The sequence below is a fragment of the Gopherus flavomarginatus genome, chromosome 2 (assembly GCF_025201925.1).
Source record: "Gopherus flavomarginatus isolate rGopFla2 chromosome 2, rGopFla2.mat.asm, whole genome shotgun sequence".
NCBI lineage: Eukaryota > Metazoa > Chordata > Testudines > Testudinidae > Gopherus > Gopherus flavomarginatus.
In genome coordinates, this window is record NC_066618.1 from 274,829,955 (window position 1) to 275,118,312 (window position 288,358).

Genomic DNA, 288,358 nt, shown 5'->3' on the forward strand with positions numbered 1-288,358 from the left:
CTGGCGTACTGATTCATAACTGCTTTGATCAAATCTTCTTTTGATTTTCTAGGATTTTTCCTCAAGTTCTGTAACCTTCGCGCAGGCGGTGATAGGGCTGGATTATTCAAGGTCACTTAAAAAAACATAAATAGAAACATTTAATACAGAGGCTACATTGTTTATTATCACAGTGAAGGAGTTTGTAGACTTTTTGTAGCATCATTCCCACATACCTAACATAGCACAGAGAGGCCATGGCAGTGAAGGCATAGGCATGTCGAGCAATGGGGTGAGTGTTTCTGCGGCGACTTCACCTGGGAAGGGGAACTGCCAGATGGCTGGGGTTTCTGTGCATTGGGGAAAGCAGAGGGCAGACAGTTGGGGACCAGTATTGGGGAAAGCAGAGGGCAGACAGTAGGGGACCAGCAGTGGGGAAAGCAGAGGGCAGATAGTTGGGGACCTGCACTGAACAATCATCACTACATTTTCAACAAGATTTTTTACTGCCAGATATATCACTGCTGCATGTTACCTGGCAAGAGAGGGAGGGTAGTCTACAGCAATGTGGATTTCGCCCTTGATCCTATGCAGCTTGCCTGTGTGCAGCAATGGTCCCCTCACCCCTCGCTGCACAGTGGCGCGGACGGGTTAGCCTGACCGGGACAAGGACCACGGTGGCTCTCCCTATAAACTTGCACAAGCACATTGCCCACGCTCTGGCTGCAACTTTTCAAGAGATTACCGAGGCCGATTACCGAGACGTGATAGACCAAATCAATGGGCTATTCCACATCTAGGCATGCATGCAGGCAGCCATAACCCTCACGTTCCTCTCACAAAACATTTCCATCCTAAAAATAAAATCTGCTTACCGGGAACACGCTCCTCTGCTTCTTCTTCACCAACAAGTTCCAGCTGCTGCGACTGGCTAGCCTCCTCCTGGCTTGAGAAGAGCTCCTGGCTGCATGTCTCCTGGGACTCCAGGGTGTTTCCCTCCACCCCAGTAGCCTCACTCTCGGCTTCCTCTACACCCTCCCCCACTTCTCCCTGCTCTGAACTCTCCATCGTGCTCCTCGGATTGGCAGTGGGGTCACACCCAAGTATGGCATCCAGCTCCTTGTAAAAATGGCAGGTCATGGGGGCAGCTCCTTAGCGGCGGTTTCCCTCACGGGCTTTGCAATAGGCGCTCCACAGCTCCTTTACTTTAACCCTGCACTGCAACGCGTCCCGTTCATGGCTCCTTTCCAGCATGGACTTTGATATCTAGCCATAGGTATCATAATTTCTGTGGCTGGAGCGCAGCTGTGATTGCACAGCTTCCTCCCCCCAAACACTGATGAGGTCCTGCAGCTCAGAACTGTTCCATGCTGGGGCTCATTTGGGGCATGGAGGCATGGTCACTGATTGATTGATTGATTGCACTCCACACCTGGCTGAGCAAACAGGAAAGGGATTTTTAAAATTCCCAGGGCATTTAAAGGGCCAGTCACGTGAGCCCAGGGCAGTGGAGTGTGAAACGATGAGCAGAGTGGCTGAAAAGGTATGCTGGGATACCTCCTAATACCCTGGAGACCAATAAAAGCGCTGTTGGTGTCCACACTTGATGACCAGCGCTGCATCACCAGCGCTGGAATCGCTACACCCCAGGCAGACCAGGTGTACAGCCAGCGCTGCAACCAGGGAGTTGCAGCGCTGGCCGTGCTTTGCAAGTGTGGACACAGAGTGAATTGCAGCTCTGTAACCCCATCACCAGCGCTGCAACTCTCCAGTGTAGCCATGGCCTCAGTGATGGGCAAGCTTCAAAAAGGTTCAAATGTTCGGCTCAGCATCCCAAAATGGGGATGCTCATTTGAAGCTAAGCTGAACCTACTGTATCCTGCAGCTTCATCCTCTCTCCCTCTTCTTCCAACTTGCTAATGAATTCTCTTGAGGATTGGTATGTGTGTGTGCGGCCTCACACCTAGTCTGTCTTTTCAGATGAGATGCCCCCTCCCCTAACCCTTCCTGTGTCAGGTCTATTCTTCAGAGGGTAGGCATGTCTCTGAAGATGGATTCAGAAAATCCCTTCATTTGACCCACTGCTTTCAAACTTAATAGTAGTCAGATTTCCCCACAACAACCCCAGAGTGCACTGTCAGAAAATGCAATAATATCCACCTCCTTCTTCTGGCATGTTGCACTGGGTGGAAAACAGAGACAGAGGACCAACCTCTGCTCTCAGCTACACCATCAAAAGTCCATAGACACAGTGAGTTACTCTGGAATGACATCAGTATGACAGAGTACAAAGAGACTGTTGTTCTTATCACCTGTAAAACTCCAGAGAGCTGACAAAAAAAGATAAAACAGCACTGAGTTACTCTGAATCAACAAGAGGACAAAATGTAGCCAGATGCATACAAAAAGCAAAACAAGCAACCTCAGCCTTTTGAATTAGGGATGTGTCACTGGCAGACAAGAGCACAGCATATTGGATGACTAAGGCCTGGTCTACACTATGATTTTAGGTCGAATTTAGCAGCGTTACCTGTCCAGACGACAAAGCCCTTTTTTTGACTTAAAGGGCTCTTTAAATCGATTTCTTTATTCCATTTCTGACGAGGGGATTTCCACTAAAATTGGCCTTGCCGGGTCAAATTTGGGGTAGTGTGGATGCAATTTGACGGTATTGGCCACCGGGAGCTATCCCAAAGAGCTCCATTGTGACCGCTCTGGACAGTACTCTCAATTCAGATGCACTGGCCAAATAGACAGGAAAAGGCTCGTGAACGTTTGAATTTCATTTCCTGTTTGGCCAGCATGGCGAGCTGATCAGAACAGGTGACCATGCAGAGCTCATGCAGAACTCATAAGCATGATGTGCACTTTGCAGGGGCACATTGCCCGGCTAATACTTTGTAAGAAGTCTATGTTCATGTCTATGTCCTCTCATCACTGCGCTGCCGTCGCCTCCTCAACTGGTTTTGCGCGAAACAATTGTCTGCCGTTGCTCTGACGGAGGGAGGGGTGACTGATGACATGGCTTACAGGGAATTCAAATCAACAAAAGGGGTGGCTTTGCATCAGGGAGAAACACAAACAACTGTCACACAGAATGGCCCCTCAAGGATTGAACTCATAACCCTGGGTTTAGCAGGCTGTTGACTTCACAAAACAAATCGGGTCAATTTCTTGTTTTGATCCACTCCATCTATCTTTTACATCTTAGGCTGGCAGCAGATGGTGCAGTACGACTGCTAGCCATCATCATCTCTGGGTGCTCGGCAGAAGATAGGAATGACCTGGCTGAGTCACTCCCATGTCTGACCAGGCGCCCCGACTGACCTCACTAAAGTCGGCTAAAAGAGCACCCAGGAGTATGATGATGATGGCTACCAATCATAATGCACCGTCTGCTGCCAAAAGGCAATGAGTTGCTGCTGTGTGGCAATGCAGTTCCATGTCTGCCAGCACCCAGGAGAGTTACGGTGACGGTCAGCTGTGCGGGTTCCATGCTTGCCATGGCATGGTGTCTGCTCAGGTAACCCAGGAAAACAGGTGCGAAATGGTTGTTTCCCATTGCTTTCACGGAGGGAGGGAGGGAGAGGAGAGCCTGACAACATGTACCTAGAACCACCAGCAACACTGTTTTTGCCCCATCAGGCATTGGGATCTCAACCCAGAATTCCAATGGACAGCTGAGACTGCAGGAACTGTGGGATAGCTACACACAGCTACCCACAATTCAAAGCTCCTATTCAAATAGCAGCACCCAAGTTATCATCAGTTTTTAGAGGGCAGCAGTTCTTACGATGTTGTCCTGTTTTTCGGCAAACAGCTCCAAGTCAATGTTTTTTTAAGAGCTTTTCTGACAGTCAATGGCAGCAGCTACTCAGACTTCAATAATGCAACAGAAAATGTAGGGGACAAAGAAATAAATTGCAGAGTTTGCAAGTGGGAGTACAATCATAAAACATTAACTGTTAATAGAACTTAACATAATATCTAATGCTCTCCCAAGAATTACAATGTTTCAGATATATATAGCTTTCAGAAAAATGAAATTGAGCTCTCCATCACACAAAATTTCTTTCCACAGTATTAGAAATATAATTCTTATGAAACAGGAAGCCACGGGGACTTGTGTATTCTTAATATATTTAAAGATTTTTAAAAGTTAACGTGAGTTAACCAGAACCAACAAATGTGTGGAGTTTCAGAGTTAAGACTAACATTCACTTTGCCTAGTCCTTTGGCATTGCCATGCTTGTATTAACATAGATCAAGTAGATTTCAGTTGTGCAAAGTCAAATAGCATAGGTGTGAAATCATGTTCAGTTGGAAGTCGGTAGGAGTTTTGCCTATGACTTCAATGGCAGCAGTTTTAGGTCCTAGAACCTGAATGTTCATAGAAATGAAAGATGTGGAAGACCTATTAGGAAATCTAATCCAATCTCTGCCAGCACAGGAATATCTTCTACAAGATCAAGGTTATTAAAGACAGTGTGAGTAGCACTACTTATTTTTATGGTTGCCTATTGCAAGATTCTTACAGTTGCTTGTCACTTCACCGATCTCTAACCATTCAGGCTGAAATTTCCCATGCCAGGTGCTCACCTAAGGCTGATATTTATTTATGGGAAGTTTCAACTCATATGATTTAGCCACTTCCAAGTGTGAGATTAAAGACAAATACATTGTTTTGCCTATGATATAAATTCTTTCAACAGTTTCACTGGGAAGCTTTAGAGCTTCCATGTTTTGGAGCAAAGGCTTGAAATTTGGCAGGGATCACCCAGGTCTCAGGGATGTTACTTCTGCTGCTCCTGTGAAAAGCTGACTGCCTTTGTCCAATTTATGAGCCTCTGAATAATCTCAGTTTGCGCATGTCAGCAGAATATTGTTAGAGTTTGGCAGCTAAATTCTCTGAAGATTCTGGCTGTGCTGAGCATGCTCAGGAATGCACAGCGACTATCTCAGGGCACAGCAGGACTTTTCCAGTAATTGTTCCTCCAAGCTTCTGGGAGCCATTGTTGCATAAGGGACTAGATATGAAAGCAAGGAGACTGTTTTTATTGTGCTCTCAATGCTCCCCACTGATGGTGCCCAGTCAGCATGGAGGAGACTGAAGATGCAGCCTGACCGGAATGTAGAGGGGTGAGTGGTTGAGGGGGAAATAGATGCAGGGCCGTGGGAAAAGGGCAGGAGCAATTGGAAGTTAGAGTGAAAGGGATTGGGACAAGGAGCTTGGAGGGAGGCAGAAGACATGAGGGATATCAGAACAAGACAGGAAGAGATCGTAGGAGTGGGAGGGAGGAGAGAGATTTGTAGGAGTCAGGGAAGAGAGAGAAGCAGAGGGCGACAGACATTCCCCTATCGAACCAGGAATTAAACCCATTATTCCTGAGACTTGACGTTCCTTTGCTGTTTGGCAAATAGCTGAGACACCCACTGAGTAAAGTGATGCCAGCCACTTCTAGTGGCAGGTGCTTATAATGCTTCCAGTTCCTCCAACCTGACTGATGAGCAATGTGGGAGTCTACATGGCTCCGCTTGATGAACTTTTTGGTTTTTCATTTTAAGTTTTTTTAAAAACTTAGGAAATTACACCCTAAAATTGTGTTCAGAGAACATTAAGGTTTCAAAGTCAAACACTGAAAAAAATTAGGAAATGCCAGAATTAAAGTTGCTTGTGCAATTTTAATTTGTCCTTCCTGTGTATAAGCATTACTAGACAAGTCTTTAATTACATCATCACATAGTATTTTTTCCCCTCACAGGATCTCTGCCTGATAATTTATGACAATAATGCCTAAAGCCTCCAAATGATATCGAGGCTGCATTGTGCTATGTACATTCACAGAGTAAGAGACAGTGCCTACCCCAAAGAACTTAAATAGACAAAAGTATTATTCTGCTTGATTAAGTGACTTGCCCAGGTCCATACAATGAATGTGACAGAGCAGGAAATTATACCCAGATCTGAACCCCAACCCAATCCCTTACTGTGATGCCTACCCTCTGTCTATAAGACCTAGATGTATCACAAAGATTTAGATGGGATAAGCATCAACTTTTAGTAGCTGTGAATTGCTGAATAATTCCCAGGCTTCTCATGAATGAAATGTTCCCCCATGTTTACCTATGTTAGCTCCTTTAGTGTTTTTGGGAATATGAATAGGTGCCTTTTCAAACCTGATCCACCTGCCACACCAAGTGCAAACTCCAGTGTTTTGGCAGAAGGAACAAAGTGTGAAAATGTAGCTCCAACAGAAAACAGCAATTCTTTTGCCGACATTTGAGTCTCTCAGTTCAGAAAGCTCTTTTTTCTACTCACACTCTCTGCTCTTCTTCTACAAGAAGAACATCAAAATATATAGAAATGCAGTATGTGGTTATTCTGCTAGACAAAAATGTTTCTATTCAGGATAAGCAGCAGAGAGTCCTGTGGCACCTTATAGACTAACAGACGTTTTGGAGCATGAGCTTTCGTGGGTGAATACCCACTTCGTCAGATGCAAGCCCCTATTCAGGATGGGGCTTAAAGACCCACTGAAGCCTCAGGAAAACCTGTTTGGACAGGTCAGGGAACAAGTGATGATTTTTCATTTCTAGGTCACTGTTCTATTCCAGTCTGTTATTTACCCTGTGATGGGTGTTCAGCAGTTTCCAGTGGACAGTTGTCTATATTACAAAAAATCTCCCATCAGAATATTCAGTTGTTGATATTCACTTGCCTGTACTGAGACTATTTGCTTTAATAACAATACAAGGTCCCCCTCTACAAACTGCAAGGAAGTGTTTGTTTCTAGCTCAAGAATGCTTGTCTTTACTTTGAAAGCTAGACCCTCTTCAAATATGACCTTGAGGACTCATGCTAATGACCATGGCATTAAACATGACTTTACAGTCAGTGTAAACAGGGATAAATTGCTGACACAATTGAAAATGGCAGTAGGGTCACCAGACAGCAAATGTGAAAAATCGGGACAGAGGGTGGGGGGTAATAGGAACCTATATAAGAAAAAGACTCTAAAATTGGGACTGTCCCTATAAAATCGGGACATCTGGTCACCCTGGATGAAAGTCAGGGACTCGCTCCTATCCACACTGGTTGCAGAGTTATGTTTAACATCACATTAATTAACCCAATCTCACTTTGTGAGGACAGGCCCAGAAAAGAACTTGGTATGCAAAGTAGAAACTGGTCTCAAAGGCCTGGTCTACACTATGTGTTTAAACCGATTTTAGCACTGTTAAACCAATTTAATTCTATACCCGTCCACACAACGAGGCCCTTTATATCGATATAATGGGCTCTTTAAACCGGTTTCTGTACTCCTCCCCGACGAGAGGAGTAGTGCCAAAATCGGTATTACCATATTGGATTAGGGTTAGTGTGGCCGCAAATTGACGGTATTGGCCTCCGGGCTGTATCCCACAGTGCACCATTGTGACTGCTCTGGACAGCAATCTGTACTCGGAGGCACTGGCCAGGTAGACAGGAAAAGCCCCGCGAACTTTTGAATTTCATTTCCTGTTTGCGTGGAGCTCTGATCAGCACGAGTGGCAATGCAGTCCCAAATCCAAAAAGAGCTCCAGTATGGACTGTACGGGAGATACTGGATCTGATCGCTGTATGGGTAGGCAAATCTGTTCTATCAGAGCTCCGTTCCAGAAGACAAAATGACAAAGCATTTGAAAAAAAATCTCCAGACTATGATACAGAGTCCACAGCACAGTGCTGCGTGACAAGTGTAATTGAAAGCCAAAGAATCAAATGGACGCTCATGGAGGGAGGGAGGGGGTACTGAGGACTCCAGCTATCCCACAGTCCCCAGCAGTCTCCCAAAAGTATTTGCATTCTTGGCTGAGCTCCCAGTGCCTGTAGGGTCAAACACATTGTCCGGGGTGGTTCAGGATATATTTTATCCCCCTCCCCCCTGTGAAAGAAAAGGGAAAAAAATTGTTTCTTGACTTTTTTCAATGTCACCCTATGTCTACTGCATGCTGCTGGTAGACGCAATGCTGCGGCAGTGAACAGCAGTATCCTCTCCCCTCCCCACCCCTCCCCGGTGGCGGACGGTACAATATGACTGCTATCCGTCGTCATTATCAGCCAGTGAGTGCTCCTGGCTGACCTCAGGTGAGGCTGGCCAGGGGCGCCTGGGTAAAAATAGGAATGACTCCCCGTCATTCCCAGTAGATGGTACAGAACAGCTGGTAACCGTCTTCATCATAGCAACTGGGGGCTGAGCTCCATCAGCCCCATTCCTTTCATGTGTAAAGAAAAGATTCTGTACTGCCTGGACTAGCATAGCAGCGGGATGCTGGGCTCCTCTCCACCGCACCGTTTAATGTCCTGGCTGGACTATCATAGCAGCTGGAGGCTGCCTCCCCTTCTTTTTATCTCACTAACAAGTCAGTGTTTCTTACTCCTGCATTCTTTATTACTTCATCACACAAATGGGGGGACACTGCAATGGTAGCCCGGAGGGTTGGAGGAGCAGGAAGCAACGGGTGGGGTTGTTGCAGGGGCACCCCCTAGAATGGCATGTAGCTCATCATTTCTGCGGGATCTGACACGGAGCGGCTGAGCTCTCTGGTTCTCTAGTACACTGGTTCTCTAGTACACTTGCACCATATTCGAGGCAGGACTGACTATTTTTAGATACCATAAAGGAGGGATTGATTCGGGGAGTCATTCCCATTTTTGTCTTTGCGCCCCCGGCCGACCTCAGCCAGGGGCACCCATGACAGCAGCAGACGGTACAGAATGACTGATAACCATCATCTCATCGCCAATTTACAATGACATGGCAGACGGTACAGAACAACTAATAACCGTCTCTGCTATCTTGCAAAGGCAAATGAATGCTGTTGTGTAACGCTGCAGTACCGCGTCTGTTAGCAACATCCAGTAGACATACGGTGACAGTAAAAAAAAGCTGAATGGACTCCGTGGTTGCCATGCTATGGCGTCTGCCAGGGCAATCCAGGGAAGAAGGGCACAAAATGATTGTCTGCCGTTGCTTTCACGGAGGAAGGAATGAGTGACGACATTTACCCAGAATCACCCACGACACTGTTTTTGCACCATCATGCACTGGGGTCTCAACCCAGAATTCCAATGGGTGGGGGAGACTGTGGGAACTATGGGATAGCTACGGGATAGCTACCCACAATGCAACACTCCAGAAATCAAGGCTAGCCTCGGACTATGGACGCACACCTCTGAATTAATGGGCTTAGTGTGGCCGTGTGCACTCGACTTTATACAATCTGTTTTACAAAACTGTTTATGTAAAATCGGAATAATCCCGTAGCGTAGACATACCCAAACAGGAAAGCTAGATGAACTTCTAGGCCCTGTATTATGCAAGGGCTACACTAGATGATCAGAATTGTCCGTTCCAGCCTTAAAATTCTACAAATCTTTCAAAAATAGTGATAGTTCCACATGCACGCAGCGAAAGCTTCAATTTCAAGTATATTATCACAATGTTTTGAGACAGGCAAGGCAACTGCCACTGCTTTCTTCCCATTACTTAACATGTTTTCTAGTTTTAAATGCACGTACGTAAAACTAAAATATCTATATGCTGCTTTGTCAACATTTAAGTAGCTTTGTAACAAGCTAGCAGGGTGGGATGGTGAGAGAAAGTCAACTGTGACAAACAGCAACAGCAGTCAGATCCTACAACAACTTGCTTTTGATTGTCTTAATATATGCAAATATGCAAGCTTCTGTGATGTGGGCCTTGAGTCTTTCAAAAAGCCTTCGAAGTACCAACTCGATTTACAGCTTGCTGGAAATGAAACTCTCTCCATCACTTTTATTGAGGTATTGAAGATGAAATCACTCCCACAGAATGTTGAAAGCAAAGTGCACTCTGGTAGAACACTAAATCACATTGCTCAAATATAGAAGAAATATTCGGTCAAAGGCCTAGTGTGTCACACTATATTTAAGGGATACCACCATAGATGAGGTTGGGATGGATTAATAAATTGAAGAACTTGATGCAAGGGACATAATTTAAAACAGAGTGAAAATTCTTATTGCAGACATTTTCTTCAGGTTATGAATTATGGGCTTTTGTACTCTTCAACTGTATTTTTGTGCGATAAATACAATTCAGATCTTCAGTGTTTGTTTTACTGATGTCCTGATGCTATTTAGGATCATTGTAAAAATGATTTGATCATTTTTCCAGGTTTAAATATTTTCTTTAATAGCCTTTACTAGAAATAAGGCATTAACTTTTCTATCACTAAGGAGCCCACTGCCAAATCTGTGTTTTTAGAAGACATCCTTTCAAGCTCTGTAGAATTTGCCACTGCTTAGTATACGATGAGTTATGTCAACAGCAATCTGTGCAGTCAATTAAAAGATCAAAAAATAAAACAGACCCAGCTTTGTATAAACCCCCTTCCAATTGTAAAGTTGGTATGAAATTCTATCGAATCACATGCTCTGGACTGGTACCAACTCTCTACTGACTTCTAGATGATGCCAGAACACTCAGTCTCCTAACTAGGGATGATTAGAGATGTGAATGAGCCAACCCTAGCAGCATATCTAACTCCTGAATTATGGAGACTTTCATCACATTAAATGCCCTATTTACAAAATGTAAGCCTACTGTCCAGATACAGACTTGGGGTATGTCTACACTTTGAGCTGTAGGTGTAATTTTCATCTTGAGGAGACATAGCCACACTAGCTCTGAATAGGCTAGCATGCTAAAAACAGAAGAGTAGTTGTAGCATTGCAAGCAGCAGGAGGGTCTAGCCACTCTGAGTACGTACCTAGGGTCTCGGACAAGATCATACCTGGGACAGCTAGTCACCATGGTTATACATCTATTTTTAGTGTGTTAGCTTGGGTATGTCTCTTCAAGCTGGAAAGGACACCTCCAGGCCCAATGTAAACATACCCAGGCTGTCCAAAAGAATTCAGGGTAAAGTAAGGCACCTAGCTGTTACTGCACACAATCTTTAAGAGAAATAATATTGATTTTAAGTAAAAGGAAATAAAAGTCATGGGCAAAATCTGAAACCAAATTAAAAGTGAACATGAAAGTTTGGAGAAGGTGGTGAACAAGGCATGAAAGACTGTGGGGGAGGACATATCTTCCTCCTCAATGATAGTACACTTGAAAGAAAAGCAGCTATACAGACTACTTCAATTTCTCTGACTGCATACATTCAGGCTGGAGATGTGATTTGCATCACCAACTTCTAATGACTTTTCAGCAAAGCTTCAAGAATTCAGTGGCAAATCATAATTATTAAATAGAAGGATAGTCATCTGTGATTTGTCACATCAGGGGTTCATCAAAAGGCAAAATAAACAGACATAGGCCAGTAAGATGATGAATGAATTTCTGTGCACTCAAACTCCCCAAGCACAAACAGGAATGCTTTGAATAGCACAAGTGCAGATTAATAGATTCATAGATTTCAAGCCCAGAAGGGACCATTGTGATCATGTAGTTAGTTTGCCCTCCTGTACAACACAGGCCATAGAACTTCCCCAAAATAATTCCTAGAGCAGATCTTTTAGAAAAAAATACAAAGATATCAGTTCTTTACCAATTGGTTTAGCTGCCTCTACCTGCATAATCTGATTAACTTGTCTTCAGAAACAAACCAGGACCATCTACAACTTGGATGGCCTGATTTTCCACTACTATGCACTTTACGTGGTCATTTGTATCTGGAAAATGCTGCCATGCTTATTTGGCAGCATTCTGCACCCACTCTGCATTCAACTTTGCTCAGGGGTGCAGAGGACTACACAAGTTGCAGGGCAGTGGAGATTCAAGCTCTGAGAGCGAGGAAGAGATGGGGGATATACAATGATAGTTATGAAGCACCCCAACAAGCGCATAATCCCCTCCTGGATTTTTATCTGATCAGCGGGCTGCACAATGAACACTTGCACAAAATTCCATCTGGAGAGTAGCTCTGAAAACGCCAAGAACTGTATCAAGTACCAGTTCATATCTTGGATGAGACATGGACATATCAAATGAGAGGTTATTTGATTGCAGAAAAAATTCTTTCCCATTTGGTCTTGTTTAACTGTTCCTTTTAATTAAAGATTGATGACAACCAAGGCAAGTTCAACCATGACTGGCAATTTGAAAGCCATTCTGTTGCCAAGCTCATGCAATTAATAGGCCCAAGACTCAGCATGAGAGTATCTTCTACTGCTTCTTTAAAGGAGCTTTGCTGTGTCAACCCCAGGGAATAGAAAGGCAGTTCCATGCCAAGGACAGAGATGAGGGGAACACAGCTGGTGTGTTTGTGTGGAGAGGGAGTTGGTGAAAGAGAGATGGAAGTTTCCTCTTAAACAGAAGGCCATGGGGGAAGGAACTGGTGATGTGAGCAAGTCAAGTCTATAATTAAGGGGAAGGAAGACATTCTGATTCCTGAGGGGGGCTCAAATTAATCAGCACAAAGTAGCTTTTATACCACACTACCTGGCATTGACTGGAGCACGAGTAGTGAACATCACACTAGAATTCAAACTGTACTTCATTAGGTGGGGCACATCAGTGAGGGTGGTTGCAGCTCAGGCTGTACTGTCCGAATCAACCAGTGGAAATTTAATTTCTGATCTACCAGAACCTATTTACAACAGTTCTTTCCTCAGCAACAGAACTATCACACCAATCCTTTGCTCCCCTCCCCGAAACCAAACCTCACAGTAATGGACCTTGCAAGATCTGCTCTGAATAATTTCACAAAAGGAGCTGAGCGCACAAAGCAGGGCTGAGTTCCAAAGAAGTATTTTCTTTGCTGCAGTGCTTCTAAATAAAGGTGTCTCCTGCAGTGAAACTACACACTAGCACCATTTGTTTTTAAATACACACAAACATGCAGATGCGGAACACACTTGGTAAGTCTCAACATTTAGTTATGAGACCTTCTGTGAACATAGTTTCGAGTTTTGTGTAACGCATAGCAAAATATTCCTTCAGCATTTCCCTGGACTGTTGCACACTTACAGCTCATTTCAGTTATGCTAGAGTGTGCAGTCTGGAAGTCAAAATTGTCAGTTGCAATCCCTCTGTTTCTCATTAGGAGCCAGTTCTTCCTGCGAGGCGCACACACACAGAATTCATTAAAAATGATGGGAGCTGCACAATTCAAAAGGGGAAAAAAAACCCAGATCTGTTAGTATCTCAAGCTCACTAATGATGCTAGTAGGATATATCATATTTTCCCTGCCAGACTGGAGAATTCTGAAACACTGAGAAGCAGGATTAGTTACTTCAGCAAGTCGATGTAACCTTCAAAGTCTTAGTCCAAATCCTGGCCCCTGTTCACATGATAATTCACAAGCCAATTGAAACACATTTTGACTTCTTTCCAGGTACAATTTAAGGACTCCTTTAATATCCCAAGCATGCTGGAAGGGCTTTGTCATTTGAAAAATGACAAAAAATAAGTAAATATTAAATCTTCTGATTAAAGAGTGACTGAGAACAACTTCTTATGGAGAATGAGCTGCCAGCTCACTGACCTTACTAGCCTGACTTATGGCAACAAGGAACAGACCACCAAGCAAAGGCAGCCCTGGGAACACGGAGCACAGGCGGGGGCTGGCTGCAAGCTCTAGGTGGGCATGGTGTGCAGATACTCCTTGATTTCTCCGGGTGTGTAAATAAACTACCATCCCTATGTTGCTACTCATCTGCAGATCAATGGCCTTAGTGACTCCTCCCTGACCATTCACTCTCTCGGGCTTCAATAAACTTCCTGTCTCAGAAAACCAAAGAGCTTTCCTTCTGACTGAGACAGAGAACTCATCCTTTATCTTGTCTCTCAATTCAGGACTCATTTATCTCCATTGTCTAACCTTGGCCCTCAACTGTCTTCTCTTCTGAAATTTCCCAAGCATGCCTTCTCCACGGCCAGTGTTACGCCTCCTCTGTTGAAATCTGCCGTCTGTCTTCACCATTATTACCTTGCTGCAAATCCCTTTTATCCATATAAAACCCACTAAACTCAAACTTTAAGTCCAACGTAGGAGAACGTTACTGCCCATCTCTCACATTTACATCCACAAGAACTCAGCTGGTTCCTCATTCATTTTAGATTCATGTTCAAAATTGACATCTTGTTCTTAAAACCCTCTAATGTAGCTTTTGCTAATAGCTACCTTGTAGGCCTTCTTTATTCATTCCCTTCTATGCTACATCTGCTTGCTCAGCATTAGCATGCCAGTCAGTCACACAGCTGAGTCACTATAGGTATAAGCCTTCTTCTCTATTTCCAGACACCTAGAAGATACCACTTTCCTCCTCAAGTCTCCATCTTATTCCAGTTCTTTATTCCCTTCACTCTTGCACCTTAGTTTTTCCTCCCATATTGGAATTCTTTAACTCGAGGTCTTTGCATAGTAAACAGTACTCAGAATAATGTAGTACTGAAACAGGATACTTCATCAGATCTTTGATTTTAGATTAGTTTATACAACAAACAGTTAATGCAAAGATGCCCAAACTTTGCATCAAGAAAGGCTGCATAGGCAGTTTGCCAGGTGCCTGAGTACATAATTTGCACATAAATTTTTATATTATAACTACTATAGTTACGGCTAAAAAAGGGTTTCCATTCTAAGACTGAATTTCAACATGCTCTTAACTTTCCAAAACAGTCTCCTTTTGGGCTGACATTTTTTAATGTTTGATCTCATTTGAAGGTGAATTGTTCTGAAAAGTTTCAGCTAAATCTGTTTACTCTTTTAAGTTTTCTGCGTATAAACCCCACCTACTGTTCCTGTTGTATAAAAAAAATACTGAACACACATTGTGCTCTTATAAGGAAAACAACAGCTGAACTCAAACTTCAGACTTGCTTGTTAAAGCACACCAAGATCCCAAATACGTGCTTAGCTAAATTGGAGGGGCGGGAGTGGAAGGTTTAAGAGTAATCATATTTGAAAATATAGGATTGATTAAACAGAAGTTTCTGCTACACTGTTGTCTGTGAACACTCATGTGCGCACAGGTAGGTGTTTGGTTACAGAATTTTAAAAGATCAGCTGCTGAAGCAGGATAATGTCAGCTTGATTAACTGAAAAGATTTGGACCACAGGATGGAGGAACTTTTAAGAGCAGCCAGTTTGCTTAGGTCAGTTTGCTTACTTACAGCACCTTTGTAGCGCCAAAAGCACATTAGACCCAGTAGCACTGAGTCATACAAGGAGCCATTGTAGGTTGTTATCTGGACTGCGCAGAGAGTTGAATGTAGTGTAGAGAGTCAGGATAGGGTATAAACATGCCAGATGATTAGCTCTGCTCTAAAGTTGTGTATTTGTTCAATTTATACACTATCAAAAACTTCCCCATGGCACATGTCACTCTTACAAGACTAGCTGCATCTGTCCCTTTTGTGGTCCTGTTTGAGTCAGGACTCATGCTTTTATCTACCCTGGGGTGGAATTCCGCAGTTCTCGCACTCTTAGACTGAGCCCTGAGCTACAGCACCCTGTCCTTCTCCTACACACAGGGTCGAATTAATTCTGGCACCTGTGGTTTTCCCCTTAAGGAGCTTGTGACCAGTATTATACACTGACAGAACAGCCCTCTTCAAACCAAAGTACTGGTTGTTTTGCAATGGGAACAAAGCATTTTGAGAAAATGGATTTTAAAACAGTCTATACAAGTCTATCTTAAGAAAAGGCTGATGATAAACTAAGCAAGTCTAACCTCTTCAGACATCCTTTGAGGACTGTTACGTATCTCAGCCTAGTTCTTCCAAACAACTCCTGCCTTTGTTGAGAAAAAGAGCATGCCTTTTTTAAACTCCCATAGTTTTTTTAGTCTTCTACATTCCGGGCCTTTAGCTGTTCTAGACAAAATTCGTTTTGCAGTTTGGCTGGGGAGAAGATAAAAGTTTTCAAAGGTAACAGTTTGGGCATTATCCCTTAACAAGTGTTAAGTGTTTGCTCTGGGATGATTTATCTTGAGTCATTCTTCATTTCCTGATTGATTCTCTAGACAGCCCTATATTAAACTAAAACAATATATTCATACAGTAATATCCCAGTAACTAGGTGAACATGCATTTGTAAATTTTTACCAACCAGCTCCAAATCCATCAACATGTATGACAAACTCCACAGAACTGAAATCCTCTATGGTTCTTTTTCTGCATAGCTTAAATCTAGCCAAACTGCAGGGAGCGCTTCACACCTCCGTGTAACAATTTGGATTAATCAGTGTTCAGATAATTGAGGTTTAACTATGATGCATTACAAGACATTTATATATTCTGCTGGTGACGCCTATGACATTTTTGTGCCAAGCAAGCTAATTGTGGTACTAGAAAGTCCAGAGAAGTTAAATGCAAAAGACTACTACTAATGCAACATTACGATTGTAAATTCAAGCACTCAAGTCAGGAAATTCAAAAGGCTAAGATTTTTCCTGCAAAGTTAACTCAGTCACGTTGCACATATGAGGTATTTTTTATTCCTAGCTTCCAAGTTAAATACATGTATTATTGTTTGCTACAAATGAACATAGTAGGGCACACAACATGAGTTAATTAATATTGAGTGTTAAGAAAACCTTGAGGGAACACCATGGAAAATTCCAGTCTAATCTGGCTAACAAATAAGGAAATGCCAAACAAAAGTGTTAAAATCTGCTTTTATTTTTCTTAAGAAGAGAATTCTAGGCAAACCTGTGTGCCTTGGTTTCACAAGGTATTTTTCCAACATACAATGTTTTTAAAAGTGTTGTCAGAAGTATAAACTGAGAGTCAGGGAATCTTCTTTTGTTGGAGATTATATCAAATACCACATTTTTTCTCTTTAGTTATTGTGCTCTTGAAGAGCCTGCGCCATGAAGAGTTTGCCCAGGTTCTGTGCAGTAAACTCCTTGATATTCTGGCAATAGGTATTAATCTGACCTGCCAACAGGAAAAAACAAAAAACTCTGATTATAATTTAAAAATTCAAAGAATATTTATTATTAAAAAACATATCATTTATATAAGGTAAAGCAGCATCCTGCACAATGTTCTACGCTTAGGGCTTTGAAAGCGTTTTTAAATACACAAACAGAGTTAGGAAGAAGAGTAAATCAAATAAGCAGAATGGATAAGTTAGTGTGCATTAAAATGAATTATCACTCCTGTAAGCAGAATCCAATTTTAATTCCAAAAAAGTTGCATCACATGCAACTTCTGAAAAGACAGCTGAACGATATAAAGGATAAACAATTCATGGTGCTGTGCTGGATGCTTAACCACATCAATTAACTGAATTTAGAAGCCCTAAAAACACCGCAAGGCTAAATTTCAGTTTTATTCTTACCCATTTGCTGTCCCAGTTAAAAAAAAATCATCATATATGTTACACTATTAGTTTGAAAACTCTCCCATCTGACATTTAGTTGGCTGTGTTTTCAACAAATATATCACTTTATGAGCAATTTCAAAAATCTTCAGGCTATGAAGACTTGTCAGTGCTATACAGATCAAACATCTCCATAAAACCATTTTTATACAAGTGCTGCTACAAGTTATTTATCCTGTTAGTCTGGAATAGCAAAATAAAGCCAGTTTAATCAAAATTAAGACTGCCCAGCAGACCAATAAACTTTCAATTTAATGCTCTATTTAAAAGTTTTTAAATGCCTCAGAGACAAAACAGTTAAGTTTTATTCTTTATCTCCAAACTTAACTCCATGTGAATTAAAGAAGTGGATGCTTTCAGTTCTTCCCCAACTATGCTAATGAGAACAAATGAGGAAAGTGTTTTGGCTGAAGGCTGTTTTTGCTTTGAAGTATAAGTGTCTACACCATGGGATTATTCCAATTTTACATAAACTGATTTTGTAAAACAGATTGTATAAAGTCGAGTGCATGCGGCCACACTAAGCACATTAATTCGGCGGTGTGCATCCGTGTACCGAGGCTAGACTTGATTTCAGGAGCGTTGCACTGTGGGTAGCTATCCCGTAGCTATCCCATAGTTCCCGCAGTCTCCTCCGCCCATTGGAATTCTGGGTTGAGATCCCAATGCAAAAACAGTGTCGCAGGTGATTCTGGGTAAATGTCGTCACTCAATCCTTCCTCCGTGAAAGCAATGGCAGACAATCATTTCGGGCCCTTTTTCCCTGGATTGCCCTGGCAGACGCCATAGCATGGCAACCATGGAACCCATTTTGCCTTTTGTCACTGTCACCGTATGTGTACTGGATGCTGCTGACAGACGCGGTACTGCAGTGCTACACAGCAGCATTCATTTGCCTTTGCAAGGTAGCAGAGACGGTTACGATCCCTATTGCACCGTCTGCCATGTCATTGTAAATTGGCGATGAGATGATGGTTATCAGTCGTTCTGTAGAGTCTGCTGCTGTCATGGATGCTCCTGGCTGGCCTTGCTGAGGTCGGCTGGGGGCGTATGGACAAAAATGGAAATGACTCCCCGTGTCATTCCCTTCTTTATGTTTTGTCTAAAAATAGAGTCAGTTGTGCCTACAATATGGGGCAAGTGTACTAGAGAGCCAGAGAGCACAGTCGCTCCATGTCAGAGCCCCAGAGATCCCGCAGAAATGATGAGCTGCATGCCATTCCACGGGGTGCCCCTGCAACAACCCCACCCGTTGCTTCCCTCCTCCTCCAACCCTCCTGGGCTACCATGGCAGTGTCCCCCCATTTGTGTGATGAAGTAATAAAGAATGCAGGAATAAGAAACACTGATTTTTTAGTGAGATAAAATGAGGGGGAGGAAGCCTCCTGCTGCTATGATAGTCCAGGCAGTACAGAATCTTTTCTTTAGACATGAAAGAGTGGGGGCTGATGGAGCTCAGCCTCCAGTTGCTATGATGAAGATGGTTACCAGACGTTCTGTACCATCTGCTGGGAATGACTGGGAGTCATTCCCATTTTTACCCAGGCGCCCCTGGCCGACCTCACCGAGGCCAGCCAGGAGCACTCACGGGTTAATGATGATGATGGATAGCAGTCACATTGTACCGCCTGCCACCGGGAAGGGAATGCTGGTGTTCAGCGCTGTAGCACCCGTCTACCAGGAGCATGCAGTAGACATAGGGTGACATTGAAAAAAGGCAAGAAACTTTTTTTTTTCTCTTTTCTTTCGAGGGGGGAGGGTGTAAATTGACAACATATACCCTGAAACACCCGGGAAAATGTTTTTGACCCTTCAGGCATTGGGAGCTCAGCCAAGAATGCAAATGCTTTTTGGAGACTATGGGATAGCTGGAGTCCTCAGTACTCCCTCCCTCCTGAGCGTCCATTTGATTATTTGGCTTTCCGTTACGCTTGTCACACAGCACTGTGCTGTGGACTCTGTCTATCATAGCCTGGAGATTTTTTCAAATGCTTTGTCATTTTGTCTTCTGGAACGGAGCTCTGATAGAACAGATTTGCCTCCCCATATAGCAATCAGATCCAGTATCTCCCGTATGGTCCATGCTGGAGCTCTTTTTGGATTTGGGACTGCATCGCCACCCATGCTGATCAGAGCTCCAAGCTGGGCAAACAGGATATGAAATTCAAAAGTTCGCGGGGCTTTTCCTGTCTACCTGGCCAGTGCATCCGAGTTCAGATTGCTTTCCAGAGCGATCACAATGGTGCACTGTGGGATACTGCCTGGAGGCCAATACTGTCGATTTGCGGCCACACTAACCCTAATCCGACAAGGCAATACCGATTTCAGCGCTACTCCTCTCGTCGGGGAGGAGTACAGAAATTGGTTTAAAGAGCCCTTTATATCGATATAAAGGGTCTCGTTGTGTGGACAGGTGTAGGGATAAATCGGTTTAATGCTGCTAAATTCGGTTTAAATGTCTAGTGTAGACCAGGCCTAATTGTTTTCACTTTCCCTTCTTGTAGAAGACTGAGCCATAACCCACCATCATAAAAGCATGCACACAATTTCTCTGTTACATTTTGTAAAACTATGCTAGCATGTATTTTTCAAGTAGCACTGTGCTGCTAAGATTCATTATCCAAGACAAATTGTACCAAGACAACACTCAAAATTCTGAGACCTCAGAAGGATTAATAAACCAGGGCACTTATTGTTTTAGAACTATATTAAAAAAGTGACTCACTGAAGTTTGTTTTTTTTCCCTCATTTGAATTGTTTCAAGCAACAAGGCTAAGGGCCAATTCTTTTAATTTTGTATTTGTGTGATCGGTTAGTTGCTCATTCCTTCCACTGCACCAGACTACACAGGGCTTTATTTTAATTCTCTCTCTCGCTTTCTGTATATGGTGTGCGTAAAAACCTTCCAAATTGTTTTGAAATGGCGTGAGAATGCAAAATATTAGGGAGCTAATATATCTGAGTGCCTTTCAAGTGAATGCCATCTAATTAGTGGCAACAGTTAACTGGCTCAACAAGCAGAAGAAACCCAAATATAAACCTCATCCTAAAATTAAGCAATTCTCTTTCTCATCATGTCTCCCACCCTAGGGCTCTTTTGCGGGATGCGGGGGGGAAGGCAGCTTGGGTTCTATGTTTCTGCTCCTGTGCTGCATCTCTGGTATCTGTCTTGCACGTCCTACCAAGCACAGGAAATGGGAGACGAGCAGGAGTCAGATGTGGCAATCAGTGGCTGCACAAGAGGGGAGGCTGAATGTGTAGGGGAAGCCTATATTCTGTCTCCACTTACTTCTTCAGTACCTTGGGGCTAGGAGAGAAAATGAAACTACTCTTCACCTAGAGCTCCACCAGGCCAGATTTAATTCTCCCAGCTGTGAGAGAACTAGATCTGAAGAGGAGATAAAAGTGCATGATCCCCACAGTCACACAAATTTAAAGCTCTCCCCTACAAACTAGCTTTGTCTCTATTTCAGTCTAATACTGTGGTTACCTTTAAACTTAGGCTACACAATTTTTCATCAGCATTTGTTATATTTCTTAGGTATTTCCCTAGAGAGACTAAGCAAAGGGAAACAGTGCAAATGCTGAGATATCACATGACATCATATGTAAAGTGAAAGCAGGATATTAAGGGTAACAACTATATTTTTTCTGTAGCTACGAAATGAGAAAGATCTCCAGAACCATTACCTGCAATAAGCAGTGAATCCATTCTGGCAGGGGGCTGTAGAGGTTTGAACAGTTTGCTCATGTCCTCTTCAGGAAGTGGAGGCTCTCCTCGACTCTGTCGCTGTAAGTTTTCTTGCTGACGTCTCTGCTGGTACTGGAAACAATGCAACAAACAGAGACTGTGGTAGGATTCTGAACACAAGTATAGCTGATTAAAGAGAAACTTCTCAAGTGCAGCCACCAAAGAAATTAAAAGAGTTACTTCATTCATATATGGATTTTATTTAATAAAACCTGTCCAATCCCCCAAAAGCACAAACTGAAGTTAACTACACTCAACATGCCTATATATATATATATATATATATATATATATATATATATATATATATATATATTTTGGAAGGGGGTTAAAATCCATTTTTACTGAAGCTAAGTCAGCAGTATATTTAGAAAAATCAGCAGGGTGCAAAAGACTCAATTTTCTCAAACTTAGTCAACTGAGTGGCTAGAATTTAAGAGTATACAAGAAGCCAATTCCTTAAGTAATTTGCAGTAGATAAAAAATAAATAAATACAAATTCAGAAATTCCTAAATTCTACGTCAACACCAGGTTGTTGCTATATGGTAGGGGAAAAAGACCCCTTAATAATGTTCTCTTCAGCTGAAGAGTGAAAACCACAAATTAACGATACAGAGTGGGTTAAAATAAGTTATTGTCCATCAGTACATCTCAAGCTTTATTAGTTCTTTTATCCATTACAAGTGCTTGGATCTGATATTGCCACTTAGAAGTCAGTACTATATGGGCCACTAGAAGGAAGAATTTAAGTAATTTGACTAGTTTATAAAAGAAGGTGCTTACAGCCTGCTCTTATAGTTCTTTCCTTTTCAATTCTATTTTTACAGTATTTTTAAATTAAGTGAAGCAAGACCATTTTTTCAGCCTTTAGCTGAATATTTTTGTTTTTACAAAAATGGTGCTTAAACTAAACCATTAAGAAATGTTACATTTATGTTTAAAGAGATGTAAAAATTTTAGAAGCCATTTAATGTATTTTGTATGGTACCATACATATAAAAATGTAGGTTGGGATTAGCTAGATATATGCAGATAGTAAAAGGCATAAACTTGAATCTGTATCTTGCTCACTTAAACTCATAGCAAATATATTTAAATCTGAAGGCAAAAAGACACACAGGACATTTTAATCATCAGTTTGATACATCAGCGCAGAGGTACCTGAATGAATTTCAGTATGCTATCAGGTATGAAATGTTGTCAATCAACAATTTTTCAGCAGCAATGACAAATGTGGTCTTCAGGCCACATTAATGAAGAAAAGGTTAAACATTCATATATCTGTATGTGAGGAAGTTATAATACATTGCACCATCCACTTCTCAGCAGCTGGTTTCTTGTTTCTTATCAAAATTGCTTGCTCTTAATCACAATTGCTCCGTTTTTTAAATGAATCCACTACTAAAGCAATTAAAGTTAGTAAAGAAGTGAGGTGCAACACCCCGAAAGCTACTTCACTCGGATTTTCCAAATAAATGCCTCTTTGCATTATTCACATCACTTTGGCAAAAGTGAATACAGTGTCATCTGATGTTACCATCTCTCTGTTTTAAGTAGGCAGATGTTTGTGGCAAAGAGTTTCAAATAATGCACCGAAAGTTAGCTTTCTGAACAAACCTCTATATGTAGCAGCTGACATGCAGGGAGCGTCTAAAGTGTAGTTTGAATGGTATTAAATGTAGCCTTATAGGATGCTTCACCTTCATTTTGTGGGAAAAAAAGCTTTGATTCAGCTTCTCTCAGCTACCAACCTGGTGTTTCTGCTGCTGCTGCTTGCTTGTGTTCCTCAGGTAAGTGTTGTATTTAACTATATCCTGGCTCATTTCATCCACTCTGTCCATCAGCAATTGCAGGGTCTTCCCCAAGTGATTACTGAAATACAAATGTAATTTCTTACTGGTAAAGTTAACCATAAAAATATTTTAAAATTCAAATGCATTACAAAAAAGTCACTTGACCACTGTTCTTGTCCAATAGTACAGCTAGTTAGTTTCCTTGTATAAATTGATAGTAACATGGTATGCATTTATTGAAAACCATTTATTGTTTAAGGACAGTTCTACTAGGATGTCTGCCACTTACCAATCAATGTGTTTCAACGTTTTTCTTAAAAAAAAATTGGAGAGAGAAAGTTACTGCTAGTGAAAGTCCAGGCCCAGTATAACCATATATCTATCTGGGTAGTTGGCTTCCATCACCATAATATCTAAGCGTCCATGGTCTTAGCTTTCTGAACATCTATACTAAGCAGCTAACAGGGAGTTTCAGAGGGAGTAGTGGTTTCAGTCAGGTACAGTGTGCAAGCAGAAAGAAGGTGTGGGAAGACTCCCTTACTTAGCTCCATAAAGCCACTTCCTAACCTCAATCACCTGCAATTTCCAGATTCAGGCCAAATGTATCCAAAACAGTGTGATGGATTTGTGATGTGCACCCCTAAACAGTTCCAATACAATGACTATGTTCCATATCCTTGGTTTAAAGTCACCGTTAGCCATATGCAATCTTCCTAGGTCTCTTGATGGATCAGTTAAATATTCTTCAAAGCTTCATAAAATTAACTAGGCTAGCAAGCCATACTTGGAAGTTTTGAAGATATCACTTGCCCTTTAGTCACTGGCAGACGGAGTTGCTTCCAGTCAGGCCAACTCAACATTCCATACCGCAGGCCATATGGAAACAGCAAGGCTGGGTGGGTCCAATTTAGGTTAGATGATCAGCAAGCTTGTCCAGACAAATGCAGTCTGTTCAACAATTTTTATTACCACTTTTTTTTCCTGGAAATTTATGTTCAATATTTTACAGGAAAGTTGAATTTTCAAGATATCACAGCAGGGCAAGATGGTTTTCACCCAAGAGTTCAGAAGGAACTCAAATATGAAATTGCAGAGCTACTAACTGTAATTTGAAACCTACTGCTGAAACAAACCTCTGTATCTGATAACTGGAAGGCAATGAATGTAACAACAGTTTTTAAAAAGGGCTCCAGAGGTGATCCTGGCAATTACAGGTAAGTATGCCTAACTTCATTGCTGGGCAAACTGGTAGAAACTATAGTAAAGGACAGAATGATTAGATGCATAGATGAATGTAAGATGTTGGGGGGAAGAGTCAACACAACTTGTAAAAGGAAATCATGCCTCACCAATGCATCAGAATTCTTTGAGGGTGTCAACAAGCAGGTGAATAAGCATGACCCAGTTAACAGAGTACTTGGATTTCCAGAAAGCCTTGACAAAGGTCCCTCACCAACTCTTAAGGGAACTAAGTAAGAGTAGGAATAAGGGGTCAGTTTTTCATAATGGAGAGAGATAAACAGCGGGATCCCCCCAAGGGGATACATACTTTGACCTGTGCTGTTCAACATCCTCAAATGATCTGGATAGTTTCAAGACTGTAGTGTGCTTTGGACTTAACTAAGATTTACAGGCAGATCTCACAAAACTGGGTCACTAGGCAACAAAGTGACAGATGAAATTCAACCTTGACAGGTCAAAGTAACGCACACATACTGGAAAAAATAAGCTCAATTACACACATTATGTGTAGTTCTCAATTATTTGTTACTATTCAAGAAAGATCGAGTCATTGTGGACAGTTCTCTAAAAACTTCAGCTCAATGAACAGCAGTGTTCAACAAAGCTAATAGAATGTTATGAACTATTAGGAAAAGGATAAAAAATGCAGAAAATATCATATGACTATGTAAATATATGGTGCAGCTACACAATGTATTTAATATTGTGTCCATTTCTGTTCATCCCATTTCAAAAAACAGAATTGGAAAGGTTCAGAGAAGGGCAATGAAGGTGATCAAGGGTATGGTATGGCTTCCATATGAGGATACTAAAAAATATTAGGGTCATTCAGATGAGAAGAGAGACGATTAAGGAGGGATATGACAGGTCTATAAAGTGATGACTGTTGTGGAAAAAGTGAATACAGAAGTGTTATTTAACTTTTCCCACAATACCAAAAACAGAGGTCACCGGATTAAATTAATAGGCAGCAGGTTTAATACCAACAAGAGGAAGCACTTTTTCACACAACACACAATTAACTTGTAGAACTCATTGCCATGGGATATTGTGATGGCTAAAAGTATATCTGGATTCAAAGAAGAACTAGATAAGTTCACGGAGGACAGGTCCATCAATGGCTATTAGCCAGGATGGTCAGGGATGCAACTCCATGCTCTGGGTGTTCCTCTGACTGACAGAAGCCATGAGGGGAAGACTGGGGTAGATCTCTCCAAAACTGCTATGTTCTCTATATCCCCCTGAAGCTGTGGTACTGGCCACTGTTGAGACAAGATATGAGGCTAGATGGACCAGTATGGCCATTCTTATGTTCTTAAACAAATTAACTTTTTTCACAAAAAACTTTTAGTATGGTATTTATGGTGACAACATTCATACCAAATAGGAGTGTGGGGGAAGGGACATCGCTGCTCTGTATTTTACCTCTTTGACTGATTGGAAGCAGGGCTTGCGGGCTTCCAAGCGAGCAGTGCTCAGCCATACTTGGCTCCAGGCCAGTTAGTCACACAGACTCCATTTTTCTTTTCTCTACTGAAATACATTATTACTAGTTTTTAGTTAGCTACCCTGTTTTGTGTACTTCCACCTCAGAATCATATAGCCACTACTCATCTAGACTGTCCATATGATTATTTCCCTCAATCTTTTACAATGCATTCTCTCTACACTCTTCACCTGTGCTGTATGTACTCCAACTGGAAACAACCAGCAGATAGGATAGTGGCATAAATCTAAGGGAATAGTATGTAGTTTACCCCCGCATCCCTCTCAACACACAAACGTAGCCTTTAAAATTATAAATTGCTCCTACAAAAGCCAGGAAATACAGAGTTACAGCTTAAAGCAGCTTGTGAACCAAGCACAGCATGGTATATGCTTAGAAAGTAGCTAAGGGAGCTCATCATTGTCTCTAAGTATTGGACCTGCTATTTGATAATTCACTCTAGGCAGAGTCTCCTGCTCACCCCACCGTTTATTTTCTACTCAAGTTTTAAAATCTCTTGGGGGAGGGGCGAGAAGAGGGGATAAAATCTTCAACTGCACAGCAGCAACAAAGGTTTTTCTATAATTATTTCTGAACTTCCTGCTTTGTTTTTTGTTTTGGGGTTTGTTTGGCTTTTGAGCATTTTAACTGTATGATATTAGAACTGTGGAATACTGCCATGACCATGGGTGTGTGTATTTTCCACTTTTTATAGAGTTTATATTACCCAGAGTGTTCGCACTGGATATTATCAGAAGCAAGTGCATATGTGTACACGCACACTAATGGCCTTGTAGGGCATGTGGGTATCACAAATACTTAATTATTATACAGATAGCGTCCACATGAAATACAGCTAGTTACAGAGAATGATTTTACGTGAATCTCTCTGGGGCCAGTTCAGTTTAGCAGAATACTGAAACAGGGAGATATTGTTAGAAGTTGTAGTAATATGGAGTTTGCTTTCATTGCCAGGGAAACTAAAAGCTGAAAACTGATAACTTAAACAGATGTGAACTGAGACATGAAGTGATAAGTATGCTCCAACTACAGGACCAATTTTTCCATATAGTTATCTCACACGTCTTACGCCAATTCTTGCTCTTACCTCCTTGGGAAAAAAAAAAAAAAGGGACCAACAAGAACTGATTTTTGAGAGTGTAAATGTACATACACACACATCTATGAAGCATGTCTATGAAGCAAATTAAATAAAAGCTTGATGTACAAACCCTGACAGGAATCCATATTTAATAAAATACAAATATAACACTTGGTAAAATAAAATTAGTGACATTGTTTCAGTCACCCTCTACAACCAAAGAATGTAAAGCTCCATGTCACTCAGCTGGTATGGTGCAGTAAATCCACGCAGATAAAGGGGAGTTTATTAAACACTTAAAACTTATTTGTCAGGTCCAAATGTCAGGCAAAGGAGACATATCATCTAAGGAAAGACATCTGTGGAAGAGGCTCACTTTTGCATAAAATTTTAGCCTTCTGCACAGTCTCAATCTCTGCAGAGAAAATTTAGTAATAAAGACACTTATTTAGAAGATGCTATTCCCTTCCATAGGACAAATAGCTATACAATTCACTGCATTCAGCTCTGCATAAAAGATGATATCTCACTGAATGGACTGCCCAATTAATTTTTTCCCCTTTGAATAAAGATCAGGGACAGAGTGGCAAGAGTGTGTATAAGAAAAATTATGCGGCAGTTGCACTGTTTGGGAAGGGTCAACCAGTTTCTCTGCAGCCACTCTTCCTCCTTGCTCCACTAAGGAACTACGTCCCCTTCAACAACATTCCCCTCTTCCTGTGGTGGATAACTCTGTGTGATCAAGATGGTGATGGAAAACCCAGTTACTGTACTTTGATTTGGGGGTTGGAGGTACTGAGGGAGCACTTTTGCAGATTGATGTGGTAACAGCCTTTAAAATGGGCATAGGACTAGGAGTCAGGAGACTTGAGTTCTATATTCTCAGTTCTGTGCCTTTGGACAACAAACTTACGCGCTCTCTGCCTTATGATTCTATAAGGAAGATCTGATCCACCACTTACCCAACAGAGACTATTTGTGAATATCAGTCACAGACTGACTGCGTGTCCAACTGTATTTTTACCCTACTAAGTACATGGCAACCAGAAGCATATTGTGGGACAGACCCCCCACCAACTCCTACAGCTGCAAGGCATCCTGACATTGGAGGTCATGCTTAGCACATCCCTGTGTGTTTATACAAAATATGGTGGCCTGATTGTCTGTTACAAGTTGGGTCGCCTTTGGGGACATGCCTCTTAAGAGCCTTAATATTTTCAGAACCACACTCCTCCAGAACACGAATATGCGAAGGAAGGTTTTACGAGGAAAGACCAAGTTCCTTGGGTGTGAAATTCCTTGGCAGAGGCTCTTGACTCTAAGCTAGACATAACTGCCATTACTACAGTTTGGATGGAAGGTGCTTGGAAAGCCATGACTACTGCCAAGCATTTCACAAAGACACAGTAGATGCCAAATCAAAAAACAACACATGAAATTGGAAGTGCTATTTCCCCATGACAAACACAAGATATTTCTTATAGGCACTGGAAATATCCCTATGTGCATGTTAATGTCCAAAAGGATCAGAGCACAGAGTCAGTTGCCTTCCTCTAGAAACATCTCTCCCACAGTAAATCGTTCCTTTATCTAACATACAAGAAGTCAGATTAGATGGTCACAGAGAGCCATTCTGGCCTTATATACGAATCTATGAGTAATACTGATACAGTTCACCGATATCTAGGATGAGTCAGAACTCTCTTGTCTTTCTGAATACCAAGTAGTTCTCTTCACAGTGTTAGAGGTTTGAAAGTCTCTTTGCCAGGAGGAGCTAGATTCCCTGAAGTATCTTTTCCTGATAAGGAACCCAACACCATTCTTTGCTGGGATGGGGTTTGCATGCGTACAGTCTGCGGGTTTTCTGAAACTTGTGCTTGTAGTCCCTCTAAACAAGGCTCAGGGCTCGTGTCGGAGGTACCAAGGGCTACCTGGGTAAGAGCAGGAACACTTGGGGCCAAGAGAAGGTTCTGACAGCCTGAATACAAAGTAAATGCTGGCTTATGATGTGGTGATTTTTCCTTTTGGCTCTTGTGAAAGGGGTATTATGAGCAGGCACGTGGCAAAGAGAATTCAGGTACACCTTGACTTTCTGAACGCAATGAGGCGTCTGCCAGCTCCCCAAAGAAATTCTCTCTGGTGTAAAAGCAAATCCTCAAGCTTTTCCTGCCCCACGACGGAAACCACAACATCGCCATTACAGAAGACTGGATAAGTCTGACCCTCAAGGAGTACATATTTCTTTTATGCAGATTAAGGCACAGGCAGCTGTGTAAAGCATATATTGTAACCTCCACCAGCTGGTTGAAAATAGTTGCAAAGGAATGGCAACCTTTTTGGATGAGGTTACTTGGCTTAGGTATCCATCATGCCACCTCTAGATTCCTGGACATGTTTCCACACAAGACCTGCTGCTTGGACAGTTTCTGGAGAAATGTTAGATCCTCCCATGAGAAGTCATAATCTCATTCCGCTGCAGTGAATGTATTTTATCTGAACAGTAGTTTTCCAGCTCCTCCAACTCCAAACAATCCTTCAACCCCTTTACCTTCAGCTTGACCCTCCCCCAAATTATCTAGGCAAGGGCATCAGTTCTGGGCTGCAAGTATCTCAAAAAATCCCTCCACTCCAAATGTGCTGAGTGTGCCAATTACTCCCAGCCTGCGAGAAGATGGCCTGCATCAGGACAACCTTGAATGAAAATGGAAGAATTAGTGCCATGACAGGCAAAAGCACAGCTCCTACAGGCTTTTGCTGATCATGGTAAAGAGGGAACTCACTGGCAGGCTCCAGAGGCAGTGCGTCAGCTTAGATGGCAGCTAAAAAACCAATACGGGTCTGGCTCACACACTGCTCCTATGGGCCAAAGAAACCTTTAAGAACTTGGAGCCAGTTTGGTATTGGGAAGCCCAGACCAGGAAGTGAGAATCCTGGCAGCTCGTTGTGATGGAATGCAATTCTGTCACACTGGTTTCTACAGAAATAGAAGGATTACATATTGAAACCATCACACAATAGTTGATACATCCCATCTTCTACACCACAAAATAATTCTTCATTTTCTTCATCAGCCCAGTAATCTAAACCTGTGATAAAATTATAATCAGCATTTCTTACACTATTGTCCAGGGATATTTTGCCAAAAAATAATATTTACGACAGATAAATGCTAGAAATTGTTAACTCATTTCTAACCTACCACAAAAATCACTAAACCAAAAAAATTATTTTTTATACTCTATTTATACTCGGTTAAAAAGCCCTGGAGACTTTATTATAGGAAATCACAGATTCATTTTTAAATTTTAAACCAAATAAAATCAGAATTTTAAGACTTTTTAAACAATTGTACTGGAATCGGAAGGCTACTATAATGGGAAATGAAAATGAAAACCTAAGAGAGATCAAGAGAGAGTTGAAGCAATGTTGTATAAGGTCACTGACGTTATTCAACATTTATAGTGACTGATGAAATTAATACTGTCTTGTGTTTCTTTGATTAAGAGGAATGGAAAATGAACAACTAACACTCACTATGAAGATGACAAAGCTATTGGATGATTCAGAAGAAGGTCTGAGGAAGTTAGTGGAGTTTATATATGAATATGACAAAGAAGATGGTTTAGAGTGGAATGTGGACAAGACAAAAACTACAGTGGTTTGCAGGGATCAAAGGAAAACAGGTAAGATTTCAGTAAATGACACAGCCATTTAGTGAGTGAGACATTATTGTTACTTGGGAAGCAACATTACAGAAAATAGAAGATTAGACATTGAAGTCAGCACCTGAATAGCAGAACAAACGATATTCTGGAAGATTAAACATCTGATGAGAAGGGACATAAATCTGAAGACTAAATTCCAACTCTGAAAAACAGACTTACAGGTGTGAAACATGGACATTCAAACAAATCGATAATAAAGAAACTGCAATCCTTCAAATTATGGTGTTATAAAAGAATTTAGAAAAAATATGGACAGATTGTGCAACCAACAAAAAAAGTATTGGAGATTATGGGAACTCGGTAAACACTAATTAGAGATCTTCTGAAAGAAAGATTCAATTTGCAGGGCACATTAGAGGTTCAGCAGGCAATGCATGTTTACAGACACTGGAATGGAAAGTTGATGTCAGAAGACGACAAGGCAGAAAAAGATCATGGATCGACAATATGGTATCCTGGGTGGATGAAAAGGACTATTCACCCACAAAGAGATTCGCAGAGGACCATATTGAATGGGCTGCCATGGTTGCAAACTTTCAGTAATAGAGATGCCACAGAAGAGAGGAGACAACCTGACACCGGGCTCTCAAACTCTCAGCAAACCTAATGCTACTTTTTAGCAAAACGGATACCGTCAACACCAGGCTTAGTAAAGTCAATTGTAATTGAAATCTCTTTTCAAGCACTATATTCTTGTTTAGGAATGTTTATCATTTTTAACTGCATATTACTGGCTCAGCAGAACAGATGTGCTTTATTTTTTAATAAAATCATTCATATATATGATATTTGACAAAAACAACGAAGCCAAAGATATTGTTCTATTCTGAGATCTGTTTGGCAAATTTTATAGGCGCGGAGCATTAGCAGGATCTACAAAGTGAAGAAACACACACTAACTACAATGTTTACTAGGTACACGTTGAGTATGTAAATTATTTATTCTTTGAATTTAAATACTGTTTTTAGCATTAGTTTTTGCCTCACTCAAAGCAGGACAGGTGAGATAAAATTTTGGCTCCATTAGAGTCAATGGCAAAACTCCCATTGATTGTAACAAGGCTGGATTTGACGATGGTGTTAAAGTGCAGTTTGGGAACATGAATAAAGATACATCCATTATTTTAACAAGTACTTACCTGCCAGACAGACTGAGCAATTCATGTTTATCTGCTACTGCTGATTTCTTTTCCAGCTCCCACAGCATAACATTGATCAGGTACGAATTCTTAATTATAATGGGCACTTCTTCAAACATGTGCTCAAATGCAACATTCGCTTTTTTCAATCTGTAAAGCAAGTTTAGAAAGTTTATACATAACCGGGAACTTTGCTCCTTGAGGTCGCTATTCTTGTTCTAGCAACAGTCAGCTGGTGATTCCGTAGAGCCCTAGATTTCCAGAGCTCCATTGCCAAGAGAGGCATTTGCATGGAAAAACTTTACATTAAAAAGCCTTGTACAAACTAACCAAGTGAAAAAGCCCTCAAAAGTAAAGCAGATGCTTTAATCACTAATGTGTTATTTACAAGAATAAACTTCCACCAAAAGACTACAATGGCAAAGTTAACTCTGCCCCAGCAGAATATTTTACTGTTTTCCTTACCATCAGTTTTTCTTAACTAGAAGTGACTAGTCACCACACAGCTCTGCAATAAGTTCTAGGTTCACAACTACTGTGTTACAATGAAACACACTAATGCTTCTATGGAAAGCTGCATTCTCCAGTAACTGAACATATAACTTTAAATCACTGACATAATTAAAAAGAGGATGATGAAATACATTTAAATTCTAGTCAGAACAGAACAGAATTTTCTTATTTTTGTAACATTTTACCTTATCTTTATTACCCCTTACTTTAATTTTTAAACAGACAAAATAGACACGGATATCTATCATCAGACCAACAAATAAAGGCACAATACACAAGTTTGGGGGCACGTGCAGTATGTGTGGCTCCATTAAGGCTGGAAACTAAAACATTCACTTCCATTTTTTAGACTAAGCAGCAAACTAATGGAAGTGTTATCTTTAGACACTGAGCAGTGAAATGGTTCAGTTTTTCTGAATGAAAGCTTCGCGTGGGTTTCTTTTTTGATACTGAGCACTGAGATGATTAGGGAGAAATGTCATGCGAGCAGCTGCTTCAATTATAAGTGGTTACTCAATGGCAGTATCAAACAAGCAGCATTGTTGTAATCAATTAAATAACACAATTCACAAAACACATTCTTGCCACAAAAAAAAGTAAAACTTGTTATTTGATTAGCAAGTCTCAAGAACAGCTGTATTTTCAGAAGTCTCTTTATTTCTGGCCAAGAGATTGTTTATTATTATTGATAATGTGATAGTGCTAATAGGCCTCATTGTGCTAGGCAGCCTAGACTGACAGGTCTGCTTTGGAAGCAAAGTAAATATTCTGGAATACAAGTAATTTTATTCCAGAAGACAGTGCCCAAGGAATAGCTATAGCAAATAGTTATTCCAGAATACCCATGCTGGTCAATTTCAGCCATGTAGACAAGGCCTTAAGAGACTGTTCCCTTTCTCTATCTCTGTGTATTTCTGCCCTTTTGGATCACCTCAGTGTATCTCTGCCTCTGTTCCCAGTTGTAGCTGTCTTCACAACACTCACCCCAGGGTTGGAGTGATAGAATGCAGCACATCCTTTCAAAACATATGTTAGTGTTGCTTCCCCAAGCCAATTGTAGGAGTGCTTGGAGCAACGTCTTCATCATTTCTTAGACATTGCATTTGAGTACACATCCATCACTAGAATTACATACCTGGTTTCCACAGAAACTGACATCACACCAGAATTTTTTGTTAAAAATCTCCTTTTAACCCTCCTCCCCCTCCTCCCATCCTCCATCCTCCCCCCTCCCCACCCAAAAAAAGAAGGATCATGAAGAGAGATCCTTTTAAAATACTTACGCTTCTGGAGAGAAATCTTTCTCTTTGCAAACTTCCATCAGTTTGGGAGTTAGTCTGTAAGCCTTTAGTGACAGAGATCCTTGGGCAGTCTTAATGGGATCTAAGACAAAGCATGGAGGAAGGACACAATTACAAAGATGATTTAAAATGAGTCTTCTTCTACTTGAATATTTCTTTGGACGGTTTACATTTTAGGAAAAATATTATATTGCTTATTTATATTTAAAAACCGAAAAAAATCAGCACAACAGGGACTGCAGTCCCCTGACTAGAAGTATAGTAATGAAATATAAATAGAATTGAACTACATGTAATGCATCCATTTACCCATCTAATGCAAAGGTGGTACTTAAAGTTATTTATATTTAAGAAAATTTATTAATTCCTGATTTCTTTTCCTTAGCACAAACTACCCAAACTCCTCACATATGATGGCTGCCTCACTGAAATATAAAGGTTTTCCCCTCACAAAAAGGCAGCTCTACCTACTATGTAGTAAAATAAAAATATTTACTAAACCATAATCACTTAATACCAAAGCGAGATTTAGGGTTAGTGATAGGCTAATTCATATTAGGCAAACTGTCTAATTGCTTGGGACAAAAATATAATTGATGCATAAAAAGATTAGCTTCCTCTTGACATACTGTCTTGAGTTCAGTGGAATGTTTTCTAAACAAACTGTTAAATTCCTAGGACAGGGAAGCTTAACACTTGCAGCATGATAGCGGCTAAGGTATGCCAATATTAGAATAAAAACTGTTAACATTCATGTTGTCTGAAATTTAACACAGTCAAACTTTTAGCAATCGGTGATAAAATGAAAACCAAAATAGACTTGAACAAGTGGAAAATTCATCAAGGTCTGATGATGCAATGTTTCCAGCCAATATAAGTATACTTTAACAACTTGTTCTTTACTGTAATCCAATTGTTAACATACTGAAACAATTTTGGGGCAGCTCATAAGATTGATCGTATTCATTAGTATTTTTTCTGACAGATACTCAGGACGTTACATTTACTTCTCAGCTGGAAACTATATGCAAGTCTGCCAGATATGGCTAACTGTGAGTGTTCGGGGAGGGGGAGGCTATAAAGCTGTTAAATTGCCTACGGTTCTGATACAGCACAGAACATCTGGTCTGGAGAGCTTGAGGAAACACCATTAAATAGGCAGAAAATAAAAAAATCTTTGTGCTGAGAAACAGTCCAGGTTTTGTATGCTTCTGTCAGAGGTATAAAAAAATTTGGCATTTTGTGTTATGATTGGTCAGTCACGTACAGAGCCAGACACTCTAGCAATCGGGCGTTTTTAGACATCTGGTCTAGTTCCACCAGTCCCTTCAACAAGGGAGGGGAGATGGAGGAATAAAAATGAAGCAGCTACTCCAGCATTCCAAAACGTACACATCAGGGCTCTGATAGCAAGAAAAATAAACAGAAAGAAGGAAACCCTGTCTAGACTTAGCTGCTGCTGAGGCTGCTGTAGACACAGGGTTGGTATTTACTTGAAAAGGCCTGCCAGGCTACTCTTACAGGCAAAAGACAGAATACAAAAATAGTAGTAATAATATTAAGAGGGGAAAAGAATAATAAAGAAAACCTCATACTAACCGTAAATGAGAACGACAGACTCCTCAATTGCATGTTGGTAACTGAACTGGGAGTCCAGGAGGGCACGAGTGACAAAAGAGCCATAGTAAGTAGATTGGTACCAGCCAACATGAAGATGATCAATGTTTACGTGGCGAAGGCTTCGCATCATTTCCATCTGGTATTGAACTAGACGTAATAAAAAGAATGTTAAAGCGTAAACTTCTAAAAACTATTTCTTGAGAACACCAACAATTAAACCCAAGCAAGTTACATTTTTCACAACTATAAAATCAGATTGGTTTATTTCAGTCACTACTCAGCACAGATAATATTAAAAATTGGAACTTGTTGGATAAAGTCAGAATAAAACTATTTTGGTTAATCAGAATACTTGTCTCATTTGGAGTTCACTGCTAAACTTATCAACGAACTATTACATGGTTTATTGCATTCACTATCTTGTTGATTTATGTAAAAAAATTCTGATATTGTGTGTCTCATAGCAAAAATAAATTTCTGTTCGACAGGAACATTCTGTTCAAGAGTAAAATTAGTATAACTGAGTTCTTTAATAGTATTAAATATTATAAGTCTTATAAGATAATTTTGAAAACTATTACATGAGAAAGCAGATTTATGGGAACCAAAAGAAAAAACAGTTTATTTTAGATGCAAATATGATATAATACTGAAACAACTGTATGTTTGTAGGAATACACACAGTAATTGTGTCCCCCCATTCGGAGCCACCTACTGCAACTGTCAGGCAGTTCTTCACATTAATCTTTAATTTTTTACACTTCTTTTTTAACATCTTGTACATTACTTTAGAAAGTAGAGAAAAACAGCCATTTTGTTAGGATTATTATACTAAGAAAAAACAGTTACCTTTTCTGTAACTGCTGTTCTTCAAGATGTGTTGCTTATGTCTATTCCACCGTAAGTGTGCGTGCTCACCATGTGCACCGGTGCCAGAAGTTTTTCCCCTAGCAGTACCCATAGGGGGGAGTGCCCCCACGACTCCTGGAATGGCACCTGCCTGGCGCAGTATAAGGGGAGATGCACACTCCCTCCACCCTCAGTTCCTTCTTGCCATACAACTTTGACAGAGGGGAAGGAGGGTGGGATGTGGAATAGACATGAGCAACATCTTGAAGAACACCAGTTACGGAAAAGGTAACTGTTAGTGATTGCTCATGTGTATTCCATAATAGGTGATTCCAAGCTATATCTGTTGGAGGTGCATAGGAGTTCACAAGTTCCTAGAATGGAGGACAACCCTGCCGAACCCGGTATCATCCCTGGTTTGGGGGATGATCGCATAGTGCAAGGTGAACGTGTGAACCGACCACGTGGCGGCCCTACAAATGTCCTGGATTGGGACGTGGGCCACGAAGGCAGCCGATGAGGCCTGTGCCCGGGTCGAGTGTGCCCTCGCAATGGGTGGCGGGGGGACACCCACCAGCTTATAACAGGAATGGATGAATGAAGTGATCCAATTGGAAATCCACTGAGTGGAAATCGGTTGGCCCCTGGTGCGCTCATCTGAGGTGACAAACAGTTGTGAGGACTTTCTGAAAAGCTTAGATCACTCAAGGTAGAAAGCCAGAGCCAGCCGCACATCAAGCGTGTGGAGGCGGCGTTCCTCACTGGATGTGTGAGGCAGAGGACCAGTAGAAAGATGTCCTGACCCACGTTGTAGGCGGAGACCACCTTCGGGAAGAACATGGCGTGTGGGCGGAGCTGGACCTTGTCCTTATGAAAGACCGTATATCGCGGTTCGGAGGTCAGGGCCCTGAGCTCCGAGACTCGCCTGGCTGATGTGACAGCAACCAGGAAGGCCACCTTCCAAGAGAGGTGAGACCAGGAGCACATGGCCAGTGGTTCAAATGGGGGCCTGGAGGGACGAGCCAACACCAGGTTTAGGTCCCACTGTGGAACTGGGGGACTAGAATACGGAAAAAGACGGCCTAGACCCTTAAGGAACTGGCCAGTCATAGCATGGGAAAATACTGTGGGTCCTTGCACTGGCGGATGGAAGACTGATATGGCCGCCAGGTGCACCTTCATGGACAAGGGCACCAGGCCCTGGGCCCTCAGGTGGAGAAGGTAATCAAGGATAAGCTGGATTGGGGCAGTCACCAGGGAGACCCCCTGGTTTGCTGCCCACCTAGAAAACTGGGACCACTTCGCCAAATAAGCACAGCGAGTGGAGGGTCGTCTACTTCGGAGGAGGATGAGCTGAACTTGCTCTGAGCACGTCCTTTCCTCTCTACCTAACCACTGAGCAGCCATGCATTAAGGAGAAGAGCTACTAGTTGGGATGGAGGAGGCAGCTCTGGTCCTGTTAGAGCAGGTCTGGGCGGAGCGGCAATGGCCACGGCAGAGCTACCGCCAGGCCCATGAGGGTCCCATACCAATACTGCCTGGGTCACGCTGGGGAAATCAAGAGGACTCGGGCCTTGTCCGACTTTATTTTCTCCAGGACCCTGCTAATTAGAGGGAACAGGGGGAAGGCGTTGAGAAGCCGGCCTGACCAGGATTGGACAAAGGCACTGGAGATAGCACCCCTTTCCAGGCCCTCCCCCTCACCCCCCGGGGACAGAACCGGGGGCATCGCTGGTTCTGCCGAGTCACGAATAGGTCCTCCTGCGGAGTTCCCCACCATCGGAAGAGCCAGTGGGCCACTTCCAGGTGGAGGAACCACTAGTGTTGTGAGGAAAAGTCTCTGCTCAATCAATCTACCCTCTCGTTGCAGGCACCTGGTAAGTGAAAGGCCTTTAGGTGGATGTTGTGGGCTATAAAGAAGTCCCACAGCCTGAGGGCTTCAAAGCAGAGGAGTGGGCCCCACCTTGCCTGTTGATATAGAACATCAAGGCCATGTTGTCCATTAGAAACCAGACCTTGTGGATGGTCATACACGCCAGCCACACTGCTCAGAGCTCTTTGATGTTTATGTATAGGGTCAGGTCCTAGCCAACCACAGACCTTGGGTCTGAAAGCTCCCCACATGGGCCCCCTAATCCAGGTCCAATGCATTGGACACCAGCTCCAGTGACGGGGCCATGTCCCTGAATGGGACCCCTTGGAGCATGTTGTTCAGGGTGGACCACCATCGCAGGGAGGTAACCACAGCGTCCGGCACGGTGAAGACCTTGTCCATCCTGTCTGTGGCCTGAGAGAAATTCGAAGCCAACCAGAGCTGGAGGGGCCTCATCCTGAGTCTAGCGTGAAGAATCACGTACGAGCACGCTGACATATGACCCAAGAGTTGCAGGCAAACCTTGGCTGTTGTCACTGGGAACCTTGTGACCGAGTCGATGAGACCTTACAGGGTCTTGAACCTGTCAGGCGGGAGAGAGTCCCCGGCTGACACTGAGTCCAGGAGCACCCCGATAAACTCTATGTGCTGGACCGGGACTAAGGTGGACTTGGTGTTGTTTACCAGTAGGCCCAAAGTGGTGCATGTGGACAGGAGGAGTGCCATGTGATCCTCACCTGCAACCGGGAGGTGCCCTTGACGAGACAATAATCTAGATAGGGAAATATCTGTACTCCCTGCCGTCTGAGGTAGGTCACCACTCCTGACACGCATTTTGTAAACACTCCGGGGGCAGTGGACAGCCCAAATGGGAGGACCATAAATTGGTAATGATTTTGTCCCACCACAAAACAGAGGAAGCGCCTGTGCCCCTCAAATATGTGGATATGGAAGTACGTGTCCCGTAGATCGAGATCAGCATACCAGTCCCTGGAATCCAAGGAGGGGATGGAGGAGGCCAGGGAGACCATGTGGAACTTGAGCTTCACCATGTGCTGGTTCAGACCCTGTAGGTCCAGTAAGGGCCTGAAACCCCCTTTGGCCTTTGGGATAAGGAACTAACAGGAGTAATAGCCATGAACTCCTCGGGCACCACCTCTATCGCTCCTAGTCCAAGGAGCCGCCCCACCTCCAGCTCGAGCAGCGCTCTGTGTGAGGGGTCCCCCAAGAGGGTTGGGCGGGGAGGAGGTACACTGGAGGGTGTAACCCCAGGAGATGGTGTTGAGGACCTATCGGTCCGAAGTGAGCTGAGACCATTCCAGGAGGAAAGCACAAAACCGGTTGGAGAAAGGAAGCTTTATTGGAGTTGGATCCCTGACGAGGACTAGTGGGTTGCCCCCGAGCGTCCTGTCAAAAATCACCTTTTCCCTGCCTGCTTGCCCTTGGAGGATCCAGGCTGGGGGGCAGGACAAGATTGCCTGTGAGGGCGTCTCTTATAGTCCCGTTACTTCCTATGGGTGGCCTCATACTTCGAGAGGGCGGTCGGGATTGTAGTCTGCTGCGGTCTGAACTTAGGTTTTGCCGGAGCCGGACATACGCCTGGTCTACACTATGCGTTTAAACCAATTTTAGCAGCATTAAACCGATTTAACCCTGCACCCATCCACATAACGAGGCCCTTTATAGTGATATAAAGGGCTCTTTAAACCGGTTTCTGTACTCCTCCCCGATGAGAGGAGTAGTGCTGAAATCGGTATTACCATATCGGATAAGGGTTAGTGTGGCCGCAAATCGACGGTACTGGCCTTCCGGTGGTATCCTACAGTGCACCATTGTGACCGCTCTGGACAGCAATCCAAACTCAGATGCACTGGCCAGGTAGACAGGAAAAGCCCCGCGAACTTTTGAATTTCATTTCCTGTTTGCCCAGTGTGGAGCTCTGATCAGCACAGGTGGTGATGCAGTCCCAAATCCAAAAAGAGCTACAGCATGGACCGTACGGGAGATACTGGATCTGATCACTGTATGGGGAGACAAATCTGTTCTATCAGAGCTCCGTTACAGAAGACGAAATGACAAAGCATTTGAAAAAATCTCCAGGCTACGATACAGGGTCCACAGCACAGTGCTGTGTGACAAGCATAACGGAAAGCCAAAGAATCAAATAGACACTCATGGAGGGAGGGAGGGGGTACTGAGGACTCCAGCTATCCCACAGTCCCCGCAGTCTCCGCAAAGCATTTGCATTCTTGGCTGAGCTCCCAATGCCTGTAGGGTCAAACACATTGTCCGGGGTGGTTCAGGGTATATGTCGTCAATTTACCACCCCTTTCCCCCCATGAAAGAAAAGGGAAAAAAATCGTTGCTTGACTTTTTTATATGTCGCCCTATGTCTACTGCATGCTGCTGGTCCTTTGCCTGGACTAACATAGCAGCGGGATGCTCGGCTCCTCTCCCCCCCACCGTTTAATGTCCTGCCTGGACTATCACAGCAGCTGGAGGCTGCCTCCCCCTCATTTTATCTCACTAAAAAGTCAGTGTTTCTTATTCCTGCATTCTTTATTACTTCATCACACAAATGGGGGGACATTGCCACGGTAGCCCAGAAAGCTTGGTGGAGAAGAGAATCAACGGGTGGGGTTGTTGCAGGGGCACCCCCCGTGAATGGCATGCAGCTCATCATTTCTGAGAGATCTGACACAGAGCGGCTGTGTTCTATGATACACTGGTTCTCTAGTACACTTGCACCATATTCTAGGCAAGACTGACTCTATTTTTAGATAAATCATAAAAGAGGGATTGACTTGGGGAGTCATTCCCATTTTTGTCTTTGCGCCCCCGGCCGACCTCAGCGAAGGTCAGCCAGGAGCACCCATGACAGCAGCAGACAGTACAGAACGACTGATAACCGCCATCTCATCACCAATTTACAATAGCACAGCAGACGGTACAGAACAACTGGTACACGTCTCTGCTACCTTGCAATGGCAAATGAATACTGCTGTGTAGCACTGCAGTACCGCCTCTGTCAGCGGCATCCTGTACACATACGGTGACAATGACAAAAGGCAAAACGGGCTCTGTGGTTGCCATTCTAAGGCATCTGCCAGGGCAATCCAGGGAAAAAGGGCGCGAAATGATTGTCTGCCGTTGCTTTCACGGAGGAAGGAATGAGTGATGACATTTACCCAGAATCACCCACGACACTGTTTTTGCACCATCATGCATTGGGATCTCAACCCAGAATTCCAATGGGTGGGGGAGACTGCAGGAACTATGGGATAGCTATCCATAGTGCAACGCTCCAGAAATCGACGCTAGCCTCGGTACATGGACGCACACCGCCGAATTAATGTGATTAGTATGGCCACGTGCACTCGATTTTATACAATCTGTTTTACAAATCTGATTTATGTAAAATCAGAATAATCCCGTAGTGTAGATGTACCCATAGAGACCAAGGGTCTGGAGGGTTGTGCAGGAATCCTTCATGCCATGCAGCTTTGTATTTGTTTCCTCTGTGAACAGAGCTTTCCCATCAAATGGAAGATCCTGCATGGAGGATTGCGCCTCGCTGGAGAGCCCGCAGAACAGGAGTCATGATGCCTGTCTCATGGACACCACGGAGGCCATTGAACGGGCGGTCATGCCCACAGCATCCGAGGCAGCCTGCAGGGAAGCCCAAGCTGCCATTGCCCCTTCCTCCACCAGAGACCTGAACTCCTTCTTATCGTGCTCCTGGAGGGAGACCTCAAATTTAGGCAAAGAGCCCCACAGATTAAATTAGTACCGACCCAAGAGGACCTGATGGTTTGCCACTTGTAACTGGAAGCTCAAAGATGAACACATATTTCTTCCGAAATAATCCAGTTTCTGAGAGAGTCTTCATTCTTTGGGATCAGGGCTGGCTGACCCTGTCGTTCCCTGCGGTTGACTGACTCGACCAACAGGGAGTTGGGCGCCGAGTGGGTATATAGGTACTTATGCTCTTTAGTGGGTACAAAGTGCTTGCATTCTGCCTTTGATATAGGGGCCAACGAGGCCAATGTTTGCCATAGGGCATTTGAAATTTTAGCTACCCCTTCATGGAGCAGCAAGGCCACCCTATCCAGTGCTGATCGGGACAACACGTTGAACAGGAAGTCTCATCTGCCTGGAGGTGGAGGCTTGCTCCCAACCTCTTTAAGAGCTCTTAGTGGACCCTGAAGTCCTCCTGTGGGATTGGAGGGAGGCGGGGCAAAGAGGTTGGTGCAGTGCTTTGGGTGTTGGCTAGCACCGGAGGATCCACCATCTGGTTGGACTCCGGGCGCAGTATCGAGGACGAGCATCCCACCGACTCTTTTGTCGGGGGTCTGGAAAGGGAGGCCAACAGTGCTTCCTAACTCCAGCCACCTAGTGAGCTCCCAGAGACCACGGTGCCCACCACATTCAGTACCACTGCAGCTGCTGTGGGGCCGGCTCCTTGGGTTGACCGGTCTGGCCTGTCGAAGGACGGCTATGAATGGAGACTGGGATGGCGTAGGAGCTGCTGCTGTCTCTTGACTGGGAGAATGGCGGTGCCGGGATCTGCGACAGCCACCAGACTGCGATCTTGATGTGGAGGACCGGTACTGACGGTAACAGCTGCTCCACGAATGGCCTCGACAGGCAGACCTGTGATGGCGAGGTGCTGGCGATTGTCGCCCGGGGCTGCAGTGCCTTGGCAGCAACTTGGAGCAGGAGCCCAAGTGAGAAGGGTGTTGATAACCATGCTGTGACCGACTGCGGTACCCTCTCCAGGACGAGGACTGATGACAGCGTCCGCCGCGGTCCCGTAGATGTCCGCTCTCTGAGGAGGACTGGTGCTGCGAGTCCCAGCCAGATGGATCCCAGCCTGAGAGTCTGGTCAGCATCGAGGGCAATCCACATGGACCCTGCCCTGAGCAGACGCTGGGCGGTGATCGACATCGGGAATGTTCTCTTGATCAAGACCGGTACTGAGCAAGGGGTGACTGTGGAGATCCCAGCAGAGGCTTGCCTCTGGAGCGTGGAGCCGACATCGGCAGCACTCCGGGCACCGGCACGGACAAGACGTCCTGGGCTGCCTAGAGGGCTTCAGACATGGACAGCATCTGGACATCCAGAGAGGCCTGTTCCGAAGAGGCTGGGCTACTGTGCTCTATGTGAGTGGGGAACAAGGACTGCCCGACATGGGCTGAGCCTCTGTTCCAGACTTCCCTCAGTGCCACTGTAAAGAGGGAGTCTTCTTGGATCTCTTGGTGTTCCCCGCGGATAGGGAGCAGTGCTGACTGATCGATAGCACCGGTGGATCACTGCATACCAACACCGCGGTGCCCGGTACGAGCTCAGAGCAGCATGCCGGGGTCAGGGTCAACGCTGACTCCATCAGAATGGGTCAGAGCCTAATGTCCCTTTCTCTTTCGTTCCGAGGCTTAAATAATTTGCAAATCTTGCATCTCTCACTGATATGGGTTTCTCCCAAGCAGTGCAACAGTCTGTGCGCAGGTCACTTCTTGGTGTAGAACGCCGACAAGAACCGCACGACTTAAATCCCAGCGCTCGTTAACTACACTAATTAACTACAGGTACTAAATGAACAGTTCTGGGGACGAGCTACAGCAAAGCTGGAGCAGAGCAGTTCTGATGCACCTTCACTAGCGGCAAGAAGGAACTGAGGGTGGGGGAAGCATGCAGCTCCCCTTATACTGCGCCAGGCATATGCCACTCCCCCCTATGGGTACTGCTAGGGGAAAAACTTCCAGCATCAGTGCACATGGCGAGCACGCACACCTATTGTGGAATACATATAAGTAATCCTTGAAGAAGAATTGCATTGTATGTAGCCAACGAGTAAATTGTTTCCATTAAGTGTCTCATTTAAGCAGACTGCCTTTATGTAATACTATCTTATTAAGCAATGTTTAATGTGGTGCAATCTTTCTAATTACAAAAAAATGTATAATGGATTATCATTTCATCACAATTCAAGCATTTTGAACAGATAACCGATGGCTTGTTTACATTTAAACTGCTACAGCTGCACCACTATAGCCCTTCAGTGTAGACTCTACTCCGTTGACAGAAGGGGTTTCTCCCGTTTGCAGAGATAATCCACCCCTCTACCCCCGGAGAGACGAAAGCATTTTTCTGTCAATCTACCACTGTCTGCACTGGGAGTTAGGTCAGCATACATCTCTGGGGGGGGTGGGGAGGGGATTTTTCACCCCACTGTATGCCAATGTAAGCTTCCAATGCAGGTCAGCTCTGAGGCACAGTAGCAATTTAAAATCAACAGTTTTAGATTTCAGTGAAATAATCAAATGAACGGATACTATTAGTCAATCCATAGGCAAATTCTTTAAAATTATGTTTGCGGGCTGTACAACTTGCAAAATTCAGTTTACTCCTGTTTCATTTCTTTTAAACCAACAAACTCCCGTGTACATGTGGAAATATAACCGCCACAGCATAAGGTGGCTACATAATAAGCAAGAGTAGAGGATCACTTTCGAAATGTACCCCTAAGTCTTCAGACATAAGTTTGTGTCTGAAGGCAGGAAGGGAAATAAACCCATCCACGTTGGCTGAAGATATTAGCGCACATTTCTCAGGAGTGAGCAAATATTCTTCCAACTTGCCAGATAGCACGCAAACTGTAAACGCCAAAGCCTGCTTATAGTTGTCCTGTGGCCAAAAGATCATCTGCCACACCCTCCCACTCTTTGTAATTACCATATATACTTGTTCATGAGCCAAATTTTTTTTTAGTAAAAAAAGGAAGCATCAGAGAAGGGGGTTGGCTTATGAGCAGGTACAGTGAGGGAGAGGTGGGACACAGCCGCGCCCTCCCCACCCCAAACAGAGGTGGCAAGCAGAGGCAGTACAGCAGAGCCAGAAGGGAAGAGGCAGGGCCAGAGTCTCTCCGCTTCTGACCCTTCACAAGCATGAGTAAAGATATCCCATACTCTTCAGTGCAAATCTGGAAGGTAATCGGTGATTCTGTGGAGAGACCAATGCTTCCAAGAGAAGTTCTCAAACTCTGCCTTTTTAGAAACAGAGGGATGTAAATAATGGCTTTTAGCAGACAATAGGTGTGACAGATATGGCAATTTCCGGCAATAAACTTGTGAGACCTTACTGAATGAAGTTTAGGTATCTTTGGGGTCCACTGTACTGAATACAAAGTATGCTAATTATTGTGTGCCGGTATTGTGTGTAACCTCTCTAGGGGAGCAATGTGATGTGAGCTAGGGAGTTCAAAAGACTATAATGAAAATGTGCCAGACAAGAATGGACTTTTGGAACAATAAAAGAGTGTGATGGTTTTCCTGGGGAGTACCTAAGAAGAGATCATGCAAATTCCCCATCGCCCGTTATGCAAAAACCCTTTTTTGAAGCTATGTCCTGAGGAATAGGTCATTGTCTTCTGATTACGTGAGCTCAAAGACTGAAGATCAAACACCTGAGCTATATAAAGAAACAGCTGAACTGCCCAATCAGGGTTCTGGTTCTGAGACAGTTATGACTTTGTAGATACAGGGAAAATCCAGTTCTGGGTTTTGAAAGACTGACACCTACCACAGAACCCAAGTTAGGAGTTGGGGGCTGACCTCATGTAGGCTTTTTAACATGCATGCAGCTTCTTTTATTGTGTTTAATATGTTTTCTCTAACGTTTTCACCATAAGAATAATTGTGCTTTCTCAGAAAGAGTTGTGCGGTAATCTATAACTGCGGGTAATACACTGGTCATAGCCTTGGGTGAGAAAGCAAAGTGCCGATGCTGGCCTTTTAGTCTATCACAAAACAGGCAGCTTCAGAGAACCCCCAATCAGTGAGATGTGAGTCTTCGCCCAAGAGTGGTGACGGCTAGGAGCTGGAAGCCTGTGGTGGGTGCCCTTGGTGGATCAGGGAGGAGGAAAACAGATGCAGTTATCCGAAAACTGTGACAATAGGAAAAGTAAAAGCATCCACGGACAGCTGTCCACATCTGCAAATCACCACTTCCCGATTTCACTATTTTTAGCAGATAAATAATAATGCAGGAAACATGTATGCTGCGTAGAAAAGTCTCAAAGGATCGATAAAGTATCCACAGCTAGCAACTCTGTCTCTGAAAAATAACTACATAAGTAAAAATCAATTACGGGGAAAGGTCCCTATCAGAAAGAAAAAGTAACTTTTTACTAAGCACAGACAAAAGCATGTTTGAACATTTAGCAGCAGCTAGGGTTCCAACAAAAATGTCAGGTTGCATAACTACATAATAAATAGCCCCCAAATTGTCTGCGCTGGTATAATCAGCACTATTTCTTCACATTGTTTCCATCATTCTGTAAAGCATCACTTCCTTAACTGAGTTAACCATGGACCAGCTAGCCCTCAGATCTGTTAAGAATCTGGGCAAGTCACTCAGCTGCACTGGTCAGGTGTTCATACTTTAGAATCAAATTATTTGGGTGTATGGAGTGGGGGGGGGGGGGAGGAGGGTGTTCCACTGCTTCCCAAACCAGACTGCAAATATGCCCTTTATTTATAACCATATTATTAGTTTCAGAGTGAAAAGAGTTATCTGACTACTGAAATATGACTTTTTGGGGTACAGATACAGACAACTGGATTAAGTTACCTGTTTCACTGAAACATAACGTACATATTGTTAAAGAAACTTAAATCAGTTAAGAAGCCTTGTCAACATGAAGTACACAAAAACTGACTGTTCGGCATTATTCTGTTTGTGCTGTACTGAAGTACTATGTGCTGGATTAAGAGTGTATGATCACTGTCTCCTGGGACCCTCACAAAAATGTGTATCTCATGAGGTGCTCTCAGTGAGCGAGATTTCAAACAGAAAGTCTGCTCTTGCTGAGTGATCAGGAACTAAAAACATTTATCTTCTCTCCATCCTTTCACACACTAATCTTTTTCTAAAGTTCGTAAAAAGAAATTTCTTTTAAGGAAGCAAGAAAAGGCAGCTTACGTTGACCTAACTATGTAAGTCTCTACACTAAAATTTCACTCCTGCCCATGTAACTGTCCCGGGAAGTCAACTTAATTCCATCTCCATGAGAGGCAGATTATTAATCCTGATGTAGTTAGGTCAACGCAGTCTCCGTATAGACACTGTATTGCTTACATCGATTGCTACTGGCTTTCAAAAGCAATCCCACAATTCCGCACACTGACAGTACAGTTGATACTACCACCTCTGGTTTGGACGCACATTGCTGACACAAACAGCAAAGTGTGGACATGCAAAAGTGATTTAATTACTCTGGCAGCTGTAAGCGAACATAACTTAGGTCAATAATTTTTTTCTGTACACGTCCTAAATTGCATCATATCCCAATAAATAATTGAGATATGTACTATATCCTTATCTAAATCTGCTTGCCAGTGTTCAGGGTACTCTACCTGATGTGTGGTGTATCAAAGTTTGAGGCAAGACTACTTTATCATGGACTTTTCATTCACTGATAAAGTTCGCTCTGGCAAATGCCCATCCAAAGCCAAATTTATCTAGTAGCATGGAGATGGACTGAAAAGGGAAGTTAGCTACCCTTTGTTCTTCGAGATATGTGATCCCTATCTGTGTTTCATTGTGGATACGCATGGACTCCATGCAACTAAGACCAGAGAATTCTTGCAATTAGTGTCTATGCCTGCACCCTCACTCTCCTTGTACTCCACACAGAGGGGATAAGAGGTGGTTAGAACAACTGCCTCTCCAATTCCTTCTTTTCCTGCGAATCAGAAAGATCCAAAGCACAAGAAAAGAAGGCTGGGTAGTGGAATACAGATAACATATCTCAAAGAACTCCAGTTACAAAGGATAAATAACTTCCCTTTCTTCATCAAGTGCTGGTCTTTATACGTATTCCACTGTCAGTGACAGACAAGCAGTACTCAGAAAGAAGGAAGGTAGGTGTGAGGACAGAAGTGGTATGGCAGCTTGTGGAACTGCTGTCCACAAAGGAGGCATCAATGGAGAAGGCTTGGACAAAGGTGTAATCTCTTGTGAATTGTGTGGATGGAACTCCACATTGCTGCCTTGCAAATATCAAGCAGTGGTACCTGTTGAAATAATACTATTGAAGCTGCTAGCTCTCACATAAGAGTGAACCCTTATCCCTTGTGGGGAAGGAAGGTGTGTCAACTAAAAGCAAGGTACAGAGAGCCACTTACAGAGTCTCTGGGAAGAAACAGTTTGTCCTCTAACTTATTCAGCTATGGCAACAAACAGTCCAGGTGACTTTCTAATCTGTTTTGTTCTCTGCAGTTAAAATACCAATGCTTGATTGAGGGAATAAAGTCTGCTCTCTTTGCTGAAAGCATCATGCCTCAGGAAGAATACAGGTGAAACCTGGTTGATGAAATCTAAGTATACAACTCACAATCAATTTGGAATTTTCACCCTGTTTCTTAACAGTCTGTCCTGAGGTTGGTACTCTCACTCTCGAGCCACTCCAGATAGCATGACACAGCTGATTCCAGTCCTTTGACTGGTGCACTGTCCAAAAATTGGGGAGCTTTGCTCCTATGAGCCTTTTTACCACGAAGCTTAGGACAGTCAAGGTCCTCATAACATGGGCACGAAGTCTCACCCAACTTGGACAGAACTGGGGAGGGATCTGAGCTTGTCAGAGTGGATTTCAAAGGGGTTCTACTCTTGTGCTTATGAGAGTGACCCTTGTTTTCATGGTGGAAACCCAACAAAGAACCCGGAGTTACTGCTTCTGCCTCACACCATATGCTAGAAGATGTGTATGATGGGTTGGGTCACAGAAGCCCCTTTGGGAACTGCCACCTGATGTGCCTAGACTACCTCTGAGCCTGTTTTCCCTGCCAGCTTGGGACTTCAGTACCTTGCCCTGTTTGATCCAGACATGCTTGCTTGCTGGAAACACAGATCCAAGTCTGAACCACGTCCCCCACAAGCTGCAGGCTTACCTGAAAACAGCTTAAGAAGTGCTCCTGTCTCCAGCATTGAGATACCCAGCTCCCAATGGGTCCAAACCCCAAATCCGTTTTACTCTGCATAAAGCTTATACAGGGTAAAATCATAAATTATTGACCTTCTATTAACACTGATAGAGAGATATGCACAGCTGTTTGCTCCCCCTTCCCCAGGTATCAATACATATTTTGGGTTAATTAATAAGTAAAAAGTGATTTTATTAAATATAAAAAGTAGGATTTAAGAGGTTCTAAGTAATAACAGACAGAACAAAGTAAATTACCAAACAAAATTAAACAAAACATGCAATCCAAGCCTAACACAGTAGGAAATAATGCAGGTAAGTCTCACTCTCAGAGGTGTTCCAAGAAGTTTCTTTGACAGACTAGCATCCTTCTAGTCTAGGCCCAATCCTTTCCCCTGGTACAGTCCTTGTTCCGCTCAGGTGGTAGCTAGGGGATTTCTCATGACTGCTGCCCTCTTTGTTCTGTTCCACCCCTTAATATCTCTTTGGCACTAGGCGGGGATCCTTTGCCCCTCTCTGGGTTCCCATCCTTTCTTCTAAATGGAAAAGCACCAGGTTAAACATGGATTCCACTTCAGGTGCCAAGATCACATGTCACTGTAAGACTTCATTACCCACTTGCCAGCACAGACATATACAGGAAGACTTACAAGTAAACAGAGCCATTTACAACCAATTGTCCTGGTTAATGGGAGCCATCAAGATTCCAAACCACCACTAATGGCCCACACTTTGCGTAACTACAATAGGACCTCAGAATTATATTTTATATTCCCAGATTCAGATACAAGAATGATACATTCATACAAATAGGATGAACACAGTCAGTAGATCATAACCTTTGCAAAGATATGTTAACTGGAATGTTTTATGCTAGATGTGCCATGTATATCATATTTACACTCATAAGCATATTTCTATAAAGCATTATGCGGTGCATCGTCACAATGTGCTCTGTTATGACTCTGGTCAATATACAGGTCATGGTGGGGGGTGTCTGTCCAGGCCTGGGTCTGACTGGGGCCTCATTACTTTCTCCATTAGGTACTTCTTAAGCCAGAGTTCTCACACCTGACATATCTAGCTGGGAAAGGAATAACAGATATTACACGCAGCAGACATATGAAATTCTCCAAGGCAGTACAGATAGCACTGGTGGTCATCATTGACTGAGAAGCAGCAGGGACAAGGGACAGTTTTTAAAGCCCCATAAATCTGCATAATCTAAGTCCCGTCCTGGAGACGCTAGGGAGTGTGCCTATTACTAAGTATACTATTAAAATTGCTAACACTGACTACACTGAAGAAAGAATAGCTGTATTAAACTTAGAAATATTTACAGATTTGAAGACAAAGAGGGCAGAAGGAAAGGTTCTGGACACTGGAGATTCCAACTCAGGCCATGCAGAGGTAAGAATGAACTGGAGAGGCAGTACTGGTAGTTCCACACTGCCCCATATACCCTCAGTGAGAACAACGAAGAGGGGTTGGGCACAGCTGCAGGCAAACAGACACTATTTGCAAGAATTCTCCGGTCAGCTGCAAGGAGTGCACGCACCCACAGTGGAGTACATATACAGACCAGCACTCAAAGAACAACTAAAGCTTCATGTTAACAAAAACAACTTGAACTATAGTATTCTTTACAAGAAGGACAGATGTTTATTATATTAGGAGATGCAGGTGATGACAATTTTTGTGATGTCTCACTCATTTTATCAAATTCTCACAACTTGAATAAGTTCTATTTTGGTCATCCTAGTGAAGCTATACAGAAAAATAGCTACAATATTTTATTTCCAACAGCAGTGTGAAAAGGAGTAGTATTTTAAGGTAATAGTTTAACCTCTTTTGAATTACTACCATGTGACAAGTGTATTAAAAAAATGCTATGAACTATAGAGGATTTGCCCCATCATTTCGCAGCACAAAACTCAGGTTTCTCCTATTTATCTATTAAATATTTACCAAACTATATTACATGTTTCAGACAATCTTCACTCAAAATTTAACAGATGCTTGTTCAAGGAAACTTCAAATGCATATGCTAAGAATTAAAAATGGATTTTTATTTAATAATGTGCAGACAATTACAAAGGCTACAGATTACCTGAAAACTGTCCTCCACACATAGTCTCCCATGTACTTAATATAAATCTGGACTACATCAATTCTCTTCTCCTATCTCACCCCACGCAAATTAAGTCTGAAAGAAGCAATCCCCATTATTCCAATACTACTGATAAAAGTTCACCACTTCTCACTGATACCTCCAATACAAGCGTAGAAACTTAGTAACTTGACCATTAGTCCATTCAAAGGACAGTAAATATTGCCCTATTCAACATTATTAACACGCTACTCAGCACTTTCAAAACATGTTTATGAATGGGTACTACATTTTGTCCAAATAGGACTGAATTCTCTTTTGAAGAGTATAAAATTATTATTAACCTTTCATAACTGTTGATCTTTAAAATCTATTGCACATGTCCATTCCACTCTTTGCATGCATTTGCCAGATGCACAGTCGTTGGAAATTTTTCCCTCAGTGGTACCCATCAGAGCCCTCCGTTATCATGCACAACATAAGGGGCCCTCCATCCCATGAAGCTCCTCAGTTCCTTCTTGCAGGACACTCCAATGCAGAGGGACAGGAGAGTGGGCCAAGGAACAGACATGTGCAACACATCTTAAAGAACAACATGGCTACAAAAAGTTAGTTAACCACTTTTTCTTCTTCGAGTGATTGTGTTACCCGGCGTTCTTTCAAACCAAAACTTTTGGTAACTTACTCTATGTGAGGTGGTGTCAGGAAATAAATCAGGGGAGACACGGACGTCTGACTGGCAGATGGCTGGCACAAACGGGACAACACAATAGTGCTTTCACTTAAAGCTAAACTTTACTTAGTCTCAAGCACTTACACACATCCTCAACAGGTTAGTAAAACAACCCCAACCCTCAATAATTACCAAAGCTGAGTGTGGCTCTCAAGTGGCACAGCGGCAGCCCATCTGCTGGTGGGGAACACAAGATGCATCCAGAGGGAGAGTCCAGCCCTGAAGAGTCCCACTACCTCAAACTTTTCCCCCTTATTTATATATCCAATGACAGTTGTACAATACAATACAGGGTATGTCTACAATACGGGATTATTCAGATTTTACATAAACCGGTTTTGTAAAACAGATTGTATGAAGTCAAGTGCACGTGGCCACACTAAGCACATTAATTCAGCGGCGTGCGTCCATGTACCGAGGCTAGTGTCGATTTCCTGAGTGTTGCACAGTGGGTAGCTATCCCATAGTTCCCGCAGTCTCCCCTGCCCCTTGGAATTCTGGGTTGAGATCCCAGTGCCTGATGGAGCAAAAAACATTGTCGTGGGTGGTTCTGGGTACAGCCTCACCCTTCCCTCCGTGAAAGCAGCAGACAACCATTTCGCGCCTTTTTTCCTGGGTGAACTGTGCAAACGCCATAGCACAGCAAGCATGGGCCCTGCTGAGCTCAAGACAGCAATCGTAGATGTTGTAAATACCTCGCGCATTCTCATGTAGTCTATGCTGAACCAGGACCTGCAAAATCAGGAGAGGAGGCGGCGGCTACGGCAGCGCGGCGACAAGAGTGATGAAGACATGGACACAGAATTCTCTCAAACTGCGGGCCCCTGCGCTTTGGAGATCTTGAAGGTAATGGGGCAGGTTCTAGCCATTGAACACCGATTTTGGGCCTGGGAAACAAGCACAGACTGGTGGGACTGCATAGTTTTGCAGGTTGGGGATGATTCCCAGTGGCAGCAAAATTTTCGCATGTGTAAGGGCACTTTCATGGATCTTTGTGACTTGCTTTCTCCTGCCCTGAAACGCCAGAACACCAAGATGAGAGCAGCCCTCACAGCTGAGAAGCGAGTGGCGATAGCCCTCTTGAAGCTTGCAACGCCAGACAGCTACTGATCAGCTGGGAATCAATTTGGAGTGGGAAAATCTACTGTGGGGGCTGCTGTGATGCAAGTAGCCAAAGCAATCATTAAGCTGCTGCTACGAAAACTTGTGACTCTGGGAAATGTGCAGGTCATAGTGGATGGCTTTGCTGCAATGGGATTCCCTAACTGTGGTTGGGCAATAGATGGAACCCATATCCCTATCTTGGCACCGGAGCACCAGGGCACCCAGTATGTAAACCACAAGGGTTACTTTTCCATGGTGCTGCAAGCACTGGTGGATCACAAGGGACGTTTCACCAACATCCACGTGGGATGGCCAGGAAGGGTTCATGATGTTCGCATCTTCAGGAACACTACTCTGTTTAAATGGCTCCAGCAAGGGAATTACTTCCCAGACCAGAAAATAACAGTTGGGGATGTTGAAATGCCTGTAGTTATCCTGGGGGACCCAGCCTATCCCTTGATGCCATGGCTCATGAAGCCATACACAGGCAGCCTGGACAGCAGTCAGGAGTTGTTCAACTACAGGCTGAGCAAGTGCAGAATGGTGGCAGAATGTGCATTTGGCCATTTAAAGGCGCGCTGGCGCACATTATTGACTCGCTCTGACCTCAGCCAAATCAATGTCCCCATTGTTATTGCTGCTTGCTGTGTGCTCCACAATCTCTGTGAGAGTAAGGGGGAGACCTTTATGGCGGGGTGGGAGGCTGAGGCAAATCACCTGGCCGCTGATTATGCACAGCCAGACACAAGGGCGATTAGAAGAGCACACCAGGAAGTGGTGCGCACCAGAGAAGCTTTGAAAATGAGTTTCATCAAGGGCCAGGGTATGGTGTGACTGCTGTGTTTGTTTCCTCTTGATGAACCCTCCTCACCACCACCCGCACTTGATTGACTCATTCCCTGTAAGCAACCCACTTTCCCACTTCGACTCCAGCTTGCTTTCTAAGGACATAAAGTCACTATCATTTAAAAATCATGTATCCTTTATTAATTCATTATAAAAAGAGGGAGAGAACTGACAAGGTAGCCCGGGTGTGGTTTGGGAGGAGGATAGGAGGGAAGGAAAAGGCCACTAAAAAAATTTCAAAGTAATGACAGCCCTTTGGTTGGGCTGTCCACGGGGGTGAAGTGGACGGGTGCACGAAGCCTTCCCCCACGTGTTCTTACACATCTGGGTGAGGAGGATATGAAACATGGTGAGGGGTGAGGGTTACACAGAGGCTGCAGCGGCACTCTGTGATCCTGCTGCAGTTCCTGAAGCTCCACCAGACGTCAGAGGATGTCAGATCACGCAGCAGCCCCAGCGTTGCGTCATGCCTCCTCAGATCTTCCTGCTGCCACCTCTCATCTCGGGCGTCCCTCCTGTTCTCACGTTCATTGGCATCTTTCCTGTAATTTGATACAACGTCCTTCCAGTCATGCAGACGAGCTCTTTCATTGCGTGTCACTTCCATGATTTCCGAGAACATTTTGTCTTGCATCTTTTTTTTTCTGCAGCCTTATCTGAGATAGCCTTCGGGATGGAGTAGAGAGGCTTGAAAAATTTGCAGCTGCATAAGGGAGGGAAAAAAGGGAGAGAAGTATTTAAAAAGATACATTTTACAGAACAATGCTTATACTCTTTTACGGTGAACAACACTATTCACCTTACATAGCACATGTGATTTCACTACAAGGTCGCATTTTGCATCTTAATATTGAGTGCCTGCGGCTCTGGTGTTAGAGATCTCACAGACGCAGGTCCGGGCAGCAGAATTCAGCTTGCATGAGTCCATGGTAAGCCATTATCTTTCAGCTTCTGCAGCCTTCATATACATAGTGCCCTCCTTTCCCAAATACCAAGCAAATCCCATTTAGTGCTGCTTCTTTCCTGTTAACATGCAGCAGAAGAAACCAAGCCCCCCCCCATCCAATTCTCTGGGATGATCGCTTTACCTCTCCTCCCACCGCGTGGCTGATATTATGTAAGATCACTCCTAAACACCCCCTCCCCCACTCCCCCACGTGGCTGGTAGCAGGGAAGATCCCTGCTAGCCAAACGCGAAAAAGCTCAGCGCCAATCACCTGCCCCCCTTCCCCCTGCTTGGCTACCTGCAAAGAAGGATTTCTTTTAAGCAACAGGCAAACAGCCCAGTAGGAATGGCCATCTCTGTCCCTTTAATTAAATTCCTGAATTTCAACCAGGTTACCATGAACGATATCACTTTCCTGAGGATAACACAGCGAGATAAAGAACGGACGTTGCTTGAATGCCAGCAAACACCGGGATTATAAGCAGCTAGGCTTTGTCATGCAATGATATCAGATTACTTGCTAAATGCATGGCGTGGTCAAGTGTCCTACCATGGAGGATGGAATAAGGCTGCCCTGCCCAGAAACCTTCTGCAAAGGCTTTTGGAGTACCTCCAGGAGAGCTTCATGGAGATGTCCCTGGAGGATTTTCGCTCCATCCCCAGACATGTTAACGGACTTTTCCAATAACTGTTCTGGCCGTGAATGCATCCCAAGTCCTCAGGGCAAATTAATAATTAAAAAACACTTGCTTTTAAACCATGTTTTATATATACAAAGGTACACTCACCAGAGGTCGCTTCCATGGCTTCATTGTCTGGGCTAGTGGCTCGGGAGGGTAATTCTGTCAGGGTGAGAAAAAGCTCCTGGCTGTTGGGGAGAACGGAGTACTGTGTGCTCTCTGCAAGCTCGTCCTCCTCATCTTCCCCGTCCGCAGAATCCTCAGCCATGGCTGAGATTACCACCTTCACCTCAGAATCCACGGAGAAGGGTGGGGAACTGGTGGCGGACCACCGAGAATTGCATGCAGCTCAGCGTAGAAGCGGCATGTTTTTGGTCCTGCCCCAGACCTTCCGTTTGCTTCTCTGGTTTTCTGGTAGGCTTGTCTGAGCTCCTTAACTTTCACACTGCACTGTACTGAGTCCCTGGTGTGGCCTCTCTGCATCATGGCCTTGGAAATTTTTTCAAATGTTTTTTCATTTTGTCTTTTGGAATGCAGTTCTGTTAGCATGGAATCCTCTCCCTATATAGCGATCAGATCCAGTACCTCCCGTGCGGTCCATGCTGGAGCTCTTTTTCGATTCTCAGGAGACTGCATTGTTACCTGTGTTAATGAGCTCTGCGTGGTCACCTGTGCTGGTGAGCTCTCCACGCTGGCCAAACAGGAAATGAAATTCAAAAGTTTGCGGGGGTTTTCCTGTCTACCTGGCCAGTGCATCCAAGTTCAGATAGCTTTCCAGAGCGGTCACAATGGTGCACTGTGGGATACCGCTTGTAGGTCAATACCGTCCATTTGCGGCCACACTAACCCTAATCTGACATTGCAATACTGATTTCAGTGCTACTTCTCTCGTCAGGGAGGAGTACAGAAACCGGATTAAAGAGCCCTTTATATCGCTATAAAGGGCCTCGGTGTGTGGACGCGTGCAGGGTTAAATCGGTTTAACATTGCTAAATTCGGTTTAAACGCATAGTGTAGACCAGGCTACAATTTCCCTTAAAGAAAACTTTTAAGCAAGCAGTTCTAATGGTCAAGCAAGAGACTTCCTTCCGATTATTGATTAACCAGGTGTGAGTTTTTCCCAGAGTTTGCAGCCTTGAGGCCCCAATAGACATTCCTGAGGCATATCCTGCTCTTCTAAAATGCATGTATCAACAACTTCAATATAATTCTTATCAGGAAGGACGTGGGGGTCAAGCTGCCCTTTTTGTGGCACCCAAAACCTCCTCCTCTCCTTTCTTGGTTAAGCTAAGCCTGCTGGCTTGGTTGCTTTTAGCATAGTGGTTTCAGGCACTTTACTGGGTTTCCTGACGTCTCCCCATACAATTACACATCTGCATTCCACTCTTGGTGTTTCTAGCTGTAAAGGAGGAGGAGAGATAGGAGTTCACGTAGACACAGATGGAGTACAGTTTGTCCAAATTTAGCATTATCTCTGGAGTACTGACTAATGGACATGAATGTGTGAACTTAAGAACCAGGCTGCTGCTCTACTGATCTCCTAGATAGGAACTTGCACAAAGAATCCCACAAGGCTGCTTGCAATCTTGTGGAACATGTCATCGCTTTGCTAAGCAGAGAAATGCAGGAAGTTCCCGAGATCAAATTCTTTGAGAAGAGACCAGGAGACCCTTCATTTGTCAGCTATGGCCATAAATAGTTAGAGTAACAAATGAAACTGTTTAGCCCTGTCTATGTAGAAAAGAAATGCCCTTCTAACATCAAAGGTGTGCAGATGTCATCCCTCTCTATTAGCATGTGGCCCCGCCCCCAGCCCAGATCCTGACAACTGCTCCTAAGGTTGAGGTGGGTGCAACTTAAATAGTTTGGGGACCACTGGACTAGATGATCACAATGGTGCCTTCTGGCCTTGAAGTCTGAGTCTATAAATACAAACCTACAGATGTGTTACTGCAGCATTTTGGACCCCTTTTTACTGTTTTAAGACACTGAAAATCCAGACATCCATTTTAAAGTCACATTTGGAAGTTTGAATTATCAGCAGGTGCATTCAATTATCACTATTTCTTCACCGTCAACCATCTTCAAGTAACTATGAATAGATGTTAGCAACAATTTTAAATGTTTTCTGCTTTGATTTTCTGGCAAGTATTTTTTAAAATAATTTTACTTGCCATTTACATAGATCTTTACATCTTCTGAGCACCTTACAAACATTAACCAATTAATCCTCAACTCTTATGGAGCAGGTAAGTACTATCCATATCTAGTATTAGTATTTAATACTTGTTTGGCTTGCTACATTTTTTTTTAAGTTTGGTTATAGATGGTTTGACACAATGTTAAGATCTTCACCAATAAAAATAGCTTCAGGCACCATAACCTGTTCATGGTATCAATAAATGACCATACTAAAAATTGCCAGGTGACAATTCAGCATCTCCTTGTAAAAGAAGTAGAAAATGATATTCCATTTCCCAGTAAAAAAGAGTGCCCAATGAAGAACCAAGGAAACATCAGCGATGTTTTCTATTAAGCATGCATTCCTGCCAACTCCAAAACAGGGTGGATTGATGTAAATCAACACTATATACATTATGTGGAAAGCCTCAATGTAAAAATTACCCACTTTAATCAACTTTTCTATTTGCACTTAAATTATTTTCTAAAGAAAGGTGCATTCTCATTGGTTGATATAACCATTAAAACATGTTGATTTACAAAACTCAAGAGAGCCTTTACACTAGATTTGGTACATCTTTTTGCTACCTTGGAAGGTACATTCGCTATCTACATTTATTTAAGCAACTATATAGCTTGCAGTGCTGGTCTCAGGGGTAGGTGAGATAATATCTATTATTGAACCAGCTTCTACTGGTGAAAGAGACAAGGTTTCGAGCTTACACGGACGGACCTCTTCTTCCCATCTGGGAAAAGTAATCAGAGTCACAACTAAATACATGGTGGAACTGATTGTTAAGCATAAGGAGTTAACACATGTTGCAATACACTGTTCAAAATGAAGTGGTAATAGCCTAACTCTGCTTCATCCTATGACTACAGAGGTGTCAATGTCTACACTACAGTTTATGTTGGCAGAATTTACATCAGTTGGGGTGTAAATAAACCACTCCCGAGTGACATAAATTACACTGACATAAGTACTGGTGTGGATAGCGCTACGCTAGTGGGAGAGCTTCTCCGGCCAACATAGCTATTGCTGCTTGGGGAGGTGGTTTTATAATGCCTGTCGCCAGTGCGCATCTTCACCAGATATACTGCACGTGCACACTGGTCCTTAGATGCATGCAGCGCTGTATGTGTAGACATAGTCTTAGTGGGTTACAGATTGTTGTAATCAGATAAAATCAGTATCTCTACTGAGTCCATGATTTTTTGCGTCTAGCAGAGTTATGAATTTATGCTCCCAGGCATGTCTTTTGAAGATATAGTGCAGATTTCCTTTAAGGACAAGGACTGAGAGGCAAGATATGGAGTGATCTTTTGTGAAAAGTGTTTGTCTTATTTTTCTGAGAGTTTCTTCATTCAGGAGTGTAGTGACTGCCTAATTTCACCTTTGTAGTAGTTGTTGGGCCAGCTGATGCACTGGATGAGGTACACCGCATGCTGTGATAGGTAAGTATAGGACCCATGGATTTTGAAAGGCGTGTGTGGGGTGGGAGGAAAATGATCATTGTAGCAGTAGCAATAAGTCCACAGGTTTTGTGACGGCAGGGTCTGGTACTGCTTTAACATTTTCAGATTCTTATTAATTGCACATTTTTAGTATTTTAGAAAATGGTAAATTATATATTATGTCACTTTTTGCTCATGATTTGTGCAAGTTGCTGCATTAGGATGGTAACTGGAATTAAACAAAAAAGCATATAAAGTTTTAATTAATAAAAATAATTTTAAAATGTTTTGGAGACAAACTTCTCTTATCAAAACATGATTCACATTTACATCTAAAAAATTTATTAAAACAGAGGGATTAACTGTATTAAAGAAATTAAAAGAAAACTTTCCAGGCTCACCTGAAACAATTTAAGTATGCCTAAGACTATGTCCACACTACAGTTTATGTCGACAAAACTTATGTCGCTCGGAGGTGTGAACAGTACACTCCCCTCCCCCCTGAGCAACATAAATTACATTGACATAAGCACTCGTGCACAGCGCTATGTTGGCAGGCGAGCTTCTCCCACAGACACAGCTTGTCTGACTCATGGGAGTGGTTTTATTATGCCAACAAGAGAGCTCTGCCATCAGCATAAAGTGTCTTCACCAGATATACAGCTACATCACTGCAATGCTGTATGTACAGAGATGGCCTAAGTTAAACTGACTGGAGCTTAAGTTCTTACTTACTTAAGGTCATGTCTTCACTGTAAATGTTATGTGGCTTGTGTAGTCGTGGCGCAGTGCTGGGAGAGAGCTCTCTCAGCGCTCTAAAAAAAACCCATCTCCACAGTGCTGGTGCACTGTCTACACTGGAACTTTACAACCCTGAAACTTGCAGTGCTCAGTGGTGTGTTTTTTCACACCCCTGAGCGAGAAAGTTGCAATCTGTAAAGTGCCAATATAGACAAGCCTCAAGTCTCTTGAAAATGAGGCAGTCTCTTAAATTACTTAGGCTGACAAAGTGTGCAATATTTATAAAGCTTGATCTCAAAAGTTACATGTTTTTCCCCTAATTATTTCTTCATATAGAAAAGCAGCCTTTAGTTCAAAGCTTGTTAAAGGCTCATGGAACCAGCATATTTATTTTTATTTATTTAAATGGTTAAGAAATTATAAGTAGTTTAGGCCTTAACTTTTTTTAATTAAATCTGATTTAATTTTAAACAGGTTTATGTTTAAAAATAAAATCTTATTTGTATTTTTATTTTATTTGGTTTAATTTTTAAGAAGTCTAGTTTTTATCCCTCCTGCCCCAAAGCCAGGAGAGCCTCATTTACACAATGAATAAAACACTATGCATCTTTACCTGTCTTGTAATGTATATAGCCATATCCATTAGGATGTAATGTGATATGATAGCATGAAAGGAACCAATTTAACCAAGAACTGCCTGCCTGCTACAATAATCTCATATCCGATTCAGTTGCCTCCTTTTAAATTCCCATATTGGGCAAATTTTGACATTTCAGCATGACTACTGAGCATTTATTTTATTCTTGCTTGTTCAAATTTGGCAATATTTTTTATAAAAACAGGATGCTATATTTGTTACTTAAGTTCCATGTTAAGAAAGCCAATAATTTGTCTACTCTCCACAAAACGTGTTTTCCTATATGTTGTAAATTACAAAAATTTCAATTAAATGTACAATAAAACGAGAATGTGTGGTAAAAGCCTTAATTATTTCCCCCCATGAATATCAATCAGGCTAGGAATGGATATAATTAAATGTATTTTATATAAGTTTATAACATACAAATGTGCAATATGCTTAAATTATCTGGAAAATATTTTTCTGGAAATATTTAAAAAGATTCATGTACTAAAGTGTCATTTTCTCATAGTTCAGAAGGTTTAATTTTTATTTAATAATACAGATTATAACATTTTTACAATTTGGAAGCACAACACAGTCAGAGCACAGACATATTGAAACAGAAAAGACCTAGCAATCTGCATGTTCAAAGCTCTGTGCTGCACATCACAGTCAATATCACAAATGAATCAGTCTCAGATTATCAATCACTTTTGTAGAAAGTAGAGAAAACTAACAATTCTTTCATGACAGATTATATTTTGCCAATTTTGATGTTTAATAAAGCCACCAACTGCAGAGTTCTTTTTCTTAAAAGGAAAAATCTTGTGTCATTCTCATTTGTACTTCGAAAATCTTTGTGTCAGGACATTTCTAATGGATTGAAAAAAGAAAAGAAAAAAACAGCCGAAGCATACATCTTATCTTACGATAATGTACCTGTTTTTCTGATGATTTGATATATTATGTCCACATATATGTCTGTTCTGAAGACTCTCTCACATTGGCCTTATGTTTCAAGTTTGCAAATGTGGTCCAAAAGCATTGAAACACATAGAAACAGTAGACTTTTCAGAGATTTTCTTTATTATAAATGAAGATGCATTAAATGAGAGTCATCTTTATAAATTCTTCCCTGGGCTAAAAATCAGGAGGCAGCCTGTTCTCTGCTTTTCAGCATGACAGCAAATGAATTTGGTGGCATACCTTAACCCCACACTCACCTTTGAACCAAAATTGCTCCAGCATCTCACTCTCAAGTGTGTTAATTGCACTAGGAGGAGCATAGGCACGCCTTCAGCCTTACACCTAGAACCTCCTTCCATAACAGAGGAGGCACCATTCCCGCACAGCAAGATACAAATTCCTGCCTATTGGTTGCCAAGGAAAACAGGATCACTGGTGTGCAAAGCTAGCTGTCCTTTGTTTTTAAAAAAAGAAGGTTTTGTAGACTAAATACATATCAGTGTTGTTTTATACACCAATTAAACAACTCTAAGCCCTGGTCTACACTGGGGAGGAGGGAGGAGGGAGAAATCAATCTAAGTTACACAACTTCTGCTACGTGAATAACGTAGCTGAAATCGACGTACTTAAATCGACTTACCGTGGTGTCTTCACCGCGGTGAGTCAATTGTTGCCATTCCCCCGTCAACTCTGCCTGCGCCTCTCACCGAGCTGGAATACAGGAGTTGACGGGAGAGCGCTCGGGGGTCGACTTATTGTGTCTAGACTAGACTCAATAAATTGATCCCCGCTGGATTGATCGCTGCCTGCTGATCTGGCAGGTAGTGAAGACATACCCTAAGATTCCATACTAACCCACTTCTTCCACCAAATCCAGAGCAATGCATAATAAAAGCAGTAATTGAGAGAATTATAAAACACCTAGATTAACACAATATCACAAAGACACATCAATTTTTATAAAGCAGATCCGGTCAATGTTGCTCATTTCGCAAGTTGGTCATACGCTCCTACATAGCTGGCAAAATGCTATGCATTGTGGGGGACAGAGACGGAAAGCCCCAGAATCATAGAAATGTTGGGCTGGAAGGAACGTCAAGGGGTCAGCAAATCCAGCCACGTGAGCTGAGGCATAGCCAATTAAACCTAGAATATCAGTTGTTTGCAAAATATATTTAGAGGTGAAATTGGATATTGTGTTAGTATTTTATTTTTTTATTTTTAGCATTTGTATTTTGGTAACCAGGAACTCTTCTTTACTGGTAAAGTACATGAGAGGGTTTGACAAAGCAGTATATGGGATACAATGCTTGGGGATGCAAGGAGTTGAAGACCTGACTGACAAGCTCCAACAAGGTCAAAAATCTAATTTTATTAAATAAACGTATCTTTCTCAAACACAAGCTTGAAGGCATAACATTACCACTTAAAAAGGCATAGGATGCCTCAGGACTTTGCTATTGAGCTTTTACTTGTAGGTCACCAGTTTGAATCCAGTCTATTTCAGTAGGAACTAAAAGCTGTTCCCATCCAATGGATGTTTTATGGGTCTCAATTCCAGCTCCCATATCACCAACTCACCATGATTTGCAGAATCAGCAGAGATGCCAAGAACCTGATGGACAGGAGACTGAACTACCCAGTACCCCTAGACCAAGTCGTTTTTCCCCTCCCTTTCCACCAGATAAGGGTTGAAGCAATCTTCATATGGCAACATTTGTGGGAAACTAGCCCTGATGCTGCTCTGCAGACAAATACAGGGTTTCATTCAACAGGGCTGCACCAGCACTAAAACTAGGCAATTTTTTAAAAGCTGAAGTTTATGGTTATAAGCAAATTAGTTGCAAATATACAAATAGTGTCACTAAATAATCTGCATAAAATAGTACAGGTAGCTGCACAAAACTGAATTGTTCAGCTTTCACATATGTCAATGAAATAACAGATAGAAGAGGAAACAGTTTACAGTTTGACCTTGCAAAAAAGTCTTTGACAACCCCCTGAACAAGAGATTATTATGGAAACTAAGTAGTCATGAGATGACAAGTAAAGTAGCCAAAAGAAAAAAAACACCAGTAGGAATAAGTGGTCAAATGTCAGAATTGCAAAAGGTTAGTAAGTAGGATGCCCCAAGGTTCTGCAATAGAACTGATGTCCAATAAACTTTTATTACTGTAGCCACAATTGTACTAGATACTTTCCAAACATAAGAGAATCCCTACCCAAAACAGTTTCCTTTGTAAAGCATGAGGTCTACAGATGAAAAGTGCTATAAGAGCTAAATATATAAAGGAAATAGAAAAAAAAGGAGGTGAACACACAGGTGTTGGAAGTAGGAGTGCTGGGGGTGCTGCCGTACCTTCTGGCTTGAAGTGGTTTCCATCATATATGGCGTTTACAGTTTGGGTCAATGGCTCTCAGCACCCCAGTATACAAATTGTTCCAGCAGCCCTGGGTGAACAGTGGAATGGCAAATTTGCAGACAACACAAAATATAAGAAAGAATTTGAAATGACTTATGAAATTCAGAGGGACACATTTGTTAACAAATTTAAAGTTACAAGAGTAATTTGGATTACTTTCACACATTGCTAGGCCCTAAATTAATTGTGACCACTCAGGGGATAGATTTGGCCATTACTGAGGATGTCAACAGAAACACTGGCTCAATCTGCAGTGGCAGTCATAAAAAGCAAACATGTTAGGATGTATTAAAAAGTGATTTAATAAATTGAGATTATGCCTATATAAGGAAGGAAGGAAGGAAGGAAGGAAGGAAGGAAGGAAGGAAGAGTGAGTGAGTGAGTGAGTGTTACTTTCTCACACTGGGATCAAATTCCAGTCCAGCTATCTATAAAGATATGACGAAGAAGTCCAGAGCTAGAAGACAAAGGCATGAAAAAAATTCCACTTCAAAAGGCAGTTTAAAAGATTGCATTTCTTTAGTTTAGAATGAAAACAAATCAGAAGGGGCACGACAAACAAACAAAACTGTGAAAGAAGATAAATCAGGCACTTCTATTTACCCTCTCTCAATACAAGGGAAAATTAAATTACAAAATAACTACTGAAAAAAGGGATTTTTTTTAAAAATATAGTTAACCTGTGAAACTCATAACACAAGACATTATTGAAACCAAACTGCTTAGTGGGAACCATAATCCATTTACATGGATAAGAAGAATTATTGACTGTTGCAGTATACAAGATAAAAAAATCATGAAATATATACGCTCATGCTTCAGGAGCATAAGCCAACAAACAACTAACTGGGTTAGAAAGAAACTTTCCCTGTGGGCAGCTTATTGCTTAACTGTCTGCATTTTGCCTCTTCCTGTGAAGCATCTGGCACTGGCCACTGTCAGAGCTAAGGGTGCTGGACTGAGTGGTCTATTCACCTAATCTGGTGCGGCAATTATGAACCTATCTTTCTGCACCTGTATTGTTGGTTCATGGAGGCAGGGATCTCTACTCCCACTGTTTTGTACAACAGTGATCACATTATCAGTGCTCAATAAAAATAAAAGGCATATTTCTTAGCTAATTATGACTGCTTTCTTAAAAAGGTCTGTTTAGTAATACTCCTGAACAGAGACACACATCAACAAAATGATCAGAGAGAAGAACAAAGAGAATTGAGAAAAGCAGGAGGTACAAAAGGTTCATGTTCTCTCTTCTTCTGCATTTTCTCTGAGGTCTGTTTGGTAATAAATTCTCTAAGCATCCTCACACAGAAAGCAAACATCTAATGTAAATGCACTTAAAATAAGTAACTGCTCCTTAAATTTGTGTAGCTTCATTCACACAAGCTAAACTGATTCAATCACAGGTTAATACGGTTTAAGTGCATCTACATTAGGAATCTGCATGAATTTAAACAGGTTGATTTGAACTCATTTTAAACCACTGCCGCTTTTCTAACATAGGCAGTATTATAGGGTTGGTAACATTAGGATATGCAATAATCAAAAGTATTTCAATATACAAAAAAGCCACATCAGTTAAAAAAAACAAAAACTTCAGCCCTGTAAAAATATGATATATAGAAAAACAGCCAAGTCTGGGAAAGATTAGCCATTTGAGAAATCAAGCTATGTCAGATAGGATCAGCGTTAATTTCTCACTCTTCTAGGGATTGTAAACACTCATACGGCAGCTCTCAGTAAACCAATACTAATAGTTTAGCAACATAACAGTTACTGATATTATAGCTAGATATGGCTCTCCCTTTAAAAGTACCCAAGAACTAAATTTATACCTTGTTTAGCTAGGCAGAGAGTGCCCTGTGCCAGGGTGCAGAGTGTATATTTGACTAGGTTCAGTACATGGGAATCTAAAACCTATATAGCAACAGGCAGACATGTTAAATTGCAGCATACTGAAGCAAAAACCTCTATAACCCAATTCTCTGCAAACAGAGAAGCAGCATGGTTTAATGCAGGGGTCGGCAACCCTTCAGAAGTGGTGTGCCGAGTCTTCATTTATTTACTCTAATTTAAGGTTTTGCGTGCCAGTAATACATTTAACGCTTTAGAAGGTCTCTTTCTATAAGTCTATAGTATATAACTAAACTATTGTTGTATGTAAAGTAAATAAGGTTTTTAAAATGTTCAAGAAGCTTCATTTAAAATTAAATTAAAATGCAGAGCCCCCTGGACCGGTGGCTAGGACAAGGGCACTGTGAGTGCCACTGAAAATCAGCTCATGTGCCGTCTTTGGCATACGTGCCATAGGTTGCCTACCCCTGGTTTAATGCATAGGACACTAGACTATGAATCAGGATACCTGGGTTCTATTTCCAGCTCAACCAATAACCTGTCTTCTGATCCTGGGCAAGTCACTTCCCCTTTCTACCTGTTTCTAGTTTCATCCTTTCATCTAGTTTCATAACTTAAAAGTATAAGCTCTGTGGGGCAGAGTACAACTCTTACTACTATTTGTACAGTACCTCGCACAACAGGGCCCTCGATCTTGGCTGAGACTTCAATTCATGCAGCTGCTACTGTAATACAGATATTAAGTCAGCCTCTCCTTGGGGTATTTCCAGATAAGCCTTTCCCTGAACTCTCTCCATGTTGTAAGGAATTCACTTTCTCTTGATACGAGAGGGTGCTAAAACCAGAAAACATGTTGAAGTAGGCCAAGTTAAGCATATCTTGACTCGTAACTTGACCATTTCAATAGCTATCTCATTTATAGCATGGGTATTTTTACAGAGATCATTGTATGTCTGAAATTAGTCTGTACATTTCTGAAATGTTATCTTACATTTAATTTTCCCTTTAGAAAAGTGGTAAACAATGGAAAAAAGTTAGTAACAACTGTAATGAGAATTACGAAAGGTATGGGAAATTGCAGGGCTAACATCAGCTACAAGAAAATGGCCATTCACATTCATGACTGCAATAGATGCAACCTTGTTTTTTCTAAAATGCCTTGGGGACAGCTGGAATCTTTGGATAATCAGGGAGTTGATTTTTTTTTTTTTTTTTTTTTTTTTTGAGGAAGAGGAGGAGAACAACAATCTCAGCAGGCTAAGCAAGTTTCCCAAGTTACAAAGAGCTAGCCACACTCCACACATAAGTCTTTATCATCTGCTGAAAAGGTTTCGGGGGGGTGGGGAGTGGGGGGAGACTTAAAAGTCCCTAAAGTCCCACGATCAGGCATGCTTGAAGAAGATGGTTAAGTAGCTGGAAAATTATCTAAAACCCCGATCTGAAATCCCCAGATATTTGAGATTCCAAGTGTGTTGCAGACAACATTCAACTGTATGCCAACAAGGAAAAATCAAAATTGCCTATAATTCAAGTTTGGGTTTTACTCATTGTAAGGGTGTGGACTCACCGAGCGGCACCTCCTGCTGGTCATCTGTGGGAATTAGCTCACAAGCCCTCTGGAGCACCCTCTGTCAGCCGGTCATCCACTACTGCTGGGTCCTCTTGTCCCTCCCAGGACCCCGGTGCCCCTTTAACTGGGTGCTGCCCTCCCTGGCAGTACCCCCCCAGTTCAGCAGATGAGCAAAGCAGGAAGGAAACAGATGATTACACAGCTATGAAAGTGACTGAGTAGAATGACATGATCTATTGTGCTAGAAACTGTACTGAGATTGAGAAGAATGACTAAAAAAGGTTTAGCCATCAGTAGCAAAGAAAGCAAATACTCTCTCTTGAGTAGCTATACTATGGGCTTGTCTACATTGGCACTTTACAGCGCAGCAGCTTTCTTGCTCAGGGGTGTGAACCTCCCCCCTCCCCCCGAGTGCTTCAAGTTTCAGCGTTGTAATATGCCAGTGTAGACAGTGCATCAGCGCTGGGAGCTATGCTGGTAGCTATTCCCCGTGTGGAGCTCTTCCTGTGCTGGTGCTGCAACTACACTGCCACATCAAAGCACTGCCATAGCAGCACTTTAACGTTGCTAGTGAAGACATGCCCTAGGGTCAGAAGGAAGCCAGATGGAAATTGGTCAAGGCTATTGCTGTGTACATGGTTATTAGAGAGAGAGACACTTTCTTAAGTAATCTGCTGAGAAAGGAAAATTTAGACACAGTGTAAATGCATGCACACATCAAAGATAGTCAAAATGAAAAGATTTTTAAGAGGTGAATAGCGCTAAATTTGAGGGAGCTAGGAAGGCAGAGTCCGTTATTTTTTGTCAAGGTCCAAATTTTGTGGTCAAGGTATAGTCAAGGCTCCTGCCCCCCTCTCCCAAGTTGTGTGTCAGCCCCGGGCGGAAGAAGGTTCCACCGTCAACACCATGGGGCTGGCGGGGCTCCATTTAGGGAAGGTGGTGGGGAAATACACCTACCCCCTCCCCCGAGTTACGTGCCAGCCTCAGGTGGCCAGGGCTCCCGCTGTCAGCCCCACGCTCCTGCCGGGGTTTGCAGCCTCCCTACCCCCACCCCTCCCTCCCTAAATGGCGCCTCTGCTGTGACCCAGGGTCACACAAAGCACAGTTGCCACAGTTGGGCTAAACTGCGAGTGAGACTGAGCTGTAGTGGTGCCTTCTGAGTGCACTTGAGTGCACTATGCTATGGGAAGCAGGCAGTCCGGCACCTTTGCTCCTATTGCTCCTCAGTCACAGGCTGGTGGTGGCCGGAGGAGGTGGCAGCAGCAGAATGAATGTTGGTGCCAAGCTCCAACTCCACAAGCCCAAGCACGTGGCCACTCACTCCTCTAACCAGACTTGCCATGCCCATGCACTAACTGCCCCCGGTCCCCCAGACTTTTGCAGTCTAGTTAAAAGCTCTTGGCCTTCCAGATTTGGCTCGCAGTCTACCCCGGGAGCTAGGAAAGGTGGTAGCATAATAAGACAGTAATAATATGCTTCATTTTTGCTTAACTTGAGTCATTACTGTAAGACAGAGCTCCTAACTCAAGATGAAGAGACTATTTGTGTGGATTATGATCACTGAAACAAAACTAAACAGAGAATCCTGCAAACTTTTAAAAATGTTTTGTCCCGCCTCACAGCTAGATGTTTATATGGTTCTCATCAACATAACCTCGTGCACTTACTTAAAAACTGCATTTTGTTTCTAACACTTCTCTCATATTTTAGTTAATAGAGGAGTAAGTTTACCTCTAAGGAAATACAAAATAAGTCCTTAGCCCAAGAGGGAGGAGGAACAAATTAAACCCCAACTCTATTTAAGGGCAAAAATATATGTGCACACACACACACACAAAAGAAAAGTTCAATATCACAGATCACTGATATGCTGCAGTATTTAGTATGAAAATAAATGAAGATAAAACTTAAGAGGTTTTTCCTTCCACATTGTAACTAAAATGATTTGCTGTTTGGTAAAGGCACCTCAAAGACTCAGTATTCTACAGGAAAGTTTCACAAACTTTTAATTCACAAGTCAAAAGAAACTGGAAGTGCCTTAAAGGCTGTGCGTTCAAGATACATGGAGAGACTGGGGAGAAAGCTCCACTAGAGGTGGCATTAGCAGAATCCTCTGAGCGGCAGAATGGGCTAAATCAGTGGTTCTCAAACTTGGGCCGCCGGTTGTTCAGGGAAAGCCACTGGTGGGCCAGGTCAGTTTGTTTACCTGCCGCGTCTGCAGGTTTAGCTGATCACGGCTACCACTGGTCGCGGCTCGCCGCTCCAGGCCAATGGGGGCTGCAGGAAGGGCGGCAAGCATGTCCCTCAGCCTATGCCGCTTCCTGCTGCCCCCACTGGCTTGGAGTGGCACACCGCGACCAGTGGGAGCCGCAATTGGCTGAACCTGCGGACGCAGCAGGTAAACAAACCAGCCTGGCCCGCCAGGGGCTTTCCCTGAACTACCAGCAGCCCAAGTCTGAGAAACAATGGGCTAACTGACAAACATGAAAATACAGCATATAGGGAAACAAGCCTTCCGAAACTCCATATCTGACCGGTAGAGCAAAGAAAGGAACCATAGGAAGTATAGGAGAAATGAAAGGCTACAATTCATATCTTCTTACTCTCAAACTGAACTTTAGTTTTAGCTACAGCTGTTCAGTTCTGCATATGACAAACAAATAAATTAAAACTAATTTTTTAGAAGACCCTCCTGACTTATCTTCATAATGCTGTTTGCCTACTACTGATTGGTACTGGGGAGGAGAATGAGAACCAAAAATCAGGATTATTATAGAAAATCTCCTGAAGCTCAGAATTATAGCAGTTGCTAAAAATGCAAAGACTGATGCAAACAGATTTAAAAAAAAATCTTTAACTGTAACTTAGCATGAAAACACAACACAGCATTTTACTACTTGCTTATAATCCAGTATCTGCTATAACTATCAACATTTTATTTAATTTGAAAGCTTTTAAAATAGTCACATTACTACAAATGCAAAACAGTAATAAAGAATCTGTTCAGTTGTTTAAATTTACACATTACTTGTAAAGAAAATTAAGTTAAGAAATAAAGCAATTTATTTTTAGTATGCAACAGACATTGCTGGAGTACAACTGGTTTTCCTTATATAATTCTACAGTGTTCTGTGAGATTTTAAGTTCAGTATCAGTTATAAAATAGAATTAAAATGTCTCATCACAAACAGTTTAAAACAAAAAATATTAGACACACGAAGTGGGTGAGGCAGCATCTTGTATTGGATCAACTTCTGTTGGTGAAGTTTGGATCCAACGAAAGATATTATCTCACTCACCTTTTTTCTCTAATATCCTGGGACCAACACAGCTATAACACACACACACAAAATAGGAGGCCACAAAATTTATTTAGGTTATGAAAGGGTTTGTTTTTTTCCTTTATCTGTAAGCATTCAAAACATGTTTAAAATATAGTCTGAATTCTGATTTCTCAGTGTTTGATATAAGAAACAAACCAGAAGGTTGCCCTAAAGATAAATGAAACATCTGGTGAAACATGTAATAAGCTTCAGGCTCACATCTGCTACTGAAGTTAGTATTCCTGGACCATAGCTGAAGTCGTGCAAACCTCTAGAAGGATAACTGAGAGCAAGGAGGATTATAAGGAACACATTCCACAAGCTAAACTGATGTTTCCTTTTCCATCAGAATTGACATTGTTCATTCGTGCGAGATGTAAATTTACTAATAGCCACTACTAATATAAATTTATATTTAGAACTTCTCATGTAAAGTCTATTATGCAATCTGACAAGAATTTAGATAGGGGCTGGTGTGCACAAAGCTATCTAGATACTTGAATGGCCATCACTGCAGTTTAAGCCTTTTAGATCGTAAGTATTCAAATTTTGAGCATTAGGTGCATCCACACAGTTCCAAATTTAACAGACAAAACAAAATTGTAAAATGCAAGATTAGACAGTACAAGGCACACTTGTTATGATTATTTAAAAATGAAACCATAAACACCTTTGAACATTGCAAACTAATACTGTAATCAAGATATAGACTGAAAAAAAATGCAAACTTGACAGTGCTGTTTTTATAAAAGAGGTGTGTTCAATAGTCTCTCATCTTTCACTCCTAAACTTTTAGTTTTCTGCCATAAACTACAGAACAATGCTTATGCTTAATACTTACACACATTACTTTGCATATGTGACATTTTTAAAAGGCCCTATTGTGCCATCAAGAGTTTAGAAACAGGCAGTTATCTGCACAGAGGGGAAAAAACCCAGTTGTATTTTGCAACAGCTGTGAAAGATCAGTTTCCTCTGGAGTAACTGAAATCAACGGCAAACAAAAGTGTTTAGGAAATAAAATGTTTCCATCACCTCATACTCTCATCCACTTCCATTAGCACTGATGAAAGAGACACTGGATTTTACACAGTGTTATAAATGGTAGGAACATTACTAACAGTAGAAACAGAGCACAATCACTAAACAATTGTAACATCAAACCCAAGACAAAATCAAAAGTAGGGAATAAATACGATGCTGAGCAATTGGTGAGTCAGACTTAAGCTCAAGACATTATACTTACACACAAGTCTATTATTCAGAGTACCAGTTATTCAGAGTACAAGTTATTTAGTACTATTGGATGCAAAGAAAATGTTTAACATTTAACACAGGAATTCTTGAAATTTTCCACAGCGTAGACTACATATTAATAAAGAGACTGTGTTATGGACCACCACCCCTCCCACTCTTAAAACTGCAGACCACCTCTTCTGGAAAGTAGTATGGTTTTACTCGTATTTAATGATACAAGTGGAAACAAGCAGAAAGAGCCAGAGCCACGTGACCAGCAACAACAAACTAGTTTGGGACTCTATGATTCAATACATGTTTTAATCATCTCCAATAGAAGATAAAAATCTGATTTTTTTTTTAAAAATCAAAAGTATCATTTTCTTATTTAAATCAGACTTTTGTCATTTAAATTATGAGTTTTTATTTTTTAAAATAAAACTGTTTAAAATGAAATCTGAATGTAATACAAAATATGTTAAGTCCTAAACTACTTATGTCTTAAAACATTTAAATAAAAAAATAAATGTCCTGAATCCATGATTGAGTGTCTATCAAAAAACTGTGAGCTCAAGGTTGCCAATGTCTAAAAAAAGAACTCGGGAAAAATCTAATGTTTGAGGTCAGGTGTTATACATATGGCACAAAAGGTCATGTACTATATTAAGGGCTTGTTCCTGTGATGGACACAGAGGCTGTGCTACTGGGTGCAAGAGACTGGCAAAGTCATCACAAACATTAGGACCCAGCCTCTGACTCCAGGAGACACCATTGTGTATCTCAGCACGATCATCCACTGAGCACACCTGAGCGGTATCATATTCTTATTTTATAGCATCTCTCTTCCTGAGCTCTGTTTGGCTCAGTTCTCAAATTATGACTATTTAAGCTCCATCCACCATGAAAACTTAACTCTGCAGCTCATGGGAAAACATTTCTTGCCCTTGCTTCTGGATGGTTCTGAGCACTTCAGATAAATAGCCTTGCTCTGTTTCCTTGCATGTGCACACAGCCAGAGATACAAACAAACAGAAACCCATTTCTCAACAGCCTCCCTCTCTCTAAACAATAAAATACTGCCATGCAAAAGGCATGTCGGGTTACTTGAGCAGAAGTCTTGGAATGTTTTTAGTTCTTTTCTTTTTCTGGGGGAGTGAATGGTGTAGGAGAGTTATGTAACAAGGAGAAGGAGCAGAGTGTACACCCAGAAAGGAACAACATTGATGTTACAGCAGGACACTGTGGGAAGAAGGGACAACCTTCTTCAGAGTGCAGCCTCTGTTGTTGATTTCAACACTTGGAAAGTGGAGAAAAAACTGTCATGGTTGCAAGTTGTAAACAAGACCCTATTTTGGAATATTTTAAGAAATTCCTGTACCTCTGAGTAAAAAGGAACCAAATGTAAACAGTGGAATGAACAGATGCAAGACCTGGTTGTCAGCATGAAACAACAGTATGAAAATTGCTCCTCAAAAGGCAGTGACTTTGATGATGATGATGGGGATATGCCTGAACAATCTAGATCAACTGATTAGTAAACTTATTTTTGCACCATTCTTATGGACTGTCTACTAGGCCTTACTATGCTGCTAAATGATAACTTGGATTACTGTCATACATCTGTGTTTTGGAGAGATTACTTATGAATTTCAGAATGTGTGCATTCAAAATAGAATTGGTATGTTAGTTTGTTGTGGGAGTATATCAATTATATTTTAACTGTACCGCTGGATTTCTCTTTTTTTTATTATTCAGTATAATCAAATATTCTAAGTGAACATTTCCTGTTTAAAAGTAAAGTTTTATCAGGCATTTATGAATTAACATTTAAAAAAAATTCAAGCAGTTTGGTATATTGCTAGAGATAAAGGTTTTAATTTATTTAGACAGTCCTTAAGATGTATTGTTTTCCCCTATAAAATTGGATTTAGAATTTATGTAATTTAAACAGTGATTCAAACAGCTGCAGTAGGAGACATCTCATTAACAATCTTTTTTTTAAAGCAGGGCACTCACGTTCAGCGAGTGAGTAACTTAACATTTTGTTTCAGTGTCCCCCTTAGATATAAGAGGTTATGAAAGTCCACCATCTGAAATGTCTACAATTTCTGAGTCATCTGCTGGCACCAAGAGCAGTGCTGCAACTAAACATGTGTCAGACAATAAATTACCTGTATTTAAGACTCTTCATCATCCAGTGTGGATGAGTTCATAATCAGGACCAGCCAATTCCAGCAAGACTCTATAGATGAAAAGATTGCTTTGCTCATGTATGCAACAAATTCTCCCTTTTTGTCTTGTTCAAAACAAACTTTTCATTGATGTGGTTCAATCATTACAACCAAGCTATACTCTACGTGGCAGAGCAGACATTGCTGGAAGGTTGCTGAATATAGTATATGAGAAGGACATCGAACAATGTGCAAAAAACATCGAAGGGAAATTTGTTAATGAGAATCTTGATGCATGGAGCAATGTACACAATAATCCAGTAATATGTGCTTTTTTGACAACTGAAGATGAAGTTGTCTATCTTATAGAAACAACTGATACATCAGGAAATGCCCATGCAGCAGAATTCTTAAAAGGAGCAGCAGTAAAAGCTATAACAAACTATGAACAAAATCAGGTGGGTAGTTTTGCCACAGACAATGCTGAAAATGTAGCAAAGATGAGAAGAAATCTAGAAGAAGACAACGAAGGGAACCTGAAACTTATGAGTGAGGTGTTGATTTGATGCACCTTTCAGAGAAACAATTTACATAAAACTACAGGAATAAGAGAAAATGTTGTGGTAATTGCAAAATACTTCTGAAACAACACTTTGTTCAGCTTCACTGAAGAGAGCACAGGGATCCAAAATTAATTCTCCCCCAAGATGTATAATGGAATTCAATGGTTCATTGCTTTGAGCTATTTATTAAGAATTGGCCTAATCTGATAACCATTTGTGAAGAAATTCATAACAAAACAGATAGAGCTACCCCAACCAAAGTCAACATCAGACTAACGAGAAATGTACATGATATGCTCTGTATACAGAAACCTATTTCCATAGCCTTGGACAAACTGCAGAAAGATCACTGCTGTACCACTGATGCTGGAGAAATTTGGAAAGAACGTCAAAAGCCACAGAAGAAAGAAATATGTAACAACAAAGTTAAATTTCATGCAGTAAAGAAGTGGAGAGATCACTCCACCTCATTTTCTTGCTAATATTGTCAACCCAAGGTATCAGGGTAGATACCTAACTGCTGAAGAAGATGCTGCTGTTATGACATGGGCATCTAATAATTACTCCTCAGTCATGCTAAACATAATACATTTCAGGACTGGAGAGGAACCGTTCAGGCAGTACAAGTTTGCTGATATTTAAAAAAAAATCAGACCACTGAACTGATGCAAGTCACTAGCTAAGCGTCTGGAACCAGAGTTTCTGGAAATGCTAAAGCAGCTTTTGAAAACAGTAACCTCTTCTACAGGCACAGAAAGAATAATTTTCTTCATTTGGACTAATTCATTCAAAGTTCAGAAATCAACTGGGAGTTAAAAACTTGTCTCTCTCTTCCAGTCTGACTAAAAACGAGAAGGGAGGGAATGAGATCTATTAGTTTTAAAAGTCTGAAGGACAGTCTACATAACTTAGACTGTTGTCTCATTTTCAAGAAACGTAGGCAAGTGGGAACTTAAGTTCCAGTCACTATCACTTAGGCATATTTGAACATTTTCCCAGGTTAACCTGAAATAATCAGTTTAATTCATTGACTACACTTAATGCCTCTGTTCCTTGAATAAATCATTTAGTTGTAAATGGAAAAACAGGTTTTGACAAGAGAAGTTCATGTATCCAAAACATTTAAGGTTGCTTGTTTAATAAAAATAAACGTTATATGCTGTTTTGGGTGTTTAATTAAGTTCTAGTTATCCTAATGCAGCTTGACAAATCATGAACAAAAAAAGTTATCTAGTAAATATGAAATATATCACTCACTATTTTCTAACATACTAAAATGTACAGTTAATAAAAATATGAAAATATTAAGCTATGTAATTGCTTAAATAAATGTATATAGTTATAAATGTATGATCCCAGGTAGGACAAAGATGTACCAAATCTACTGTAAAGACTTTATTTAATGTTTTATTGGTTATATCAACCAGTGAGAATGCAACTTTCTTTAGAAAATAACTGAAGTACAAATGGAAAAGTTGATTGAATTGGGTGATTTAGACTGAGGCTTTCCGCTTGGTGATTAAAATCATGATTTAAATTACCTTGATTTAAATCAATTTACCCTGATTCAGGCTCTTAAAATAGACACAGTATGGATGTACAAAGCAGGCCTAGGGATACAATAACCTATATAGATTGTATTTTATAACATCTCAAATCTAGGGTGACCAGATGTCCCTTTTTAAAGCGACTGTCCCATTTTGGGGGACTTTTTCTTATATAGGAGCCTATTACCCCACACCCCGTCTTGTTTTTTCACAGTTGTTATCTGGTAACCCTACTCAAATCTGAATGTTGGGCCTAATCCTGGATCCACTGAAATAGCATTTTGCTATTAAATCAATGGCAACAGTTTTATAATATTGTTCTCAGGATAACATTTACTTAACAGTTTTAAAGTGGAACCGCAACAGAATTTCCAAAGAGGGTAAGCCCTCACAGTACTAACAGACTCAACAGGAAAAGAAACCATCTATGTGTAGTCAATATTACTTATTTGAGAATAAGCTGAAACATCGATTAAAGTCATTTTGTGTGCAGCTCAAGTTTGTCTGTTTTGGGGTAAGTCCACTCTCTGAACTTGGCCCTAACATATGTTAACGAGAGGATGGACACCCACATTATATTTAAGTTTATAAACTACAATTTATTCTTGTTGAAAATACCCATACCGATCAACACACAATTCTTTCCAACCCATGATATAAGCCCTTCTATTGCCTACTTAATACTTGCCTTGAGTGACGTGTGAATGAGAGATCTTTGACAACAAATTTTACATCAACCAAGAGACTGCTGCAAGAGCATGTTAAATTTAAACACTACATACCACAGATGTCTCCATAACAGCCTTCACTTGCTTCAGAAACTGCTGTGGTATTAAGTCTAAACAGAAGATGGTCTGTCTGATCTTTTGGCAATCTGCACTCTAACAAGAGCTGTAACTCGCTCATTAGAAGGATCCTCATGACTACCAGAACTTTTATCAGTGATAATGCTCACAAGAAACTGACTTAAACCTAACAAATCCTTTTCAACCATCCCATCATTAACAAACATTTCATTTACCAAATAAAACTACATACTCAAAAATTGTATCTACTAGAAAGAGAAGCACTTAGTAATGAACTCTCAAACAAAGTTACAGTTAACTAGAAACTATATTCACTAAAGTTTATAAAATGGAATGGAAAATGGGGGAAAACCTTAATAAACCTAACTTTCATGCTTCAGGATTTATTTAATGAACTTATTGAAAAAGAGCTTCAGAATTTCCAAAGAGGATAAGTTTTAAAACATGGATGCCTTCAGATGTTTAAAAAGTTTATCAACTAAAACACTTGGTTACTTGAATAAGTAGAGCTGAATAGTGTACTCCTACACAGAATGAGTCTCCACACCAGAATTTGAGAACTGCTGGATTCTCAGTATACCCTAATCTAACTGCCCTTCTTTATACCACACACTATAATCACATATTGTATCTGATCTTATTTTCTCCCTTTCAAACTTCAACTAGGCCTCAAATATTTTCATCACTCTCCTCCTAACTTTCTCTATGTTGGACAAAATGATTGCCGTATTCAACATAAGCACTATCAATTTCAATAACAGTATTATATAATGTAGCCATATTATTCTTTAGCCTATGAAGCATAACATTTAATTCACATTTTTCACCTGTTGTAGTATGTTGAGCAGCTGTCTTTAATCTCCTGCCATCCCCTTTCATAGGTTACAATCAATTCAGAACCCGGTATGGATGGACAAGTAGTTTGCATTATTACTTTGTATGGGACTTAACCTTAAAATGAAATTTCATCTCCCATATGTTGCCCATTTTCCTCATTTTGTGAGGTCCCTCAGGATTTTCTTGCAATGTGACCTAGTCCTAAAGTATTTGTATCAATAAGGTCACAACAGTTGCTTTTAGCTCATTTCTCTAGGCACTCAGGGCCAAATTTCCAAAGATGTCTAGGCACCCAAAGGTGCAGATAGGCATCTGGTAGTATTTTCAAAAGCTCCATGGCACCTAATTCCCACTGATTTTTATTTCAACCAGGGCGGATTGATTTAAATTAAGGCAATTTAAATCAGCCATTGGAATAGCGATTTAAATCACCAAATGGAAAGCCCTGATTTAAACTCAAATGACCACAAGGGCCACATGAGGACTAGTACATTGACCCAAGGGGGCGCAGGAGGGGTGTGAGGTGTGGCAGGGGATCAGGGCAGGGAGCTGGGGTGTTGGGTGCAGGAGGGGTGAGGGGTGCGTCAGGGAGTCAGGGCAGGGGATCGGGGTGCATCAGGGGGCTCAGTGCAGTGGGTTGGGGTGCAGGAAGGGTTCGGGGGGCAGGCTGTGGCCCGGTGCGCATCAGGGGCGGGGCAGGCTCCCTGCCTGCCTGCCCTGCCCCCTCACCACTCCGGGAAGTGGTTGGAACATGGGGGAGCAGGGGCACAGGGGTGTGTGTGGGTGTTGCTGTTGCTTCAGGCACTGCCCCCAGCAGCTCCCATTGGCCAGGAACGGGGAATCGCAGCCAATGGGAGCTGCTGGGGGCGGTGCCTGAAGCAACAGCCACACACACTCCTGCACGTTGGGCCAGAGCCACTCTAGGTAAATGCTGGGGGCGGGGGAGCAGTGAGGAGCTCGCGGGCTGCGGAACATAACCTCGAGGGCTGCATGCAGCCTGCGGGCCACGTGTTTGAGACCTCTGATTTAAATGATCCATTTTAATCAACTTTTCCATTTGTACTTTATTTTCTAAAGAAAGGCACGTTCTCATTGGTTAAATAAGCATTAAAGCATGTGGCTTTACAATGAAATAGAGCCTTTGACTAGATTTGGTACATCTGTTTATTACCTAGGATGGTACACTATAACTATATATATTTAAGCAATTATAGAGTTTAATATTTTCAGATACTTAATTGCACATTTTACTATATTAGAAAACAGCAAATTATATATTTATTAACGTTTTGCTTATGATTTGTGCAAGCTGTTGCATTAGGATAGTAACTGGAATTTAATTAAACCCACAAAACAGCATATAAACATTTTTATTAAATAAAGTAAGCCCTTAGTATATTTATGAAGCTTGACCTAAAAGAGATGGTTTTCCCCTGATTCTTTCTTTATATAGAAACACAGTCTTTGACTCTAAGTTTTTAACAGAGGATTATGGATTCAGCATATTTATTTTTTATGTAAATGCTGTAAGAGAAAATGAGTTTAGGCCTTAACATATTTTGTATTAAACTAAATTTCATTTTAAACATAGTTTATTTTTAAAAAGAAAAAAGTCTTATAATTTAAATAAAATCAAAACAATCTGATTTTTTATTTTTTTAAAATCATTTATGTTTATCCACACTGATTACAACCAGTTTTTAAATTTTTTGAAGGTGTGCTACAGGGAACCAGGGGACTACTAATTTTCATATATAGGCCTTTTGTGACTTTTAATACAGTCTTTGAAAATCTAAAATTATACCCACATTTAGGCACCTTTTTTGTAATTTTTTTCCAGAGATTTTAACAGGTTGGAGACACAACCTTCCCTTAAAAGTGCAGTTATGGTGTGTCCCCAATTCAACATCTTCCGACTGATGTGTTGTCATAGTCTCTTTAATTATTTTCTCTCTAATCTTTCCTTGTACTGAAGGAAGGATCATTGGTTTATTTTTCCTGGAATCACCCTTAACACATTTTCTTAAGAAGGTTCCAATACTGGCAACCATCTTCCAGTGCTCTGGCTAGTAGCTGTTTTCAGTAATAAATACAAATTTTGTTAGCAGCTTAGCTACTTTTTCTTGTGTTCCTTTTTAACTTTCAATTAATGCCATCTGGTCCTAGTATTGCAATTTAATTGGTCTTCACCTTTAAACTGTTTTGTCCTACTATATCAAACAATCTGAACAGCTGGGCTTTTGCTTACATTTCTACCAAATCGACAGACTGACCGATCAAAAGTTAGATTAGATGCTTCCATGGACTCAGCTGCTCAAGCCTCATTCCCCAGTTATTTTTGCTTTTACAAGACAATGATGATACAAGAAAACTAAACATCCCCATCAAAACGTAAAAGAGTTATGTACTTGCAAATTATTCAAATGGTCTGAAGTATCTATGTCACTCATCTGATAGTCATTAAAGGGATGTCTGTTGAAGAGCGACAATATTTTGCGGAAACAATTGCTTTTTATGTAAGACACTATACAGTTGAGCAGAAACAAAGATGTCTTCCACTGTATATGACATGTCAGAGATGATCCATCCAGCTATAATGGATAGCTTTTGGATCTTGTACCAATTTTAAGATCTACAAACAATACAAAACCAGGTGTCACTATTCCTGAAATACTTTATCCTGCCTAGGTAAAATTTAAAAGAACAGTGGGGAAAACTGGGAAGGATCAAAACAAAAATCAGGAGACAACTGATTTTTTGAACGTACTTCAGTACTGCTTGGTAATAACTACTTTGTTAATGATGAATGTTAAGAAAAAAATCTTGCATGACAGTAACAATTTCCTGTATCTTTCTCAAAGTGGTAGATTAATGGGAACCATAGCCAATGGGTTACAGTGTGGGGACAGGACTGGAATGGATGAATAGAAGAAGGCATAATCATAGAAAACCTTTTACATGGAACACTCATCCTGAACATCTAAAGGGGAGCCTACTTGAACCCATAAGATGTTCTATAACAGACATCTAAATACTGAGGCTGTTTAAATGAATGAAAAATTGAGAGTTATGTAGGACATGACAGGACAATAAAATATGCCCATTTCCAATGATTTACACACAAATGTCCAACCTAAGGGTAAATGAATTTATTTTTGTGAGGTGCTCAGCTACTACCATATAAACTTGATCATAAGCCAGTTCATTTATAAGCCAACCGCCCCCAAGACGGATAAGTAAAAATGGAATTGTTTTTTATAACCCGTTCATAAGCCGACCCTATAATTCAGGGGTCAGCAAGCTATGGCTCCCGAGCCATCAGGATAAGGTGTTGGTGGGCCAAGATGGTTTGTTTATCTCGAGCGTCTGCAGGCACGGACATAAACCTAAGTAAACAATGTGACCTGGCACACCAGCTGCTTTCCCTGATGGGCCGGGACAGCAACTGGTGATTTTTTTTTTTTCTGGGGTTGAGGGGGAGAACTTGAGATTCAGAGGAGTAACCCCTGTGACCAGCCCCCATATGAACCCACCCTTATCCCGGGACACACACTCCCCATCCCATCCCTTCCCATCTTATTTAGGGACGGCCAGGGGAGGGTGTCTCTAACCTGGCTGAAGCTGCTCCGGCAGGCTGGGCAGTGGGCCGCAGCCTGCTCAGGGGGGTCAGATTGTGCGGCATGGCCTCAGCATATTCCAGTGGGCTGGGCTGCATGGCACGGCTGCAGTGTGCACCGGTGGCGTGGCCGCAGCCTGCTCTGGGGGACAGGGCAGAGCAGCAGGGCTGCAGTCTGCCAGCCCCAGAGCTGCAGCTGCTTCAGAGGCTGAGGGAGAGCAGTGTGGCCAGAAGCAGAGAGACTCTGGCCCCACCTCTTCCCTTCTGGCTGTGCTGCCTCTCCTTGCTCTCTCTGTTGGGGTTGGGGTTGGGCTGCGTCCCAGCTCTCCCTCTCTATACCCGTTCATAAGCCGATCCCTTTCTCTGGTGCTTCCCTTTTTCACTAAAAAAAAATGTGGCTTATGAACAAGTATATATGGTACATAAAAATGCAACACATGCAATTCTAGATTTTATTTATACAAAAGTCTTACTAAAATGTCCCTCCCGAACACACTGTCTAGTTAAGCAAGTTGCTAACTAAAGCTGTTTATTCTAAAGAATTGCACTCATTTCTCATTGCACTCTATCAATTCACTCTAAATACCATTATTTTTGTTCAATTGGTCAAATGTTTCCATTTTCAAGAGTTAAAGAGTTTCAGATTTTTTCAATATTGAAAAAAAATCACAAGGTTAAAGGAAAATCAGGAAAAGTTATGAAATTAGAAAGGACCCTCAAGCAATAAGAGACTAATAGTTTGCTTTTCCCACCTCCATTTCCATTATTAGCTCCCTTCTAATGACCCGAATAAAGACTCTCACCCAAGTAAATGAAGTTTCTCAGCACATAAATGTAGTACTGAGGACCTCCCTCCCACCTGTGGCTGCTCTGACCTCTCAACTTGGAGTGAATCTCTATTCTAGGTTCCACATATTCTCCGCAGTACAAGCTTTGCCTCTTCACCTTGTAGGAACACCATAATGGTGCTCCCTCATACTTTATACAGATCATCTCTCCTTGTGCTCCTGAAAGCATCACTCTCCACGCTATGCCCACCCCTTACTTTGTCTACTTACAAACCGCTACAAACACATGGAATACACCGTAAATTAATACTTACAAAGCTTTCACCAAAAATACACATTAAAAACAACCTTCTACAGGACACAGTTCAGATAAATAAAATCCACCAGTACATTTTCATATTTAAATTTCATCCTATAGTTGGCCCTATAGTGTAAGCCCCAGGGGGCAGTAAAGCTGTTTGGCAAAATTCTGCCATACATCAGCTTGTACGCTTGTGCTCTTTCTGTTGTCAAGTAACTGCTTGACATCATTGCTATTTACTTCAAGCCCTCCCGTTGTTCCAAACCCTAAATTTTTATTCATTTTTATATTCCAATACAAAAATTGGTCTTATTAGTAAAATTATGAATGGTTGACTTCCCTGTGTACTAGTGAATATTCCTAATAAACCCCAAAGCTTTTATTATTAAAAATTTAGATTAACAAATTTGATCTTCACATAAATATTAGAGTCACTGTGTGTCTGTTGCCTCACTCTGCTTGAGAATAAAATTTAATTAATTAGCATCAAAACTGGCTAATTCGGTAAAGAAAATTCCTCCAGGGCTGAATCATTAAATACTCAAAGTTCATTTCCAGCTCAATGTGAAGTGAAACAACAAAAATGCCTTTCACATTCAGTCAATTGGGTATTAAAATTTTCTGTGAAGACAGTATAACTACATACTAGGGATTCATTTTTCTGGGTTTGGTCATCTTCTGAAAACTGGAGCACAGCAAATAAATTTGACCTTCAAATCATCCCATAAAACAGGAATGCTATTATGAAAATTGTATTTTTTTAATCAGTCTTTAGCTTTTATACACATTTTTAAAATGTGCAGAAATGCACTTGGGCGCTATAAATCTAACCCTGCTATCTAGCCATGATACTGTGGCATGATCCTAACTTAAAAAAAAACAAACGATGTGTATTTGCCAGGTTCCTAAAAAAGCTTGACATTCAGGCCAGGGACAAAAAACAACCACTACCTTGCTCTCAGATAACAGTTTAATAACTATATGGTATCAAAAGGAGCAGCACAGTATTCACACACATCAAATTTAATAAAATGACCCCAATAAAAGTTAATCAGAAGTGTCTGAATGTATTGGCAGTAAAGCATATTTTATGGCCAGCAGAGTCAATCATCTTCTATGTATGTGATAAATTAACTGAGCACTGAAAATAGGAGATGAATAAGTAGCATTTCAACAATGAACAATGAATTGAGTTAATCAGCAGAGCGAACCCAACTGTTACTTTGCAAGTGGAATAAGCATATAAGCGAAAAGAAAAATCCGAGAGTCCTTCTGCATTAATTCAGGGCCAAAAAGTTTAATTTTTTTTTCTTGTGATGGTGATGTTAGAATGCCATGATCAGCCATGAAACAGCATTACAACATCGCTTGAAGATGCAAGCAATAGGTACTCCACATTTTGAGACCCCTGACAATCAACTACACCCTGAACACAGTCAGTCTAACACTGCAGAGTATGTCCGGGTAAGCACTGAGCAAAACAAAGAAACCAGAGTTAACAGGTTGTAAGAATGAATAGGAGTTAGGGGCCAAAATTCTGCAGTTACACTGATATAGACTGGGAGCATCACCAGTGAAACAAACTGCTACTCTAGTGTAACAGAGCAGAATTTGGACCCATTATAATTCAGAAATTTAGCTGGTCAACTAAAGCAATCCCTGTACCATCTCTAAAGCTTCTCATATTTTGGCTCTATTAACAATGGCAAGGTTTATACCTCTTTTAAAAGCTTTCCCTTTAAGAATCAGTTGGGTTGGGTTATTTACATTAAGATAAACAAGTTCTAGCTACTCTTATTTTATAGAACAATTGTATAATAGCATGATAAAGGAGATGCAGAATAGAAAAGCAGAACAATTAAAAGTAGGTCTGGGTTGAAGGTATGTGTAAATTACAACTTGCTCTATCTTGAATACCTGACCTGATGATTTTGCTTTGCAGCATGATCTGCATCACTGCCTATTAATAAGCAAGCACAAGGAGAACTCTCTCCTGCAAGGCAGAGGCAGCTGAAATGTAAGATTAAAACCAATTATCAGTCTTGTCAAGTCTGCAGGATCTTAAGGGAAGTCCTGTTTACTTTTTTCTTTTGCTTAGCAGATGCCACAGGTCAAAAAATGTTTCACTTATTGTTTGCGTATATGGCTAATATCAATTTTCGTTTGCCACCTCTTTCTCTCACTTCTTAAAAATAGAAGAAAGCCACCACTAACAAGGGATGTTATGTATAATAAGAAAACCACATTTAGAGAGTTTGGGGGTTCACAAAGTTCATTTATATTCAGGTTGCATAGTTCAAACTAAATATAAACCGTGGAGTTTTCAAACTTTTTTGAGACATTTCTATCTTATGAATGACTACTCTCAAATAGCCACCTTTCTACATACTTTAAATGGTACAGTATGTCACAAAGAGCACTCTTCCTGAAAGATAAAGTTTAATTTTCATATTCCAGAATATATTTAGTCTGAATGCCTAGTTCTGTACTTTCTGAATATATTAAATTCTGCTTTACACCTAGTATACATAGCGGATTTTACATAAAGATGGTGAAGGTAATGAACAGGGTAATTCTTCTGATCAATTTATTCTTATAGCTTTTCTCAAATGAATTTTTTGTTCAGTGAACAAAATTACAGCTCACGAGTACGAATTGACTGATTCAGAGTAGCCCATCTACCTCCAACAGCAAAAAATTTTCTTTAAAGCTATATTTTGATTGCTTAGTAGTATATATTTGTATTGAGACAGTAACTGTGTAAAATTCTAATGGAGACACGGTAAAAGTGTTTTTACCTCAATGCAGCTACACTATACCCTCCCACAAATCTGGTTGTCCAGTATGATATGCCTGGCACATCAAGGAAACCAGAAGGTATAACAGGGCCTTGTATGGAAACAATAAGGGACACCTTAAGAGAAGCCTCTGACAAGCTGACTGGCCAAGAGAAGCAAAGGAGAGAAAGTAGAGAGCACTAGAATGTACAATCCTTGCACTATTCCTTAGAGGTGAAGCCAACGCTTAAGAGGTAGCAACGAAAGGGTACCAGGACCCTACCATGTTCTGGATTCTCATTCAAAATTACACTGAAGTGGGATTATCCAGACCATCCCATAAAATGTGTCTCTTGTAGGGCTATACTCCAGTGGACCAAAGGGAAAACTCTTAAATGACCATAGACAAAGAACAGATATATAGGCAGGAGTGGAGTTGTGGAATGGTCAGAAATGTATGTTGCGGCCAGTGGAGGAATAAAAATTGGGGAAGGATTAGGAAGTGAAGTGGTTAGAGTGGTATATGATTATCTCGATATCAGCATTTTGGATAAATTAGGTAACAGTGATGCTAGAAAGGAGGTGCTGGTGGAGAACATGAGAAATTACCAAAGTGTGTAGTAGTGTGGTAAGGGGAAAAACAGAAAAGGCCAAATTTTGGAAACGATATTGAGGAAAATACACTATTTAGTGAGGGTCCAGATATAACGGAAGAAAAAAAACAAGTAGTCTGTAAGCATGGGTGAACCATGATGGCAAACTCAACACAGATGTGCTGGTGGGACATTCAAGAAAGAGATACAAGACTATACAGCCTGATGCTCTAAGGTTAAACTAACGTGCCTAATGTTCAGAGATTAGAAGACAGTGGTTAAAAATATCCAAGGCCTGTGTCCACCACAGTTACAAAGTTCGTTAGTAAAAACAAATTCCTTTTCTACTCTACCATTTCAATAGTGCTTTGTTTCATGCAGCTCTCTCTCCTCGGAAGTCACCCAAGAGGAACATAAGGCCCATTCCCACTCTTCTTCTGAGACTCACTTCTTCCACTAAGTCAACCAACTATAACATTGAAGAGAGGTTAAATATACAGTAACACCTCGCTTAACGTTGTAGTTATGTTCCTGAAAAATGCGACTTTAAGCAAAATGATGTCAAGCAGAGTTAAATTACAAGCATTAAAAAAATGAATGGGGCAAGCACTATCTCCAGCTCATTTTCTTGCAAATATTCTCAATCCTCGGTATCAGGGTCAAACCTTAACTGCTGAAGAAGAGGAGTTGGCTATGACATGGACATCCAGCAATCATCCCTCCATAAAGCCAACTATAATAAACTTCAGAGCTAAGGGTGAACTATTCAAGAAACATACGTTTGCTGATGATGTTTTAAAGAAATTCACATCAGTGAACTACTGGAAGTTACTTAAGCACTTGGATTCAGAGACTATTGAAGGGATAGTCTCACTTTTAACAGCAGTAGCTTCTTCTGCTGGTGTAAAAAGAATATTTTCTTCCTTTGGACTAATTCATTCTAAGTTGAGAAATCATTTGGGACCTGAAAAAGCAGCAAAGCTTGTTTTGTTTTGTTTTTTCCAGATTATGAACCAACACGAAAATGAAGGTGAAGACGACTGAGTTAGCTGCAGACGCCAATATTTTAAATTTTTCATGTTGACACAGTCTATTTAATTTGTTTTTGTTTTTTTAAATTTAATTTAACTATTTTAGTTCAACAATTTTAACAAAAACAAATCTGATTTAAAAAAAACTTGAATGTTAAATTAAATTCAAAAATTCATATGCTTGTTTTGTTAAAAATATTATACGTTTGCTGTTGAAAAATATCCAGAATACATAATGTTGTTTTAGTTAAATAAAACAAACAATTTAAATGTCTGTCTGGTGATGTTCTCCTCCTAATACAGCAGGCCAAGAAAATCCTCCAAATATTTATGATTAACCTGTGGAATTGGAGATGTTCACCTCCCAATGCCTTCATAAATAAATGAAATAACCAAACAAACATTCATTTTCTGATATAGCTGTAAAACGAAACTGAAAAGTTTTCAAAATAAATCACTTAAAAATGTATAATGTGTACGTCCTAAAAATGAAACCTAAATCTATCTCCAAGTTGTGTAAGAATATGTATTAAGGTTATAACAACCAACAAGATTCAGGGATTTCTATGTAAAAAGTGGATTAAATCAAGTCTCTCTCACCAGTGATTTAAATCATTTAAATCAAATCCACCCTGCTTGTCATAACAGTGTAAGTTGTTTTTGTGCATGCGCACAAAGCACCACTCCCCCAGTAGTTTCTGATAATTCTCAAGTACACAGAAAACCCTCATCCAAATCAAAGGGCTAAAAGATGTATATGAAAATGAAAAACTGATGGATATAATTAGATTCTTGGCTGACAGCCCCAAAAATTCAGCAGACTGGCATTTCACTAGTGGTGGGCTGTTTGAAGCGTTCTTAAGAGTAGTAAATGATACTATTTGCATATAGTTCACCACCAACTACAAGTCACTTTGTTAATTAATATACCTGGCATCTAAACACATACATGCTCACTCAACTAGGTTAAAGTACTATAAGACTAGGTGTATAAAACTTTCATAATATTAAAATTCCTGAAAGATATAGAATACAGGAACTGCATATAAAAGTGTATTAGTGTTCCTCCTTTGGTGACTGAAAATGGAACAAATAAATCACTACTATTGCTTTATTTGTTTAGTAATATTTAAAAAGGAAAGACATAATGCTTTGATGTTGAGCTGCTTAGTTAAGTTTCTCTATCTTTTTTCAATCTATATAATATTCTTGTAAATCCCTCTTACACACACAGGCTCTGTCTACATTAAGGCTTACAACAGGTTTTCAATAACAGCTACAGATAGTAAAAGATCTACTACATTTACAGTCATACTGAACAGTTCATAACTAAGAAAGAATGGTACACCCTTGCTAGTATTCCACAGTGATGTTTCTGCTAGGTTGGTTAGCTTAACAATCCATGAAAATAGTACATTGAGACAGTGCTAGCTACAAGCATGTTGGGAAAATTTATTAATCATGGTTTTACTAGAAGTGCAGTTAATAAAAGTTTAAAGATGCAGTTGCACATATGCAACTTCCACATCTTCTTTGGACAATGCCTTAAAGAGGATTAACTTGAACCTTGAAGCCTAGTTGACATGAAGCAACAGCATGGGTAAGATTTTCAGGGTGTGGTGAATTTTCAGTCATAAGATTTCCAAAAACAGAATGCAAGGGCAACACAATCTATTTTACATAATCCACACACACTTCATAAAGTGTACATATAACTTAATAATAATTTCTATAACTACAATATTTCATATCAAGCTAAATTTGTCTAACTTGTACTCAACTGAAAAAATGAAAGCCAAACATTTATTAAGGGCACGTCTACATGGGGACATCTAGGAAAATTAATATGAATTACTGAAAGGTGTGAATTTAAAGTGGATTCACTGAACAGAGTTAAACTCTGGTGTACACACACCAATTGAGAATTAACATGGCCTTAATTAAACTAAGCCAAATTAAGACCACTTTCACGCTTAATGAGTTTGTTCATACAGGGGTTTAATGCAGTTTAACTAATCCACTTTAAATTCACACCTTTCAATAATCAGATTATTTTTCCTAAATGTCCCCACATAGACAAACCCTTAGTCTTTGGTTTATGGGTTAAACTAATTTGTCTTGGAAGAAAAAAGTGCACTAATTCAACATGTATTTCTACATACTTTTATCATACACATATACCCATTAAATACACTTTCCTTCTTGATTTTGCCTTTAGTAATTTAAAGTATATTTTAAAAGAAAAATGATATATGCATAACTGGGCTATTGTTTTTTATATATAACAAATGGAAAGAATAAAAGTGGGTAAGTGGAGTTTCATTTGTTAGTAGAATTATGAAACTTCAAGATCTGCTTTTTTTAAAAGCTCGTTTTCTTCCAGTTAGGAAGCTTCCACTTTTCTTAAATGACATTATTAAGTGGTAGCACTCTTTTTCACCCATATAACTTTAGGCTTACCCTCTCTATTAATCAGTTTCATTAATGGAGCTTCCTGTACATAATAAATACAGTGCCCAAAACAGATGATGTTCATTACGTACTACAAAATTAAGCAAAATGCCAAATAAAAATTAGCAATGAAATGTTTAGTCTGTGTATTATCCCAGTATTCTGGAACTATATTGTATATTGTTTGAGACAATTTCATGCAAACTTTTTTTAAGTGCCATAGGAGACAATATTTTCATAGAGACACAGATTTTAATGTCAGACGGGACTATCATGACCATTTAGTTTGACCTCCTGCATACTGCAGACCACAGAACCTCACCCACCCACTCCTGTAATAGATCCCTTACCTTCAGCTGAGTTACTGAAGTCCTCAAATCATGATTTAAAGTTAGAGAGAATCCACCATTTACATTAGTTCAAACCTGCAAGTGACCCATACCCCATGCTGTAGAAGGCAGCAAAAAACTTCCCCAGGGTCTCTGCCAATCTGACGTGGGAGAAAATTCTTTCCTGACCCCAAAGATGGCGCTCAGTTAGACCCTGAGCACGTACACAAGACCCACCAGCCAACCAGAAAGAATTCTCTATAGAAACTCAGAGCCCTCCCTCATCTAGTGTCCCATTATCAGTCACTGGAAATATTTCTCCTAGCAGTTGCCAATCAGCTACATGCCATTGTAGGCAGTCTCATCTTATCATCCTCTCCATAAAGTTATCAAGCTCAGTTTTGAATCCAATAATGTTTTTTTCTCTCCACTTCTCAGCTAGGAAGGCTGTTCTAGAACTTCACTCATCTGATGGTGTCATAAACAGATGGTTAAGGGTTAATGTCTCTTTTACCTGTAAAGGGTTAAGAAGCTCAGTAAACCTGGATGACACCTGACCAGAAGACCAATAGGGCGACAAGATACTTTCAAATCTTGGTGGAAGGAAGTCTTTATTTGTTTTTTTTTGTTTTGTTTTGTTCGTTGTTCGCTCTCGGGACTGAGAGGGACGGGACAACATTCCAGGCTTTCCCTATCTTTCTGAATCAGTCTTTCATGTTTCAAAATTGTAAGTAATAGCCAGGCAAGGCGGATTAGTCTTATGTTTGTTTTCTCAACTTGTAAAGGTTTCTTTTGCTGGAAGGATTTTTACCTCTGTTTGCTGTAACTTTGAATCTAAGGCTTGGGGGAGGGGGGTGTCCCTTTAGTCTATTTGAATCTGAGTACCCTGCAATCATTTTCCATCCTGATTTTACAGAGATAATTTTTACCTTTTCTTTCTTTAATTAAAAGCTTTCTTTTTAAGAACCTGATTGATTTTTCCTTGTTTTAAGATCCAAGGAGTTTGGATCGGTGAGAAGCCTCTCAAGGCAACCCAGGGAGGGGAAAGTCTGGGGGAAAAGGAGGGGGGATGGTTAATTTCTCCTTGTTTTAAGATCCAAGGGGTTTGGTCTGGGTTCCCCAGGGAAGGTTTTGGGGGAACAAAGTGTGCAAGACACTAAATTCTGGCTGGTGGAGGCGTATCAGACCTAAGCTAGTAATTAAGCTTAGAAGTGTTCATGCAGGTCCCCACTTCTTGTGTTCTAAAGTTTCAAAGTGGGGAAAAAACCTTGACAGACGGTTAGAAACCCTTCATCTAATTTCAAGCCTAAACTTGTTGAGGGACAGTTTATATCCATTTGTCCTTGTGTCCACATTAGCACTTAACTTAAATAACTCATCTCCCTGCCTTGTATTTATCCCTCTCATGTCTTTAGACAGAGCAATCATATCTCCCCTCAGCCTTCCTTTAGTTAGGCTAAACAAGCCAAGCTCTTTGAGTCTCCTCTCATAAGGCAGGTTTTCCATTCCTCAGATTATCCTAGTAGCCCCTCTCTGCACCTGTTCCAGTTTGAATTCATCTTTCTTAAACATGGGAAGCCAGAATTGCACATAGTATTCCAGATGAGGTCTCACCAGTGCCTGGTACAATGGTACTAACACTTCCGTGTCTTTACTAGAAATACCTCGCCTGATGCATCCTTGGAGTGCATTACCCTTTTTCACAGCCACATCACATTGGTGGCTCAGTCATCCTGTGATCAACCAATATACCCAGATCTTTCTTCTCGTTTGTTGCTTTCAACTGATACATGACCTAGCACTTTGCACTATTAAATTTCATCCCACTTCTATTACTTCAGTTTACAAGGTCGTCCAGATCATCTTGTATGATATTCTGGTCCTGCTCCGGACTGGCAATACCTACTAACTTTGTGTCATCAGCAAATTTTATTAGCACACTCTCACTTTTTTTTTTGCCAAGGTCACTAATAAAAATGTTAAATAAGAGTAGTTCCAAGACCGAACCCTGAGGAATTCCACTAGTAACCTCCCTCCAGCTTGACAGTTCATCTTTCAGTATGATCCGTTGTAGTCTCCCCTTTAACCAATTCCTTGTCCACCTTTCAATTCTCATATTAATCCCAGTCTTCTCCAATTTAACTAATAATTTCCCATGAACTGTATCCAATGCCTTACTGAAATCCAGGTACATTAGATCTACTGCATTTCCTTGGTCTAAAAAAATCCATTATCTTCTCAAATAAAAAGACACCGGGTTGGTCTGGCACAATCTACGTTTTGTAAAACTATGTTGTGTTTTGTCCCAATTACTGTTAACTTCTATGTCCTTAACTACTTTGTCTTCCAAAATTTGTTCCAAGACCTTGCATACACTTGAGGTAAAATTTACAAGCCTGTAGTTTCCTAGATCAGTTCCTATTTTTAAGAAAGGGAAAATATGCGTATTAGAAATTTTCCAGTCATATGGTATGACATCCAAGTTTACAAATTCATTAGAAATCCCACTATTGGGCTTGTAATTTCACGTGCCAGTTCCTTTAATATTCTTAGATGGAGATTATCTGGGTCTCCTTATTTTGTCCCATTAAACTGTTTGAAATCTGACTTCCTCCTTGGATGTGGTAATTTCTATCTCTATATCCTCATTCCCATTAGCTACCCTGCCACTACCTGTAAGCTCTTCCTTAACCTTATTCAAAACCGAGGCAAAGTATTTATTTAGCTGTCGGGCCATGCCTAGATTATCTTTAATCTCCACTCCATCTTCAGTGCTTAGCGGTCCCACTTCATTCCTTGTTTTCTTTTTATTTATATAGCCATAGAACCTTTTACTATTGATTTTAATTCCCTTTGCAAGGTCCAACTCTGCTTGGCTTTTGGCTGTTCTCACATTATTCCTCCAAGAGGTAGCTTTCCTTGCTAATCCATCCCAATTTCCATTCCTTATAGGCTTTCTGCTTTCTCTTAATCATTTGCTTGAGATACTTGATCATTCAGGCTGGTCTGCAATCCTTCCCTACAAATGTTTCCCCTTGCTTGAGATGAAGCTTTGACAAAGTAATTCCAAACCTCCTCCACATTCAGATCCTTGAGTTGAGTTCTTCAGGCCTGTCCACTTACCTAACTAATTCCTTTAATTTTTTCAAGTTAACCCTTTGGAAATCAATGACCCTAGTTGCAGATGTATTTTTGTTTATTCTTCCATTTAGTTTGAATTGAACTAGCTCATGATCACTTGAACCAAGGTTGTCCCCTACAACCAGTCCTTCTATGGAGGTCCTCACTACTCACCAATACCAAATCTAAATTGGCATAAACAAAAGGTGATTCAACAGATGTCACGCTGCCCTCACAATAATTGCTGTACACGAAGAACTACAGACTTGACATTTCAGCGAAGAATATTTACGAAGATATTCTTATAAATGTGTAGAATTTTCTATAGAATATATTTTTATATACAAGTAATCAATGTAGGGATGAAATAAAATAGGGAACATTATAGAGGCCTAAGAGTATAAAATTTTAATGACTACAGCAAAAAGACAAATTGAAATATAAAAATATCAGAACTGAGGCTAGCTTAGTTAACAAAAAGTAGCTAATATTTTGATATCTAATCAAATTGTTTTCTAAAGCGTAGTGCTGAGTAACAGACCAACTCCATTTAAGAAAGCTCATACTGCTAAAAAGCTATGCATCCAGCTTAAATGCTACCAGCAGCGTAAACGCAAAGCCACTATCATGTAAGACAGTTCCCTCAGTCATACCAATCAACCGAAGGTATAGAACTTGTAAATGATTATCTAGCCATTATGGACAGGGTGGCAAAACTTTCCTTTGTATAGACGGCCGTGTCAAAACAATTTTCTTGAAGGCAAGAGATAAACTGTGTTCAAACCCTGAACTTCACTGACCTGTTAAGCAGGCACAGGTTCTCATTCACAGAAGGATCCAAGTGTTCTGACTTTTGTATTAGTGTTTCCTAAATATTTAACCAGAAACCAAACAGGAGTCAAAACACAGAAGGCTGAAAAGAAACACCAAGTCAGTTGAACTTGACCATTAACTGCTGTAGTCACAAGTTAAAAGCTGTGTTTAACAGGTTTCCTTGTTTCAAGTTAGCCTAGCTGTTGAACTTGCACCTCTTCAGAATTTACTTTTGGCTAGAACAGGGTCTTCCTTTTTGTAATCTCTCTTTGAATTATATTGAATTAAAGTCTAAATCACAGAGATGACAAGGAATCTTAGCAATTTAAACAGACATGTCTTGAAATAATATTGTGATCAAAGCATCAAGCAGCCTAATAAAACCCAGGTGGCTCTGGCTTATCATATATGGTACTCATTACTTCAACTGCTCCATTTAATAGATTTCCTGGTGTCAACAAAAGAAGGTTTTGTTATTAAATCCTCCAGTTATGGCTCTGCTTATGTTTCTGGAGCTTTCTGGTAAGACAACTTTGCCCAAAAGAAGTCTGAAGGAAAAAAACTATTTTAGAAGTCAAGTCTTTTCGCCAGTGTTAGCAAAACCATAGAAACCACTGTGGCTTTGTATTATTCATTATCTACATAAGGCTGCACTAATTACTAGGGAGGTACCAGATGACTCATGCTTGCCACAGTTTTGTGTGGGCTAATGTATTTGTCCCAACAAGCTACAGAAGTCAAAACACAAAAACATGTAATGGCAACTTCGTTAGGAGACCTATGTCTGCAAGTTTTAGACATTTTAAATAAAAGGTACCTTTGTCAATATTTTCTACCGCTTTCCTTATTCTAGGTTGAGTTTTGAATAAAGTTCAAGGTATGAAAGCAGGCATATAAAACAAGCATGATGACTTGACATTTTTTATTATCATTATTTTTATACAGAACACATCACTTTCAAATCCATTATTGTTCCACTTGAAACATCATAAAGAGGAAAGTGAATTGGAGGCTTCACTATGAGAAACATTTTGGATAAGTGACCTGTTCTCTGAAATGCCATTTTAAGAGAAAATGCAAATATTAGGATTGCTACGCTTGTTTCTTACCTCTCTGTTCATACCAAAGTAGCATTTTATCGAACATTCTTCTGCCCTCACTCTAGCCATGTAACCCTGCAGCCTGAGCACTTCAATTAGCATCCTGTCCCCCATCCCCTTAAAAAGTTAATGTCCTGGCCCCCAACTTCAAGGCTCTGCGAGGAAGGGACTGTGGGTAAAGTTTTCAAAAGTGATAATAAGGCTTAAATCTAAGAGTCTAGGTTCCATTTTTAAGAGATTAAGGCAGTTAGACTCCTAAGTCTCATTGACTTTCAATGAGACAAAGGCAAAATGTCAAATGTCCTACATTCCATTCTCAAAATGACTTAGGCTCTTAAGTTCCTAAGTAATTTTGAAAATAGGATGCAGGACACTTGAAATTGTATCCTTATGTCTCATTGAAATCAACTGCATTTAGGTCCCTAAATTCCTAAGTCACTTTTATAAGTTTTACCGTCTCTCTTTCTCTCTCTATGTTTGTACAGTGCCTACCTCAATGGGGCCCTGACTGGTGCCTCTGGGCACTACCATAGTAATATATATTGGTCTCTTGGCTCTTTGTTTAAAAACTATGTAGCTTTTAGGACAAATACATTAGCCTACAGAAAATAACTTTTTTCTACTTACATCTCAGCTCATCACTCCTACTCCCCATTTTTGTTAGCTACCCCTTTCTCTATTCTTCTCCTTTGATGTTCTTTTTGTCTTCCTCAATGTCAGAACTTGGTGTCTCTTTTGATCATACCCCCTTCCATCTGGAGCTCCCTATCCCGCCAGTTAACTGACCTCAGACTGTCCAATTTTAACTTCCTTCTTTTAGTTAATTTTCTACCAATGCTTTCTATTTCTGTCCTCGCACACAACACATTATTTATAATTGGAACAAAAAACCATAGAGCACAGACCATTTATACACCTTGTATGACACTCTCCCAAAAGCAACATTTTCTTCTTGTTATTCAATACCACTTTCCATTCCCCAAGAACATCATCTTTTATTGAGCTCCATAAAACCCTTAGGACAGTCATCTTTTCTTATCTGTCTGTACAGCACTATGCATAAGAATGATAGCTAGTAAAAGAACAATTGTTTAGAGAGTTAGCCTTAAATTAGAAGTGAAGAAAGGGCTTGTCTTCATGTACAGTGCAACAGTGTCACAGCTGCACTGTTGCAGCGCTTTAGCGAAGACGCTACTACGCCAACAGGAGAGCTTCTTCCATCAGTGCAGCTAATCCACCTCTCCAAGAGGTGGTAGCTCTATTGACAGCACAAGTTCTCCCGCTGACAAAGCGATGTCTATACAGAGGGCTGGGTTGGTAAAAGTATGTTGCTCCAGGGTATGGATTTTTCACACCCCTGAGCAACCTAGTTATACCAATAACTAGCGGTCCATAGCGGAGACCTGGCTGAAAACCAGAAAACACTAAAAAATGCCAGCCCTGATGACTTATTCGCTCCTTCTGAGGTTTAGCGGTCTATGTTTTAACCATATAAACCATTACACCCAAGGGCGCACACTTCCAAAATTTTACAAGTAACAAAGACCTCCATTTTTAAGAGAGCTTGTTGTTTTGGATGTAAAAGAAATGCTCTTTAGCGACTCAAAATGTTCCAGCAGTGGCACCCAGCGTCCAAACAGATTCCTTACAACTTACTCATTTCCCCTCTCCGTCTGTCTTCTTTCATTCTGTACTGCCAGATCGCAGTCACAGCTGACTAGAAACATTATACAATACACTGTTTAGCCATACCATGCACTCTACGGAGGACACTTAGTGGTAAGCTTCACATGCTGTGCTTTATCAACAGAGTACAGTTAAGTCATATTTTAAACTGTTTAGCATGGAGAACTACCACTGATTCTAGTAAACCTTTGCATTTAAATCACGCAGCTATAGAATTTTTAATTCTAAATTAAACCAGTATCTGTGTAAACTACATTTTTGCAACTGTGTTCAATAACTTTGACAAAGCAACTACAATCTGATTAATTTCTGATCTACTGTGTCAATGTTGTACTAGTCCAACCCAGTTTTATTTAATCCACTTTATCAAACAAAAACATCTATAGAATTAGTAAGAAAGATTTTGACATTGCAGCTGAGGTTTTTAAATCATCTAATATGGTTGACCAGGCCAGATGGTTAAGACTCTCAGTGACAAGTCTAGTATATAAACAGTCTTTTTCTCTGAAACTGACTGGAGGGCTAGAATTTGTTTTTAAGTAGAATTCAGCAACTGGAATGAGCTAAGGAAAAGCTTTATTTTTAACAAGTTCTCATTTCTACAGTTCTGTCTTCTACCACCTCAGCTATCTTTGATAGGCACAAATTGGATTAAGATAAAAAAATCAATAATTATGGGAACTTTCTACAGCTTCAGTGTTAAACAGTAATTACTCTATTAGTAAATAAGATTGTGGTATGGGGCAGTAGGAAGTTACTGCTTTTAGTAAGTCATCAGTGATAATGGAGGAGCATTCTGAAAACTCTTTTCCGTTTCACAGATGGAGATAATCCACAATTAAAGTGTAAGTATCTCTTGCAATAAATTATAAAATATTTAGATAAACCTTTTTTCCTGTCTACTAAGGTATAACAAAACAAAAGTAGTTTCAATTATACTGCCACTTCTGAACAAGTTTTTATAAAAACAGATTTAAAAGCAAAAAGTTAATAATGCAACATAAATTTGAACTATCAAGCAATAAGAAGTCAGGAAGCTCCAAATGTCAGGGCTATGTCTGCAACCTTTACTCATCCATGTTATTAGTGTACATTATAAAATGTGTAAGATGTACAATGTGGCTGAGTTTATATACAATAAACAGCGTGTTAACAGGCAGAAACAAACAGAATCTGAATTCTCACTATTGCATTTATATTTTTTCCCATTTAATGTACCTTTTTTAAAAGGAAAAAAAATGAAATCCAGACTTACTGAATTTGCAGAATTTACAATACATTTCATAGCAAACTCACACAGCTGATACGGCCACAAAAAAGTTGTGTATTTTGTGCCTATTTAGGCATTGTTTTACAAGACAGAAAGGTAGAACTGAAAAACTAGCAATCAAGAGTGACTGAATTCACATCGGGAAATTACCATGAGCCACAGTGACGAAGTCAGAAACAACACGAGTGATGAATAAACCATATTATGGTAAGAACTACGCCAGCAATGGTTAAATTATACTTAGCAGATGTCCTCTGAGGTACATATTTAGGTTCTAAAGAGCATGTTCTGTCTTTTGTTTGTCTTTAAAACATCTCTCAGCTACCATTACTACAAGAAAACAATGTAACATTATGGTCTACTTTTTCAAGTTTATGCTCCAAGAATTTAATCTTACTTTCAAAAATAAAACCTGATCTCCCTAAGAGTTAAAAGCATGTCTGTTTTAAGATTAGAAAAATAAAAGCTTTACATCAAAGAGTAAATAGCTGATCTCAATTTATGGATTTTCCAACTATATTAATTCAGCATGAATTCAAGTAGTTTAATCTTGTAGAATAAAAGAAGCCAGGCTGTTCTGTGTATTCTGTGTTATTCCTCAGCAAGCAGTAAATTGACAGACGAGTATTCTGCATACTGTAGTGACATCCTCGCACAACAAATTTCTCCACAATTTTAAAAGCCTTTGACATTTTGTAAACAAATTTGTTCTCTTGGAAATTATTTCCCGCCTATCCAGTCTTGTCCATTATACAGCTTAAAATTAGTAAATAAATTTAGTACTTCATTCACTTCTATATATACATAGACCGGATTCCCTCTTTATATATTATCATGAGCACATTCCAATATACTTAAAAATAGTTCATACTTCTTTAAATTCTGCCAATTTTCTTGCTATGACATGTAGCAAAATAGACCACAGCAACGACCATGTCTGTAGTCTTTGATTGGAAAGATATATCAAGCCAATGTCTCAATATAGTCTTCACTACCATTAGACTTAGCAATACTCATTTAGCTATTTCAGACATAAAGCCATCCATCATAGAATAAGGAAAGATTATGTGGAAAGTGGCAATTTTACAGATACACATTCTATATTCCTTCTGTCCTTATGGCTATGTTAGTGTGTTCTCTTGGTAACAACAAGGACTGGAGTCAGTACTCCTGAATTCTATTCCAAGCACCATGACCAATTTTATTTGTTATCTTGGATCTGAAGCAATACATGCATCTCAAGTCTCTCCAGCTATAAAATGGGTATAAACACTACATAAATCACAGGTGTGGTTTGAGACTAATTATACCTTGATTACTTTAGACAGAAGTTGCTATACAAGTCAAAATGTTACTGTAGTTTTTTTTCTAGATTATGCATTTGTACAGAGGTCCAGTACAGTCTGTGGAATGCTTCAAATTGCACGCATTTAAGGATATGTCTACTAGCATATCTTCCACTACTTAACTACTGAAATATCCAGCCAATCCTAATTTTAAAGGAGAAAAGCAAAGATATACTGATGAGTACATTTAATTATAGAGAAGACTTAGTAAACATTTAATTCCTGAAAGTATTAACAATTCACTGAAATTTCCAAATATTCCCCAGTTTCTTTTTTATTCTCGTATGTAGGCTTCTTCGTTATAGATTTCCGGATGAAGCATAGGTAACAGTTTTGTTAGTAAAGCATCTAACAATGCTTGTACTAGGCATGAGTTTTTGACTCAGATTTTATTCATGCATCTAAAACCTTTCCTTTTTAACGTTGCTATTTTCTAACTTTACAACATAATTTGTTATAACCACAAAAATTTAAACTCTCCCCCTTCTTCCCCCCCCCCAATCAAATGAAGTAATGGAAATAATTTTGCATGAGTTCTTGTCTGGCATAATGTTAGGAGTTTCTCGAGCCTCTTATTCTTGGGAACCTCCTCAATGTGAACAGTGACTATCTAGCTAGCATCTCATCACCAACATGATACTGTTCTAGGCAATTTATGGCTTAATGAACATTGGTTTTCATGATTTATAAATATGTGCCTATTACAATGCCTTCAGGGGACATGGACAACTTTTTTAAAGCTTTAAAAAGATTTTAGTTGACAGTTAACCAAAGGCCACCCCAAAAAGTCAAAGAAACACCAGCAATGCTCCAATGTCCACCAGCCCTAGACAAAGTCTGAGGAAAACTTTCAAACATCCAGTCTAGATCTTTCCCTCTTCATTTCATCCTATCAAAGTTATGCTTCCTTACTGAAGCCTAAATTATGTCTCTTTATTTTACGCGTAGCCCATTTATAGACCATAATAGGTGGTTAGCAAATCTGAATGCATTTACTGGACCATGTTCATTCTGTCGTCCTTCTCTATGCTTCTTTTAATTTAACATTCTTCAGGGAAGGATATGGCTAAATATTTAAACTAATGGGGAAGGGGGAGAAATAAAAAGCTCACTCTAAACTTTGTTACTCCAATCATATCTGGACAAAGTTTGCCAAAAGAACAAGTGAACCAAGAGCCCCAAGATAACAGACCAAAGCTACAAGGGACCATAGAGGCTGCAAGCAATCAGCCTTAGAAACAGAACACAGCAACCCACCACTGATATGAACAAAAAAATTTTCAGACTGAATGATCCAGGGCAATTAACTCTAGAATGGAAGTAACTTCCATAGCTGTGAAGAATTTACCTAAGAAACCGAGGGAGTACAAAGCTAGGATGGTGAACCTTTACTACAACTGACAATATCATCAACCTTTTATTAAGACAGCAAAGGAAGATAAGAGTACGTTAAGGAAGATTGTTCATAAAAATATAGTTAGTATGAAAAACATTGAGCTAATAAAGCTGCCACCATTCTGAGAAAATAAAGAGTAAAAAGAAGAGTCACAAGCAGATACAGACAGGAGATAACGGATAAAGCCAGGACCCTTTTCAGATGAGGAAACAAAGCTCATTGGCTAACTTATTCCTTTGCATGTTAAGGATTTTTAGTGCCAAATTGGTTCAATATTTAGCTTGATACTAGCCTAAAAATCAGTAAAACGTATCTATTAGATCTCAGATAAGAAAGTTACTACTGTTCAAAAGCAAAAGCCTAACACTTGAACTATTAAAGACCTGTCATTTCAGGATTAGATCTTTAGATTTTGGAAAGTAAAGAAGTTAAATGTGTGCCCATAATTGCCAAATCTCAGAGTATTCTATTAAAAGCAGAATAAGCTGTATCTAAGCTTTCTTCTGAACCGTAGCACTTCAGATTTTGGGGAGCAAAGAAAGGACTAGGAAAAACCCCTTTGCAAAAAAAAAGCTCACAATAAATTTCACTTTTTCCACATATTCACAGTAATGTTGTGAATATCACAAAATATACATGGCATAACATACAAAATAAGAAAACACTCCTTTATGTCTCCACTTTTTAAATAGAAATAAGCATATCAAACTTACATTCCTTGCTATATTACCAGAGCTTACATACAACAGGATTTAAGAGTAAAGTTATTAAAATATTTCGTACTTCTGAGTTTTAACTTGACGTATTTCCACTTGAAGTTCTTTAGTTAACCAAAACTAAACATGAAGTATGCTTGATTTTAAAGTTGTATTTAAAGTTTCAACCTCAAACTATTCATAACTGATGAGAATAACTTAAGTGTGGAATAATCTACAAATTCATAACCCTGAATGTTCAGCAGTAATTCAGTAAGTGGTAAATGTTTACCATTTTCAAAATACAGCCATAGAATATATATGGAGATATACCTATTTCGCAGAACTGGAAGGGACCCTGAAAGGTCATTGAGTCCAGCCCCTGCCTTCACTAGCAGGACCAGGTACTGATTTTGCCCCAGATCCCTAAGTGGCCCCCTCAAGGATTAAACTCACAAGCCTGGGTTTAGCAGGCCAATGCTCAAACCACTGAGCTATCCCTCCCCCCTGCATGAATAACAATGCAGATACAATACCCAGGGGATTAATGCCATAATTCAAGACACTCTCTAGTTGTATGCCTTCATGTTTCTATAAATTGTTAAGTTCTCCAGTATATGTTTTAATTTCTCCAAACCGGGTTTCATGTATCAATTTTGGCCAAAAAAAAAAAAAAATGTTTATAAATTAAGAAATGTATAATATCATATCTGGACAGTAACAGGTGATGATGTTTTAGGTTAATATTATTGGCCATCTAGAATTGGAAGATATTTAACAGATATATTTGTCTTAATATAAGCGAGTTATAAAATGCGGAAAGTATCCACAGAGTAAACTAAATGATATGTCATACTTATGACTACTAGAATAGAATTCATTTGAGCTGGAACAAGCAGACTAAAAACGAGGACCTGCTGGCTTCAAATAAATAAATAAATAAATAAAATCAAAATTTGCATATATTGCAGTGGTTCAAACGACAGAAGCAAACTGAAGATGGAAAAGATGTTCCTCTAGCACATTTCATGACCACCAAGGAATGCGTACGTACATTTCTTAGTTTTGTTCATTTAAAATTTCTTAAGGAATGACACTTTCGTACCTTCCCTTTGAGGACTACTCTACAATTGGTTTTTTTTTTTTTTAAACACCAACAATGTACTCAGCAACTGATAACTGGAGTGCTACTAGCAAGCATTTAGCTGAAGTGGCACACCTTCATAAAAATTCTTTGACGTAAAAACAAATGAAAGCCCAGACCGATATCTTAGTGTCTGTCATGGTGTGAGAGAGGGGAAAGTGGAAGGTTTTCCATACTTTTTAAGAAAGTTGGTGGCACATTTTGGCCTTTTCTTTAAAAATGACCAAAAGACAGGAAAAATAGTGAAATTTTGTTTTAAACATTTTACAAGTAGCTGCTACAACAAAATCATAATACAACTCAGATCAGGTAACTTAATGCTCAGATCACGTAACAAATCTGCGTGGTGCTTCAAATAGCAAAACATGCTCCATTTTTGTACCATTGAATTAAATGCTGAGCATCAAGATTGCTCCATCACTTTAAGTACTGTCCCTATAGCCTTGGAAGTCCAGCAACGCATTAACCAAGGAATGTGTGTATATATTTCATGTAACACTAGCTACTCGGAAAAATAATTGTTTGCATACAATTTTAAAAGCTACATAAGCAGCCTTTGCTGGGATAAAGCCCGTTTAAATGAGCTATTCCGAGCTCCATGTTAAGGATTATGTTTCTCTCTCTACCTCAGTGACTGATCGAGTCAAATCTGCTGAAAAGAAAAAGCTTGCTAAACAGAGAGGGAAGCTGCTGTTCTGCTTCTAAACATAAATCTTTGAAGCAAAAAGTCCTGATCTTTATAGTTCTTCAGCACCTGCAGTATTAAACTGATTTAGTCTGCTGAAAAAAGAGACAGTGAGTTATTGGATCTGTATTTAATTCAATGCACTTTATAACATATTTTAGGAATTCAGTTGTATAAAACGGTATCTGAACCTTATCAAATGAAAATAGTTTTTCCCCCTTTTTTTTTTTGTGTGCAAGCCCTAGGTTTCATGGCTGAGAAAATAAATTAGTCTCTGATTCTTGTAAGCTGGGTAAGAGTGCCCCCTAATGGGGATTTTAATGTAAGACTGTTTCCCCAGCTATTATTTTTATAATTAAATTAAATTGTATGTCACCCAATGTTCTAATAAACTGGGTGGATTTTTTTTAAAGTAAAAGTTAAAATATAAAGCAAAAACTAAAGTATCTGAAAGAAAACCAACAGTCTAACAGTATTTCTGGTTACTAAGAAAACATTTGGGTGAGTCTTTAGGGACAAGTGAGCTCTGTATTTTTTGGGGTGCAGTCCAAGGCTAACAGTAATTTATCTAACCCTTTTTAAAGGAATGTTGCCATTGACTGATATGGAATAATAAAAGGACACATTTCTTGGAAGTACTAGCCAGAAAAGCTATCATGCAGTACACATGCAACTTTGGTGAACAAATGCATGCCTGCAGTTGTGTGACCATTATGTATCAATATTTGGTTCCTCTCAGGAACCAGATTCAGAATTCACAGATTATTGTGCAAAGCACTGGGCAACAGGGGTGGGATCAGAAGCATGCAAAAGATCTTTACTCAAATGTGTTACACAACTCATTATGGACAGATGGAGCAAATTTTGATACCAACATTTCTATACATTCTAGGGCATAAAAACCATCTTAAAAACCATTTCTGATAGTCAACAAAGAAACAAACAAGTATGCAAAGGACTTAGAGGTCCAACTGTCAAAAGAAGCAGACCCCCTTTCTATTACAACCATTAGAACAGTTTGTGAAGGAGTCCTGAACAAGCCTCTGAAAGATTTGATGATAAACTGTCTACTTCTCAAGATTTTTTTTTGTCAACTGCATCTTATCTACAATTTAGAATTCTTTAGGTGTGCAATGCAGAATGTATTAAAAGTAGCTTAAACATGGCCACATCACTACCTGATGCACTCTTGCCAACTACCTGTAACTAGCAAATTGATGTGTGAACACAGAAATATGCGTACATGATCCAACACAGCCTTGTTCACCAAAATATTGTGGACACATTTAAAAAGTGTGGATTTTCAGCAGGAGATAGAACTGTGGTTCAGATCAGAGGGAGTTCCGCTTAATTGGGGGCAAGTGGAGTGGAGACAGTAGATACAATTATTTTACTATAATTGGATTTTTGCTTCTCAATTGCAGATGTTCCTTCCTCTTTGAATGACAGGAAGCACTGAGCAATTAAAGGCAGCTATTTTGGTTAACCGTTGTACCTAAATGCAGAAATTCAGTCAGGGTAAAGTTATTTCTGCACCCGCAGAGCACAGATTCATGACTGATGAGATATAAACTAGCAATTCCCACACAGAACAAGTATGTTTCCAATGGGACCAAGTATGGTCTTGTGAGTAAAATACTGAACTGGGAGTTGGGAGATGTGAGTTTCTTTCCTGGTTCAGCCACACACCTCCTGTGCAAGATACTTAAATCCACCCTGTAACTCAGCTGCAACGTTTAACATGGATAAATCCTTCCTTACCTCTCAGACATGCTGAGAGAATAAAATCCATTAATAACTGAGGCACTCAACTACTATAGTAATAAGCAGACTAATGAAATAGAAAGACGACTAGGTGGGGGCATGGAAAAAAGCTGGATGTGACTACTAAATTGCTCCAGCCTGATAATTTTGGAACATGTAAGTGGCTCTTAGGCATCGTGCTCTTTGTGGGGCAAGTGGGAGGGGACTCTGTTTAACCTCAGAGAGGAGGGAGTCTAGTGAAATTCACCGTCGCTCCCCCAATTTGCCTCTCAAAAAGCCAGATCCCTAGAAGCCATTTACATGCTTCCAAATTACCAGGCTGAACTGATTTAAATAAAGAAGAAAGTGGAAAGCCTTGATTTATATCATCAATTTTAATCAATGTTTTTCCATTGGTACTTTAGTTATTTTCTAAATAAAGATGCATTCTCACTGGTTATAGAGCATTAAAACATGTTGATTTACAGTTAAACAGAGCCTTTTGGCACATCTTTTTGCTGCCTAGTTTGGTACACTATAACTATATATATGTAAGAAATTATATAGTTTAATATTTTCATATTCTTATTAATTGTACATTTTAGTATGTTAGAAAATGGTGAATGATATATTTGATAAATAGGTTTACTTTGAAAAAGAAAAAAAACTTAAAATTAAAAACATCTAATTTAAATAAAAAATCCCCTTTTTCTTATTTTTTCCACAAGAAAAGTCACATTTTTTGTTCACCCTTCAGATTACCAATTTCCTACTAGTGAACAGCCACAGACCTACACAGGTGTTCTAAGGCTTCCTGAACCAAAAACAGAACAGAAGAGAACGTTACACCCTAGACCATCTTGTCATAGAGGAAAAGATAAGAAACTGATTTAAAACCATTAGTTCAAACATAATCAAATACCCTTTTTGGAGAGAGATTTGGTAGTTAAAAGGATGCTAAATTGAATTACCCTAACTGGTCCCGGCCAAGCAACCCCCTATGGCCAACCACCAATGGATTTATTAAGAAATTGAAGTCTCCAGTGCTCCGTAGAAAGGAAGCAAATTGTGGCGACACATTTGGGGAAGCAAGAAATATTGAAGAGAAGCAGGAAATCCAGAGTAACTTTCTTCCTCTGAAAACTGTTTAAATGGTTGTGCCTATTTAAGTTTACTTAAGGCCAAGAACAACAAATAGGCAGGTGGGGCAAATTTAAGTGAGACCCGAAATCTGCAAGGTCTAATTCCAAAAAAGACAAAAAAAAAAATATTCCTCAGAGGATAGCAGAATCCCACACCAACTTGATCATAGATAGGGAAAAAGATAAAATTGACTGATAGACTTAATCGGTCCATCATTACCAAGGTCATAAAATCATAGAATATTAGGGTTGGAAGGGACCTCAGGAGGTCATCTAGTCCATCCCCCTCGCTCAAAGCAGGACCAATCCTCAGATTTTTATCCCAGTTCCCCAAATGACCCCCTCAAGGATTGAGCTCACAATGCTGGGTTAATAGGTCAATGCTCAAACCACTGAGCAATCCCTCCCATCACAAATACCTAGCCCTGGACAGAACCTGAACAGCGACAGTGCTTAGAACTCTGGCAGTATATGGAACTCTGTCTACAACAGGACTCTCCCAGCATTAACACCAGTGGAACAGAAATGGCATTAACAAGAAGTTTGCAAACAGGAAAATTTGCAGCAACAAGTGCTGAGCATTAGCTCCCTCAAGAGAAGTGGCAGCTAGCTTGCCAATTATTTGAATGAGCAGGTCTCTGCCCTATTAAAACCTTTCCCCCCGATTTAATACAGTACAGACAATCCAACACAGTTAAGCCACAAAGTGAAGGGTACACTTTGGGAATTTTCACACATCCCAGAGCACCAGATTTAAAAGTTTATTAGAGAATATTTAAATAAAAGATGATACACAGAGTTTGAAGCGTCAGTTATTGGTCATCGGGGGTAACATACAGAGTATAGGGGGACGCTGGTATTTGGATATTGTTTAGCACATAATATATACAGTCTGCAATGTCCCCAATGCAGGGTGTATGGTGGGTGGGATCAAGATACAGTAAGGAAGCAGTGAGGGTACATCGCTCATACAATGGGTTACACGCAGTCATGGGTATAAGTAAGAAGCCGGGTAATGGGGACAGGATGACCCTCACATGGTGGAATCCAGTTTGGTGAGTTCAGGGCTCAGGGGATATAGTTCAGTAGGGGAGGTTTATAGGTCTCCTCCCCCTCCCGGGGTGCACGAAGCCACACCGGCTCACTCCTGGTATTGGTGGTGGCCGGTGATGTGCTCTGTGTAAATGTCCCTAGACCATCGAATAGTGTCCGAGACCATCAAACGTCTCATGAGCCGCGCATAGCGACGGCCCACCCCACAGGCCCTAAGTACACGTTCATTATAGGGATTCCAGGCACCCAGCGCCCCAACGATCAAGGCGTCGGCGTAAACCTCGTAGCCCTTTGTCCGCAGGGTGACAGCCAAGAGGGCGTATTTTTCGAGTTTACGGGCTCGAGCTTTGCGGAATGCTGGGGTCCTGTTCTCGAATGGGATCGTCACGTCGACGAGGATGATCTTTTTCCACTCCTCGTCCATGACGATGATGTCCGGGCGCAGCAGGCTGTCGGTGTCGGGGATGGTGCGGTTGACTGCGATCTCACCCAGGTGTGTGGCGATGGCCTTCACCAGTCGGTCTTGGATGGCGTTGTGGCACAGCTGCCAGGCTCTGGCGTGGGGCTTGCAGCTGCACAGGACATGAGGCAATGTCTCCATGGCATACCCGCACTTCCTGCAGCGCTTGTCACGGTTCCTGTGGTGGACGGCTCCATTGAGCGGGACGCAGTTCAGTCGGGAGCGGTATATGAACTGCCAGTCAGCGAAACGGGTGAAGCTGCCCATGGGGAGAAAGTGGTTGCTGGAGTCCCACTTGCTGGTCATCTCAAAGGCCTTGCCCTGGTTGGGTTTTTTCCTCAGGGTGTCCACATAAAGCGCATGGACGGCAGCCTTCAGTGACTTCTCCAGCATGCCTCTGGCTCCGGGGCTGACGATGGTGTTGCCCTCTGTCTCGATCCACAGCACCAGGACTCCCAGCTCCTGCCGTTCCTCGCGCCATACCCAGCGGCAACCCAGTCTCTTTCCTAGCTGGCACGTGGCATTGCGGGCGCGGGACCACAGCGAGGCGATGTCGCCCCCGTCCCGGGCAAATTCGCCATCCAGGGAGCTGCTCAGGAAAGTGGCTACATCCTGGCCAGAGGGAGGCCTGCCAATTTGCTTCTCAATGACAGTGCACAGGGTGGTCGCCGTGACATTCTTTACCAGGGCGTCCGGGCACGTCAGGAGACGGAAGGCGTGCGTGACGACCACAGTGTCACAGAGGTCACCCATGCGGGGGACGTTGGCACCACCGTGCCTGTGGGCAATGTATATGAGCTCGTTGCTGGCTCTCTGGGGCAGGGACAGCCACTTTTTGACCAGCTGCCGGATGGTGTTGTCTGCCCTCTTGAGGGGCACCTTTGCCATGGCGGAACCTCTCAAGACGAAGGCGATGCAGGGGATCAAAAAAGTGTTGAGGGCGTTAATCTTCTGCCACGGCGCCAGCAGGGATGCGTCGATCTTGGCAGCATCCTGTAGGATCTCCCGGATGGTGTCCTCAGGGGTCTGCCAGACACGGACGCCCGTCGGCGTGCCGAGGTGCTGGTACGTCTGCCCTTCTGCCAGGGGAACGACGGACTCGCCCTGGATCTGGAACTCTGTCGTCAGCACCAAGTCTCTCTTGCTCCCGTCGACGTGGAGGGACGCGCACTTCTTGGCGTTAAAATGGAGACCCGTCCAGTCAGCCGCTCTCCCGATGGTGTTCTAGATCAGTGCTTCACAGAATGGTGGTCCGCGGTCCGTGAGCCATCGGCTGCCAGTCCGCAGCGAGTTTCCTCATAAGAGCATCGAATAGGATAATAATATGGCACCGGTCCCTGGCACATGGGGAAAAAAAATTGCTGGTCCCCCAAATCAGATAGCTTGAGAAGCACTGCTCTAGAGCATCATACAGTATTCCAAGCACTTTTTTAATATAACTCATCTTCACAACCCGTGCGAGGAAGCCAAAGCATCATCAAAAATTTTACAGATGGAAAAACAAAAGCATCATATTTTACCTGTTAATGGAATTTTTTGAATAAACAAGGTCAATCTAGTGAAAACCCATGTAATTAAACAGAGAAAGGGACTCCAAATCCCAGCATTTTTGACCATTGTGTCATTCTGTCTCAAGCACACAGCTTCCACAGGCATGATTACTATAGCACTTAACACAATGGAGTGTATCTTCAATGCCAGGAGAAGAAGCAAGGCACATCTGGTTGAAATAAATGTTTCAGAAAGGCCTTTCACGAAAACGTAAAGAGCATAACGTTCCCCAAAACTGTATACTCCACTAGTAGAAGTGGTAGTCTATAAAAGGAAAATATATTTTATTCAATATAGTGCAAAAAAAGCTCCACTAAGTGAACAGCAGAACAACTAAGTGCAAGGAACTAGACTTCACTTACCCCTCAGAAATACCATTTACAGTTAAGAAAAACAGCGTTCTCCCAGAGGAACAGGTATGTCTAAAGTGTGATCTAAAAGAAAGATGAAGAAAACACCTTTTCTGTAGCCTCTAATTGCAAAGGGAAGTAGACTTTAGCCCAGATAGGGCTTAAAAGGTATTCTCTTGCATCTCAAAACTGAAAGTTTCCCTTGAAAAGGCACACAAAGACTCAGCAACTTCACCCGCTGAGTGTCTGAATCAACAATCAGTTGAACTGTGTCTCAAAGAGGTCTGAATAGATTGTTTTAGATAGATTCAACTCATTCAACTGATGGTATCTTTCGAAAGTGAAAGATCTGTGTTGTGAGCAGCAACTTCAGTAGTTTTGAACAGTGTTGTGTGGGGTTGATATAAAGAGATTTTTTTTAAAAAAAGGTAAAAATGAACCTATTAAAATTATATGTGAAATTATGCCAATATATGTTAAGGCCGAATCTATTAAAATCATTTAAATTAAATTAACAAAAATATTAAGCAACATGTTTTTAAAAGTTCCATTATTGCACTGATGGAAGACACTAGTTCAGCAAACTGTGGTCCTAGCTTCTTAAGTGCTAAACACTCTTTGATGATAGTCTCTGTGCACCTGCAAGGAGGCTTATACCTTCTTCATTTCAGTGTGTTCAACTAGTTTGGTTCAATGATTAGACCATTCAAGTTAAGAAACCGACTGAGAGTTGAAAAAGCAAGAAAGCTTATTTTCTTCCTCCAAAACATGAACAATTAGGCGTGAGGATGGAACCTACTTGTTCTAAAATCTTGAGGCACTTGATGACCAGAAACAGTCAGTTCTATTAACTACAGGTATTTCCTTTATTTTATCTGATTTAAATGTAAAACATTTTTGATAAATCAACTGTTTTTCCTTATGTATCCTGCACATTAAGGACAGTTTTAAATAAAACAAACATTTTAAAAAGCTATTTTCGTGCATTTTAATGGGATTCCAATTTCCAAATAGTTTGAAAGAAAATTAAATTCTTAATTCATTATATTCTAACAAAAAAATGTTAAACTTAAGAATCTGAATAAATTTATTTAAGCAAATATAAGCTTAATATACATATTGTATCCTCTTGGTTAGCAAAACATGTCAAGTTTAGTGTGCCACAGCTGTATTTAGTTGCCAATTAATACGTTGTATGGGTTACCAAACAATGAAAGTCAACCTTTCTTTAGGAACATAAAGAAAACAAATGCAAAACAAGATTGTCATAAACAGATAGTTAAGGGTTAATAGAACAAAAGTACTTCATGTCTCTTTTGTCTGTAAAGGGTTAACAAGTTCAGTGAGCCTGGCTGTCACCTGACCAGAGGACCAATCAGGGGACAGGATACTTTCAAATCTTGAGGGAGGGAAGTTTGTGTGTGTGCTGTTAGTTTTTGGTTGTTGTTCACTCTGGGGGCTCAGAGGGACCAGACGTGCAACCATGTTTCTCTCCAATCTCCCTGATACAGGTTCTTATAAATTCAAAATAGTGAGTACTAGGTGATAAGGTGAGTTAGGCTTATGTTTGTTTTCTTTATTTGCAAATGTGTATTTGGCTGGGAGGAGTTCAAATTTGTATTTTGCTGAAAGGATTTTAATTTGTACTTATATACTTAGGCTGGGAGGGTATTCCCAGTGTCTATAACTGAAAGACCCTGTACCTATTCCATTTTAAATTTACAAAGATAATTTTTACTGTTTTTTCTTTCTTTAATTAAAAGCTTTTCTTGTTTAACAACCTGATTGTTTTTTTTTTCTGGTGTGAGACCCCAGGGGACTGGGTCTGGATTCACCAGGCAATTGGTGGCGAGAAAGGAGGGAAGGGGCAGAGAAAGGTTAATTTTCTCTCTGTGTTAGGATTACTTTCTCTCTCAGGGAGAGTCTGGGAGGGGAAGAGAGAAGGAGGGGGGAAGGTGAATTTTCCTCTCTGTTTTTAGATTCATGGAGTTTGAATCACAGTAATCTTCTAGGGTAACCCAGGGAGGGGAAGCCTGGGAGAGGCAACGGTGAGGGAAAGGGTTTACTTTCCTTGTGTTAAGATCCAGAGGGACTGGGTCTTGGGGGTCCCCGGGCAAGGTTTTGGGGTGACCAGAGTGTACCAGGCACTGGAATTCCTGGTTGGTGGCAGCGCAACAAGTACTAAGCTGGTAATTGAGCTTAGAGGAATTCATGCTGGTACCCCATCTTTTGGATGCTAAGGTTCAGAGTGGGGAACTATACCATGACAAAGATTAAAATAGATTATTTAAAATCTAGGTTTCGTGCTTGCTGATTTAAATCGATCCATCCTGGTGTGGTATAATACCAAAGAGCAGGGGTTCTCAACCTTTTTCTTTCTGAGCCCTCTCCCTCTCCTCCCACCCCACAACAGGACATAAAAACTCCACAGCCCACTTATGCCACAACAACTGGTTTTCTGCATATAAGAGCCAGGGCCAGTGTTATGGGACACCAAGCAAGGCAGCTGCCTGGGGCCACAAGCCACAGGGCCCCGCAAAGCTAGGTTGCTCAGGCTTTGGCTTCAGTCCCAGGTGGTGGGCTCAGGGTTCTGCTCTTCAGTCCCATGCGGTGGGTCTTTGACTTTGCCCTGGGCCCCAGTGAGTATAACGCTGGCCCTGCTTGGAAGACCCCAAGAAATCAGCTCACAGCACCCCCCCCGGGGGCTCCAGGTCTCTGGTTGAGAACCACTGCCAAAGAGCATATGAACTAAATTCACTGTAACTGTACTTCACGGCCAACAATATGGCTCCAGAACTTTCAAAAAGTCCTCTTCCAAGCAACTACAGTCTGGAGTTCTCAACATTACACCCCATCCAATGGATTTTCCTTCATCTAATTCACATGCCATCAACTAAGCCTCACCTTTAACTTTCTAGAACACACAGCTTGTTAGATATTCGTCTCCAAAAAAGTTGTGTGATGAAGCAAGTCCACAAGCTCCTCAGTGGGTGATTTCAGGAAAAGTCCCCACATTTTTTTAATCTTTTAGAGAAATTTTTCCCCCAAACAAAAGCCCTATTTTCTGTACTAAACTTACAATCTCCTGCTTTTTCCAATACATAGCCACTAAAGAGCTCTACCCTCTTTGGATATGGTGAATATCTCACACCAGGGCTCTCAGACATTTGTTATCAGGGTGAGGATGTTTACTTCCTTGAACTTCACAAGTCTGAGCAAACAATCTGTAGAGAATCATTTCAGATTTACAGTAGCATCTACTGGAAAGTAACACTAATTTTCTTCTACATCTTTTAGGAAACAAAATATTCAAATACAGATTTCCTTGCACTCTTGAAAAAATTTCAAGTGCCTTTAGCAAGAATTTCACTGTTCAGTGATTCCCACTGAAGTTGACAGTAAACTCTTACTTCCAGATAAATTTTAACAGCTGAACACACACAACAAAGAGAAAGTATATTTGCAAAATGGCTAGTAACTCAATTGAGACCCCAAATTAAGCTTCACAAAAAACAGGTTTAAAACACCCCATTTGAATAGAAATATGTTCAAGATTAAAAAAAAATTCAAATTAAACTTTAATCTTGAATGTTTTCTGCAGCATTATTAACGCGAACAGCCCCGTTCTAGTACAACAGAACTAGAAAGGGAACTGATTATAAAATAAAGTAACACTAGCTGCTCCAGTTTTATTACTTTTTATATTTCTTTCTGCTTAAGTAAACAGAAAATACACAAGGCAATTACATGTTTTATTAATTTTTTATTAATACAAGATGTTATTGGCAACCAAGGAAGCAATATATATAATGACCTCAACATCTTTCAACATTTCTGTATTTCAAACCTACCATTCAGAAACTAACAAGAGTCTAACTTAGACTCCTGGCTCAAGACCGCTCTCAATCAATTCCTTGCCCACAGGATTTTGCACACAGAGAAGTATTCTTTGCATTATTTTAGAATGGGATCCCTAGGTCCCAGCTCTACCAGTCTCTTATTTCAGCCTCAAATCTGTGCAGTTTTAGATATCAAGGGAGTTCTGGCTCTTTAAAGGTAGGCATTGCACCACTTTCTCCTGTAGATCAAGCAACGCTTCCTCTACTTGTATTTCACCTTCCTCTAAGTAAACTTCATCCTACAGATGTGATGATCCCATGTACCCAACATGATAAGTTGCAATCAGTTTGGAAAAATGTATGTTTTTTTACATAGTACTCAATGACCAATGGCAACATCATCAACTTCTGGAACTTTTTCTTCTTTCACTGATGGTCATGGTAAACCTGAAAACTACAGTTGGCGAACTCCACCAGCTCATGGTCATAATAAGAACACAAGAATGGACATACTAGTCCATCTAGCCCAGTACCCTGTCTTCTGACAGTGGCCAATGCCAGGTGTTTCAGAGGAAATGAACAGAACAAGTAATCATCATGATTCATCCCCTGTTGCCCATTCCCAACTTCTGGCAAACAGAGGCTAGGGACACCATCCCTGCCCATCCTGGCTAATAGCCATTGATGGACCAGTCCCCCATGAATGTATCTAGTGCTTTTTTGTTATAGTCTTGGCCTTCTCAACATCCTCTGGCAAAGAGTTCCATAGGTTGACAGAGTTGTGTGAAGAAATACTTCCTTTTGTTTTAAACCTGCTGCCTATTAATTTCATTTGGCGACCCCTAGTTCTTGTGTTATGAGGAGAAAATACTTCCTTATTTACTTTCTCCACGCAAGTCATGATTTTATAGCTCTCTATCAGATCCCCCCTTTAGTCATCTCTTATCTGAGCTGAAAAGTCCAAGTCTTATTAATCTCTCATCATATGAAAGCTATTCCACAACCCGAATAATTTTTGTTGCCTTTTTCTGAAACTTTTCCAATTCCAATATATCTTTTTTGAGATGGGGCAATGAGATCTGCATCTAGTATTCAAAATGTTGGCATACCATGGATTTATATAGAGGCAATATGACATTTTCTGTCTTCTTATCTGCCCCTTTCCTAATGATTCTCAACACTGTTAGCTTTTTTGACTGCCACTGCACATTGAATGGATGTTTTCAGAGAACTATCCACAGTGACTCCAAGCTTTCTTTCTTTAGTGGTAATAGCTAATTTAGACCCCATCATTTTATATGTATAGTGCGGATTATCTTTTCCAGTGTGTATTACTCTACATTTATCAACACTGAATTTCATCTGCCATTTTGTTCTCCAGTCACCCAAGTTTGTGAAACCCCTAACTCTTCACAGTCTGCTTTCGATTTAACTATCTTGAGTAGTTTTATGTCATCTGAAAATTTTGCCTTATTATTTACCTTTTTTTCCCAGATCATTTATGAATATGCTGAATAGTACTGGTCCAAATACAGACCCCTGGGGAATACCAGTATTTACCACTCTCCATTCTGAAAACTGACCATTTATTCATGTCCTTTGTTTCCCATCTTTTAACCAGTTACTGATCCATCAGAGGACCTCCCCTCTTATCACAGGACAGCTTACTTTGCTTAAGAGCCTTTGGTAAGGGACCTTTGGTAAGGGCTCTCTGAAAATTTAAGTAAACTATAGCCACTGGGTCATCCTTGTTGATCCCTCTCTAAGAATTCTAGTAGATTGGTGAAGCATTATTTCCCTTTACAAAAAACATGCTGACTCTTCCCCAACAAATTGTGTTCATGTGTGTGGCTGATAATTCTGTTCTTTACTACAATTTCAACCAATTTGCCTAGTAGTGAAGTTAGGCTTACCGGCCTGCAATTGTCATGATCCCTCTGAAGCCTTTTTTAAAAATTGGCATCACATTAGCTATATGTGTAATGCATAGAGTACTAGCAGAGGGCCCATGCCTGGTTATACTGTGAAGTGATAGAGGAGGAATCGTGACCCTGTGAACAGCCAACTCAGACTTCTCTCCACAGACTACAGCTTTCATACCTTCCTACAGCTCTATGGGGAAATCGTCATCTGCCTAGTGCCTCAGCCTATCCATCAGGCAGAGATCTTATCCCTCCATGTAACCAAAGAGCAAGCTGCTGATAGAGTCCTCCAACCCTGTGTGCATCTGAGAGCCAACTCAGAAACTGCTCCATGCTGGCTCTGCAACTTTCACCCTTCCAGCACTGTCCCCATCCCAAAAGAAAGAAAGGGAAGGGTTGAAGACCTTCTGGACGAGAGGAAGAGAAAGAATGATATCCTTTTGTTTGTGAGAGAAGGAAGGAGTATTAAATGTCTTGTTTGGGGAAGGAAAGAAATGAAATGCTGAGATTTGTTCTCCTTTCGCTGGTCTCTTTTTTCCTGAATTTATGCAAAATGTATGGAAGATATAGAAAATTAATGCAAGATTACATAAATTTTCAGTGTATTGTATTTTACACTGAGGTTGTTGGCAGGTATGCAAGTGAGACTTCTCTTCTGGGATTCCTATGCCTGTATAGGAAAGGAGAGGAATGCTTTTGAGTGGCTGGCAACACGGGGAAGGAGAGGAGGAGGCAGTTTGGTGCTCTTGCTCCTGGTCACTTTCCTGTTCAGCATACCCCTATCAGAAGGAAAACAAATGGGCTGGACCTGTACCTTGCTTTTTTGGTGCCTTTTCATGTTGGCAAGAGAAGGGTGCTCTGCGAGCAGCTGAAAAGGCACTTGCACTGGGCTTGCTACTTCTATAGCAGTTTTTTCTTAATTCTTTTGCAATAATATACCCTTTTTTTGCTCATAAAGCTCTCATGTAATGGTGAATTATCTGAGTCCACAGCAGATGGAACAACTGACTTATCAAACTCCAAAAAAAAAAAATCACATGGCCAGTTTCACTAGCATATTTTATGGGTATAAACTACTTGGCAGGAGCACATCACTGAACTGTAAGCTGAGTAAATAACTACAGTCATTTTAAGATTGTTACAATTGCTTTCACAAATTGAGTTGTCAAAATTAGGTAGAACAAGCACCATTTCCACCACACTCACATTAAATGAATGATTACTTTAAAGATATTGTTTTGTTAAACCTAATTCGTATGTTAGGATGGCACAATCAACTTAAAATTAATCACTGAAAGTGTTTCAATTAGTATAAGTAACAAGATATTATTATAAAGATTAAAAAACAAACTTGCTTTAGTTTCCTTTATATATTTGACATTAATTTGTGTAGTCAGTGTTACTGTCTCCTGCAAATAGTAAAAAAATTACTGATCAGCAGGGGGAACATAGGTGCAGGTGTGAACACTTGAAGCTTTTTTTTTCTTTTAATTCATTTTAAATTGTCAAAACTTCAAATTGACAATGCCCCTTAACCTACAAACCCTTGCACTTCAGACTTCCAAAAAGTATTTAATAAGAGCTTCTCTACATTTACAGACATAACTCTCCATGTGGACACTTATCCCAGAATTTTCTAGAATTTAAGTGTCCATACAGGGGAATTATTCCAGTGTAACTATAGCAGTCTAATTATACTTGGGGTTTTTTTTTTCTCCTGCTGACAATAGCTCATCTCAATGCTCATCTCAATTGATTGGACTCTTCCAGTTGGTATGCATACTTCCACCTTTTCATGTTCTCTGTATGTATAAATATCTCCTGTCTGTGTGTTCCACTCTAAGCATCCGAAGAAGTGAGCTGTAGCCCATGAAAACTTATGCTGAAATAAATTTGTAAGTCTCTAAGGTGCCACAAGTACTCCTGTTCTTTTTGCGGATACAGACTAACACGGCTGCTACTCTGAAACCTATACTTGGGTAGTTATGCCTGTGTATTACCCATGTAGACAGCCCCGAAGTCAGATATACAGGATGGGAGCTGTGCGTGTAAGTTCTGGAAATGCATTATAACTTCTTATTTCAGTCAAAAAAACCAACACCTTGTAACAAGTGTGGGTGAAGTTTCCAGCCATAGTTGTGTGTGTGTGTGTGTGTGTGTGTGTGTGTGTGTGTGTGTGTGTCTCTCTCTCTCTCTCTCTCATTTTGGTTAGGTGGGTGTTGTGTGTGAAGGGTTTTTTTGAAGGGGGGAGTTTGTTTTTTTAAAGAAGTCTGTATACTTTGGCGTTTTTTGTGCGACAAAGAGACTCTAAATCCAATACCGTAGTTTAGACAAACAGCATGTCTTACCTTCATCAAAGTCTGCATCATCTTCTGTGTGCTGAGGGAATGGAAAGCAGTTGGTGATTTCAAGCCTGTCATCCACCACAAGTCCCAGCAGCACTCCCTGGACCACCTCATTCCCCTGTCCTTCTTCTTGATAATGCTTAATAATCTTTAACACAACCTAAAAATCAAGAACAAAAAGCAGAATATGAAAGCCTCTTCTGTATTGTCTTTAAATTCGTATAACAAATTGTTTGAGTAAGTTATCCAAAATGGTAGCTGAAGACCAAATGAACTACAGGCTTAAAATGCCAGCAGAAAGTCCTACACAAGAAGCTATACAAAAAAGTTGCACTGTATCTTTACCTAAGACATTTCATTGAATTTAATATAGGCCAGCAGACTGGATCTCATGGTAAATTAAAGGGAAGTATTGAAGACCATTAAAGTATTGAAGATGTAGGAAAAAAAATTTTTTTAAACAAAAGATCAATTTGCTGCTCTCTTGTGGCAGTAACTATTCAAATAATCACCGCTGCCCCCGCCCCCGGCAAGCAGTGCAGGAGATGGGAAGTGCAACTGACTATCAAAAAGCAGTGAAAATGATTATGCACAAACTAGTCAGAAGCACAGTTTTAAAAAGGCAGAAAAATATTTCCCAAATTTTCAGAGGTAGGGCTTTTAAGGTTTACTTTTAACAATATCAATTACAAAACTGAAACGGAAATATGACACACTGAAGATGTTCCTTAAAAACATTTAGTTTCAAGACCAACAACAGACAAGCCAAGTGGCATAAACAAGGGATAAAATACACTTAAAAGCAGATATGAAAGTATGTAAACGACTTAGTAAAAAAGGATTGTCATTACAATTCTCACATCCCTCCCAACTCTGAATACTACAATAAAGTATCCCCATGTTATGAAGACTTGATATTTTAGATTATAATATGTTTTCAACCGCTGATTTGAGACTAGCTCAGACACAAACTATGGGGTCAATTCATGCTGTTAATTACACTTAAACAAGACAAAGCAAGTGTAGAGTAACAATAGCTACAGGCACAGATGCGTACATGTACAGACAATAAGGACAATGCTAAGTCAAGCTCAAGTGGACTGTATTTCACCGAGGTCTAAGGTCTAATCCATCGAAGCAAAAGCAAGCTAGAAATGCATGATGGCCCTGTTAACAAAGCACTATTGATCTTTGTGTCTGTAGGCAAACCAACTACTATAATGGATTTCTGCTCTACCACAATGGATTTCTGCTCTACCACTGTGTGAGAACAGATTTTGCATAAATACTGCCCTTACAGAGTCAATGAACATTCTGCATGAACACAAGTCCACATTTACGTGGCAGGAACATATATTTCATTGCACACTAAATAATGAAGCAAAAGGTTATGTTCGTGACAACCATTTTAAAACATCTGTAATGATTTACACTACCTACAGCATGGTGGTAATGAAAAACATTCACAGCATAGGAAAACCGAATGCAAATACACAGTATATATTCCCTTCTTGAGAGGAAAATGGGGAATCAAAGTTTTATAAGAAGTTTTTTATTTGGGGTAAGGGAGGAAATAAGGGCTGAAGTGAAAGAAGAAAAGGGGGAAATGTTTCTTCAAACAAATGTGCTGTAAATATTAAATAGGGTGAACCAAGACACACAATGCAGTGTGGGAGACTGCATAGCTTACGGGATTAGTAACAGGATACAAAGCTTTTCATCTCCGGTGCTTCATTTCCATGTCTAGGTAGCCACTTTGGGCAAAGGTGCAGGTACATATTTAAATGCCAAAAATGAGGCTACTTTGAAAGCTTGAAAGAAAAAAAATTACCATATAATGAAGTAGAATTTAATAGCTTTGCTGAAAGATAACATCAGATGGTTTTAGCTAACTTATGCCATTTGTTCTCCAGTCACATCTATCAGGGTTTTAAACTAAATATGCTTTTTTCTTTTTCCATGAACTATCACTGTTCCATGAGAAATGCTCCACCTCCATTAATTGTAAGGATGCTGCAGTACTTCAGGATAGGCTTGTTGGGACAGTTCAAATTTCCAGTGGAGAGCTATCTATCTTGTGATAGAACCTGTAAATAATAGGACTGAATTGGGCGCAAGTATAAGATGCTATTTACTGCATGATTAAACTTATGCAGAATATTTTAAGTGTCATATTTCCAACATTTCTCTATTTTCGCTCTTCAATTTTTTATGTTCTCTTGCACCCTGTTGGCCTTCCCACTAACTTTTGATAAGATTTTTCATTACAATATATCACTGCAGCATTTCTGATAAAGACGCCAACTGTTCACATTTTATCTTCCAGTAGCCTATATCAGTCTATAAAAACACCATTACAATAGACAGAGCACCTGCTATAACAATGCTATCCCTGGCATCTTCTGATTGAGCAGAAATACAGAAAGTTAGACACTACCAGAACTCCAAGTGGTAACCTGGTATCCTAATGCATGTTGAACTCGCACATCAATGTGCTATTCTAGTAAGAGACCTGCATGAGGCAATGTTCTAAGCTCAACTCCATTAGCACACTTCAGACTGCAACATGTTTTTCTGCCTTAGCTACTGACTAAGACACAAGATGCTTGAGGTAATATGTTTTATTGGAGAGAGAGACATGCTTTCGAAAGCTCTGTGTAAGCTCAAAAGCATCTCTCTCTCTCCCCGCCTCCCCAAATAGAAGTTGATCCAATAAAACAGGCCTGCACAACATGCGGCCTGCGGAGCCTCACTGTGCAGCCAGGAGGGATTCTAAATCCCCCACACAGGGTGCTCTGCGGGCAGCCCAGAGCCCTTTGAATCCTGGCCGCGGCAAGGAATCAAAAGGCTCTGGGCTGCCAGCAGCCATGGGGAGCCCAGAGCCCTTTAAATCCCAGCCGTGGCCGGGAGTCAAAGGGCTCTGGGCTGCCAGCAGGCGCGGGGAGCCCAGAGCCCTTTAAATCCCAGCCGCGTCCAGGAATCAAAGGGCTCTGGGCTGCCGGCAGCCACGGGGAGCCCAGAGCCCTTTAAATCCCAGCCGCCACCGCCGCCGGGAGTCAAAGCACTGTGGACTGCCTGCAGCGGCAGGGAGCCCAGAGCCCTTTAAATCCCAGCCATGGTCGGGAATCAAAGGGCTCTGGGCTGCCGGCAGCCGCGGGGAGCCCAGAGCCCTTTAAATCCCAGCCGCGGCCGGGAGTCAAAGGGCTCTGGGCTGCCCGCAGAGATTCCCAGCCGCAGCTGGGATTTAAAGGGCTCAGGGCTCCCCGCAGCGACTGGCAGCCCAGAGCCCTTTGAATCCCAGCCGCGGCTGGCATTTAAAGGGCTCAAAGCTCCCCACAGCTGCGGGCACCCCAGAGCCCTTTGAATCCCAGCCCGCGGCCACTGATTACCCCCTCCCCGGACCCCTGCCCCAACTGCCCCCCAGGATCCCACCCCCTATCTAAATGCCACTGCTCCTTGTCCTCCGATTGCCCCCTCCTGAGACCCCTGCCCCTAACTGCCCCTTGGGACCCCAGCCACTATCTAAGCCTCACTTCTTCTTGTCCTCAACTTCCCCCCAGGACCTCACCCCCTACCTGTCCACTGATAAACCCCGGGACTCCCATGCCTATCCAACTGCTGCCTGTCCCCTGAATGCCCCCTCGAACCTCTGCCCCATCCAACCCCTCCCCGCTCCCTTTCTCTTGACTGCCTCCCGGAACCCCCCACCCCTTCTCCAACCCCCAGCCCCCTTACTGTGCCACTCAGACCAGCGTGTCTGGCTCAGTGCAGCGCCAGACACATTGCTGCCATGCTCCCCCGCGGAGCCCACAAGACCCCTCTCCCTCCCAGCACCTGCCTTCTAGATTTGAACACCTAAAAACTTAGGAGTGCTCAAGCTCAGTTTGGGCAGCTGTTACTTCATTTCTCCCAAATCAAATATACTGATCCATTGTAACTTGCTGTAGAAAAAGTAGGATAAAATTGAGCAAGAAATGCTTATTAGGACTGGAATTGCTATTTTCCAACAGCCATTGCCTTTTTGTTTGTTCAAAAGGAAAACAGTGATATTGCATTGGCAAATTCCCATAGAAAGAAAGAGTGAAACAAAAGAATAATAAAGGCACCTCAACTTTTCCTCATTTATGGAGGACAGTCTTATAATATGCATCCAGATATCCTCCAATCACACAGGCTGAAAATTGTTCCACTTTATTGCAGCGCTGTAACCATATGGGAACCAATCCTGTCTGTGTTTTGTGCACATCCAAAATTCCTGCTGAATGATCTGCCCTGGGAGTGAGTTACCAGTGATCCAGGGCTGGGGCGGCAGGAGGTGTGGGCAGGGGCACTGGTGGGGGGGAGCCCAGGGCTGGGGCAGCAGTGGGGTGGGGGGGAGGGCACTGGTGGGGAGGAAAGGGGGAAGCCCAGCGCTGGGGTGGGGGTGGGTAGGTGGGGTGAGAGCCCAGGATTGGGACAGCAGGGGGGTACAGGAGCTAAGGGGGAGGGACCGTTTTTTTGTTCTTTTTGCCTTGTAGGTATGTTTCTATAATACAGACCCAGGATTCCACTTGTTTGAGCAGCAGGGCATTAGATATAATTACCATACTGTCAGGAAGCAATGATGGGGTTGCAACAAGTGTAAGGCCCTACAGTCGTCCTAGTTACAATGGAGACAGAGCATTACTGACAGAGTGTTACCAAGTATTCACCCAGGAAAGCTTCTGCTCCAATACTTCTGTTAGTCTACCAGGTGCCACAGGACTCTTTGTCACTAAGTATTTTTCGGTGAATTATTTTTGCTACTTTCACAAATAGGTTAGAAAATCTGAATCTTCTGAAAACATTTAATATTTTAAAAAAAGTATTTTTATGACATGTTTTTAGAACAAAAGTCAATACATTACCATTGTTTTGGGGGCGAGAGCTTATGAACATGCTCACTTACTGCACAAAATATCTGCATTTTAGGGAGATTAGACACAAGCTATAGTTTCAATTTAATATTTTCCAGTTGGTACAAAAGAGTCCTATGCTTTTAGCTGTCAGCTGTATGCTAAAATGTGTTCTGCTATATTAGTGAACTACCAGAGTTCAAATATTTGCAGTACTTACCGAGCTAGTAGTGCCATCTGTGAATAAAAGGATTACTTTTCAGGCTTCAGCTTTTTGCAGTTGCGTATGAAAAGGTTTACAAGTGACAGCCAAAAGCAACAGCAGTAAACTTTATAATTCAACCACCTATTTTTCACATGAATTGTGCTAAATTTTTACCCTCATTCTGAAGTAGAGGAAAGCCTCCAGAGACAGTTATCCACACTTATTTGGCCTTAAGAAATTAACAGAACACGACAGAACTAAATGAAACAAAATACATTTGTTTCGTCTATATACAGCACTATAAAATGCTCTCAGATTTAGAGGCACCCAATACTATTTCAGGATCCTAGCCTCAACATTGGGATTGAAAAAGAAATTATATGTGCTGAAGTAAAATATTGCATTTAAGCATATGAATTATGGGATCCCTCCTTTTCCATGCATTCAGTATAACAGTCATTAAAGTGACACACTGGTATGACGACTATGTCATTTTCCATCATTTATTATTTTATTTGTGAAAGTGAAGGTTTCTACATGTCCAGGGCACTTGTCTTCACTGAAAATTATGTGAATAGGTTTTGTTTTAACAGGTTTAGAGACATAGAAAAATCTCCCCTAAAAGGAGGCAGTGTGCACCAGTGGAAGGGACTCAGGAGACCTGGGTTTTGTTCCTAGCTCTACCACTGACCTGCTGTGCAACCATGGAAAAAGAATGTTATTTCATTTCTCTTTTCCTCAGTTTCCCCATCTTTAAAATGGGACTAATAATACTTGCCTCCTTTGTAAAGCACTTTGATGTGTACAAAGTGAAGTACTATAAAAGAGCTAGGCACTATTTATTATCTCTATAGCAGTACTGGATGATTAAGAGCATTCTAGTTTTATTACCACTGATAAGGGAAAATATGGACAGATAAGGTCATATGATTTTCTGAAGACATCATTTTTGGGGCATAGTTATGGTAGCCTGGGTACATTAAACCACAAATTGATAAATATTTGAGTCTTTTGAAAGTGTAATCTCAATTCTGAATTTCTTCCCTTTTAATGGTTATTTTTGATAACATTTCTACAAGGATTTTTATCTTTAAATTACTAATATGCAACTAATACAACACTCAAAACTTTAATCTACCTTAACTAATTATTGCTGAGAATTTGCTTAGCTGTTTTTAAACACTCACAGCATGAGATGGAAAAGCAAGAGGGTTTGGGAGAAGGGTCATTCACTCTTCCTTCTGAGATCATGAGGGCCAGCTGACTAATACCTATTAAAGAAATGGAGGTATACACCAGCACACACAAGAGAGGTTCCATGCTGCTGAATGCACCAACACCCCTGCAAAATTTAGGAGGCTCCAAAGGGCCTCCAAAGCAACACTAACACATTTCATCCCAGGTGAGCAGCCCAGTAAACCATAATTTCCTTCAGCCTCACATCTATCCTACCAATTTTGATACCAATATTCCTTTGTGGATTTTAGAAGGGGAGGCAAAATCTGGCTCTGAATGGAAAATTAGTCACCACCTTAATTACTGAGTGGCTGAGATATGAAAGAATGTGAAATCGTTGGTAGTATGCTCAGACCACCATGCTAATACTCGTCAGGCTGTAGTCAGAGTATTTTAATATGCTTAATCAATATCTCTAATATTTCAGTTTACATGTATTTGTATTTCACTACATGTTAAGCCACAATGATGTGTATGGTTAAACACAAAGGCAATTTAAAGGAGTATTTTTAACTATGGGCATATTGTTGCAGGCAATGGGTTTACCCAAACACAAAAAGGAACATCTGGCAGTTACTAAGCATATCTAAACAAATAATTTCCCAAATATATCTTAAAACTTGCCCACGTTATCGATTCTACAACAGTAAGCTGAGCTGCCCATTTCATTAATTTAGAATTCAAGAAATTTATTATTATTTGCTAAATACTGGAAGTACTCATAGAATTGCTAAGCATTAGTAAAAAATAAAAAGCATATACATCTATAATCTTAACACTACATGAAATAAAATGTGGCAGAGTTATGTTGACAATCATACCTTTGTCTAGAGGGCAATTTTTAGGTGGGGGAGGGAGGGTGAGTAGAAAAGAGAGAAACATTTAAACTGGACCCAAAATACTATTTGTGGCAGAGCAAGATTGGGAGTTACTTTAGAAGAAAGCTTTGGACCTAAGCAACAACAAAAAATTGAAAATAAGCAGCCTTTAAAACAGTTTGAAAAATAATTATTATTATTTGTACCAAGTATCAGTGTTCTTGCCAAATTTAATTAACATTTTTCTTGGGCATATAACTGCATTTGTTTTATACTACAGACCTAAATACATCGGACTTTTCAGGACTCAGGTTAGGTACCATACTATTTTGCCAGCTGTCTGCTATATTTTGTCTCTCTTTTCCCTGCGTTGTGACACTCTGGCTCACAAACACTGTAGACACTCAATTTTGTAACAATGCCAGGAGAATGCCAAATGTGCATCCTTAACAATGTTCTAGTGTGCATGGGAATACGCAGTAGACGGACAGATTTCCAATCTTTCCCGATGCAAACTCCCTCTGCAGTTCTAGGCAAATTACTCAAGCTCTCATCTATAAAATGGAGATAATGCCCATAGTAGTGGTCAGAGGATTAATTTAAAATACTTTGAAGATTAAAAGTATTATATAACTGCAAAACAATGATTTTTTTAAAAAATGTGAAAATGCACATTCTTCATCTTGGTAGCAAAGTAAAACCAGCAAATAAGCACCAAGATCAGACCATAATCAGCCTGTTCAGCAGCTATGCACACATAATTACAATGCAGTAGCCCAGTCTGCAGGGCTGGCTCTAGGCACCAGCACTCCAAGCATGTGCTTGGGGCAGCACTTTCCAAGGGGTGGCACTCTGGCTCTTTTTTTTTTTTTTTTGCTTGGGGGGAAAAAGCCGGGAGCTGGCCGTGAGTCGAGGTAAGCTGTGGGAGTGGGGGGCGCGGGGAGGGCAGCAGAAAGTAACCCGGGGGGGGGGGAAGAGAAACCATTCCTCCCCAGCTCACCTCCACCTCCTCCCCCGAGCGCGCCGCCGCTCCACTTCCCCCCACATCCCTCCCAGGCTTGCCGCACAAATCAACTGTTTGGCAGCAAGTCTGGGAGGGGGCAGAAGCGGAGCGGCGGCGCACTCAGTGGAGCAGACGGAGTGGAAGTGAGCTGCGGCGGTGGGGGGGCGCGAGGAGGGCCGCGGGAAGTAACCAGGGGGGGACCAGAGGAACCAGTCCCCCCTCAGCTCACCTCCGCCTCCTCCCCCAAGCACATCGCCGCTCTGCTTCTCCCCCCTCCCTCCCAGACAAGCCTGGGAAGGAGGGAGGGGTAGGAGGGGAAATGTGGCAGGCTCGGGGGAGGAGGCAGAGCAAGGAATTTGGGAAAGGGGTTGGAATGAGGTGGGGAAGGGATGAAGTTGGGGCGGGGCCAGGCCGGGCGGGGGCATAGGAAATTGTTTTTACTTGGAGCAGCACAAAACTTGGAGCCGGCCCTGCCAGTCTGACACACACATCACAAGTGCAGAAAGGAATGAAGCCCAACTGTTGACCACAGAAGGGGAGTGTGCAATTTTCTTTCCAAACCATAAAATCTATTGTCAAATGATATTTCGCCTTTGAGCCCTGAGGTGTAACACTGTTCAATGCCCTTAGGCAGAACACTAATTCTTTTGTCAGGGCATTAGTTTCATGGTGCCAAATGATACCAGATGTTTTTGTTTTATTGAACTCCTCAATGTTGTATACTTATCAATGATATAACCTTTCATTATATACTCCCTCACTGCACTCCTACAGCTTATTTACAAGCTCCAACGTTGTTCTGCTAATAGCAACACTTAGCCCTGGTCTACACTGGGGTGAGGGGGCAGAATTGATCTAAGATATGCAACTTCAGCTACGAGAATAGTGTAGCCTAAGTCGACGTATCTTAGATTGACTTACCTCGTATCCTCACTGTGCGGGGTTGACTGCCGTCACTCCCCATCGACTCCACTTCCGCCTCTCAGCAGTGGAGGAGTTCCGGAGTCGACGGCAGAGCGATCGGGGATCGATTTATCGTGTCTAGACGTGATAAATCGATCCCCGATAGATCAACCGCTACCCACCGATCCCACAAGTAGTGAAGATCTGCCCTTGGCATTTATATCAGGGGTGGCCAAGCTGAGCCTGAGAAGGACCCAGAATTTACAAATGTACATTGCCAAAGAGTCAAAGTAATATGTCAGCAGCCCCCCATCAGCTCCCCCACTCCACTCCCAGCACCTTCCACCAACCCCAGCAGCCCCACCCACCGATCAGCACTTTCTCATCCCTCCCAGTCAGCTGTTTCGTGGCATGCAGGAGGCTCTGAGGGGAGGGGGAAGGAGCGACTGCACTGCAGCCTATGGGGAGGGGGCAGGAAGGGGTGGAGTGTGGGTAGGGCTTGTGGAAGAGCCAGGGATTGAGCAGTTAGCACCCCCGGCACATTGGAAAGTTGGCGCCTGTAACTCCAGCTCCAGAGTCGGTGCCTATACAAAGAGTTGCATATTAACTTCTGAAGAGCCGCATGTGGCTCTGGAGCCACAAGTTGGTCACCCCTGATTTATATTGTTTTTCCAACTACAAGACTTTTTTTAAGCTTTAATTCTCAGAACCAGGATGTAGATATTTCCCCCATTTTAGATACAAAAATGGAAGCAGAGAGGCTGACTTTTATGCAGTCAGAGTCAACCAATATCAAAGCTCTTTTTAGACCCTACATATATTCAGATACCCATGGAGGGGGCGGGGCGCTCAGAAGTGCATCCGTGCCCCAGTACTGTATTCCAACCATGCCTGATGTTTCAAAATTATAGATAATACATTATACAAGTTGAAAAGTAAAGCATATGAAATTCTGCAATTCCCAAGGACCAATTTCGGCAACAAGAGTAGAATTGCTTAGCTGAGTCTAACAGTGCACAAGAAACAATCTGCAGAATTCCAAGACTATGAAATCATGTCACTCACCAACTATGCAAGTGAATCTTTTACAGCATACCTGAATGTGTACAAATATGGAATAAATTTCATTAAAAACTGGGACTCCTCCAAAGTGAATACCCTGTTTGTGTACACCTAAAATAAAGTGACAAATGACTTTGAGTGGTGAAGTAGCAGCTGATTTGGCCTTGGCAGCAATCTCTATCTCAGAAGCAGGAGAATGACTCAGAGGTACTGTTTATGTCCTCATGTCAAAGACTTGTCTACACAGGAGATATTTACCAGTTACCCAATACAGTTAAACTGATATAATTCCCCATGTGGATACTCTTGAGAGTGTCTTTTTTTAGGTTTAGCTTAAACCGAAAAAAGCGACTTTTATACCAGAATAACTATGTCCACTTCGGAAGTTATACTGGTGTAACTATATCTATTTAGGGCATGGCTACACTTGCAAGTTAGAGTGCATTAAAGCAGCCCCAGGTACCCTAACTCCTGATGTGTCCACACTTGCCAGGCACGTAGAATGCCTGGACTCTGCAGCTGGAGCGCTCCTGGTAATCCATCTCCATGAGAAGCATAAAGCTTGCTGCGCCCTGGCTGAAACGCCCAGGCATCAGTGTGGACACGGTGTTGCATTACTACACAGTGATTGGCACTCCGGAAACGTCCCATAACCCCTTGACGTCAAGTGGCCACTCTTCTCATTGTTTTGAAATCGGCTGCAGGCATATAGATATTCCCTTTCAAAGGTCCATTTCTGACAACCAGCATGCTTATCTGCTCCGGGACACAGCAAACCATTAGCGTGGATCGCTGCTGTGGGGCGGGGGGGGGGGGGGGGGGGGGGGGGAATCTGCTACTGTCTGAACTAACAAGACAGCATGCTGACACACACTCAGCCTCCCAAGACACACTGTCTTCCCACTCCTCCACACACACAACTCACTCCATCACACTCCACCCCCTCTCCCATTTGAAAAGCACATTGCAGTCACTTGTACACTGGGATAGCTACCACAATGCACTGCTCTTTGTGGCATTGCAAGAGCTGCTAATGTGACCACGCCAGTGCGCTTGCAGTTGACAGTGTAAACACACAGCAGCGTTTTCCCTTCTGTGGTCTTCGAAGGCTGATTTAACTCCCAGAGCTTTACATCTGCAAGTGTAACCAAGCCCTTAAATTCACATCTTCTAGACCAGATCTACACTAAAAAGTTAAGTTGATCCAGCTGTGTCACTCAGGGGCGTGAAGTGTATATATACACATACACACACACACACACACACACACACACACACACACACACCCCGAATAGAACAGTTAAGCCAACCTAACACTCAGTATGGACAGCACTAGCATTTGAAGCTAGCTTATATTGGTTTAACTTTCCTGTTTACACAAGCCCCTAGAATAGTAGAAACAGAATTTCTTTCCCCCACTATAGGCTTCTTGTGCTACTGAAACTAGTTCATTAGAGGACCTGCTAATGGACCATGAACTGGAAGAATCCCAGATAAACAGCCATCTTATATTGTCTCATTCAAGAACAGCAAAATAAATAAATAAATAAATGACCCCATTGGTGTGGCCAAAAGAGGGTTTGCACATGTAAGACTTCCTGCTCCTTTTCATTGGCTTTTGTTTTCTGAACTATTCTTACACTCAAGGAGCAGGACTGTGCCACCATGACTGACTGTGCAAGACAAAAAGAGAAGCAGAGACACAGGAGAGCAGTACTGGTCCTGTGCACCATAGTCTTTAACACACTCTGGTGCTACTATCTGTCATTTATACTACTCAAAGATACAATGCATGAGTACAGACAGGTGTATTATATATTGCAGAACACTATGAAATGCTAAAAAATACTCAGCTAGCATCACACTATAATAGCACTGTGAATCAACATCCTCAGCTTCAAAAACACATTTCTTTCTTCAAAGGAAACAGTTATAACACGTTAACCCCTAAGGCTAACCCCTTTCAGTGAAGAAAAATTTCTATTTTTCGAGTACGTTTACTTTGTGCATTTGACAGAACTCTATAAAGCCTGTTTCACCTCTGCACTGATGGTACACATGCTTTGCTGGACAAGGGAAGATGATGCTTAATAGTAACAATGAAAGATGCAGAGGGAGTAGGCAGAAGTATGTATGAAGAGAACGGGAAGAGAAGGAAGAGAGACAGGCCGAAGGATCTTTGACGTCACTGTTCTTGGGGCTATCCTTCTAAACAACAAAAGACCCTATCGTAGCACACACAGGTACTTGACAAATCACAAGCCAAGAGACTCCAGCAGAAGAACACAGCAGAAAAGAGAAGAGAGGTGAAAAAACAATCCTGTTCCCCTCCAGCCTCAGATGCAGAAAACATTCCATCACAGAAAAAAAGAAAAAAAGAAAAAAAAAAAAACATTTTAATGCACCCACATCTGAGAGGCAAAGAACAGTACCAACCTAGGACATCTAGTAGCTTACAGACTTTCAGATGAAAACCCTGTCAACTCCTGGAGGGATTCACAGAGCTGGTGCCCACCATGGTACTAGAATCCCCCAGCTTCCTTGTACTCTGTGACATCAGCCTTCACACTGAAATGGTCTACGATACAGTCGTTCTTGATCTCATGTCCTACATGTAAACCTTAGGATGCTCCCAAGCACCCTCTGGACCTACACATGCAGCTGCTTCAGCCCAGGAATGGGTACGCACCAGCATACTACTCTCCTAGTCTGATCAGCACCTCATAAGTCTTGTCTTACACAAGCCCAGTACATCTACACTGGGGGTTTGCAAATAAAAAACACTTAGTATAGATAAGACCTACAACAACATCCGAAGTTCTCACAAAAAAAATACCCATTGGCCAAAACTGAAATATTTTGGTGCCTAAAGCTTTTACTTAAATAAAAAATACAAAAAAGTTATAGGTGTCTTAATTGAAATTACAACATGATGGCCACCTAGAAGCACTGAAAACTCATATACAGGTAATTTGTTAACTCAATTGTCTTTAATAGGCGTTTCAGATGCTTGACAGTTCTGAAAAACCAAGTCACATATATATTTAACTTTAGGCATATAAGTGTTAAAACTTTAGTCACTGTTTGTGTGACAGTTAACTACTTCATTCAGCTATTTATCTGGGACTACATGATGACAGTGTTTCAATATCATCCCTGGCGTTAGTCTCGATGTCTGATTTAAAAAGATCCCAGCTTGTTTGTGCCTATTCCTGATCCAATGAAGATTTTAAAAGTACTGTCAATGACACTGGACCATAAAAAGTCAACCTCAGTTGTGTTTACCATAGAGTAGAAATGAAATCTAAGCAAACATGTTATTTGCATGATATGCTCATTTATATTCTTCTATCTATGTATATGATCCACTGTTTCACCTGATCACACTACTGTATTTCGAGATATTTGTGCAACTTCTGCTTTGTACTACATTGGGTCAAAAGACCCAATACAAAAGACCCTTTCAAAAGAATAATGAATATTTGCCATCATCATGCCTTTGCTCAATGCAAATAGTCTCACTGAAGTGTTTGATGGATTAATTCCATACCAAGTAATCTGGTATGCTAATACTTCAGTTTCCTAATCACATTTCATTTCCTACCATTAAAAATATCAGGAAACAGAGTGGACTTAACAGAGCCTTCTTAATTTACTTCAGAGTACAGAGATATTTCTAGAACGTGTTTCTCTTCTTCAGGGATATGATCTCTTGCATCTACGTGCTTTATAGTGTTGTGTTTTAAATTGTAAAAGCAGCAAAGAGTCCTGTGGCACCTTATAGACTAACAGATGTTTTGGAGCATGAGCTTTCATGGGTGAATACCCACTTCCTCAGATGCATCTGACAAAGTGGGTATTCACCCACGAAAGCTCATGCTCTAATACATCTGTTAGTCTATAACGTGCCACAGGACTCTTTGCTGCTTTTACAGATCCAGACTAACACGGCTACCCCTCTGATGTTTTAAATTGGTTATTAGAAATGCCATTAGTGTTGAGCATCAAAGAATTGCAGAAGTATGCACAGGAGGCTCTTTATTATTTAATAAAGATTTTTATTTTACTAATTGTATGAAAGCAAAGGAACATAGTAGAACTTTGGAGGTTGTGCTAAGTCTCTCAGCTGGGGCAACTAACATTTTCACAAACCAATAAAATTACACAAGTGTGTAAGTGTTTACAGGATCAGGTCCCATATAAATTGCAAAACTATTATAGTAAACAAGAGATAAGTGTGTCTAGTCAAACATTCAGGAAAATCATCAAATGCCAGAATTAAGGTTACACAATAAAACACATTCTATCAAATGTCAATGACTATAGAACTGACTAAAAATAGGAAGTGGGACATAAAGGTAAAAAAAAAGTATCATTCAAATCCATGAGTGTAGGTGGTGTGGGAGAGGGGAATACACCTCTATCTCCTGGTTTTAAGAGGTAGAAATACTAAGACAAAGTGTTGAAAGTGATGCTTTGAAAAGAATTGCACAGTCACTTAAAGATTGGTCATATTGAAAGTAATCTTCATGAAATAACTGGTATAGATCAATACCCAGTAGTAGCAACTATTTTCCACTCTGAAGCTACCTATACTGATTTAAAAAGAAGTTAGTTTCTCAGCTCTAAGGACCAAAATCTCCTTTAATTATATTCATGGATTTCAAGGGAGTGGGGGTGTATGGAAATACTGCAGGCAAACAGGAAATTAAAAGACTACTACTAAAGAAAACTATATTGCAGTATTCCAGAAGTAAATGCCCAGTTTTTGCTATCAGAGAGGCACGGTGGTGAGATAATATCTTGCATTGGACCAACTCCTGCTGGTGAGAGAGAGACACTTTCGAGCCACACGGAGTTATCTTCAGGTCTGGGAAAGGTACCCCAAGCATCACAATTAAATGCAAGGTGAAACAGATTGTTTATCATAAGTAGTCTGCACATATTTTCAGGGACCAAAGTATCTTTTTTCTCAGGCTACCAAAAGGAACATGGGTGGGACAGAGGGATAGCTCAGTGGTTTGAACATTGGCCTGCTAAACCCAAGGTTGTGAGTTCAATCTTTAAGGTGGCCATTTAGGGAACTGAGGTTTTAAAAAAAAAAAGTCTGGGAATTTGCCCTGCTTCGAGCAGGGGGTTAAACTAGATGATCTTGTGAGGTCCCTTTCAACCCTGATATTTTATGATTCTATGTAAAACTACTTAAAAATTTCACCTCTACAGCGGAAGAAAAGTGAGACAGCACTTAAGTGTGTTTTTGATAACTGTAAGCGGACCGGTCATCTCCTGAGCACTCCCCCATGGCCTGAGGTTGATCTGCAGGCGCACTGCCTCATTTTCCCTCTTCTTCAACTTAGGGCCCCTTGAATCACAGGATATCAGGGTTGGAAGGGACCTCAGGAGGTCATTTAGTCCAATCCCCTGCTCAAAGCAGGACCAATCCCCAATCAAACAACTCTTCATTGATTCAGCCAAATCTCTCCCTGGCACTAGATTAAAATAACACAATAATACCAAAGACATTATACAAAATGAAGGTGTATCCAAAAGTCATCTGCATGGTGTGAAGAATAGAACTAAAGCCCAAATGCCTTTCACCACTTGAAAAGCACAACTATTAAAACTGCTTTAGTCAAATAGATGAATTGTTTTTATAAAACAATTAAATCAAGTATTTGTACAAGTTACCAAGAGTACAAGTCAGTGTAGTTATAATGCAATCCCAGCAGCTGGAACTTTGTCAGCTAAAGACTCTCTCAGAATGCCCAATTTACAAATCAAATCAACACAGTGAGAAAGGAATACTTTTTGCATCAAAATTTGTGGATTATCAGATGATTCATGCCAAATATGTAAACTGAACTTGTATTTTTACATTTAAAGAAGGTGGGAGAGACACCTTTTTGCATACATACAATCATTTGTTCAAGATTTCCAACTTTTATATGCTGTTAATCAAAAGTGTGATCATATTAGGCCTTCAGAATTCAGACAATAACAACAGCTCAGTCTAAAAACTTTAAAATGCCAGTTTATTTATAATTTTCAGTGTTTTTAATCTTACTATGGTTCTCTAGTTTTCAAATTGAACTGCATACTGAGTTAAAGAATAATGAATGTTTTTCTTCCTGCTCCCTAAGTAGGAGAAAGTGAAACTTGATGGTTATACCCAGTAGTATTCTGGATGGAACACCTCTGAAGACAAAAAAGTTGAGCATAAAATTATAGTTATTTTGTTAAAATATAGGTAGTCAAATATAAGTCCTATTTCTAGATCATTTCTACATCTGTGAACGTCGGCAAAGCTGTCTTTGTACCTCAGGTCTCCCATTTGTAAAAGGGAAATCACTATTAATAATTATTTATATTACAGTAGTACACAGAGGTCAGGGCCCCATAGCACTAGACACTACATAAACCAAAAAACGAATAGTGCTTGTCCCAGTGAGCCTGCAACCTAAGCTAAAAATCCTACCTACCTTTCAGTGAATTCCTAAGGATTTATTCATAAATGCCTACAAAGGACTTAAAAATCCTTGAATGGAAGCCACTATAAAATCCACAATACAACACGATTTAAAATAAACCACTGAAATTCAAGTAAAATAAAAAAAAAAATTGAGTAGTATTGAGGTAGTGACTCTGGAGCTGCTCTACAGTAATTTATGAATATTGTATGTTGGCCTGGTTATTGGGACGTTTACTGTATGGATTACTTTAATAGTAGGCTGTAAGAAACAAATCACCAAGAAGGAATTAAATACCTCAAGATTAATCACCCTGCAGCAGACACTTGACAGTTAAGGGACAAAGGCCAAACTATTAGCTTTGAAGATTTTCCCTCCTCCCCAACCAACCTGCACAACTAATTTTGTCCAGAAGGACCAAAGCCCGGGAACACAGAATGTCACAGGAACTCTGGCTGTTGAAAAAGAAAGTGTCCCTCACAGGAGAGGAAGATAGTTGTTCAGAGGAGTTATTCCAATGACCAAGACACAAGCAGCTGTTCCAGTGTCTGAAGAAATTAGGCTGCCAAAAGGCTTACCATCCCTGATGGCAAGATAGACATGCTGTTTTTAAATCCTCTCTAAAATCTTTGTTCCTAGTGCAAAATAAACAATACTTTGTTTTTAAAATACTGTTTGGTCATTATATAAACCACTGGTCACAGACTCCTGAAGGGAAGAACAACAGATGCCAAACCCAGTCAGACCTGCTAGGTAAGCACAGCTCATACACATGGTACTGTAGCCTAGTGCCCAGTCTAAGAGTGGGTGAACCGCAGATTTCCGCCCCATGATAAGCAAAGACATGAGGCCTGAAGAGGTGCACTCAGAGAGCAGAAAATGGACAGAGGTGCAGGTAGTGATGTAACCATATCAAACAAATATTAACAAAAAGAGAGAAATTAATGTTTCCCTTCTTCATGTATGAATATTTGTTACACAAACAGTATGCACACTTTCCAAAGGTTACTCTTATTTAGTATTTATTAAACTGTAAACTCGTAGGGCAGGAATATATCCTGAAGCAGCTATGTGGTTGCTCTGATTTACACTTGGACTAGGGAAGCTGCAGTCTGAGAAAGAGGAAGTTCTGACTCCCTGATTCCCTCTCCCCCAATATCAAATAAATCTCCGCACTACAGAGAATCAGTCCCCTGATCTCCAAGTTACTTTGCCCCAGTGAAAGATTCTAGCAAGCTTCATTCTGTTCAGAACATCAGAAATGTTATAAAAGGAGAAAGACAAAATACAACAAATGCTTAGGAGAGAGTAACAAAAACTGTTTACTCAAATAGAATGAAAGAATATAATGGAAGGCTTTTGTAACATTGCACAAAGTGATTCTAGAAGAGATATTTCATTTTTTTGGTAGTAACTTTCATTCTTGTGTCCTGCCTTCCCTTGAGACCAAGAATTCAGCAACACTCAAAACGGGGTTGGCTATTTCTCTGAATGTTTTTGATATCCGTATCTGTCATAATTATAACAAAACTTCCCGATGGGGTATTTCTGGAGGCATTTGACCTCTTGCTTCAGAGCTCAACCTGTCTGAGTTCAGGATGTGTCCTAACATAAACAGGTCCAGGTCCTGGTCCAGGACCGGGACTCCTAAATGCTACAATAACACGAACAACAATCATCATCATAAGGGGCAGATTATCCCATATTTTCCTACTGCAAGGTTCTCACACTTCCTCTTAAGCATCTGATCCAATAGGGAGAATTCTCATGTTACTACAGACATGGGGCTCTCCATCTGGGGATTGAGACCCCTTAGGGGATCGCGAGGTTATTACATGAGGGGTCGAGAGTTGTCAGCCTCCACCCCAAACTCTGATTTGCCTCCAGCATTTATAATGGTGTTATAAATTAAAAACACTTTTTTATATATATTTAAGGTGGGGGGGGAAGGTTCACTCAGAGGCTTGCTATGTGAAAGGGGTCCCCAGTACAAAACTTTGAGAACCACTCAAATAGACAAAGATACCATGGATCTTTCCAAGATCTCAGGATCTAGTGCAGTGGTTCTCAAACTTTTGTACTGGTGACCCCTTTCACACAGCAAGCCTCTGCGTACAACCCGCCCCTCCTTATAAATTAAAAAAAAACAACACACATTTTCATACATTTAACACCATTATAAATGTTGGATGCAAAGCCGGGTTTGAAGTGGAGGCTGGCAGCTCACGACCCCCAGTTTGACCCCTGGTCTAGTGGGAATTCCAGGACTCTTCTCTCCCAGAAACAGCTCAAGTAGCTGCCTCTGCTGTTGCTCTCAGCTTTCCCAAGCAGTGGAAGCATGATATTTGCCTGACTCTCCTCAGTTTTCACATTTCTGCCATTTAAGAAAGCTATTACTAGCCCCACCAACACTGCAAGATGTCTGCAGAGACAGGAAGAGAATACTGCAATGGTTTACACTCCTTTCACATTTGGTAGAGTCTCTTCTCAAGCACAAGAACCAAAAACACTATTTTAATGAGGAGTACTTGTGGTACCTTAGAGACTAACAAATTTATTTGGGCATAAGCTTTTGTGGGCTAAAACCCATTTTGCCCAAATACTCTCTAAGGTGCCACAAGTACTCCTCGGTTCTTTTTGCTGATACAGACTAATACGACTACCACTCTGAAACCTGTCACTATTTTAATGGGCAGATTTACCTCCCTTCACCCAGTCACTCTGTTATTCTGGAACAGTAATGAGAAGTTATAATTAAGGCTCCGTGTTTGTGACTTTCCATGGCCTCTATGACTTCTGCAGCTTGGGCAGCCCCATGGCCAGGTGCACCGGCCACTGCTGGGGCAGTCTCGGGCAGCCCTTCCCCACCCCACATCCCTCAGCAGCAGGAGTTTGAGTGTGTGTGGGGGCAGGGGGTGGAGTATTAGGGCTGAGCAGTGCTTACCTGGGAGGAGGGGCGCCCTCCCCGGAAGGGCAACAGGAACTCAGCTTCTAGCTTTACATGCTTCCCCACCCGCAGGCACCCCCCTCCCCTGCAGCTCCCATTGGCCACAGTTCCCAGCCAATGGGAGCTGCAGAACCAGGGCTTGGGGCAGAGTGGAGGTTGCATGTGGAGCTAGGGTTGCCGCTTCCCAGGAGCCGGGTAGGGAACCTGCCCCAACCCTGTGCTCTCTGGGCTGCAACCCCACACAAGCATCTGTGGTCCCCCCACCCCCCGCCCAAGGCCACGACCCCTCCTCCCCAGCATCTGTAGCACCCACGGCACCCTTCAGACCCTCCCACACACACAAAGTTTTAGTCAGGGGTATATAGTACAAGTCATGCACAGGTCACAGGCCGTGAATTTTTGTTTATTGCCATTGATTGGTCCATGGCTTTTATTAAAAATACCCCTGACTAAAACATGCCAGGATGGGATTTCTGCGTTGTAGGGGTTTTTAAAGTTTACTATGATCTTACCTGTCATTACTTGGCCAGAGCTGCCCCATCCCACTTGAACAGAGCATAGAGTACTTCAGTGATGAACAGACCAGAGTAAAAGCACATGGAGGTGAATGCCTGGCTGCGAAGATGGTGTCGCCAGGAGGGCTTTGGCTTCCTCGACCACGGGATGCTATTTGAGGAAGGACTGCTAGGAACAGATGGCGTTCACCTTTCGAAGAGGGGAAAGGCCTTATTTGCGCACAGACTGGCTAACCTAGTAAGGAGGGCTTTAAACTAGGTTCGACGGGGACAGGTGAGCAAAGCCCACAGGTAAGTGGGGAACAAGACCTGGGAGATGGGTTGGAAACAGGAGGGAGCACGGGCTATAATGGCAGAGAGGAACGAGGGTCAGGGCAAAGCTGGGAGGCAAGATCAAACCAGTATCTTAGATGCCTCTATACAAATGCAAGAAGTATGGGTAATAAGCAGGAAGAACTGGAAGTGCTAATAAATAAATACAACTATGACATTATTGGCATTACTGAAACTTGGTGGGATAATACACACGACTGGAATGTTGGTGTGGATGGGTATAGTTTGCTCAGGAAGGATAGAGAGGGGAAAAAGGGAGGAGGTGTTACCTTATATATTAAAAATGTACACACTTGGACTGAGATGGAGATGGACATAGGAGACGGAAGGGTGGAGAGTCTCTGGGTTAGGCTAAAAGGGGTAAAAAACACGGGTGATATCGTGCTGGGAGTCTACTACAGGCCACCTGATCAGGTGGAAGAGGTGGATGAGGCTTTTTTCAAACAACTAACAAAATCATCCAAAGCCCAAGATTTGGTGGTGATGGGGGACTTCAACTATCCAGATATATGTTGGGAAAATAACACCGCGGGGCACAGACTATCCAATAAGTTCCTGGACTGCATTGCAGACAACTTTTTATTGCAGAAAGTTGAAAAAGCTACTAGGGGGGAAGCTGTTCTAGACTTGATTTTAACAAATAGGGAGGAACTTGTTGAGAATTTGAAAGTAGAAGGAAGCTTGGGTGAAAGTGATCATGAAATCATAGAATTTGCAATTCTAAGGAAGGGTAGAAGGGAGTACAGCAGAATAGAGACAATGGATTTCAGGAAGGCGGATTTTGGTAAGCTCAGAGAGCTGATAGGCAAGGTCCCATGGGAAAAAAGACTGAGCAGAAAAACAACTGAGGAAAGTTGGCTGTTTTTCAAAGGGACGCTATTAAGGGCCCAAAAGCAAGTTATTCCGATGGTTAGGAAAGATAGAAAATGTGGCAAAAGACCACCTTGGCTTAACCACGAGATCTTGCGTGACCTACAAAATAAAAAGGCGTCATATAAAAAATGGAAACTAGGTCAGATCACGAAGGATGAATATAGGCAAAAAACAGGAATGCAGAGGCAAGATTAGAAAAGCAAAGGCACAAAATGAACTCAAACTAGCTATGGGAATAAAGGGAAACAAGAAGACTTTTTATCAATACATTAGAATCAAGAGGAAGACTAAGGACAGGGTAGGCCCACTGCTCAGTCAGGAGGGGGAAACAGTAACGGGAGACTTGGAAATGGCAGAGATGCTTAATGACTTCTTTGTTTCGGTCTTCACTGAGAAGTCTGAAGGAATGTCTAGTATAGTGAATGCTTACGGGAAGAGGGTAGGTTTAGAAGAGAAAATAAGGAAAGAGCAAGTAAAAAAATCACTTAGAAAAGTTAGATGCCTGCAAGTCACCAGGGCCTGATGAAATGCATCCTAGAATACTCAAGGAGTTAATAGAAGAGGTATCTGAGCCTCTAGCTATTATCTCTGGGAAATCATGGGAGACGGGGGAGATTCCAGAAGACTGGAAGGGGGCAAATATAGTGCCCATCTATAAAAAGGGAAATAAAAACAACCCAGGAAACTACAGACCAGTTAATTTAACTTCTGTGCCAGGGAAGATAATGGAGCAGGTAATCAAAGAAATCATCTGCAAACACTTGGAAGGTGGTAAGGTGATAGGGAATAGCCAGCATGGATTTGTAAAGAACAAATCGTGTCAAACTAATCTGATAGCATGCTTTGATAGGATAACGAGCCTTGTGGATAAGGGAGAAGCGGTGGATGTGATATACCTAGACTTTAGTAAGGCATTTGATACAGTCTCGCATGATATTCTTATTGATAAACTAGGAAAGTACAATTTAGATGGGGCTACTATAAGGTGGGTGCATAACTGGCTGGATAACCGTACTCAGAGAGTAGTTGTTAATGGCTCCCAATCCTGCTGGAAAGGTATAACAAGTGGGGTTCCACAGGGGTCTGTTTTGGGACCGGTTCTGTTCAATATCTTCCTCAACGATTTAGATGTTGGCATAGAAAGTACGCTTATTAAGTTTGCGGACGATACCAAACTGGGAGGGATTGCAACTGCTTTGGAGGACAGGGTCAAAATTCAAATTGATCTGGACAAATTGGAGAAATGGTCTGAGGTAAACAGGACGAAGTTCAATAAAGATAAATGCAAAGTGCTCCACTTAGGAAGGAACAATCAGTTTCACACATACAGAATGGGAAGAGACTGTCTAGGAAGGAGTATGGCAGAAAGAGATCTAGGGGTCATAGTGAACCACAAGCTTAATATGAGTCAACAGTGTGATACTGTTGCAAAAAAAGCAAACATGATTCTGGGATGCATTAACAGGTGTGTTGTAAACAAGACACGAGAAGTCATTCTTTCGCTTTACTCTGCGCTGGTTAGGCCTCAACTGGAGTACTGTGTCCAGTTCTGGGCACCACATTTCAAGAAAGATGTGGAGAAACTGGAGAGGGTCCAGAGAAGAGCAACAAGAATGATTAAAGGTCTTGAGAACATGACCTATGAAGGAAGGCTGAAGGAATTGGGTTTGTTTAGTTTGGAAAAGAGAAGACTGAGAGGGGACATGATAGCAGTTTTCAGGTATCTAAAAGGGTGTCATCAGGAGGAGGGAGAAAACTTGTTCACCTTAGCCTTCAATGATAGAACAAGAAGCAATGGGCTTAAACTGCAGCAAGGGAAATTTAGGTTGGACATTAGGAAAAAGTTCCTAACTGTCAGGGTAGTTAAACACTGGAATAGATTGCCTAGGGAAGTTGTGGAATCTCCATCTCTGGAGATATTTAAGAGTAGGTTAGATAATTGTCTATCAGGGATGGTCTAGACAGTATTTGGTCCTGCCATGAGGGCAGGGGACTGGACTCGATGACCTCTCGAGGTCCCTTCCATTCCTAGAGTCTATGAATCTAAGAAAGCAATTAGCAATGCCAGATTACATAATACTAAGAAGAAAATGATACTTTTCATCCTTAGGAAGTTTAATTTAACCTTGACATCCCAGTGATACAGGTGGCGAAATGGAGAAAGGTCGATTGACATACCTAAAGACACAGGGCCAGCAGCAGAATCAGGATTAGAGCTTTACAGACCTCATTCAAAGACCTATCTCAGGCTCCTTTGTCAGAGGCTGGCCTCTGCATGAGACCCACATTTACCCTTTATTCTAGACAAATTTTATTCCGGGGAGAATTCTGTGCCAAAAAATTAGAAATTCTGTGCATAATATTTTAAAATTTTGCTAATTTTATCAAAATTACACTACATAATCATGCCAGTTTCAATTATTTTGGTAATTTATTTCAAAATACTTGTCAGCAAGTATGTCTGGAACAATAGAGACACACACAAAAATTCCCCCAGAGGTAGAGTTAAAGAAAGCCCTATGATAACCCAGTTCCTGTTTCACTGCCAGCCCCCAGCCATGCCCGCCCCAGCCACGCCCGCCCCCCAGAGCCCATACATGGGGCTCTTTCTGACCCAGACACTCACACCTCCTCCCTCTCAGAGCTCAGCCACGCTCCCCCCTCAGCCCAGACACTCTCATCCCTCCCTCCCCAGAGGTCAGCTGCAGGGCCCCTCAGCCCAGAAACTCAGACTCCCACGCCGCCAGAGCCATGCTGTACCCTCCCGCAGCCCAGACACTAACACCCTTTACCCCTGAGCCCAGGGATCCAGAGAGAGAAACAGTCCAATGCCGAGTCCCAGGCTTGCACAGAGTTTCCTGCGCATCACCGCTTCCTTCCTTCAGGGTGTGCTGGGAAATGAAGCTGCTGGGAACCCTCCAGTTCTCCCCCCTGGTCTTGTCTTCTATTTGTGAGCTGGGCTCTCCCAGGTCCAGCAGCCCCTAGTGGCGGCCAACAGCTCTGAGTCCATTTTTGTGGGGGGAAAGGAAATTCTCTAAGCACAAGATCAATTTCTAAAAAATTCTGCATTGCACAGTGGTGCAGAATTCCCCCAGAAGTAACTAAATTACCCACAGTTACATTTATATTGATTTAACATCAATACTATGGTAGATACAAACATCTATAACTAAAATGCCACAAAACATTATTGATGAAAGAGAAATTCAACCCATTCCATTTCTTACATGTTAAAGATTAGTAGCGATTAGACATCTAACATAGTGAATGCCAGTAAAAATAAGGTAGGATCAGAGACTAAAATATAAGGAAAGAACAAGTTAAAAATGACTTAGACACGTTAGATGCCTTCAAGTTATCAGGGCCTGTTGAAATACATCCTAGAATACTCAAGAAGCTGACTGAGGAGACATCTGAGCCATCAGCAATCATCTTCAAAAAATCTTGGAAGATGGGAGAGATTTCAGGGGACTGGAAAAGGGCAAATATAGTGCCAATCTACAAAAGGTGAAATAAAGACAAGCCAGGGAATTACAGACTAGTCATCTTAACTACAGTACCCAGAAGGATACTGGAGCAAATATTTAGGCAATCAATTTGTGAACACCTAGAAGATAATAAGGTGATAGGTAACAGTCAGCATGAATTTGTCAAGAACAAATAGTGTCAAAGCAATGCAATAGCTTTCTTTGACAGGATAACAAGCCTTGTATATAGGGAGGAAGGGGTAGATGTGGTATATTTTGACTTTAGTAAGGCTTTGGTACTATCTCCCATGACCTTCTCATAAACAAACTAGGAAAATACAACCTAGATGGAGCTACGAAAAGGTGGATGCATAAAGGAATTGGAAAACTGTTCCCAGAGAGTAGTAGTCAGTGTATCACAGTCAACTTGGAGAGGCGTATCAAGTGGAGTCCCACAGGAATCAGTTCTGCATCCGATTCTGATCTATGTCTTCATCAATGATTTAGATAATGGCATAGAGAGTACACTTGTAAAGTTTGCGAACAATATCAAGCTAGGAGATGTTGCAAGTGTTTTGGAGGATAGGATTAAAATTCAAAATGATTTGGACAAACTGGAGAAATGGTCTGAAGTAAAAAGGATGAAATTCAATAAAGACAAATGTAAAGTGCTCCACTTAGGAATGAACAATCAGTTGCACACATACAAAATGGGAAATGACTGCCTGGGATGGAATACCGGAGAAAGAGATCTGGGGGTCATATTGGACCATAAGCTAAATATGAGTCCATAGTGTAACACTGTTGCAAAAAAAGCAAACATCATTCTGAGATGTACTAGCAAGAGTGTTGTAAGCAAGACACGAGAAGTAATTCTTCCAGCTCTATTCCATATTGATTAGGCCTCAACTGGAGTATTGTTTCAAGTTCTGAGCACCACATTTCACAAAAGATATGGACAAAATGGAGAAAATCACAGAAGAGCAACAAAAAATATTTAAGGTCTAAACAACATGACCTATAAGTGAAGATTTAAAAAATTGGATTTGCTTAGTGTGGAGAAGATTGAAAGGGGACATGATAACAGTTTTCAAATACGTAAAGGACTGTTATAAGGAGGAAGGAGAAAAAAATTTCTCATTAATGTCCGATGATAGGACAAGAAGCAATGGGCTTAAATTGTAGCAAGAGTGGTTTAGGTAGGACGTTAGGAAAAACTTCTTAGCTGTCAGGGTAGTGAAGCACTGGAAAAATTGCCTAGGGAGATTATGGAATCTTTGGAGATTTTTAAAAGCATATTACACAATCACCTGTTAGGGATAATCTAGATAATACTTAGTCCTTCCATGAGTGGAAGGGACTGGACTAGAAGACCTCTGGAGGTTCTTACCAATCCTGTGATTCTGGTTTTTTGTACCTTTAGTATGCTAGGGCACTAGAAAGTGCAGGCAATAAACGGGGGCAAGACCCTGGTTGCCGGTGGCCACATATTCCATTCCCAATACCTAAGGCCCTATCAAATTTAACAGCCATGAAAAATGCATCATGGACTGTGAAATGTGGTCTCCCTCCATGAAATCTGGTCTTTTGTGTGCTTTTACCCTATCCTATATAGATTCATTAGGAAGACCAGCGTTTCTCAAACTGGGGGTTCTAACCCAAAAAGAAGTTGCAGGGTGTGTATGACAAGGTTATTTTATAGGGGGTGTGGTGCTGTTACCCTTACTTCTGTGCTGCCTTCAGAGCTGGGCAGCAGAAGAACGGCAGATGTTGGCCAGGATCCCAGCTCTGAAGGCAGCATCCCGCCAGCAGCAATGCAGAAGTAATGGTGCCAATACCATACTCTGCCACCCTTACTTCTGTGCGGCTGCCTTCATAGCTGGGCGGCTGGAGAGAGGCAGCTGCTGACTGAGGATCCAGCTCTACAGGCAGCAGCAGCGCAGAAATAAGGGTGGCAATTCCATACCATGCCACCCTTACTTCTGCAGTGCTGCTGGCGGCGGATCTGCCTTCAGAACTGGGATTCTGGCCAGCAACTACTGCTCTGCAACGGCCCAGCTCTGAAGGCAGCGCTGCTGCCAGCAGCACAGCAGTAAGGGTAGCAGTATAGCAACCTCCTCCCAAAAAAGCTCCTTTTTGGGTCAGGACCTCTACGATTACAATACCGTGAAATGTCAGATTTAAATAACTGAAACCATAAAGTTTATTGTTTTTAAAATCCTATGACGGTGAAATTGAGCGGGTGGCCGCATGTGTGTCCCGTTCTGCTGCGCCACTTCCGCTTCCCCCCCAGGGGGACACATGAAAACGCCCACTCCCGCAGGGCGGGGGTGCTGAAAACCGACTCTCCCTACAGAGATGAGTCTACAAACAGCGCTGCCGCCGGCCCCTAGGCGGCCGCACAGACCTTCTGCTCCGCTCACTCACCAGCCCGTCGATCTGCACCTGCTTGACGGCCGAGTCCCCCGGGGCAGCCTTGCCCCTGGCTTTGCTGGCGGTTGCGGAGGAGCCGGTGCTGGCGGCCACCGTGGTTTCCTTGCGGGACGCCATGTTGAGAGACGCTTCCCCCACGCCGGCCGGAAAGAGAAAAATGGAACACCGGAAGCGTGGCTAAGTGCCCGGAGGTGGGTTGTGAATGACTTCCGGATGGAAACTAAGGGAAGGTCAAAAAGGGCCGAGGTAGAGTGGATGGTTCCCGCTTGACGCATGCGCAGATAATACTCTGAGTCCCGGGACACACTGCGCGTGCGCAAAAGAAAATCGGGGCAGCGGGTCGGAGAAAGCCGCGCATGTGCACCAGTGATCACCCTTCGTGTCTGTTTCCGCGTGACACACAATTACAGAAACGTGGTGCGCGCGTGGCAGTTCTGAACGCGTTAGTGTGAGGGTGAGAGTGGCCGCTAGGTCGCGTCTACACAGGCTGTTGTACCATCTCCTGAGGTCCCTTCCAACCCTAATAATCTATGATTCTATCTCTTCTATGATTCTATGTGAGCGATGTGGGGATAGCCAGGGTGGCTACACTTAGGGCAAGGAGCTGTGCTGGAGCAGCAGGAGCACCTTCGTGCTGGGCTAGCTGCGTCCACACTAGGGGCTGAGTCGGGATAGGAAAACGTCACTCCCCAACTGACATAGGTCTGCGTACAAAACCAGCCACGTGTCCCAGCGCTAACAGTTGTTGGAAGGCATTTCTCTAGAACAGGTGATTGCATAAGACCAGGGCTGAATCAGAGGCTAAGGGGTTACACTAGGATCCACCAACAGGCAGGACTGGAGGAAAATGAGGGTTTGGTGCTGAGGATTTCCCAACAGAATATGTTCTGGGAGCAAGGGATGTGGGACAAGCATAGGCAACTAGTAAGTGCTGATAGTGGGGGAGCACAATGGCAGACTCCCTCCTCACCGCACAGTCAACTTCCTGGTGACTGCCAGGGCACCCTCCAGCAACACCCTCTTGACCACAGCGCCCCCTGACCATGGAACCCTGGGCGCTCACCCACCCCTAAAGTCGGCCTAGTCAGGGTTGGCCTTAGGGAAAATGGCACCCTAGGCAAATTTATATTTTGGTTCTGGTTCCAGACCAAACATCTACACAGCAATTTTTAGCCCCATATCCTGAGCCCTGCATGCCTGAGTTAGCTGAGTTTGCAGCCATGCCACGGGTCTTTTATTCCAGTGTAGATAAACCCTGACAGGCTAGATTTATGTGAAGCCTACATAAAGGTGTATAGTGGTACATTGTGAGGTATGATATTGTAGGAAGTGATACAAATGTGAGGGGGATCAGTGTCCTCCGCAGAACAGGTTGAAATATTAGATATAATTTCCTGTGTTTTAGTAGACTTTGGAAAGAACTTTATGCAAAAACAAAAGACTAGCTTTCCTTCTACTTATTTAAAATTCTAGAATACCCGGTCAATGGCAATTTATACTCTATAGTAATACCAATAATTGTGCTCCAAAAGACCCGTGCTACCAGGATGTTGTTCTCATCAGATTCAAAAGTGGAAACATTAATTTTTTTGTCAACTTTATTGTTTGTTTTAAATAAATACAAAGAGAAGGTTATTCTTCTTGTGCAGTAACTGAGGTTCTTCAAGATGTGTGTCCCTGTGGGTGCTCCACTTCAGGTGTTGGTGCATTTCTGCACCTTCGCTGGGAGAGTTTCAGCAGCAGTGCCCGTGTGGGTCATGCATGCACAATGCCCGTGTCACGGCCCCATTGGCACCTCATCTAGTGTGCATGCAACCCATTCTCCTCAGTTCCTTCTCTACCGTAGAGTACTTTTACAGACTCCAAAATAGATGGGAGGAGGGTGGATAGTGGAGCACGCCCGAGGACACACACCTCAAAGAACCTCAGTTACTTCACAAGGTGAGTAACCTCCTCTTCTTCTTCTAGTGATGTCCTGTAGTGCTCAACTTCCAGAGAGCCACTATAGAGCAGTGCCCTCATGAGGATGGAAGGGGCTTTGGAGTTGGTTGGTTCATAGAGGATAGCACCATTAGGCCTACCCATGCATCTGCTTCTGGGCCCTGTGTAATTGCATAGTGTCTTGTAAACATGTGTTCAGAGGCCCAGGTGGCAGTTGTGCATATATCTGTGAGTGGGACATTAAGAAAGTGTATGGATGAAGCCACTGATCTACTAGAATGCATTCTAGTGGGAGTTGTATGCCAGTTATATAGCCTAGATGAATACAACCCGAAATCCATTTTGATAGTCTCTGCGCTGATATAGTGTTTTCTTTGGATTGTTCTGCACTTGATATGAATAGTTTTGGGGATTTTCTAAAAGGTTTGGTTCTACTGAGGTAAAATGTCAGAGCCTGTCTAATGTCTAAGGGATGTAGTGTAGCTTCCTGTGCATTCTCGTGTGGTCTGGGGAAGAATGCAGAAAGGTGTATAGGTTGATTAATGTGAAAAGATGAAGAAATTTGGGGCACATATTTTGGATGTGTCCTCATAGTAATCTTGTCCTTAAAAAATATGGTATATGCCATGAGTGCTGCTGTCTTATCCACACGTCTGGCTGATGTGATTGCTATTAAGAATGAGAGTTTCTTGGATAGGTGTAGTAAACAGGAAATCATCAGGGATTCAAATAATAGTCTAGAAAGGTATTTTAAAACCAAATTTAGGTCCAGTGGCAGCTTGGGTGTGTGCAGTTCAGGGCAGATTGTCTGAATTCCTTTGAGGAAGTGATTGGATGGGCAAATAGTGTTGTGCCATCAATTTTTTGGTGGAAGGTGTTGATAGTGGCTACGTATACTTTAGCTGAACTAAGAAATGGTCCTGATTTTTTTAGTATGAAAGGTAGAGGTGTGAAGACCGTACTGACTTGTTTGTCAGTGCACCATGTAGTGAATCACTTCCACTTCTGCAGGTAAGTTTTACAAGTAGTAGACCTTCTACTGTTTAGTAGGCTATGCTTGACCTGTTCGAAGCAGGCTAGTTCATCATGAATGAACCATGGAGGAACCATGCTTTCAGGTAGAGCATCTCCACATTTGGGTGGTGAGTCCATCCTGCGTCTTGTGATAGAAGGTCCATCTGCAGTGATAGAGTGATTGGAGCACATACTGCCATCCATGTTAGGTAAGGATACCACATCTGCCTGGGCCAAGTTGAGGCTATCAGGATGATCCTGGCTTTGTCAGTTCTTACTTTGTGTATCACTCTCATTAATATTGGTATGCGTGGAAATGCATATAGGAGAGAGGCTTGCCATTTTAGTAGAAATGCATCGCCCATCAATCGAGTTCCCAGTCCTGCTCTGGAGCAGAATTGCAGGCATTTGTTGTTTCGATCTGTCACAAAGAGATCTATGTCCGGCTGGCCCCATTGTTGGAATGTTTTGTAATATCACGTCATTCACCCATTCATGATTGTGATGAAATTGTCTGCTGAGTGTGCACGCAGTGGTGTTCTTGGATCCCGGCAGATAGGAGGCCAAAATGTTGATACTATGTCGGATGCACCAGGTCCAAAGTTTCATGGCTTCGGTGCATAATGAGTGTGATCAGGCTCCTCCCTGTCTGTTTATGTAGAATATGCAAGCAATGTTGTTGGTCATTACTTGAACGTTCTGGTTCTTTAGCACAGACCAGAAAGTGGAAGCAAGTGCTGCGAATTTCTTGGAGTTCTAACAGATTTATGTGCATGCTTATTTCTTCGGGGGACCACTGTCCCTGAATCATGGGCCGTTGCATGTGTGCTCCTCATCCTATGAGGGAGGTGTTTGTGGTGAGTATCAGTGATCCTATGTGAATGGAATCCTTGAACATACATTACTGGGTTGTGTCCACCACATTAGCAACTCCTTGACTATGGATGGTATTGCGAGTCGTCTGTTTAAGCTATGTTTGTGCAGCCTGTAGACAGTTGTTAACCAGCCCTGCACATGGCGCATGTGCAGGCACAAATGTTTACTACAAATATGCTTACGGCCATGTGGCCTAAAAGTTGAAGGCAAGTGCAGGCTATTACATGTGGATTGTTTCTTACCACAACTATAAGATTGTTCACTAAGTGGAACCTGCTTGTTGGTAGTGACACTTTGGCTTCCACTGAATCAAGGTAAGCCCCAATGAATTCCAGTTGTTGAACAGAGTGTAAGATTCATTTTTTCTCTCATATTTATAGACCCAGGTACAGAAAGGAAGAAATCGTCTGTCGAGTGATCCGGATGGCCTCTCGAGAATGGGCTTTCAGTAGGAAGTCATCTAGGTAAGGGAATATTATGATTTCTTGTTTCCTTAGGTGTGCCACTACTACCGCAAGGATTTTGGAGAAGACTAAAGGTGCCGTGGATAGACTGAAAGGTAAGACTTTGTATTGGTAGCGGTCTGTTCCAATTGTGAATCTGAGGAACCTCCTGTGGACAGGGTGTGTGGTAATATGAAAATAAGCATCTTGTAAGTCGAGGGCTGAAAACCAGTCCCCCTGTTCCAGTGCTGGTATTATTGTTATTAATGTGACCATCCTGAACCTTTGTCTTCTGGCAAACTTTTTAGTTTTCTGAGATCCAAGGTGGGTCACCATCCCCGGTTTTTCTTCTGTGTTCAGAAGTAATCGGAGTAGAAACCCTTCCCTCTGTGTTCAGTGTGAACTTCTTCCACTGCATCTAGTTGTATCAGATGATTTACCTCTTGACGCAGTAGGTACTTGTGAGAAGGGTCCATGAAGAGGCATGGGGAGTGGTGCTGGGGAGGAAGTATAGAGACAAATGGGATGGAATAGCCAATACTGATGAATTCTAGGGCCCATCTGTCCATGGTGATGGAATACCACCTTCGGTAGAAGGGGAAAAGTCAGTCTCTGAAAAGATGTATGGATAATGTCATTATCACTGTAATAAGTGGGAAGTCATTCAGACCCTCAGCCAATCTTTCAGATTTTCTATTTTGAAGAAGATTGAGGCACCGATGATGGTGGCAGTCTGCACCTTTGTGGTCTCTGTCTCTGCCTTTGTTGTTCATATGGGCGATGTTGTTGTTGTGGGCAAGGTTGATATCTGTTTCATTGGTATGACTGGTACCTGTTTTGTCTACGTTTTGTGGCAGGTGTATAAATGCCAACATGTGACCGGTCGCCCAGGAGTCCTTCATGGTGTGTAACACCTCATTAGTTTTTGCTGCAAGGAGCTTCTCACTATCGAATGACAGGTCTTCCACTGTGGATTGGATTTCATGTGGGAACCCTGAGGATTTCAACCATAAAGCCCGGATGACTACAGCATTAGCGGTGGATCTTGCTGCTTTGTCCACTGTATCCAAGTATGCCTGTAATACTGTCCTTGCTATAAGCTGTTGTTTGGAAACCAATGATTTGAATGGTTCCCTTTTTTCCCTCCGGAATGTCATTAATTAAATCTATAAATTTACCATAATTCCTGGTTGGCAACTCTGATTAGTGTGGAGGAGGAATAGACCTTGCAGCCGAACAGGTCTAGTCTTTTACCGTCTTTATCAGAAGTGTGGACCTACACTGTTGTTGTCTCCCTCTCTGGTTGGCCACCTCTATGACACTTGAATTCAGTGTGGGGTGGGTAAATGAGAACTCTGTGCCTTTTGAGGGGACATAATATTTGTTGTCAGCCAGTGACGTTCCCCTGGTGTTATCTGGAATCACTGGCGTTATCTAGGTCACTCCAATCCTCAACTCTGGGAGCCAGCCTTACCCTGCTCTGCTGTGAGCACCCCCACTCCTGGGCTGTTCACACATAGCTTCTGGCATTAAAGCTACTCCCAGCTACATGAGTGAGCACTTTTGGCCAGCGGCTGCTTGGATTGTGCAACCGAATGACACTAGCCAATATCTCCGGTCTCAGACACAACCCTAGGAACCTCCATCTTGCAGTCTCCAGTTATGCCCGCTGGACACTGCAAGCTTATATGAGTTTGTCAGTTTAACAAAGAAATTGATATGTACCAGGCTTGTTATCTCAAGAGGAGTCTCTGACGCGCTTCAAACCAAATGCACTGCTTCAGGTAGAATAAACAAACAAATTTATTAACTACAAAAGATAGATTTTAAGTGATTATAAGTCAAAGCATAACAAGTCGGATTTGGTCAAATGAAATAAAGGCAAAACGCATTCTAAGCTGATCTTAACACTTTCAGTGCCCTTACAAACTTAGATGCTTCTCACCACAGGCTGGCTGGTTGCCCTTCAGCCAGGCTCTCCCCTTTGATCAGCGCTTCAGATACTTGGTGGTTGTGTCTGTAGATGGAGGTGGAAGAGAGAGCAAGCATGGCAAACATCTCTCCCTTTTATCATGTCCTTTCTTCCCTCTTGGCTTTGCACCCCCCCCCCCCCCGTCAGAGTCAGGTGAGTATTACCTCATCATAGTCCCAAACTGACTAAGCGAAGGGGGTGACTCACTGTCCAACAGATCCTTTGTTGCTGTCTATGTCAGTGTCTTTTGTTCCTGTGAGGCTGGGCTGGGTTTGTCCCATACATGCCCTGATGAGGTGTGAACTGCCCCTCTGCTCTTGGAGAGTTTTGCCTGGGCCTCTGCTCCTGGAGAGTTTTTGCCTAGCCTTGTTTTAAGCCATGAGGACACATTTTCAGCCTCTTAACTGTATATATCTATATATAGATATAGATAAATACACACACACACACACACACACATTATATATACAGTTGGGACTCACACCACACATTATATATACAGTTGGGACTCACACCACACATTATATATACAGTTGGGACTCACACCACAGCACCTCCTCCTGGTTGTCTCTGGGAATTAGCTCAGTCCAGTGGAGCACCCTCTCCTGGTGGTGTCCCAGCTGCTGCCCCACCCTTGGCTGGCATCTGAGCCTGCGTCACTCACCAGCTCGAGGCATCCTCTTCAGGACCACTGCCCTCCAGTAGTGCCCCTTGGTCCAGCCACACCCCCTTCCGGGGGTGGGTGTTAACATCAGTCTCTCTGCGCCCCAGCCACCATGTCCAACCATACACCCTAAAGTCTAATCCCTCCTGTCAGGGATCTGGCGTAGTCTGTAATGGCTGCTCCCCATGGCCTATGGCTCGGTGTACTGAAAGGGGGGAAGGAGGGGACCCAGGCCCACCCTCTAATCTGGATCTTGGCCCAAGGACCCTCTGGTGGCAGCCTCACTGTCCTCCTTCTCTCCCCTCGTGTGTCCACTTCCTTGGGCTGCTTCCTTTATGGCCCCTTTGCACCCACTAGGCCCTGCCCTTCAGGGCCTGCAGCCTGGTAGGCTATGGGCTAGAGCTCCCTTCTGCTCCCTGAGCCTATCAAGCACTGCGCTGTCCACGGTGCTAGTCTCCCAGCTCTGGAGACTGACCTTCTCCTGTCAAAGCCTGGGACAGACTGACTCTCCTCTCCCTGAGCAGCCTTTTTATAGGGCTGAGCCTGGCCTGACTGGCTGTCTCCAATCTGGGCCCCGATTGGCTCCCAGTTAGCCCTTCTCTAAGTGGCTGCCCATCTGTGCGGGTGCACGGGCCTGCTGCAGCCCTCACTCTCAGGGAGTGGGGCAGTCGCCCCACTACTATATATATATATGAAATTACAATCTATAACAATGCTCAGTGCATCATGAGCCTTCTGAAGACGCTCAACATGACAAACTTTGCACTGGATACCACACAATCATATTATAAGGATGAACATGGGGGTGCAGGGTGCTCTCCCGTGGTACATGTGGGTGGTATGGTGGGAGGAGTATGGTGGGGGAGGCATAATTGCCTCATGTGGAGAGGAGGAGGAGTTGCTGATATTGGGGGAGATGTCTTGTTCTGTACTCTCCACCTCTGTGGGCTCTTCTAAAAGGTTCAGATATCCCCGTAGCCGAGGGTGGCAGTGGGGATCTGATGCTTTCCCAGTGTGGGTAAGAGGTCTTCTATAAGGTCCCCAAGATCTCACTACTGCCTGTGTGTGGGGAATGGCAGGGAGAGACCTATCCGGAGTGTTCGTACCATGTGGTATATCATGTCTATATATTGGTCTTGAGCGTAGAGGTCCAGATGTTATCGATGGTCTGGCAGGAGAGGAATGGTGTGGGAAGAACTCCTCTTCTTCATCTTCCTCACTCAAAAATGCAGAGGCCACGAGTGACAATTGGTTCTCCAGTACCGTGCGCACCAGGGAACCGTACATGCCTAGTAATAGGGACTCTGGCATTGAGGCTACCCCCAAGTTCTTCTGATGAAGTACGTGGCATGGTGCTGACAGCTTTCTTGCCAATGATGTCAGTGTCTGTGCCTTCATTGGTGCCGTTGTTTTATGAGGCAGTATGCTTGTCAGAGCAGCTCTCGGCGGTGTCTCCTTCAGTACAGATGGTGCTGTAGTGGAGGAGGAAGGCTTGGTCTTGCCTCTCGACTCCGCACTGGAACACTGGGGATCGGCATTGGCCACAGCACGGGCAGTAAGAGATGTTTGCGGTGTCTCATACATACTGAGGCACAGTGCAGTTGGCACTGATGATAGTGATTTGGCTGGAGAGCATTTTCTCTTGGATTGCTCGTTGTGTGGCAATGAGGAAGCTCTTTTCTTTGCCCTTTTTTTTTTTTTTTTTTTTAAGGAATGAGCATTTGCCAACGTCATTGGAAAGGTTTTCCTTGATCTGGCTCTGGTAGGAGTCTTGTGACCAGATTCAGAAGCAGGTTGCAGCGATTTTTCGATCAGGATCATTTTAAGCCTCAGGTCTCTGTAAGCCCAGGCTTTGAGGTTGCTACAGTAAGCGCACTTTTGAGATGTGTGACTCATCTAAGCACCTCATACAGTGTGTCTGCCCGACACTGACGTGCTCATCTGCCCCATCTGCTCTCTGCCCCGAAGCTGCCACCTCCTTGATGGCGTCACCGGGCACCTGAAGAGATGCCACAGCAAGTGGATCACTTTCAGCTGTGCCCTCTGCAGCCTGCCCTTCAAGACACAGAAGCAATGCAAGACGCACCAAGTCGCCTGCAGGAAAACGCCTCAAGGGAACAACACAATCTCCTCCCCTGGCTCCCAGCCCTCCCAGTGCGCTGGCCCACTGCTCCTGAGCCTCAACAAAGAAAGCCAACCTTGCAAGCTGCTGTCAAAAAGTCTGCCCCCATCGCCAGCAGAACAAGATGCTGCGATCGATAAGGTACCTGCTGCCTCGGGAAACATCACCCAGGACCTCGCCAGCAAGAAGCCTGTCTCACCCTCACATATCGCCAAGCAGATCTCCATGCTAAGATGACTCAGTGCTTCCTTACCACCTGTCCAGCATTTCCCCATCCCCAGAAGGATCAGCGCCCCACCGCGCATAGTTGCTTAAGATCCTATTACCAGAAGAACCAGCACCGCCACTCAGACCCAGCCAACTCCAACCGCTGGAGGAACCAGCGCCATGCCTCAGACTGCCCTGCCAGCTCCAGCCGTCAGAGGCGCCAGTGCCACGCCTGAGACCGCCCTGCAAACTCCAGCCACCAGAGGAGCCAGCGCCATTCCCCAGATCGCCTTACAAACTCCAGACATCACTGCAGGAACCAGCCCTGCCACCACACCAAAGCACCAGGCCTACATCGCCAGACGGACCAGTATGGCCCCCAAGTCCATTCTGCAGGACACTGCCTACGAGAGATCTCGTGCTCCAGCAGCAACCACCCAGGCAGCAGCCACTCATAGAAGGACCGGTGGTGTCCCAGCAACTCCTGAGCTGGACCGCATCTCTTGGACCACTAGCAATGCCAGCATCCTGCCAGAGATCCCGTCCCAGCACTCAACCGAAGGGAATCCAGACGCTTGAGAGAGAGGGTAGGCCAACCACGCAGCAGTCTCAAAGCCTGCATCGGACAAGGTCGAGGATCCTGAGGAACAGTGGCCGATGGTGAGGGCTGCCACACCATGGCAGACCGCCTGGACCGAGGAGCTACAAGCGGCAGCTTCCTTTGACGGCTTTGACCTCCTTGTAGACAGGCTCACACTTGCTCCAAACCACACCACCCCCACCAGGGGAGCCAGAAGTAGAGGCGCCAACCACCGCTATGATCCAGCAGCGACTTCCAGGATCCAAAAGCTGTACCAGGCGAACCGCTCCAAGGCCATGAGGGATATCCTAGATGGGCCCTCTCCCTACTGCATGATCCCATCTGAGCGTCTCTACAGCTACTTCAATGATGTATTCGACTGCAGAGCCCGGAACAACATGCAGTGCCCAGAGTGCCTCTGCCCCCTTCCACGTGTCGATGAAGCAGGTGTCCTGGAGACTGACTTTACGCCCAAGGAAGTGATGGCCAGACTCTCAAAAACAAAAAACACAGCTCCTGGGAAAGACGGTATCCCCTACAGCCTCCTGAAAAAGTGAGATCCCAGCTGCCTGGTCCTCGCCACACTCTTCAAACAGTGCAAGTGGTTCTGTCGGACTCCCAGCTCCTGGAAGAAGGCCATGATGGTGGTGGTGTACAAGAAGGATGCGCAGGATGACCCCAGCAACTGGAGGCCCATCTTGCTCTGCTCCACGATGTACAAGCTGTATGCCAGCTGCCTGGCATCGAGGATCATGGAGTGGTTAGTGAGTGGGGGAGCCATCAGCTTCATCCAGAAAGGCTTCATGTCCTGCGAGGGCTGCCACGAACACAACTTCGTCCTCCAAACCACCGTCGAAATGGCCAGAAGGGTGTGGAGGCAGTGTGCGGTATCGTGGCTCGACCTGGCTAACGCCTTTGGGTTCATGCCCCACCACCACATTTTTGCCATGCTCCAGGAGTTTGGGATGCCAGAGAACTTCCTTCGCATGATCCAAGAGCTGTATGAAAGAGGAAGCACCACCATTCACTCAGTCGAAGGGGAGACCGCCAAGATCCCGATCTGGAGTGGAGTTAAGCAGGGCCGTCCCCTCAGCCCCATCATCTTTAACCTCATCTGGGAGCCGTTGCTGCGAGCTATCTCCAATGGCACAGATGGCTTCAACCTCCACGGTGAGAGGGTGAGCGTCCTAGCTTACGCGGACGACCTGGTCCTGACTGCAGACAACCCAGAGAGTCTCCGAGGTATGCTAGATGCCACCAGTCGAGCTGCCGACTGGGGGGCTCCGCTTCAATGCAAAGAAGTGCACAACTCTCCACAGTGATGGCAGCAAAAGGGACTCGGTGCAGGTGATGGTGTTCCAGATCCAGGGTGAGCCCATCATTCCCCTGGCAGAGGGGCAGGCGTATCAGCACCTCAGCACGCCAGCGGGTTTCCATTTCTGGCAGACACCCGAGGACACTATCCAGGAGATCTTGCAGGATGCCGCCAAGATCAACATCTCTCTGCTGGCACTGTGGCAGAAGATAAATGCCCTGAACACCTTCCTGATGCACTGCATTTCGTTCGTCTTGAGGGGATCTGCCATGGCAAAGGTACCCCTTAACAAGGCAGACAAGATCGTACGGCAGCTGGTGAAGAAATGGTTGTTCCTTCCCGAGTAACGAGCTAGTCTACATTGCCCAAAGGTATGGCGGTGCCAGCGTCCCCCGCATGGGTGACCTGTGCTACGTCACGATGATCACCCATGCCTTCCATCTGCTGATGTGTCCTGACGCCACGGTAAGAAAAATCGCGGCAAACACTCTCTGTGATACAACAAAGAAGTGGATCGGCAGAGCCTCCTCCCAACCAAGACATCACCACCTTCCTGAGTGGCTCCCTGGATGGCACATTCGGACGGGACAGGCGTGATACCGCTTCATTGTGGTCCCGTACTCATAACGCCACACATTACCTGGGGAAGCGGCCGCTGGGAGTGTTGCAAGGAGCACCAAGAGCTGGGAGTCCTGGTGCCGCAGATCAGGTCCGACAACATGGCATGCTGGAGAGGACCCTGAAGGCAGTCATCCATTCACTGTACGTGGAAACTCTAAAGTGTAAACCGGACCAGGGTAAAGCCTTCGAGCTGACCAGCAAGTGGGATGCCAGCAACCACTTCCTCACCGGGGGCGGCTTCACCCATTTCGCCAACTGGTGGTTCATCCACCGAGCCCAGCTGAACTGTGTCCCGCTCAATGCAGCCATCCACCACGGGAACCGAGACCAGCATTGCAGGAAGTGCTGCTACTCCAACAAGACCCTGCCCCACGTCCTGTGCAGCTGCAAGCCCCACTCCAGAGCCTGGCAGCTGTGCCACAATGCCATCCAGAATCGCACCTGGGGGAGGTTGCCGTGAACTGCGCCATGCCTGGTACCGAAACCAGCTACGACCTGACGTGGTCATCACTGAGGCCCAGAAAAAGATCATCCTCGTTGACGTCACAGACTCCTTTTGAGAACAGGACCCCAGCCTTTCATGAAGCCTGAGCTCGTAAGCTGGAAAAGTACGCTCCGCTGGCAATACCCTGAGAGCAAAGGACTACGAAGTGCAGATGGATGCCCTGATCGTCGGAGCGCTGCAACGAGTGTGTGCTGTGGACCTGCGGGATCGGTCGACTCTACACACGGCTCATGCGACACTTCATGGTCTCAGACACCATCCGATGGTCCAGGGACATCTACATCAAACATGTCACCGGCCACTGACGGTACCAGGAGGCGTCAGCCAGAAAGACATCGTGCATCAACTACGAGAAAGGGACTGAGAGACTTTTTTCATTGGACCATATGAACTGGAACCATAAACTCACTGAACATTAAATCTCACCAAATGAGGGTAAATCCATCCGGATCATCGTATCCCCTCATTATACTCCACACCTGAACATAGCCATTATATGAACAACATATCCTCATATCTCAATGTCTGTACTTTGACCCATCAACCTTTTATCCCCAATCGGGGTATTGCAGATTATGTATTCCTTACGACACCCGATCTTAAACTGAATTTCACACCCTCAATAATCTGTACATTATTCCCTGATAATCAGAAACTTCTATGCTTAAATTCTGTACCATTCACTTTTTTATTTTTTTTAAACATATTAACATTTTTAAACCTGTTCTTATCAAAACTTCCTAACTATACGGTGAGGCACTAGAACAAATTACCTTGGGAGGTTGTGGAATCTCCATCACTGGAGGTTTTTAAGGTTTTTCAGACAAATACCTGTCAGGGATGATCTAGCTAATACTTAGTCTTGCCTCAGTGCAGGGGATTGAACTAGATGACCTACTGAGGTCTCTTCCAATCCTGTATTTCTATGATTGAGTGAAAAAAGTACAAGATCAATTTCAATAACTTATAAAATTCCACTAACTTTAGGCTTTGGTGGCCAAAGCAGTACCAAGTATTGGAGATAGTACATAAAATTTGGATTTTAGGAGCCATTGGTACCTAGGTTGAAAAGTAAACCTGAAGTCAGGACCTCCTATAGCTCCTTCCACTTTACTTGAAGAGAATTAAAAACAAATATTTTTATTGGATTTTTTTCTCTAAAATAAAAAGGGAGAAGTAATAAGGTGCAGTGATAAAACAGTAGCCAAAGTGGGAGCTACAACAACATAAAAAAGCCCTGGAGACAAACATCAAATGCAATGAAGAAAATACAGGCCAGAATGTAAGCTTTCAGAAAGCTGTCTGCTTTCAGTTGTGCTCAGTCAGACAGCCTTTTAGTGTTGTTTGACTAAATGTGAAACCAGCACTGTGAAAAATAATAGAGTACTTAATGGACAATATCATAATACAGTATTTCTAAAGATGGTGGAAATACCTTAATAGTATGGGCTGTTTTATCACTCGAGAAAACAAATTGTTTTCACTGCTCAGTTCTATTGTCTCTCTCTTTCAGTAACAGAATTCAATTAGCTTTTATCTTTGTCTACCCTCTTTAAATTCAAGGTGTTTATGATTAATTTCTTTGTGTTAATGGATTATTTTCTATGGCAATTTAAACTGTCCATCATAAAAATTCCAAAAGATGAAACTAAGGTGACATATTAGCAGTTAAAAAAATAACTTCATCAAGAAAGTAGCTGATGGAAAAGAGGAACTTTTTAAAGTTAATTTTGGCCTGTAAAACAAACAAGGTAACTGTACAAATTCACTGGGAATTCTTGAACAGTTCCTGAATCCTTCTGCATTGTCTGACTAATTCTGGAATTATTCCAGGAGCTGCACAGTGATAGAGAATGGCTTGAAGACAAAATTCACCACTCTGCTATGTACAGCAGAATAGACTCCATTATTCTGCTCCCACTAAATATGCAGATTTCTCACTGGAAGCGTGAAAGGAGAGCAGAATATTAGAGTTGAGGTCTTCTGCATGACTCAGAAGCATTTTGCCCATAAAATTCAGTTCTGATCTTAGATACAATCACCAGCCAAATTCACCACTACTCTCAATATGTTCATTTTCAGTCAGGTACTACATCTTCTGATTTTTCAAGGCACATACACTATCATGTGTCTGAGATCACAGCTGAGACTGAAGAGGAGAGTGAAGAGAAACAGAAAGAAAACACATATTCCAGAAAATACTGTATCACACTTTCTTAAATTTATTATCTAAATATATATATATATATATATATATATATATATATATATATACAGAAAAATTATTCATGTTACCAGAAAACATATGAAGTTGGATTTATCACTGAGCACCTTTGTAGTGCTCTCACAGTTCTCAGGGTACCCAGGACTGAGAGTGTTGTCTGTGTCTATTCACAGATAGAGCAAACCCCTATCTTGTTGTAATGTTCCTTTTTCATCTCCAAGTGGGTTAGATTGTTTGCAGTTCTCTCTGATGGTTTTCCATTAATTGCTTTAGGATGAACAACTGAACCCTGCAATACATCACCACCTAACCAGACAGGGGTGACAACTGCCTCCTGCTTGAATGGGTCACTGAGACATATTATGCCCTGGGACTAACTTTTACTCAAGGAACATCAAGCATACTTTCAACATAATTATATTATTCTTTAAATATCCATACATATAGCCATAATGATTATGAGTCTTGATAAATTGCAAACTTTCTGTAAATACATCAGGAGTTGGCAACCTTCAGCACGCAGCCCATCAGGATAATCCGCAGGCAGGCCATGAGACATTTTGTTTATGTTGACCGTCTGCAGGCACAGCCCCCTGCAGCTCACATCTTATTTTTTTAAAATTTTTGCAATGTGAAAGACCTACACAAATAACAGGAGGAACTGACTAAGAGGAACTGACTAACTGATTTTAGAAGGAAAACTGTGAATCTGTCTAGACACAAAGTACTGTCCAACACAACGAATAACCAAACTGCAAAAAAGAGGAAAATATTTATTTTCTCCCATTTGTTACAGTATTAAAAGTTACTCTTCTCTGAAGTGAAGATGACAGGCTCTGGTAATCCACGCTTTTGTAACTTCCAGACTAGTCCTCTGGACATGCTCAACATACTGACCAGAAGGGCTATACAAAAGCTGCAAATGGTCTGTAATGATGCAGTTCCCACCTACATTGGAGAGAGAAACTGGAGAGAGCACATCATCATAACAGTATACCGCACTCTGCAATGGCTCCAATCCAATTGCAGATGATGTTTCTGATCTTCAGAGTCCGTAACTGTCTGGATCTCATTTATCTGTATCACTTGACTACAACTGCAATCATTGTGGGTTCTGCTGAGTAGCTGATGATTCCCAGGACCAAATGTGCAGTGGCAAAGGGCTGTCTATTTCTACCAAAGAGATCATCATCACACTCACACCATTACTAAAATGACCTAAGAGCAACTTGTTTGCAGTGTTGTAGCTGTGTTGGTCCCAGGATATTAGAGAAAGGTGGGTGCCGTAATCTTTCATGGGATCAACCTCTCTTCGTGAAAGAGCAAACAGTACTATGCACTAACTAGCAGTCATCTCCCAATTCCTGCCTGCATTACAGTTGTCCCTGGCACAGAGACATCCCCCACTGTTTTTCCTCTAGGAAGCAGGTGTCCTTAGTTATAATTTATCTATTGGGAAGACATCACTTTCACTTGTTTGCCTAATATACAGACATACAGTTCAGTTTTCCTAATTGGCAAATGGCTAATGTCACAACAACTCTAGCAAACAAGCAGGAATTCCTTAAATGCAATCTTCCATCCTTACCCTTCTTAATGAGTTATCTTCCAATATTAAATAGAAAACTCCTCTATTTCAATGTGTCATTGCAAAAGAAGGTAAAGCTTACATAAGAACTTTGAATATAAAACATTTTTTCTTGTAAACTTGGGTTAATTTTGTGCAATTGAAGGAATGTTGTATTGACCACAACCAAGCAAGTGGACAGGCAACGCACAAACTTCTCTAAAGAAGCTCTGCAAACATACAGCACCCATGCTAATGCTAAGATTCTCTGGAACTGTAACTATCTGTGATGCTAAATTGGGCAAAATTGTCTAGTATTTTTCTGATGTGGACAAAAGCTCACTAAAGGCTAAAATGAGACCACAGAACTGATGACACTTGTGTCCAATCAGGATTTGAAACCAGGTTTTGTAAAGGCAAAAGGGTAGCTAGACCAATGAATGAGACCATTAAAATTAGAGAGTGAGGGGCAAACTCACTGCTTGCCAAGCACAGAAAACATTAGCTTAGCATGTGGTAGGGCAGTCCCTCATCAGATATCTGTGGTATTGCTGAGCTCCTGAGAGCATGCGGTGTGTGCTCAGCCTTTGAAAGGGTGTGACAAGTGCTTGGTCCCTGCATGGATGTGAGTGAAAATTTGCATGGATGTGAGAGAAATTTTCAATTTTCCATCAGGAAAACTGAAATGATGGTCCTCAGGCCACCTGCCTGCAGGGCTCTTACCAAAGTCACCTTCTCCTTGCAGGCAGAAAACTTCCATTTCAGCTCTTCCCAAAGACGTCTATTTGGAATGTCTCTCCAGCCAGACATTTTGAGGTTTTTATTTTTTGGCCCCATCTGGGATGAAATTTTTTTCTCAAGCTTTGAAACATTCAGCAGATCGAAATTTGTGCTTCCCTCCCAGCAGGGCTGGCGCAGCGTGGCCTCAGGCTGGCCTCTCCCCGGGGACCGGGGGGGAATGGTGAGGGTAACGAGGGCCGGCCCCTCACTGGCCCGTGGCGGGGGGGCGGGTCAGGCTCCCAGTCGGCTCTCGCGGGGGTGGGGGTGACGCACGCCCCAACCTCCCTGGCGGTCAGCGCTCGGCTGTAGGGCAGCGGCGCAGGCGCAGCGGCCAGCACGAGCCCAACCCAGCCCCGCACGAGACCGCGTGCTGGTGACGCGATGAGCGGGTCGCGCGCCCACTAGCGGGCGTGGCTTGGCTTCGCAGTCTGGTTCCGGCTCTCGACCGCGCGCGTCATTAGCCGCGCCCCTCGCTAGACGCTCCGGCCTCTGCCCCGCTTCCTGCTGCCGCTTGCCGGGCACATGCCTGGGAGTTTCCGGATCCGGGGCAGCCGACAACCGCCGTTCAGTGCCGCGTGCGCAGTCGCTGTGACCGTTGCCCCGGCAGCTCCGCTCTCGCCATGAAGATCACGCGGCAGAAACACGCTAAGAAACATATGAGCTTCTACAAGAACAACTTCGGCTTCCGGGAGCCCTTCCAGGTGCTGCTGGACGGGACTTTCTGCCAGGCCGCGCTGCGCAACAAGATCCAGATCCGCGACCAGCTGCCCGGCTACCTGGCTGGGGCCACGCAGCTCTGCACCACCCGGTCAGTGGCTGCGCGGGGTGGGGGGCGCGGCGCAAGCTGTCACGTGACCAGCCTTCAAAGGGGATCCTGGCAGTTACAGGCCTCTTAATCTAACTTCAGTACCAGGCAAATTGGCTGAAAGTGTAATGAAGATCAGAATTATCAGACACATAGATGGGCATGGCTTGATGGGGATGAGGCAACATGGCTTTTGTAACAGGAAATCAATCCCACCAATCGATTAGAATTCATTGGTGGGGGGGGGGGTCAGCAAAAGTGGACAAGGGTTATCCATTTGCTATAGTGATTGTGGATTATCAAAAAGTCTTTGACAAGTGCCCTCACCCAAAGGATCTTAAGCCAAGGTCATTTCATGGATCAGTAACTGTTTAAAATATTATTTAGATTATAAGTGTACTCTCTATACCATTAAGTTTGTGGAGGATAGCAAGCTGGGAGGAATTGCAAGTGCTTTGGAGGATAAGATTAAAATTTTAAATGATCTGGACAAACTGAAGAAATGGTCTGAAGTAAATAAGATGGAATTCAGTAAGGACAAATGCAAAGTATTCCTATTAGGAAGGACCAATCAATTGTACACAAACAAAATGGGAAATGACTGCCTAGGAAGGAGTACTGCAGAAAGGGATCTGGGGGTCATAGTCAATCACAAGCTAAATGAGTCAGCAGTGTAATGCAGTTGCAAAACAAACATAATTCAGGAATGTATTAGTAAGAATATTATAAGCAAGACACAAGAAATAATTCTTCCACTCTACTCCACGCTGATTAGCCCTCAACTGAAGTATTGTGTCCAGTTCTGGGCACCACATTTCAGGAAAGATGTGGACAGATTGGAGAAAGTCCAGAGAAGAGCAGCAAAAATGATTAAAGGTCTAGAAAACATGACCTATGAGGGAGGATTGAAAAAACTGGGTTTGGTTAGTCTGGAGAAGAGAAGACTGGCGGGGAGGCATAGCAGTTTTCAAGTACTTAAAAGGTTGTTACAAGGAGGAGGGTGAAAAATTGTTCTTAATCTCAGGATAGGACAAGAAGCAGTGGGCTTAAATTGCAGCAAGGGCGGTTTAGGTTGGACATTAGGAAAAAACATTCCTTACTGTCATAGTGGTTAAGCACGGGAATAAATTGCATAGGGAAGTCGTAGAATCTCCATTATTGGGGGTTTTTAAGAGCAGGTTGGACAAACACCTGTCAGGGATAGTCTAGATAATACTTAGTCCTGCCTTGAGTGCAGGGGACTGGACTAGATGGCATCTCAAGGTTCCTTCCAGTTCTATGATTCTAAGATAGGAAACAAATGATTGGAGTAAATGATCAATTTTCACAGTGGGGAGAAATAAGTAATGGTGTCCCTCAGGGATCTGTACTGGAACCAGTGTCATTGAACATATTCATAAATTATTTTGAAAAGGAGGTTAACAGTGAGGTGGCAAAGTTTGTAGATAGTACAAAACTACTCAAGATAGTTAAGTCCAAAGCAGATTGTGAAGGGTTACAAATGGATCTCATAAAACTGGATGATTGGGCAAGAAACTGGCAGGTGAAATTCAATGTAGATAAATGCAAAGTAATTCACATTGACAAACAGTCCTATTTATATACAAAATGATGGAATCTAAATTAGCTGTTACCACTCAAGAAATAAATCTTGGAGTCGTGAATAAGTTCTCTGAAAACATCTGCTCAATGTGCAGCTGGAGTCAAAAACTGACAAAGTTAGGAACCATTAAGAAAGAGAGAGATAATAAGACAGAAAATATCATAATGCCACTATATAAATCCATTTTCTGCCCGCACCTAGAATATTGCCTGCAGTTCTCATTGCCCCATCTGAAAAGAGAGAGATTAGAATTGGAAAAAGTACAGAGAGATGCCAAAAAAAAAAAATATTCAGGCTATGGAAGAGCTTCCATATGAGGAGAGATTAAAAAGACTGGGACTGTTCAACTTTGAAAAAAGACAAGCAAAGGGGAATAATATAGAGAGGTATAAAATCATGAATAGTGTGAAGAAATGGGAAGTGTTGTTTATCTAACACACAGACCGCGGGGTCACCCAATTAAATTAATAGGCAGCAAATTTAAAACAAACATAAGGAAGTACTTCAGACAATGCTCAGTTAGCTGTGGAACTCATTGCCAGGGAGTGTTATGAAGGCCAAAAATATAACTTGGTTCAAAAGAGAATTAGTAAATTCATGGATGGGTTTAGGGTTTTTGGAACCCAAAGCAGCGGTCATTTAATTAGCAGGGTTTTTTGTGTTTTTTTTTTTTTTTTAAGGCAGTGATAGGAATAACTTGTGAACATAGATTTATTTAAAAAAACAGAACCAAAAAAGAGCCACCATGGCTAAATAAGAAATTTGAAGAAGTCGTGAGAGGGAAAAAAGGCATCCTTTAAAAAGTGGAAGCGAAATCCTAGTGAGGAAAATAGAAAGGAGCATAAACTCTGGCAAATAAAGTGTAAAAATATAATTAGGAAGATCAAAAAGGAATTTGAAGAACACCTAGCCAAAGACTCAACAATTTTTTTGCTATTTTTTTTTAAGTACATCAGAAGCAGGAAGACTGCTTAACAACCAGTGAGGCCATTGGACTATTGAGATGCTAAAGGAGCACTCAAGGATAGTAAGGCCATTGTGGAGAAACTAAATGATTTCTTTGCGTTGGTCTTCACGGTTGAGGATGTGATGGAGATTCCCAAACCTGAGCCATTCTTTTCAGGTCACAAATCTGAGGAACTGTCCCAGATTGAGATGTCATTAGAGGAGGTTTTGGAACAAATTGATTAACTAAACAGTAATAAGTCACCAGGACCAGATGGTATTCACCCAAGAGTTCTGAAGGAACTCAAATGTGAAATTGCAGGACTACTAATTGTCGTCTGTAGCCCATCATTTAAATCAGCTTCTGTACCAAATGACTGGAGGATAGCTAATGTGACACCAATTTTTAAAAAGGGGTCCAGAGGTGGCCCTGGTAATTACTGGCCAGTAAGCCTGACTTCAGTACTGGGCAGATAAGAACAAAATTGTCAGATACGTAGATAAACATAATTTGTTGGTGAATAGTCAACATGATTTTTGTAAAGGGAAGTTGTGCCTCATCAATCTACTGGAATTCTTTCAGGGGATCACCAAGCATGTGGACAAGGGGGATCCAGTGGATATAGTGTACTTAGGTTTTCAGAAAGCCTTTGACAGGATCTCTCACCAAAGGCTCTTAAGCAAAGTAAGCAGTCGTGATAAGAAGGAAGGTTCTCTCATGGATCGGTAATAGATTAAAAGATAGGAAACAAAGGATGGGAATAAATAGTCAGTTTTCAGAATGGAGACAGGTAAATAGTAGTGTCCCCCAAGAGTCTGTACTGGGCACAGTCCTATTCAACATATTCATAAATGATTGAGAAAAAGGGGTAAATAGTGAGGTGGCAAAATTTGATGATACAAAACTACTCAAGATAGTTAAGTCCCAGACAGACTGCGCAGAGCTACAAAAGGATCTCTCAAAACTGAGTGACTGGGCAACAAAATGGCAGATGAAATTCAGCGTTGATAAATGCAAAGTATTGCACATTGGAAAATATCATCCAAACTATACATATATATAAAAAATGATGGGGTCTAAATTAACTGTTACCACTCAAGAAAGAGATCTTGGAGTCTTGTGCATAGTTCTCTGATAACAGCCACTCATTGTGCAGCGGCAGTCAAAAATATTGGGAATCATTAAGAAAGGGATAGATAATAAGACAGAAAATATCATATTGCCTCTGTATGAATCCTTAATTACTGTGTGCAGATGTGGTCACCCCATCTCAAAAAAGATGTATTGGACTTTCAAAAGGTTCAGAAAAGGGCAGCAAAAATTATTAGGGGTATGGAACAGCTGCTGTAGGAGGAGAGGTTAATAAGACTGGGACTTTTCAGTTTGGAAAACAGATGACAAAGCGGGGATTATGGTGGACATCTGTAAAATCATGACTGGTGTGGAGAAAGTAAATATGGAAGTGCTGTTTACTCCTTCTTATAAAACAAGAACTAGGGACCGCCATATGAAATTAATAAGCAGCAGGTTTAAAACAAACAAAAGGAAGTATTTCTTCACACAACGCACAGTCAACCTGTGAAACTCCTTGCCAGAGGATGTTGTGAAGGCCAAGACTATAGCAGGATTCAGAAAAGAACTAGAAAAGTTCATGAAGGATAGGTCCATCAATGGCTATTAGCCAGGATGGGCAGGGCTTGAGTCCCTAGCCTCTGTTTGCCAGAAGCTGGGAATGGGCGACAGGATGGATCACTTGATGATTACCTGTTCTGTTCATTCATTGGCCATTGTTGGTAGACAGAATACTGGGCTAGATGGACCTTTGGTCTGACCCAGTATTGTTTGATATATGATTGGCATAAATAAGAGTGCTTTTAACTAAAATTATTTTTATTAGATTTTAAACGAGCTCACGCACATGCTGTAGCAGTAAGGTTAGAGCATTTTAAACATTTATATTTAGTCAAAGTCTGAAACGGTTTTGAGGAATCAGCAACCACCCTTCTGGAGGCCATCCTTCTGTCCAGTTGCTGGGTAGTTTAAAGGTGCTAGATTTTTGCCCCAAAAAAAGCTTTCATGGAGTGCTTTAATTTTTTTTTTTTTTTTTTTTGTATAGCTAACTTAAAACACATGACTTATAGTGACTCCTGGTGGGTCATCATGGTAACCCCTGGGGGGTTACCAATTTTTTTAGTTCTAGCAACCTACTTATTTTTTATTATTAAAGCATTTTTAGTTATAACAATAAATTTATATACCAGACACTTAACCAACGTCAACTGTTCAAACATTCCTTCCATTCTTATGATACATTAACTCTATCTCATTCTGATTAGAAAAACTGCAAAAATGCAGCTGAATGGCCTTGCCTTTCAGAGTGTAAGATTATTCCTAACTCTGTGGTATTTGGTTTTCAGCTAGCAGTGGCTGACTGAAGTACTGTCAAGTTCTGGGGTTACACGCAGGCATGTCAAATTCTAGGAGTTCCAGGCTCATCAATGGCTATTAGCCAAAATGGTCAGGGATGCAGCACCATGTTCTGGATCTGTGTAAACCTGTGACTGCTAGAAGCTGGGTCTGGGCAACTTAGGATGGATTACTTGATAAATTGCCCTGTTCTGTTCACTCTCTCTGAAGCATCTGGCACTGGTCACTGTCAAAAGACAGCAAAGAATCCTGTGGCACCTTATAGACTAACAGATGTTTTGGAGCATGAGCTTTCGTGGGTGAATACCCACTTCTTCAGATGCATCTGAAGAAGTGGGTATTCACCCACGAAAGCTCATGCTCCAGAACGTCTGTTAGTCAATAAGGTGCCACAGGATTCTTTGCTGCTTTTACAGATCCAGACTAACACGGCTACCCCTCTGATACTTGTCAAAAGACAGGATACTGAGCTAGAAGGACCATTGGTCTGACCCAGTATGGCCATTCTTGTGTTCTTATGACCTGACTCCAACCAGCTTCACCACAGTGAAACTGCCCAGAAGCAGATCAGTTCCCCTTGGGATGGAACTGTGTGCTTGGAGAGGTACTTGGAGTAGGGGTTTTGCTCAGAGATGACTCCCTCTTTTTCCCCAGCATCCACATGATGCAGCAATGGTAACCTTTGCTATTTCCCATGGTATCCGTGGGCAGGGGCAAGAGGAGGTAAGGAGAGAAAGCCGATTCCCGTCCAGCAGCACCGGAATTGGATGTTGGTGCCCCCAAGCTGGCCTCAGGGAGAGCACCCTGTGTCATCTGCTTCCCCAGTATCTGGGAAAGATGGTGTGCTTCTCACCAGGCATTGTCCTAAGTCAGTGGAGCCTCTCTACCTTTCCCTATTGTCCTTTGACCAGCAGGTTCAGACCTCTGGATATTGGGCATCTGATGAAAGTCTCATTGAGTGAGAGGGTTGGGCAGGTTGATGGGATAAATTAGTAAAAAGGAAGAAGAATATATATATGAGAATAGGAAATGTGTCAGAAAGAGAAAAAGATAAAAGGAGATGCAGTAAGTAGGACTGGTAGAATAATGTTTGTAAGTTTATTCTTATTTACCAGCAGTGAATTCACCCACCTGTGGTGCTGGTTAAATACTGTTCAGTGAATATATTAGGCAACAAATACTGGTGAAATTCATTGAATAAGATATTTTAAATGTTTTATCCTCTTTAATCAGCCCTAATAATAAGTTACATATTTTGAAATAGTCCTGTGGAAGGTTGATTGCAATTATGTTACAATTAAATCCAGTACTCACCTAGTGCACAGCTTGTTTTATTTCTTTAGGCTGGGATTTTCAAAGAACTTAACTTGAAATTCAGTGGTATCTGGGAAACTAACTCAGCACCCTTTGAAAATCCTATCCTTAGACTTCAGAAGGCACAGCTTTGTAGATATACCCTCAAGGGCATGGTAACACATGTTTTTCACTCTGCTTACTTTCAAAGATGGAATCATGTTTTAGCCATGTTGAGGAACGACTGTTGTAACTAGGTCCCCTGACATGGTTGGTCTTGCAGCATATGTGTAACCTTAGTCATTTTCATACTCCAATAGTTATTTCAACAGCAGAACTTCTCAAGCTTCATCAGGCAGAAGAGCCCCTGACTTACTGTGATATTACCAGAGTTCAATGCAAGATATGATGTACAATGGTAGTTGCATGGGTGACTTTAAAAAAAATAAAAAAAAAAAAAAAAAAAACATCATGGTTGCTTTGAAAAGGAAGTAAGTATAATGAACAAAAAGGAATTGTGTTTTGATGCCTAGGTAGTGGATTTTTTTGGTTTGTCCCAACCCATCTTTGCTTTCAACCAGGAACACCTGTTCCAAAAAGAATCCTTTACTTTGCAAGCTGGTGGAAGTACAGACAAACAACTGCCTCTTACATTGATGCATGTCTGTCGAACTGCTTTTCCTTCCACTTTATTGCAAATAAATCAGCAGTGACAGTCATGTAGCACAGAGCAGGCCAACCTAGATTTTAGCATTGTGCTGAGTAGAAATAGTTTGGCATATTCTGTCTCTTCACTTCAGGTTGAAAGCAGTGATTCAGTTTACGTTCATTTGATAGATCCTTTCATGTTCCCCATGTCCACAGAGTTGAAATCTACCACCTCTTCACCATCATCATCTGCTTTCTTCAGTTTCCCTTCATTTTTTAACCATGTGCAGTGGGAAAATGTTGAACTTTTAAAAAATAGAGAGAGAGATTTTTAGTATATCATTGTACGTAACAATGGCAACACAGAAACTAAAGACCAGGCTAACCAGCAGCATTATTAATTGGTTTTGTTCCATCATGCTGCTTTGCTTCAGGATTGCTTTGTTAGACGAAATAGATGCACTCTTAAAATTTTCTGAAAGAGTATGCAGTGAACTTTTGGGGTATGAGAGAAAACAAAAAGGAGTTTCATTTTCTTAATGGTATAACTGAGTGGATCAAAGCATTGCCCTAGCAATGGTGTAATTATGGTTGAAATGGCATTATCGTTGGAAGATGTGAATATGACTATCCACATATACCCATCTGAATACACATGTCTCTGAAGAAACCCCAGATAGTGTTGTAGGGCTCTAGACCCTTCCCAAGCCCTGTCAAGCTGTCTGTACTTTACAGAGACCCTGATTTTCATCGCCCCACATGCCCCTTTAATATGTAAATCCCAGAGAATGTTTCTGCTGAGCACCTGTAGTTGTGAACCTGCAAAATAGTAATCAAACTGATTGCACATCAGACATCCCAGTGCCTGTTTTTCTGTGTCATGCCAGTCAGAGTTGAGGTCTCTTAGCAACTCAATGGTCATACACATGAAGGCATAAATTAATACCACATACAGTAAATAAAGCAGTTGGCACCATTGCATGTTATTTTTAGTTGTGTTATGGTAGTGGTCTGTGTGCTAGGTGGTGTCTAAACATCTAGGAAGAGACAGTCCTCTACCCAAAGGGCTCACAGTCTTAAGAAATTTGAATTTCTTTGTAGTGGCCATAATTATATTGACATACATTTTTTAATGTGGTAATATATTTGTCTAGCAATTGAAGCAGTTGTATAAACATAAATAAGAGTATGAGGAGTTGACACTGCCATTGAATTGTCCCTATTTAATATTTCAAATGTTACTGGTCAGTCTTGTTTAGAACTATTGAGCATTTGCTGAAGTGAGATAAACTGTTATTTCGTTCAGATTATTGGGCACTGTGTGACAAGCAGAGAGCCTGATCAGAAAATGTTCAGCTAGAATCAAGCATTTTTGAGAATTCAAAATTTAAAATATCTTTGCAGTTGTATACAACAGTTGTGCAAGTAGTTATTTTCTTCCAGTAAATCACTCTTATTTTTGCTCTTTAGATGTGTTTTAAAAGAATTGGAGGCATTGGGGAAGGAACTTTATGGAGCAAAGCTAATTGCCCAAAGATTTCAAGTTCGAAACTGTTCCCACTTCAAAGATCCAGTGGGTGGCTCAGCATGTCTATTGTCCATGACTGAAGAGGGTAATCCTCATCACTATTTCATTGCTACGCAGGTAATACATTTTGAAATAAAGTTAAGCCATACTTCCTAAATCTATTCTCTGATTCCTAAGTATTAGGAATTCTGTCAACTATGAACATGAGATTTATATGGTTTGTTGGGACTAAATTTATAAGACTTGCATGCCCAAGACAAGTAACTTTACATGCAAATTACAAAATGGGAAAATTGTAGGTTGCATGCAAAGTTACCAGTTTTGTCAGCACAAGTGAATGATTAGCTGTTACTGTAGTCAGCTCCCTAAAACAGAATGACCATTTTAAAAAAACAAGCAGCAGATGTGATTTTTGCTTGATGAATGGGAACAAAAAGATTGTATGTGCCCTGATTGCATGTCCACCAGTCTGTGTTAGCATTTTTATTAAAATGCTAAACTGGACATTTGGAATAGATTTTGGTTCATCTTTTTTAAATAGAAAATGATATTTAAACTGGCAAGTGCTGTTGAAACCTGGGTGCAGATAAGACATTGTAATTAAGTCTATTATTGTGACTTTACGTGCATACACTAGCACTTTTATGTATTTGAATCTGAATCTGTTTTATATTCTGCATTACGTGAAAATAAGATGGTTTGCTAGAATCTTATATAGCATCTTCTATTAGAACATTTACCTCTTTTGCATATTACTAGGGCAATTACCTGTTTACCTGTTCTAAACACATTTTTTTTCTGTCCACAAAGGTAGGAGGTAAATTTCCATCATCCATATCCCTGATAGTGACTTTTTTTATAGAATGTATCTGTCTTTGTTTTAAAAGTAGTTGTATTTGAATTGAATGTTTGGTCCATTCCAAAATATTGACTGATGTGTTTGATTTTGACAGGACCAGGATTTGGCAACAAAAGTGAAGAAAAAGGCTGGAGTTCCTCTTCTCTTTATTATTCAGAACACTATGGTGCTGGACAAACCTTCTCCGAAATCACTGGCATTTGTTCAAGCCATGCAGGCAAATCAGCTTGTTCCAGAGCACCAGAAACAAAGTATTGAGCATCTTAAAGAAGAACAGGGACTAGTAAAGGAGTCTGAAAACAGAAGAAAACGTAAGAGGGCAGGTGGCCCCAATCCTCTCAGCTGCCTGAAGAAAAGGAAAAAGGTGCAGGAGACCCAACAGCCTTCCGCTACTAAGAAGAAACGAAAAAGAAAACGAAACCGAGCTAAATCAGAAGCAAAGGCAGTGTCTGTGCACCTGAGTGTGAAAGCATAAAGCCGCCCATATAAACTGTACTGGACCTGAATACAGCTTGAACTTTGTGCAAAGAAAAAAAAATTCTTACAATTCTAATATGAAAATAAGTGTTTATTTTTATGAAATATTATATTCTTCATTGTAACTTTCACCACCTTTGTATATTTATATCATCCCAATAATATACCTTGCTCTTTATTAATCAGATAACTACAAAACATTTTTCCCCCACTATAACCACAAGTCTGCCCTCACTGAGAAATTGGAGAGCTGTTATGTTGCAAAATCTGGTATCTGGAGTGCCCCAAGTAGTGGGACTTTTATTATTATTTATTATTTCTCTGTGCACACAACTGCGCTCACATGTACAAATTGTGTGTATATTATTCCTGGCTCTGCCTTAGCTGGGACCTAAGGAGGAAGTGTAAATGAGTTTTATGAATTTTCCTGTAAGGTGTTAAAACAGGATCTCCTCAAACTGCATCAGACCATGCCTGGATTTCCCACTCTCATGTAAGCCAATGTTCAATTTCCAGGCCTGTGCGTTCAGTAAAGCTTCTTCTAATGTCAGTATTCATTGCTTTTTCTGTAGGTACATTTATTGTTGAAACTCAAACGCAGTTCAAGTTAAATCAAGATGGACAAACCACCTGGATTCTCCTGAGGCCTCTGCCTTAGAAGGCTGCTACCTATGCAGGATGTATACCCCCTGCTAGTCTTCCACCTGGCTAGTGTGGCTAGTTTCCTTCCAGGTCTTTTCCCTGACCCAGCACCTCCTGCAGGAGACTTTCCTACTCCTTGCACCTCTCCCCTCAGTTGACCTGCTCATTGGTCTCTTTGTCTCACCACTTGGGAGGCAGCTAGTTAGTAACAGGTTATGCCCAACTCCCTACAAGGGGTCAGCCTACCTTTTGACTGTTTTCCTGGACAGTACCAGTGCCTGAATAGGTCACTTAGGCACAGGAGAAATGGTAGGAGCAAGTGTGCAACTTGGTCATGCTGAAACATAGTGCCACACAAGAGAAGTGAGGTGGTTCATAGTATGGCGCATCCAAGCTGGAGCTGTGAAACACTTGGCTAGTTGGCAGTGGTGAGGGCTGTATCTTTTGCAGTCTGCCTCTGCCATTTTGTACGGTTATAAACAGAATAAAATCAGGCTGTTGAGGGAGCTTGAAAAAAACATAATCCGGCACTTCTGCATCTTGTTCTGTTTCCTGCACAAGCTTGCCTGTGTCAGGAGACATGGAGACAGTAAAGTGAAACTGGCAAGTCTATTCTGTAGATCCTGTCATACAGTGAAGAAGGATGCACTATAATATGTAGATGGAAATTGTGTGATTTTTGATCTGTTCAGACTGCCTCTGCCCAATCACAGTGTAATTCCTATAAAGAGGGAAAATTTTAAAACCAGTTAAGGATGCTAAGGGGAACACCCCCTTCCTCCACACCACAATCCCATAAAAGCAGCTAAGATATCTATTTAAAATGTATTTTATCCCCTACACATCACCATTCACTATTTTACTAGCAGAGTCTCATCTGTAGATAAAATGTACTTTCCTATACAATAACACTATTTCTCACAGTTGCAAAACTTATGCAATATTAACATGGCTGCTAGAAAGCCGTACAGGTGTAATATATAAATGTGGTGTTTTCCCACAGGGAAGTATGAGGGCAGAATTAAGTTTTTGTGTTCTAAGTGCACTTGTCTTTTACTTGATTAAGTGCCTCAAAAGTGGTAATAGCTCTCATGGCCTTATGGGACTTTGACCCCTTCCTTCTGTAGTTCCCTAAGGATCTCAGGTTTATAGAAATTTCCCACAACCCACTGCTCATGAGAGGAATGCCAGGAAATGTGGGCTAAATACTTAGCATACAACTACAATGGTAGACTATGGTAGATATGCAAAACTGCCTATAATAGCATGGCTTCACCACATCATTCAAGTCTACATTCATACAGGACAACCACCCTGTGCAGTGGCTGCTGGAGAATGGGGCAGCAAAGGTAGCTTTGATACTAATGGTGAAAAAGCCTTGCCTGCAGAAAGTAGTGTAGTTACAAATGGGGATGTAACAGTTAAGTCACACCAATCATGCTGCTCCTCTGTAGTTAGTGTCCTATCAATGAGGAGTCTGGGCATCTTCTCAATGTGACTTGTGTGTTCATGCTCTTCACACCAGTCCTTTTACAGAGGTGGTCACAAGCAGCACCAAGGCAATCACCTCTATATGATTAATCCAGAGCCAATGCCTGATCACTAGGAAGTAACTGCCCAGAGAATTGACTCTAGTTAGATTAAAGCAGAGAGCAAGCTTGGGGTGTGCAACAGCTTCCCCTCAAAGAGTCTGCATCACTAAACTAACAGCACTACCACCGTTTCTTCAAGACTAAAGCTCTGAGACTAAGAAAAAAAGGGTAAGACTGTAACAATGCCACCTCTTGACTCCAACCATAACAATATTAAAGGTAATTATTTTCATTGTCTCCTTAGTATCTTTTTCATACAACTTAGCACTTGTTGCTGCCATAGGGAAGTTAACAGGTTGGGTTTGAAAATGGATGTGCAGCATTAGAGAGCCTGGGTTAGCTCCACAAAGGGAGCTTTAGGCACTTTGCCACCCAATGAAGTCCACAATCTGAGTTAGGTGCCCAGGCTCCCTATAGAATGCATGGGGGGAGTTAGGTGTCTTAAGAATGGGATTCACAAATGCCAGTAGGCTGAGCAAGGAGCTGTGTAAGCTAACCAATAGGAAAAGCTGAGGAGAGAGTTATGGCCTAAGCCCCACAGCTGAAAGGAAGCTACTCACCTACTGCCACGTCTGTGACCCTTCTGGAGTTGGAGGAAGTGCCGTGTTTATAACTTTTAGCCCAGTGGTTAAAACACTCCCACAGGATGTGGGAAGACCAGGGTTTGATTCCACACTCTGCCTGATGCAAAGAAGTAATTTGAAGTTCACCTGGCTCCTAGGAAAGTGCACCAATGGCTGGGCTATGGGGTTTTCTGGAGCAGGTCACTCTCAGGGCAGGCCTACGCTATCACTCTAGTTGATCTAACTTACGTCGCTCAGGAGTGTGACAAAACTTTCCCTCTCCCAGCAACACAAGCTGCACTGTCCACACCGGCGCTATGTCAGCGGGAGATGCTCTCCCACTAACATAGCTTATGCTTCTCACTGAGGTTGAATAATTATGCCTATGGACGAGCACTCTCCTGTCGGCATAGCGTGTAGTCTCACTGCCCTCAATCTCTCCTGTTTAAGCTGTTCCACTGTGTATAACTATTTAAATATGTTTGGGTCAGATAAAGTGAGAATTCCTCTATAGCCCAGTGACTCTATAGACCACTCGTGGAACACCCAGATTACAGTCTCCTTACTCCAGTGAATGCTTAGGCTTATCCTCTCTTCAGCATTTCCTACTGGCTCCTGCTCAGCGTGCTGGTTTTTGTGAGTTCCATTCTTGGGTATCTAGCTTTCCTTATGCATTGTATAAGGAACCTGGGAGTCTGACTCAGGGCTGTGGATTTCACTGGGCAGTGTGGCACCTAAAAGTTAGGCACTGCACCCACCGAGCAGTGAAACACCTAAATCCTTATGTGGATCTAGCCCTAGCCTGTAGAAGGTGTCCACAATAGAAAAAGAAAAATTTCAGCTGTGAAGCAGCTGACATACCCTGTTTCAGAATGGAACTCCTGGTTTAGCTGGCTTGGGTGATCCTGCTCTCCCAGGAAGTGCTACAGCTGGTCAGATCATGTGGTGTTATCGTTTTCATGCAAACTCAGACAGAATTTTAAAAGAAGTAGGTCTTGGAGATTTACACCTCATCTACAAGTAATCCAGTTACATTATGGTTAAAATTCACAATGCCTCAGTGTACAGCTGTAACTGGGCTAAAAAGCCTTTGACTGTCCAAGGCAATGATCTAAGTATATCCCACCAGCACTGAGTGTGATCAGTCTTATGTGGCTTAGTGGACTTGCTTATGCCTGTAACATCGATAGGGTCCCAACTGTATCTTATAATAAAGATTTGGTGTTAGGATTGTTCTGTCACAGCATGTCTCAGGCAGCATGTCATTATTCTCAAAGCTGTAGACACCACAAAGAGGAGTGAAGGATTTCTTCTTGTCTCAGAAGTAAGGTTTAAATCCCTTTCTTGAGCAGGTACTGTAATTAAATCTGAAAGAGTGGAAACAAGGAACCGAAGTTTTAGGACGCCATGTATTACATCTTGAACAGATTAATAGGGGAATAAAACAACAGTATTTCAGCTGCAGTCAGCAGGTCATTAATACTGAATTTTGGACAAAGCATTCTCATCTCCAGGCAGCAGAACATATTTACCAAGACAGCCTGCCAATTCAATTGGCTGAATTTATACGTTGGTGTGATCTGGTATTGTACGATAAATCATTCCCTAGCATCAGTTGACAACACTGAATAGATGAGTTAATCAGGAGCTACTGGAACCTGAAATGTTTATGAATCATTAAAATAAATCTGAATGTGCTATGACTAGAAGAATAAATACATTCTGGTTGGATTCGATAATTTGTTCCCCAGCTATGTATTTCTTTGGATCCATGAAAATAAAAAGAAAGTCCAGAGCTCCTGTTCATTTGTTTTCTCTTGTCCTGGTGTTCTGCAAATGATTTCTTGATCAACTGTAGCTTCTTTGGGTAGATTCCTGAACACTCTTGTTGGCTGCTAAAAATGAAGTGCATAAAAACAATGCAATTTGTATTCGTCTAGCATCTTTCCTATCACCGTTTCACAAGCTACTGTACTGTATACCTCTGTGCAAGCATATCTCACAGGAAGCAGCCATATATATGGGGGAAATGAGCATATAAGAGCCAAGAGCAGGGCTGTACTTTACAGGGAGGAAGACTGCATTGCACATAGTGAAACTGACAGAAAGTAAGGCTTCAGTATCAAGTGTGTTAGAAGTGATAGAAGATATACCTCTAGAACTGGGGCTAAAACCACCAATTTCTGTGGGGGAAGGATGTGTGATGCATTTTGGTAACGATTATGTCTTTATTTAATTTGAACGATATATTTATATCCCTACGAACTCTGCGAACTGTAGAAACAGTCAGTCTTTTTGAAAGGCAGAGTTGCTGCATTATGCTACGCAAGAGACAAATTGTGTTCTCTCCTAGTGATTTTCCTTTTACTTGCTTGTTTTGATATTTGCCTTAATCTAAAATTTACAAAAAGCATACAATTGGACTGTGTGAATGGAAAAAAACATATAAATAATGCTGGCAAAAAGGCTTCGATCTAAAACAATAAAGAGCTCAGAGAAAGACAAACAACAAAAAAGAGGTGATATGGGTTAAAAACAAAAGAAGGGCATAAGAAAAGGGTAACAAAGGGTGTAACAAAAGAAAGGACCATATGAACTGGAACCATAAACTCACTGAATGTTAAATCTCGCCAAATGAGGATCAATCCATCCTCATCATCATATCCACTCATTATACTCCACACCCGAACATAGCCATTATATGAACAACATACCCTCATATCTCAATGTCTGTACTTTGACCCGTTAACCTTTTACCCCCAATTGAGGATAGTGCAGATTATGTATTCCTTACGCCATCCGATCTTAAACTGAACTTTGCACTCCTTGATAATCTGTATGTTATTCCCTGATAAACAGAAACTTTTACGCTTAAACTCTGTACTGTTCCCTTTTTTTTTTATCATCTATAAAATTTTTAAACCTGTTCCTTTTCTGTACGTCAAAGTATCACCCTGGAATCCCCATATTCATCATGGTGATATGATTATGATATGTTTAGTACAGAGTATGCCTTGAGAGGTAGCATTTTAAAAGTCTTCATCTGTTGAACATTAATACCCTGTTGGATTGTATGTACTATCATTGTATGTGAAGTTATGAAGCATTGCTATATGTGTTACTGAAATGTGCTGTGAGGTTGGGAGATGCCCACAGCCAGTCTTTCAGTTGCAGCTAGGGTGATTAGATAGCAAATGTGAAAAATCAGGACAGGCTGTATTAGGCACCTATATATGAAAAAGCTCTGAATATCAGGACTGTCCCTATAAAATCGGGAAATCTGGTCACCCTAATTGCTGATGTGCTGATGGCCCATTGAAGGGAATCCACCCTCCCAAAGGCCATCCCAGAGAATTCTCAGTGAGACCACAAAGCCAATGGAGACTGCGTGACCAATGGGGGCTGCCTAACTCCCATGTCACAGCAAGGATCTTACCAGCAAGCTGGAAGAAAATATACAAGAGAGACAGTGACATTATCATCTGGCCTCTTTTCCCCCTCTCCCACCTCAACACCTCAAAGAAGGTCTGGATGACAAAGATTTTGAACAAGGGAGGAGTGGCCCCAGACTGGAAGGGAGTCCCAGCCTGTGTATGGAGGAACTGTAACCTGCTTGTACCATATCTTAGGCTGAGACATTGTTTGATTCAACTCTTGCTTAGACTAAAAGTTTAGGATTTAGAATGCATGTTTATTTTTCATTTTCTTAAGGCAACTATCTCTGACCTTTATGCCTACCATGTATAGTTAAGGCTACATTTTAGTCACAGGTATTTTTAGTAAAAGTCGCAAACAGGTTATGGGCAGTAAACAAACATTTATGGACCATGACCTGTCCATGACTTTTACTAAAAATTAAAACTTCGGAGGAGGGGGTTGTTCAGGAGCCCCACGATTCCCAGCCAATGGGAGCTGTGAAGCCAGTGCTCCTGGTGGAGGCAGTGCACAGGGCTGCCTGGCTACGCCTCTGCCTAGGAGCTGAGCGAGAAGGATGTCACCGCTTCCAGGGAGCCCCCCAGCAAAAAGTGCCATCCAGAGCCCACCTCACCCCATGCCATGCCCCAGCCCCCTGCCCCCTCCTGCACCCAAGCTCTGCTGCTGGTGGGGGGATGGGGGGAAAGGTGCAGTGACCCAAGACTGCCCCAGCAGTGGCCAGTGTGAATGGCACAGGGGATGCCTGAGCTGCCCCAGAGCCTGGTGCACTGGCTGCTGAAGAAGTCATGTAGGTCACAGAAAGTCATGGAATCTGAGATTTCCATGACCTCCATGACAAACTCACAGCCTTACTTATAATCACTTAAAATCTACCTTTCTGTAGTTAATAAATCTGTTTTATATTTTATTGAAAACTGTGGTTTTTGGTTGTAGTGCTTGGGAAATCTCAACTCAGGTTAACAAGGGAAGTTGCACATCCACTACCTTTTTGTCAGAGTGGTGAATTAGGTAAGCAGCGTACACTGGCCAAGCTTCTAACCAGTGCAAGACAGTACAGTTCTGGGGTGCAAGGCTGGGGGAATTGGCTGGAGCCTCTTTATTGATGACTAGAGGATAGCTAATGTGACACCAATTTTTAAAAAGAGCTCCAGAGGTGATGCCAGCAATTACTGGCCAATAAGCTTGACTTCAGTACCAGGCAAACTAGTTGAAACTACAGTAAAGAACCGAATTGTCAGAAACATAGGTGAATATAACTTGCTAGGGAAGAGTCAACATGGTTTTTGTAAAGGGAAATCATACCTCACTAATCTACTACATACCCACTAATTATTTGAGGGGATCAACAAACATGTGGACAAAGGGGATCCAGTGGATTCAGTACTTAGATTTTCAGAAAGCCTTTGACAAGGTCCCTCATCAAAGGCTCTTAAGCAAAGTAAACTGTGATGGGATAAAAGGAAAGGTTCTCTCATGGATCAGTAACTGGTTAAAAGATAGGAAACAAAGGGCAGGAATAAATCGTTTTCAGAATGGAGAGAAGTAAACAGTAGTGTCCCCCAGGGGTCTTTACTGGGACCAGTCCTATTAAACATATTCATAAATGATCTGGAAAAAAGGATAGAAAGTGATGTGGCAAAATTTGCTGGTGATACAAAACTACTCAAGATAGTGGGTATTCACCCACGAAAGCTCATGCTCCAATACACCTGTTAGTCTATAAGGTGCCACAGGACTCTTTGCTGCTACTCAAGATAGTTAAGTCCAAAGCAGACTGCAAAGAGCTACAAAGGGATCTCACAAAACTGAGTGACAGAACAACAAAATGGCAGATGAAATTCAAAGTTGATAAATGCAAAGTAATGCACATTGGAAAACATAATCCCTATACACAGGAAATGATGTGGTCTAAATTAGCTGTTAGCGCTCAAGAGAGAGATCTTGAAGTCATTGTGCATAGTTCTCTGAAAACATTCACTCACTGTGCAGCAGCAGTCAAAAACTAAGAGAATGTTGGGAATCATTAAAAAAAAGGATAGATAATAAGACAGAAAATATCATATTTCCTCTATATCAATCCATGGTATGCCCACATCTTGAATACTGCGTACAGATGTGGTCGCCCCATCTCAAAAAAAAAATATTGGAATAGGAAAAGGTTCAGAAAAGGGCAACACAATTATTACAGCTAAGAACAGCTTCCATACGGAGAAAGATTAGTAAGTTTGGGACTTCTCTACTTAGAAAAGAGATGACTAACGGGGGGATATGATAGAGGTCTATAAAATCATGACTGGTGTGAAGAAAGTAAATAAGGAATAGTTATTTAATCCTCATAACACAAGAACTAGGGGTCATCAAATGAAACACTTAAAACAAACAAAAGGAAGTATTTCTTCACACAATGCACAATCAACCTGTGGAATTCCTTGCCAGAAGATATTATGAAAGCTAAGAATATAACAGGGTTCAAAAAAGGACTAGATAAATTCATGGTGGATAGGTCCATCAATTGGTATTAGCCAGGATGGGCAGGGCTGGTGTCCCTAGCCTCTGTTTACCATTATCTGGGAATGGGTGACAGGATGGAACACTCAATGATTACCTGTTCTGTTTGTTCCCTCTGGGGCACCTGGCATTGGCCACTGTTAGAAGACAGGATACTGGGCTAGATGGACCTTTGGTCTGACCCAGTATTCTTATGTTCTTTTGTTCTTATGGTTCATATGTGACTGGGAGATTATTCATATAACTCAGTTGGGTGTATCCCTGCCTGTGGATGGCTGTGTAAGTACAGTGCCTATAGGAGGTTTTTAGCTTGCCATCGGCATCACAGAGTGAGAGGCAGACCAGGTTGGTGGGTTTGGGAGGGCTCAGTGGTCCCACTATCTATGTTGCACTCTGACTCCCTGTCACAAAGGGAAAAGGTAAAATCTGTGTAGTAGCATAGGAAAGTGACTGGATGTGAGGTGAGAAATGGCTGAGCTTGCAGGGAGTGTGAGGAATGGAGTGCACATTTCTCATACTGTCTTCTTCAGCAGACTTGAGAAAGTCACATTAACCTCTCAGTTTCCACATCAGCGCAAGTGCGTAGTAGAATCCCATGACAGGCACGTCTCTCATGACCCACCAGCTCCCACAGAATGTCAGTTTTGTTAATACAAAAACATTTCTAGTCCTTGTGACTTTCCAATTCAATATAACTTGCCACATTAGCAGATTCTCAGCCAAATCCCTCCTCTGCGGGCTTGGCTACACTGGAGAGTTGCAGCGCTGGTGGTGGCTTTACAGCGCTGCAACTCACACACCGTCCACACTTGCAAGGCACATCCAGCGCTGTATCTCCCTGGATACAGTGCTGGCTGTACTCTACCTCTGCCTTGGGAATAATGACTGCAGCGCTGTTGATGCAGCGCCGCACTGCCAGTGTGGCCACCGAAAGCGCTGTTATTGGCCTCCAGAGGTATTTGGAAGTATCCCAAAATGCCTGTTCAGCCACTCTGCTCATCAGTTCGAACTCTACTGCCCTGGCCTCAGGTGACTCGCCCTTTAAATGCCCCAGGAATTTAAAAAATCCCCTTCCTGTTTGCTCAGCCAGGTGTGGAGTGCAATCAGTGAATCTTTCCAGGTGACCATGGCTCCACGTGCCAAACGAGCCCCAGCATGGAGCAATGGCGAGTTGCTGGACCTCATCAGTGTTTGGGGGGAGGAAGCTGTGCAGTCCCAGCTGCGCTCCAGCCGTAGGAATTACGATACCTATGGGCAGATATCAAGGGCCATGCTGGAAAGGGGTCATGACTGGGACGCGCTGCAGTGCAGGGTTAAAGTGAAGGAGCTGCGGAGTGCCTATTGCAAAGCCCGTGAGGGAAACTGTCGCTCTGGTGCTGCCCCCACGACCTGCCATTTTTACAAAGAGCTGGACGCGATACTTGAGGGTGACCCCACTGCCAATCCGAGGACCATGATGGACACTTCAGAGCAGGGGGAGAGGCAGAGGTAGAGGAGGAGGAGGAGGCGGGGGAGGAGGAAACTGAGAGTGAGGGTACTGGGATGGGGGGAGACACCCCAGAGTCCCAGGAAGCATGCAGTCAGGAGCTCTTCTCAAGCCAGGAGGAAGGTAGCCAGTCGCAGCAGCCAGTACTTGGTGAAGGACAAGCAGAGGAGCAGGTTACCAGTAAGCAGCTTGTATTTTCAGGATGGAAATGTTTCGGGAGAGGAGGGAGGGTTAGGGCTGCATGCATGCATGCCTAGATGTGGAATAGTCCATTGATGTGGTCTATCACGTCGCAGTAATCGGCCTCAGTAATCTCTTCAAAAGTTTCAGCCAGAGCGTGGATAATGTGCTTGCGCAATTTTATTGGGAGAGCCACTGTGGTCCTTGTCCCAGTCAGGCTAATGCGTCCACACCACTGTGCCGCGAAGGGTTGGGGGACCATTGCTGTACACAGGCAAGCTGCATAAGGGCCAGGGCGAAATCTGCATTGCTGTAGAAGACCCTCCGCTCTTCCCAGGTGACCCGCAGCAGCGATATATCTTCCAGGATCAACTCCTGTGGAAAATGTTGGGAGACTGTTCAGTGTAGGTGCCCCCTGCAGCTGTTTGCTTTCCCCAATGCACAGAAAACCCAGTACAGCCCAGAAGCAATCAGTCCCCTTTACTCACCATTTCGGGGCTCCTGTGGGTTATGTGCGCTCTTTTTAGTATGGGAAAATTATGCTATTGTGAAGACTGTAAACTCCTTCACTGTGTGGGAATAACTGTCTGAAATATAAACAATGCTGTCTCTGTTAACTGTTGCCTCTTTTGCCTTTCTACAAGCAACCTTGACTTCTTGGATGCCCGTGTTATCAACAGCTGAAAGACTCCAAAACCTCCGGAAGAAGCCGCGAAAAAGCAAAGAAGACATGCTGAAAGCAGTTATGGATCACTCTGCCAGAGGGAATCAAAAACTGCAGGACTGGAGGGAAAAGGAAAGCTGGATCCACCAGAGAAATGCAGGAGCCAGGAAGAAAAGCACAAAGCAGCTGATAAGCATCCTGGCGCACCAAGAGGACTCTATCCAGGTGCTCGTAGACATTCAGGCAGAGCACTACCGTGCCGGCTCCCCCCGCCATCTCAAAGCTCTTTCACTTGTGCCCGTGTCAGCTCAAAACCCCCTTCCCCAGCATCCAGGTTCTTAGCATCACCAGCTGCCTCCAACACCTGTACGTTCACCAACCAACCTTGAGAACTACGACCCTTACCCTCTGCACTCAACCCCCATCACCATGCAGTATAGGCATCCTGAAGTGCAGCAGTCATTGCACAGCACTCCAGACATGACATATTCAAACCTGTGACTGTACAGTTCACCACCCCAAATGGTGGTTCCCAAAATGTTGTGTGTCTGTCAATAAAGTTATTTTCTTTTCAATAAATGAATTCTTGGCTTTGAAAACAGTCTTTACTATTGCAGAAAGTAAAAAGATATCTTAGCCCAGGAAAGAAACAGGCACTGCAAATCAGCTTAGGAAAAACAGATTCCTACTAACATTGTAACCACTGCACTTCACTCCTGTGCAAAGCACCGAACATTACTGTTGGTTTTCAGCCTCAAATTCCTCCCTCAAGGTATCCCTAATCCTTGCAGCCCTGTGCTGGGCCTCTCTAGCAGCCCTGCTCTCTGGCTGTGCAAATTCAGCCTCCAGGCATTGAACCTCAGAGGTCCATGCCTGACTGAATGTTTCACCCTTCCCTTCACAAATATTATGGAGGGTACAGCATGTGGATATAACCACAGGGATGCTGCTTTCCCTCATGTCTAGCTTCCCATACAGAGATCTCCAGCGCCCCTTTAAACGGCCAAAAGCACACTCCACAGTCATTCTGCACCGGCTCAGCCTGTAGTTGAACCGTTCCTTACTCCTGTCAAGCTTCCCTGTATACGGTTTCATGAGCCAAGGCATTAACGGGTAAGCGGGGTCTCCAAGGATCACAGTGGGCATTTCAACGTCCCCTACTGCTATCTTCCGGTCTGGGAAAAAAGTCCCTGCCTGCAGCTTCCTGAACAGGCCAGTGTTCCAAAAGATGCGTGCATCATGCACCCTTCCAGGCCAGCCTGTGTTAACGTCAATGAAATGCCCACGGTGATCCACAAGCGCCTGGAGAACCGTAGAGAAATACCCCTTCCGATTAATGTACTCAGATGCTATGGGGTGGTGCCAGAATAGGAATATGCGTCCCATTTATCGCCCCTCCACAGTTAGGGAAACCCATTTGTGCAAAGCCATGCACAATGTCCTGCACGTTCCCCAGAGTCACGGTTCTTCTTAGCAGGATGCGATTAATGGCCCTGCAAACTTGCATCAAAACGATTCCAGCGGTCGACTTTCCCACTCCAAACTCGTTCCCAACCGATCAGTAGCTGTCTGGAGTTGCCAGCTTCCAGACTGCAATAGCCACCCGCTTCTCCACCGGCACGGCAGCTTTCAATCTCGTGTCCTTGCGCAGCAGGGTGGAGGCGAGCTCAGCACACAGTCCCATGAAAGTGGCTTTTCTCATCCAAAAGTTCTGCAGCCGCTGCTCGTCATCCCAGACTTCCATGACAATGTGATTCCACCACTCAGTGCTTATTTCCTGAGCCCAAAAGCGGCGTTCCGCAGTGCTGAGCATTTCCGTGAATGCCAGAAGCAATTTAGTGTCATACGCGTCTGGCTACTAGCTATCATCCTCGGACTCCTCATCACTTTGGATCAGAAGGAATAGCTCAACTGCTAAATGTGATGTGCTGGCGAGACTCATCAGCATACTCCTCAGCAGTTCGGGCTCCATTTCCCACAGAAATTGCACTGCACAGAAACCGTTGAGAGAGTCAAGATGGCGCCAAATGTGAATGAAAAAACAGGGATTGCTGAGATGTGAAGCGATACATCACGGGGCATTGGGACAGGAAGCAGAATGACCCACAGCCTCCACCCCCTTCCCACAACCCACGGCGCCAAAATGGGATGAGGTGCTCTGTGGGATAGCTGCCCATAATGCACCAATCCCAACAGTGCTGCAAATGCTGCAAATGTGGCCACACTGTAGCACTGGTAGCCGTCAGTGTGGCCACACTTCAGCGCTTTCCCTACGCAGATATATGAAGACAGCTGTAACTTCCAGTGCTGCACACCTGCAAGTGTAGCCAAGGCCTGCAGAACTAGTGTGACCCAGCATGTGGTTCAGTGCCCTGCATACACTACCTCCAGGAGCAATCTTATTCATGTTACCTTAATGTAAATCAAATCTACATGGTGAATTGCTCCAGCAGGTGCTCATGGCAGAAACATAGAACAGCATGAACATAATGGTCCCTTCTGATCTTAACAATTCTGACTCTGTGATTATTTATGCCTAATCCTCTTCCAAGAATTCATGAGGGAACTTCAAATGTTTTTCTTGCACTTTTAATTTCTAATTGTTCCTGAATCATCCATCTTTTCGCCCCTTTCATTCCTCTGAGGTCAGAAAATATCTTACCTTTCACTCCTCAATGTGGTTTCTCTTCCAAACAATGGAGTTCTGTTTGACAGGAGCCTATCTTGGAGCAAGACTGGGACAAGTACCACTTCAAACAGATGGGGGGGGGTTCCAAAGAATCCAGGAGAGTTTATCTTCACAGAATTCACAGCTTCCACCTCTGACCTCCCTGTCACTGGATCACAAGAAGCAACAGACAACAGTATAGGAAATCTCATTTTAGGGGTTAGTTCCAGAAGATGAGAGAATCTCTGGTTTCTATTGACAGTTTTCCATGGTAGACAAAATCATAGGAAGGATGGTACTGGGCTCAGAGGCATAGGCCTGAGGAGATCTAGGTACAATTTCTGGCTTTGCCACAGACATCTCGTGTGACCTTGGATCGAGTCTCATGATTTCTCTGTGCCTCAGTTCCCCATCTGTGAAATAGTGATGATACTTCCCTAACTCATAGACTATAAGGCCAAAAGGGACCATCGTGATCACCTACTCTGACCTCCTATACATTGCAGGCCACAGAATCTCACCCACCCACTCCTATAATAGACCCCTAACCTCTGGCCAAGTTACTAAAGTCCTCAAATCATGATTTAAAGACTTCAGGTTACAGAGAATCCACCATTTACCTAATTTAAACCTGCAAATTTCAGAGTAGCAGCCATGTTAGTCTGTATCTGCAAAAAGAACAGGAGTACTTGTGGCACCTTAGAGACTAACAAATGCTGAAATAAATTTGTTAGTCTCAAAGGTGCCACAAGTACTCCTGTTCTTTAAACCTGCTAGTAACCCGTGCCCAATATTGCAGAGGATGCAAAAGGATATTCTGAGGATAAGGCCATTAATATAGGGGAAACCCTCAGCCAGTGAACTGATGTGCCATAGAAAAGGCTATGCTCAGTACAGGACTTGTCCTAACTGAACCTGGCAGTATGCAAGGCCCATTTCTGCATGGAGGCTCTGACACAAGAGGTCTCAGAGGACCAATTATGTTTCATTGATGTCAAGGTTGAACTGATAATTAAAAATCTCACCACAGAGTTTGTAATTACATTTTTAATCCCACTTTTAGACCTTTCCCAGATGTATTTTTAGCCACTGTGGGTTTCATTGGTTGCTTTTTAAAGTCACTTCAAAATTAGCTAGTGTGTAAATAGAGAAGGCAGTTTAAAAAATGATTACAGTACAGGATAATAATGTTTGCGCAGTCCCACTATATCAGTAGAGTGTTTAGTGTCATAGCACTGAATTATATAGACAAGGAGCCAAACTCACTGCTGTCCTAAATTTGCACAATTCCATTGACTTCAGTGCTTCTGACAGTGATATATTTGGCACAAGGACTACAAATCATAACCGACCAGGTTAATTCAAGGCCCAGACCTTACCAAACAACTGATCTAGACATGAAAATTAAAATGGAGATTATGAGCAGTAAGCCACAACACTGCTTTCTGCTGAATGGTGGGATCATTTACATCTGATTCTTGCCAGCAATTGAGAGATTTAATTTTAATATATTTATTTATTAAGTGCCATAACAAGCTAGAACAACGCTTTACACTTGATTGGCCATATCAAAATGTCAATAATTAGCCATAGTAATAAATAGTACCTGAAGGAGGTCTGATATATTAGGTATTTTTACTGTTTTCTTAGCATATTTCTTTTTATGGAGTGAAATTAGACTAGAGATTTAATTTTACAATTTATCTGAAAAAATCTCTCTCCCTGCCTCTTCCTTTGCAGCTAATTAAATTTTTTTCTGCTGTTTATAACTTATTTCATTATCTGTTGTGGAATAATTTTAGTGGCTACCTGCCAGTTTACTAATATCCACTGCCCACTGCCTGATGGTATCAAAATCACAGCATCTGTTCATTTTGGTCTTCAAAAAGCTTCCAAAGTATCTAGGAGGTTCAAATTGCAGCTGGTGGGGTTGGCCAATATATAGCTATGTATATTTAATCTCAAACATTTCTAGATGCTTAAACTTTTTTTAATGTTTTTAAATTATGTATATCATTTGATCACATCTTTCTCAACTGCCCATTGTGTTACACATAAATTTACCTCAGTCATAAAGACACCTGGTATTATCTTAATGAATATAATAATGGTACTGTACTTGTACTGTACAATGTTTTTTAGTGAAGATTCTTTTAGTTGGATTGTCAGTTTCTCCAGACAGCAGAAAAGCTGTATTTGGGTACTTCCTGGGTACTTACAGGAGATGTGTTGTGGCCATCTTACAAAGACAGCAGTTAAGGTGAAAAAGCCAATAACTTGCTCAGAAAACTGGCCAGAAAAATATGGAGTGCCAATGCCCAAATGTTACGCACTTCAGCCATGGCACTTTGTTATTCAGTGGTGGAGTATTGCACTCCAGTTTGGTCTAACTTGTCTCACACAAGGATGACTAGTGTACAACTAAATTCCACCATGAGTTTTATTTCAGGTACACTTAAATCTTCTCCTCTACCATGGTTGCCAATTCTCTGCAATATTGCTCTGCCAGTGTTCACAGAGAGGAAAGCGTAGCAAAGCTCATGACAAAAGTGCATGATATGCCACATCTATTGTTAATTAAAGACTTGTTTAATCCGCCATATGGTCGTCTGCCCTCACATCACCTGTTGTGCATAATTTTACTTCATAAGGGACATATGGTAAAGGACACATGACAAGATTCATGGTTCACAGAAAAAGTGACAAATAATTATCTTGTCTCAGACCCCACTCAACGACAACCCGGGTTTGATTTACCATGAAGGCAATGGAGGCTCTGAACCAGTTTTGTACTTGACATGGAATTTGTGCTGCAGCAGAATTTCGGTGGAATTTTAGGGACAGTCCATTATGTCAGTGAGGGCAGCCACAAACCATGACACATATTGTTGAAGACTGCAAAATGACTCAGCTTCTTGGAGGTCTTCACGCCTTGAATATTGGTGATAAGAAAGCTGTGGCTTGACTTGACTGGACTGCATACACCAAATATAAATATAAGTGAAGATTCTCACAGCATTTCACAGTCATTGGACCAAATTAATCTCCAGTGGAACACCACTGAAGTCTTTCCCAACTGCACCCTTAGAGGAGATGCATTATCCCCATTTTAAAGATGAGTAAAGGGAGGAGTTAAATGATTTGCTCATGTCACTTATGGATCAGTGATAGATCTGGGACTAGACCACTGGATTTTTTGTGGAAAAATCTTATATAATTTAATGGAAAATGATAACCTATCTCTGCCTCCTTTTGAATCATTCTGTAGAATTTAATAGAAAATGATAGCCCTGCAACAGAATTCAATAGCCTTCAGAAAGGGTATTATTCTCTATTAAATTCTAGAGGTTTTCTAGAATAATTTCTTAAAACCCCCTATTACATGCCTTTTGCCTATGGCACCTGTTGGTTCCCCCTCATTACATTTTGTATAATGGCTGACTCCCTGTTCTAACCACTATATTCTTCTTCTACATTATGAATAATATACTGAAAGGAACTAACGGCTTTCCCATAATAGGTTATTGGTGCGTAAGCACCCAGACTCTCATGAAAGAGTTTGGGAATGCCTACACTAGAAGTGTTACAGTAGCACAGTTGCAGTACTGCAGATACGCCGCTGCAGCATAGATATTTGCTATAGTTCCATGATTGTGAATCCATCACCTCAAGAGGTGGTCACTAGGTTGACAAGCCTGTCATTGTCTGTAGCTGCTGCATTTAACTTCACGAGCTAAAGAGACACATGCAGCAGCCAGACAAGACTGCATAATTTGCCTTAGGCATTCAAGCCCTTGCTTCACCACCCAAACACTGGACTCCAGGATCAGTAGTTCCTGAAAACCAGTTTCATCACATATAGGATCCTCTAATCCCAGGAGATCAGCCACATAGCCAGGTCAATAAATAACTCAGATCTGACCCCATGAGCATGCTGTTGCCAGTCCTTCAGTATCTAATATCTACTGGTTTATTTATGAGAGAAAGGAAAGAGGAGAGTTAAAATGGTCAGAGAAATCATATACATACAGTCATTGCAAAGTTCTTGGATCAGGTTTGTAGCAGTGATGTTACAGGCTGCTGGCTTGTAAAGTCTCTGATCATTTCCAAAAGATTGAAAGGTCCTCGGTCCATAGTCAATATGCTCCTTTTAATGTAAGTCCATAGTCCATAGATCAGAGAAGGAAAGGCAAAATGGACATGCTTTCAGGGTCCTTTATACCTTGTCCCATGTGGAGAGGATGCTGTCAGTCTTAGGCTATGTCTACACCATGGACGTTACAGCGGCACAAGGTCTCTTGTGTAGCTGCTTTATGCCGGTGGGAAAAAGCTGTCCCACCAGCATAATTAAACCACCCGCAACAAGTGGTGACAGCTAAGTTGGCAGCGAAGTTCTCCCACCAACATAGCGCTGTCCACACTGGTGCTTTTGTTAGACTGGGTTGTGGGTGTTTTTGAGAGTTAAATGTTCTTTAATGGGTTATCAACTTGAACGGTTCATTCATAGTGTGCTGGCTAGACTGGATGTAAATTACCTTGTGAGTGTCACCCCAGGACAGACACATTTGAAATACTGGCACACAGTCAACATTCATAACTTCAGATACATGCAAACAGTATACCCATACTCAGCAAATCATAACTTTTTCATATGACACTCTTTGTACAAGATTTGTTGCAATTGTCTAACAAGGGCAATATCAGTGATATAATTGGTCATGTTTCAATCATACAGCATCACAGGCCCTCACCAAAGAATTGCATACCTTTTCCCAGAGAGAAACAGGGGCACAGGCAGCTGCTTTGTGAGACAGGGAAATGGTGCCTGATCTGAGGTTCTGCAAAAGGGAGTTGCTTGGGGGCTGTCAGTTGCCCACTGTGTTTGAGGAAAACGGGGCTGGTGTACATTTTGTAAATAAACAAAGTACAGTAAGAAAATACCTGACTTCATGTCACTGATTTCCACTCCAAGTAGGAAATTGACCTACAAACCATGAACATCTGTTGTAGGCAAACAGACAATAACAATTTATCAGTGAGAGGCTGAATTAATAAATTTGAGGTTATAAGAAACAATACATGATTTCTTTGGTATTTTCCTCCTTTGCTAGTTATTTGGGTGATGTTTAAAGTGCTGTGGGGACCAAAGAATGAAAACCAAAATCCATTAGAGAAAGTTGCATCAGCTCTATGCTTTACGCAGTACACTAAAATGACCCTTCCCTACTGCTATTGACTACTGTCCATCTATAGAGTACATAAATATTTAGATCTCTTTTAAGGGCTTGATCCTGTGCCATGTAAGTCAATGGGATATTTGCCATTTACTTCAATGGGAACAGGTTCAGGGCCAACAAGTATACAGCCCCCTCCTAAACTCCTTTACTCATGTGTTTGGTCCTTACTTTGTAAATAATTGTATTACCTCAATGGGACTATCTGTGTAAGGACTACTCATGCGAGTCAAGGTTTGCAGGAACAGACTTATATTCAGTATCTTTTCACAGAATCACAGAAATGATAGATAGGAAAAGACCTAATAAGTTCCTAGTCAGTGACTCTGCCAATGCATGATTATTTCTTATAGTCTGTTTTCTTCCAGATCTTTTGTCTGGCCTAAAAATTGAGGTGGTAGCTCAATGCAGTCCATGTTATGAAAATAGTGGGATTTCAGCCTCAAGAGCTGTCAGGCCAGCACACTAAATTAACACAAAAAGGTTTTTAAAAAATGTTGTTGATAACTGGCACTTCCATAGCACCTCTCCTTTAAAGATATCATATGCATTAAAGTTCAGCTTCAGAAGACTCTGTGAGATAAGCCCATTTCACAGATTGGTAGACTGAGGGAATGTCTACACTCAGTACTTAATTTATGTAAAAAAAAGGGTTCTGGGGCTTTGAGTGCTAGGACATACCTTATATACCACTAAGCCCTGGCAAGTACCAGCACAAATTAAGTTCTATCTATACCACAGCAGCACAGCTGTGGAGCTGCAGCTGTGCTACTGTAGCGCCATAGTGTAGACACTTCCTACCTCAATGGAAGGGTTTATCCATCAACATAAGTAAGAAATTCTTCCATTGGCCTAGCTGCATCTGCGGGGTGGGGGTAGGGTAGGTTGACATAACTATGTCACACAGGGCACAACATTTTGCATAGCCCTGAGCAATGTAGTTGGGTTAATCTAAGTTTTAGGTGTAGACCAGGCCTCAGACCTTAAACCCCAATCCTGTGAAGTGCTCAGCACAACGGCTGGCTAATGAAATGAAGGTCATGTGGTCAGTCAGAGTTGGCACAGAACCCAGCAGTCCTGACTCCCTGTCGGCTGTTCAGAAAACCAGGCCTTCATAGGCTAAATGTCAGCTACTGTATGCTATCTTTCAGTTACTAGTGAATCCATCACTATGGCAAGGTTTTCCAGTAAAGAATCTCAGTTCCTGACCAAACTGCGTTAAAAAAGGAATATTTTAAATTCTGTTAAAAGATGGAAGAAATAAGATTTGGGTTTTTTTTGAGGGGGTGTGTGTGTGTGTTTTTTATTTTTTTTGGTAATGGATACTTGGATTTTGCATTTAAAAAATGAATAACATGAAGCAGCCAGTTATTTCTGCCACAGAAGATTAATTTCTATGGCATTATCAAATGTAATCCTTGAGGAATTTTTTGCATTTATATTCCATATCTTAAAACCAATTTATATAATCATGCAGTCTGGAACAGATAAGCCCATTCGTGGGAAACCACTATCTCTCACCATTATCTGACTCAGACTCAGACAGGTTACAGCCCCCTGGGAATAGAGAGGCTCACTGAAATGCCATTTGTAATGCAGAATGACAAATCCTGGAGCCAGAATGATAATCTCAGAAAATTCTATATGAATATTTGGTCTGCCTCAGCAGAAATGATGAATGGCCCAGTAGAATCAGGACACGGTCCATTGTATTAATTACTGCACAGAATTGTTAAATATAAACACCAAAAGTACTGCAAAGGCCCTGGGTAGAGGCTGTGGGACTGAAAGATAGGGCAGGGTTTGGAATGCTGTGTTCTGAGTACACAAGCAAAATGGGCGCCCAAGAGAGGGTGCTGGAAACACCACTATGGCCTCAGGGGAGTTGTGGGCAGGGCTGGATTTCTAATCAGGCACAGTAGGCACATGCCTAGGGGTGCTGGCATGGGCGATGGGTGGATACCTCCCTTTGGGGAGACTAGCCCCTGGCTCCACCCCTTGTGCCCACGCCCTCCCCAGAGCCAAAGCCCCGAGACCCCATGCCCCCCAAGACTGGAACCACAAGCCCTCTGGCCTGGAGTTCCCCCTCCACCACAGGAGCACTTGCTGGAAAAACCCCAGGCTGGCCAGAGTCCAGAGCACCCCCACCTCAGCTGGCGGGAGCCCTGAGGCCACCGTCCCCCAGGAGCCCTGGGCTGGCCTAAGCCACACCGTGCTTCCCCTCCCCAAAGCCAACCCGCCCAGGGGAAAAGCTTCTGTTACTTAGACACTTTTGATATGCCCCATGCATGTGGCATAATAAAACAAAAACTTCACCGCCAAACCCCGCAACCGTAGATCTGGCGGCAGCCACAGCCGCAGCCACATGAAGGAGGCAGAGCCTCCTCAGGCCTATTATACTCAATGCCCATGGGCACCTAAAAGTTAAAAGTGAGTTAAAAGTTAATACATAAAGCTCCCTGGCAGGCTGTCGGACTCCTGGCATGGGTTGGTGGCCTCCCAGCATGTGGGGCTGGGGCATGGTGAGAGTCTGAGTCAGCCCACCTGGAGGCGCTGTGAGCCATGGCCAGGCGGATCGGCTACTGCAGGTAGTGGGAGCTCCCCAGCCCCTTCCCAATATTGGCTGCCCCACTGCCTCCACCCCTACCAGGAAGGGAGATGGAGGGGAGCGGCCGGCACCCCATTCACTTGCATGGGCAGAGCCGGAGCATGGCTGCCACACCAGGCTGTGGGAGGGGCAGAAGACATCCAAGGACCGCTTGCTGTGGGGAGAGATGCAGTCCCCTACCTTGCGCCTGCCTCACCTCGGGTGGGTGGGTTGCGCCCTGGCTCAGGCTGGGAGCACCATGCATGGTGGATGGTCTCATGCCTTCCCGGGGACTTGACTGTGTTTATATTTCTTTTCATTTAATTTTTTACAGAAAGCACAAAGATCAGCTGTAGGCGGATGGGGAGGGGGCACTGAAGATGCTGTGCCTAGGAGCGCATAAGGTGTAAATCTGGTCCTGACTGTGGGTGGGACAGTGGCACAGGAACCAGGGTGTTGGGGGGGAGGCAGGAGGCCAATGCCCTCCCACTTCTTGAAAACCAATGCCCATCCACTTTTCACCAGAGTGGACCCCCCCCTTTACCTTCTCCCGGCTCTCACCCGGCCCGGCCAGTGTGAAGCCCAGCTGGGAGCCCTGGCAGTTGTGGGGAGCTGCAGTGGATCCTCCACCTGCCTGGGGTGCTGGGGACTGTGGGGTGGGGACACAGGCTGGGGGCTGCTCTGGCCTCCACACTGTGGGCAGATGGAGGGTCTGCCGCGGCACCCCACAGCTGCCCACCTGGCTCTTATCATGGCTGGACTGCAGCTCCAAGGAGCCGGGTTGGGGAGAGCTGCATGGGCAGCTGTGGGGAGCAGGACCCTCCACCTGCACTGGGCAAGGGTCCCGGGGGCAGGCTGGGGGCTGCTTTTGAGGCCCCCCACCCTGGAGGGGGGCAGACTCCCAGGCCCCACTCTGACTTTCAGCTTGGCTGGGGGTGGGGCCCCAGGGGGGCAGGGCCTCAGGGGTGGGGGTGGGGGCTGACACTGACACCCTTGGGGTGGAACACAAGAGACAAGTGTGACAAGAAAGCCACAGCATAGGCTGCGTATGCGTCCCTGCGGCATAGGTTTCAAGAAGGCCTTTATTATTTGTTTTCACCAGCCCCGTAGGAAATTAGCTGCCTATCAATGATCACCCTTATAGTAAACTCATGCAGAATTTAATAGGAATCCAGCACCAGAATTTTAAATGTATTTAGGCACCTAAAGATGCAGATAGGTGCCTGGAGTTGGCTTCCCAAGCAGGACATTTAGACACTTACATCCAAAATTTAGAGGCTCAAAAAGCCTGCTCAGCTGTTTCCTAACCCTATAGAGACCTACATTCATTAGGCACTGAAGTTTCTACTCATAAAGTGGCAACTATGTTTGTGCTTCTGGGCATATGCACAGCACCTCTGTCCTGATACCACTCACCAGCTAAGCCCCAGAGGGACTCATGAGCTAGGCATTCCCCTGCCTCTCTTGCCTGCAGGGTGTGATTCAGTAGACATGCTCAGAGGCCACCTTTTAGCACTTCTATCACATAGGGCCCCACAGCTGGAGGATGTGGTGGCTCTGTTCCCCCTTTTATTGCCTAGCCCAGTGGTTAGAGCAAAATTATGCAGAGAGGAAAAGATGTATTATTAAATGCTTTGCAAAGAGGGATACAGGGCCAAATTTTCAAAGATATTGAGGTGCCTAAAGATGCAGATAGGTGGCTAATGGGATTTTCAAAAGCCCCCAGGTGCCTTCAGCAATTTAAAAAACCTCACTAGCACAGGTGCTGACTTTGTCCTTTCCTGGGGGGTGCTCGGCCCCCCACTCCACCCCATCCCCCAAGCTCCCACCCCTGCACCGCCTCTTCCCACCCCATTCCTCCTCTTCCTGTCCCTGCCCCTGCCCCTTCTCCACTCCATCTCTTCCCACCCCATTCCACCCCCTCCCCGAAGCACATCCTGCCCTAGCTCCTCCCCTTCCTCCAAGCACTTCCTGCATGCTGCTAAACAGCTGATCCATGGTGGGTGGGAAGGAGCTGATAGGAGGGCTGTCAGTGCGTGCTGAGCACCCACCATTTTTTCCCCATAGGTGCAGGCTGGACCATCCATGAAGTCTGCACCTATGTTCACTAGATACCTGTTTACACCTAAATACCTTTAAACATCTGGCCCTTAGCCTTTCATTGCTAAAGTCTGAACTTGTTCCACGCACAGAAACCAAACCTCTTGATTTTCCTTGCCCTGTCTCACCTCAATAAGAGCACACATTAAACTTGCTGCAATTGCCATGTCATTTCTTTTTACATGTTATGTTCCACCGACACTGCTCACGTGAAGTCAGAGCAACAACAGAGCTGTATTCCCCAGTCCCCATCTAGCCCAGCTCTGTAAAGGGCAAACCTCAAAGCCCCCAGTTTCTCCTTCAGGGAGTGGAGGAAAACACCATTGTAAAAAGGGGGAGTGTGGGAGAAGTCATTTAAAATTATTCTAAAGTCTGGAAGCTTTTTATTGAATGAGTTGATTTATTTATTTATGGCCAGCATTGGGTTTAGTCTGTACAACACCCCAAAATGAAAATAGTCTCTGTGCCCAAGACCTTAGAATCTGCAAGACAATTAGGTAGAAGGGATGCACTGTGAAATCCAGAGGTGGGGATAATTTATTACAGAACAGCTATTCTGGTATAAACTATTCCAGAGTAACTACCCTGTGTGAACACTATTCTGGAATAGAAGTGACTTTATTTCAGAATACTCTGCTTCCAAAGTGGAAGAATAGTTATTCCAGTCAATTTTCCATATGGTTGAGCCCTTAGTGATAGTGATAAATAAATAAATAAATAAATAAATAACAATTAATTAGTAACGAAATAAAAATGGCCATGCTGGTTCAGACTAAAGGTCCATCTAACCCAGTATCCTGTCTACTGACAGCAGCCACTGCCAGGTGCCCCAGAGGGAATGAACAGAACAGACAACCACTAAGTGATCCATCCCCAGCTGCCCACTCCCAGGCTGTGGCAAACGAAGGCTAGGAACACCATTCCTGCCAATCTTGACTAATAGCCACTGATGGACCTATCCTCTATGAATTTATCTAGTTCTTTTTTGAACCCTGTTATAGTCTTGGCCTTTACAACATCCTCCGGCAAACAGTTACACAGGTTGCCTGTGGGTTGTGTGAAGAAATACTTTCTTTTGTTTGTTTTAAACCTTCTGCCTATTAATTTCATTTGGTGACCCCTGTTCTTGTGTTATGAGAATGAGTAAATAGCACTTCCTTATTTACTCACACCAACCAGTCATGATTTTATAGACCTCAATTATATCCTGCCTCTTAGCTGCCTCTTTTCCAAGCTGAAATGTCCAAGTCTTATTAATCTCTCCTCATATGGAAGCTGTTCCATAGCCCTAATCATTTTTGTTGCTCTTTTCTGTACCTTTTCCAATTCCAATATATCTTTTTTAAGATGAGGCAACCACATCTGCACACAATATTCAAGGTGTGGGTATACCATGGATTTATATAGCAGCAATATGATATTTTCTGTCTTAGTATCTATCCTTCTCTTAATGATTCTCAACATTCTGTTCGCTTTTTTGACTGCCGCTGCACATTGAGTGGATGCTTTCAGAGAACTATGCACAAATGACTCTAAGATTTCTTTCTTGAGTGGTAACAGCTAATATAGACCCCATCGTTTTATATGTATAGTTGGAATTATGTTTTCCAATGTGCATCACTTATGCATTTATCAATATGGAATTTCATCTGCCATTTTGTTGCCCAATCACCCAGTTTTGAAAGATCCCTTTGTAATTCTTCACAGTCTGCTTTGGCTTTAACTAGCCTGAGTAACTAAGATCGCTTGTTGTGAGCCTCATGGAAAGAGTGGTTTACTTTCCCGGTGGTTGCTGGGTTAGTGACCTGGATTGGGGAAGATCATCTCCTCTTGGGATGAAGGCAGCATGGAAGAAAAGGCATGGAGACCAGAGCTAAATGGAGCAAAAAGGACCTTTTTATCTCACAGTATTAGGTTTCAGCCAACTTCCTGTAGCATCCTGTCAAATCTGCTTCATGAATTAAGGCGGTTCAGAAATATTACTTAGGCATAGGTGAAATAGTCATACTGAACAATAGATATATCCACATCTGTGTTGGACTCATCTTTAGGATGGGTTTAAATAATGTGAATATTTTATATTTATACAGTAACTAAAGAAGGACAAAGCCCTCCACAAACTATATTATGTATCATCACCAAAATGCAGCTGCTTCTAGTCTGGGCAAAAGCAGCAACCAGGTGATAGCATGCTATACTGTAGCTGGAGAGACACCGAAGAAAACACTGCTTAATGTGATGTGCAATGGGATCTTTCATGTCTGTGGTAGGCAAAACCTTGATTTTTAAGGTCTCATCTGAAAGAGCTCTTTCTCCCTCTCACCCAGTTAATTGGATGGAATTTAATTTCCTGTATCTCCAGCAGAAGAATAAAAGCTTGAGGCAACCTAGACAGCAGTCAGAATGTGGTTCCAGGGAGTTCCTATATTTTAAATCTAATGCTTAGATCAATAAATCATTCCCCTGGTTTAAAATAAAGGTTCGTAAATATGTGTTCTCCTCCCAACTTGGGGGGAAATATGATTTTCTTTGTGATCAGGGGAAGTTTACACATCTCAACAAGTGATAATTGGAAAACAACCACCTGTGAGAAATCTCTTCTCTTCTACGATGAGACAGCCAAAAATGGAAATAAACAGATCACAGCCTACGGGCCTCAAGGATCTTTCCACTTGAGTGAAGGAAAGTAGAAATGAAATGGCAAAATCAGAGCTGACAACTGCCGAACTATATGCTAGAGATGACCTGCAAATGGATTTTAACACATTCCCAACAACCACAGCAATTGTGCTGCATGCCCCAGATAACCAAGTAAGAAAGGCAGTCAGCACAGGTGGATTATATGCTACTTTTCCTATCTGTAGATATCTTGATACTCTCTGTATGCTGGTTGACTTTTGAAGCCCTAGGTCCCGTGTATGTGGTATCTGACTATATATCTAAGTGGTACGTTCCATGCTAGGCAGTACTGTCTTGAGTCCAGCATGAACTCTCACTAGAAACAACTAAGTAGATGCGATTCCAGTGCTACATGAACACAATATGTGTGCCCTTGTTACCAAGAAGGCTAACGGCATATTGGGCTGCATTGCTAGCAGAGCCAGGGAAGTGATTATTCCCCTCTATTCAGCACTGGTGAGGCCACATCTGGAGTATTGCATCCAGTTTGAGCTCCTCATTACAGAAGGGATTGGAGAAAGCCCAGCAGAGGGCAGCAAAAATGATTAGGGGGCTGGGGCACATGACTTATGAGGAGAAGCTTAGGGAACTGGGCTTATTTAGTCTGCAGAAAACAGCAGTGAGGGGGGATTTGATAGCAGACTTCAACTACCTGAAGAGGTGTTCCAAAGAGGGTGGACCTCGTCTGTTCTTAGAGGTGGCAGATGACAGAACAAGGAGCAATGGTCTCAAGTTGCAGTGGGGGAGGTCTAGGTTGGATATTAGGAAAAACTATTCCACTAGGAGGTTGGTGAAGGACTGGAATGGCTTACCAAGGGAGGTGGTGGAATCTCCATCCTTAGAGCTTTTTAAGGCCTGGCTTGACAAAGCCCTGGCTGGGATGATTTAGTTGGTGTTGGTCCTGCTTTGAGCAGGGGGTTGGACAAGATGACCTCCTGAAGTCTCTTCCAACTCTAATCTTCTATGATACTCTGGCTGATATTAGAATAATAGAATTACATGAGAAAGTGATGCTGCATTGTTTTGGGGATGTAGGTGGGAATGCTATCTATCCATCTAGCGTCATAGGTTTTAAGCGCAGCTGGAACCATTATAATAATCAGGGATCCTAGAAATCTGTTTGCCATAGCAAAACCCAGAAAAACATGGAATTTGCATTTTTACAGAGAATCCGTATTAGCAGGAGTGTTGTAAGCAAGACATGAGAAGTAATTCTTCCACTCTACTCCAAGTTGATTAGGCCTCAACTGGAGTATTGTGTGCAGTTCTGGGTGCCACATCTCAGGAAAGAGGTGGACAAATTGGAGAAAGTCCAGAAAAGAGCAACAAAAATGATTAAAGGTCTAGAAAACATGACCTATGGGGGAAGATTGAAAAAATTGGGTTTGTTTAGTCTGCAAAAGAGAAGACTGAGAGGGGTATGATAACAGTTTCCAAGTACATAAAAGGTTGTTACAAGAAGGAGAGAGAAAAAATGTTCTTCTTAACCTTTGAGGGTACGACAAGAAGCAATGGGCTTAAATTGCAGCAAGGGAGGTTTAGGTTGGACATTTGGAAAAAATTCCTATCTGTCAGGGTAGTTAAGCACTAGAATAAATTGCCTAGGGAGGTTCTGGAATCTCCGTCATTGGAGATTTTAAAGAGCAGGTTAAACAAACACCTGTCAGGGATGGTCTAGATAATACTTAGTCCTGCCTTGAGTGCAGGGGACTGGACTAGATGGCCTCTTGAGGTCCCTTCCAGTCCTATGATTCTATGAACTTTAGTTTTTACATTTTGTGAAAAAATAAAAACATATTAACTAAATTGTACTGAAAGTACCAGTGTCATTTATTCCAGAGGTTCTCAAACTGGGGGGCTGCAGAATGTATTCAGGAGGGAAGGGTATGAGACACTGCTGGCAGTGGCGCTGCCTTCACAGAGGGGCATCTGGCCAGCAGCCACCACTCTCCAGCTGTCCAGCTCTGAAGGCAGAGTGGTGGCTGCTGGCCAGGTGCCCAACTCTGAAGGCAGCACCGCCGCCAGCAGCAGCACAGTAGTAAGGGTGGCATGGTATGATATTTGCATCCTTATTTCTCCGCTGCTGATGGTGGTGCTGCTGCCTTCAGAGATGGATAGCTGGAGTGCAATTTTATTAATTTTACTTTATTATCATGATTCATGGCACTGATAGGTTTCAAACTTGCTTAAAAATTGTAAATATATCAAAATATTGTGTTTAACTAACACCTATATATATTGTGTCTAGGGAAACTATAGTTCAGCATTTCATTTTAATCAGAGAACATTTTTGTTTTTTTTATCACGGAAAACTAGGATCTCTGAAGATCATATAGCCTGACCTCCTGCCTAACAATGGCCATGTGTTCTTTTACCAAGGTATCTTATCTCACACTTGGAGCTCTTCATTGTTGTCAATGGGGGTGTGTGGGGAGGGAAGGATGGGATGACACTGTGCTGAGGTCCCTTTATGACCCAAGAAGCTGGTTAAAGCTTGCAACCCTGTGGGTTTTCCAGTTGGGAATAGAAATCAGGAGTAATCAGGTGTTATTTTGATGCAATTTTGTTTATTTAGAAAGAACATACAAAGTCCTATGTCTTTGAACACAGAGGGAATCAAATAGCAGGAAACAGCACTAAAGACACCCTCTTAGCCTGCACCCCTGATCCAAAAACCTCTGTCCAAGTTTCTTCCAGGATCAGACACTGTGCTTTCAACTTCTCCTTCCGGATGTTTCTCTCGGTCTTTTTTGTCTCGCTTCAGATTCTAGTAATCTCTCTTCCCCCTTTCCCCACTCAAACAGTATTCAGCCAAAAGCTCCTGGGCACATTCACACACACCTTTTGCCTTAGCCCTGGTCTACACTACGAGTTTAGGTCGAATTTAGAGCGTTGCATCAATTTAACCCTGGACCTGTCCACATAACAAAACCATTTTTGTTGACTTAAAGGGCTCTTAAAATTGATTTCTGTACTCCTCCCCAATGAGGGAACCAGCACTGAAATCAACATCACTGGGTCAAATTTGAGGTAGTGTGGACACAATTTGACGGTATTGGCCTCCGGGAGCTATCCCAGAGTACTCCATTGTGACCTCTCTGGACAGCACTCTCAACTCAGATGCACTGGCCAGGTAGACAGGAAAAGCCCCGGGAACTTTTGAATTTCATTTCCTGTTTGACCAGTGTGGTGAGCTCATCAGCACAGGTGACCATGCAGTCCCAGAATCGCAAAAGTGCTCCAGTATGGACTGAACATGAGGTACTGGATCTAATCGCTGTTTGGGGAGATGAATCCATGCTATCAGAACTCCATTCCAAAAGACGAAATGCTGGAATATTTGAAAAAAAATCTCCAAGGGCATGATGGACAAAGGCTACAACAGGGACCCGCAGCAGTGCAGCATGAAAATTAAGGAACTCAGGCAAGACTATCAAAAAACCAAAGAGGCAAACAGCCACTCCAAGTCAGAGCCCCAGACATGCTGCTTCTATGGTGAGCTGCATGCAATTCTGTGGGGGGGGGGGGTTACCACTACCTCACCCCATCCATGGATACCTGCGAGGGGGGAGTCTCATGCAACAGGGATGAGGATTTGGGGGACGAGGAAGATGAGGAGGTGGAGGAGGATGAGGACAGCACACAGCATGCAAGCGGAGAAACCATTCTCCCCAACAACCAGGAACTGTTTATCATCCTGAAGCCAATACCCTCCCAACCCTCCCAAGGCAGGCTCATGGACCATGAAGCCGGAGAAGGCACCTCTGGTGAGTGTACCTTTGTAAATATAATGCATGATTTAAAAGCAAGCGCGTTTAATGATTAATTTGCCCTGAAGACTTGGGATGCATTCGTGGTCAATACAGCCTCTCCTTTTAAATGGCCAACCCAATGGGTGCTTGGTATGGGAAAGGAGGAAGCTGCTGTTTTGAAACCCTTCCCACATGTTATGAAGGTTGAGGAAGCCGAAAGACTGTGGCTTACCATGGCTACCTGCAAGCAGAATTCTGTTGCCCGGCCCTGCGTGTTTGTTCTCTCATATGAAACTGGCAGGCCCTCAATATAAGAGGCAAAATGCAACCTTGTCCCAAAAGCACATGAGCTATGTAATGTTAACAGCTTGGTTCACCATGAAAGAGTCTACTCATTGTTCTCTAAAATGTCTGTTCTTAAATAGTACTCTCCCTTTTTTTCCTCCCACAGCTGCAAATGTTTGAACGCCCTCCCTATCATCTCTGTCCTAGAGGCTAGCACACAGATAAGAAGGTGAAAAAAACGCACTTGCAATGAAATGTTCTCTGAGCTCATACAGTCCTCCCACACTGAAAGAGCTCAGCAGAATGCATGGAGGCAAACAACGTCAGAGTCCAGGAAAGCAGAAAATGAATGTGAGGACAGGAGGGCTGAATGAGATGAGAGGTGGCGGGAGCAAGAAGAGAGGTTGTGGGAGCAAGATGAGAGATGGCGGCAGCATGGTGAGAGGAGGCAGGATGCAATGCTGAGGCTACTAGGGGATCAAATTGATATGCACAGACCGCTGCTGCAGCCCCTGTGTAACCACTCGCCCTCCTCCCCAAGTTCCATAGTCTCCTCACCCAGACACCCAAGAACGCGGGGGTAGGGAGGCCGGACACCCAACCACTCCACATTAGAGGACTGCCCAAGCAACAGAAGGCTGGTATTCAATAAGTTTTGAAGTGCAGTGGGCCTTGTCCTTCCCTTCTCCCCTCATCCGCCACCCCACCCGGTGCTTTCCTCCTCCGCCACCCCTCCTGAGCTACCTTGGCAGTTATCCCCCTATTTGTGTGATGAATTAATAAAGAATGCAAGATTCTGAAACAATAATGACATTATTGCCTCTGCAATAGGTGATCAAAGGAGGGAGGGTGATTGGCTTACAGAGAAGTAGAGTGAAACAATGGGGTGGGTTTTCATCAAGGAGAAACAAACAGAACTGTCACACCATAGCCTGACCAGTCATGAGCGCACCCTGCTGTGCTCTTCTAACCATCCAGGTGTCTGGCTGCACGTAATCAGCGGCCAGGCGATTTGCCTCAACCTCCCGCCCCACCATAAACGTCTCCCCCTTACTCTCACAGACATTGTGGAGCACACAGCAAGCAGCAATAACAATTGGAATATTGGTTTCACTGAGGGCTGAGTCAGTAAACTGTGCCAGCGGGCTTTTAAACGTTCAAATGCACATTCTACCACCATTCTGCACTTCAACTACTCCTTACTACTGTCCAGGGTGCCTGTGTATGGCTTCATGAGCCATGGCATTAAGGAATAGGCTGGGTCCCCAAGTGTCCCCAACAGTTATTTTCTGGTCTGGGAAGTAAGTCTCTTCCTGCAGCTGTTAAAACAGACCAGAGTTCCTGAAGAGGTGAGCGTCATGTACCTTTCCTGGCCATCCCATGTTGATGTCAGTGAAACATCCCTTGTGATCCACTAGTGCTTGCAGCACCATTGAAAAGTACCCCTTGAGGTTTATGTACTGGCTGCCCTGGTGCTCTGTATGCCAAGATAAAGCTATGCATTCCGTCTATCGCCCCACCACAGTTAGGGAATCCCACTGCAGCAAAACCATCCACTATGATCTGCACATTTCCCAGAGTCACTACCCTTGATAACAACAGCTCAGTGATTGAGTTGGCTAGTTGGATCACAGCAGCCCCCACAGTAGATTTTCCCACTCCAAATTGATTCCAAACTGACCAGTAGCTGTCTGGCGTTGCAAGCTTCCAGAAGGCTATTGCCACTTGCTTCTCAACTGTGAGGGCTGTTCTCATTTTAGTGTTCCTGCACTTCAGGGCAGGGGAAAGGAAGTCGCAAAGTTCCATGAAAGTGCCCTTATGCATGCGAAAGTTTCGCAGTCACTGGGAATCATCGCAGACCTGCAACCCTATTCGGTCCCACCAGTCTGTGCTTGTTTCCCGGGCCCAGAATCAGTGTTCCACTGCATGAACCTGCCCCATTACCATCATGATGTCCAAATTGCCAGGACCCATGCTTTGAGAGAAGTGTGTGTCCATGTCCTCATCATTATCGTGATCTCACTATCATCGCCTCCTTGCCTGCTTTTTCAGGTTCTGTTTCTGCACATACTGCAGGATAATGCTCGAGGTGTTTACAATGCTCACAACAGCAGCAGTGAGCTGAGTGGGCTCCTTGCTTGCCATGGTATAGTGTCTGCAGGAGAGCAGAGTTGCAGCAGAAGAAGTGGATGACAATGAATACCAAGAAAATAGATATCTATACTGAATGACAAGAGGACCTGCGAGGCGGATTCATGGCACTAGGAGACCAGAGTTGCAGCAGAAGCGGTGGAGGATGATGGTTAGCACCACACACATTTCCCAAGGAAGAACACACATTCCCAGGAGCCCATGACAGACAATATGGAGAAATTTGCTATCGAGACATGAGCAGGAGAGTAGAGTTGCAGCAGAAGCAGTGGATGACAATGGATAAAGAATGACGAGAGGACCTGTGAGGTCGATTCATGGACCAGGAGAGCAGGAGAGCAGAGTTGCAGCGGAAGCAGTGGTTGGATGATGACAGTTAGCAGTCCTACTGCACTGCCTGCTGAAAGCAGTATGACATCTGCATGGAAAAGAGGCGTGAAACAATTGCCTGCCTTTGCTTGCATGGAGGGAGAAGCGACTGACGACATATACCCAAAACCACCAGCAATAATGTTTTTGCCCCATCAGGCATTGGGAGCTCAACCCAGAATTCCAATAGGCAGCGGAGACTGCGGGTACTGTGGGATAGCTACCCACAGTGCAACGCTCCAAAAGTTGACACTAGCCATGGTACTGTGGATGCACTCCACCAGCTTAATGCGCTTAGTGGGGACACACACAATCGACCGTATAAAATCGCTTCCTAAACATCGACTTCTATAAATTTGACCTAATTTCATAATGTAGACATACCCTTAGGTAGGGGCTTATGCTTACAGTTATGTTCATTGAAGAGTAAGTTCACTTCTACCAATTTCAATAGGGTTTTAATTGAACCCATATGTGATGGGGTTTACAGACCCCACATTAAACCAACATTTCTTAAATGCGGCCTCCGTGGCCATATGTGGCCACCAGGGGCTTTTCGTGTGGCCACAACAGCCTCCTGGGTGGTGATGGGGGCGGAGGGGAGAACAAAGCATCGCTCCCTCCCCCTCACTTCTTGTTGCTCCTGGATGCGCCACCCTGCACTGCCTCTGGAGAGAGATGGGGCACAACGCTGCAGTCACAAGGTGAGTTCTTCACTCACTAGGATTTCCAACCCTCCAGGATTGGCCGGGAGTCTCCCAAAATCAGCATCAATCTCAGCATCAATGGTGACTATTGAAACCAATCCGGAAGATTTTAATAGGGTATTTTAAGAAAATGACATTATGTCATGTTTTAAAAAAAAATCTCCTGGAATAGCTTCAGTCAGAGTTGGCAGACCTATCACCCATGCTGAGGGGACTGGGTTTGGGTGGCAGGCTCCAGCTGCAGGGCTTCAGGAACCTGGCTGTGCAGCCCCAGGTTCCGACCGTGGGGCAGCGGGTGCTGAGCTCCCCGGCTCTGGCCATGCAGCCCTGGCCTCCAGCTGCAGGGCTTCAGCCTCCAGCACCTGCTTCCAGCTACGTGGTGGCAGGTACGGGCTCCCAGCTCCAGTCCTGGGCTCTGACCATTCATTGGCAGGTGCTGGCCACAGGCGCTGACCCCCAGCCCTATCCATATGGCAACTGGCTCTAAGCGCAGAGCTTTGGACTCCAAGAGCAAGGCTTTGGTCGCCAACCTCTGGCTCTGGCCACAGGGCAGCAGGTGCTGACCCCTGGCTCCAGCTGTGGAACTTCAGTTGGCCTCTGGCCCCCAGTTCTGGCCACGTGCTGGCAGGTGCTGGCCCTAGGCTCCAGCCGTGTGGCCCTAGCCCCTGGTGCTGATCCCCTGCCCCAGCTGCATGGCAGCAGGTGCCAACACACAACTCTGTTCCTGGGCTCTGGCCACACGGTGACAGGAGCTAGCCCTGGGTGCCGACCCCTGTCCCTGGCCACGCAGCAGCGAGTGCTGGCTCCAGCCATGCAGCAGTGGGTGCTGACTCCTGGCTCCAGCCACGCATTGCTGGGCTCTGGCACCCAGCTCCTGGCTCTGGCTGTGCAGCGTGTTGTATCAAGCAGGCAAGGTACTAACAAGCTTCAACAGGACTTTATTTACAGTGGAAACCCCTTTACCAAGCTGCAGCTGCACACTCTGTAACTCTCACTCTGCCTCCTCAACTCCTCCCCCTCCTTCCTGTTTCCTGTCCTTTCAGAATCCCAACAGCCAGTTTTCCCAGTTCTAATAATTATAAGCACATCTAAACACCACACAGCGGCAGGCACTAGCAGGAGCGGCGCCAGGGTTTTTGACGCCCTAGGCAGGGGTCCTTCCGCGCTCCCGGTCATTGGCGACAATTCTGCAGCGGGGGGGTCCTTCTGTGCTCCCAGTCTTCGGGGCACTTCGGCGGCGGGTCCCGGAGTGAGTGAAGGACCCGCCACAGAATTGCCACTGACGACCCAGAGCGCGGAAGGACCCTCCCACCGCCGAATTGCCGCCCTCCCAAATCCTGGAGCCCTAGGCAACTGCCTAGGTTGCCTAAATGGAAGTGCCGGCCCTGGGCATTAGCCCTGGGCACTGACCCACAGATCCAGCTGCATGGCAGCAGGCTCTGATCCCTGGCTCCAGCCATGCAGTTCCTGTCCCCAGCTCCGGGTTCTGGCTGTAGGCACTGAGCCCCAGTGCTGACTGCATGGCAACAGACACCAGGATTGGCTCTGGCCATGCAACAGTGGGGTTCATCACCTGTTAATTTTAGTTTACATGTTTCCCAAATTATTATGTATAAAAGTTAAAATAAGTTCTGTAAATCAAAAGGTCATTTTATTTTGATAAAATGACAAGGCAGCCTCCATTTTGGGTCAGGTTCTTATTCCTAAATACCTAGAAAAGGCAGGAAAATGGAAGGAGCAGGAATCTGACCTTGCCCAGCAACAGCTCCCTATAAAGACCAATGAGGGGAGGGGCCAGGGGCACTGGCTCTTGAGCTTTTGAGCTGTCAGAGGTTCAAGTGTCTAGCTAGCTCTCATAGTGCGGTACAGTCTTGGCACCGGCTATTGGCCTGCAATAGTTACCTACTAATTAAGTTGGGGTTGTTTGTTTGTTTTTTGTTTTGGAAAAGCAAACTTGCATACAAGGACCTGGTCTGATTAGTTAGATCAATCGTGCACTCAGGACGATGCAAAGTGGGTTAGGGTGGGAGTTAAGATACTTACCTGTCTATTTCATCTGTCATCCATGGTCGGTGTTCATCGCTGGCTTCTGTTATCCGGATCCTGCAGCCTCATCATCGCTGACATCTGTAAAGGTAGAAGAACATCTTGTATTATAAGTGCATGTGTGTGCCTGTGTGTTATTTCGAATCTCCAGAATCATTAATCCGTTCCCCTTTCCCTTCCTTCCTTTCCTCTTAGCAAATAAAGTGTTGTTGTTTATTTTGTATTTGTGTGTGTGTGTGGAGTTCATTAAAGTCATCTCCGATAGATGGGCTTAAAAGGAGGACTCAGCGGGAGACAAACTGTAGGGCTACCCAAGATCTTCTGATCAGATCAGCCTGGAAAGATATAAAAATCCTTACACACCCACCCCTGTCTCACCTGACCCCTGCTACCTCCCACAGCCCTGTATTCATCCCACCTTCCCCCGCCCAGGCCCCCGCTGCCTCTCCTGGCCCTAATCCATCCCACCATCACCTCTGGCCCCTGCTGCCTCCCTCTTTGGTCCCCCCATCCAGGGCTTAATGGGTCCTGGAACTTGCTGAGAAAAGTGATATTAACAAACACGGAAGTATCACTTTTCACAGCAGACTTACTAGCTGTCTGTGAAAAGTGATACTTGTATGTTTGTTAATATCAGTTATCACTTTTAATAGCCTCCCAGGTAGCTACTAAGTGTGCTTTGGATGTGAGGGGAGGGCTGAAGGGGAAAGAAACATCATTTTTGTTATTGAGTCTACCAAAACACCCTACAGACATACATTACAATGATCTGGATGTGAATCTGTGCATATTTAATGTTTTTCCTAAAGTTAATTAAGTGTTTTAGGGAAAAAGTGTCCATGTGGCCACCAGTGACAGTTGGTGGCTGCACTCTGAGGCCACCAAAAAATTTATTGCAAAAACCCCAGCACTAAACCAGGGCAAGGCATAAAGCAATATCAAATTCAGTTTATTGGGGAATTAGCTACACAACAAAGTAGCAACAGCAACAGCTGCTGCAGCAGGTGGTGACACAGCTGCAATGCCAAATGTGCCATCTAACCTGCCAATGGGACTGGCTAACCCAGTCCAGCTCCAACCCCCTCTCTGAAATTGACTAAAATGGAACTACACTAGAATCTCTGAGTTACAAACACCTCAGGAATGGAGGTTGTTCCTAACTCTGAAATGTTCATAATGCTGAACATAACGTTATGGTTCTTTCAAAAGTTTACAACTGAACTTTTACTTAATACAGTTTTGGAAGAAGAATGCTGCTTTAACCATCTTAATTTAAATGAAACAAGCACAGAAAGAGTTCCTTCACCTCATATCTTTTTTTTTTAACTTAACCTTTATTTTTTTAGTAGTTTACATAGGCACCGACTTCCTCTCTACCCAGAAGGGGGTGGGTGCACTTGACCCTCTCCCCCCATCCCAGACCTGCCCCCACTCCACCCCTTCCTCCAAGCTCTCACTGCCCCTGCTCCACCCCAAGCCCCAGCCCACTCTACCTCTACCTCCAAGCCCCCACCCTGTCTCCTCCTGCCCCTGACCCCACCCCCAATACCCCATCCCCACCCCACCTCTTCCCCATGGGAACACCACTGAATGTGGGGGCACAAACAGCTGAAGCCCCTCCATTATCAGACAACTGCTTTGCACATGGACAACTGGGCCCCTTCTGATAAGATTGCCCATATATAGACCATAATTATGAGCAGATCTGGGCAGAAGAATCCAGAGCCCACAGGAAGGGACCAGAACAGTTGACGGCTCTGTAACACTGACAGATCCAGGTCGTCAGTGGGTGGGATGGAACCTGGAACCAAATGCATGAGCCTCTAGTGCTTGAGCTAAAAACCACATGACCCTTAGCTAAGGCTGCAGAGCAGACTCATTACTCTCTAAGTGGTCTAATCCAGGAGGTGTGTGTGGGTTACATCCTTCCCCTTGCTAAGGAAGCACATCCCAAGCTTCAGAGACTTCCCAGTTGAAATCCCTAATGAGCCACCACTTGTAACACTGACAGACCCTGGTTGCCAGTGGGCAGGTTTGAACCTGGGACTTCTGGAGCTAAATGCATGAGCCTCTGCTGCATGAGCTAAAAGCCACGTGACTGTTAGCTAAGGTTGTAGATCAGACTCATTAATCTTTCTCTAGGTGGTCGTGGTGTCACTAGATGGGATACAACATCACACCCAAGAGGTGTGTGGGTTACAGCTGCAGTACAGGTTAGTGAGGTCAGAGTCCAAGGCTTAATAGATTTGGGGTGTAGTCAGGCAGTGGCTGACGAATACCTGGCAAAGGTTGAGAGAGAGCCTTTATGTACCATTGTCATAAACAGATAGCTAAGGGTTAACGTCTCTTTCACCTGGAAAGAAGTAATCTGAAACACCTGACCAGAGGACCAATCAGGAAACAAGACTTTTTCAAATCTGGGTAGAGGGAAGTTTGTGTGTGAGTCCTTTGTTCTTGGTCTTGTGCCTATCTCCCTCTCGGCTATGGGAGGGATTTTTCTGTTTCCTGTTTTTCTAATCTTCTGTTTCCAAATTGTGAGTACAGAGATCATAAAAACAATAGGGGTTATTGTTTTTTTCTTTTGTATTTACATGGTATAGTTGCTGGAGTGTTTTAAATTGTATTCTTTTTGAATAAGGCTGTTTATTCATATTCCTTTTAAGCAATTGACCCTGTATTTGTCACCTTAATACAGAGAGACCATTTTTATGTATTTTTCTTTCTTTTTACATAAAGCTTTCTTTTTAAGACCTGTTGGAGTTTTTCTTTAGTGGGGAACTCCAGGGAATTGAGTCTGTGCTCACCAGGGAATTGGTGGGAGGAAGAAGTCAGGGGGAAATCTGTGTGTGTTAGATTTACTAGCCTGACTTTGCATTCCCTCTGGGTGAGGGGGGAAGAGAGATTAGCTCTCGGTACTTCTGTTTTCCAAGGCTGGAAACGGGGAGGGTGGAATCCCTCTGTTTAGATTCACGGAGTTTGCTTCTGTTTATCTCTCCAGGAACCCAGGGAGGGAATACCTGGAAGGGAGAAGGGAAGAGAAATGGTTTATTCCCCTTTGTTGTGAGACTCAAGGAATTTGGGTCTTGGGGTCCCCAGGGAAGGTTTTTGGGGGGACCAGAGTGCCCCAAAACACTCTAATTTTTTGGGTGGTGGCAGCTTTACCAGGTCCAAGCTGGTAACTAAGCTTGGAGGTTTTCATGCTAACCCCCATATTTTGGACGCTAAGGTCCAAATCTGGGACTAGGTTATGATAACCATATTTTAAAAATGCCTCCACAGGGATGAGCACCTGTACCACGCAAGATGAGTCTAGTTAGCAATATGGAACCAGACAGATACAGCCCAGGTGGGATGGCTCCAAACATAGTCTATCCAATGATCATTGGGCAGGACTGGAAGTTCTTCCGAGAATTGATAGAAGCAGGGCAAGGGAAGTACCCAGAAGAAGAAGAGGGGGAGGATGAGGACACAACATTAGGAAACCCCCAGGGGATGGTCAGGCTGGGAGAGGAGTGTTTGTGTGTGAGGATGATGACCTAGGAGAAGGAATGCCTGCATCCCCAGTTGATGGTCCCAAGCCTAAAGACAATGACCTGGGAGAAGGGACTTACACATCCCCAGTTAATGGTCATACTGTTGACCAATGCCTCCGGGGGCTCACACTAAGATCCTGCGTACCACGCCTCCTAATGTAGACCTGCTCTCAAGCCAAGCTGACTTAATTAAGGAACAACTGAATGGTTTGATGTAGAGCTGAGTCTACGAACAGCTTGCCCCGATGAGCAATGCAGCAAAAACTGTGGTAACTAAAACAATGGTCGTACGTTGAATTACAAGAGGAAAAAGATATACAGAGTGGTGAAGGACCCTCAGACTGGGGAAGTTAGAATGCAATTCCTCATCTTCAAGCAATTATGAAGCCGAGGACACCTTGGGCAGGAAAAAACACTTGAGAGGGTGACCCTGAGGCTTTATTGGACTCTCTCCACAAGGAAATATAGCACTATTATGCTTTAGGCCCTGAATGTCAGAGGACATCCCTGAGGAAGCTCCATGAGGCCCTTCTAGTGTCCCTCCCTGTGCTGAGGGCTCCATTTTAAAGGATAGGAATGGATTTCATAGGATCACTGGAAAAGATCATGACAGGACACCAATATATCTTTGTGATCCTGTACTATGTCACACATTATCCCAAGGTAATACCCCTCCAGTCCACAAAGGCAGCAATTGTGGCCACGAAGCTTATGAAAATACTCACCTGGGTAGGGATCATTTCAGAAACAATCACCTACCAAGGAACCAATTTTATGTCACAGTTAATGAAGGAGATGCACAGCTTACTAAAGGTGAAAGCCTTAAGAACATCCATGTACCACATACCAACAGATTGGTGGAAAGTTTTAGTCAAACTTTGAAAGGGGTTAAGAAGTTTGTGGCCTGCAATTCTCTTTATTGGGACCAGCTCCTACCTTCCTTCTTGTTCACTGTCCAGAAAGTTCCCCAAGGGTCTATGGGACTATCCCTGTTTGATTACTGGATGGGAGACAGGGATATCAGACCAGGTCTGTGAAACGTAGGAGGGACAGGACTTGAGAACCACCAACTCAGTACAGTTTGTGTTACGACTCAGAGAAAAGCTAATGACTTGGGCAAGTTTGCAAAGAAGAACTTGAAGGTACAACATGACCAGGAGAGAAACTATGACAAAGGAGACCATATCCAAGAATTCCAACTGAGGGGACTGAATGTTAGTTTTGCTACCTACCTCTGAATCCAAGCCATTAGCCCAATGGCAAGAGCACTTTGAAATGGTGAGATGGGTTGGAATCATGGGTTGGGTTCTCCAGTCCAGGAAAAGAAAGGGTACCCAGATATCTCATATCAACCTACTGAAAGCATGAAAGGAACAGGAGACACTTCTTGTCACTGTGTTCCCTCCTGAGCCCAAGGCTGGCCCACAGACTATGACAGTTCCCTATCTGAAAACTATATCAGTTAGAGAAGGATTATGACCCAAACAGGAGCAGCAAACACACAAGCTCATCTGCATCTTCTGCTCCTTTCAGCAAACCCAGGCCAGACTCACCTGATGATCTACCAGACAGAAACCAAACCCAGATAAAAAGTGTGGGAAAACATGAGACCATTACCCAGGAGAATGTGGAAGATAGAGCAGCAAAAGCTGTGGAACATATTAATTCTGGAGGTTATCACAGAATCACATGGTGAGTAGTTAAGTTCAGTCATACTTGTGCCCAAGTCAGATGGATCAATATGATTCTGCACTGACTTTTGAATAGTGAATGCAGTATCCAAGTTTGATGGCTATCTCATTCCTCTTGTCAATGAATTTCTGGAGGGCTACCTGGTATGTCCACCTTTAACTGGACCCCTGAATCTTGGGAAAAATTGGCCTTAGAAATTTATAGACTATCAGGGATAGAGGGGACCTCAGGATACCATCTAGTCAACTCCCCTGCTCAAAGCAAGACCAATTCCCAGATAGATTTTTGTTCTAGATCCCTAAATGGCCCCATCAAGGATTGAACTTACAACCCTGGGTTTAGCAGACCAATGCTCAAGCCATTGAGCTATCCCTCACCCCCTTCTACGCAATCCTGGGCTTATTCCAGTTAAGAACCATGTCCTTTGGTCTGCATAAAGCATCCGCTGCATTTCAGAGATTGACAGACAAGATATTACATCCATATGGACAATATATGGCCACTTATATAAATGTTATTGTCATCTATAGCAAGACCTGGGATGTTCACATGAAGCTTCTCACAACAGTCCTACAGCCACTCCAGGAAGCAGGCTGACAGCCAATCCTGCTAAATGTTGGTTAGCCAACTCTGAAGTGACTAATGGGATATATCATGGGTGGAGGACAGTTACACTCATTGGTGGGAAAGGTGAAGGACCTTTCAGAATGCCCAATCCTCTGTACAAAGAAACAGGTGTTTCACTTCCTGGGGGTAGCAGGCTATTATAGGTGGTTCATCCTCGACTTTGCCTTGATTGCTGCCCCCTTAGCAGACCTGGGGAAAGATGCCTACCAAGAAAGAGCTGATGGACTGAAGGTTGTGACACAACCTGTGACAAAGCCTTCTAGACAAAAAAAGACTAGTCAAGAACTCTTTTCTGTTCCACCTCAAATTCTTGGAGCCTTTCATTTTGCAAATGGATGCACTGGACGTTGAATTTGGAGCTGTTTTGTCACAAGAGGTGGTGGGAGAAGAACCCCCTGTCCTCTATTTTAGCAGAAAGCTGTTTCCCTCAGAAGCTGCCTATTCAGTGATCGAGAAGAATGCCATAGCTGAAAAATGGGCTGTGAACACCTTACATTGCTACCTATGGGGCCACCCATTCTGATTGTGATTGATCACGCACTCTACAATGGCTATAATCCATGAAGGACCACCAATTCTTGAATCATGCGGTGGTATTTGTCTCTGCAAGCGTACTGCTTCAAAGTGCTATATCAGACTGTCAAGGATCATAAAAATGCAGACTTCTTTTCATGAGATGTAGAGGGGACTGTCAGCACTAGTCCATTTGGTGACTCTGGAATGGAGAGGAAGGCTGCGTGGTGGAGTTTACAGACCCCACACTACACCAGGGCACGGCACAGTGCAGTACTGAGCTAAGGAGGCTCTGGCCCTCAGCAGGTGCCAGGCATGCTCCAGCTGGAGGGATCATTTAAAAGGGCACTGGTAGCTCAGTGGAGCTATCCTGCAGGACTTAGGTTCCCCAGGGCTGGGTTCCTCCAGCCCCAGAATCAGATGAACACACACACACACTAACAGGGCAAGTCTGAGTGGACCAGTCAATCAGCACTCTCAAGCTGTCCCCCTTATATGCCCCTGGGATCAACAGGCTGGGCCAAGCAGCACTTCCAAGCTGCCACCTTCATATGTCCCCACCACATCGCTATCCCCACTTTCACATTACAATTGTACTGGTAGTAACCCACCTGATGTGCAAACCCCACAGTATTTTAGCTTAGGTAAGAGGAGCGTTGCTGCAGAGTAAATGGGGGAAGCCAAAAACACAAAAGAGTAAAGTTCAGAGAGAGAGGGAGGGAAGCAGCCAGCTTAACCATAAAAGTTATTTATTGAATAATAATTATAACCACACAAGGAGACGCTAAACATAACCGTTACATTATTAAAGGTTACAAAAGTCATATATAGAAAACTATACCTGACCAAACAAGTCAGGGTTAGAAAGTTATACCTGAGGTAGAAAAGAAAACAGAGAGAGAGAGCTGGGAATCTCACAACTCCATGAAGCTTTAACTGGTCAGGGTTCCCAGGTGATGGTGGTAGCTCAAGGTCCTGAGTTCTGGAGACAGGCAGATCCCCCAGCATGATCAGTCAGGAGAAGATGAAATCCCAGTGGAACTGATGCAGAGTTTGGATCCATGCATCAGAACACTGACTTGAGCGTGGGTAGGTATTTTTGTAGGAAACAACAATGGTTCAAGGGAGAACACTAGATTTGTTTATGGGTAAACTGATGACTAGATCATAGAAGCCAATCACTCCTAGCTATGGGTGGTGTTCCTTCTGGGGAGCTCACAATGCAATTAGGCTGCTTCAGTATTTTGGATATCAATCAAGGATTCATTACTAGAATTGGTCTGATAACTAATGAGCTGGGTGTGTGCAGGCATAGATTCATTAACTCTGGAGTAGAGATCCCCCATCATGCAGTGCATCCCTGCTTTTCTGGTCCCAGAGTTCAGTGTGGTTCTTGTCTTGAAATCTCTGTTCTCCATTCTGTATGCTAATGGAGATGCCTCCATGTCCCATCTTTGATGCAGATGAGGCTAGGGGAGTTGCCTTAATCCTATCACCCTTGTCAGGAAGGGTCTAGGTGTGCCTCCCACCACCCTTCCCTGCTCTCTGCAAGTCTTTTCTGTGATCAGTTTTGGTTCAAGCAGAGGCTGGTGGGAGGTGTCCTTCAGGAGTCAGAGTGCCTGACCACTAGACCAGCTGGTTGTCAGACTGACCCACTACACCATAACAAGGTTTCACTCAGCTCATAACAGTAGTAAAAGCACCAGCCATCAGTGGAGAGCTCCCACCACTGCTAGCTGCACTGCTACTTTAGGGTGGGAGATTTTCAGAAAAAGATCAAGGTAGACTGCAGTTTGTGTATGAATAAATGATGTTTTATAGACATGCTCAGGGTGTCCACACAGGGGTTTAACATCCCAAAAGTCTCACCTTTAGACAAGGCCAAAGTAGGGTTGCCAGCCCTCCAGGATTGTCCCGGAGTCACCAGGAATTAAAGATTAATCTGTAATGAAAGATTATGTCACGTGACGAAACCTCCAGGAATATGTCCAACCAAAATTCCCAACCCTAGGTCAAAGTGGCTGGGCCCATTTCCTCCAGATGTTTTTTGAAGACACCAGTTCTAGGAATGAAAAGACTTCTTTGTAAATCAAAGCAGGCAGAGGCAGAATCACAGACAAGCTTCTTTTGCCTTCCTCTGTTCCTTGGTCAGCCAAATCAAACACCTTGGGAGCAGATTGCCTTGAAGATTATATCTGAAAATGGAAACAATTAGGAGAGAATAGCTGAAATAGACAGGAAAAAAAAACAAACAAGCCAAAAAGAACAGATACGTGATTGCTAGAGAACTGAAATATTAACCCAACCACTACTTCAGTATCTAATTCCCTTTCCTCGTGAAAGGGCTGAGTTGGTATCTGAGATTTACAGCCAATTCACCCATGAATCTTTTAAACACTGCCGGATATAATCAATCTATTCCAATTCGTTCAACTAACAAAGTTTAGCAAGAGACCCCCTCCCACCCTTCCTTACATTACATTCTTCAACCACACCAGCTGTTTGTAGGGGTTTGGTAGCCCAGTATTTTAAAGGCAGCAGGTACTTAGTACTGTTGTTTCTGGTATTGAAAATGGTGTTAAAATTACAATCCATCACTTAAAGATATAACAGTTTCCTGCTCCTACCTGCGGGCTAAGGGATTCTGTAGGGAAGTATGTGATCTGGGCCTTAAGCAGTCAGTCTGCATGCAAAAGAGCCAATCTGGAGCTGTGAGTCTCTGCTCTAGGGGGCAGTCTGCTTTGCCTCTCACTGGTTTGTATTGTGTGTTAGATTTCTGAATTCTAAGTAGTAAAGTAGTATCACATTGCAGCCTTTCTGGAAGAGTATCTATGTTGCAAATTCAGTGTAATGTTGGAATTTCACTTAAATTCTGCTTTCATCTCAGCTAAAAGGAAGAATAAGAAACAAAGTGGCTCATCAGAGGGCTGCAGAGAAGGAGCTGTATATAGGCTGGTTCTGTGTTGCTTATCTGAGTTGAGAATCACTGCTGGAAGCAGGACAGTGTCAGAGATCCCCTGTGATGGGCATCCGAATCGTCAGACCGAATCATGAAAAAGGGTTTGCTATCCAGGATAAGAAAACATACCTCCAAGAACTTTGCTGAAAAGAACATTCCTTGCAGGACCATTTCCTGGCAGGACAATCTTTCCTAGGATTTTTATATTCCCTGAACAAGATACATACTCCTAAACATTGTTTAGCTTAGCTCAGCAGTTTGGTTTTGCTCTTGGCTGGCTATGAGCATCTCCTGGGCAGCTGGCCTAGATGCTGTCCTCTCCTGGGCTGGGACGCCTGTGTCCTACTCTCTTCTTTCTCCCAGCTGCTTGGTTCCTTCCAAAAGCCTTGAAAGCTCCCATTGGGTTTTGTTCCATCTTGCCCAAGCCCCTTTCTGCTAATTCACATCCCTTCCAATCTGCTGCTCCAGAAGTTTCTGCCAGCCTTCTTCACTCCACTGACTCCACTCAGAGGTTTAACTGTTTCATGACAGCTTGGATGCTTCTGGTAAAGTAGCTGCCACTACTTTAAAAAAAGTACAGATGATCTTGGACAGTGGGAGACTAGATAATAAGAGCAGGTACCCTGGCTCAAAGTCAGGCAGGAGGTAACTTTACCTATGGAATGGTTGCCTTCATTTTCCCCTGATGACCACATTGGAATTGCATGTCTAAACATTGCATTGGAATTGAATGTCTAAATGCTAACTTCTTCCATTGTATTTAACTGGAGTATAAAAGCCACTGAGACTAGGCTGTGTTTTAAGCCTACACAGACTTCATATTAAGTACAGACCCTCACAGAGCAGTGTCAGTAAAAACAGAAGACGACCCTAGGATTGGCTTGTTTCATTGAGTAGCTTTACACTAGCAAAAGGATGGCCAAGAACACTCAACAGGTCTTTTCTGTCTCTGATTCTCTAGGACACCTCTTCAGCTGGCATGTGGGAATAGAAAGACATCTGAATTCTGTCAATCTTCTATCAGCAGCTAAACTTGTATATGCCAGTGAAAGCAGACTGTACAAATGCAGCAGCTCATTACTGCAGACCTTCGGGCAACCCTACAATTAAGCAAAACAGGTGGATATTTGATAAAAAATAATTGCTAATGTTGGGGAAAAGTAAGAGCAGAGAGACAAAATAGTGCAATGGCAGGGAAACTCATAAAAAATACATTCAGAGATGTAATTCCCTGAAAACAGTACTTCAGAGAGAGGTGTCTGGCTCAGTGATATCAGTCCAAGCATGAAGTTACCATGTGTCAGCTGGATGTATCTGCAGTGGGGATTTTAATAGACAGGCAGAGCACTAGCAGGTAGTTGAGGATATTTCTTTGAACTGTTTCCAGCTTACATGACTTAAAATATTTCAAGGACTTTTAAGATCCTTTCCTGTATCACTAAAATCCACAGTTCTCTCACTCATTCTGGTATTTTCGAAAATTAAAACATCAACACAAAAGCATCAGAAAGATAGGACATTTCTCCCCTCTCAAGAAAAGGAAAAATAAATAAGAGTGACCCAGCAAATTTCCTTCAGCAGCTAGAAACTACACTCCTTTAAATCTTTGTTTCTTGGCAGTTTGCCCATTATAAGATGGTCTTCATCAGGGATTCCTGTCTAGCCAACTTATTGTGCATCTGAAGCTTAGAAGTGTGAGCAACAAGGGTGATGTCATGGTGGGAGTCTGCTATAGACCACCAGACCAGGGGGATGAGGTGTGTAAATGTACCGGACTCACTGCTGCGGCACCTCCTGCTGGTTGCCTCAGGGACTTAGCTCATCCAACCTCCGGAGCACCCTCTGCAGGCTGATGTATCACTGCCACTTGGCCTCCATGTACCTCCCGGACCCCAGTGCCCCTTTAACTGGGTGCTGCCCCCTGACAGTACCCCCACAGTCTGGGTGTCCCCCTCCCAAGGGAACCCCCACCCACTATCCCCACTTCACCTCAGTCTTGGCTACTGCCCAGTCTCCATCTAGACCCTGTTGACTGGGGCAGACTGCAGTATAAGCCACTCATCACAGGCAAAGGGGTTTGGACCTGCTGCCTCTGGCTACCCATGGGCGGCCCCTGCAACCAGTACCTAATAGGCCTTACCAAGCCTGCAGCCTGAGGCTTTCCTAGGCTGGAGCTCCCCGGCTCCCTTGACCTTTCCCCAGCCCTGCTCCACTCCAGATACCTGGGTAAGCTCCCTGCAGCCAGACCCATCTGTCTCTGAAAGCAGAGAGAGACTGCCTGGGATTCTGGCTCACAGCCTCTTATAGGGGCCAGCTGGGCCTGACTGGGGCATGGCCACAGCTGAGCCTACTTTCCCCAATCAACCCAGGCTTCTTGCCCCAGTCACAGCCCTCTCCTGTATGTTTTAAGCCCTTCAGGGCAGGAGTAGGGTAACCACCCCACTACAAGATGGATGAGGCTTTCTTCCGGCAACTAACAGAAGTTACTAGATTACAGGCCATGGTTCTCATGGGGGACTTCAATCAACCCCAATATCTGTTGGGAGAGTAATACAGCAGTACACAGACAGTACAGAAATTTTTTGGAAAGTGTAGGGGACAATTTCCCGGTGCAGGTGCTGGAGGAACCAACTAGGTGCAGAGCTCTTCTTGATCTGCTGCTCACAAACAGGGAAGAATTAGTAGGGGAGGGAATGAATGAGGGAGGCAATCTAGTGACAGAGGATGTGGAAAAAGCTAATGCTTTTACTCAATGCTTTTTTTGCCTCTGTCTTCATGAACAAGGTCAGCTCCCAGACTACTGCACTGAGCAGCACAGTATCGGGAGGACGTGGCCAGCCTTCTGTACAGAAAGAAGTGGTTCAGGATTATTTAGAAAAGCTGGATGACCACAAGTCTATGGGGCTGGATGCACTGCATCCGAGGGTGCTAAAGGAGTTGGCAGATGTGATGCAGAGCTGTTGGCCATTATCTTTGAAAAGATGATGATCAGGGGAGGTCCTGGATGATTGGAAAAAGGCTAATATAGTGCCCATCTTTAAAGAAGAGAAGAAGGAGGATTCGGGGAACTACAGGCCAGTCAGTCCCACCTCAGTCCCTGGAAAAACCATGAAGCAGGTCTTCAAGGAATCAATTCTGAAACACTTAGAAGAGAGGAAAATGATAAAGAACAGTCAGCATGGATTCACCAAGGGCAAGTCATGCCTGACTAACCTAATTGCCTTCTATGAGGAGATAACTGGGTCTGTGGATGAGGGGAAAGCAGTGGACGTGTTAATCCTTGACTTTAGCAAAGCTTTTGTTATGGTCTCCCACAATATTCTTGCCAGCAAGTCAAAGAAGTATGTGCTGGATGAATGGACTATAGGGTGGATAGAAAGCTGGCTAGATTGTCTGGCTTAACAGGTAGTGACCAACGGCTCCATGTCTAGTTGGCAGCCAGTTTTAAGTGGAGTGCCCCAAGAGTCAGTCCCAGGGCCAGTTTTGTTCAATATCTTCATTAATGATCAGGAGGATGGTGTGGACTGCACCCTCAGCAAGTTTGCAGGAGACAGTAAACTGGAGGGAGTGGTAGATATGCTGGAGGGTAGGATAGGATACAGAGGGACCTAGACAAATTAGAGGATTTGGCCAAAAGAAACCTGATGAGGTTCAACAAGGACAAGTGCAGAGTCCTGCACTTAGGACAGAAGAATCCTATGCAGCGCTACAGAGTAGGAACCGAGTGGCTAGGCAGCAGTTCTGCAGAAAAGGACCTAGGAGTTACAGTGGATGAGAAGCTGGATATAAGTCAACAGGGTGCCCTTTTTGCCAAGAAGGCTAACAGCATTTTGGGCATAATATGTAGGGGCATTGCCAGAAGATCGAGAGACATGATCATTCCCCTCTTTTCAACATTGGTGAGGCCTCATCTGGAGTACTGTGTCCAGTTTCGGGCACCACACTACAAGAAGGATGTGGAAAAATTGGAAAGAGTCCAGCAGAAGGAAACAACTATTAGGGGGCTGGAGCACATGATTTATGAGGAGAAGCTGAGGGAACTGGGATTATTTAGTCTGCAGAAGAGAAGAATGAGGGGAGATTTGATAGCTGCTTTCAACTACCTGAAAGCGGTTCCAAAGAGGATGGATCTAGACTGTTCTCAGCGGTACCAGGTGATAGAACAAGGAGTAATGGTCTCAAGTTGCAGTGTGGGAGGTTTAAGCTGGATATTAGGAAAAACTTTTTCACTAGGAGGGTGGTGAATGGATTGCCTAGGGAGGTGGTGGAATCCTTAGAGGTTTTTAAGATCAGGCTTGATAAAGCCCTGGCTGGGATGATTTAGTTGGGGATTGGTCCTGCTTTGAGCAGGGGGTTGGACTAGATGACCTCCTGAGGTCCCTTCCAATCCTGATATTCTATGATTCTACGAAGCTACAACCTGAAACAGAAGATCCAATATAGCTGATTGGAAAGGGAAAATGTGGCATTTATCATTCATAGAATATCAGGGTTGGAAGAAACCTCAGGAGATCCTCTATTCCAACCCACGGCTCAAAGTAGGACAAATCTCCAGACGGTTTTTTTTTTAAACCCCAGTTCCCTAAATGGCCCCCTCGAAGATGGAGCTCACAAGCCCTGGATTTAATAGGCCAATGCTCAAACCACTGAGCTATCCCTCCCCCCGTTCATAAGAGATTATTTTAAACACTAGCTTCTCTAGTTAAACACAATGGCAGTCTAGAAGCCACTGAGATGAAGGTCTGTTTTAAGCATGTGCAGACTACATAAATGGTGATTTACCAAATGTGGTGTGGCCACGTATTGCCCCTTGAGCACCTTTTATGGACAGAGGTCACTCTACAGCACCCGACCTCTGTGGCCATCCTTTCACTTCAGGGACCCTTTAAAAAGTCACCATTCACAGAATACTTATAAAAAAAAATCACCAGAAGGGACGGTGATATTGAGCCCTCTGGTGCACACTGGCTCTCCAGGCCCCAAGCTCAGTGTGCTTCTCCCAGTAGTCCAACAAAAAGGCTTTCAAAACAAAACAAAGACTAATGCATTCTTCTCTTCCATTTTAGCTGGGCATAGCACCCTCCTCCCTGAGGGTCTACTGTCAGTCTCTCCCTTGCTTCTTGGGCAAGGCCCATTCCAGGCCTCCTTACCTGGACAGCTCTCACCTGCTTCTTGAAGTCTCAATTACTTTCTCACTTCCCAGCCACTTAAGAACATAAGAAAGAACAGCCATATTGAGTCAGACCAAAGGTTCATCTAGACCAGTAATCCTGTCTTCCGACAGTGGCCAATGCCAGTTGCCCTAGAGGGAATGAACAGAACAGGTAATCATCAAGTGATCCATCCCCTGTCACCCACTCCCAGCTTCTGGCAAACAGAGGCTAGGGACACCATCCCTGCCCATCCTAGCAAACAGCCACTGATGGACCTATCCACCATTAATTTCTCTAGTTCTTTTTTTAACCCTGTTATAGTCTTGACCTTCACAAAATCCAGTCAAAGAGTTCCACAGGTTGACTGTGCATTGTGTAAGAAATACTTCCTTTTGTTTGTTTTAAACCTGCTGCCCATTAATTTTATTTGGTAACCCCTATTTCTGGTGATATGAGAAGGAGTAAATAACACTTCCTTATTTACTTTCTCCACACCAGTCATGATTTTTATAGACCTTTATCATATCCCCTCTTAGTCATCTCTTTTCTAAGCTACAAAGTCCCAGTCTTATTAATCTCTCCTCATATGGAAGCTGTTACATACATCTAATAATTTTTGTTGCCCTTTTCTGAACCTTTTCCAATTCCAATATATCTTTTTTGAGATAGGGCGACCACATCTGTACGCAGTATTCAAGATGTGGGCATACCATTGATTTATATAGAGGCAATATGATATTTTCTGTCTTTATATCTATCCCTTTCTTAATGATTCCCAACATCCTGTTAGCTGTTTTGACTGCCACTGCACATTGAGTGGATGTTTTCAGAGAACTATCCACAGTGACTCCAAGATCTCTTTCTTGAGAGATAACAGCTAATTTAGACCCCTATCATTTTATATGTATAGTTGGGATTATGTTTTCTAGTGTGCGTTACTTTGCATTTATCAACATTGAAATTAATCTGTCATTTTGTTGCCCAGTCACCCTGCTGCCTTTAATCTAGGAGCACTTGCTTACCCTCAGGTGATTTCACCACATAAGGTGGGGTGGCCAGCCTCAGGCTCTCCAGCACAAGATCAAACCACCATTATTCCAAATCAAAAACCAATTATTTGTGTGTAAGTCAAACTTGGTAAATACCTTTCAGTTAGGTGTTTGTAACTAATTACAGTACTTTGTGTTCTTAATGGATTGATCTTGAATGGCATTAATTAGAACCCTGGGATTTCACTTAATATTCTATTTTTGTTGCAGGCTGTTACAATGATTTTAAATGTCATCATTCTCCCCTTGCCTACGTGTTGCTCTTGATTTTCACTACACATTTCATTTTTCTGGCTTAAAATCTGCTGCTAATTTATCACCTGTTCTCTGCTGGAACGCGAAGCCTGAGAAGCAGACATCATTCTTGTTAATGTGTTTATATAACTGACAAGCAGATGAAGCTGGGTTTATTTTTGTTTCCTAGGTTCACCATTTTTATATCCCCATTAGAAACAAAACATCTTTTGTTTCTCCCAGGGGACCCAGTCCTAGAGTCCATGGGGAGATTAGTCTGAGTAAGTAAAAAGTGTATCATCTCATCCACCTCTGTGGGTGGAAGGGACAATATTCCAGCACATCTCTGGGTCCAGAATGAGTGCTTTCCCCACTTCATTGTTCCTCTCTGCCTCCTAAAATACCCTCTGTGATTGTTCCACAGGGCTTTGGCTTTGCACTGAGGGGAGGGGGGATGCTCTGGTGGGAAAGGGCAGGGGAATGACCACATTGTGCAGCTTCCCCTTCTCCCTCCCCAGTCCCATAGGACCTTTATCATTAAATAAGAATACTTGGCATTTCATGAGTAAGTTAATACTGGCCCCTGTTGGACTCATCTTATCTGCTGTCCCTCTCAAAGCTTCAAAGCCTCCCTTGATGGCTAGTAAAGTGGGATGCAAAGGCAACAAGGATCCTGCAGGGAGTGGGAGGAGCCAGAAAAGAGCTAGATGAAATGAGTGGTAGGGAGGGGGCACCAGGCCCCTGTGAAGATGGCCCTGCACCAATGGATCCTCCAAAATCTGCATGGATCTTGATGGATCTACAGGTTTGGGGGATCAAGACCTTTGGTCATTCTGCTGGAAGACAAACCACATGCTTCCCACAGAATGATCTAGCTGAAATTCTGCAAGGAGACCCTCCCAGAGTTTCATGTCCACTATATGTTAGTAGTGTGTATAGAGGGTGACAGGGCCCTTTGACAGAAGTTCAGGATTGGGCCCAGCTAGATTTGTTCATTTAGTGGTGCATTGGACAGGAGTAGAAGCTCATTGACATGAGATGCCCAGCAACGCCTACATATTACAATACAAATTAGTTCTGTAGTACCTCAATGAGCTAGTAAATTATCCATTCCAGATACCTGCTGAGTAACATACACACTCTGGACCAAATTTAGCCCTTATTCTGTGCAGCTGTACTGAAGTTAATGGCAGCCTTTGTGGTGGATTTTAATCATAGAGGAGGTGCTGGGTTATTGAGATAGTTCAGGCTCAGCCCACTGAAGGCTTTAAAGATAAAGACTCAGACCTTTCATTTAATCTGATATTTAATGAGGATCCAGTGTCTCTCATCATTGACTGGAATCTGAGAGGAGCTAGAAGGCTGAAGAAGCTATGAGACATTATATGGTTCATTCAGTTATTCATGTATGAAATCCCTGGGGGAAGCTTGTGGATTTGGCTCAGTCACTTAAAAAGTTCTTGCTTTATTAAACTACAGGTAAAGAAGCTTTTTAATCAGTTCTGTTATAGTAATTTCCTTTTTTTCCTTGTTTTCCTTTTTAAATCAGCAGATCCAGATAACTTGTATCCAAGAGTTTTAAAGGAGCTGGATGAGCAGCTCACTGGACCGTTATTGTTGAACTGACTGTTCGATAAGTTTTGGAACACTGCAGACATTCTAAAAGATTGGAAAAAAGTTAATGTGCCAATATATATAAAGGGGTAAATGGGATGACCTGGGAAATTATAGGCCTGTCGGTCTGACGTCAATCTTGCTCCCGGGGATGGGCAAGATAATGGAGTGGCTGATACAGGACTCAATTAATAAAGAATTAAAGAAGGATAATAAAATCAATGCCAGTCAACATGAGTTTACAGAAATAGATCCTGCAAACTAACTTGACAGGCTCTGTGTGTGTGTGTGTGTGTGTGTGTGTGTGTGTGAGAGAGAGAGAGAGAGAGAGAGAGAGAGAGAGAGAGAGAGAGATTACAAGTTTTTTGATAAAATAGTGTTTGTATAATATACATAGAGTTCTGTAAAGGAGTTGACTTGGTATCACCTGACATTTTAATTAAAAGACTAGAATGATACAAAATGTCGTACACATTAAATGGATTAAAAACTGGCTTTCTGATAGGTCTTAAAATGTGATTGTAAATAGGGAATCATCACTGAATGACTGTGTTTCTAGTGGAGTCTCACAGGGCCCTACACTTTTTAACATTTGTATCAATTACCTGGAAGAAAGCATAAAATCCACAATGATAGCAGATGACATAAAAATTGGGGGAGTAGTAAATAGTGAAGAGGACACAGTGATCTGGATTGCTTGGTAAGTGGGTACAGGCAAACAATATGTGTTTTAATATGGCTATCAAAGATAGTAGGCTATACTTATACAGTAAGGGACTCTATCCTGGGAGGCAGTGACTCTGAAAAAGCTTTGGGTGTCATGGTGAATAATCAGCTGAACATGAGCTCCTAGTGCAACATTGTTGCCAAAAGGGCTAATGCAATCCTTGGATACATAACCAGGAGTGTGACGGGGTGTACCAACCCAACAGGGATGGACCATTTACTGTGGTCCAAGGAGGCCATGCCTCCTTTCCCCTGCTGCACATGTTCCAGGTGGAAGAGTCAGATAAAAGGAAGCAGCCCTGCTCAGTCGGGGCTGGCTGTGGAGGAGGAAGGACGTGACCTGCAGGCTTCTCCAGAGGTGCTGGTGATGCTCCAAGTTGCAGAGCAAGTGGACCCAGACTATTCTGCGGATGACTTGCCATTAGCAGAGACTGACGGGGACACCAGGCCACTGCCAGCTGAGGAGAGGCCTGGGACGCAGTTTGTGGTAGACAGTGACCCAGGGGATGTAGTAGAAGCTGATGCCTAAACCCGTACTGGGGAAGTCCTTCATAGGGCCCTGGTTCGGAACCCAGTGGAGTGGGAGGGGCCGGGTTCCTCTACCACACCCCACGAGCCACTAAGAGTGGCTGCTGTTTGCCCTCAATCCCAGCCCAGAGGCTCAGGGACCATAGACTATTTGTTCTGCCCCTCCCAGGGGCGACAGACTGATTGTTGTTCTGCCTTACCCAGAGGGCTAGAACCCCAATTGCTATTGTCTGCCCCAGCCAGGAGGCTTAGAGGCTATAGACTGTTTGTTAATTGCTACTGTCTGCACCAGTCAGGCAGCTTAGGGCCCATAGACTGTTTGCCTAGTCACGCTCAGGGGCTACAAGCAGATCATTGTCCTGCCCTTCCCAGAGGGCCAAAACTCCAATTGTTGTTGTTGGTCCCAGCCCAGAGGCTCAGAGGCTATGGACTGTTTGTTTACGTGGCCCCGCCAGGGGTCCGGAGCCCACCTTGCTGCAATTACCTGATCTAACAGGGAATCCCAACGACTGGGAGACGCAGGGTACAAACCCCACACTGGGCCAATGGGGGCAGCCAGCCTTGACAAACAGGGCCTCCGTCACAAGGGGAATCTCAAGTTGTCTCAGCCGGCTTGTGCACACCCAGACCTAGTAGTCAGAGCCAGAGTCCACAATCACAAGACAGGAGTCAGTTTACTGGGATGTCAGAAGCAGGAGACAAATTGGAGATCAGAATCACGAGCCAGAAGTCACATTGGTTCAGGAAGCACATAGTCTAGAATGGGGTGGAGCACCCTTGTTCAGACAGCGTCCTGTTCCTGCTGCTGGCTTAAGTAGGACCAGAGGGCCAACCAGCTGCTCTGGAACTCCATCAATAGGACTGCAGGGGTGGAGCCTCTAACTGGGACTGAGCTTCATGGGTTCCAGGTAAGCAAGTGTCAGCAGACTGCCAGATAGATACTTGGAGCACGACTGCTCCTATAAACAGTGCAGCCGCACATTCAAGACCTGTGGGTCATGACACGAGCAGGAGTGAAGAAGGTTATTTTATCTCTGTGTTTGGCACTGGTATGAATGTTGTTGTGATACTCTGTCCAGCTGTAGTGTCCGCAATTCAAGGAGGAGGTTGATAAATTGAGGAGGTCTCAGAGAAATGCTACAAGAATGATTAAAGGATTGGAAATTATTTCTTATAGTAATATACTCAAAGAGCTCAATCTATTTAGGTTAACAAAGAGAAGGTTAAGGGGTGACTTGATTACAGTCTGTAAGTGCCTGCCTGGGGAATAAATCTTTAATAATGGACTCCTCAATCCAGCAGGGAAAGGAACATTGTGATCCCAATGGGTGGAATCTGAAGCTAGACAAATTCAGACTGGAAATCAGGTGTACATTTTTAACAGTGTGGACAATTAACCATTCTCCATCACTGGCAGTTTTTAAATCAAGATTGAATGTTGCCCTAAAAGATCTGCTTTTGGAATTATTCTGGGGCCTGTGTTATACAGGGCATCAGACAAGACGATCACAATGGTGCCTTCTGGCCTTTTATTCTGTTTGTACAATACTAACCACGTTGGGGTCCTGGGGGCCCCATGACAGGGGATCCTAGGCCCTATCCCAATACACATAAATTATCATGATCAGTTTTTCATCATCCTTTCTATAGCAAAACTTTTGATCTTCATCCTTCCTCAATGGGGTTACTTTCCTAAGTCACTTGCCGACCAAAAGCTCAAGGAAAATTGTCGTGCTATTTTGTCTCCTAAAATGGCACCGATGTGATTGTTAAGTGTCATTTTGTACAGGGAGCTGAGGAGGGAAGCTTGTGTGATTGGATGGCTGGAGAGAAAATGACACTATGGCTGAAGGATTTACCCATGTATATGATAAACAGTGACTCTGGAGTGAAAATAAAATTTGAGTCAAAAATAAAATGTAAACCTAACATCATTCTATTCTGTCTCTTATAATGTGCCATCACTGTAGCAGCTTCTATTTGGTTTTGTTGATAGAATGAACCAAATTCCAACCAGAAGCTGGGCCGGCTGCTCACATGCAGGAAAAGCAGCAGCTCAAAGGAAAACGTGGTAGAATTGTTTTGTTCCAATGCTGGCAGCTCTTCAGAGAGGGAGGGGACACTTGGTCCCCAGGGACCACAGACATGGGGCGGGGAGGCATATTCCACCATAAGACATAAGACAGAGTACATTAGTTTGCATATTTGAGTATGTGAGCCCTATAAGCAGGCAATGGAAACTCTGGTCTCTGTTCCAGTCCCTGCAGATAACTCCTTCTCTGAGAAGGATGAGGTCACAGTTATGGGACAGGCTGTACTTCTCACCCCTCTATTTGTTCTTTCTGAGTGCACTGCCCTCTGGTCTCTCCTTGTGCCTTTATCTTGCCTAGGATAGAATCCCATGGTTCTCCCACTCTTAGACTTCATCCTGTGTATCCATCATGCTTACCCAAGAGATCCAACTTGGTTTGTTACATGGTCTTCCCTTTGGGAGCTTTTGGCCAGTGGATTACAGTAACCCTAAGCAGCCTTCTTAAAACAAAAGTACTGTTGATGTAAGGGTCTAAATGCACTGAATGAATTCTCCCCTGACAGCTAACTGGGGGCGCTTGCTATCAACTTTGGCTGGTGTTGGGTTAAAAATTACTTTAGTACTGAATGCAGGGGTACTGAAATGCTGTTACCAGTGTTGGCATTATTGTATGAATATAGCGAAGCAGGACTGTGCTTAACCTGTCACAAAGAAGGGGGTCATCCTCAGCTGAAAGAACCTTGTTAAGCCAGTGGCTCGAATGCCAGAGTCCTGTGAAAGTAAGAGGGGTAGGGACAGGTGTACCAGCATCCTCCCTGGACTGGTTTAACCTGATATCCCCACTTCTGTTCAAAGAAAGAGCTAAATAGGCTTATTAGGAGCCTCTTTGTTATTTTAAATGCTCAATCAGAGCTAAAATCAGTTGTGGTAGGACTGTATTTCTGCCCTGCCACTAAGAGCTAAAAATCACTGAGAGCTGAAGTCACTTGAGATGGGGCTGTGTTAATGCCCAGCCTGCAAAGAGCTGAAAATTACTAAGAGACTGATGTGCAGGGGACACAGCAGAGAGGCAGGTGGCAGCAGGTGACTGATCGTTGGCTGGTGAAAGAGTGGCTGGTGAGGCAGAGAGGCACGGCAATCGGGCAGCAGGCTGGCTGGCAGAGCGGTGTCAGCCAGCGGGAGTGGCCGGTGGGAGCAGCGAGCAGGTGGTTAACAGGAACAGCCAGCGACCAGCAGGACAGCTGGCAGAGAGGGGCGCTGAGCGAATGCCCAAGCAGTGGAGTGAGTAAGATGCCTCTTTACCCTCACCCCACCACCCAAGATGGGAGGTGAACTCTGCAGACACCTCTGAATTCTGGGTCTGCACTAACCAAGGAGAGTAACTGTGAGTGGGGTGCAGAGAAAGGTGCATATGAAAGGGACTTTTGGGTTGCTGGACTTAAGAACCTGAGGGGAAAAGGACACTGCCCAACTTACTTGGAGTTGGCTCTTTTGCTCATAGTTTATTTTTATGAATCCTGTTTGTCCTGTTTCCCCAAATTAATGCTGAGTTACTTCTCTCCTTTTATTACAATTTTCTTTTCTATACTCAGACTCTGTGCTTGCGAGTGGGGAAGTATTGCCTCTCAGAGGCACCCAGGGTGGTGTGTAATTTTCCCAGGTTACTGGGTTGAGGCTAGAGCCAGTTCGGTGTTGTATCAATGGAAAGGAACTCCTAGATATTGAACCCAGCCCTAGTTGCTGCTGGCTTCTCCTGGCAGAAGGGTTACATTTATTTAACCATAGGAACATTGCACAATATAAAGAATTTTAAAACAACAAAAAGTCTACATATATGTCTGTCTTACCTAAGGTCTCACCATCCTCCTGATGGGGACCCCACAGGTCTATCTTCCCCCAAACGCACACACTGCAGGATCTGGGGTCTTAGCTCAAAACTCTGTGTTCCCCCTGTGATGGAGGGAGTGTGTCTCTTTAAACCCTCCTGCGATTTACAGGATCTGAGTCATTTCTGAGGAAACCTGTCTGACAGGCCCAGCAGAGACCTGGGCCCAGGTATCAAAATGAATGGCACTTGCATTGTCTCTCAAGTGTTTGCTGAGGTGTAGATCATCTCCCACCTTCCCGAGTGCATTTCCTGACAATCCTGCTATTGAATTCACACAATATATGTATACCGAAAACATCACAATAACTTGGTCAAGATACAGTATTCATAAATCACACAGGCAGCTCCAAATAGCTCACAGAAGGTTATTGCCAGCCAAAACACAGGAACATGTTAACCTGGATTTTCCAGTGGAAAAAAATGGTTACTAATTCTTTGTAACTACTTCTTTGTTGTTCTTCAAGATGTGTTGCACATGTCCATTCCATTCTTGATGTGTGTCTCCTGCACACAGTTGTCAGAAATTCTTCCCTTGGTGGTACCTGTCAGGATGGCTTGAGTGCCCTCTGCTACCACACACCACTATATGTGGTATAAAGTGCCCATTTGCCCCTCAGTTCCTTCTCACTGGACAATTCCAATGTAAGTAAGAGGACGGATTGTAGAACGGACATGTGAAACACCTCTCAAAGACCAACATGGTTACAAAAGGTTAAGAACTGTTTGTTCTTTGAGTGATTTCACATGTGAATTCCACTCTCGGTGAGTCACAAACGGTAAAGTAGAAGAAGCGATCAGAGTTTATGTACATATAGACTGGAGTACAACTTGTCCAAATGTAGCATTGTCTCTGGAGTACTGAGTAATGGCATAATGTGATGTGAAGGTGTGAACTGAAGACCAGTCTGCTGCTCTACAAATCTCCTGGAGAGGGACTCAATGAGGCCACTTGCAATCTTATGGAACATGCCTCACTGCATGTCTGGGAACTGTCTTTCAGATCAGAACAAACATGAATCCAGGAAGTTATCCAAGACCAAATTCTTTACAAAGAAACCAGGAAACCCTTCATTCCATCTGCTACGGTTACAAATAGTTGGGCTGACAAACAAAACTATTAAACCTGTCTATGTAGAATGCCTATTCCCTTCTAATATCTAAGATGTGCAGATGTTGCTCCTGTCTATTGGCCTGCAGTGTTGAGTAAAATGTAGTTAAGTTAATTGACTTGTTAATATGAAAAGTATATACCACTTTAGAGAGGAATCTTGGATGAGAATGCAAGTACAGTTTATCCTTAAAGAAGATTGTATATAGTGGTTTGGGGTTAGAGAGTGCAGCTTGGCCACCATCCCAGCCAAAGTGATAGGTATCAGGACAGCCACCTTCATATATAGGGACACTAGGGATCATGTTATTAGAGGCTCAAATGGTGCCCCATGAGCTTTGACAAAACTAGGTTCAAGCCCCAGGGCTGGATAGGTTTCCTTATTTGAGGGTACAACCATTCCAGGCCCTTCACAAATCTGATTGTCATATCACTAGAGAATATAGAACAGTAACCCATATGAGGATAGAACATGTGATATTGCTGCCAGGTGGACCTTGGATAGAAAAAATTACTAAACCTTGCCATTTTAGGTGCAATAGATAGTCCAGGATATGCTGGATAAGAGGACTGCATTGGTGAGAAACTGGATTGACAAGACCCAATGGAAAAATGCCTCCATTTTGACATGTATGCAGCTCTGGTAGATGGCTTTCTACTATTTTACAAGACATGGCAAACTTGCTCCAAGCAAGATTCCTCCCTAGGATTTAGCCATGGAACCTCCAGGCCATTAAATGAAAGGCCCGCAGCTTTGGTTGAAGCAATTATGACCTTGGGAGATCAATTTCACTCCCATTGCATCTTGACTTGGAGCCTGCACTAACAGATCCAGTAGAGTGGAGAACCATTGCTGTTGCGGTCACACTGGTGCTATTAATATAACTGAGGCCTGGTCCAGCTTGATCTTTAGCAGCATTCTGTGCAGGAATGAGATTAAGGAAAAAGCATAGTATACCTTGTTTGTCAGGATAGCAGGAAAGTGTCTGTGATTGAACTGGGACTGTGGCCTTGTAGACAAAATTATAGGTATTTCCTGTCTGTCCTTGGTTGCCAAAAGTTCCATCTGGGGAGTCCCCCACTCCTAGAAAATGTATCTGACTACATTCAGGAGGAGAGAACACTGGTATATGACCTGCTTAAGCAGCCCACCAGTTTATTCCACACTCCTGGAAGATAAGAGGCTTTGAGATTGAACATAACATAAGAACATAAGAATGGCCATATTGGGTCAGACCAAAGATCCATCTAGCCCAGTATCTGTCTACCGACAGTGGCCAATGCCAGGTGCCCCCGAGGGAGTGAAGCTAACAGGCAATGATCAAATGATCTCTCTCCTACCATCCATCTCCATCCTCTGATGAACAGAGGCTAGGGACACCATTCTTTACCCTTCCTGGATAATAGCCATTTATGGACTTAGCCACCATGAATTTATCCAGTTCCCTTTTAAACATTGTTATAGTCCCAGCCTTCACAACCTCCTCAGGTAAGGAGTTCCACAAGTTGACTGTGCGCTGCGTGAAGAAGAACTTCCTTTTATTTGTTTTAAACCTGCTACCTATTAATTTCATTTGGTGACCCCTAGTTCTTGTATTATGGGAATAAGTAAATAACTTTTCCTTATCCACTTTCTCCACATCACTCCTGATTTTATATACCTCTATCATATCCCCCCTTAGTCTCCTCTTTTCCAAGATGAAGAGGCCTAGCCTCTTTAATCTTTCCTCGTATGGGACCCTTTCCAAACCCCTAATCATTTTAGTTGCCCTTTTCTGAACCTTTTCTAGTGCTAGAATATCTTTTTTTGAGGTGAGGAGACCACATCTGTACACAGTATTCGAGATGTGGGCATACCATGGATTTATATAAGGGCAATAATATATTCTCAGTCTTATTCTCTATCCCCTTTTTAATGATTCCTAACATCTTGTTTGCTTTTTTTGACTGCTTCTGCACATTGCGTGGACATCTTCAGAGAACTATCCACGATGACGCCAAGATCTTTTTCCTGATTCGTTGTAGCTAAAGTAGCCCCCATCATATTGCATGTATAGTTGGGGTTATTTTTTCCAAGGTGCATTACTTTACATTTATCCACATTAAATTTCATTTGCCATTTTGTTGCCCAATCACTTAGTTTTGGGAGATCTTTTTGAAGTTCTTCACAATCTGCTTTGGTCTTAAGTATCTTGAGTAGTTTAGTATCATCTGCAAACTTTGCCACCTCACTGTTTACCCCTTTCTCCAGATCATTTAAGAATAAATTGAATAGGATTGGTCCTAGGACTGACCCTTGGGGAACACCACTAGTTACCCCTCTCCATTCTGAGAATTTACCATTAATTCCTACCCTTTGTTCCTTGTCTTTTAGCCAGTTCTCAATCCATGAAAGGACCTTCCCTTTTATCCTATGACAGCTTAATTTACGTACTTGAACTGGCAATGCAAAAATTCCATAGGTGAATTGCTTCCTGACAAAAGCAGAGAAGAGTGAGTTCCTCCCTGGCTGCTGAGGCAAAACATCTCCACACTGTTGTCTATGAGAACAAACAGGCTTTTCCCCTTGACATGAGGTAGCAAGGTCTGACAGGTGAGGTGGACAGCCCTTGGCTCTCTGATGTTGATATGAAGAGAGAAATCCCTTGAGGACCACAGACCTTGAGTTCAGAGGGGGACCAGTTGAACTCCCCTCCAGCACCAATCCCATGGCAGACTTGTCCATCACCAATGTCAGCAAAGGCTGAGGATGGACAAAGGGAACACCCCCCAAAAACTGAGTGGCTCTGTCCACCTATCTCATGAAGTCAGAGCCCAAGAGGGCACCGTGTTCAGACAGTGATGTCTTGGCAAATAAATGGAGGCCAGTCAACTTTGAAGAGGCCTGAGGCGCAGCCTGGCATGCTGGACTATATACATACCAAAGACAATATGCTTGAGAAGCCTTGTACAATTTTGAGCTTCTGTGATTGGGTGAACCTTGAGATCTGGCACAAAAGATAGAATTGTTTAGAATCTTGTGTCTGGAAGGAAAGCTTTGGCCTGAGTAGAGTCCAGCACTGATCCTATAAACTCTATCTGCTGAAATGGACAAAGGGCATACTTATCTGAGATGATCAGTAGATCTAGAACTTTGAAGGTTGACTGGTTGAGTGGAACACTGGAGAGAACCTGAGCCAGGGACCTGCCCTTGACTAGCCAGTCATCCAGGTAAGGGTCGACCTGTACTCCTAGTCTCCTCAGGAAAGCTGCTACCATAGACATACATTCTGTGAAAACCCAAGGAGCTGCCTATAGGCTGAAAGGCAGCTTGGTGAACTGGTAATGAGTGTGCTTTACTATGAACCTGAGAAACTTTCCATGACTGTGATAAATTGCCACATGAAAGCAGACATCTCTTAAATTAAGGGTAGCATACCAGTCTCCAGGGAGGGAACAATGTAAGACAGGGTGACCATGCAAAACTTTATCTTTTTGAGATATTTGTTGAGCTGATGCAGGTCTAAAGTTGGTCTGAGTCCTGCCTTTGCTTTCAAGATTAGGAAATAAAAAGAATAGAACCCCTTCTCTCTGTGACACTGTAGAATTTCCTCTTTGGCTCCTACCTGAGGAGAGACTGAACCTCCTGGATTAGGAGCTCCTTGTGAGAGTGGATCCAGAAAAAGGAATGGAGAAGGAGGTGTAAAATCAAATTGGAGGGTATAGCCCACTTCCACAGTGTCCTGTCAAAATGCCCATTTAGCACCCCTGACTGTGTAGGTGGAGCAGGCATTGATGCAGAGAGAGGAGGAGGAGGAGGTGCTCTATGTCTATAACCCCAATTCTTATTTCTCTGAAGGTTCTGCTGCAGGGGCAGAGTAAAGGTGGGTCTGCTATGGGCGGAAGTGCTTTCTGGATGGGGCTGAAGGGTATAATCCCAAAGACTTTAAAGTTGCCCAAGCCATGGAGCTTAGACAGTTTGCTCTGAGAACAGTGAAGACCCTTTGAAGGGCAGATTGTGTAAAGTTTGTTAGATCTCTTATGGAAGCCCTGAGCATTGCAGTCAAGAGCTCCTGTGCGCGGTCACTGCATAAGCCATGAACCTAATCATCAAGTCTACGCATCCAGTGCACCCTGCAGCTAAAGTCTTCCTACAGATTTCCCTTCATCAGCTAATGATGGGAACTTCTGCCTACCCTTCTGTGACAGCATGTCTCTAAACTTTAAAATAGAGTCCCACGCGTTAAAATTATACTGACCCAAAATCACTTACTGGTTGGCAATCCTGCATTGCCACCCTCTACTAGAATAAACTTTTCTACCAAATAGCTCTAGGTTATTTTGTGTCTTTCAATTTAGAGGACTCCCCTGTTGCCCTTGTCATTCCCTTTCATTGGCTGCTGACACCACCAGAAATCTCAGGGTTGATGAGAATATAAGTATTCAAACCCTTGGGATGGAACACAATATTTATATTTCGCCCTTCTTGAGAAAGGGTGAAGGGACAAAGGGATCTACCAGAAAGCCTTAATGAGGTCCATAATTGCTGCATTAATAGGTAAGGTCATCTTTGAAGGACCTGCTGTGGCCAAAATGTCAACAGGGCAGCGTGAGGAATCTTTAACTTGCTCCCCCTGAATTTCCCGGCTAAAGGCCACCAAGAGCTGCTAAGGAGGATGGCCTTATAGTCACCTGGGGGAGGCTAAATGCTGGAGGAGACTCCCTCATCAGGAGAGGAAGAAGTCAGCACAGGCTGAGGCTACTTCTTCCTCCTCCACTAGCTGTCCAGAAGGGCCCTCCTGAATTGCTTCTTGCTGCTCGGTACCAGTGCAGGTATCGGGCTCAGGAACAGATGGTGCATTGTGAGTAGGCATTCCATATCTCTCCAAGGACACAGAACCAGAACATGTGTATGACCTAGAAACTGGGGGGAAATCCTACAGGTTCCAAGAAGGCTACTGGAAGAGGTGGTGAGCCCCACTGACCCCCTGGTCACCCACCCGATGGTACTCTTGCTGAAGGTTCCCTAGCAGGGTAGTAGGGCTTTGGTGGAGAGTAGAGAGAGTGGCTATGAGGCTGGGAAACAGAAACCAATCTCCTATTCAGAAGAGGACGACTCTGCCTCTGCTGACAAAGGAGTGGCTGCTCTCGACAGTGTCAGAGCACAATGTCAAGTCAGAGAAGGACGCAGCTCAGCCAACCCTGGAGGTTTCCCCTTTGACAATACTGACAGACAGACACTACTGCAGTTTGAGGCGATGAAGGTTTCCGTTTTGACAATACTGACAGACAGACACTACTGCAGTTTGAGGCCATGGAGGTTGCCAGAGCACTAAGTGCTACACTGATGCTGCTGTCCACTGGTACCAAGAGTGCGGTGTCCTGGCCTACTGGAGATAGATACAGAGATGCTCAGCAGATCGCTCACTGATGCAAATACCTCCCTTGATGGTACCTGCCTCGGTGCCAGATTCAAAGGTGCCGGAGAAGAGGAGAGCTTGTATTTCAGCTGCACTCTACTTTCATCTCCAGGCCTAGAAGACTTCGGTGCCTGCGCCCTTCCTCTCTCGGTGGCCTGCTTAGAGATCTTATGCCTCTTCTTAGGTACCAGGGACAAAGAGCTGTGTTGGGAATCAAGCAACATAAGAGGTGCACTCCTAAGCAATGCTGACCAACTGGATTCTGACAGAGATCTCAGGGCCACCTCCATGAGTAAAAACTTTAGTCTGGCTTCTCTGTCTTTCTTTGTCCGAGGCTTAAAGTCTTTGCAGGTCTGACAAACAATCCTGAATTTGAACTTCCCCTAAACATTTCAAGCAGCTTGAGTGTGAGCTCCTCATGGGCACTGGCCTAGCACAAGAGAGAGAGGTCTTGAAGCCTGGTGATCAAGACATCCCTCAGTACTAAGTAACGGAAAACACCCCAAACTGGGGACCAAAAAGGAAAACATACTTAGTTTATACTGTAAATAGTGTATTAACACTACATATCTAGAAAAATATCTACAGTTAATTTACAATGAACACACTGAGAGAGCACTTGCTCAGGCAAGTCAAGCAATTGCAATGACCGTCACAGGCAGTAAAAAGGAATTGAGGGAGTTCGGGTTCCTTTATACTGGCCTGCCTGCAGCAGCAGAGAACACTTGAGCCGCTTCTATGGTACCTATGAGGGAAAAATTTCCGATGACTGTGCGCAAGGTACACACAGTGGCGGATTAATGATTTTGCCGCCCCTAGGCCCTGAAATAATTGCCGCCTCGCCCTGACTCCACCCTTTCCCCACCCCCATTCCAACCCTTTCCCCAAAGTCCCCGCCCCAACTCCACCCCCTCCCTGCCCCTATTGGATCCCTTCCCCAAATCCCTGCCCCAGCCCTGCCTCTTCCCTCAGCGCGTCGTGTTCCCCCTCCTCCCCTTTCCCTCCCTGCCCCATGAAACAGCTGTTTTCACTGCGCAAACGCTGGGAGGCAGGGGAAACAGGACGTGGCGGCACGCTTGTGGAGGAGGCAGAACCGAGCTGGAGTGGCGGGGCAGGGCGCTTCTCCGTGGGTGCTCAAATTTGCCGTCCCTGCAAATTTGCTGCCCTAGGCCTAGTCGGCCTAGGCGATAATACACCACTGGGTACACATACACCAAGAGTGGAATGGCCATGTGCAGTCACTCGAAGAACTTGAACTGCCTGTCTAGAGTAGAAGGGACAAAAATAAACATAATTTTAGGTTCATTTGTGTATTTGCATATAAATCTGAAAATAAGTATCAGCCTCCATACCTACAAACAGAGCTGCAATGGGGAGATCCAGCGAATAAATCAGAAAATCGTCATTATGTTAACCATGCAGGTCAATGACGTTCAGGTTGCAGAGTATGATGTGTTTAAAATATGCTGCTTCACTGTGGGGTAAGGCAGAGTGCACCATTTGCTAAATTTTGTCTTTATGAAAGAACCTCATTGGTAATCAGTAAACACTGGGTAAAATCTACTCTGCTCTGATAACTGTTACCATTTTCAATGAACAATTAATAAAAATGAGCTAACTTCAGCACTGACTGGCCATTTTTAATGACTAATATTTGCAGAGATGACTAAGTTTAGAATTCTTTGTGTAGCCAATTTGCAGCTGGCCCATTTTTGTTGGATTATTTTTATTTTTTTCCATACACTCCCTTCAAAGGCTTTAAGATTGTCAGTTCAATTGCACAGATGTCAATGGTCAGAGAGTGACAGAAGGCTCCCAATACCTGTGACCTGCTCCAATTCACACCACAGAGAGCAGACTGTCACACTTAAACTGGGACTGTTTCTGACAGCTGTGGAGATATAATTTAGCACTGAGAGCATTTGAGACCTTCTACACTTATTTCAGGCTTGATAAACCATCAAGAAAACCTGCAGATTATTAAATAGCTCTACTGGAAGCAAGTCTAATCAGACTTTTCTAGCTGAAAATACTTTGAGAAACCTCATTGCTGCCTCCCTCAGCTTCCTTATAAGCCAGTTGTAAGTTTACATTTCAAGACACTTATAAAAAATTTAAAATCTTGTATTTTTTATTTGCAGAGTGACGCTCAGTCAGTTAACCAGCCATGATGGCATTCCATGTGCAAGTGTTGATACATTTGATCGCTTGAACATTGCATATTTATCATAACCGACATTCTCTGCATATCTTTCTTTGGACTGTTATGCTTTCACAAGATGCGCTTGTGTCTTGGAGATTAGAATCTTAGAAGGCACAGAGTTGAGAAGCTTGAGATTGTGGAGTAAATTGGCTGGACCCTTCTAAAATGGTTAGCAGTGAAATAGAAGAGAGTGCAGAAAACAAAACCACAAAAATGATTTGAGGATTAGAGAAGCTGAAAGAGCTCAATTTATTTATCAAAAAGTAGGCTGATTTGATTACAGTATATCAGTACCTTCACAGAGCGAATACAGGGTATTAAAGGGCTTTTTAGTTTAGTTGAGAATGAACCAGTGACTGGAAGCTGAAGCTAGACAAATTCAAACTAGAAAATAAGGTACAATCTAACAGTGAGTGGTTAACCATTGGAACAAGTTTCCAAGCAAAGTGTATTCTCCATTTCTTGCTATCTTCAAATAAAGAATGTATGATATTCTGGAAGAATGCTTTAGTCCAGCGGTTCTCAAACTGTGGGGTGGGACCCCAAAGTGGGTCATGACCCTGTTTTAATGGGGTCGCCAGGGCTGGTATTAACTTGCTGAGGCTTGGAGCCAAAGCCCAAATCAGCTGAGGCCAAAATCCAAGGGCTTCAGCCCTGGGCAGTGGGCCTGAAGCCTTTGGGCTTCAGCTGTGCCCCCCTGCCCAGGACAGCAGGGCTCAGGGCTTATATTCCTCCTCCCTACCCCGCCACACCCATTTTGGGATCATATAGTAATTTTTTATGTCAGGAGTCACCGTGCAATGAAGTTTGAGAATTCCTGCTTTAGTCAAATACAATTTATTCATTCAGGGTAACTGAGTGAATTGTGTGCATTTATTGTAGAAGTTGGCTAGATAATCTAATCTGTTATATAAGAGAGTCATTTCAAAGAGATCTCGTTTTCTTTGCAGGAGCAAAATATTGATACCAAGGTCAAGTTTGACTTCTGGATATGCATATACATCTCCAGTTGAAGTCAGTGGGAGCAGTATGTACATATCAAGATGGCTGTACAGTTGTCTTACCACAGTGAAGGATTAAGTTTGAAATAAGCAAAAGCATTGGTATAAGGCAGGCTAATTTTAGAGTTGGTTTTGGGAATCTAACCACTAACTGTATATGATAATCAGCTCTCTTATCACTTACCACCATAGGACTTTGGAAATAAAATATTTCCGTGCTAGAATAAAGTTTCCACAACAAATGTCAAAAGCCAGTAGTATTAATTCTATAGGATCCAGCCCCAGACAATGCCACTCATTTTCATTAGAAGCCACTACTTCATGACTGACTTCTTAGCGGATGTTCCAAAGAGCACATCTGACATGGTCAATAGCACGGACTTCAGAAGCAGTTGTCAACTGAGAAACAGACTAAGTGGGACAGAACAGAAGGCACAAACAATTGGCAATGGACCTGAAATGATCAAGGATAAGCAAAATACAATGGACTGGATTGCAATACGCCCTAAAGGCAGCCATTGACGGACACCGGCAGAACTACTTCAAGACAAAATCCTGCTCCTGACCAGAAGCAGACAGGTAGGAGGAATGTGAAAGCAAAAGGAGACCTCATGTGTGTAAAGATGTAAGATGTAATGAAAGAATTACTGTTATAAATGAAATAGATCACTAGATTTATAAAGGCCTTCATTCAATTGGTTTAATTCATTCTTTGCTTTGGAATTCTCCAAATCCCTGATCCCAACCTAGGAGATGGACACAAAACCAATACACACATACAGTATTTATTTTTAGTCAGTCTGCACTCCACCAAAGAGCTCATTTCTTAGGCTGGTTAATAGCAAATATTTGTTCTACTCCGTTCTACAACATCATTTGTCACATGGCAAGTAGTTCACACGCCACTGAGGTGAAGGGAGGGAAGAATTCAGAGCTTGGCAATTGCACTACACTGAAACATCTTTGCAATGGGGATAGCATAGGTTATATCAGAAGTGAAACTAATGCTGGCATGTGTTAGCCTACCCCATTGCATCTCCCAGATCTCATGTAATTAATGAGCAGAAAGGCATGATATATCCTCTGACTGTGAAAGTGAAGAACTTTGGGACAAGCAGCATTTGCTCATTCCCCTTCCTGGACACTGTCCCTTGTGCCCCAGGAGCTTGCAGCCCCACTGCCTAGAACATTGCAATGGCGGCACAGAGAGCTGCGGCTGCGGGGGTGGGAGGGGCCGGGGGCTAGCCTTCTGGGCCAGGAGCTCTGGGGCCAGACAAGACAGTCCCATGGCCTGTAGTTTGCCCACCTCTGATTTAAAGTGTTCCTTCCTAATGGCAAAAAGTAATTACACGTTTGAGGGAGTTTTTAAGAATCTTTTTAAAGAACTAACTTCTCCTCCTAATACCAAAATAAGCAACATGTCACTGAAAGGTACTCAAACAGGATATAGCACCAGTACATAACAGCTTATAATAATTTTTATTAGAAAAGTTATACATACAGCATCACCTATTTTCAAGAATATCAACCTTGAAAAGCAACAAAAAACAGACTAACAAAATGTGTAACAAGAAACTAATGACCTTTCTATAATTAAACACTCAAGTTATCTACAATGTCTTTTTACAAAGGGGCAAATCATGGTTTTACAGGCACATTATGTTGAAAATAAAGCTGCAGTAACTATTTTATACAATTAACTTTTTCAACAATTATTAAAACACGGTCATTATGTAGTCTCAAATTTTTAAAACATTCACATAATTTTACACTTGAGTATACACTGAAATTTCAGAGTCCCAAAAGAGAATCATTTCACAAAAGTGCCAACATTAAAACCAGAACTTTCAGTGTGAATAATTTTGCCCTAAAAAAGTTAAGATGTGTTTCCATAATCAACATATTCACATAATTTCTGATACTATCTGGTCCTAACAGTAAAGCTTTTATTCTTTATAGTAAAACCCAATAGGACTTATTTTGCAAAGCTGTTAAAATGTTCTGAACAGAAGAGTGTGCATCATTGGAAAATTGTTACTAAAACTATAAATATATCTGAAGAGCCATTAATACACTTTACACAGCAACATTTGCTTTAAGTGTAACTATGTCTGCTTACTATGTATACAGTTTGCTGTCCTTTCAGTACAGGTTGTGTCTTGATTTAATTCAATATTTTACAAATGCAATCTGTTCAACTTCTCCTATGCTCATCTCCATAGGCCTGCACAATGTCAGAAAATATACAATCCAGAAGTCTGTTCTTTAAAAAAGTTTGGGGTTTATGTACAGCTCTATCAAACCTAAAGCATATGGATATTTTAAGTTTTAAATGAAATTACTAGAATTATTTGCTGCCTATTAACAGTAGCTAGCCATTATCAGTAGTGGACCGCAATGAGGTGATAAATGAAAAGGAATGTTTTGTCTAAGATGTTTTACACATACTCTTGTCCTTCTGCAGAAGTAGGATCAGTTATAGGAAGTGCTTTCCATAGACATCTGTTTTCCTTTAGCATCAAGGGCTACAAAATCCTACTGCAAAAATGACAAAGCAAAGTTCACATGCCAGGCACTACCATTCACACTGGCAGCTGCAAGAGACCCATGGTACTCTGGAAGAAAACAGACACAAACCTAGGAAAGGAAAATTTCGTTACTATGAGAAGCAGACAGAACATATTAGACAAGTTTGGCAAAGTTTTTAATCAGACAATAGGTTGGCCTTTCAGGTTTACTTGTGTAGGTTAAAAATATCATTACTCAATTAAGCTAGTCAAATTATAGTAAGACATTTTCATTGTCACAACATTACATGCACCAATATTGCACACATCTGCTCTGAATAAAACAATCTTTATCTGGGTCCTTGAATTGCTTGTCTTGTTTTTGCAGTTGGAACTCAAGCCATCCACCCCAGCAGTGTCACTAAAAATGAAAGTGGTAAATTTAAAATACAAGAACCAAAACCAAAAGAAAACCAAGGACTTTGTACAGACAATTAAAATCTAAATTTTCTCCAATGGTCTTGTGGGCCCTACACATGGGGCAATACATATGCACTAGTGAAATTAACACTAGCTATGATGTATCTAACCATTCAAATAATATGGAATCTGGGACCAGGTGTTGCAATGATGTCACTGTATGGCTCTTCTTGTGTCAGCTCTATAGCTTGCTGCTTTTTGAGTACCAAGAAACTGTAGAATTTTGCTGCCGCTTGTTTTCTGTTTGTATTTCTGCACAGCTCAAGCAAACTGATAGATTCTGCTCCAGTCTTCGCAAGAGCCCTCTGGAAAAAAAAAAAGAAAGAAACACACAAAAGTTGGTTGATACCATAAACAATCCCTGCAAAATTCTACATACCCAATTATGATCAACACTGATTAGTACAGAAGTCAAATATTGCAAAAGCTCAGAGCGTTGTGGGTTTGGTGTCAAGGCACTCATCACTAATGGGTGCAGGATGTTTTAATCAGCAGGGAGGGGCAGCTATATTCAGGATTTGAGGTTCCACTTAATGTCATCCACAGCTGCTGGGGCAGGAGACTTTACTTCTCCTCCAACTCAGGATACACTGGCTCTCAAAGTAATCCACACTTTAGCAGGGAGCACACCTGTGATAGATGTGCCACTAGTTCTGCCAGAAAGAACAATTAGAGAGATATAACAATACATGTGAGATCAAGTAACTTCAATCCTTTGGTAGAATCCCAAGCCACTTAAAGCCATATGCTTGCCTGTGATTCAGTAAGTATTTGGGAGAAGAGGCATATTACAGTAATCAAGTAAAGGACAAGATTTTCAGAAATGACTAGAGATTTTGGGTGCCTGTGTTTTTGGATGCTCAACTTGAGATTATTATTTTTTTTTTTTTTAAAGGGGGCTTGATTTTCCAACAATGGGTACTTCTGAAAAAAAAAATCAGACACCTTTTCGGTGAGAGCATCCCAAATCACTCCTTTTTTTCAAAATTGCTAGGGTTCAAGAGAACTGAGATTCTCCTAGCGAACAATACTTTTGTAATGACAGACCAAAGTGACAGCTTCTGCTGAACATAAATTACAGTTAGTAGATATACATGTAGAGAACAGTCTGCCTTACAAAGTCTATTGGATGGGAAAAAAATCCACGGATAGTCAAACCAAAACAGAAGTATCCACAAAGGGGTTTGCATGAGTTTAACTAAATTAATTTTATTCCTTTAGTTAAACTGATTCAACTTATAACAGATAAGCCCTAAGGTGGAACTCTGGCATTGTATTCAGAAGAAAGTTAGGATGCTTCTGAACACCAGCTTCATCTGTGAAGAATTTAGTCAAGACAGATCACTGACGTTCAGTTTTCAGAATGAGAAAATCAGTGATATCAACTAAAACTTCCATGTATGAAGTGAGCTCACAGGTTCAATGCGACACCAAAAGGAGCTTTTATCAGCAACTAAAGCCACATTAATACTGCACAGGACAGGCAGTCTTTTAAATAGGGTATTATAAATGCTCCAATCCCCCCTTCCTCAAACAAATATTGAGAAAGTGGGTTATCTTCAGTGTCTGTAGAAATTAAAGAGCTGTCAAATGAATTGAGGGAAAAAGGAATCCAGACTGACAGGTCAAGGAGATCAAGTAATGAGTATAGGGGGCCTTTTTTGTATCATATCGCAACGATTTTCTGTTCAGATCTGTGCAATCTTATGCCCAAATGCAAACTAGTACTCATGTCAAGCAGCTAGGGTTCAGACAACTGATCAGAAACCCACCCCCTCTCCCCAAGAATTATGCCTACAAAGGGATGACTTCTAGACTGAGATGTAGCAAGGTGATTTGATTCCGGGAGTTCAGTTCAAACTTACCTACTGACCTCCCCAACAATGTTGAGAATCATATTTATTTCAACCAGGAGGACTGAGAATGCGTGCTTCTCATGAACTTGCTCAGAGAGATTTTGCTATGAGAAAGTAGTAAAGTCATATGGAATTTCTTCTATAGCTTTTAAGAGACTCTCCAGTGCAGTTTTTTCCTGGTGCTTTGTGTGGAACCAGTATTTTGTTGTTCAGAGACAGGAACAGAACTGTTATGTCCTACTCAAGATCAATCTGATCCAGGTGCTCCAGATTCAGGTAGAATTCATACAAATTCACTGTCAGTTAAGTGTAACAACATCTTGAGACATGGCTTTATCCCACATTTGTAGGGTTTCCTGAGACAGCAGGAATGATTTTGTTTTTCTGCAAACTGATATAGAATACAGTGACTTGACTCTCTGAATTAAGACCAACTTCAGGGATGCAAGTTCTTCGAAAGGTTCCCTCAGACAGTTGCTCAAGCAGCAGACTGAAGGTCAGGATCTCAGTCATGTATGTGTCTGAAGTATGTGAGAATGGTAGGAAGCACAGCTGTTTCTAGTATATATGATTGGGTGTGAATGGTCTTTTCAATGCTGACCTGTGTTTATATGGTTCTTGGCCAATTTCACTGAGTACTGCTTCTCTTTGTGGAAGTGGTCAAGAGTAGTTCCATAACTTGAGATATTTGCTAATGAAGGTTAGGAGTTCCGAATGCGGTCTGCAGGCAGCTGAAAGAACTGGAGGTGCCTAAGTTCCACTGCAGGAGCTGGTATGCGTTACTCGGAAAACAATTAGGAATTTGAGTTTTTGGAGTTCCTGCCTTTGCTGCAAGCTGAAGTACAGACCCAAAAGGTAGAACACAGACAGGTCCCACAAGTATCTGGCTCAACTGTCCCTCTATTGAATTGTTTACTTCTAGAGAGTGCTTTCAATGATTTACTTAATCACAACCTACACTTTTTCTATGCTCATTTCAAAATCCAACCTTTAAACTGTCAACCAGGTATGTGGGGTCTACTGTCAGCCTAGCTTTTACTTGACCTCTTCATTGGTCAAAACACGCTAAACTGGTTCAAGAAGTAATTTTAAAGATAAGTCCTATATGTACCTGAAGACCATGAAGCATCTGCTGAGTTCTCTTATTCCATCTTCTTTCTTCTTGATCTTGATCACCCCCCGTACCATCTTCTTCCTGTAGCCAACAAAAAATTCACACTTAAAAACACTTGTAGGCTTAGGTTAATATTTACACACTTAAAGTTTGAAATGAAATCCATGTTTCTAGAGTTGTTTTCAAGCACTTCTCTCCTCAAGCCAATCAAGAATTTGCTGGAAGGTCACGATGGCTTGACTTACAAGGGATGAAGAAGAATGGCAACACATACAAGGAAACTGGATATCCCGGTGGGACTAAAAATAATTGACAAAAGGCTGCTTGCCTGCCCTTAGTGTATGTTAAAGATATGTTTACACAGCAATTAAACACCTGAGGCTGACCCATGTCCAGTGATGTGGGTTTTTGCTGCAGAATTGTCATGTAAACCAGGGGTCGGCAATCTTTCAGAAGTGGTGTGCCGAGTCTTCATTTATTCACCCTAATTTAAGGTTTCACATGCCAGTGATACATTTTAACATTTTTAGAAGGTCTCTTTCTATAAGTCTATAATGTATATAATTAAACTATTGTTCTATATAAAGTAAATAAGGTTTTTAAAATATTTAAGAAGCTTCACTTAAAAATTAAATTAAAATGCAGAGGCCCCCGGACTGGTGGCCAGGACCCGGCCAGTGTGAGTGCCACTGAAAATCAGCTTGCGTGCCGCATTCGGCACGCGTGCCATATGTTGCCTACTCTGATGTAGACATTCAGATTCTTGGAATCCCATGAAACAGGTATAGAAAAGTGATTTGCTCAAAGCTACAGAGGAAATCTATGGCACCATTGAGACTAGAACTTCTCTCTCTCTCAGTGCCCATTCCTGCACTTCAACAGCATCGTACCTCTCCTTATGGAGAGTAAGCTCAACTTTTAAAGGAAATGTTATACATTCTAAAAAGAAGCACTTTCTGAAACACTGAAAATGCTAGGTAAGATTGCAAGCCAAATCCCATCTGCTTTAGTAATCTTCAAATATTTAATTTCCTTTTGCTTCAATTAACACTGTTCAAAGCAGGATGAAAACTAATTTACAGGCTGATTTGTGGCTTTCCTACTGTCCCACCATCACTGTGTTTAAGCAAAAAAAAGCCACTGCCAATTGGCAAACCCAGGAATTGCAAGCTTAAGGAGATGTCCTTATTTCCAGAACTCTAATGTGACAGTTATGGGTTTTCAAAACTACATTTTGGTGCCTGTCTGATCCTTTTCATTGTACCACACTAGTTATATGTACATTATTCCTCAGTGCATGCACATGGCTTTTTTACATGACCACAGTGCTATGTAGACAACATTGTCAGTTTAAAACCTACACTGCAAAGAAGTATCTTCACCTAGGCCATTCATGCCTTATTTTTTAAAATTCCTATTACATTAACACTCAAGAGGCCACATCAAGATCAGGGATCCTTTTCAAACACAAGTTACAATCTTTGTTCCAAAGAATTTACAGTCTAAGAATGAATTTAATTAGTCACGTATACTCTGTTTACTTTTAAATTTTCTCTCAGCTTGTGCAATGGAAATCATTTAAGTCAGTTTCAGGACCATTATTATGTAATATTTGTGTTTCAAACGCCACAACAGAGTGCTTAAAATTCTACAAAAGAATTTTAGATTTGTGAAAATGTTTAACTGGATCTTAAACTTTTTTTTTGTAAAACTTGTTTTTACAAAATTGATCAACATTTAAAATCTGATAACACCTCCTGAAGTTCAAAACATAACACGTATAGCTGTTAACTGTATGTTAAGTACAGCGAATACCTCTCCAATCAGTTGAGCAGCTCATCAAGTCAAGCATGCAATCAGGAGTGTTCTCCATCTCTCAAAGTTCTACCCTTTGTCTCACTCCCCAAGTAACCAGAAAATGCTTCCTTAGCTGAAACAGTTTAAGGGATGTCACAAGTAAAGTGATGGCAGTAAAAATATCTTCAGGAACTCCATTGACTATTTCCTATGTAAAATCTATAGACTGATCCTCAAGAGCTCATGCCTACCTCCTCCTCTTCTTCCTCTTCCTTCTCTTTTTCCTTCTCCTTCTCTTTTTCTGGCAGAAGTTCCAGCTCTGGTATTAGTTGGCAGATATTTTGAGGCTCTTCTGGTGGCATTTCTACAGGTGGCATTTCCAACTGTTGTAATGGCTGAGGCTTTGAGAACACACAAGATATTAAAGTTAAATGGGAATTATCATGAAGATTTCAGCTACTGCAACTTCTAGGACTGAAAATCTTAAATATACGATTTGGCATCTTTATAATCCCACAAAATTAAACTTAATCCAAGTTTCTACTTTTCAGACACTTGCTACAAATAATCCAAGTGTTCTTTGCAAAGAAATACCACATTTATTTTCCTTAGCTCCCCATAAATACCTCTAATTTAGATTCCATTAAACCTAGAAATTCTAATAAAATATTAGTAACAAGTCTGTTTCCCAAGAAGTTGGTTTAGTACAACATCCTGGGAACTGATCTTACTACAGAGAAATATGGTGTACTTTGGATTAGATATAGTTTTAAGATCGCCCAGTTAGCCAGATGCATTGTTGTATAAACCCCATTGTCAACTGATTGGGGAAATGCCTCTTCAATGCATTAAAACCTACGGTGGCATCCTCTGTGGGATAAGAGTGAGGACACTGGTATGAAGGCACTAACTAATATTTTCAGAAGTGACTTACAAATACGGTACTGAAGACCCCATTCCCCACAGATCGTGGAGAACTGAAACACACCGCTTGCTAAACACTGAAACAGAGGTATCCAAGTTGTTAAGTGCTCCCCATCCTTATAAATGAAGGGTGAAGACAGACAATTGAGGTTTTTCTTGCCAAAATAGTCTGCCAACAAGCAATTCTTTACACCAAGATAGACAGCAGCACAAGCAATACTATAACTGTGTGTTGCATTGAATTATATCATGATGAAACCTGCATTAAATTACATCATCTATTGAGTGGTTATAGAAGCAACTCTCATTGTAAGAAGTATTCCAAACATGTTAACAAATGCATTGGGACATTCTCTTTCCTTTAAATGTAAGAGCTTAGCATAGCACCAGCTTTTCCCATATAGACCTTTTTACCATGACCTTACTGTTTTGGGGCTGGTTTTATTTTTACTCAAATTCTGTAGGACATGGTCCCAGAACCACCTTGATATGTTTCTGTGGGGTGGGAGTTGGGAGAATTGCTTTGAGGATTTGTAGCAGAGACTAATACCATTTCCTTCCCACCAGAGAACGTTATCTGTTTCTGGATAAAGGGATGCTACAGGCTCTCTTTACAGAGCATATAGTCACCACTCCTGTGTAACTCACATCTTCACTATAATCTTACTCACAGGTAATACAGGCTCTGGTTCCACTTGCTGAGCCTTGCGCTTCACGCCTGTTTGAGGTGGTGGGGGTGGCATGACAGATTCATCCAAGTTGGTTCTGCTGCCTTCCATCATTGATTCCTGTAGGCGGCTTGGCTCTTCCAAGATAGGTTCATCTATATTTTGTGATATTCAATATATTTTATAAATAGATTTTTGATTCCATTGTATATATAGTTTATAAATAATCATGTCACTTCTTAAACTCACACCAATCAACTCACAGCACCTCCAGAATTTACAATAATTAGGTCCATATTTTCATACTCACACAGTTTTTGTACTGATTTAATTAAAATTGACGCAAAAGTCAATTCAGTTAAATCAGTGCTAATTTATGTACAGACCAGCCCTTAGTGCCCATTTAATCCACTGGACATAACCGTCTCATGTAAGTCTGCTATACTTAGAAAAGATCTACCAACAAAGGAGTTACTGACCGTAGCAAGCTATACAATGAGTAACTACAAAGCCCTGAGCTATATAACCTAGGTAAATGTTTCCCCTCTAGTAATTTAATATAAAGGACAAATCCAAATGAAAATTAAGCTTTGAAAGGAAGTAGAGCATGTTGTTTAATGAGTTACAAACCAATAACATCTCGTTGTTGCTGCTGCTGCTGTTGCGGTTCCTCTCTGGGCACTTCTGGGTTTTCAAAGTCTTTAAGGAACTCATCCAAGTTATCAGCTTCTCCACCTTTCCTCCTCTTTCTGAGGTCTTCTGGTACAAGAGGTGTAAGACAGCGAGTAAAAAGCTGTAAGAAAAAACAATCACTCCTGTAGACTAATAGTTCTCTGATCTGTAGTTAAACACACAATTTTTCACATTATATTTGTTGCAGAGATGGACTTCTCATTATGTGCCCTTGTTCTAAAAAGCTTCTTTCCCTGAATGTTAAGAAATTATTACATATCAGCAGGCTTGGCCGAATCCAATTTTTTTTTTTATAGCTTCGACTAATACAGATGTTCCTTTTTAAGCATTTTTAAAATTTTTAATTTAAAATTTTAATTTAAAATTTAAAAATCGATTTAAATTTTTCATAGTTATGCAAAATCATAGTGGCCAGACTATACCTATTTAATGAAAGTAGATGTTAAGAGTCAAAAAGGTAAAGATTAATAATAGTCTAATCAAATTGTCAGCATATATCGAAACAAAGTAAATAGCCTTAAATCAAACTAAGTGGTCACACAACACTTTTCTTACTTTCACTATCTGCAAATTTCAGTCAGATGAAAATACTTTTTTCTTGGCTTGTGTGGGTGGCGAAAAACACTACTGATTGACATTTACTGTTAAAAATCTAATCCTTTCCAGCCTACATATCAGTGACTGAACTATATGCAGACTCCAGAAGTTTGTTTTCAGTTGAAGCAAATTTTCAAAAATGTACTATTTACCAGACGCTGCTAATGCACATTTTTGCTTGCTATATAAGCTTTCAGCCTCACCCACATGATCAGTTCTTAATGTAATTCATTTAAAAATAAACCTTCAGAAATCTGTATTACCTTCAATAGCCTGTTGTTCCACAAAGGCTGAGCAGGCAGAGAGAAAAGTTTTTCAACTCCTCCCGTCTCTTTCCACATCATCAATTTCTTAGTGGGAGGTGCTAAGTCCAAAGTAGTGACAATATCAGAGTAGTCACTTAATTGGGCTCTAATAGTCTTGCTATCCAGCTCTTTCACGCTGTCTACAATCAGTTTTCTCTTCCTCTTTGCTTTGGTTTCCTTGACTGTTGAAGACAAGAGAGAGGAAAAGAGAGACTTGATACTATGTTACAGTAAAAATCCTACAGGCTCCTAAGAATTCCTTAAATTTAAGACAGTAAAATTTCTTAACTTATTTGGTGGCAGCACTAAATATTTGTACAGTGCTTATAAGATGTGAACTGATATTAGCTTTTAATGTTACCCATACTGTAAACAAGTAAATACCAGTCATTTTGCTAGCAACTTAACTATGCTACTATCCATTTTGACCAGAGAAACAAGGAAGTATTTTAGTAATAACTGAACTAAACTTTTTTCCTTCACGTCAGCATGAGTTGCTTCTTATACACGCCAGACAGCTATGTCCTAAATATAATTAGTATGCAGATTTTAATTTGTTTCAGTAAGAACATGCCTGATTTAACATACAACAGTTGTTAGATAACTAGACAAAAAAAACTTCAGATTCTGCCTTAGCAAGGTTGATATTCCAATATGTTCGACTGCACTGTATATGCTCCAAGCAAGACGGCTGATAGTGAATTTCTTGGGAAAGTAAGACAAAATTCCATGTTCTGAAAAGAAAATGACACACACACACCCCACTAAACTGAGTTAGCAATAATACCAAGAGATTCATTTCTGTTCCACTAACTCAAGGTTTTCCTAGATCAAAAAGGTCTCAAATATTTCAATTAAAGTGTTCTCAAATGGCTCACTTACCAGTGATGTCAATAGGCTCCAAAGCAAAAGCTTCTTCTTCATTTGGAACCAGTGTTGTTTGATCAGTCATAGTTGGTAATGGTTCAACTGGATCTACTGAGTCTGGGCTGTCTGGTCCACCCACTACCAAACAAAACAAAAGTTAAACATCTTGGACTAAGTTGGAACACAAAGAAAACACCACAATATATCAACAGGTTCAACACAAGCTTTTATAAACTTCAGTCGACAACGTGTTTTATTATGAAACTAAACAATTCCTAGTGGTAGTTTTAAAAATGAAACTTAGTCCTAGATTAAATACTCACTGGATACGTTATCATCATCATCCAGATCATCATGGGGAGGCTGTTCTGGCATCATTACCCCACCTTCTGAGAGAGCAGGTGGGTCATCAAAGATGCCTCCATCATTATTACTAAGAAGTTTGTCATCTGAAATAGCAACAGAAGAATCAATTGTGGTAGTGTGCATAAACAAACCAAAAAACCCCCAAGTAATCAAAATGTTGTACACTTATAACAGCACAGGAAACTAAAGTACTAAAGATATACAAACTATTTGAATTTTTTTGTAGCAGTCATGCTCTGTCAAAGGAAAAAAATGTGTTTTTTTAAAGTGAAATACAAACAAACATACAATATTAAGTCAAGTTAGTTATCACACTTGTGTCTGTTTTATTAGTATGCTGTTATGTTCTGACTACCCATTTATACTTAATGTTTGCATGTTGCATGCAAAGCTTAAGTCTGTCATGCAAGAATTCCACAGGATTTTTTTTTTTAAAGTTCAGGGATCATATTAAAAAGGATCGAACACTTAACAGTCTCACTGTATAATTTTAATCCTTTCCAAGGAAGTCAGAGGGGTTTAAATGAGGCAGAAGATTCACATACTAGTTTCTCTTCCAAGCCTCACACGTACAGTGGAGTGCCTTGAATTTGGGAAGTGATTTAATTCAAACTGCGTATTTTAAAATAAAATGGTTTACTGGGACAATAATTAGACACTGTACAAACAACAAAAAAACATGGCCCTTGCCCCAGAGAGCTTACAATTTAGACAGAAGACAAGGGACAGTTAACAAAACCCAGCTGCTACACTAAATTTCTCAAACATACCCAATATTCCTCCATCATTTCCTTCTCCAAAATTGTCATCCTTGTATTGGTCTTCATATTCCAGGTGGTTAGCTTTCTCATTAAGATGACTGGTGCTCTGTTCAGGCTCCAGTAAAAGATTGGATGCACTGGTACTCACTAACATGTCATCCTCAAATGCACTACCTTCTCTCATCATCTCACGATCATCCATTCCAAAATCACCTGCAAGAATATAATTTTAGCCAAAACAGATAAACAATTTAGGTTTAAGCAAACCAACAAGCAGATCATTAATCACTTCACTTAATCTATGAAAAAAATGACCCACTAGATAATTTTGTTCTATAATTGTAATTTCTCAGTAAATTTTAGAACTATTTCTGTTCACCAAAATGCAGTTATATTTCTATAGTTTTCAACTCTTTTACAACTTATCTATTAATTACTTTCTTCAATATAGAGTTAATGGCGGACGCACTGAAGACACTTTCTTCAGTGCTGTTTTAATTTCATGGGTTCGTTCAAAACAAATTCCTCTCTTGTCCTCCTCCTGAAGTTACCTATTGAGAATGGCTTCAGTACTGCACCAAAACATTTAAAATACTCAAGAGCCAGCAAAACCTAACTTAGTACATATATTAAAAATATTAAAGCATTTTACCAAAGTCATTATCCTGAAGAATACTGATGTTGCCCACTTCTTCTCTCATTGTAATTTCTTCCACTCTACTCTGGTTCAAACTGAATTGTTGAGCCACATCAATATCGCTTAAATAAAAAGAACATACAGTTTTAAAAGACTTTCCTTGATTATATTTGATCAATTTAAAACAGTTTACAGGTTACTTAACAGACTATTGTTTTATTATGAAGCCTGTCCACAGAAATATATTGTGCACTTGTATAAATACAGTCATGAAGACAACCCTAAAAATGTAACAAACAACAAATATGACTTTAGGATATACTAAGAGTGAGGCAATAGAAAAAATTGAGATCAGCTTCTAGAAAGCTAGGAATAAAGAAAAGCTATAGACATACTGTCTCTCTTGTGGCACTAAGGTTAATTTTGGAATAACATAAGCTCCCAAAAGTATTTATGAAATTCAGCGGTTACATTATCTATATTCAGCAAAAGTTTAAATTTATACAATGCACAGCAAAGAGCATTAAGCTAAATGGTTAGGAAAGCGTAAATAACTTGGAACATATTGTGATTTATTTCTCAATTTACACAATGTATTTTAAATTTAACTGAAAACCAAATAAATATTGGCATAACAATTTGCATTCCAGGAGTTCCATAGGCAAAACAATCCAGGCAAAAAAAGTAATTAATTTTTTTAAAAAGGTTAAGTATCCAATTTGAAATGGTACTTATCTGCTATTGTTCGTGTTAACTAATAAATTTAGATTTGAAATTGCTACTCCAGAAAAGCAAGCCTACTTTAGTAAGAGAAAGTAAGCTTACTCTAGATCAGGCAATGGCTGGTCAAAATCATGAAATTCCTCAGGTAAAGTGATAGCATTGTAGGCAGCTTCTCGATTTTCCTCAGGCAAATCAACAACACCTGAAAAGGAGACCACTCAGACATAAGTTTCTATATCTACAGAAAAGATAGGATTTTCTTTTTTCTTTCCAACAAGCTTGGTGTTGGCCTCTCTGCTCCCTTAGGCAAGACTCCCATTGTCTTCAGTGGGAAAACACCAAGCCAATACTCAACGATTCTGAAAAATCCCACTCCAAATGTTTTTGTTACAGATGAAGGTTAAATGCAATAAAGCAGGCAGTGAAATGTCACTGAAAACCATGGCCATATACTTGAGACTCTGGATCAGAAAGGGAGATCCAAAAAAACTAAATAAAAATGCTACATACTTCAAGTCTCAACATTTTTTTAAAGCTGTTTTGTGCCAGTTTTCAAAAATATGCCACTATTAAAAAAAACAACTGGATTCCTAAAGTTAAGTCCCCAAGGCCACATTTAGGCACTCAGAAGTACCGAGCACCCAGAAGCTTCCACTGAAGTCCCTTCCAAACAATTTCAAATTGGCAAAAAATTTTAATAAATTCCCACACTAAAATCAAAGATAATCAACTAAGCTACTCAACTTAAAGTTGGGTTAAAAATAGTTTCAGGTATTAACATTTGTTCCCTCCTTCCCCACTTCCAAGCCTCCCTGCCAATTCTTCTGCTTTTACGATCACATTCTCCTACTTAAATTATTTTTCTTTGTTGCTGTGTGAAACATCCGCACAATAGGAGAAACTGACTATCCTAAGGAAAACAGTCATACCGAGTAGACATCAAATACTGTAACATAAAATACACATACTGAAAAAACATTCCCTGCAGTGACTGCAGCTTAGGTATTACTTTTACAATTGCAGACCAAAAATGTTTAGGCACAAGGAATAGAATTATAAGATAGCATCTCTTTGAACAGCTTGCTTCTATATTTCCCTTTTTCACCTCCTGCCTGCATGGCCTCTTGATACTCCACTGGTTCCAAATTCCCCTCAGTGCTTCCAAATTGCATGTGCAGCTATTTAACAAGCAGCACATCCCCATATCACCTGCTGAATAGGTCTTATTGACAAGAGTGCTGAAACCTTAGTCCAGAACACTCAACTGAAGCAGTGCTAGGGGAAGAAGCAGAATTTCAGCCAGTCAACTGAAAGATGTTACTTCCCTATGCAGAGGAACACAAACTTCTCTTATTTTAATAGGAGCAACAGGAATATAAAATGGTACGCGTGCTTATTAAGTCTCACTACATATTGTAATGTAACTTGTGGGGAAAAAAGTGTTTAAGATACATGACAAGTACCTGGACGAAAAGCCATCTTGATCTTAATGAAGGCTTCATTACAGTCTGCAAGAAGGTATTTAGCTTTCCTGTGGTAGATTCTAACAACTCCCAATAAGAGATGTCCTGAGGTTCGAAGTGCCATCTTCACCTAAAAATATATTTACTGATTGCAACAACAGGTATATCTTGTTTATAAAAAAACAAACAGTACTTTCACAGAAGAAAAAAACCTCTAGCAAGACTGGCTTGCATTAAGTTTTTCTTATGATATACTCCTTTTACATCAATTTTAGGATAAACAGTAAAACATCTCAAAGTAACTTTATACTGCCAGAGACAATATTAAGCAACATGAAGTAGTTTGCAAACCCCATCCTTTCAACTAAATCTGAACAGCCATTTGTTAATTGTACTTTGTACTATTTCAAGAAATATCTACAAAAGTAATACTTAATATAGCGTATGCGTTCAAAAAGCTTTACAATCAGTTCCTACAGAGTGATGCAGCTAAGTATTCCAATGCTATACATGGGGAAACTGTCCAACCCCATGGAGGGAGACAGCATCAGAGCCAGGATGAGAATTCAGGGAATTCCTAGCTTTAAGCCCAATATTTTGATTACCACACACTATTAGTATAAAGTGGCATGCAGGTTTAGTTTGTTATTTTTGCTTAGGGGAAATGAAGAGAAGGCCTGTTACGTTTGCAAACAAAGGGGTATTCATTGAGTCGCATGCCTAGCGATTACAGTAAATGCTTTATTTCCTAAACATTCAAACTTAACTTTATTAATTAAAACTGAAACATGTCACTTTGGAATAAATTAGCAAGCAGCACACAAAACCAAATCCATCTCACTGCATCCTGTATAGCTCCTTCATGCCTGTGTTTCTTTGGTTAACCTTCAATCCTGCTCAAATTTGTGGACATCACCAAGATTTAATAGATGGACAATGAGGTCCTCCTGGTCCACTACAGGGGCCCCAGGCTCTATGATAATACAAAACAAAGAACAGAACTAAACTGCATATTGAACCAGAAATAAGGTTAAGTGACTGCAGGCAATGAGGAAAGATTTTCTAATAGTAAATCTAGAGTTTCACACCAAAACAGGAAATAAGACAGCGCAGTTAAAAATTTTGGGTAGGGCACGAAGAAGCAGCTGTACCCATCACATTAAAACAAATTTGTGTTCCTCTTGTCACCAAGTCTCTAAAATGGTTTCAGTGTTATTTTTCTATGTAACCAAGTATCGTATTTGCTGTAGGGAAGGTGTGTGATTAATCAAAAGATGTGGCCAGGAAAGAATATCTTCAGTGGCTCATAATCTGAAGAAGTTTAAGAACTGTGTTGACGGATAAGTGGAATAAGATTTCCCAGGAAGATTAAGTCCTAAAACTTCTAACCTCAATTTAACTGAATTACTACAGATACCCAAGCTTTTCATTACACACAATAATAAAAACTCTTCTAAGCCTCCAGAAACCAGATAAAAACACACAACTCCCCCCTCAAAAAAAAAAAAAAAAAAAAAAAAAACAGATTTTAAGAATGCCTAGCTCTGAAAGTCTTACAAAAATCCTTGCAAGCCTCAAGGCAAATGCATAACCCCGTGAGTGAGCATTTCCATTGCCTTCGTTCTCATCCTCCTTTCTCTGACTCCTCTCTGGGTTGTCTAATGAGGTTCTTGTCTTAACTAAGGCTTTGTCTACACTGGCAAGTTTCTGCGCAGTAAATCAGCTTTCTGCGGTGTAACTCCCGAGGTGCACACACTGCCAAACCACTTAGTGAAAAGCCACCCCGACGAGAGGTATACAGCTTTCTGCGCCGAGGCTACAGCGCCTCTGTGCCAGTGTAGACACCTGGTCGATGACAGCACTGCAACTAGTCTCTGGGCGGTCCCACAATGCCTGTTCTCACCTCTCTGGTCATCGGTTTGAACTCTTCTGCCCTGCCAAAAGTGCCGAACTCTGAGCCCCACCCTTAAATTCCTTCGGAATTTTGAAAGTCCCCTTTCTGTTTGCTCGGTGATGTGTGCAGTGGTCTCAGCATATCTTTCCAGGTGACCATGCCTGCTCCACGGATCGGACAATCTCCTGCTTGGAGCAATACCGAGCTGCTGGACCTCATCAGCATTTGGGGAGAGGAAGCTGTCCAGCTCCTGCTGTGCTCCAGCCGTAGGAATTATACCACCTATGGACAGATTTCACAATGCATGACAGAAAGGGGCCATGACCTGGACACACTACAGTGCATGGTCAAAGTGAAGGAGCTGCGGAACGCCTACCACAAGGCAAGGGAGGGAAACCGCCACTCCAGTGCTGTGCCCACAAGCTCCTGATTCTACAAAGAGCTGGACATGACACTAGGTGGTGACCCCACCTCCACTGCGAAGGCCACTGTGGATACTTCGGAGACTCGCGTGCCAGTAGAGAGTGGACTGAGCCAGGAGGAAATCTTGGACGAGGACGTAGAGAGGGACCCAGAGGCAGAGGACAATTCGGGGGTCAGAGATGCATGCAGCCAGGAGCTCTTCTCTACCCCAGAGGTGGCAAGCCAGTCACATCGATCGGAGCTTGGCAAAGTGCAAACAGGAGAGGAGACCCTGGTAAGTGGCTTTGATTTTAGGAATCATTGAAGCAAATCGTTGGGGGCATGAGAGTTGCAGAAAGTAGGCTTGTGTCTGTATGATGTGTATACCACTACATGCCTAGTCTGAGCGGCGGAAGAGTGTTTATTCACTCCCTCACTTCACAGGAATCTGCCTCAGACCTCCATGAAACGCTCATGGACATAACGCTCATGGACATACTGGGCAATCCGCTGCCGCAGGTTCTTTGGCAGAGCTGCTTTGTTTCTTGCCCCATTAAGAGTAACTTTCCTGCATCACGCTGCCATCACTGCACTCTGCTGTCACTAGGGACCATTGCTGCACACAGGCAAGCTGCATAAGGGCAGGGCAGAATCCGCAGTTTTGGAGAAGACCGTCCCTTGATTCCCTGCTCACCCTCAGCAGCGAGGTAACTTCCATAATGAACAAAGTCTGTGGAAAATGCGGGGACAGTAATGATTATAAGCCTCCCCTCCACCCCCCATAGTGCTGGCTCTCCCCAAGAGACAGGTGCCCAGTGTACAGTAGGGCCTGGAACACTGATTTCCCCTGCCCCTGTGGTTACTCGTCACTTTGGAGGTCTTGTGGCTCATGTGTGCTTGCCTGGGTTCAGCCAGTTAGTGACAGGTATGTGAACAGCGGCTGTGTTTTAAATCACTGAATCAGTGGTCTCTGTGTTGCAAACAATACTGCCGCTGTAAAACGTTGCATTTTGGCTTCACAGATGAGAGGCTGGGCTCCTGTGCTCATCTCTTTGTTATCACCAGCTGAACAGCTTCGCAGAATTGGAAAACGGCCACGAAAAACTAAAGAGGACTTTCTGCATGATGTACTCTGCGGTGCGCCAAAACGAAGCCTCGGAGCTGCTCTTAAACATTATCGAGCGCCAAGTGGACATGCTCCAGACGCTACTAGCACTGCAAACCAAACAACTTTGCACTCACTCTCCCCTGAAGCGGCTGTCGCAAAACTCTTTACCATGCTCCCCCTCAGACACCACCACCACACTCTTACCAACCTCCTGGCTCCAGTCTGCACACACTGCATTCCACTCCTGCCCCATCACAGTCCAGCCCTGCGGACTCCAGTACCCACTGCACTCAACATCCGTCCCTCTGCAGTGTAGCCTTGCTGAAGTACAGTACGCACTGCACTGTACTCCAAAGGACAAGGTTGCATATGATACCTGGACATACACATCTTTGACCGTCCTGGGACTCTGCCTCCTCTTGGGACCCTCCCTGACCCCCTCCCAGTGCTGATGTGTTTTTTTGTTTGCCTCTCTCCTCCAGTTTAATAAAATAATTGTTTTGGTTTCAAAGCAATCTTTATTCCGTTAATTGAAAGCAAACAGAGCCCTGCAAAGCAACAGGCAATTTTCTTAAACCTTCACAGTGCATCGTCTGCACCAATCACAATCACCTTCTAGCACTACAAGCATTGCACTCTTGAACATAGCAACAAATATTAGTGGCTTTCAGTTTCAAATTCAGGGTGGATAAAAATCAATGATTTTTTTAAAAAATAAATAAATAAAATTGGATTTAAAATTTAAATAGGTTTTCCCATCAAAAAACATTTTATCAAAAAAATCTGATCTAAAGAGTTTTAATTAAGATATATCTTTGAGCTATAATGTCTCATCATGGAAAAGGGATCATAAATTCTAATTCTATAGTATAAGACAATACAGTCATGTAATGTTTAAGAAAAGTTTTGTAAATGAGTTCCAATGGTTCATGGATTAGGGACCCAATTTTATGAGGTTCCAGGGGCTTGTGTACAGATTATTTAGGTTAATCTTTCTATCTACCGAATGAGACTCAGTGCTCAGTCTAGAAGATATCATCAGAGATGCTTAGTTTTGCAGTTCTCAAACTGTGGATTTGTCTCCCCAGAGGTAACATGCTTGTTAACAGTCAAAATGTGACAGACAGAAACAAAGGTGAGAAACAATAGGCCTCAATGCTATTGTCCCTCTGCAAATTTGTGTACACAGAGTCAATCCCTTACTTTTCTCTAAAAGTGCAAAAAGTTTCAAAAAGTTCCACGAATAGAAGATTGTGGGGGGCAGAACAGATCTGGACAAGGAGAAGAAGTCTGAAGGTAAACGTGAGAAGCGAGGAATATATGCTCATTTTTTTTTTTTTTTAAATATTATGTGTTTGCTGTTGAAGAAAAAAATCCAGAATATGTAGTGTCGTCGTTTTAGTTAAATAAAACACAGTTTAAATGTCTGTCTGGTGATGTTCTCCTCCTAATACAGCACGGGAAGAAAATCCTTCAAATATTAATAATTAACCTTTTGAACTGGAGATAGTTCACCTCCCAATGACTTTATAAATATCTGCTTCAATTACCTTTGGTAAATGAAATAACCAACCATTCATTTTCTAATATAGCTGTAAAACTAATATGAAAAGTTTTCAAAATAAATCACTTAAAAATGTATAGTGTGTACCCTCTAAAAATGAAACATACATTGATCTCTGAGTTGTGAAGAATATGTATTAAGGTTATAACAACCAACAAGAATGCACTTTTATGTAGAAAACCAGGATTAAATTGAGTCTTCCTGACTAGTGATTTAAATCAAATCTACCCTGTTCAAATTGCTGCCTCAAGGCATCCCTGATCCTTATGGCCCTGCACTGCGCCCCTCTAACATCCCTGGTCTCTGGCTGTTCAAATTCAGGCTTCAGGCTCTGAGCCTCAGTGGTTCAGCCCTGAGTGAAGCTTTCATCCTTCCCTTCACAAATATTATGGAGCGTACAAACCACGGTTATAAGCATAGGAATATTGTCATCAGCCACGTCCAGCCTCCCATATAGACAGTGCCAGTGGGCCTTTAAATGGCCAAAAGCACACTCACCAGTCATTCTGCACTTGCTCAGCCTGTTACTGAACTGTTCCTTGCTGCTGTCAAGGTTCCTCGTGTATGGCTTTGCAAGCCACAGCATTAAGGGGTAGGCAGGGTCTCCCAGGATCACAATGGGCATTTTGACTTCCCTTACAGTGATCTTCTGGTCTGGGAAGAAAGTCCCTGCTTGCAGCTTACAGAACAGACCAGTGTTCCGAAAGATGTGTGTCTCCTGCACCTTTCCAGACCAGCCTGTGTTAATGTCTGTGAAACATCCACGGTGATTCACAAGCGCCTCGAGAACCATAGAAAAATACCCCTTCCAATTAATGTACTCGGTGGGTAAGTGGTCTGGTGTCAGAATTGGAACATGCGGGCCATCTATCGCCCCTCGACATTTAGGGAAGCCCATCTGTGCAAAGCCATCCACAATGTCACGCATGTCTCTGGGCAATGTGGTCTTTTGGAACAGGATGCGATTAATGGCCCTGCACCATCAACACGACTCTAACTGTCAACTTTCCCACTCCAAACTGATTAGTGACTGATCGGTAGCAGTCTGGAGTAGCCAGCTTCCATAGTGCAATCGCCATGCGCTTCTCCAAAGACAGGGCAGCTCTCATTCTTGTGTCCTTGTGCCGCAGGGCTGGAGACAGCTCATCACACTGTCCCATGAATGTGGCTTTCCTCATCCGAAAGTTCTGTAGCCACTGCTCGTTATCCCAGATGTGCATGACGATGTGATCCCACCACTCAGTGCTTGTTTCCCAAGCCCAAAAGCAGCGTTCCACTGTAGTCGGCACCTCCGTGAATGCCACAAGCAATCTCATGTCGTAGCTACTATGCTTGGCGAGATCAACGTCAAACTCCTCTTGCCTTTGTAATTTAATGAATAAATCCACTGCCACTTGTGATGCGCTAGTGAGAATGAGCAGCATATTGGTCAGCAGTACAGGATCCATTCCTGAAGACCGAAGAGGCAGAGTGCACAGTACACAAACCGTTGAAAGATGGTGCCAAAGGCAGACAGAAGCACAAGACTTGCTGGAATGCGAAGCAATGCATCACGAGGCACTGGAACTGGACCCAGGATGTCCCGCAACCCCCTCCGCCTTCCCACAATTCTTAGCAGCAGAAGAGGAAGAGATGCTCTGTGGGATAGCTGCCCAGAGTGCACAGCTCCAAATAGCGCTGCAAGTGTGAACATGCTATTGTACAGGTAGCTGACAGCGTGAACACACGACAGTGGTTTCCCTTAAGTGCTCTCTGAGCGGCAATGTAACTCTGCCAGTGTAAACATACCCTTCAATTACAAACTCTTGTAGGCAGGGAATCAGCCTGTTCTGTAAAGCACCATGCATATCTACAGTGCTCTAATTATTAGAGGATTCAGCTATTATATTTGTGTACATTTATAACTCTTGTAAAGATCATATTAGCTGCACTGAATTGACAGCCAGAACATCTGTTTAGATGAAGAAAGTGTTTACGGATACTAGGAAACAAGCTTTAGGCTTTTTAAAAAAATAAAAAAGCTTTTCTCTAAGGCATCCAAATGTCTGCTGTCAAGTAAAATAGTTTATATTTGACTTACGTGCACATAACTAGTCCATTTTTAGAGGTGAGTTAAAAAAGAAAAACATCCATGAACACGTACGACCTGAAAAATCTTCCTTCTGATTACTAGGTATCTGGTAAGAAGAAAGTGTTCCATTCTCTCCCTCTTAACTGTGAGGTCATATCCTTCAGCACTTTTCACAGTTGCTCTGTTGGCTGTAGTTAATACCAAGCAAAGCACCAAAGGCAACTTAAGGCCTAGCCTGGGTAGCTGAGAACAGTTTTCCCCAATAACATTACTTGCTATTGACTACATTTTTCAACCCTTTGAACATAAAGGACAAGAAAGAGTATTTAAATAATCACTCTTAATTTCAACAGCTCTCAATGTAAAGCATATTCAAATATTATTGCAAGTCTTTTGAAAGCTACTTGCTGACAGGTACAAGATGTTTTTTTCCCCTTTCCCTCTCCCACCATAAAAAAATGTCTATGTATACATATGGTACGTCAAGAAAATTCAAATAAAGATACTCTGCATAAAACCTATTAACCAAAGGACCAAATTTGAAACCTGGCCACTTCTTGCAAAACTATAAAATAAGAATTGAGTGAAAAGCTCAGATTATTTCTTAGAATACAGGTATTCATGGATTTCTTCATACTTCATGTAAAACAATTGTGAGCACTTTTCATTAAAAGAGTTAACATTTTAGAATTTTTCAGGTTAGAAGTATCAGTATATTAGGTACTTCTTGTATACTGATCATGTGCTGTCGTATTTTCTCTCTGCTGAACCAGCAACATTAACATCAAGATGACTGTAAAATAGGTACCTTAGGTGAGATGATACTCTCCACACTGCTCTCTAGATTACACTCGAACACATGTGCTTTGGTTAGCTTCTTATCCCAATGGGCCGCTAGCCAGATTTTGGCCAGCGGCCCACGCTTGCTCAGGACAAAATGAGCGTAGAACATTGTCCCAGCCGCCTATAAGGTATAAACCTGTAAAGAAAAATATAATTTTTATATTGAATTGGGTTACTGCAAAAAATCTCACAATATGTATATATAGCCTCCAAGTGGCATATCAACGTTTTCTTTTCAACCAGCAAGATTCTAGAATGGTTTTGTACAAGAAAAAGGACAGAAATTTTCAAGTAGAACAGAAAATGCCCCATATACCTTGAAATCTGAAAGGATTTTATTCAAGATTAAGAGAGTTTTGCTTGTTTTTTCCCCCCATTAGTGGCTATATAAGTGTAGACGTTTACTGCACTGGAAACTTGAGCAGGTAAACTAGAAAAAAGTTACACCTACAGAAATGTGGGGCTGGAAGGGGGGACCTCAAAAGACATTTAAGTCCATCTCTCAACACTGAGGCAGGATTAAGTATACCTGCACAAACATCTGAGAGCAATGGTCTAAGTTTATCATCATCCTTGACCATGAACTGTGGTCTCTTATTAGACCTGTCTATGATTCTTCCAAGAGCTCATTTCCCGATGCTAGTCCCTAGGACTCCTCCATTGTAAAAATCTTTATTCATGCTTCCATCTTCATTCATCACAATCTTCTACATAGCCTAATAAAGTGCCAGCTATTCAGACCCCAGCACATATGGAATACTACTGACCCAAATTTTATCACACAAAAAATGATCATCCTCAAACAGTTCCTGTATCTTTTCATTACAAAACAAAAAAAGTTAAGATCTCTACTCATTCTACAAGCCTTCCATATGTTTATTCCAGGGGTTCTCAAACTGGGGTTCGGGACTCCTCGGGGGGGGCGGGGTTTGCAAAGTTATTACATGGGGGGGTTGCGAGGTGTCAGTCTCCACCCCAAACCCCACTTTGCCTCCAGCATTTATAATGGTGTTAAATAAACAAGTGTTTTTAATTTGCGGGGGGGGGAGGGGCACTCAGAGGCTTGCTATGTGAAAGGAGTCACCAGTAAAAAAAAGTTTGAGAACCACTGGTTTATTCCAACCTTTCTAAAGGACTCTTATTATCTACAGCCCTTTCCCTCTGAGTGTAGCATTGTTTTCCTTTTGTTCTTTTGTCTTGCTGCTGGTGGTGCAAGAGCCCACTCCTAGCAGCTTTGAGAAGGGAAAATATACTGCATTTATAAGGGACTGATCACCATAATATGAGATAGACATAAGACTACAGTCTCATCACAAGCTTATGAGGAAACCTTAATTATTAGTTTCATTCGAGTTAAGATTTTGTCACAGGTATTTTTAGTAAAAGTCATGAACAGGTCACAGGCAATAAACAAAAATCCATAGAAGCCCACAGCCTGTCTGTGACTTTTACCAAAAATATTCGAGACTAACAGTCTGAGCCCTGCTGGGGGCTGCCTGACAGCCCTGGTTGCTGCTACTGCAGCAGGCACAGACAGCTGCTACTGACCCGCTGCTGTGGTGGGAGCTGTAGCCAAAGTAGTCATGGAGGTCCGCTAAAGTCATGGAATCCATGACCTCCGACAAAAATTGCATTCTTACCAATAAGTGTGTGTATTAGGGAAGCAGAAGACCGACACCCTTAACAGGAAGCTAATTGGAAATGAGTAAGTAAGGGGAGCACATCATCATCCTCAGTGGATGGATTCGGCACCTGGCAAGTCCAAGCACCATCTGTCTTGCCTCTTCTATCCTTCTCTCGCTCTCACTGTACTTACAATGGAGGATCAAACCTATGCCTTTAAAGCTCCTATATAGTACACTTCTCTAGCAGGCACAACATGTGACACTAAAAGCAGAGCAGTTTAATTTGATGCATCAAGCAGAGGAGCATCAATTTCTAGCAAAACTGACAATTGTCTCTTGCTGGAAAGTTTCCAAGATGCAGAGTAGCATACAGAATGCAAGCTTCCTGTTTTTCCAGGACAGGTTTAAACCTGTGGTCCCAAAGGTTTACAGAAGTGCAATGTCTAAACTGCAAATAAACTGCAGCTGGCCTGTGCCAGGTGAATCAGGTTCACTGGGCTCAAGCTGCAGGACTGTTTCATTGCAGTGTAGACTTCCTGGCTAAGGCTGCATCCCAAGCTCTGGGACCCTCCCACCACGCAAGGTCCTCGAGCCCAGGCTCCAGCCTGAGTCCAGAAGTCTACACTGCAATTAAACAGCCCGACAACATCCACAGGTGTTTAACTGCAGTGGAGACATACCCTTACATTCTTTCAGTTACTCCACAGTTGTGCAATATTCTGCAACCAGCTCTCAGCATGCCCACTCATGTAATTTGGTTTATATTTATCTGAATATGTGTTTTATTAGCCCTATAGTATTACCATAGTACTAACAAGTTCCAGTCACGAACTGGGAACCCACTGTGCTAGACACTGTACAAACAGAACAAAAAAACAAACAAACAAACCACCAAAGCAGTTCGTGCCCCAAAGACCTTACAGCACAAGTATAAGACAAGAGACAGATGGATACAGGCAGATAAATGGGGGAGTACAAGGAAACAACGTGACAATATAGGTCAGCATTACAGGTAGCGTCTCAGCACACTGGCAGCCTAACCATTGCTAATTTTTTTGTAGGTTCATGGGAAAAGTTTTTAAAGTAGTATAATGAGTTACGTTTTACAGATGTTTATAGGGAGCTCCTCCAAAGCATGAGGGGCTACATTAAAAAAAGCACTCCTTTGAAGATTAAGAAGTGGGTGATGGAGGTTAGCATTACAAGCTGTTCCGAGGCAGGACTCAACCCTCAAGAGTGAATGAAAGATTATAGCTAGGGTGGGGACAGGACTCAAAGGGCCTTGAATGTGAAGGCAAGTAGCTTATGTTTGATGTGATAAGAGAAGGGAGAGCCTGTGAGGGATTCAGAGAGAGAGGGGGTGATGTAATCAATCAATGTGCTATGAGAACGACTTTTGCAGAAGCAATCGGAATGGATATGAGTGGGGAAAATTTGCATTTGTCAAGGCTAGAGAAAAGAATGTTGCACTAATTGGGAAATGAGATGATGAGAGCTTGGATGAGAGTTTTAGCAGTGTGGATGAAAGGAAAGGCCAAATCTTAGAGATCGTATGCAAAAAGAATTGGCAAGAATTAGACAGAGCCTGAATGTAAGATCTCATAGAGGACTGAGTTGAAGCAGGCAGCCAGGTTACAGGCCTCAGTGACAGGAAAGATGGTGGTACTGTTCTCAATGATAGAAAAGGCAGGTGAGGGGAAGGTGAAGAGCTCACTTTCAGCCATGTTGAGCTTGTTGTTTGGCTAGAAAGATAGGTCTGGGGTAGAGGAAGATTTGAGAGTCACCAGAAATAGTTGTGGTACAGTAACTCCTCACTTAAAGTTATCCTGGTTAACACTGTTTTGTCAATTAGAGAACATGCCTGTTTAAAGTTGTGCAATGCTCCCTAATAACCTTGTTTGGCAGCCACCTGCATTGTCCACTGCTTGCAGGAAGAGCAGCCCGTTGGAGCTAGCTAGTGGGGGCTTGGAACCAGGGTGAACTGGCAGCCCCGCATCAGCTCCCCGCTCCCATAAGTTCCATGTGTGGCAGCCGCCCAGCAGGCTATCAATTGCCAGCAGTTCAGCTGTCCCTCCCCACATTGCCATGTGCTGCTCCTGCCCTCTGCCTAGGAGCTGCTCCCGGGAGCCTCCTGCTTGCTGTGCAGGCGGAGAGAGAGGAGAGCTAATATCAGGGTGTACCCCACTTACCCCATCTCCATGGGAGAGGGAGGAAGGAGAGAACAACAGGACGGGGTCAGGACCAAAGGAGCTTCCTGGGAACAGCTGCTGTCTCAATTTGCTGATTAATTAACAAGGCAGTATACTTAAAGGGGGTCAGCCTACTTACAGGGGCAATGCACATTTTTCTCACTCAGGGTGTGCGTGTGTCTGTCTGCCATGCTGTCTCCCCTCTCTCCATTCTGCTGCCTTGTAGAGTGTGAGGCTACATTAACAACAGTGGGTTAACCTTTGAGGATTCAGTCAAAAGCTAGTTCATCATCTACCAGTAAGGCATTCCCTGGGAAATAGCCCACCCTCTGACTTCATCATCTCAATCCAGCTTCACAATCATCATAGCTGTGAACAGTATTAAATTGTTTGTTTAAAACTTATACTCTCTCTGTGTGTGTGTGTGTGTGTGTGTATATATTAGTCTTTTGTCTGGTGAAAAAAATTCCCCTGGAACCTACCGCCCCGCCCCTCCCCACCATTTACATTAATTCTTATGGGGAAATTGGATTCACTTAACATCATTTCACCTGAAGTCGCATTTTTCAGGAACATAACTACAACGTTAAGCGAGAAGTTAGTGTAGCTGAATTTGTATCTGCAAATGAGATTACCCATAGTTAATGTGAAGAGGGAGAAGAGAAAGGAACCAAAGGACAGAAATCTGTTGCAGCCTCACTGAAAGCTGGGGGGAGAGAGGGGAGATGCAGAGGATCCTCCAAAAGACCTGCCAAAGGAGCAATTTTATGGGAATTACCCAGATCATCAAATAAAAGCGGACACTATAAATCACAAACTGTATTTCTCAGTGCAATGGGTTTAAAAAAATATTTCACAAATCTATGAGGTGGGTTTGTTGTACAAATTTCTCAAAAACATTAGGCATAAGAGAATGGAGAAGGAGTGAGGAGTTAAAGACATCAGTATTATATCTCTGTCACAACTTTCCAACTCCAGTTGTAAAAACTGTTCTTTGATTTTTTGTGGATTGGCATAATTATGAGATTTGACATGTTCACAATCAGTTCAAAATATATAGCTTGAACTTCAGGGAAAGATCAGACACACTTGATTCAAACCTGAAAATATAATGAAGGCTTCCCATTAATCATGAAAAGCATTATGTGGACCAATAAGACACAGAAGCAACTGTATTCATTCCAGTTCCCTGACAGCAGAGATAGCAGCTGCTAGCATGGATATATTGCCACTACTATCTTTCAGCAATATTGCTGCACTTGGTCTGCATGTTCCCCACATTAGAGCTACAAGAGGAAGTAAGTATCAGAGGGGTAGCCGTGTTAGTCTGGATCTGTAAAAGCAGCAAAAAATCCTGTAGCACCTTATAGACCAACAGACGTTTTGGAGCATGAGCAAGAGGAAGTAACTTTCCAATGGTGCCAGGAACACACAAGCACTAAATGCTAAGGGGTAACAAAGTTAGTTCCTTGTGAGAACAAATTGTTTACTTCTTCTATTCTGGGAATATACAAGGGCATTTTGGGGGGTGGGGGGGAGAAAAGAAGGGAGAGAGGAAGAAGTGATCCCCAATGTGATAAGGAAAGGTTTAATCTTTCACACAAACACAGGTCATTAATACAACAAACAGGGCTGGGAACCTACTACACTTTTGTTGTGGGGAAGATGAGGATAGGAAGCACAAATGGTAAATGGTCAGCATGCTCATGTTTCACAGGACTACCACAGAGAATTGCTAAATCTATGCAAGGGTTATGGAAAGCCTGAAACTCAAGGGCAACGTTAGAGAAGAATGAGAGTTACTTGTTTCAAGTACACCTCTACCCCCGATATAACACGACCCTATATAACACGGGCTCGCATATAGCACGGTAGCCCCGGGACTCAGGCAGCAGGGCTTGGGTGGCGCTTTAAAGGGCCTGGGACGCTGGTTGCTGCGGGAAGCCTCGGCCCTTTAAATCACCGCTGGAGCCCTGCCGCCGCCACTCCGGAGCTGCATCAGCAGGGCTCCGGGTGGAGATTTAAAAGGGCCCCGGGCTCTCTAAATCACTGCTGAAGCCCTGCCGCTGTTACCCTGATATAACAAGGTTTCACTTGTAACACGGTAGGGAATTTTGTTTCCTGAGGACTGCGTTATATCGGAGTAGAGGTGTACTGAAAATCTTGAAAAGAGGAAATAAAGTAGAAGTAAACTGCTTCTGGCAGAGATTAGAAGTTTTCCTCCATATATTATGGACGTGCTGCCACAGAAAGTTATACATATAAATAGAGGAAAAAATTTAAAGAGTGATGTTACCAGACTAAAAATAATTTAACAAACGCATTTATAAGTTACAACATCTTACATTAAAATATTAATTTCTATTTGCAATGTCTACTTTATGCAATGCAGTCTGCTTGAACTAATACACAAGTCAGCATCACTTCTAAGTTCTAATGCACTATCCCAATACTGCAATGAGAATACATTGACATGCAGCTTGTACAAATTTTAAAAATACATTTCCAGTGAAATTACTACTGAAGTGCTCACCGACTTTTTTTGTCTTGGAATCCCCATCTGGGGTGCACTAGTGCACAGGCACCACGCATGATCCTTCGCAGCATGGCAGCAACGGTTGCTGCCTTTTTCTCATGCTTCTGTCCTCTCTCTTTTCAGTATATTTTCTTTTCCTTGTTTCTTTGTTTTCTCTCCTTTACTTTTTTTTTTTTTTGGTCTGACTCTTCTCTCCAGAAAAGTGCAGGCAGATGGTGGTGGGGAGAGCAATAGGACATTTGATACAACCCAATGCTGAACTAACTGCTAGATGTGCAAAGAGAAGCTTGGCTTGGCATGGTACTCCCTGACTATACACCTGTGCATGTGAGTTGCTCCTGCAGCCAACAATATTAGGGCTCACAGCAGATGCAGGAAGGGTAATTAATTACTTTCAAGTAGCCACCTGGCATTTTAACTAGAGAAGCAATAGATCAGATCTGGGATCCTACAACTTTCCTCTACACCAGGGGTTCTCAACCTTTTTCTTTCTGAGTCATCCCCCCGCTATAAAGACTCCACCGTCCAGCTGTGCCACAACCGTTTTTCTGCATATAAAAGCTAGGGCTGACGTTAGGGGGTAGCAAGCAGGACAACTGCCCAGGGGCCCATGGCACAGGGGCACTGTGAAGCTAAGTTGTTCAGACTTTAGCTTTAGCCCCAGGTGGGGATGCTTGGGGCACCAGGCTGCAGTCCTGCATGGTAGGACTTTGGCTTTTCTGCTCTGGGTCCTAGCAAGTCTAACGCTGGCCATGCTTGGCAGCCCCCTGAAACCCATTCATGGCTCCCAATCCCTAGTTGAGAACCACTGTTCTACACAGTAATCTAGTCTTCTGCCCAGCAACCCTATTGGGCACCTCACGGGCAGCCCCACTTACCTCAGATTGGGAAACTTTCTACTGTGATCAAATTTTGGACCTGTCAAAAGATGTCCTTTTACAAAGGGACACCAAACTGGTCTAATCAACTTAAAATTATTTCAAATGCCACAGTCATCCTTGAGCCCTCTTGCCTATCTGTGTTTTGACAATCAAGCACTCCTATTTTGTTTAAAGTGTGTGCCTATGTTGTGTGGAAAGCCCAAAACAATCACAGGAAAACTGACTATACTATGTCTGTACATTTGACAACACCATGTATATAAAGAAAAACTGAAAAAAAGAACGTTGGAATTGCCATAGTGAATTAGACCCACAGTCCATCTACCCCAGCATCCTGTCTTGGACAATGGCCAGCACCAGATGTGTCTGAGGAAGGTGCAAGAAACCTCAGAATGGGCTGATGTGGGGTAATCTGCCCCCCAGAAAGTCTCATCCTAATTCCCAGTCATAAGAGACTAGGTTAAACCTAAAGCATTAGGTTTTATATCCCTTCTAAAATGTATTTGCATTAAACTATTGTAATTCTGGAAATACTTGCTAGCCATATAAGTGTGCTACAGCTCTTTGAATCTAGCTAATATCTTGGGCTCTTCCACATTTTAATTATACATTGCACGAAAAATTCCTTTTATCAGTTTGAATCTGCCATCGTGTTCCTTTGTTCTTAGTTAAGAGAAAGGGAGAGCCAAAGTTCCTGATCTACCTTCTCTATATCATTATTTTATATACTTTTTATCATGTTACATCTTATTTGTGCCTTAAGGTAAAAAATCCCAATCTTTTCAGTCACTTCTCATACTACAGTTTTTTCATACACCATGTTCTTGCTGCCCTTCCCTCAGCCCCTTTAATTTTGCTATAGCCTTTTCTGAGTCAGGTGACCTGCACATAAAATTCCAGATGAGGGTATTCAATTGATTTACATAATAGCATAGTTTTAATATTATTCTCCAACCTGTTACTTGTGCATCTTAATGTCTTCTTTGCTTTTTTCACCACAGCTGCACATTGAGTAGGTCTCCACTCCCACAATGAGGCCCAGGCCTCTTTCCAGAGTTAAGTTAATGGCCAGGCTAGTTCAAATTTTCTCTGTCAATGGACATTACTTTGCTTTTACCAACACTGAACTTAGTCCACAGTATCTGTCCATTTATCCACTTTTGTTAGGTCCCTAAAGTTCCTCACAATCTTCTCTATACTTGACTAACTTAAATAACACATCTGCCAATTTTCCCACCATACCCACTTTCTCTGATTGTCAATATACTGGGTTCATTTTGTTTTAATTACTGTTCACAAATTCACAGCATGCCACATGCTTACAATGAGTCTTTAGAAAGTAAACTAAGGTCCCGATCCTACAAACACAGGTCAAGAAAACTACTCACATTTGTGAAAAAGAGCATGTGTGTTTGATGAATCTTGACCAAAGAAACTACTGTTGAAATTTTGCAATATTCTTGTCCAAAGTGTTCACATTCAACAAACAAGGTAAATTAATTTAAATAAGATACAGCAACCAAAAAAAAAATTTTTAAAGGAAAATGTGACTTACAGCTGAACTTTGGCAGGCAGGGTGATTCTAGGACAGGTTTCAGAAAAGCCAAAAGGAATCACAATATCACAGATTCTGACCTCCTGCACATCAAAAATCATTAAGTTTCACCCATATACCCCTATGTTGAGTCCAATGACTTCAGTTAAAAAAGATTTTAGTCCTCAGGAGGCCAAACTGTTGCACACCATGAGTTGAGAACAGCAGGGATCCCAAAATCTCTGTGATGGCAGAGAATCACTTAGCTGAGATACATCCTAGCACACAATCCATGCTTCCTCTCATCTGTAGAGGAAAGTGAAAAAAAATCCCATGGTCCCTGCCAATCTGATCTCGGGGAAAATTCCTTCCAAACACCAAACCTAGTGATCAGCTAGACCATAAGCCTGTAAGCAAGATTCTCTGTACCACTTCCGAGCACCAGTCCACCCCAACTGGTATCCCATCTCTAGGTGTGGCGGGATGCTTCAGAGGAAGGTGAACCCAACCCCGCACCACCTCCAGAATACAATTGTACATCAGGAGCCTGTGTGTGAGAGAGAGCCTTCTTGACTTCTGCAGACCAGATGAAACCATGAAGACAGGATTAGATTACAGTACAGAGCTACAAATATTATAAGCATGTAGAGAGCAATACTGGCAATCCTATTGTCCCCAAAACTTCTTTTAACTCTAAAAATCTAGCAAATGTAACACGGATATACCTTTGATGCACCACTTAAACTAATCACTAGCTATTGCATGAATTATTGCTAGTAGAAAAGCCCTAAATTATCCATCTCTACTAATATAGGGCTGATCTGAACCCCCAAACATATATTTTTTAGTGTAAGTGGGTTCTCAAACTTTTCCCTTTCAGGTCCCTCCTTCTAAACCTTCACTTCTCACACGTCAAACAACCCCGCATAAACCCAATCCCAGAGATTACACAGTTTCAGCAAAAGGCTCGGGAAATAGTGTCCCACATAATGGTCCACAAGAATATAAATTAGCTGACCCGCACAAAGGGAATCAAATATTTTTACTGAGTGTCTCTGATCGCTTCACATTTAAAAGCGCACGGCATCCAGACACGCAATGAACCCTCCACCCTCACCCCGCCCCAATCACTTGTCCGGTGCCCCGGACTGGACACGGATCCAATGCCGGCAGCAGCCCCTCACCTCCAGCAGCTCAGGGCCGCACCGAGGGGCTAGGAAGCGGGGACTTTGGGGCACGTCACCTTCGCTTACGGGGAAGTTTTGTTGTAGCAGCAGCCCCCTCCCCCGCTGGCTCACGTCGAACTGCTCCGCACTGCCTGCCCGGGGCTCCCTCACGGGCCTCACCCGTCTCGGCTCCGCAGCGGGGCGAGCTCCAGTGGACTAGAGAGCAGCCCTCCCGGCTCCCGCAGGCACGGGCCGCAGCACGCCGCGCGCCTCTGGGGAAGCGGCCCCCGGAGACACAGTAGAGCCCCGCGACCCACCCCCCGTCTCTCCGCCTCCCGGACTCGGCTGGAGGGTCCCCGGGAGCAGCGGGCCGGGGCTGCCCAGCCGCAACATGGGGCGGCGAGGACTAGGCCTCTCCGCGTCCCAGAGGAAGCGCAGCGCTGAGCCCGGCCGCCCCCGCCCTTCGGACGGCTGCATATCCCGCCGCGGGACGCGCTGCCTGCTCCGCCGGGGCGGCCGCAGCGAGGCCGGCTCCTTACCCCGAGTCTTGCGTGGCGGCAGGGGAGGCCAATGCAGCGGCTGGCGGGGCCGGGCTCGGTAACTACACCGCTCCGCCTCCTCCCCGATCCGAGCCACTCAAACAAACAAGATGGCGGCCGCAGCCCTTCCTGCCGCCCAAACCCGCCGTTCAAATCGGCAGGATGTTTACTGTTAAAATGCCCCCCTCCCGACACAGGAACCAAACACGCATGCGCGGAACTGCAGCCACTATGACGATCAGGGCTCTGGGAGTTCAAGATACCAAATGCGCATGCGCCTCAGCTCCTGCCCTCCGGTAGCAGAACGAAGGAAAGGGCGGAGCGTCGAAAGGTGGTGAAAAGGCGCATGCGTAACCGCTGAAACTCACAAGGCCCAAGGAAAGCGGGGCGGGGCTACGGCCCGGAGCGTGGAGAACGAGCCAAGGAAGAGGAACTGCGTGTGGGCGCTGAGCCGGTGTGGCTGAAGCGGCTTGCCCGGAAAGGAAGAGGGGGGTGGTAGCGCCCCCTTTAGGGCAGGAGTGGCTAGCGCAGTTGCTGGGGTACATGGCTGCAGGTCTCTGGCTGGGAAGCTGTATAGTTACAGCCCCTGGCATCAGGCTTATGAAATACTGTCAACCCCAACACAGCATGCAGGGATCAGGGGTGGGGATAAACAACCTGAGTCAGATGATAACCCCCCAGTGAGATTGGCGGCAAAATCATGAGATTAAAAAGCCCCCCATCAAATCATGTTTTTAGTCTCTTGACTTTTTGTACACCCCTCCTCTGCACACCTGATAATTTCAACCTGAAGAGTCAGTCTTTACTGCACACACAAATACATGCCTCTCCCTACTTTCTCAGATGGACAGTCCACTTACCCTCTCCTTGCTCTCTCCACCTCTCCCCCTGCCCCCACAGGGGAACTGCCATCCATTTCTATTATTATGGCCCTACCAAATCCATGGTCCACTTTTGGTAAATGTCACAGTCAAAGCATTTTTAAAATCTTGAATTTCATGGTTTCAGATATTTAAATCTTAAATTTCAGTGTTGTAACAAAGCAGGAATATGTATTTAAAAACAGCAAAATATGCACATGTAAAGCACTTAAGTCAGCATTTCTCAGACTGGGGGTCCCAACCCAAAGGGGAGTTTTGCAAGGCAACTGAAGGGAGAGCACCGTCTTGCTACCCTTACTTCTGCCTTCAGCGCTGTGTGCCCAGCCAGTAGCTCTGCTCTCAGGCCACTCAGTTCTGAAGGCAGTGTGGAAGTAAGGAATGGGACTACTGCAACCCCCCTACAATAGGCATGTAACCCCCTTTTGGGTCAAGACCAACCGTTTGAGAAATGCTATGTACTTTTGTGTACTTTTACCCTATACTATAGGCTACTATGGGGTAAAAGTATACAAAAGACCAGATTTCATGGGGGAGACCAATTCTGACAGTCTGCGATGTGTTTTTCATGGCCATGAATTTGGTAGGGCCCTACCTATTATTGTCTTGACTCTCTCACTTCCTACTTTTCCACCTCTCCCCATATTGCCTTCTGTATGAGGTCTATAAAATGAATCTGGAAAATGATCAGAGCTCTCTGCAGCAAGCCCCGAAAATCGCAGGAATGGAGGAGATTTTGACATCATTGCAATAGTGCCCTCTGTGGGTGCCAAAATCTGTAACTCATACTTAATTTGCAAGAGCTGGCAACTCTGCTGAAGCATTGAAAAGTCATGAGCCTTGTTCTCAAGATCATTACATTTAAAAATAATAATTCATTTTGGGGCCTTTTTAGTTATCAGTGGGAAGCGACAGAGGTAGAGGAAAACGTGGGTGCATTGTTTGGTCACAGGATGACTGTGAGCTGTCAATGTAATGCAGCCTTGAAAAATGCTAATGCAGTCCTAGGATGCATCAGGTGAGGTATTTCCAGGAGAGATACGGAAGTATTAATACCATTATACAAGGCACTGATGAAACCTTATCTGGAATACTGTGTGCAATTCTGGTCTCTCATGTTTAAGAAAGATGAATTCAAACTGACACAGGTGCAGAGAAGGGCTACTAGGATGATCCAAGGAATGGAAAACCTACCTTATGAAAGGAGACTCAAAGAGCTTGGCTTGTTTAGCCTAACCAAAAGAAGGCTCAGTGGAAAAATGATTACTCTCTATAAATATATCAGAGGGATAAATACCAAGGAGGGAGAGGAGTTATTTAAGTTAAGCACCAATGTGGACAGAACAAATGGATATAAACAAGTTTAGGCTCAAAATTAGGTGAAGATTTCTAACCATTGGAGGAGTGAAGTTCTGGAACTGCCTTCCAAAGGGAGTAGTGGGGGCAAAAAGCTTAACTGGCTTCAAGACTGAGCTTGATAAGTTTATGGTGGTGAATGTATGATGGGACTGCCTACAATGGCATGTGCCCAGTCAGTAACTGCCAGTAGCAAAAATCCCCAAAGGCTGGAGACAGCATACTAGATGGGGAGGACTATTCTTTCCCAGTTATCTGCCTTGTGGGTCTTGCCCACATGCTCAGTGTCTAACTGAGATCCATATTTGGGGTTGGGAAGGAATTTTCCTCTGGGTCTGATTAGCAGAGATGCTGGGGATTTTTCGCCTTCCTATGCAGAATGGGGCACAGCCCACTTGCAGTTTTAAACTAGTGTAAATGGTGGATTCTCTGTAACTTGATGTCTTTAAACCATGATTTGAGGACTTCAGTAACTCAGCCAGAGGTTAGGGGTCTATTTCAGGAGTGGATGAGTGAGGTTTTGTGGCCTGCAACATGCAGGAGGTCAGACTAAATGATCACGATGGTCCCTTCTGACCTTAAAGTCTATGAGTCTATTTGTCCTTTGGTTTCTGAGCCTTTAGCCTACACTGGAGATACATCTTCAAGCTTTTTTCTGCAATCATGAAGACAAGGAACTTACTTTCTGAAAATGAAAGCTAAGATTCCTGTGCAATCCTATGAGTTCAGGAGCTGAGGACCTTAAGGGAAACACCAAATATCACAAGATTTGTGATAAAATTGTGAGAGTTGAGAACACTGAGGTGTATCTGCTTGCTGGTCAAATGAATCAAGTTGGGTAATGAATGATGAGGTAGCAGAATGGCTGGCGGGTCTGCTGATGTACTGCATGTGGGGTGGTGATGTGTACTGTCCCTGACTGAGCAGTTGGACACTTGGGATCATTAACATCTCTTGTTTAGTGTTAAACAGTTCTGATACAATACATGCAAGCTGTAAGCTTAATTACTCTGTTAACTAAGACCTTGCCAAACACAAAGCTGTACCACTTTAATTGTACTGGTATAGTTAAAATGGTATGTGTACACAATTATATTGCTATAAAGGGGCTTATACAGGTAAAGCTTATTCCTATATGTGAATCAATATAACACTGTCACACTAGACATTTTACTGGTATAGCTATATCAGTACCTAACTGACATAACTGATCTGGTGCAAAATCTATGTGTAGATCAGACGTCAGTGTTCCTGTTGCTGTTACCATCTCAGAATCCTATTAAGAAGCAACTGAGTAGACCCCAGATCCGAGGCTAGCGTCTTCACCCCACCAAGGAAAAGCAGAGCCTAGAGAAGTCCATGAATAGTTATCTCAAACAGGCAGCATTTGTTGGCAGAACTCAAGAGAGTACCATTGCTTTTCTCCACAATGCACAATTTGAATCTGGGTGTGAAAAAGGACTAGTGCTCATGAGTGCCAGCAGGGTCTAATCTACTTTCTACCATAGGTACATTAGATCAGGACATTGTCTTTGGCCAGAGGTAAACTGTCGTTATTACAGATTCCCCCTGAACAAGCAAAGAGAACCTTCATCTAGGCTAGCGAACGCACAGTCATGATGTTTGTCATTTGAATTCAGATGCAAACTACTCCCCTCCAGATTGCTCTATTAGGGGCCACACAACCACGCTGGAGGCCTGATAAGTTGTTTGATCTCAGACACAAATCCTTCAGACACAGCTCTTGGCTTTCTAGGGAAGCAAAACAAAAAGTCCTGTTATTACCAGGCAGCAAAAATCATTTCCCTTGCCTGTTTTGCTACGGACTCTACAAACAGGTTTCATTAGTCTGGAAAAAGGGCTCTATACCATAAATCAAACATCCCCTTTTAAAGCCTGCTTCCCTATTGGAGGCGCAGCTGTCAGGTCTTCCCTCCAAGTTTCACAGCTCACTCCTGCCCTCTGGAGCACTACGGATATTTCTTCTCCCTTTCCTCAACAACGTTCATTAACCACTTCCTCCCATGGCTGGACATGGCACCTGCACACCCCAGACCTTTTTCCTTGCTTGAACTAATTTGGTTTCAGAACCACATGTTTTGGAAGTTTGAAAATAGTAAGCATTTCCCTAGCAACCAAATGTATTATCTCACAGAAAGGTTTATGAGTGCAGGTGGAAAATAAGCAGCAGGAGTAGATGATTAGTAAACAAATACTCTATTGTTATACTAATGACTCTAATTTTTTTTAGATGGAACAAACGAGATACAGAAAACCAGGAAACATTTTTTTCTGAATAGAATGTTTTTCAGTCACCTCTATGAGGCATCAGCGAGTCTGTGAAACCATGGCTACACAAAGTCAAACAACATATTGGATCAACTATAAAAAAAAGTGCCATAAATCATCCTTGTCCCAAAGAGACCTTAAATATATAAGCATAATGAAAACTTTCTTATAAAACAATATTGTACATTTCTTTAATAGACTGTCAGCACATAAACAAGCTGGAACACTGAAATACCACAAAACTCCACTTTCTCTCCAAGGGTTTAAACAATATTACTGTAATTGAGCAAATCTATCATATCAGACGATAATATAATCTTAGCAAATGGTAACATATCAAACAAATACTGTAAAAATATGCAGTCTAGTCTCCTGATCCCACTTCCTCTGACTCAATTTTGCAGTTTTCAGTATTCATTTTCCATAATAGTGTCTCATTAGAATCTTTATGCAAAGCAAACACTGATTCTCCTTATGTCCCACACGGAACTTTGCTGGGTAAAGTAATGCTCCCAGGATGCCTTCTGTCAGAAAATGCCTGCTGTAACACTATTAACCCCTTTCTTTTTTTCTCAATAAAGTGGCTTAGTGGTTGAAGCACCAGGCTGGAAACACTTATAAACTCCCTGGAACCAAAGATTTTTAGTCTCAGCAAGACTGACTTGTTATTTCAGCGGTACATATATTGAGTTCCATGCATTTTAATCAGAAGTCATTTTGCTCTCAATAGGATATTAAATATAACACACCACTTTTAATAAAAGGAAGGGTTTTCCCCACGGTCTTTGGCCAACAATTATTTTCTCCCCACTACTGGGTAGTATGCCAGCTGTTTACCTACCTGTCACAGTCCACATTATTCTTGATTAGTAGCAGAGCTTAACTTTAGGGAAGAGTATGATGCATTCCTAAAACATTCTTTTATATCTCCTGAATATCACTCAGCTCTTTTTCTCAGCCATGGACTTAAAAATCATTGTACTCTGTCTCACCTACTTTGGGTTTTCTTGGTATTCTGGTACTCAGGCTGAATTCTAATATTAGTAGTCAAGCACTTCTAATTACAGAAGGGATCCTTTCTTGCAAGTCAGATCTTGAATCCTTTCTTGCAGATCAGATCTAAAATACTTGAAATTAGCATGTCCATAAGACCTATTGACCGCTGAGAATCATGAAGCCATTAAGGAGTAGTTTTGATCCTTTCTTGATGCATAGCCAAACTTTTGCAATTCTTTCAGCGTTTTAGTGTCTGATCCGCCTACATTTATTACTATTATTATTATTGAGCTACCAAAGTATGCCAAAGCATTTCACAGAAGTAAGTACAGACATACAACCTGAGCTCCGAAGAGCTTCCAATCTAAATGTAGCCTAATTTAAATCTAAATTATCTGAATGATAATTTCTTCATCTTTACTCTGTTGTCCACTGTTTGAACATGACTATCAAGATCAATTCACTCTGTAAACTTGTTCTCCAACCTGGTCTTGTTCATCACTGTAGAAGAGTTCAGTCTAATTTAATGTTACATAGTTTGTCCAAGAGATTTTGTCATCTCATAAGACTGTTTCTCTCCCATCGCAGTTAATTAAGATAGCCTCTTTGCATGGCCTGAAGCTGAGCTTAATCACATGATGTAAAAATATTTGGTTTAAACTGTTATTGAGATTTTTAAACATAATTGTGGGAAGCTCTTCTAAAGATTACTAAAACTATAATACAACAAACAAAAAGATTCCCTAGACAGAAGCTCAGCACAATATGTTCTGTTTCCTTATGCATAAAGCTCCAGCTCCAACCACTAAACAACCATTTTTAAAGAATATCAATGAACTGTCTTCATTTTAAACCAAAGAATAAATTATTGTATGAGTGTTTCAAAGGGCCACTTCCATGTTCAAAAGATTAATTTTTAATAAAACTTTTTTTCAGTTGCCATAAATACCCCAAAGCAGGGGTGGGCAAACTTTCTGGCCGGAGGGCTACATCTGGGTATGGAAGTTGTATGGTGGGCAATGAATGCTCACAAAATTGAGGGTTGGGGTGCGGGAGGGGGTGAGGGCTCCGACTGGGGGTGAGGGCTCTGGGTTGGGACCAGAAATGAGGAGTTCAGGGGCAGGAAGGGGCTCCAGGCTGGGGCAAGGAGTTGGAGTGCAAGGGTGGTGAGGGCTCTGGCTGGGAGTGCAGACTCTGGGGTGGGGATGGGTATGAGAGGTTGGGGGTGCAGGAGGGTACTCCAGGCTGAGACTGAGGGGTTCAGAGGGCAGGAGGGGGATCAGGGCTGGGGAAGGGGATTGGGCACGGAAGGGGGTGAGGGATGCATGCTCCAGGCGGTGCTTACCTCAAGCAGCTCCTGGAAGCAACAGCATGTCCCCCATCTGGCTCCTACAGGGAGGCACGGCCAGGTGGCTTTGAGCGCTGCCCGTCTGCAGGTGCCGTCCCTACAGCTACCATTGGCCTTGGTTCCCAGCCAATGGGAGCTGCGGGAGTGACACTTGGGGCAGGGGCAGTGTGCAGAGCCCCCTGGCTGCCCCTAACATGTAGGAACCGCACAGGGGACATGCTGCTGCTTCCGGGAGCCGTGTGGAGCCATGACATGTGCAGAGCAGGGCAAGCCCCCGACTCCCCCTGGCTGGAGCTCAAGGGCCGGATTAAAACATCTGAAGGGCTGAATGTGGCCCCCGGGCCATAGTTTACCCACCCCTGCCCTAAAGCATTAAAGCAAAGGATTTTTAAAATATAATTTAAGTTTTTCACCACTCACGTTGCTTGTGTAGCTTCTCTATTTCACTCAACTTGGAAAGTGATCTGTAGAAGTGACCTGATGCTCGAAATGTAAATTGACCTCCTGACTCAGTTGCCTTGTAACTGCCATTGCACAGCAAAAGAAACATACCGTATAATTTGAATGCTGCTCCCAGTACTTCGCTGAATTTCTCAGCTGGCTCTGCTCAGTTATTTGCATTCCATACTGTACTCCAGGAAGAGAGCTGGTAGTTGATTATATGCTGTTTCACCAACATATAGGGAATAGGACCAATTCAGTGACATTTAAAAGGAAACTGAGGCCTATTTTCGTTCTAGCCTCTGTCCAAATGCACAAGCTAGTCAGTGCATCCAGAATTTTTAAGAGGAAATTAGCTTACTTTTTCTTGAGGGGGGGACAGCTTTTTTTGAGAGCTGTATTCACTTTGAATAAATGTTTTTGAGGTAACCACGTTTCCCCACTGGACACTCCAATATGAGATACTGGTTGTCTGTAGATCCACTGTTCCACGCACCGTTTTCCTCCAGTCTAAGCTGCTTTGATTTGCACAGAAACATGTAAAGAATCTATGGCTGCAAACTATGGACAGCGTAGCTACCAGCTAAACTGCACATGAGTCACCCCACTCCTTCAGAACATCCCCTCTCTCCCCACATTATAATTATCCAGGGTTGAGAGGCTATGGTTATCTAAGATAAGAAGGTCCCTTTCTCTCCAAAACATTCTATTTTCACTATGTTTAAATATATATATTGTACCAATTGTGACTTGACTAATTCTGTGGAAAAGGCCCATTCTTTGTGTTATGTTTTATCCCATCAAGTCTTTCTGATGTACAGTATACTGAAAGTACTATTGCCTTAATGTATTTTAGTTGGGAACAGTCTTGTACTAAAGTATATATCATAGAAGTGATAGTACAATACTTTATATGTACATCAGAGCCCTGCCAGTCTGCTGATATATAAAGTACTGGTGTTATATTTGTCTTGGGAATAGTTCCATGCTAAAATATTTTATTAGCATGACGGTATTTTCCATACACAGAATCAGAAAGAGGTCCAATGCTGTTATTTATAAAAAGCTTCTGTCTTTAATAATACATTGTAGCTTATTCTCATGCTACAATGCATCATTTAGAGTGCTTGGTTCTAAGTGTATCTCATCATACATTTCTCTGAAAGTATTAAAAATATCCACACAATTAAAGGCATTTATATGATTAGGAATCACAATGAAGTAAAAAGAAAACAACACATTTTTGTAGCTGGGTAGGCAGAGCCCGTACTCTACCCATAGGGCCAGTGCAAGGATGTGAAATAAAGTTGCACCTTGCATGGAGGTGTTGCAATTTACTTTCCTCCAGGAGCAAGAGGATACCAGCAGAGCAATTGTGACTGACAATCAAAGTACTTTCCAAGAGCTCTTCCTTGAGTGGCTCAGAAGTATGCAGCCTTTTCATCAGCACCTCAAGGCTCACTGTAGTCTCAACCACATATTTGCAGTTAATATCTGCTATGGGTGTAGGTGAGAAACATCTTCTTTATTAATTATCAGAGAGGACAATTTATAATAACTAGAGATAATATTGTCAGAGAAAACTCTCCAGTCTCATCTTCGTATTTCTGACTTCTATTCTGAATAAGCAAAAATCACTCCACTCTGAGATGTACGCTGCGGAGCATGCTCAGTAAGAACTTGGGATTTCTTTAAAAAAAAAAAAAGTGCCCTGGTGTCATAAACAGATGGTTAAGGGTTAATGCCTCTTTTACCAGTAAAGGGTTAAAAAGTTCACCTAGCCTAGCTAACACCTGACTAGAGGAACCAATGGTGGAACAAGATGTTTCAAAAGGAGGGAGGGAAGTTTTTCCTTTGTTTAGAGTTTCAGTTTCAGCCAGAGTGAAAAAGATCAAGGAACCAGCCTCTTGTCAGAGTAGTAAGTTTTAGAAAGGAATTAATAGGTTTATGTTTATTTCTTTGTAACCTGTCTTATGCAAATAGAGGTAGAATCAAATTGGGTATTTGGGTTTTTTTTTTTTACGTGTAACTAAAATTGTGCCCAGGGGAACATCCTCTATGTTTGAAATCTGTTGTCTGTGAGAGTAGCTGGTATGCTAATCTCTCCCAGAGGGTTTTCTTTTACCTTTATTTTCTTTAATTAAAAGCCTTTTTTCTTAATACTTGATTGATTTTCCTTGTTTTTAGATCCAAGGGGATTGGATCTGGACTCACCAGAGATTGGTGGGAGAAAGGAGGGGGGATGGTTAATTTCTCCTTGTTTTAAGATTCAAGGGATTGGATCTGGACTCACCAGGGAATTGGTGAAGGAGTCTCTAAAGGCTACCCAGGGAGGGGAAGGTTTTGGGGGGACAGGGAGTGATCCAGACACTGAAATTCTGGATGGTGGTAGTGGTACCAGATCTAAGCTAGTAATTAAGCTTAGAAGTGTTCATGCAGGTCCCCACATCTGTACCCTAAAGTTCAGAGTGGAGAAGGAACCTTGACACCTGGAAAAGAGTCAAGTAGGGGTGGGTGTGGTTCTGCAGAATCACAACTCTGAAGTAAAGGACCTCAGTCAGCATGTGCAAGATTGGCAACTATTGGACATTTGCAAAAACATGTTCAGGCAAAGACCAGACAGCCAATAGAACAGTACTACTGCTCATTTGCAGTAAAGGGACAGGTGACAGAGAGGTCAGTCAGTTAAGCCTCAAACTGGTCAGAAACCACTCATACTAGTTACACCTTGTTTTAAAGGTCAGAACTGTCGATCAGAATTCTGAGTTAATGGTCAAGACTGAGCACGTGTGAGTGAGGTAACTATAGCGAAGAATAGGAAGCTATTTAAAGATAGGGTGTCAAGGTTTTTTCCCCCACTTTGAACTTTAGAGTAAAAATGTGGGGGACCTGCATGGACCCTTCTAAGCTTAATTCCTAGCTTAGATCTGGTACGCTGCCACCAGCCAGAAGTCTGTGTCTGGCGCACTTCTGTTCCCTCAAAACCTTCCCTGGGGAACCCAAGACCCAAACTCCTTGGGTTTTAAAACAAGGATAATTTGACTATCCCCCTCCTTTTCCCCCCAGACTCTCCCCTCCCTGGGTTGCCTCGGGAAGCTTCACACCGATCCAAACTCCTTGGATCTTAAAACAAGGAAGAATTAATCATCCCCCCTTTTCCCCCCCACCAATCCCTGGTGAGTTTAGACTCAATCCCTTGGATTCTAAAACAAGGAAAAATCAATCAGGTTCTTAAAAAGAAAGCTTTTAATTAAAGAAAGAAAAGGTAAAATTTATCTCTGTAAAATCAGGATGGAAAAGCTTTACAGGGTACTCAGATTCATATAGACTAGAGGGACTCCCCACCCAGCCTGAGATTCAAAGTTACAGCAAACAGAGGTAAAAATCCTTCCAGCAAAAAGACACATTTACAAGTTAAGAAAACAATCATAAGACTAATCTGCCTTGCCTGGCTATTACTTACTATTTTGAAACATGAGAGACTGATTCAGAAAGATTTGGAGAACCTGGAATGATGTCTCGTTTCTCTCAGTCCCAAGAGCAAACAACGAACCCAAACAAAAAGCACAAACAAAGACTTCCCTCCACCAAGATTTGAAAGTATTTTGTCCCCCTATTGGTCCTCTGGTCAGGTGTCAGCCAGGTTCACTGAGCTTCTGTCATAAACAGATAAGTAAGAGTTAATAGAACAGAAGTACTTTATATCTCTTTTGCCTGTAAAGGGTTAACAAGATCAGTGAGCCTGGCTGCCACCTGACCAGAGGACCAATCAGGGGACAGGATACTTTCAAATCTTGAGGGAGGGAAGTTTTTGTGCTGTGCTGTTAGTGTTTGGTTGTTGTTCTCTCTGGGTTCTCAGAGGGACCAGATGTGCAACCAAGTTTCTCTCCAATCTCTCCGATACAGGCTCTTATAAGTTCAGAATAGTGAGTACTAGGTAGATAAAGCGAGTTAGGCTTATGTTTGTTTTCTTTATTTGCAAATGTGTATTTGGCTGGGAGGAGTTCAAATGTGTATTGGGCTGGAAGGAGTTCAAATTTGCATTTTGCTGAAAGGATTTTATTTTGTACTTGTATACTTAGGCTGGGAGGGTATTCCCAGTGTCTATAGCTGAAAGACCCTGTAACATATTCCATCTTAAATTTACAAAGATAATATTTACTGCTTTTCCTTCTTTAATTAAAAGCTTTTCCTGTTTAAGAACCTGATTGGTTTTTTATTCTGGTGAGACCCTAGGGAACTGGGTCTGGATTCACCAGGGAATTGGTGGGGAGAAAGGAGGGAAGGGAGAGAGAGGCTAATTTCTCTCTGTGTTAGAATTACTTTCTCTCTCAGGGAGAATCTGGGAGGGGGAGAGAGAAGGAGGGTGGAAGGTGCATTTTCCTCTCTGTTTTAAGATTCAAGGAGTTTGAATCACAGTGATCTTCCAGGGTAACCCAGGGAGGGGAAGCCTGGGAGAGGCAACGGTGAGGGAAAGGGTTTACTTTCCTTGTGTTAAGATCCAGAGGGACTGGGTCTTGGGGGTCCCCGGTCAAGGTTTTGGGGTGACCAGAGTGTACCAGGCACTGGAATTCCTGGTTGGCAGCGCTACAAGTACTAAGCTGGTAATTGAGCTTAGAGGAATTCATGCTGGTACCCCATCTTTTGGATGCTAAGGTTCAGAGTGGGGAATTATACCATGACATGGTGTGCAGTGTGTAGGATAGATAGAATCCAAAAGCCAGTGAGGTTTTTACTTCTCTCCCTGCAAGCTCTCTGCAGGCAGACTGAGGTTTGGGTTTAGAAGCAAAAGCCATTAGGATTTTTTCTTTCTCTTTCCCTGCTAGCTGTGTGTAAAGCAGGCTAGAGGAGATTGTTTTTAAAAGCAAAAGTCTGCAAGTTTTTTTTGGTCTCTCCCTTCTGAGTACTCTGAAGGCATAGGCATTAGGGTTTAACAAGGATCTTTGTTAAACAAAGGGACTCCAGCTGTGAGTCAACAACACCAGCAAAACACATTTGCAAGTGAATGTTTTTTTTTCTTTCTAACTCTGTCAGGAATAGCTAGGTAGAAGGAGTTAAAAAAAAGACTCTGTTGCTAAGCAACCCTAAGGAAGCAACAGAGAAGCAGCATTTCAGGCAGTAAACAGCAGAGGGCACCCCAACAGAAGAAAGCAGAAAAAGACGGTTACTCACCTTTGTAACTGTTGTTCTTCGAGATGTGTTGCTCACATCCATTCCAGTTAGGTGTGCGCGCCGCGCGTGCACGTTCGTCGGAAACTTTTTACCCTAGCAACTCCAGTGGGCCGGCAGGTCGCCCCCTGGAGTGGCGCCGCCATGGCGCTCAATATATATCCCTGCCGGCCCACCCGCTCCTCAGTTCCTTCTTGCCGGCTACTCCGACAGTGGGGAAGGAGGGCGGGTGTGGAATGGATGTGAGCAACACATCTCGAAGAACAACAGTTACAAAGGTGAGTAACCGTCTTTTCTTCTTCGAGTGATTGCTCACATCCATTCCAGTTAGGTGAATCCCAAGCCATACCTAGGCGGTGGGGTCGGAGTGAGAAGTCGCGGCATGGAGCACTGCAGATCCGAAGGCCGCATCCTCTCTTGACTGCTGGACCAGGGCGTAGTGGGAAGCAAAGGTGTGGACCGATGACCAGGTCGCTGCCCGACAGATTTCCTGGATGGGCACATGGGCAAGGAAAGCCAGCGACGACGCCTGCGCCCGGGTAGAATGCGCAGTCACACGGCCCGTAGGGACGTGGGCCAAGTCATAGCAGGTCCTGATACAGGACGTTACCCATGAGGATAACCTCTGGGAGGAGATAGGAAGCCCCTTCATGCGGTCCGCTACCGCCACAAAAAGCTGGGGGGATCTGCGGAAGGGCTTGGTCCTCTCCACGTAGAACGCGAGAGCCCTACGGACATCAAGCGAGTGGAGCTGCTGCTCCCTGCCTGAGGAGTGAGGTTTCGGGAAAAAAACCGGAAGGAATATCTCTTGGCTGATGTGGAAGGACGAGATTACCTTGGGAAGAAAGGCAGGGTGTGGCCTCAGCTGCACCTTATCTTTGTGGAAGACTGTATACAGGGGGTCTACCACAAGAGCCCGGAGTTCCGACACCCGCCTAGCTGAGGTGATAGCTACTAGAAAGGCAGTCTTCCAAGAGAGATAAAGCAGGGAGCAAGTAGCTAACGGCTCAAAGGGGGGTCCCATGAGCCGGGACAACACCAGGTTAAGATCCCAGGTTGGAGCAGGGAGACGGACGTTAGGGTATAAATGTTCCAGTCCCTTAAGGAATCTAGACACCGTCGGGTGAGAAAAAATAGAGCGACCATCCGCACCCGGGTGAAAGGTGGAGATAGCTGCCAGGTGGACTCGCAACGACGATATCGCCAGACCTTGCTGTTTGAGGGACCAAACGTAGTCTAAGATATCGGCCACCGAAACTTCCATAGGGCGGAGATTTCTCTCCACGCACCAACAGGAGAAACGCTTCCACTTGGCCGAATATGTCGCTCTCGTGGAAGGCTTCCTGCTGCCCAAAAGCACCTCCCTCACCGGTGTGGAGCAGCGCAGCTCAGAACCGGTCAGCCACGCAGGAGCCACGCCGCTAGGTGCAGCGACTGCAGGTCCGGGTGACAGAGGGTCCCGTGCTCCTGGGTAATCAGGTCCGGGTGAAGGGGCAGGGGAACTGGGTCGGCTATGGTCAGGTCCAGCAGCATAGGGTACCAATGTTGCCTGGGCCATGCCGGGGCTACCATGATCACGCGAGCCCTGTCCCTGCGCACCTTCAGAAGGACCCTGTGTACCAGAGGGAACGGGGGAAACGCGTAGTACAAGTGGGTCGACCACGGAATAAGGAAGGCATCCGCTATCGACCCGGGCTCCCTGCCCTGAAAGGAGCAGAACGCTTGGCACTTCTTGTTCCCCCCGGACGCGAAGAGGTCCACACGGGGATAACCCCACCTCCGGAAGATGGAGAGGGCGACGTCCGGGCGAAGGGACCACTCGTGCGACAGGAAGGATCTGCTCAAGCGATCCGCCAGCGTGTTCCGTACTCCGGGGAGGAAGGAAGCCGTGAGGTGAATGGAGTGGGCTACACAAAAGTCCCAGAGTCGCATCGCCTCGTGACACAGGGGAGAGGATCTTGCTTGTTGATATAGTACATGGTCGTCGTGTTGTCGGTAAACACCGCGACACAACGACCTTGAAGCTGATGGCAGAACGTTTGACAAGCGAGGCGGACCGCTCTCAACTCCCGCATGTTGATGTGCAACCCCACCTCCTTCTGGGACCACAGGCCCTGCGTTCTCAGGGTCCCCAGGTGGGCCCCCCAGCCTAGATCTGAGGCATCCGTTGTCAGGGACACCGAGGGCTGAGGTGGGTGGAAAGGGAGCCCCGCACATAGCACGGACTGGTCTAGCCACCAGCCGAGAGAATCTAACACCCCTTGGGGGATCGTGATCAGCATGTCTAGCGGCTGTCTTGCCGGCCGGTAATGATCGATGAGCCACAACTGG

The 288,358-nt window shown here is 42.7% G+C and overlaps 3 protein-coding genes and 1 long non-coding RNA gene across 6 annotated transcripts; 1 reads left to right on the forward strand and 3 right to left on the reverse strand.

The window, feature by feature from the left end:
- Positions 1 to 16,620: 16,620 nt before the first annotated feature.
- On the reverse strand, positions 16,621 to 144,272 carry EIF3H (eukaryotic translation initiation factor 3 subunit H). Its single transcript, XM_050941160.1, has 8 exons — positions 144,111 to 144,272; positions 116,984 to 117,140; positions 34,997 to 35,164; positions 33,380 to 33,479; positions 31,584 to 31,733; positions 22,848 to 22,968; positions 21,035 to 21,167; positions 16,621 to 16,896 (listed from the first exon to the last, which is right to left on the reverse strand). Exons 1-8 carry the CDS (start codon positions 144,231 to 144,233, stop codon positions 16,799 to 16,801), a joined length of 1,050 nt encoding a protein of 349 aa, XP_050797117.1. The 5' UTR covers positions 144,234 to 144,272; the 3' UTR covers positions 16,621 to 16,798.
- A 15,081-nt stretch (positions 144,273 to 159,353) lies between these two features.
- On the reverse strand, positions 159,354 to 161,223 carry LOC127045430 (uncharacterized). The gene is made up of 2 exons (XR_007772700.1): positions 160,891 to 161,223; positions 159,354 to 159,548 (listed from the first exon to the last, which is right to left on the reverse strand). It is a non-coding gene; the product is annotated as an uncharacterized LOC127045430 (long non-coding RNA).
- A 175-nt stretch (positions 161,224 to 161,398) lies between these two features.
- On the forward strand, positions 161,399 to 172,086 carry UTP23 (UTP23 small subunit processome component). The gene is made up of 3 exons (XM_050941321.1): positions 161,399 to 161,755; positions 170,140 to 170,314; positions 171,151 to 172,086. The coding sequence occupies exons 1-3, from the start codon at positions 161,568 to 161,570 to the stop codon at positions 171,529 to 171,531; spliced, it is 744 nt and encodes a 247-aa protein (XP_050797278.1). The 5' UTR covers positions 161,399 to 161,567; the 3' UTR covers positions 171,532 to 172,086.
- A 68,814-nt stretch (positions 172,087 to 240,900) lies between these two features.
- Positions 240,901 to 273,730, reverse strand: RAD21 (RAD21 cohesin complex component). 3 transcript variants are annotated; one of them, XM_050940934.1, is made up of 15 exons: positions 273,551 to 273,730; positions 271,867 to 271,949; positions 263,046 to 263,216; positions 255,199 to 255,328; positions 253,838 to 253,937; positions 253,028 to 253,134; positions 252,385 to 252,588; positions 251,572 to 251,697; positions 251,264 to 251,386; positions 250,340 to 250,563; positions 249,417 to 249,579; positions 248,790 to 248,941; positions 247,446 to 247,595; positions 245,395 to 245,478; positions 240,901 to 242,732 (listed from the first exon to the last, which is right to left on the reverse strand). In XM_050940934.1, the coding sequence occupies exons 3-15, from the start codon at positions 263,187 to 263,189 to the stop codon at positions 242,541 to 242,543; spliced, it is 1,899 nt and encodes a 632-aa protein (XP_050796891.1). In that variant the 5' UTR covers positions 263,190 to 263,216; positions 271,867 to 271,949; positions 273,551 to 273,730; the 3' UTR covers positions 240,901 to 242,540. The 3 variants fall into 3 exon arrangements, with proteins under 3 accessions (XP_050796891.1, XP_050796890.1, XP_050796892.1); XM_050940933.1 differs by lacking the exon at positions 271,867 to 271,949; XM_050940935.1 differs by lacking the exons at positions 271,867 to 271,949; positions 273,551 to 273,730 and adding an exon at positions 269,428 to 269,643.
- Between the last annotated feature and the right edge of the window lie 14,628 nt (positions 273,731 to 288,358).

Excerpts from the sequence above, each read along its gene's own strand:
- EIF3H (XM_050941160.1), bottom strand. The coding sequence starts at position 144,233 with ATGGCGTCCCGCAAGGAAACCACGGTGGCCGCCAGCACCGGCTCCTCC. Across the intron at positions 117,141-144,110 it reads AGGTGCAGATCGACGGGCTG|GTTGTGTTAAAGATTATTAA; the intron begins GTGAGTGAGCGG and ends CTTGATTTTTAG. Across the intron at positions 31,734-33,379 it reads AAAGATTTCTCTCCAGAAGC|ATTGAAAAAAGCGAATGTTG; the intron begins GTAAGTATTTTA and ends CTTGCTTTACAG.
- UTP23 (XM_050941321.1), top strand. The coding sequence starts at position 161,568 with ATGAAGATCACGCGGCAGAAACACGCTAAGAAACATATGAGCTTCTAC. Across the intron at positions 161,756-170,139 it reads ACGCAGCTCTGCACCACCCG|ATGTGTTTTAAAAGAATTGG; the intron begins GTCAGTGGCTGC and ends TTTGCTCTTTAG. Across the intron at positions 170,315-171,150 it reads ACTATTTCATTGCTACGCAG|GACCAGGATTTGGCAACAAA; the intron begins GTAATACATTTT and ends TGATTTTGACAG.
- RAD21 (XM_050940933.1), bottom strand. The coding sequence starts at position 263,189 with ATGTTCTACGCTCATTTTGTCCTGAGCAAGCGTGGGCCGCTGGCCAAA. Across the intron at positions 252,589-253,027 it reads TCTTCAGGATAATGACTTTG|GTGATTTTGGAATGGATGAT; the intron begins GTAAAATGCTTT and ends ATATTCTTGCAG. Across the intron at positions 242,733-245,394 it reads AGATGCTTCATGGTCTTCAG|AGGGCTCTTGCGAAGACTGG; the intron begins GTACATATAGGA and ends TTTTTTTTCCAG.